Raw genomic sequence first — 210850 nt, forward strand, 5'->3', positions numbered from 1 at the left:
TTCTTATTTTTGGCCTAAATTTGATTTTCGAAAATTCACCAAAAATCGAAAAATGTATGTATTTTAACTGAACTGGTCATGTTTATAGGAAATTTGACGTAGAATAATTTTAGTTCAATCACTGTTTTCCCTCTGACCGACGATATACCTTTCCAAAAAACGTAGACTGACAAAGGTTAATGACCTCTTGCGGGGGTAGCAGACAAGTTGTGGTGTGCAACTTTGGTCAAAATGTTTTCGAGTGTATTGTGAATCCACTTCACGTTTTAAATTGTCGATTTTCATTTTTTGAAACAATTTTCATAAAAAAGACAACTTTACCCCTTCCTCACTAAGGATGAAATCGCCATTTTGGGAAAAGCTGAATTGGTCATGCTGATAGGAAATTTAACGTAGAACAATTTTTGTTTGGACATTTCCCCTCTCGGACCCTTCATTTCGGCGATACAACCGAAAAACCTGTATCGACAAAGGTTAATGACCTCTTGCGGGGGTACCCGGCAAGTTGTGGGGTGCAACTTTTGATAAGTTGTTTTAGAGACCTATCCGAACAAATAATGTGAAATTCAGCTTTCCCCCAATTTTTTCGAGGTTCGACTAAAAATTTTGCGAGATTGACTGGACTATTGTTAGAAATAGGTTCTAAAAAAATTTTAAAATCAACATTTTTTAAAATATTAAATTTTTGGCCAAAACTTTGTTGAAAAATTGCCTTTTTAAAAGAAACCCTTCCCTGGTCTTCCAAACAATGTTGGTTCTATTGATTGAAATTTAAAAAAAAAAATAAATAAAAATAAACATTTTTTATGATTTTGATCCTATTGTATGAAGTATTTCCTCTTCAGAAAAGAAGTTGATAGAAATTTTTAATGAGTAAAAATTTTAATTTTGAAAAATCTAAACTCTTAATACGTACATCTGAAGGCCATCCTTCTGATGTAAATAATGTCAAATGTCAGTCTCTTAGGTAGATTCGGGACGGAAGGGAGCGTGACACAAATTGTTTGAAGGAGAAAAATACGAATTTTTTTCAAATTCTGTAGGAGGCTGGGTTTTTGATATTTGTATAACTTTGATTTCCTATCAACCATTGATTCTTATTTTGATTTCTTTGACCTTTTTCAGTACTACCACCTTCCTAATAATTTGGACATCGCCAATTTTGAGTTCAGGTGATCCCTACTGAAACCCTTTCAATCCAACGCCAAGCCAAGCTCAAGTATAAAATTTTAGTAAATTCGTTGAAATGCTTTTGGCATGAGATAACCATCATGGAACAATGAATTCGTATCTCGCAGGAATTACCTTTTAATGAAATCAAACCACGAGATTGTCCGGATGTCAAATTTCGAATGAATTCAGAAGAAATCGTGTCCTATGAATACACAAAAAATTATCAATCTTTCATTATTGCGAGTAATTTGGATTATTATGTCTTCTTACTTCAGGTGTGAAAAAAATTGATAGACCTAATTTTCCTACTACCTATGGTATTTGAAAAAAATTAAAAACATGTAGGTAAACACAAGAAGAATGTAAAATACTTCATTCATTCTGAAAGTCCTGTTTTTTGCCAAATCATCATGTCAACAATTATAATTATGTTTTTCATAGTTTTCAAAAAAAAAAAAAAAAAAAAAATTGTTTGGCAAAATGAATAAAAGGCAAAGACCTTTTTTTGACAAGTTGACCAAAAAATTCTGTTTTATGCCGAAATGGTCAATAAAATCTTGTTATTAGTCGAAATAGTCTGAAAGTACCTATCTACATAGATTACTGCAGCTATTTGCAAAAATTGTCGAAAAGTTCTAACGTTTGTCAGAATTTGTCTAAAAAGTGCTGTTTTTTCCATTTTTAAAATCAATCTTCGTAATTTTTTATTTTTCCTCTCGATTTCGCTTTCTGCTCATTTTTTTCTAGTTCTCTTTAAAAATTGAAAAATTCTTACTCGAAAAAAATATGCCATTATACTTATAAATAAAATTGCATCAATTTTTATCCCATCTCTAGATAAGATACGAGGGGTGTCTGGGAAATTAGTCACATTTCGCTCTTACGTGGCGAGAAATGTGCCTACAAGGATCGTAAATACACGACTGGAAAGGTTGGACTTTCAGCTTCAAAATGATATGTTTACGATCGTGATACGATGATTAGAAGTTGGTGAAATTTTGGTTTGAAATGAGGTCTGAAAAGATCTCGGGTCACGAGAGTAAAAAGTAGGAACTTTCATGCAGTGCTCGCTCTAGCGGCAAGACTAGTTCACTTATTGAGTAGCTTGTGCACTCAACTTGTAGCTTGAAGTCTCAGGAACACATTGGTATACTTGACTTTTCTGTATAACTTGTAGAAAAAAAGTTATATGAACTGAAAGCGACCGAATGAAAAGTCATGTTGGTGGAAATTTTTGAATTTTTTCGTGAGAATGTTCTCTTGGTCGCTTCAGAGCCATTTTTAAAATTTTTTCTATAGGTCGTATAGAAAAGTTGAGTACACCATAATGTGTTCCTGAGACTTCAGGCTAAAAGTTAAGCACACAAGTTACTCAATAAGTGAATTAGTCTCGCCGCTAGAGCGAGCATTGCATGAATGTTTCTCTACTGTTTACTCTCGGGACCCGATATCTTTTCATTGCCCATTCCAAATCAAAATTTTACCAACTTCTAGTTATCATATCACGATCATAAACATATCATTTCAAAGCTGAAACTTCGAAGTTTTCAGTCGTGTATTTACGATCCCTGTAGGTACACTTCTCTTCACGTGGGAGCTAGAGGGAGCACTGCATGAAAGTTCCTACTTTTTACTCTCGTGACTCGAGATCTTTTCAGACCTCATTTCAAACCAAAATTTCACCAACTTCTACTCGTATTTATCATATCACAATTGTAAACATATCATTTTAAAGCTAAAAGTTCAACCTTTCCAGTCGTGTATTTATCATCCCTCTAGGTATATTTCTCGCCACGTAAGAGCGAAATGTGACTAATTTACCAGACACCCCTCGTATGTACACAACGTATATGTATTTCTTTCAGAATATTTAGTATGGGTAAAGTACCTTCAGAAATGCTAAAAAATTGATTTTTCAAACGATTTGTCCCTCCTAATGGGTCAATTTTTGTCGACAATTTTTTCCTCTCTCTGTCAAGCCAAATTTGGATTAAGTTAGTCAATTTTTTTATGGTTTGTAATTTAATTTCCATTGAAAAATATAAATTGTAGATAAGTATAATTTATGATTCGAATATTTTTGGAATCAATTTTTTTCATTCACTTTGGTCTGATTTTGAACCAATCCATGATCTAGAACGAATTTTGGATGACTTTTTAGTACAATTTTGGGATTTTTTTTCAAAATTTTCGAATCGTCATGCTGAAAAATTGAGATGTTTGATAAGTAAACTGTAAAACCTGAATTTTGGTTTTGATATTCGGTAAGTAAAAAAGTATAAAATAATTGTAGCCTTAGCCTACCATTTTGGTATGGCATTGAATAATACGTGTATCTATATAATATTACAGGCACTTAGGTAGGTAGGTACCTATACTCTAATCTGCTTAATTGATGTCATTGTGTTATTAATTTCGCTCGAAGAGATAGGCGAGCTCATCGCATATCAGTAACGAAGAATTTGTAGGAAGTCTTATTGCGTAAAAGTCAAAGAAAAAATTATCGTGTAATCAATTGAATGCATTTAAATATTGCAAGTAATGTTGAAAAGTTATTAGAACTCGATTGTGACTTTTAATAATGGTTTAAAAGCTCTGAAATAATTACTCTTCATCTGCTTATTTTCACGATTTCAAGTTACGATTTTTTTCGCTCCATGATCGGTTAATCTATGTAGGTATATCCTATACCTACACCATGCAGATGAAGTTACGAGTCGTACGCATAACTTATTGTGGATAAAAAGATGCAAATATCTAGTTGATCCTCAGTAACGTGAACGGTGAAAATTACCTACCTAATTGTTCATACCGAAATTAAAACATCTTATGAAGTTGACTGGTTACAAAAATTGAACCACAAGATCATTATTTTGAAAGTTGCTTTGAGAATATTTATTCAAATCGTGTACATAGCATGATGAAAAAAATAAAATACACACTTATCTACATATGTATTATAAGATCAATGTACTGAAGCGAGCAAACGACGAAGTTTTTATCAGGTAGGTATAGAAAATAATACACGAATGCTCTACCTGAAGACCTGAAGCACTGTATGTCGGTAGTGGTCATCGACCTTGCAGCTTATTCAGTTCGCTTTATGTTCACTTCTTAATAGACCAACTGTGCAATGGTAATGAAATGGCACCAACATCTCACCACTACTAACACAAAGGTTTACACGAAGTGTAATGTACTGGGTTTGGGAATGGAAATAGTCATGCGCGGGTTACCCTAGGTTACCCGCTCGGAGAGAGGGGAAGATAACAACGACAAACCAGATGACGCGCCTCCTCTCGCTCTTCTTCTCAAGTGACACATGCGCACTGCCATTCCCAAACCCAGTACATTAGACTTCGTGTAAAACGTTGTGTTAGTAGTGGTGAGATGTTGGTGCCATTTCGTTACGTTAGAATCCATATACACAATTGGTCTATTAGAGGAGGCGACAAGATTATTTACAAGGTCGATGGTAGTGGTAGATGGACAGTCATCGCATAGGGTGGAAAACGAGGAAAGGGGAAAGTGTTATCGGTGAAACTGAAAGTGATGGAAGACTAGTGTGTTATAATATGTATGTACCAATCGTATTTTGTGTGAATAAAAACTAGTGAAGACGTGATTGGTTATGAAATAATGTCTGCAATAAAACGATTTTGTATAGGCAACTTCATGCTATCTATTTGTACTTGTCTCACTTTGCATCTTGTAGTAGTGTTCGATAGCTTTTTATTGAGTTAACTTTTAATAATTAGGAATATTTCATTGCCTAATTATCTATTTACAGTAATTTAACTTATTGCTAATTAGAGAGTTGGTAAATTGCTCTCGTAAAGAAGTTCGAGTATTGTGTTAAAATATCGTTTGTTTTTCATCAGTCACCGAATCACCGTGGAGTGTTATCCAATCAGCTGACCGCTCATCATTTCTATATGTAAGTGCGCTACCTACGTACTACCTATACTGATTTAACTACTTCTAATTTAGAAAATAATGGATATTTTACGATAAATTATGTGTTTTACGAATTTGGTTAGTTATTAGATCGATATTGATAGTGATCTGCTTAAATTTAGATAGGTAGTTTGAAATTTTTTTGAGACAAGGTGGTGAGAAAAGTCTCCAAGAATTCCTTATCTCGAATGTAAATTAATCATTCAGCTTAAGAATAACTAAGTATAATATATAGGGCCATAGGTGCCGTATGAAAGTAATTTCAACCTCTTTCAAGCGAATTAAGTATTACCAAAAAAAAATTACGAAATTACTTCTTTCTCCAGTTATTCGAGAGAAAATGGGCATAAACACCAAATTTTCAGTTGTGAATTTCGAAGTACATACCGGATTTGTAATCTTACAAAATTTTTTTTTTGCGAAATTTTCTTTTTCGTGCTCTCTTGTTTGCGACAGCTTTTCGCATCATATTGTAAGGAGCAATTATTTTATAAAATGTATGTTACTAATGACTTTAATCACTTCAAAGTGAATTACACGTGGTTTGTTTCTGTTTCTGGTTGTCGAATGTTGAAAGTTTAAGTTTCGATTTCTCATTCATCATTACAACTTCCCAAGTATGTAGTATGTACCCATCTTACTACCTATTATATTTAGCTACCTATTTAACAATATTTCCCAATTTGCAGGGTCGGCTCCTCAGATTTTATTCATTTTTTTATACGTGCTTTTTTATTGATGTGGTTTAGTAAAGAACAGCACAATCTCCCTCATGAAGTCAATAGGTTAAAGGTGGGTTTCGTAATTTTTTCGCATTCACAATCCCTTGTAAAATTTTGAAGATTTGTAAGATTTGGCGAATATTTTAAGAAAACGAGTATGAGATTGAAAACCAGTTTAAAAACTCGAATTCGAACTTTCAAGGTGAAAACTCAACTTTTGAGATTGATTTTAAAAGCTGGAAGCTGTTTTTTTTAATTTGAGAAAAATTACCGCGAAGATTTTATTTTCTTATTTTACCCTGAACTGATTTTCGAAGCAAGGTACCAATTTGAAACCATGAGCACCCTGCTTTCTCAACACTCAAGATGAGTGAAGGATTCGACTTCATTTCGAGAAATCTGATGCTGCTGGGTCATTCCACGCCAATTCGACCAAGAACTGGTGAGGGGGGGAGGGTCGGCGATTTTTTTTTTGAAAGTTTTCCTGTGGAAAGACTTTCTGAAGGGATGACAATGGCGCAAATCGCAGTTCTCTAGCTCTTTTTTAAAAGCTGCTATAGGGGGTGTCAAAGTTTTCAGTGAACTTGAAATATCATTCATTTCAGCAGTGGATTACTCGATAACCGCCATACCTACCAAATGGAACTTTTTCCAATAGGTAGGGGTTTTGAAAGACTTTTTGGTGATATCATGAAAATCAGTGTTGCCACTTTTTTTCGTACGAAAAATTAGCTCGAAAAGTTTCAAAACGTAGTTTTCATATCGTTCCGACTCTCAAAAATTCTGAAAAAAAAATATTATCGACAACTTTTTACGCTGAACAGCATATTAAAAAATTGGGATGGCATTATTTCCTCAAGTCGATTTTAAGAAATTGAAAGTTTGCGGGAAAATGCGATTTTTTGATCTAAAACATGGAAAAAAGTTTTGATTGGTAAAGTTGACCCATTTGACCCCTGTTTTTACGTATTCGTAGAAAAAGTTGAAAAACCCCGTCACTCGATGAAATAAACTCATCACAAAAAAAATCAAAATTCAAAAAATAAAGGAATTTTAATTTTTTTGCTATGAGTGTGATTTTCATCAAATTTTTCATGAAATACTTACGTCAGAAAGAGGTAAAAATTAGACAACAGAATGAATTTAAACTTTTTTTGATGTTTGGAATTGAAAATTGAATTTTTTCGAATTTTGAATTTTTTTGATGATGAGTTTATTTTATCGAGTGAAAGTGTTTTTTCAATTTTTTCAACGGATACGTAAAAATAGGGGTCAAATGGACCATCTTCACCGATCAAAACTTTTTTTCATGCTTCAAATCAAAAAATCGCATTTTTTCGCAAACTTTCAATTTTTTAAAATCGACTTCACGACATAATTCCATCTCAATTTTTTAATATGTTGTTCAGCGTAAAAAGTTGTTTATAATATATTTTTTTCAGAATTTTTAAGAGTCGAAACGATATGAAAACTACGTTTTGAAACTTTTCGAGCTAATTTTTCGTACAAAAAAAAGTGGCAACACTGATTTTTGTGATATCACCCAAAAGCCTTTCAAAGCTCCTAACTATTGGAAAAAGTGGCATTTTGGTAGGTATCACGGTTATCGAGTAATTCACATGCTGAAATGGATGAAATTTCAAGTTCACTGAAAACTTTTACACCCCCCTATCAGCCTTTAAAAAACGCTAAAGGGCAGTGATTTGCGTCAATTGGTCATCCCTTCGGAAGGTCTTTCCACAGGGAAAATTTCAAAAAAAATCGCCGACCCTCCCCCCTTACCACTTCTTGGTCGAATTGACGTGGAATAACCCTGCTTTACAACATTTCGAGTTTTTTTTGCCGAATTTTTGTTTTTATCAAAAATTAATTTTTGTGACGAAAGAATTCACATCAATTCAAATGGAAATCTCTTTTTTTTCAATATTTATAGGTACCTATTTATTTTAAAAAGGAAGTCGTTTGCAAAAAAATCGAATTAGGTAGGTACTTTCTGGTAATTTTTGATAGGAATTTTCATCTTTTTTCATTTTTCCGGTCTTCCATTACTTTTCCCAATTTTTTTCAACCAATAAAATTCTAATTTTTAAGGCACGATAATCGATGAGCCACCCCCACTAAAATCCATATTCACAGCCTCACAGGTGCTAAATAGGATAACTAAGGATTATATATACGTCTCCTCTCCCTTCCTACGCCACGGGTGGATCACTGGTACTCATGAAGCAATGATTTTATGTGGATTATGAAATACAGATTGTACGTGTATATTTCAAGCAACAATATAGGCTGAGACTTAATTTATTTTTCACAGAAACCCGAATCCGAATCATGGACACCGGAAATTCAAGCCAGGCAACAGCTGATCACCAGAAACCGAAAAAGTTGATCAGAAGTCAGTTCAAAGATATCATGGTCAAAGTAGACGAAGATATTTATTACCTGGATCGGCTACAGTTAGCTTTACAATCGGGATATTTCGAAAAACTATTCACCGAAGATTACCGAGATAGGAACTGCGACTTGATAGAAATCCCACTGATCGACACCGATACATTTTCCGCCGCCGTTGATATAATTTATGGGGAAAAATTGAATGACGTCATAGACGACGATAATTATGCATCGTTGTTGATAGCTATGGATTATCTGCAAATGGACATTGACGAGGATATTTACAGACAAATTTTGACCGACCGCTTTATTTGTCGCGAGATGATGGGGTTTTATTACTACTGGGCCCATCCGTTTACCAAAGACGTATTCAAATTATACAGTTTCATCACGGTAACTGCCAATTACCAGAATTTATTGCCAGTTGTTTTTCAACTCCTGTCTCAAAATATCCTGAAATTTCAAGATCACGATGAATATCTATCAATTCCGTTCGATCATTATATTCACATAATTTCACAACGAGGGTTTTGTTGCTACGGAGAAGAACATCAAACGCAGGCGTTCAGTAAAGTTTGTGCCAAGTGGATCTGTCACGATATAGAAAATCGTTTACCCCGCATAATAGAGCTCGTAAATGCTGCCAGGTACAGATACTACTGTCCGAACGAGCTTTCTTACGATGATACTAACTTACGGTTGCCTGCCATCGATGAGTCTACCAATGTAGATAAAGTTTCAAGACACTTCTACAAATTATTCACCTATACTGGAGAAATCAGGCGTGGTATTTTTGGTAAATATACATACGTAATATTTTCACGTAGACCTATGCCTATAATATGCTATTTAAAAATCAGAAGTTAGATTTGCGCCCTTGACCTTTAGAGTCCTTAGGTGACAGAGTTTTCTACAAATTTTTGGTTTATTCTCCAGTTTTCGAAAAATTGCTCTAAATGGAGTTGAAATAAAATCCAGTACCTATGTATGTAGGTATCTACATATAAATTTGAACTCGCCATCTATTGTGACTCTTTCAATCAACCAAGGCTCATCAGTTATCGTATTGTGCCGGCTTAAATCTAAAATTTTCGAACTTTTTTCATAACCTAACACTATTTCTTTTTGAAATGAGAGAATTTGAAAAATCTCGTAGGAAGTTCCACAACGATTTCAAACCATCACCAATCGAATCGAGGAGGAACGGGCCAAATTTGAATTTTTAAAAGTTTGTCAAAAAATCGAATATGTAGGTAGGTACATACTTGGAGCTCTAAATTTGAAATTTTTGCATGGTGACGTGACGTGTCGTGTTTTATAGGATTTCACAATTTTCACTTTTTCACTTACCACCTAGGTATTTTTTTTTCTGAAAAAAAAAATTAAATTGCCGAAAGCAGTAAATTTTAAAGTTTTAAAATTTTGCCAAAAATCGAAAAATCAACTCGGGCAGCTCATCGTGGTTTCGTTCAAATCTGAAGTGGACTCTGAGGGCTTTTTTTGTCAGCTCAACACTCCCCCATCCGTCCCTTCCTCTCAAGAAAAATTCGATTCGACCATCCTCTGCTCTCGATGTACTATTGACATTTGACCCTTTCGTTTTGTTTTCAGATAAAGTAAAATTGGAAGTATATGAAGATAAAAAATACCCAGATTTCCATCAAAATGCGCAGAACAAATATTATCACGTTGTGCACCGTACTGGTTCATCAAGAGGATGCGAACGTCACAAAATATGGACTGTTCCTAATAAGGACTCAAAACTGCAAGCTTTTTTGAGAAATGGCCACTTGTACGACATCACAATCAAAGCTGGTGAAAAACTATATAAACTCCATCGAGCTGTATTGAAATCGGAGTCTTTGTACTTCGAGGAAATGTTTGTTGAAGAGTGTTCTGAGTTCGCTGCACAATCCGAGAGTACACCACCAATCCCTCCGTGCAAGGATAAAATATATTTTATGGATGATATCGATTCCGCATTATTTGATAGTATAGTCGATCATATCTACAAATTGCGGAATTATGCAGAGTTCGCATCTGTCGGGATAGTTCGTTTATTCAAAGCTGCCCATAAATTGAAAATTGTCAGTTTGAAGAATTCGTGTGAGAAATGGATGGAGGACAATTCCGAAGTGTGCGCTGAAGATGTCATTGAAATGTTGAATTTCACTCACGAACACATCGAATACAAATCATTGAACGATGTTTTCTTAACCAAATATCTGGTCGACTCGTGGCCAAAAATACCCGAGCTGCAATCTGCCGCAAGTTATCCGCAGCGGTTAAACGCAAATATCCTCAATATTACCCGCAAAAATTGTAGGCCAGCGCAGGCGCTATCTATAGGCAATGCGAGTAATTACAACGTTCAGTGAAACGTTGAGTAGTGCCTGCAAGGTTAGAAACGCAACCATTTTTTTGCCGTTTCAATTATATTGCCTACCATTTTAAGAATAAGGCATTTTCTGGTCTCTTACCCACTTGACAATGGATTCACAGGTGAAAAAACCGGAGAGAATTTAAAAAAGCCTGCGGAAAAATGGCAGTAAACCACAGGTGAAAAAACAGCCGCTCCCAGCGGCTGTTTAAGCAGCTTTTCAAGTGGCTTCTTTAGTTTAATCATACCACTGAAAGTTTTAGGTTGGGGTTCCCAAAGGCCCAAATCCACAAATGAATATTGAAAAAAAATAATACCCAATAATAAATGAATAAATGCAATTTCAACAAAAAAATTATTTATTCAACATGTTGTTTTAAATAAATTATTCTAAAATATCAATGTACATACATAGAATTGAATATACCTTTGTAGAAAAAGTTTTGATTGCATACAAACCACAACTTACATTACAATTCAAAAATGTGGGTATAGGAGGATGGGCACAGTTTTTTGCTCAGATATGGATTTTGACGAAGCTCACTCCAAAGACCCATGATGAGTAAATACATACGAGGACGAAATTTTTAGGCCTCCAGCGCATTTTTCCAGGAGGGAGGGGCCATAATTTGTTTTTTAAAAAAGGGTGAGGGAAAGCCCATGAAATTTTTTCAAAATTTTTGGACCATTTTTCACCAAATTGTGGCGTTTTTAAAATTTTGAGCGGCCACTTTGTGAAGAAGTTGCGGAGGTACAGTTGTCATTTTTCCACATAAAATGCGTCCATATGGGACCAATATACCGATACTACAAAATGGCCGCTCAAAATTTTAAAAATGCCACAATTTCGTGAAAAATAGTCCAAAAATTTTGAAACGTTTCTTGGGCTTTCTCTCACCTTTAGGAGTCAACATAAAAATAAATGTGAAATTTGTATCAACACCTAGCGAAAAACTCGAAAATAAATTTAAAAAAACAAATCATGGCCCATCACACCATTAAAAAATGTGCTAGATGGGTCAAGGGTCACTTTTTGGAGTGATTTTCGTCGAAATCCATCTCTGGGTCAAAAACTGTGCCTTATCTTCATATACCCTTTATTTTAAGAAAGTCAAAGTTTACATCAAAATTAACCAATTTTTGGGGGGTTTTTAAAACTTGAATGAATTAGAAATGAACTTAGAGCTCTTGCATGTTTCATTTTCCCCTAAAATATTTCCCATTTAATTATTATGATTGAAATATTTGAATTCCTTGTATAATTTCACAGCATTTTGATTGGGCACGTGACGTTTTCTCGATTAATTAGGTACCTCAAAATCATGACTTAATTTTAAATTAAAAATTTTCCATAAATGTTCGAAACATATTTCCTAAAAAATGTTTAAAATTCCCACGTAATTTCTATGATTTCGATGCGTATGATTTTTTCAATAAATTATCTCAATTTACTTATTCATTCATTTATACAAATACTTAATATTACATTACTTTGAGAACATAAGGTTAAATTTTTTGTCATTTTGTCATCATCATCATCATCTTTCAAAATTTCAAAGCTGCCAAGTTTACAGAGCAACAACATTTTTAAAAACATTTTTCACTTTTGGCACAAAAATTCATTTAAAATTCAATTTTTCTCAGTAACCTTTGAAGCGATTTTGATCAAATTTGAAATCATGTTACAAAAGCTCAAAGCTTCCCAGTTTATCAGTTGACAAAATTTTTTCAAATTTTTTAAAACTCATTACCTAGAAAACGACTGAACTGATTTCACAAGGCCTCCACCATTCCTATTTCCTACGAACGACGACTATCAACATGATCCAAAAGTTCGCAGCTTTTGAATTAAATTGAAAATTCAAAAAAAAGTTATATACAGGGTGTCTGGTGAGTGGATGTAAGTATTTTGAAAAAAATGATAGAACAATAACAAATAACTGATAAAGAACCACTCAGGTGAAAGAACAGTGGAGTTTTTTCTGTTTTTGTTCTTGTTCTACAAAAAATGCACCCTTCTTTTTTTGTTCTGTTCTTTTACGGTTCTTTCAACTCTGGTTTAATTTGTCTTCTTCATCCGAAATCTCTGACAAATCTGAAATCATGATAATGCTTGTGAGTAACTTATGCAACACAAACATGTCTTAACAAATAAGAAAAATATTAATTTTAAATACCTATTCAGGACCGTACCAGTGGTTCTTCGGGGGGGGGGGGGGGAGACATGAAAATGCCAAATCAAACGTTCTCACTTTTCCAATGTCTTCAAACATCCCTAGACTTTTTTAAAGCAAGGGGATATCGAAAATATAATTTTTAGCCCTGGAAAAGCAAGAGCAAATAGCTTTCAAAAATCAGTATTTCTAGAGGTACTTACATGTGATGAGCAACTTATAAAAAGATTCTCATTTTGCTTCAAAATTTTAGAATTCGAATGATGATTTTTTTTTAAATTCAAAATTGAAAACAAAAGGCAAAAGCTCTTGAAAATTACTATTCCAAGAAGCATAAAACAATGGAATTCAACAATGATTGTTTTTGAAAAATTCAAAAAGAAAAGCAAACGGCTGCGAGCAAAGCGAGGGCGAAAGCTCTTGAGAATCAGTACTTCAAGAGGTATAAAAAACGATATTTTTTTGTGTGATGAGTGTCTGACTTGAGCATATCTTTTAAATTCAATTTCAAATGATGATTTAAAAAAAAAAAAAAATCAGAATTGAAAATAAAAAGCAAACGAAACCGAGTGAAGCGAGAGCAAAAGTTCTCAAAAATTAGTACCTATTTCGAGAGATACCTATAAAGAATGACGTTTCTTTGTGAGATGAGTCACTTGTAACTTATAGGAAGTTTATTACTTGCTTCAAAATTTTAAAATTCGAATTATGATTTTTTTTGAAAAATTTGAAGTAGAAAAAGAAATGCAAACGGCCCCTAGCGAAGCGAGAGCAAAAGCTCTCGAAAATTAGTATTTCAAGAGGTAACCACTAACCATGTTTTTATGTACGAGTACATATGATGAGGAAGTTTTTATTATTTTTGCTTCAAAATCTTGAAATTTGAATGATGATTTTGAAAAAAAGTTTGAACTTTAAGAAAAGCAAACAAGGCCGAGTGAAGCGAGGCCAAAAGCTTTTAAAACATTTTGAGAAGCAAAAAAAAGTTTCCTCATGCGATAAGAGTTAATTTTTCCGATTCAAACTTTGAAGAACAAGTGTTTTATTTGGCTTGAGCAGAGCAAGGGCAAAAGTTTTGAAAGATGTGTAATTCAAGTTCTAAAAAATTTGGAAAAAGCTCCCCCTGCCCCATTCGGTACGGCACTGCAACTATTTAATGCTTCTAAAACAAACCTTTGCTATCTGTAATTGCTTGTTTTCCAACAGATCCTTTTTCCGCATGACACAACTGAATTCTGGGGAAATAAACCTTATTAGAATAACAACCGGATAGGTCGCATTGGCCATTTCGATATACTGTTCCTGTGAACATTAAAAATTAAGATTAATAATGCAATGTGGCATGATAAAACATTGGAAGATTAAATATGATGCAAGGTAATTCATCCCTTACAAGTTTTGGATGCATGGTTGTATCTGCCTTGAGTTTTTGCCTCAAAATTGGTGAACTGAGCCATATTTTGTCGATTGGTAATGTAAGATCTTTCTCCAGGGCAGTTATTGACAGGTTTTTCTGCTCTGCTTTCGAATGCTCTTACACAGGATCCTGAAAAAAAATGAACAACGGTAATAAGAATTGAAATGCGGCATTGAAGAACACAAAAAATGTAAAACAAACTGAGGAGTTGTGATTTGAAATTAAATTTTATTTTATTACACCTATTACAGTGATCCCTATTTTCGAAGTTTGAGATTTTCCTCCCTCCCTACCCCAAAGTGGCGACCTCTGGTGAGAAAATAGTTCCTTATTTTTCAAACTTGGGGTGGGGTGGGCCATTGGCCCTTCAATTTTCAAAGATTGGAAAAAGTACAAATTCACTGCAGAATTTTTAAAATTCAAAAATTTCAAGTTTCAAGTTCTATTATTTTTAAAAAGTCCCTTTTGAGTAAAATCAACTCGCATGAGGATTTTAGCCCGCTCCCTTGAGAACCAAGCTAGACACCCCCCCCCCCAGAATAGCTGAAAGGGTATTTCCAGGTAAAATACGTAAAATGCCAGGTCCTCGGATTTTTGAAATATTGAGATTTAAAACTTGTTACTGAATTAAACAAACCAAATCCGACCTGCTTTTCCCAACTAAAATTGCAAACAGATAAGTGATTATTGCCCGAGCGAAAATTTTTCAAAATTCGAAAATTCAAGGGAGAAAAATTGGAATTTTTGATTTAAGAATAGTTCCTGAAAAAAAGTGTTTTTTTTTTCTATTTTTGACGCTCATCCGCGGTGTTGAAAATTCTGGAGCCTTTTTGGTAATTTGTTCCAAAAACACTGCCTGAGCAAATCAAAAGCGAAAATTTCGAAAAATTGATGTTTTTGCTTTTGATTGAATTCCCTAATTTTTTTTATTTAATTGGAAGGATATTTTTTCTCATGAATGAATCGTGAAAATTGAATCCGATTCACAACTGTAGCTGAATCGCAGCATCATGATTCAATTTTTTGCAATACAGCAATTTTTCCAATTTTTTCTCTGAACAAAGTGTTCGTGATACAAAATGTCTTATCAATACTGAGCACTGAACAATTGTTCCGATTCAAACCTTGAAGAACAAGAGTGTTGTGTGTACGTATTTGGCCCGAGCAGAGCAAGGGCAAAAGTTTTGAAAGATGTGTAATTCAAGTTGTAAAAAATTTGGAAAAAGCTCCCCCCTGCCCCATTCGGTACGGCACTGCACCTATTTAATGCTTCTAAAACAAACCTTTGCTATCTGTAATAGCTTATTTTCCGCATGACACAACTGAATTCTGGGGAAATCAACTTTATTAGAATAACAACCGGATAGGTCGCATTGGCCATTTCGATATGTACACCGTTCCTGTGAACATGAAAAATGATGATTAATAATGCAATGTGGCATGATAAAACATTGGAAGATTAAATATGATGCAAGATAATTGATGAGTTTTGCCTCTCGAAAATTCAAGGGAGAAAAAACGGAATTTTTGATTTAAAAATAGTTCTTGAAAAAAAGTGATTTTTTTTCTATTTTTGAAGCTCATCCGCGGTGCGACGTTGAAAATTCTGAGCCTTGCCAGTAATTTGTTGCAAAAACACTGCCCAAGCGAATCAAAGGCGAAAATTTCAAAAAAATGTTTTTTTTTTTGGTTTTGTTGAATTCCCTAATTTTTTATGCGATTGAAGGATATTTTTCTCATAAATGAATCATGAAAATTGAATCCGATTCACAACTGTACCTGACAAATCGGCGGATTTTTGCACAAGGGTTCTTCAATTTTTTTCAAAATCAGATCATGTGTAGGGGTCATCAAACGATGACAAATGACGCAAACCAGACATTTTTTCGATTTTTTTTGACGGAGCTGTGGCGCTTCAAAGTTCTCCAAAATGGCCGAAAATGGAAAATTTCATTTGCAAATTGCTCCGGTTGTACGTGGTATAAAATTTTGAACTTTTTTTCAAATTGTAGTACATTGAGAGGGTAATCGACGAATGATGTCAAAATCAGTGTTGCCACTTTCTGAAACCTACAAAACTCGATTTAAAAACTTATAATTTAAATATAACCACGATCTCCCCCAGTAAAAATTCTGAAAAAATTCTCAGTTTCAGTCCTTTTTATGTAGAATAACATATCAAAAAATTAGAGGGACATTTTTTTTCATTTTCGAGAAAAAAATTATAAGTTTTATTTATATTGTAAAAGTACCATCACAAACCTGAAAAATGAAAATTTTTGCATTTTTGAAATGTTTTATCAATGTGCAGACGACTATGTGAAAAAAATCCCTCTCACCCCAATTTGTCAACGGCGGCGACATTTTTTCAATGTATTTCACTCTTAAAATAAAATTGTAGCCCGAAAAATGGAATTTCTCGTCAATTCGTTGACAAATTGGGGGAGGGGGATTTTTTTCACATATTCGTCTACACATTGGTAAAATATTTCAAAAATGTAAAAATTTTCATTTTTTAGGTTTCTGATTGTACTTTTTACAATATAAATAATAATAAAACTTAAGTAAGTATAATTTAATTTTTTTTCACGAAAATAAAAAAAATGCCCCTCTAATTTTTTGATATGTTATTCTACATAAAAAGGACTAAAACTGAGAATTTTTTCGGAATTTTTACGGGGGACATCGTGGTTATATTTAAATTATAAGTTTTTAAATCGAGTTTTTTAGGTTTCAGAAAGTGGCGACACTAATTTTGACATCATTCGTCAATTACTGTCTCAAAGTACTACAATTTGAAAAAAAGTTCGAAATTCTATACCACGTACAACCGGAGCAATTTGCAAATGAAATTTTCCATTTTCGGCCATTTTGGAGAACTTTGAACCGCCACAGCTCCGTCAAAAAAAATCGAAAAAATGTCTGGTTTGCGTCATTTGTCATCGTTTGATGACCTCTACACATGATCTGATTTTGAATAAAAATCGAAGAACCATCTTGCAAAAATCCGCCGATTTGGCATGGAATGACCCATACTTAATTAATTGATTATAGCAAAACTCGATGTAAATTTTTGAGAAATTGAGAATTTTTGAAATTTTTCTTGCAAAGAACATGTTGATATTTTAGCAATTAACAAAAGAAATATACTTTTTTTGCAATTTTTTCTGAAAAAGCGTAATTTTGAGTAGTCTAAATTTTTCAGATGAAGGAAAACTTTGGAATTTTCCAAAAATTTGTTGCAATTTTAAAACGGCGAGAAATTTTCATTAATTGTGGCCAAAAACTCAACTTTTAGCAAAACGTGCTTGTAGGATACTTTGATAATTTTACAGCAACAGTGAATCACGAGTCCATTGAACTGGATTCATCCAAAACCTGAATCGCTGATTTTGAATTGTATCCAATTTCATTCAAAAGAACATGTAAAAATTATTGCTTACCTGCGACATCCTGGTGAGAATTGCAACGAAGTTTCAAGAAATCTCCACTCGAAATGTTGAATTGAAAGTCTACTAAAAAAAAAAATCCGGACACAAACACTTCACTTCACTTCACTTCACTTCACTTCACTTCATAAATCGCAAGTTGACAAATAAAAAATTTCCGGATGCACAACACTCCACTTTCACAATTTGCACCAATAAAATAAAAAATAAAAAGTTATTTAAGATATTTTAAATATGGTACCTAGTCAAGTTATTAAAAAATCTTAAAACACACTTCTTATTATAAGACGACAGACGACTCCTTCTTAAAAAGCAGTTTCTATCTCCTTCAGTGAGCAGTAGTGTATGCTATGCTGATTTCCAACAAGTTTTTGCTTTTTGCAACAATACATAGGTATCTATTTCTCACATTCGAAGACGAAGAATACACTTGAAAGGTAGGGGCGGCGGTGGTGAAATAATGATGAGATGGGTGAGAGAATGGTGGAGGTAGAAGAACAGGCTATTTTTACCTAATTTCTCATAGCAGCCCTTGTGTGAACAACAATAAAACGGCTCTCGCATATTCATTCCGTGAATGCCTTCATTCTCCATCCCTACATGGCAACATGGTACTCACTATATGTGTCCTGTCTCGTCTACTTTCTCTCTATCCTGTGAACACTCTCCTTGCACCTCGGCCGTATTGTCCTTCTTTAATAAATTACGCATCTGCCTATACCTGAAACTGAGGTGAAACGATCCCTTATTTGCATAAATATGCTGCAGCTTGTTTTGTATGTATAGGTATAGTATTGTTAGTAGTTTTGGCAAAAGAAACATTTATTTATTGTATTAGCGAGGCTGTTACCTTCTTAGGATTCGATAGGCGGTGAAGGTTTTCTCGTAAGATGACTTCTTTAAAAAATCTTAATGTGTAGAATACGTAATTTGCTTTCCATGTACATAACGCCCCTTCCCCCCTGTTCGCGTGAGTACACCAACTCCAGATTCGAACTCAACGACGTCGAAAACACAGATATTAATCAACGTAGGCCTATACACGATTATAATAAGCAAAATTTTAAATTTTCCCCTCCACACTCCTCGTGCCAACCCCAACCAAAAAATAAACTCCAGATTAGAATTCTACGAACTCGAAAACATATCAATCGATATATTGCACATCAATGAGGGTCGAATCCTAATTATCGCCATTTTGGGGTAAGGGGTTTGTGGCACAATGTGCGACATAGCACAATTTCCCACGTTCGATGTCATCATAGTGATTTTCGTGTAAACTATCATTTGAATAAGGCCATGAAAAATATATGGCTATGGCTGGAGAAATCAGATTGCAGTTTGGCCACATTCTACATATGTCACACAAAGTCTAGCAACGTGAATTTTTTCAGAAATTTTTGGCCCCCAGGGGGGAGATATTGACAAAAGAAAATTTGAAACCACCCCACCTCCAAACCTAATTCTGGTGCACCAAATTTTTTTTCTTTCAAAAATTTATCTGCATGAGTACTATAATTAATATTTTTTCGGATTTTTCCTCCATGTGTGTCACCTTCAAAAGCTCAAAAAACACTCAAAAATGTGTTTTTTGTGTCATTGCACCACCAAAAGAAGTGATAATGCCAGTGACATAATTCTGCAATTTTGCATGCGTACCTACTTCCAAAAACGATAGAAAATCAAACAGCTTCTGGAAAACCCAATTTTGGGGCCATAAGCACCCCTTCACCTAATTTTGGACTGACAGATGATTGACAACATGGGTATCGTTAACATATGAATCGAACTCGCTGAATACGAATATGAAGTTAAATTTGCATTTGGATCCTCCTAACTTCTCAAGAGTCACATTGGGGGAGAGGGATGCCTAAAAATTATGATTTTTTCGTGAAATGTATGTACTTCATTAAAGCGCTATTTACGCCATGCAACTTCTTAATCAAAGTTTTCTTGAATTTCTTATCAACTAGTAACTCAAAACTATCAGAAAAGTTTCCTTTTGGTGATGATCATTAAATTTTTATGCCATTTTCACCAAATTCAGCAAAAATCGTCAGTTTGAGTTGAAAGGTATAGGTACCTATACAGAAAAAACGCCTTTTCCAGAAGTGTCCCTAAAGCGAAGATGTGGGCCCTCATATAGATGGAGCATTTTCAAAATAATCGTGTTTTTTTTTCGTTGCAGCTCCTACTTGATTTGTTTTGTGAAAAATAATCCCGTCCCAAATGAAAATATTTGAGATTCTGCGTCGATCTACGCTATTGCGGCCAAAATCCAAGGCCACTTTTAGGGTTCTACTGAGCAACTAAAATTTTGCAAATCGTTTATTTTTGGGTTACTCGTAGTTGACGTTTTGAACATTTTTTCTTCGCAAATGGCATTAATGACGACAAGAAAATGAAAATCGAGAGAAATCACTAAAAATGTAGGAACTTTTTTTGATTTTTCGAAGGTGGCAATAATGACCAAAAAATTTGGCACCGCGTGCGTTCCGTAATATTCCTTTAGTTTTAAGAATGATATCTTTCAATATATTTGGCAACAATACTGCGATATATTTGCGAAGAATACCACTGAATACGAATATGAAGTGACATTTGGAGTTGAACCCTTCTGAATGCCACATTCCGGGCGTTGGGTTTCCCAAAAATTGATTTTTTTTGTGAAACATTTTATTTATTTATTTGACAGTCATTATGTGCTTCGTCCTAGCGCTATTATACGAAATGCAACTTCCTGATCATGGCGTTAATAGTGCTTCAATGAAGCATTTTTTTTTTCGAAAAATCTATAATTTTTGGGCAACCCTCCCCTACCCAATATGACCCTTAGGAGGGTCAAACTGCAAATCTAACTTCATATTCGTATTCAGCGAGTTCGATTCATATGTTAACGATACCCGTTGTCAATCATCTGTCAGTCCAAAATTAGGGGAAGGGGTGCTTATGGCCCCAAAATTGGGTTTTCCAGAAGCTGTTTGATTTTCTATCGTTTTCGGAGGCAGGTACGCATACATAATTGTAGAATTATGTCACTGGCATTATTGCTTTTTTTGGTGGTGCAATGACACAAAAAACACATTTTTGAGTGTTTTTTGAGCTTTTGAAGGTGACACACATGGAGGAAAAATCCGAAAAAATATTAATTATAGTACTCATGCAGATATATTTTTGAAAGAAACAAAATGTGGTATACCAGAATTAGGTTCGGAGGTGTGGTGGTTTCAAATTTTCTTTAGTCAATATCTCCCCTCTGGGGGCCAAAAATTTCTGAAAAAATTCACGTTGTAGACTCATGTCTCCGACATATATTTCGCGATTCAAAAGTGGTTGAAGCATGATTTTCCTCCGAAAAAAACATTTTTTCGCCTTTGTCAGCAAGGAAGGTCGAGCAATTTTTTTTAGCTTCGTCCTTTTTTTTAAACGTGCCAAACAATGTTTAATCAAAATTTTAAAAATCCGAGGACAAGGGCATTTCACCGATTTAACCCGGGAATACCCTCTTCCGTTTCATACATTTCTTTAATGGTTCATAAAATGAAAATTTATCAGACTCCCTAAAATTTTCATTTTTGATGAGTTAAGTATTATCCATTGATTTTAGCGTATGGCGCGTATCATCATCGAACATGAACTGAAATCAATTGTTAAATAAAACCCAAAACATTCGTGATATAATTTCTAGGAAACACTATGTAGGTAGGTAGTAGGTAGGTACTATAGGTATAGTGTTTATTTGGACTTGATATACTTAGTAAAAATACAGAAGAACCGGCTGGGTTAAAAAAAAACCTTACAACCACACAAACATCATTAGTGCGGTGACAGATCGGCAAGCTATATTATATCGCTTGCGGGCAACCTGCGGGAGAAATGGCAACACCTGAAATATGTTGTCAGAGGGATTGAATTGCCATCATCTCCCAAATCGAGTTCCTTACACTTTTCAACCTACAGGATACAACCATTCAAACTTGTACCTTCTAACTCATTAACAACAACACTATCGCCATCTACCTATTCGCAAGAAAACGTTGTCCCAAACTTCTTTTTTGTGGCCTGACGTCATTTGCGGATATTTTGGGGATAATCGCAAATAAACGCAACTATTGCGGCAAAACTGCGGTTAGCATGGGGATAAATTGCGGATGTTGTAGCTCGGGTAGACAACTTGCCACAATTCGCAGACCTTTTCAAGACAATCGCGTTGCCAATCGGCGAAGAAAACAAGGTAGACTTGTCTGGGACTGATCTAGAAACATTCAAGTTTGCCATCGATTCCATGCATCTAAACACTGCAGTTGTGAAGGATGAAAATATTTGGAAATATTTAAAAGCGATCAAGTTCTTTAGAATAGATGAAAAATTAGTCAAAAAATGCGCTGACTGGTTAATGAGTAACGGATACAGAATATCCAAAGGTATGCGAGTAGTCGAAGTGTTGAACTTTGCTCGCAGGAATATCGAGTTTCGCGAAGCTCTGAACAGCGTTTACCTACCCAAATACATGATCAAATGGCCTAATGTGGACAATTCATTGTTCTGTTCGATAACTTGCGATTGCCTGGAGAGTTTACTAACATCGTGTGAATTTTTCCTCGATGATCCACTTGAGATTCTGAATATGTGCTCAAAATGGGTAATATCTGATGTGGAAAATCGCTATTGTCTTATTCCTCGAATCGCTTTCGCTGTTAGCCAAAATCGTAATGCAGATTGCGATGATTACCCTATCTCAAAACCTGCTGATTTCAACAACTGCTCGCAAGACTTTATCAAAGAGAAGCTATGGGAAATATTAACTTCAACTTCTGTTCTCCCCTTTGCAGCATTATCGAAAGATGAACCAGAAACGCAAAAAAAGAGGATACCACGGCTACCAGTCTTCATCACATTCGAGTCTGAAGATGCATTATTAAAAATTTATGATTCAGAGTGGAAGAAAATTGGGTCGTTTCATTTTTGTAAAAATACCGACGAACGCGGCCAATATGTAAGTGCAATGTCAGCCTGCATCATCAACGATAACATATTTCTACTTTCTGGTCACTCTAAACGTTGTGGTTTTCACGTTTTCAACTTAACGATGAAAAAGTTATTCGTTTTGGCATCAGATGTGCGACTAAGGGACTATAGCAGTAACTTAAAGGTAATTTCTAAGATCAAGGATGAATTTACTGTTCTCAATTGTCGCAACGAAATATACAGTTATATCGATAACGGTGGAATTTTCAAATATTCCGTCGAATTGAACCGCTGGATGAGAATTGCAGAACCTGAGCGCGTCAAAGGCTGCCATGTAGTGCGATTCGCAAGCGACGGTAAGAAATTATACAGGATGTATAGAATAGCGTATACTGATACTACATCCGATTTCATTATGGAAGAGTACAACCTTGAGCAGAAATTGTGGATTTCTGTGCCTAATTCGAGACTGCAGGTGAACTGCAAAAATAGGATCCTTCGTGAGCTGATACATTTAAACGATAATGGGTTTGCTGCGTTATTCAAACGACAACTGTTTCGATTCGATCTGCAGGAAGAAACTTGGCGAAATATAGATTTATGGCCATACAATTCCTCAGATTTCCGTGGAAGATATTATATCATCGGCCAGAAAGAGAATGGTGAAATATTGTTTGTAATCAATAATTTGTTGTATTGTCTCGATCGTTCGTATAATAGCTGGGAATTGATAGCGAACTGGCCTATCCCCAGTTGCACCAGTTCGCGCTCTTTATACATAATGTGTAGGTAACTAATTATTTTGATCGCATACAGTTTCATGATTGAGTACCTACTTGAATTCATATTTTATACCTATGTGTAAAAATACTTATCGTTGGAAATAAACCTGCAACTTGTTTTTTGAAATTTTGATTCTTACGAATCATGCGTGCATTCATTATTTTTCATAGATTGTGTTATATAAAAATACACGAACGGCAGGTTGATAAAATAAATCAGGATTTTATCAACCATTAATGTGTACTCTCTGGTTAATCCGTAAAACCTGACCTAGAGCCCCTAGAGGCCAGATTCTGATTTTTCTGTAAATTCTCGTCAAGTAGGTACACCCGAATGATGATTTTTAAGCACATAGGCAGTTTTTCAGCTGCATTCTCAGTCTCACTTTGAGCTTTTCAGTTTAAATTTCCAACTCATCTCACTTGCAACTTGCAAGAGATTCAACTATTTTAAATTTCCGCTCCAAAGTCCAACTTTTCGAGATCAAAAAATCTAAATTCAAAAGAAGTAAGTAAATAAAAAATAATTAATAATTTCAATTCAACATCAAAAATCGAATTATTATTCGAATTCGAAAACTTTGAAAAATTAAAAAAGAAAATATTTCCAGTGACGTCAAAGCCACGTTGAACCAATGAAAACGCGTTTTGATTCGATCAATTCGATTTTTGTTGTTTTCACCGAACCCGAAGCTCCAAAAAACGATCTCCCGCCTTCCTACATCTCTTCTGTCTCTTCCTTCATTCATTCATTCTTTGATAAGAATCAAAATTCAAAAAGTTATCGTCGTAATTTTTTGCATTTTAGAGTAAAATAATATAATTCGAAGTGTATCATTATTGCATTCGAAGCTTTGAAACCTTTTCAGGAAAATGGACCCTTCAAGTCCAATAGTTGAGAGAAGATCTCGTCGTATCGGACCGGTTGATAACGTAAGCCCTTGATTTCTATTCATTTCATTGTTAGCTTTTTTCGGTTTTATATTAATCATTAATAAACTTGCAGACTGATGGCAATATTCCTCCCGAAGAACTGAATGATGACGAGGAAGAACGCAGTCGTAATAGAAAACAGTTGGAAAATGAAGTTCGTCATCACTCTATCCACGAAAAGAGAATGTCCGCTTCGGAGAAAAGTCTCTCTGAGCATTTTCATAGCTGTATTCAATTAGCTGCCGAAAATGTAAGCAGTATAATTATGCTATCCTATTGTAACCATCGTCATCAGTGACAATCATCGTAATGTTCTGTTTTAGAAAATCAATGCGAAAAATGCTTTCAATTTCAAGCTCATAGACTTACTGCATACTATGTTGAGCAAAAAAAAGCAGATACATGATTTCACAGTACGTACAAATGCGTTTTCTTCGCAGTAAAACAAGCATACGTTCAATTTAATCTATTTTTTGTTGCAAAATAGGAAGTAACATACTCTTTGGATGCCGGTGTGAAAATCTATTCGTATCGAGTAGATAACGTACATTCTGATACGATGAAAATGGCTACAAGCATTTGCGCAGCTGCTAATAAAAATAAAGGAGATGCTGAAAACGAAACGAACGACGCTGACGAAAATGCAACACTCGATGACATAGCTAAGAAGAAAAAACTATCGAGAAAAGTAAGATCGATGATCTTTACGAAAGTTGAAAATATTAGTACGATGTGTTCATAATTTCAAATTGCAGGCTCATAAGAATGTCAGAGCCAACGACGTTGATCAGATAAATCGTAAAGCTTCTGACGATCAGTTTGGAATAAGTTGCGGATTGTTAAATAACGAAGATTATATCACCAGCAGTGCTACGTTTGACAGCACGAAAATGTGTTTGCATTTAGGAACTGATACAAATTTTTGGAAACACAATTACAATCCTAAAGCTACTCCGTCGACTAATGAAGTTACAATAGAATTTCCTGGTGAGTTATTATCAGGTTATGCCGAATATATCGCATCTCCCGGTGTACTGAAGTGTTTTTGTTTTTTTAAAAATAGATTTAGAAGACGAAATAATATGTCCATCGTTTGAGAACATCACTTTCAAAGGCGAGACTAATTATCACGACATTTCCTTGAAAGAAAAACTAACCCACGAGTATGATTTCGAACCACCTACCCATGAGCCAGCGGACGATGACATTTTTGATGGTAGGCGATTAAAAATGGCTAGAATACATCAAAATGCAATATTTTCATGTTAAATGATTTTCGCAGATGAAACCGTAGCACCTTACGCGACGAATGAAGCTAATCTAATCAACGTCGATGAAATCCATACTAGTGACAGACAAAGTGTAGCATCCGATACTACGTGTTTATCCAGAGTAATATCTTCTTCCAATTTCGCATCCGATTTATCCCGATTGATCGCTTCGGAAACCTCCGAGTATTGTTATTTCAACACGCAGCTGTTAAAAAACAAATGGAGCTTAAAAAGCATGGGTCACTGGAATCCATTCAACAAAAAAAGTGAGTCGTTGAATGACTTACAAACTCATTTTATTCCGAACATTGTTCTAAATTTCGTATTTGTTTCGCAGGAGAAACCATTTCTAAACCTCGTACTCAGAAGAAAGACTTGATAGACTTTTTTGGCCACAATGATTTCAAAGTGTTCGAAGACGAAGCCAAAATGCCCGTTACGGTTACCTACGCTGCAAATTCTGATAAATTTCTCATCACTCCTATTACTCATTTCAATTTTAAGGAATTTTTCAGGTGCGTTAACCTTATTTTGCTGTAACGAGTGTACTGTGAATTATTGATATATTTTTATAACGAATCATACGTATTTTCTAGGTTGAAAACCTGTCGAGAAATGTTCGTAGTACCAAAACCGTCAAATGATGAGCAACCTTCCGATTTAGATGAGACTATTAACGATTATAATTACAATAATCCTAACGATAGTCAGCATTTTATTCCGGAGCAATACGAAGTACTATTTTGTGTGTTTTACGTACTGATTTTCTTTGTTGAAATCGACTCTAAAATTTTTATTTTTTAATTACAGGACGATTATATTGAAAATTTCGACGAGGGAGCAGTTCAAGATGTACACGAAGCGATTGATAGAAGTGTCCTTCAAGGAGATAATTTACTCGAGATTCCGAACAAAGTAAGCTATAAAGTGTAAAATGCTGTAACAATACGTATGTCTGTGTTTCTATCTTTAGATCAACAATTTTCATCGTTATGATTATTTTAGGTTGCAAAAATACAACTTCCGTACATGGTTAAAGATAAATCAGTCGATATGAAAGAATTGAAGTCTAAAATATGGCAGAAAATAGAAACAACAGAAAAAGAGGTATGCTTATTCAATATTGCAAAAAATATGTTCGGATTTGTAAAAATTAATTTCAATCAACTTCAATGATCGATATTGAAACTAAATCTTCTAATTATAGATTTTTCTACGTAAAGAAGTGCATTTTCGTGCGCCAAATTGAAAATTTAGTTTTCTGTGTTTCTCCGTTCAATCATTCTTTTTTCCCAATTTTCAGAATCAAAAATAATTTAGATTTATGGTACGATGATTTTCGATTCGAGTGGTAGATATTTTAATACTGATAATTGATTTCAGAAAACCGAAGAACAACATCACGATCAACTTCAATTCAGCGATATCTGTCAAGAAATAATTACTGATGCAAAAAGCGAACTATCGGTTCCCCTACTGTTTAATGCCATATTACAACTGGCTAACGATAGGAATTTACAATTCGATGCTTTGGAATCTAGTTTATCTAATTTTTTTATTCGCGTTGCAAATGTTGAGAGTCATTAATTAGGAAGAAAATTACTTAAATTATTGTTACCCGATGAATGGGTAATTGTTTTGCATTTTCGTTTGTACTGTTGAATAAAATGATATGAATAAGTTAGTTGTATATTTTTCATACGTTTTTCAAATAAAATTTATATATTTTATTTTGTAATCTGTTCAAGAATTACTTTCCGGTGTGCTTATGTATGCATGTTGTCGTATTGTAATAAAAATATAATTCATTTATCAAAATCAGAAATGTGTTTTGAATTTCCCCTCACGGAAAAAAAATAGTACTTTCTGAGTAGTAGTTTTTTAACGGAGTAAAAAGTACTACTTTTTAACACCTTCATGGAGAAATATTAGTAGTTTTACATAAAAACTACTTCTTTTGTCTAAAAACTAGTTCAAATTACTACTTCGTAAGTAGTAGTTTTGAAGTAGTAATTTTAACTAGTTTTTAGACAAAAGTAGTAGTTTTTACGTAAAACTACTAATATTTCTCCATGAAGGTGTTAAAAAGTAGTACTTTTTACTCCGTTAAAAAACTACTACTCAGAAAGTACTATTTTTTTTCCATAAGGGTTCTGCATCTTCGTATATGCATAAAAAGAGATCCATATTCATCAAGACCACTATTCGGATGTTTTTCTAGTTTTTTTAAAAAAATTAGACAACTTTTTCAAATCCAGAAATTCAATCTATTGTTTTCAAATTTGTAACCGAGTCCAAAAACTCTGATATGGACTCAAACAATCATATCTCCTGATTTTCAACAGTAAACTGAAAAAGTTTTCAATAAAAACCTGGGTATGAATTTTTAAGGGAAAAATTGACCTGAGGGAAGAACTCTCCTCGGGCAAGAATTGGTTTCAATAATACATATTGGAAATGAACAGATAGTTTTTCATTTCTAACATGAAAATTATTTCCTTGAAAGAAGTAATTCAAAAAAAAAATTTCAAAAATTTGTGCTAATATAAATTTTTTGTCTTTTAATTTATCCAACTATGGGGAACTCCGTCAAAAAATCTGTACAAACATATGAAAATAAAAAGAAAAACCAAATATGAATTTTCAATTTATTGATATTTTAATGCTAATTTTTCTTACAGCTTAAGACACATATATATAATAATTCTGCATATATAAAAAATTATCACATAAATAACTCTTTATCCGTTAATCATATACATGTAAAACACAGTAACTGTTATTATATACAATGAAATTTTCAATTTATAATAACTTCTTACATTCTACGCAAGTAATTTTTCATTCAAAAATCAATTTGCAAAAAAAAAAAAAGAAAAAAATAGAACAATTTCTTCACTTTTCAACGATGAGGTATTAATTCGTTACTCGAACGATTTTCATTTTTTTTTTCAAATTTGCTTTTTTTTACATGCATAAGAGAACCATAATAATGCTAATTAACACGATAATAAATTTAATAACATAACGTTACCATTCATCTTTTTTTGTACTTATATTAAACAAAACCTTACGAATAAAGAAAAAAAAAAGTAAAATAAATAATTACATGCTAATTTCCATTGAAAAAATGTGTCTTTTTTTTTACATGCGAACGTCGCACCAAGAATACACACTTCTCCATGAAGTTCGCTTACATCCTTTTTCCTCTTCTTAATCATCTCGCGTCACAACCACCCTTTCGTTTGCACCTTTGGCTCTCTCTTTTTTTTATCCTTTTGGATACTAAAAACTCGACTTCGAGGAAAGAACAATATCTCGGAGAAAAAGGACAACTTGTCTGGTTCTATTAAAGACACAATTTTTTATCTGCGTAAATATTTAAAGCGAAAACATAGAATCTTCGATCAATCAACACGTATATCAAAAAAAATATATATCAATCAAGCGATGAAACACACCATCGCATTTTATAACATACACATAACACATACACACATATTTATATAAATAATATCGAAGAAGAGAAAAGAAAAGAAAAAATATGTAACGAAAACAACCCGCTCGCGTACGTCAAAAATTCCAAACCAAAAAAAAAACAATTAAAACACGCTTCGTTTCCGTCTTCCTTCGCTCTTCTCGTATTTTCTTAAACTTTTCAAAAATTCGTTATCAACCAGACTTCCGAGTTAAAACACAAAATAACATTTTGGAAAAAAAATTCGTTCGCTTATACTCGTCAACAACGCTTCACGACCTTCCGGCGACTTCGAGCTTTGAGATCGGACGACCTGAGCTGTAAAAATTCCGTCATTTTTCGTCCAGCGAAATAAAACAGGTTTCCAATAAAAAGTTACCATCGATGAATTTAACAGCGAAAAGATTTCATCTCGCGACAACGATGTTTTTCATTTCGTAATCCGATCAAAAAGGGGTGAAATAAAACGAAAAAACAATAATAATATACAAAATAGGTAATACCTATATCAACATTTATAACAAACTAAGATGGAGAGCAGGAGTGATAAAAGAGTTGGAAAAGAAAAATGGACAATAAAATCTGACAGATAATATACGAATAATGTATAATGTTTGGAAATCTTTAGTAGATAGAATTGAAAATATAACAATAACGAGTGAATTCGAAAGAAAAAATGTGGCTCGATCTAAGATCGAGGATCATCATCATCATCATCGTCGTCGACGTCGTCTTCTTCAATTTTTCACATACACAGTACACGATATACCCTCGAGTCAACGTATACATATTATATAGTTTATATGTGCGCGTATGTGTCTGTATAGGACGTGGACACGAACCAGAGAGATAAAAAATGTACCAAGCGATACTCGTAAGTCACCAGTCAGCATTATTCGGCCGTCATCGATGTAAAAATACACGTGGTTTTTGGACATTTTTTCCAGTCACTGCTACGCGACGCGATTTTTTTCATTTTGTAGAGTTGATTTTGTTTCTTGATTTTTGTGTTGGTTGGTTGGTTTTTAAAAAGATTTTTTTAATTTTTTGAAAAATTCTCTTATATACTATAAAAATTACTGCGGTAAACCCGTCGGAGTCGGTTGCGAAGGTGGCTGCGGAGGCGGCGGTTGCGACTGCGGAACCGCTGGGCCATCGGTGGTGCTACCGGTGGTCACCGAATGCGGCACGGAATCGTGCGGCGTCGTAGAATGCGCTTGTTGTACGGGCAACGCTCCGGCTGCTTGGGCAGCTGCTGCGTAGTATCTGTGGGCAAAACAAAAACACAAAGGGTTGTTAATAAATCGAAATCGATTATTATTTTATTTAAAAAAGTGGAATATATTTTCATCTTGGTTCAGATATTTGTAAGAAACACCGCATTTTATTCGACATATTTGATGAACATTTTCAACATTTAAAAAAGTCTAAATGAGGAAGCCCGACAAGTGGATCGTTTTTTGCTCAAAAATTGCAAAAAATTCTTTCAAAAACGAAAATTTGCAGAAAAACACACGAACATCTACCTCAAGTCAAAACGATTTTTTAAAAATGAATCAAACACCCTACCAAAAATGGTCAAAAATACATTCTTGTACATGATCAAGGAAAACTATCAGATCTAAAATAGTTCGTGCTGTGATCTCGATGGGTACCCAAAAAGCCCCTATCCCTTAATTTGAGTCTAATTTTGAATAAAAAAATGTAGAAAATTATTCGGCATATCGTTAATTAAATTTGCAATAGTCTTGTTTTCGAATTTCAAACAGCAAACATTTTGGCCAATTTTTAAAAAGCGAGAATTTTTTACAATTTTAGCAAAAAACAGGACTTTATTGACAAAAAATAATACCTACTTTTTCGCAACTTTTTTTGTAAACCACGATATGGGCGAAAAAATTCACATTTTTCATTCTTATCAAGAATCATTGTTTTTACAATTTTTTATTGAATTATAATTCATTTTTTCAAAAATAAATTCATATTTCTCAAATAAATTTTTGTTTTTCCAGAAAACGTCGACAGAATTTTTTTTTGGCATCTAGTTAACTTCGTATAATGTGGTGTCTCCCTATTCGTTGCATTTTAAACCGATAATACGTAGATTTCATACGACTTGATCATCATGTAATCGTCACCTACCCTCCGTTGATTCCATCCGGAGCCGGAGTCGGTCCGCCAGGGCCAGGGTACGCAGTTGCACCAGCCGGGAAATATTCTTTGTTGACGCAATTACGCAAACATTCCGGTATACGGCCAATGATCGCCCTTCTGATCTCGCTAGCGGCCATTTCTCTCAATTCTGTACACGAGGCGTCCGAGTAAAAAGCGGCATGCGGCGTCGCCAACAAATTAGGAGCGTCTTTTAGCGGACCTGTCAAAACGTAAATATAAAACATTAATTTAAAAATCTCAAAACACACGCCATACAAGCACGTAATTATAAGCAACGCCGATATTCGTCGTTTAAATGGATTTCATTGCTTGCAAATACAACTATTTATGCAGAATTTTTTTTTTCAAATAACTCGAGAAACTGAGAATTCAAAGGGTAGGTACAAGATTTTTGAAAGTCTCGAGAAATATGGAGTTCTTCAATCAACTAATTTACCTACTTCCAGTCCAGATTTGCCCGTCGACTGTCAAAATCTTCACCACAATCATTCAAAATTAAAACAACCCTTTACAAAATGTTTCATCTTTTTTCCTCGTTCGTACTGTCCCACTAACGCGATTTACACAAAACTTCAACCTTTAAAATTGAATTTACCCTACTCGTAAAAAAACTAAAAAAAACAGAAGTACCTTTACCTAACTAACCGAATTTACCATTATTACGAATATACTTCGACGCGACGATGAAAACCTACTAAAAAAAAAGGGAAGTGAAGATTAAATCCTATTCTTTTTCGTTCGTTCGCTAGCTCGTTCATTCATTCATTCATTCGTTTTCCATTATACGGAATAATTCTGTAAGAGGCTTAAGCAGAATGAAAAAAAAAGCCAAGGGAAAAAAACAAAGTAAAAAAGAAAAGATATTTTGGTCAATTGAATTTACCCAATTTCACGCTTGATAAGTCGCTAATTTTATGTCGTTTTTTCAGACGCGATTGTATCGTGGTGATGAAACTCATTTTTCGTTCGAAACGATTTGAAAAAATCTCGAGAGATAACCATTATTGCTCAACCAAGCTCGGTTACTTGACATACGCTGTTACTGATCATTTTTTTCATATCGTTCAAACTCAAAAATTCACAATTATTGCATTTTTTTTTTTTTTTTTTTAAACTCTAGACTATGTGATCATTCCCTCAATATAAAACAAATTACAATATTTTGGGACCTCAGAAAAATAGACACTAGACAGGCACAAGAAATCATCTCAGATGGACTCATAAAGTAGAAATAACGCACGTTGCATCCTTTTGACCAAAAAAAATTCAAGTAGGTACAATTTCAACAATATCGCCAAAAACGCATAAAAATGGTAAACTTTGAAAACTCTTCCAGTAAAATGGAGAACTAAAAATTAGCTTCAAATGACCTTTTTCAAGATTAACATATCAAAAAAAAAAAAAAAACCATAAAAATTTACAATGTTCTAAAACCAAGGAACGTAAAAATGAAAATTTTACTTCGATGATCTTGATGAATAAAAGCCAACAGAAAACAAGAGAAATTCATTTTCATCCCTTCCCGATTTGCCTTCACACGTCAAAAACCACCGCCATCCATAGGCGTTTTAAAGCCAAGACTTCTTAACAAGCACAATTTCACATTTTTTTTTCTTCAAAAATTTAAAGCGTTTTTAAAACATGATTAAATTGCAAGCCATTTTAGAAAAGAGAAAGAGTGAAGTAGAATAGAGGGAGAGGGATAAAACTGATACAGAGTCGTTTTAAAATCTACACTCAACTTCAACGAAGCCAGAAACACACTAAAGCGAACAAACCACCGATTTCTTTCAAAATTTGACGAAAATTGTTTTAAAAAAATCACCTTCAGTTAGAAACGTAAGCTCTCCAAGCAGAGATTTGCCCCCCCCCCAAAAAAACTCAATGAATTGAATATTGACCAAAAATTTGAAATTTCCAAGAGTTTGTTACTCGACAATGTTTTGGCCAGACAGCTCCGTTCAATTTCAAAAACGCTTCAAAATCGACTCACTTCAAGACTGTTCACAACAATTTGAAAAATGAAAATTCAACTAGGCCTATTTTCATACCTTCAAATTTAAATGGCCAGAAAGAGAGTAGTTTTAGTGCTCTGAAAATTCCTTCTCCCCTTCTCGGTTTTATTGTAAGTCTATTAATCAAAATAAGCTCAGAGACTACGTCTTATACTACTGCATAAATGAATCGAGAAAGAAAACTAAAAAAAAAAAAAAAAATCAAAAAGTGGAATATGTTTCAAAAAAAAAAACAGGATTTTGAAAGAAAAACTTCATTAAAAATGGTTATTTTTTCAAAAATTTCATAAAATTTTAGAATCAGCAATTACTTGACTCCCTTCCCCCCTCCCCGTTCATCATCATGCTCAAAAGTCTACCAAGAATTTCCAAATCTGAAGTCAAGATTCTTGCAGTACTTTAGTCAGTTTCTGTATGATCTTAAGCACACTGTTTTTCTCAAATTTTAACCTGCTTTTCCTTTCTCCATCTAAATAATCATCTTTAAAATTTCCTCAAAATATCTACAACATGACAGGTATCCTCAAATTGTAACTAGTTCGCCAAATTGAGCTTTTATACAGCTTTTTAAAGCACCTAAACCGAATTTTTCTATTTTAAATACAATGAAGAAAAAAGATTGAAGTACTTATGAATTTTTAAATTGAAAATGCACTACTTTTGAGCCAAATACAGCACTTTTTCAGTACTTTCGAAGTAACCCTGCCTAATATGTATTTCATAAATTCTAGTTTTTCTTTTTTCGATTCAAATCATCAACACACAATCTCCGAAATAGAAAAAAAAATCACCGTATGAATATGATGGAAATTTCGTCACAATAAGCTTTTAATTAATCAAACCTCGACGTTCGACCCTCAACACCCCCATACTCTTATACAACAATCAACGAACATCACAGCGTGCAACCTGGAAACGAACGAACCAAGTCAACGGGCACGGGTATAAGGGGTACCAGGCAAGCAGGGGCTCAACATAAGAGAAAAATCAACATATCATATTGTACAGTAGAGAGTAGAGAAGCACATCCTCCACACACATCTATGTCTAGTATATGGCAATTGATAGATAGGATATAAACGACACACAGCACAGCACAGACGCCGTGTGGCGATGATGGCTGTGCGGCGGGCGCATTTGTCGTATTTGCAAGAGAGAGATTCACGATTCGGTGTCGGTGTCGTGCGGACCACGACCAACGTACCTTGTAAAATATTATACGGTTCGTTTTCGTGTACGTCGAGTGCAGCTGCTCTGATTCTACCTTGTTTGAGAGCGGCGGCTAGCGCGTCATCGTCCACCAGACCACCTCGAGCTGTATTTACTAGAAATGCGCCTGAAACGAAAAAAATATAATATTAATTCTCTTTGAACGAGGATAATACAAGAGCATATTATAGGATACAGTGTAACGGAAGAGTCGAGAGATCGAATCGAAAAATTGCATCCAGTTGTCGCGTATAGGACGTATCATTTCTACATTACTGCAATTAACGCCATAAATACAAACAGTAGCAAGAAAATAAGACAGAAACGACGACGAATCCACTCAGAGGTCTTCTAAAATGAGTCCCGCCACCAGAAGTCGAGGAAAAAATTGACAATTGTGGTCGAATAGGTGAAAAAATGAAACTGTTATCTACTCGAATAAATCACCAAAAATACATTTAAATTTTTTATGAAAAAATATGTACAACTTTTGCTAATTTTTTGGTACACAGAAAATTTCACGTCCTCCAAGACCAAAAGATCGCCTGACAAGCTACATATTAAATCGCCAATCCATCTCGTACGATAATTATTCAACGCCAAATACGTATACGTAATAATATCGTAATATGTACGTGCGATGTGATCGCTGCGATCGTCGCGTCGTCGTCTTTGCCACTTGTCGCTTGCCAGTTTGTTTATTAATTTTTTCGCGCGCTGGAATGCAATTCAACTAACGATCTTGCCGCCGCCGCCGACATACCTGGCCTCATTTGTTTGATGGTGTACTCGTTAATTAAGTGATGATTATGTTCGTTAAGAGTACAATGAAGTGAAACGCAATCCGATTGGAACAGTAAATCCTGTCATCAAACATAAACAAGCGTAATTATTTATAAGTAATTTACTAAAACGTCGTAGCCATTATAACGGTTAAAAAGCGCAGAAAAAAAGTAATAATAATCATCGTCCATTAAACGTACCTTACCTACACATACACAAGTGTACCATACAAGTTAACAACGTAGGTGATTAATAAATCGATACATAAAATAAACTTATACATTCCCTCTTTTTTCACCACGATTTTATTGTCAAATTCAAAAGTGAGAGTAATTTCATCGAAATTTTACAGACTTTTCACCAAGATGCCACAGATTTGCAAAAACCACAGCATCCGTTGAAATTAAAAGTTGAAAAAAAAAATTACTTCGGTCAAGCCTCGTGGAAAATTTTTCTTCAAAAGTTCATCCCCATCGAAGGAAAAAAATTTCAACAAAAATGAGATCGTGTACAAGCGAAGAAGAATCCGAGCTCCACCGAATTTGATACCATTCTTTGCGAATACCATTGAAAAACATTTTCAAAACAGGTCTACTTGAGAAAGAGAGAGAGAAAAAAATCGGGAAATTTTTAAAAAGCTCTTCGAAAATTTCCATTAAAAGCGAAATAGACCGTAGACCTCGTTTCACGAGCCAAACAACACAAAGCTAAATCGTATAATTTTTCCACGAAGTAATTTTAAACGCAGCCGTTGGAAACTTTTTCTCGTCTGTTGGATACTTTTTTTTTTTCAAAAATGTTCTACATAGTTTTAGTTTTTTTCAACTCTGCTTTTTGTTGTTTTTAAAATGAAATTTCCAGCATCAAATTATACTCGTTGTCGAATTTACGAGTTATTTGATACAATGAAATGGATTTTTCCAACGACGCGACTGGATGTTCGATGCGTAAAAATTTGACGAATTTCGATACACGGATACGCACCCTGCGCCCCCTACCCCCTCCACTTATCGTTTCAATATCTTCGTGATTTTTTTTTTTTACATTTTCATGTATGTATTCGAACTTTTGAAATAGGTAATAAGTGTTTTCCTGCTGAAGAAAAAAAAACGCATTTACACAATTTTTTGGGATGAAAAGAAGGGTGGAGGTGAGGAAGAGGTGTTCAAGATGGAATGTGTTTTTCCTTTGCAAAAACGATATATTGACAAATTATTCATCTTTCAAATTGAAATTTCAAGGTGTTTAACAAAACTCCCTGAGAAATTCATGACTTTTAAGACTTTTCATGGCTGTTAGACACTCTGAATTTTCACGATTAGCTCCCTCTCACCCTCCAATTCATTTCTTTATTTTCTTTACTCTCCATTTTCCATTCTACAAATTTTGGTACAGAATTCTAAAAATCAATACCAAAAAACATCATGCTTTTCTCACAGTCTGCTGTATACTTCGATTTTTGACAGCCTTTTCGAAATTTTTACCTCAAGTTGTTTCCCAATTTTATTTTCGATTAACGTCGTAAAAATTCAAATGCTTCAATGTAATATTTTTACCCCCCCCCCCCCACAAAAAGCTACCTACTCTAATAATATTTTCAAAATTTTATAAAAAGTACTCATCATAAGAAAATTGGTTTTGCTCTACCATGGGGGAGGGGGAGAAGGGAAGAAAAAGTGGGAAAACTGGTGCATGAAGAATTATGACTTTTCATAGGGAGTTCCCCATTGGAATTTTCTCGAAAGAAAATTTCCAATGGATATCATTGTGGCGAATACAGTTTTTAAAAAAGAATTTCCCTTTTCTCTTCCACTCAGTCATACTGAAAAAGAAGCAATAAATGGGTAAATCGTAAAAATTACATCATCAAGTAAATGAAAACAATTGCACTGCAATCATATAAAATACTTGAAAATGTCACTTTTTACATAAATCTTCTTCCCCTTCTCCTCAATTCCCAAAAATTGTACTGAAAATCAATTTTAAAAAAATTTCTAGATGTAAAACTACTCTTTCAAACATATTTCATTTTTTTGAATACATTATAGTTGAAATATTTTTGTGTTTTCTCAGAAATGGAAACGATGTGAGGAAAAATTCGAATACTGACTCGAATGGCTAAAATTTCTAGCATGTTTTGTGAACCTAGTTGTCAAGTAAAATTTAAAGGACGATGCCCTGAAACTGAAAGAAATCGAAGGAAACTGTTTCATCAAAAAAGGCCAAGCGCAAGAAGAAAAGGTGCATCGAAGAACAGCCCCTCCAAATATGCACCCCAAAGAAACTCGAAATTAGATAAGAAAAAATTCAATAGGGTGTCAAAATCAAGATTTTCAATGACATTGATTCTAATGATCGTTCACCCCCACCCCCCGTGTTAAAACTGAGCTCCATAATGCTGGATTCAGGGCCTAAAATTTTGAAAAGTGCATAATTCAACTCTGGAGGAGGTTAGAATTGACTTTGAAATGGGACACGATTTTCAGAACCACGATCAGCGTTCTTGAAAATCTTCACTTGTCATCTTTAATTTCATGCCTTAAATTTCAGAGCACAACTGGCATTTTAAAGAACACCCTGTTGATTTAACTCGGCGTAATGAAGCATTTAGCCACTGAAAATTCAACGAGAAAAAAAATCGACGTAAAAAATGAAAGAAAAAGTCAACAATTTGTTGAAATGGCACCAGAAAAAAATATTTCAGCTCGAACTTCTCTCAAAGGCTGAAAGGAAATGCAGTAAACGACGAAACTAGGCGAAGATTAGGCTTATTTCGTCCATCTGCTGCATGTAATATGCAGTACATATAATAGACGGAGAGAGTTGATAACAGTACAACTGGCTGAGATGGAAAGAAGAAAGGGGAAAAATAAAACGAACGGAACTCCACAATCGCAAGTATAAGTAATATGCAATGTACCAGCACTAGAGCCAGCTTACGTTAGTGAACTAGTAATACGGTATGTAAGAAGATGTGTATGTGGTAGTTGGTCGGTTATCCCGACGGGCTATTGTGAAAATTCGACAATTATCGATTCGACGCGTCGATATGTGTACATGTTTTTTCTCGTAATAGAGTGTATTCGAGAGAGAGCAGTAAGTGTTGCTGGTTGTCGTCGTTAAGGTATCGTTTTATGTACCTAACTATTCGTAAAACGAAAAGAAGAAGAAGAAAAAAAACAGTGTCTGGAGTCGTTAGGTTAGATTATGATGGCTCGATCAACTCAGCTTACTAGCTCATTTCAGCGAATTCGCTCGACATTACTTTATTAACACCAAAAAATAAGACGATTTCGAAAATAAAAACGAGCAAAAATGAATAAGACGAACTCTGAAGTGATAGGATAGAAGGAAAACCGATATGCGAGTGCGAGAAAAAGCAAATAAAATGTAGGCATAATAACGACAGGATAGGAGGAAAATAAGCAGAAAACCGTGAACCTATCCTGCTCGAGTTATTCTCATTATATCGTTAAAACGCATACCTCACTCAGTCCTCACTCCATTGGCACGAGGCGAGGAGGGAGGAGTTATCGACGCGACGTCGCAGTCGTACAGTCAAAGCTACAGCAACCTATAAGCTCAACACTGCTCTCTGCTCTCTCGAACTCGAATGCTACAGACTGGGGAGGAAATTGGCGAGATGAGGTGAGGATTAGGCGGAGAGTGCGGAAAATATGGTTTCATTACACGATTAAACTCTGCGGTAAAAGCGTTTTTGCGCTTTTCAGTTTTCACGTGCCAGTTTCTGTCTCTATCTCTCTCTCTCTCTCTCTCTTGTAGTTACGTTTACTTATCATTTAAACGTGTACGGATATAGCGGGTAAATTTACCACCGCCTACTTCAGCACAGGTCTGCTCGTCTCTTTGGTTAGGCTAGTAACCGAGTCGCTGAGCTGATAAAAGATGAAAGGAAAAAAGGGAGGAATACCGCAAGTTGTACGTAAACTGACGATGAGCCTTATGTTTTGACTTTTAATAACACACGAGGATGAATTTGTTTTCATTGTTTATCATTTGAATTTTTAATCCCGTGACGGAGGTATGAAGGTGGCTTTTAGCTCTATTCCTTCTTCTTATGTTCGAAGCATGACCATCGTTTTCCAAATTCGAAATCACGTCGATTAAAAATATGAACCAATTATGCCAAAAACACAAGCTAGAAAATTTCGAGTACAATTTTCATCACATTATTGCCTACTTAAACTTGGCGTACATACTGGCAAAACTACCTCGAAATCATAACCTTTTAGCATAATATCATCATACGTAAACGCATATTGCACTATTTGCACTTGTATAAAATGTACTTACTTGTAAAGTATAAAGTCTAGTAAGGCCTAGTGATTTTTCTATACCATCAGGCAAGTAAGGGTCATAAAAAATAACGTTAAAACCGAACGCTTTCGCTCTCAGTGCAACAGCCGATCCGATTCTTCCTGTAATAAAAAAAAAAAAAACCACCAACGAATTACCATCTAGATCTACTCAAAAAAGGGGTTTCGACCCTCGAATCGATATATTTTCTATTTTTTTCATAGCATACACGTCGTTAATTAAAGTAAGCTATATTTTGACTCACCTAAGCCGACAATTCCTAAAGTATCTCCTCTTATTCGAGCGCATCCTTGTGCTGCTTCTCTAACTTGTTCTGGGCCGGTGAATTTCTTGCCTTCTCTAACCATCATCGCTAACCAAAACGTTCGACGATATAAATTCAATATTAAACACATCGTTGTATCAGCTACTTCTTCTACACCGTATCCCGGTACATTACAAACTGCTATTCCTAATTCTCCAGCCGCCTGAGTGAAAATAAAAACAAAAGCAAATCAAAAATAAACGAAATTAGAACATTTTTCGCTGGCTCGAGTAAATTACTTAGTATAAAAATAACTCACCTAAAAAAAAACTATCAAATCTATACAGACGATACCTATAATATTATATTTTCATCGCAGATGTTTTCCTTAATCTCATCTTTTCTCGTCCTCGCTTTTTCCTTTATTTATACGCTCAATGTCCTCGAAAAGAATTAAATCACTGTTCCAAACATTTTTTGATATTCACGACGAGATGATAAAAATGCCGATCGATAAATTTAATTATCTCATTTTACGACAAAACTACCCAATTCCTTCCTTCCTCCCCTACCACACCCACACACCTCGTGCTTTCATTTTTAAACTCCAGTCTTCGCTTTCGACATACCAAAAAAAAAAAAAGTTATCACTTGGTAATAATTCTTGGATGGAAAAAACTTGACAAAAAAAGCTCTCGTAAAAGTAAAAATACGCTGCTTGTCTAAATTTAAGGCGTTGATACGAATAAAGAAGATGAAAAAACACTAGAATGGTTATCAATAAAAATCATTCATTTTTTTATAGAAGCATTAATCCGAGACATCTTCAGCCATTTATGTACCTGAATGTAAAAATATCCTCTTCCTTCACCAGATTTCAAAAGTGAACAAATTGGGAAAATTTAAAAATTTTCATTTTCTTCTATAAGAAATTTTCAGACATTTTTAGCTCCTTTTGAGCGAAACATGCAAGTAGTGTCTCGATTCTTGTTTTCTTTTCCAAATTTTTATTTCTCGGTAATTTTCAATTTCAGTGAAAAATTTCAAACATCGGAGGACAAATACCGGAAATATCAGAAAAACGACAAAAATTGATCAAACGATAGATACTTCATCCCACAGGCTCGAGTATAACTCGATCAATCGTGTGGTACCTATCAAACTCTAACTAAGCGTACCTAGTCGACTTATTGCAGAATGAAAAGCTCGGTCCAGCGTCGTGTCGCTTCCGTATCGTGAGAAGAGTTTTTGGTAATTGAATTTCCACGCTATTATATTTTTTACGATTATTTTCACCGAACGCAAACGCAGCAGTAAGTTAGTAAATCGAGGGATAATCTAATTGGATTCCCATTTTATTCGTCAACAAGCGTTCTCCTTTGCTCGTTGACTTTCCAACTTTTCTATCTACTTATTTACCCCCTTCCCCTCGACCATCTCCAGTTCGAAAGTCCGAGTCACGATTTTCGTTGGCGTTGCTTACCACCACCGTACTACTGCCTTAGGTCATTATACTCATTCGCAGTACTTTTCCTCTCCTTAATAATTGGACGGTCGAAAAAATATAATGATAAAGGAGAGAATATCGCCCATATTTTTCAACAACGTATAAATACTTTTGGGAACTGTTTCGCGTAATTCCTTCTCACTTGGTAGTTTTTCCTCTCCTGTGCTGTCATATTTTTCAAGTTTATTACCAAGTTGTGATCCCAAATTTTCAGTGGAAGACGAGGGAAGGTTCGAATCAAAAAAATAAGGCTATATTCGTGTTCAGCACCTCCGAAAACATACAATTCGATATATCACATGATATCGACATTTTTTCAAAATTTCAACTTCGAAGCAAAAAGATGAGACTCTTCCATAAAAATGCTCATTTCAAAAATACAATACTTCGAGAATTGGCGCGAAAATTCATTTTCAAATTTTTCTATAATTTCAAATCGTAACTTTCGAATCAAAATTCAATTTCTGAAGTTGAACCGTCAATTTCAAAAGACCAATTTTGAATGTTTCAAAATTTGTTGGAACGTTTTGAAATCTACACTCAAATAGCCTTCCAAAAAATGGAATTCGTTTTCAGCTATAAGTGATTTCTCAAAAAATATTTATCCCTGAAGCTGTGAAGTGTCAAAAAGTCTAGAAATTGTTCTTAGGCTTTTCCAAATTTCACCCCCCCCCCCATACCTAAAAATACCATCACCTGCATCTTCGCCACAAAATTCTCAAACCGAAGACGACGACGAATCAACAGTCGCCAACACGACGGGACGATTTCGTCGAACACCTGAATCATCAAAAATTCAAATTCCGAAGAATAAATACGAGTAAGTATTTCTAAAGCGTCTGCAAGTCTGCATCCTGCACCTTCAGTCTACCGACCAAAGACACAATCAAGATTCCCATACCGTTTCCATTTTATATATTCCAATTAAAATCCGGTCATTTTTGCTTACGGTGATAATACAAAACGAATGTTTTCGCTAAACAGAATAAAAAAAAAACAATGTAACCCTTATACAGCGTAAAATTTAATTAACCACGTAGAATCGCAACATTTTTCTCTCCAGCTCTCCTCATTGCCTTCGGATGGTCGCGTCGAGTCGTTCGATAAAACTACGACTACACTACTGTAATAATTAAGAAAAGAAAAATTTTATCAACTTGGCATTATTTCTCGGGCATTTGCTACTCGCGCATCGTATTATTCGCGATGAATCATAATATTTCACGTTTCGCTGTACTTCATCAATTTGACCAGCAGAATCGCAAGATGCGCGAAACTTCGAAAACCCATTTTTCTCGGTATACGATTCAACGTCATCAGCGAATTCAAAGTCTGAATTCGATACAGCAGGATACCTTAGCGTTTGTTCTTCGTGTATTTTTTTTTCGCTTTTTATCTCGTTTGGTTATTTTTTATTTTCTTTTATCAAAATGTGTATCTGTTTACTCAAATAGGTATTCAGAAAACAAATCAAATGAAAAAGGCGAGGAGATTTTTTTACAGCAAATCTTTATTCGAGTCAGCCATTAAAAAAAAATTGAAACTGCAACTAGGCATTTAGAAAAGCACCCAGACAGGCACCTACATAATTTCATTGTTGATTAATTTCTTGGCGATTTTCGACAACTAATTTCAAATTGATAGTTTACATAAAATGAAACCGAACAGACAAGGCGTCACGTCACGTCACGGTAAAAGACAACCACTAACGAATCGATTAATATAGTCCATTAATAATTACTCTATAGTTACTTTGAAAACGATTCTTTCTAACACGATTTCTCCGACGAAACTATTGGAGCATCGTTGAAAAACATTTCAAACTCAAAAAATACATAGTTGACATAATAACTGAATCTATCGACCTCCTAGCATGAATAAAATTCACTTCTGCGAGGGTGCCTGATTTAGAAGGGTACTTTAAAAATGAAAAATGAGCCAATAATACTCTACTTTCCTCAAAAAATGTTTTAAAAATTCGGAAAAAAGGACATTTTTCCTCATTTATTTAAAAAAGGACATCCTGCAGACGAAAGATATTTCGTTCTCGCCCACCTCACAAGCCATAAACTTTTTTTTCATCATAGGGAGGCGAATGCAAAAAAGTCAGCATCCCAATCAGCAAAATAATTATATAGACGGAGAAAAATTTGAACTCCATTCAAAACAGATAAAATTTTAGAAACTGAATTCCATTTTTTAATTATTGGAGAATTTCAGAAAAACTCAAATTTGACTCATTTCTTATGAGAAAATCAAAATTTCACCCTGTTGAAGTAGAAAGCCTAAATTCGATTTAAATCCCTTCTCAATCTGTCGAATCAATTTACAACGGTCTCAAACTGTTACGAGTTCGTTGCTTGCTGCTGAATTCTATCGACGCATTTTTATGATAATTATTGAACTAAAAAACTAGAAAATTCGATGCAAATCGCAGAATAGCTTTGAAATCATCATTAATCGATTCTGAAAGTTGATAAAATTATAAAACTCGCGAAAAAGTGAAACGTAACGTTCGCCATCTGCCTCGGAATAATCCAAGTCACCCAATATATTTTAAAAATACCCAGAAACACCCACATCTCTCGGTAAAAATCAAACCTTCTCTGAACAATTTATCAATTTCCAAAGCTATAAAATTCAATTCAGCGAGTTTTCCCGCGCATTCGTCGAACGAACGAGTAAACGGTCGACTTTATAATATTATTATTTGTCGTTAAGAGTAATGGCCCGCAGTAAATATACGAGTGACCGAGTTTTGTTCATTCTAAAAGTACACACGAAACCGAGTATGTTATAAAATACCAGTATCTATATCTGTATTGTACGTGTACATTATACATGAAAATAAAAAAATTCGTACAACAACGCGACAAAAAATACGCATAATTTTCAAATTTTTATTCAACAGCGACGATATCTCGAGTCGACGCAAAAATACGACGAAAGAATAACTGATCTCCCAATCATGGGATGAGAGGCAAGCGGGGTACCTAGGGGAAGGGTTGTCCGAGAAAAGCGGAATCGTAAAAAAAAAAGTTGTAACTCTGGGTAATCTAGTATTTTTTAAATGAAGATTTTAATATCCACTCTCGATGGTTCGATTTGAGGTCCACGACGAAGAGAATGCTGACAACGTACTTTGATCTAAATACAAAATAGATAATACTCCCAGTATAAGGTGAAAAATCAAGAGGTCAAAGGCGAGTGGGAGGTAAAATAAAAAAGGAAGGAAACGAAATAAGGTTAGTAGAATTATCAATACCTATAATATTTTATTAAAAATAACTATTCCAAGAACGCAGCAGTGTTTGCTTTGATTACGATGACGTTAAAGTAAACAGTAGTTCGATACCTTTACCTATATATCCAATTATTTTTTAAATACAGGTACCAGTTGAGTGATTTCACTAGCCAAGTTTTCAAGAAGAGAGAGATAAACAGAGAGAAAAATGATATCGTGAAGTGCAGCACAAGTATCATACTTGGTACAGTATGTTTCGAAAGTGCCTCTTAGTCCAAAAATGACTTGTCAGGCCAAATTTCATTTTCTAAATTTTTTTTTTAGTGGATTCTGAAGAATCGAACTTTGGTAATATTTTTAATTTTCTACCCCTGGAAAAATTACCACAAAAGGGCTCAAAAAGAAATTCGGCATGGTAATATTTTAAATTTTCTACCCCTGGAAAAATTACCACAAAAGGGCTCAAAAAGAAATTCGGCACCTCTTCAACTAGGATTTTTGAAATCTTCTTATGCGAATTCAAATATAAAATTACAAGTTAAAGTATAGTAGGAGAAAAAAATGAAAATTCTCATCAAAAATTTTTGTAACGCATGACTTATTCAAAATGTTTACAAAACCTTCAGCGCGATATTTTTCATATCTTCGTTCTTCTCGAAGAGTAAAACGCTCATAAAAAATTACGATCGCTCACAAGAGGAGGAAAATATTGAGAATTTTTAAAAAGTTTTTCAAATTAGTCATAAGAAGAAAAAAACACAGCCTGATAATAACACTCGAACTCGAAATCACTCCACAATTTTTCGCTACACTGGTATCGAGTGATGAAAACTTACGAGACATACGGTAGCAGGTAGCAGAATAGTTAGCTGTTGCTGCTACCGTCGCTTCATAATACTAATTAGATTACGCGGGCAAGCGAACGAGCGTGCGCGATCGCGTAATTAACCTTGTTGTAGCACAAGCACAATATATACCTATATAATATAATATGCATGCGTGTAAATATAGAGGGAGAGAGACTTTCTCTCTAATTTAACCGTTTTCCGAATACCTCTGCCTGTCTATATATGTTCGATACTACATTATATACGACTGCGAACATTCTTTCTTTCTCTCTTTCTTTATCGTAAACATTTCTCGTTCACCCTTCTCAACCTGTCCTGTTTCATTGACCATTATCAAACATCGGCCAGACGATGACCGGCGACTCACTGATCTGACCAACCTTTCGAAAAAAAAATTCATCGTAGACTTACGACTACGTATACGAAGATGAGAAAAAAATCTCCATACAACACATACGACTTACGAGTAGGCACTTTCGTAGGACATAGACATACTCGATCAGTATGCGTAGTGTACACATAATCCTCGTAATAACAGTCGAGATTACCCGGGTCGTGGACGATAAGAAGAGCGGGGAAACAAGGTGTCGCGTACATACCGGTAATGAATGATAAACCGGTTTTCTTTTCGCGATTTTTTTTTTTTTGAAAGTTACGTAAAAAGAAAAAAAAGTTTATGCGTGAGGACAGAGCAATTGCAGATTTATAACAATTAGCCTCAAAAACTCGACATACTATACGTGAAATGGTGAATATTTTTATTTTGTAAGTATGCACAATATATTGTATTTTGACAGTGGAAAGTTTCGAAGGCTAGGACTCGATGTCTGAAAATTTTTCATCCATGAGAGTACTCGTAAAATGAGAAATTTACAAAAATTGTTCAAAAAGCACACCATGCGCAGAAAATTATTTTCACGAAATTGGAAAATCGAACCAATAAAATGGTCATTTTCTGTTCCAAGCCAAAAAATCAGATGTATCCCCTGTTGGGCACATGAAACTATTTGACTCACAGACCAGAAAATCTCCACTTTTGGTCAATATCGTGAGCCTTTAGCAACATCTCAATTTTCTCCAGCAATTCCAAATTGTTCCGGAAAAGCCAAAGTGAATTTAGCATTTGTGAGTTCGGATGGTATATGGTACTTCTACGTCTTATCATGAACCTTGTCGAATACGTCGTCCTCGACACTTCAATTTTTTGCAATTTCCTACAAATTCACTGATTGGTCAAAAATTCATTTTCAAAGTGTCATACAGAACATTTCACGGCAACACAAATCAAACCTCCTCCACGTAGGCTCAAGTTAATTTATTTTCAGACCTTCTAGAGTAAGTAATTTAAAATTCTTGGATCAGACTTTGGAACGGTTTGAGAGTGCATGTTGGATTGTAGGGGATTTGGGGAGTTGATCAAAGTAATCCTCACGCTGATTCGTATCGTTTCGTTCAAAAAAAAAAAGAACATGAAAAATACATATTAAAAATTTGCCACGAGGACGGTTTCTTTTAAATTTTTCGGATTTTTAAAAACACGTCAAAAAATCGAAAAAAGGAAACTCAGGCACCTAAAATTTTGGTTATGGATCTATCTTGGCACCAGTGGTTCCCAAGTTGAAGATTCTCAAAATTTTTTCATACCATTTAAATCAGAGCCAAAACTTTAAAAGGACCAAAATATTGTCAAATTTGAGAAACATTGCACAAAATTGACCTTTCTTATGACGTTTTTCAAGTTTTTTGCACCTCCTGCTTTTTTGAAAGAAAAAAGAAGAAAAAATGGGGGAAAATTGAAGAAGATCCGTTCAGCGAATCAGGTCCCTAACTTCGAACTTCATCATCCAAATGCGGTTCTTCCTCAAAACGCAGAATGATCTATCAAATTGTTTCGCCACTCACTTTCAAAAAAACTACAGAATCTCATCTTTTTAAAAAAATGATTTTTTCTCGGGAATTTTCGAAACGAATAATCTGACATTTTTCCCAAGGTTTTACAACGTCAGGAGAACTTTCATTTCCCTCTGCATCCTCGTCCTTACACGGCGAAGATTTTCCCCCCAAAAATACTTATATCACGCTATCCAACAGATAACCTTCTCCCTCTCATGCACACAAAATCCATACTTCTCATCATGATCAAATTTTGAAAAACCTTTCTCCAGTCTTCAAAAATTATTCGAATTTGATCCTGTAAATTTACACATCTCCTTCCTATCACCATCTTCATCTCTATCCAAAAAATCAGAGCTCACACATATAGAAACGAAGTTGGACTTAATTCATCAATTCATCAATTTCTTTTCAAGTTTTCTAGAAGGCAGACTTCACATCAACAGTCTGTTTCAATGTAACTCAAAATGCCAGAAATTGGTCATCTTTTTTTCAAAGTCTCCATATCACCTTCAATACTACTCTGCACCAAATGTAGAGTTTTTTCCTCCTCGCGAGCACTACTTTCATTCAAAATTCACCAGTTACACGATTGTACAAGAGAATCAAATTATTTTACAATTTTTTTCTCGGAAATTTCGCAGAAAAATTAAAATTAGCATCAACTCGTTTCAAGCTATTTTGGCAATACGTAACGTTTAGTCGAAAAATTCGGCCAATTTTTCCAACGCTCGATAATTGCAATCGCCAGCAGGCAACAACTACCACCAACTCATGAGAGTGAGAGCTCCGTCTACACACGTTGATAACCAACCTCACAATCAGCAGGTGTTTCGAAGATATAGAAATTATGATTTGAAAAAACTCGAGTCATCACCCACACCACATAATCGTATACAACTCTCGTCTCATACTACTCGTACGATACCCTACGATATTATGGTTAAAAAATACAAAAAAATGAAAAAATTACGCTACAGTACTCACCTTAACATCGATATTATCTACCCCGCTGCCGATTCTAACAATAATACGTAAAGCTTTAAATTTTTCCAAGTCTTCTTTAGTCAATATAATGGTGTGCCACATCAGAGCGCCGACGGCTTCGTTTAATACCTGCGGGACGAGCAAAGCAGAAAAAAAAAACTCGAGTAAGAAATCCGCTCAAAAATCGCGTCAACAATATACCTCTAATAATCGGATCATCAAGAAGACGTAACGTTGAAGGAAAGGGTCTAAAGAGCGAGGGAAAGACTTATTAACCTGAAACCTTCTTCAGGAAGACTTTCGGCTCATCGAACGCAAATCCTTCACGTACGTCTACGTAAGAACATTTTCTCACCTTTTCGTGTATTTCGGACGTTGACTGTGCATCGCAAAAGGCCACCGTGGCGACGTCTTTTAAGATAGGCATTTCAATCGAGCAATCGCGACCGTCGAGCAGAGCGACCAGCGGTCTGCTCTGCATCGGGCCATTGGTAATCGGGCCGCGTAAATTATCAATCCGTGGTCTTTTAGGCAACATCTTACGTTTGTCCATTGTACCAGAGGCACCGAATACTCCTCGTTAAATCGCGACGTGTTTCCGGCTTTATCGTAATACTACACTACAATCGAAGTACCGATTCGGTATCTATATTTTGTAAAATATGACGTATAAAAAAAACGCAGCACCAAAAATGACCAGAAAATCACACGCATATACACACGATGAATACAAAGGCGAGACAAACCAGAAAACGCGCAAATAATACAATCGCGATTATTCTTCGACAAATAAGCGTGAACTTGACGATCGATAAGACTTATTCTCGACACAGCACATCGAATAAATTTACACAAACACACATAGAGGTAGGTACACAAAACAAACAAAACTTTACAGGTAGGTAGATTCACTCGCGAGAACTCCGGCGCCGATTCAGAATAATGGGTAAAAAAAAATATTAAAATAAAAAAAATTGCACACAGTATTTATAAATAATACAGGTAACGAAATAACATCAACCGCCGAAATACAACACCAAAATTTTAAACGACGCGAAAATCTTCTGCTTGTTTCGTTCCGGTTTCCGTCGTCGTCTTCGTCGTCGTTGTGGTCGGCGCAGCTATCGTTCTCTTTTTCTAGTGTCTTCCAGGCAGCGAGTAGCTTTTATCAATCAAATAAGATTATGATTCGTTATATCATAAAATCGTTTTTTAAACGGACGATAGCCGGTGATTCGTCTCATAGTGAATTCTTCATCAGATTAAAGACTGTAGGATATTCACCGAAAACCCTGTTGACAGAAAAGAAAAAAAAAAACACCAAAAATTAGTAAAAGTGTTTGAACAAGCTGGTAAATTAAAATTACACACGAGTAGGTTCAACAAAATTATACATATGCAATATGTATCCAAAATACAGAGAGTCGATTAAAGCCACAGGGAAGGGGACGGAATGGTATTTGTAAAGCATGGCATAGAAACCCATCACATTCACAAACCGAAGTAGGCTGGTAGATAATTTGGAATTTTAGAAAAATGGTCAAAAACCGAAGGAAACCATGAGCTGTGATCATATCCCATTCAAAAGAGTTTCAAATTTTGTAGATCCAACTCAAATTAAATAAATCACAGTCGAAGACTTCAGTAAAGAAAGTACAAAAAAATGGCAAGAAATTTAAAATCCAAGTAAATGTTTCCCAAACGTTCGAAACTCACAAAAAAATTTATAAAACCGTCATAAACTTACTGAATGTTTGAATCAAATAGAGGGTGGATGGGAAACTTTTTTTCAAAGATGACTTTCCAGGGCTCTACAGAATATTCAAATCAAAATGCAAGACTTTTGTACGACCTTTCCAAATTTTAGATTTTTACTTCCCCCCTCTCCTCGGCTCTTCCCATCACAAGCGTAAACATAGCAAAATTTTCTAATTAAAATGCAAAACTTTTGCGTCTGTAAAACTTCGTCGAAATTCTGATAGATACATATTTGAGCAGAGTATTTTTAATCGTCAAATTTTACCGTTCACCCATCTCTCTAAGAACTACACTCTCAAGATTCGCAAAATCTCATTCAATTGTACCGTACGTACGCTCCCTTCCAAATTACAGGGTGTTCAATAAAATTTTCTCCATCAAAATTCAGGACTTCGGTGAAAACTTTTCAAAAGTCTATAATTATGCTGAACCCAAATACAGCATTTCTTGAAGTTGACCCCCCCCCCAGCTTTTCAAATGCTGCTACCTTCCCTATTTCCTCAAAAGCACACTTCAAAATTTCCTCAGATTTTCACCCCTCCCTTCCACAAAATATTTTCTCTTCGGATTTGAGAATACTTTTGAAGTTTCTCCCCCCCCCCCGCATCATAGCAACTTGAAATGCAGGATTTAGGCAGAACATTTTCAAAGACTGCCAATTTTTTTAGATCCTCTCACCACATGATGACTTCAACTCCCTCTCAGAAAATAAACTTACAAGTTCGATCGTTAAAGAGTGTCATTCAGATTTCATACTTCAACATTTCTGAAGGTGAAGCAAGTCATGATGAACATGAATTTTGAACAAATTTTTTACACTATGGTGCAATTTTGATTATTTTGAGAAAATTTTTTGTTTTAGCTACTTATCGGTCATATCAAGAGAATTTTCAAATTTATTCAAAATTTCATCGTTTCATTTCACTCCAACAAATTTGTTTTCACATCAGATAAAGGACGATGAACCCTTAAATCAAAAAACAATCAGCATAGCCAAATAAAAGGCACATTTCTGGTTTGAAAACTCTTGTCATTGATGGTTTTTTTTTTTGGTAAAATTGAGCAGAAAATTGTACTTCTTTCTTTTAAGCATCCCCATAAACCTGAGTCATACAGGATGCAGAGGAAGGGGGCACAAAAAGTTTGAGGCAGTGAATTTTCAAACATATATGGAGGTTCATGAATGAGGTTCCAATAAAAAATTCTCCAATAAAGTTGAGCTTTCCAAAATATTAGATGGGTAAGCTTTCCTGGGAGAAAGATTTCTAAATTCTGCAATTCAGTTTTCCTTCAATTTTTTTTTTTCTAGAATCCCCATAGATTTTTACGAAAATTTGTAAAATATTTCAAAAAAGAAATGGAAGTTTTTCAGGGGAAATGAATGTAATCATTTTGCTAGAAAATTTTTTGCCTTACAGGTTTTTCTTCTTCGTAGAACCTGTGATTTTTTTTCCCAAAAAAATGATTTTAATCGACTTGCTTTGATGAAGTTTGAAATTTTTTCAAGCATCCCATCTCAAGAAAAACAGAACTACTGACTGGTCTCAAAAAAAAAAAAAAAAAAAAAAAAAAAAAAAAAAAAAAAAAATGGAAGGAAACAAGATTGCAGAGCTTGGTGCAAAAACTGAGTTGACTTAAAACCCATCAATTCTGAAAGGGGTAGGGGAGGTGTTGGCAAAATGAGGTCAACAGGTTCGAACTATCCACAACAAAATGAACACCTGCACCCACTCCAAGAACTCGTCAAAAAATCGAGAAGTTTTAAAATGGAACAAACAAATCAGAACCTCGTAACTTCCTCAACAACCTTCAAATAGTAAAGTGCGAAAAATAAAACAGGCAAGGGGATCAGACAAAACCAGGACGGAAAAGTCCGCCGAAAGAGATAACAACAACAATATGCGAGATTCGACACACTCATCTCTACCCTGCATCCTCCAGTCCCTTCTCGACACAATTTTCCAACACCATTCTCCAACTCCTTCTTTCCTTCCCACCCTCCGGCCAACGAACACATATACACGAGAAGTAAGTAAAAGCTCCAAGGAATCACCGCAATTATGAAACAAGTAAGTACAAGCAAACAAACTTTCGCAAAAGTTAAACATTAACTACACTGCATAAGTATATGCTAAACATTCGACTTGAAAACTTTCAACCCTTACAACAAAGTAGTAAGAATTAAAGCTTCGACTTCATAAAGTTTTTAGTCCCTCTCTCGCTCGTCCTCCCACCCGCGTACTCGCATATACAACGACGACTGGATGCTTTCCCCACATTTCCCTCTTTATTTCGCGATATTTCTCATGGTGTTTTCTTCCCCTCGTCAATGTATGTATTGCTCGTAACACGTTCCGAAGCTGCAAGTCTACGTATGCAGTGTAGGTATTACTACTACACGTCAATACGCACACAAACAACGTGAAAGTCATTCAAACTTTTGTAAATCACAATATGGCAAAACTTTTGACCCAATAACGTATGTATGCACTATGTACATACGTTATAGTCGGTAAGTAATAAATATATTTCCTCGTCGTTTTAAAAAGTGGCGAATATATTACGTACTTTCGCAGCATCTGCATCTTCCATCAGATGAGATGATATTATCTCATAAATTTTTGTACGACTATGGCCAAATTTTGAAAATTTTTCTAATTATTCATTCTCGAATTCTAAAATATTTTTCATGATATTCATTTTTTGACATTTCTACGAAACATTTTTCGTACTTGAAATCTTTATTTAAAAAAGGGAATTTTTCTTTCATTTTCTCGTTTTTTAAAACGCATTTCTTGTAATTCATTCGGTTTTTTTTTAAATATTGAAAAATATACATTCATTTTTTCCCCTAAATATTTTTCAAAACTGTTTCCCTTCAAAATCCATCATCAAAATAATTATATATCTCAATAATTCTGAGAATTGGCAACACAAACACAACACATTATTGGTACAGGTATTTTACACATAAAATACGCAAACAATATTTTCTCGTATCCAATTATTTCTTCGTAAGTTGACAAATTCTTTTCACCGAAGATATTGTTGACAACGCCATCGTGTCACCGCACCCAATTTATACGATATTATTTGAATTGAACAATAATGAAAAAAATTGAGAAAAAAAAGAGAAAAACTACCTAATAAAATACAATCGCTCGCGATAAAAATTGCATACCGATAATTACCGATGAGCGATAGAGACAGCGACAACAGCAACGATATCGACGTCGATTCAAGTTCAACGAAATTTTTTAAATTTTCCCCTCACTTTATTTTTTATTCCGACTTCGATTCGTCGTTCTCGTTACGTTACCTTTTTTCCCCTGCATAATTATTACAAATTTTGTCGATGGCTGACAAAAATACAAGTTCGTCGTCGTTGTCGTCGTGCTTCCTCGTAGTGTATCTCTGTCTTTTTCTCTCTCATGTACCTACAACAACGAGTGTTGAAATATTTTATTTACCACTGAACGTGCTCGTGTTTCAATTATTCATTGGGTTCGTAGTATTCTCGCCTACGCCAACCACCTTCGTACACAAACACACGATGAAGACAATTTAAGCATATTTCACCCCCACTATGCCATATAGCATCATCCTCCCTCTCACTCTCTATGTAGTTCACGCTTTCATCGTGCATTTGTATTTCCGTTTCATATTTAGCAAGTAAGGTATACCTGGTTCCTGTTCCTTTATCATAAGGGATTAAGTATATTTTCGAGGAAAACCCGAATATAAGAAAAGAATAAGGGAAAAAACAAAAAAATAGCACGACAACGAACAAAACTCACCAACCGACAACGACGACAACCACCAGCAAAACCGATACTTTATTTTCATTAACGAGACGAAATTGAATAAAAATTTAATACACCGTGTACCTAAAATGTGGCACGCAGTGCGCCGAGCAAACAACAAATAACCTGGTAATAGCTTTTCTCTGCCTACAGGGAAGGGAAAGGAGATGGAAATGAGGGTAACAATTCGAACGACAGCGTCACGTCGCGTCATAGGGTCGTTCGTCTTCTTTCAATTCATTTTTAGCTGCTTCACTTTCGCCCACCAACAAACGCCCAGAACCAAGTCAAACAAACACTATGATAAACTGTTTAGCTTTTCTATACTTCCTAAATTCAATATTGTCAATCAAAAGAACGTCAATGTCGTTGAACGAGTAATCGTCTCCTTCCCTGGTCTAGCGAACGGTGCCATTTCAAAAGAAAAATCAAGTTAAGCATAAGAATTCACAGTTCCCCACACAAGTATCTTTTGATAGAGTTAAAAGTTACCTCAGTAAAATTTGATTATTTCCCAAACAAAACAAAAAAAGCTTCCACTTCAAATCATTCAGTAAACTTTCCTCAATTTTTCACCATTTAAATTTGGATGAAATGAATTTGATAAACATGGAATATTGGTATATTTTTAATCACACGCAGCAAATTTCCATTGAAAAATAAAATCAAAATTCAAAAATTCCATTAAAAAAATTGAGTTTGATCAATTTTAAGTAATTTATTTCAGATTCGTCGTCGTCGTGGTTCCTTGTCCTTTACAGGACATTGGAAATCGCATTTTTGTGGTACCCTTACAGGGTGAGGCGAATGCCTATTGCCACTGCGATTATTCTGGGGAATCGACGTTGTTTCGAGCTTCCACTAGTAGTTTCCCGTTGCTTTCTAGTGACATCTACACAAGCACCTTGGAGCTAGCCGGGTAGTTTAGAGACCCTGAGCTCCTCAGTGTTGACCTCTATAGACGCTCGAACCAGTTTCAGCTTTTTGATTCTGCTAACAGATGGCGTGCATTATCTGTTAGCTCGGCTAAACTGGTAGTCCCCCGGTACTTGGCGTGTAATGTTGATAATTGCACGAACGATTTTTTAATTACACGCACAAGCTTGCCTCTGTAGCTGGGTTTGAACCGGGTACCTCTTGAACGGAGGTCCGCGGCTCTACCTACTACGCCACCGAGGGACTATTTCAGATTACCAAACGATTTCTTTCATCTAGCTCATTTTCACAGCAAAACCGCGATGCTCCTTAGATTTCTGTCTTTTTTCTTTTTTTTCCGTCGATCGATTTTTAATTTGAAATCGGTGGGATAAGACGTGATAATATTACATTTCGAACGATATCATAAATATCAATTTTTCATCTCCGTAGAATCGAGAAATAAATTTGAATATTCGATATGTCGAAATTACATCCTCGCTTTTTCTTCGTCAGATTGCAAAAAAGACTATCATTTTGCGAACTATCAAATAAAACTGATTCGGCGAACATCGTAAAAAAATGTCAATAACTTTTTTACGAGATATTTACGCTTTTTTACACGACATACTCGCATATAACATTTCAATCGATAGAAAAAATTTTATTTACAAATTTTTTTAAAGGAAAATTTCGATTTCAATTTGACTGCAGATTTCGACTATACCTATTTTATGTATACATTTTTTCAACAATCAACGAATGACGTACTTTTTATTGTTTTCTGAAAATATTAGTGTACAACCCCCCTTCCCCCTACTTCATAACCGTTCCTGTAGCCAGAATTATTCTTCAAAGTTCCCTAGCTTCAGAACTGAGAAAATAAACGTGACAGCAAAGTGTTTGAAGAACGACAAAAATACTAATTCTTAATTTAGAACAAATTTAACCCCTTCTCCCGCAGACCTCCGTACCTCAAGCAATCATCAAGTACTTTATTTTATCATCGAAAAGGGTATTTTAAAAAGGTACGTAGCGAATCTCAAAAAATTTCGAGTCACTCTTTCCCTCTCATGGACCTCTACTAGGTCAAAATATTGTTCTCCGAGGTTCACTTTTTCCGCATTTTCTGGTGTTAGGGTCAAAAAAATCAATGCGGCGATAAAATGGGCAAAAACGACAAAAATTTAGATTCAATTTTGAAGGTATGTACTTCGCTCCCTTCCCTCCTCCTTCTTCTTCTTCTCGGTCCAGTTCGTCTTAAAATCCTCACATCCTCAAACACAAAAAAATTCTAACATTGGGCCACTTTCTTGTTGAAAAAAAATTATGCCATACATATAACACCCCTCCTCCCCCTTCTCATCGAAATCAGTAATTAATTACGCTAGAATTTTCTATCAACATGAATTCTCATGGGTCATACATCCCATGATGAATCTGTGGGTCATTTTAAGGACCATATTACTCATCAATTGTTGGTACTTTGAATGACTTTTGAGTCAAACACTGCGTGTTTTATCGACTGAAAAATTGAACCATAGACTTCTCAATTCCCTGTACCTTACTTCGCGTACAAAACCTCTTTCAAAAACATTTTAAAAAAAACAACAACAAACTTCATCTATGCAGACCTTGAAACACCGCTATGCAGGAAAAGTACCCCACATAAAACGTCCAGAAAAATCGCCCCATTAATCGTTAAACAGAAAAAGACGCCGATGCACAGATGCAGTGACACAATAGAAAAAAAATGGAAAACTACCAAACTTAATTCATGCGATACACGACGTCCTAGCGAAATGATTCAAACATTGGTAAAAAAAATTCCATCGGGTAATTCGTACACATGGCAATCGAGAAAAAGTACGAGTATATTCCGAAACTCTGTTTTAAAATTGCACACACCTACTTACGGCGTTATCAGCTTCGATATTACCATCGCATCGCATCGTATCGCGTCACAGGCACGAAAAAAGAACTAGTAAAAATTTCATCTATTCAAACACACGCGTTCCAATATCGTATAATAACGGCGCTAAATTTTCAAAAACGTAAAAAAAATTTCCAACGTTGTTAATTTTATTTCCTCCTAAACCAAACCGAAAAAAACCGCGTCGGTGTCGATAGAACGATATTCGTACTCGTCGTAATTCACAGGTAAAACAACGCGCACGTGTTTCATATTATAGAGTTGTACTTGTTTCCAATGGGATTTCGGGGATAAGATCGCGAATATTGAAAAAAAAAAAAAAAAAAAATCAACTAGGGTAAATATAGCAAACGCAGACAAACGCAACCCAAAATTAAATAACCGAAAAAACCAAACTTACACACGTCCGGATAACGTTCCAACGTTTCAAATATAGGTACATTACAGTATAACGATAACCTTCGCCGAAAAAAAAAATACAATTTTACGTATTCGTTCGCGTACCTGGACCTATCTAACCTATAACTATACACACATACGAGTACACATATGGTAGATTACACAAAATACACTACAGAGAGATATGCAGAGCACAAGCCCATAGCATCGGCAGCGATTACGTGTGTGTTTCGTGCTCCCATGGAAAAGAAAAAACCTATTCGGTGCGGCGAAAAAAAAAAAATTATTAAGTTATCGGTAGATAAGTTAAGTAGTGTACAAAATATTGTACTCGTATTTCAAATTCGCTACCTAGCCAGTTTTTTTTCCTTCTTTTTTTTTAATGCAGCGTACTATGAAATAAGTGTACTGTACGCAACTTGTACGTATTTTATGGTTCGATGACGTCGACCATAGCGTTATTACAACTTCATAATACACACAATGAAACACACTATGCACCTACACCAAGTTATGAACCTACCAATCCATAATACTTCATGACTCTTACTCTGTGTACGAGAAAAATATTCCATCGCACCTGTCTCTTCCCCCATCCTTCCCATTGAAGAACTTATTATCTATTGCACATTTATGATTACGTTCAGCAACGCGAAAGAAAAGCGAAAATCCTCTTATCAATTCCGCGCTAAAGCTCGCTCTTCACAAGCGTCTTCCTTCGCACATTTTTTTCATCTACCTACTTGATAACGCGTACTTTGTACTTAGGGCACTTGACTTCATAGACCGGATTTACTTTCTTCATATCGAATAAGCTTCGCTATTTGCCGACATTTATCGCCAATCAATAAAAAATTCTCTTAGAAAATGATTCATGTTTTCCGAAAATTTTCGCTATTGCCAATATTATTACTGAAAATTACCAAAAATTGATCAAATCTCAGAGACGCCGATGAAAAAAACCATTGAAACTAGTCAAAATAACGAAGAACCACAAAAGATGAGATGTCTTAAAATCTGAGTAAAATCTTGCCAAAATCACCTGAACTATTGAAAATTACCAAATATTATCAAAATTGGATGAAACTCTCTCAAAACTGAACACAGTATCATTATAATTTTCGTACTGACATATCAATCATTAAAAATCAAAATAAACCGATCAAAAAACGGTAAAATTGAGAACAATTTTGCGAAAATTGCATCAAAAACAACTAAAAATGAACAAAAAACGGAGTCAAGAATCGCGAAATTTCAGCTAAATGTTGCAATAGTGCTAAAAAAATTGTTGGAAAAAATGTTTTAAATAGCGAAAAACTGATCAAACATCATCAAAAGTAACTGAAAATGGCTTTTAAAAAAAATCACAAAAATGTTGTAGAAAAAAATGCACAAAACATCGTCAAAACTTCTCAAAACAAGATAAAAATAACTGAAAACGATCAATCGTCAAAACTTTTCAAAACAAGATAAAAAAAATGTTGAAAAATTTCAAATTTTCCTTATCAACGACAAGCTTCTATCTCTGCAGACGGTGAAAAATTTTGCATCCAAGTAACTGTTTCAAAATTTTGTTCCACACCAGGGGGAGGGGGCAGGGAGGAGGTTAGATGATATTCAATTAAATCACAATCACGTACAATAATATTATTAATTTAGGTAACTGTTCAAATTATATTTTGAAAAATTAAAAAACGATCACAAAATCAGCACGTTTTTTAAAAAACAAAAAAAAAAATATTTTGAGAACTCCTCGTTAGTTATAGCATCCTGTTTAGCGCTTCTGTCAAAGGCCGACCATTTCGACCATTTTATACGAATAATTTTCGTTTTGAAACATTGTCATTATATTTCATCCAAGGCGAAAAAGAGGGTGATTTTTTTATTTCATCTCAAAAGAATTTTTCAATCAAGTCTCGATAAAATGGATACAAAAACGAAAAAATGAAGGAAAAAAATGAAATCGTCGAAGTGAGGGAAAGTAAACTTTTCCAATATCTGTAGGCAATAAATTACATCCTTCTTGGAATTTTTGGCCGGCAGAAAAAATGACGATGAAAAAGATCAGAATAAAATTCAAAGACACGTTATTAAACCGGAATCGATACTTTTTTCGTTCGCCAAAATATAAACCTACACTTATTTAAAAATGAAAAATCAAAGGCAAAAGAGAGGGAAAAAAATGGAGGAAAACACTCCCAACAAATTTTTAATTCGGTTTGTTGCTTTAAAAAATCTGAACAAAGGACGAAAGATCGACCTGTAACCAGAAGGAGGGAATCAGAAGAGTACATACCTAATTTAATATCGGCATTCGAAAGGGAATCTACAAAGAATTGAAGAGGGCAAAAATCGTCATAATGTTCGTTAGTTCATTACATCGCTACGTTCAAAATTAAAATTGAAGAATTTTTTTTTTTTTACGAACATTATTACAGCCACTGCCAGCTTATGCGGCATCTATCTGCACGTAGAAATTAAAGAAATGAAGTAAATTTTTTCACCTCCCAAACTTTTCAAACGTCATTAAACAAATTATTTAATCTTCAAACCAAATAGGTATCGAAAAAGGAAAAGAGAATCACAATGAAAATTTTACACCCCAGAAACGATATTTTCACCATTATGTATCGCATTTCGCAACATTGTCGAAAGCTCATGTGTGCGTGTGTTTGCGCTTCCATTTCTAAAACGAGTTAAAATCAAAACGGATTTTACTTTTCTCAAAAGGTAATTTAGTTTTGTTCTTTTTTCTCTTTTTTTTTTTTATTTTTCTTACTTTTCTTCGGTACCTACATTTTAACGAAGACGAAGGCCGCTTAACGTATTACGCTGAGCGACAATTTTCATCGTCTCGTCTACCTCTCTCTATCTCTCTCGTTCGTTCCAGCTTTACTTTCGTTTTGGCAGCGTGAAGTGCGTTGCTAACGGAATAAAAGTTGAAGTCTTTTTCGAATATCGACGCGAGAATGAAAAGTTGTCGGTAAGTTTTTCTTTGCTTTTTTTTTCTTCTTCTTCGTCAGAGAAAAGTTTTTAGTTGCTTTAGTTCTTACCCTCACCTTCCTAATGCTGCTTAGCTTGGCCATCAAGAACTGGAATCGTTTTTGTACTTGTGAATTATGTACTGTGCGTTATAAAATAAAGAAAACACCATACCAAACTCGTGCTTACAACAGAGACAGAATGATGAACCAACAAAGTGAAGAATAGCATAAGTTCAATGATAGGGACACACACTCCTCTGCTCCTTTCACCTATTTTTTTTTCACTTCAGCATTTTTCTGTTCGTCGTACATTGTATGTACTTGAGCCAGAGTACGATTTTGTTGAATTGAGAGAATGAGAAAGAGAAAAGAAGGTAAAAGAATACTACTTTAGGTAAAAAACCAGGTGGACAAGTTTAATGCCCCTAAAGAAAAACCCCAATGCTCTGCTACCATTCGACATTCTAAATTAAATTTTAAGATCGCTCTCTTTAACAATTGAAATAAAGCGCAAAACAGTATAGCTCAGCAACTGAGCAATGCAGGAAAGCTTAATTAGAGACGGATTGCTCGACTGCAAGTACATATGAGAACTCCTGCCCTATTTATCAGTCGAGAGTTTTCAATTTTTGACCTCTAATACCTTCGTGCAATGAATGTCAGATGAAGTCAAAAAGGAAAGAAAGTAGTTAGGGAACCGACTCATATGTATAGGTAGGTACCTAGATACCTACCTACAATCGTAGAAAAACGTCAGCTATCAAGGGTGTCGAGGGTTTATCGATTTTTACTCTATACGACTTATCCTTTTTCTCGTTTCAAATGTCGTCTTCCGCTTCGAATAGTGCCGTATTATTGTTTCCTATGTATAGGTGGAGAGGTACACGTACGTATGCGATATGTATTCGAGCCCATTGACCGTGTAAGTGTAAACCTTCTCCTGCCTCTAGCACTAGCCCTCAGTCACTCGCTATGAATTGATGTATTCGAATGATCCCCTCGTTATCTGCAGTACTACTGCTGCTTCTTTCGTTTGATCGGCGAACCGAATCCGAACGCATCGTTGCAAAAAATACCAAATTCTAGGATTCCGATTTTTTCGACTTCCTTCGATATCAAAGTGAATACTTTCGACTTGATACCTACATTTTTTTTTTTGACATACACAAATAATTGAAATGTGACGCAAGTTATTCACACTATAAAAGTTCGTGAGGTGGGGAAGGGCAATACTCGCCTTGGACCAACCACCTATCAATTTTATAAAATCTCCAACTTGGATTCATTCATTTCAAAAAAAAAAAAAAAATTTACCTGACTATGATGGAAACAATTGGATCATTCACATTGAGAGTAACCAACGATCCAAAAGTGGAACTTTGGAATTACCGAAAAAAGCTCACCTGGAACAGAAAAAAAATTCCAACGTAAATTAAATGATAACATCAACACGTAAGTAATGCAATAATATTTTCAAAAATCGTAAAAATTTGAAAAAAAAATTCCAACATTTAAAAATGAAAATTATGTTTTGTAAACGATAAAATTCATCAGTTTCAAGGAAAAGACAGGTAAAAATGAAAATTATTCGTAAAAGTCGACTAAATCAGTAGAAAATGTTTTTTTTTTGGTTTTGGTTTTGTTTTTGTTCTCAAATTCAAAGGAAATATCGAGAAGAAAGAGTTGTCAACGTACTCTTACTTTAGTAAGATAAAATAGAAAGGAAGGATTTATTCATACATCTTAAAAGTGTGAACAAGGGGAGGGGAGGGCGGGGCATTCTGAAAAAATTGATCTGACCCTGACCTGATAAAATATTAGGCCTAAATTATTTCAATTTTTGAAAAAAATGTTTAAAAATGATTATTCAACTAAGAATTGAGAACAGTTCAGTGGTTTTCATTCAAGTGATTATATCGTACGCATCGATAGAAAGCTCTCGATGAGACAAGTTCTACGATAGGTCACATCGTATACTTTCCATTCACTCAAACTCAACAAAACACATTCATGTAGGGCTTTTGCCTTATGAAAAACACTAATTTAAATTAAATTAATAGCTCACATAAATTTCAATCAAATACCAACAACGACAATGTATCTTGCATAAAAATATGGTATATTAATGTACCTGGATTTGGACAGACGTCGTCGGTGGCGGCGCTAACACAGGGATGACGAGCGAATAAAGCGTAGACACGATGACGAATATATATGTCTGCGAGGACGAGATGTGCGGCGACGTGGAAACGGTCGAAGGGTGAGTCGCCAACGACCCTGTTTCGCGTATTAAAGAGGGTTGTATAAGGATTTTGAACGTGTGTGGGTAGAACACGTAGGCACTTTATATATCCGCACTACTTACAACACTACTACACAACGCTAGACTGAGACTGTATACTATATTATCATCGTGAACATGAACGAGGAAATGCTAATAAGGGTGTTTAAACATTGAAATTTGTTAGTTTATCGAATAACTGGAATTATTAAAAGGGAAATGTTACTGACAGGTTTATGCTTTTTATTGTTCTTATTCCAACAAAATGTAGTACGAAGGGAAGGGAGGTAAACAGACTTTTTCCCTTTCTTTTTTTCCATTTTTTTTTTTTTTTTGTCTTTCTTCATTTTCATTCCTTCACGCTCACTTTATTTCGAGAATTCGAATGACTAATGAATCGAAGCATTGTAGCATTTCGCCTTTCTTTTGTTAAATTTATGGTTTAAACATCAATACAATGTGTATAAAGTACACCAAAGTAGTACTGTGATGATTGTTTTGCAAGAAATTTGGTTTGGTGACAACGGCTCTTTTCTCTCTATCCTTGTTTTGTCGCGTATAGCAGATAAAAATTATTGAAGGACGAATATCGCCTTGAAATCTTTACTAAGAACTTCCTGAGAGAGACATTCTAAGGTACCTTATACCTACCCTAGAATCCAGAAGTCACATTTTTTGCTCGCACAAAGGTCACAGCAACATCTATAGCTGAACTCGTCAAATCTCGTTGTTGAAATAAGGGCGAAGATATGGAAGACAGAGAGGGGAAGGAAAATAGAATTAAAGTCCATCGAAAGTCAAAAAATGAAATTCTACATTTTCCTTCGAGTTTCTTTCTTCTTCTTTTTTTTTTTTGTAGATTACTATTTTTTTGTTTACAAATCAAATACATTGCCTTTTTTTTTTGGAAGAGTGAACTCGTAGTGGATACTCCATCTCATCCGCTGGACAATCTAATAGGATCTCGTGAGAACTGTATTCATCGAAATTTCTCTTCTTTTAAACCTAACTCGATGATTGCAAGGAGTCTAGTGACCACTCGGTGGACAAAGAAGGGCTATAATCATTGAATCTAATGCTAATGAGCACAGTACCGTAATTAATGGTCAAATTATATGGATAGTTCGTAAGTAATTTTTGACCATACCACGCAGAGTATGGGATACAAATTTAAATACTTATGTAGTACTCAATGTACCAGGATGTCCACCCTTTCGAAAAAACTATTTTCCTTGGTTTTTTCCAGTTTTTCAGACCAATTTTCTCAATTATACAAGTCATTTAAACATCAATTACATTCAATTAGCGCGGGGGAGGGGTTGTCGTATCACTATCTTCTTATTGCGAGATAAAAGAATGATGATAGAAAATTGAATCAAAACAAAATTACCAATTTAAACAGTTAATTTTGTAAAACTTTGATTTTGAAGCTGATTCTCAGTTATCTCCAAAAAATGAGCACCCTGCGTACGTAAGTATAAATCACTGTCAAGGTGGGGGAGAGGGGCAAATTCATACGTAAAATGGCGAGCTCTACAGTTCAAGCAAAGAAAAAAATATTACATGTTAAGGCATAAAATATACACGCAGGCATAATACTTAATGTAAGCCTAATAAGAGGTAGAGGTGCCTGGAGCCTGGAACCATCGTACAGTACATTTATACGCCTTCAGCCCGATAGTCACCACTCTGCGCCCCGCTTCATCATCGACCGACGACGAATCTCTAAATATTATATTCACGCTGCTGCACGGTATATTAAACAATCGAACTCTTCACGCTTATCAACTTTTGAGGACAATTTCTCCGCGTGCTACAATGCTACTTAGTTATAATATGAGGGACGGTCAGAAAGTAAGTTCACTTCGGCCATAATTTGCGTAAAAATGTATGTATATTTTAATTGAAGTATACATATTTTTTGAAAATAGACTCAATTAGCTATATTTATCTATGTAATCAACGATGGAGGGTAATTTTAAAACATCCCACTTGAATTTTTTCAAAAAATCTGATGAAGTAATATTCCATCTCGAGTTCACAGACTCGCTAAGTGGTCTAAATTTTGGGTATTTTCATTAATATTCTAACTGTCCGTGGCTATTCCAATCACAAAAAAATAATCCGCATGCAATATTGAAAAAAAAAATAAAAATTAAAAATAAATAAAATTTGCTGATTTTTGCTGGCGTGCGATAAGACCGGAAAACATACGTATCATCTGATTTAAATAGACAGAACTTGAAAATGTTCATACCATTAGAATGTTATGACTTCAGACAAAAGATTGGCGGCGCGATAAGTCTCATTATCAACGAGTTAGCAAAAACTGTCGCTTGAACATCGTCAGCTCCACAAATACATATGTATTATTATATCACTTTCACAGTAGCACCGTCGAATTATTCAATTCTTACGCCTTGACCGGCCGAAAAAAGGGAGGGGAGGTAACGGAAAATGAAAAAGTGTGAACCTTAATCTGAGGAACAGAGAAAATTCCACGAAAAATTTGTATAATAGGCGAATTATTAAGACACTGAAGGCAATCCTAATCGAAATTTCAATCGTCATTTTTCACAATTCTTTCATAAACTCTTTCTTAAAAAAAAAAAAACACACAAAATGTTCTATGTTCTATTTTTTTTGCCCTCCAATTCTCAATTCCGAAAATTGGGTTAAATAATGGTCCACTGGTGGAACCACTCATTCGCACTAGGAGTATGTAAGAATTTAAAAACCACCCTACCCATTAACCTCCTTCTCCATTCAAAAGTAGACTTATAAAATTACATGCACAAGTTAAGTAGGTTCGAGCAAAGAACGATTTTGTCGACTAGGTCAATTTAGTGTGGTTTATCCGTAACCACTGTACTTTTCAATGCTGATACGTACGATGTACTCGAGGATACATACTTAGACGCGCAGTACACTCGTAAAAAGAAGGCACACTAACACAATGCAGTCTACGTACAGCTCACAGCTGGCTGCATTATACTCGTCCACATTCATTACGTAAAGAGGAAACGATTACGTACGTTATACCTGTACGTGGAATTCGTACAAATATAGAAAAATTCAAAGATGGTAAGTAAGTATTGGGTGCACATGTACAGTGTGCCCCATAAATCTCAACAATTACCTGATGTTTGCACTGCATTTAAACGCAATGAAACAATTCATTCGAATGTATTTTTGGATTTCTTACGATGCAAGAAAGGAGAGAGCAGGATGAATGAAAAATACGGGATCCATCTACAGGGTGTTCTAGAAATTACAAAATACGCTCTTTTTCAATTTCAACTGCGGAAGACTCATTTTAGTAAAATAGCTATTTTTAAAACAAATTACTCATTTTTCACATTATTTTCATCATCGAACACTTAAAACACGTTTCGTATTTTTTGGAACACCCTGTAAATATATCTAAACTAATAAATCCAAAATAATTAAACCCAGAAAAACTGTGCAAAATAACCGATCAGAATTTACACGACACCCTGTAGGCTACACTTAATACACGCAATTTTCTATGTATTTCCATGTCATTATGTCCCATCAGCGTATATGCCACACAAAAGGTACGAAATTGAAAAATACCGCATGTTACGCGTATCTTATCAACCGGCAATTTAATGTAGGTCAAACGATAGATAACTTTTTCACTCGAACAAAATTACACGATTTCGTATTGTCGAAATTTTTTTTCAACCTGCCCCCTCTTCCTATCCTAACCTAACGCAGCAAACGAACGTTTCTTTTAATCGTACCTGGAATGGAAAATAGTGGTGGGCTGGTTGTGTTGAAAACGTCCGACAAATAATTAACTTGAAATCGACTCGTTCGGCCGAAAAGCAGGCAATTTTTCTCATTTTTTCCAATCGACCAACTCGTCAAAACCGATCGAAAAATATTTTCGCGACGAATTAGGTAGGTAGTACTGTAGGTATAGGGTAGAGGTACCTCCTCCCTCGAGAAATCAACAGCGTAAACCGGCAATTCTGGAAAGCACTACAACGCTTAACTCCAGCCTTTAGCTTTAAAAGAGAACGTGTACTTTACACATCTACCTACTCCCCTAGTCTATGAATCTCCAGCTATCGCACCATATACACTATTCTCTTCGCTGCCTTCTCATTCGTAGACCATCACACCTTGTACTCGTACTCGTATATGCTTAATCCACCAACACTACACGTATTCTCAATCCCTCCACAAGTTTTCAGTGCACTATAGAAGCTTGAAAGCTCTCTGACCAAAATAATAACAAACCCATACACGTTTCGATCGTATCTCCTTCTTTCCATTGCCAGTTGTCGTTTTTTCACGACTTTTTTTTTCAAAAACCTAGCAAAAATATCGCTACGATACAACGACGTACCAAAATGCGGAAGGGTGAAACAGCACAGAAGTAGGAAAAAACTTGAGAAAAAAGAAAACACGCCAAAAAACGTTATTTTCTACCGCGTGAGTACTTATTCATCTTCTTGTACCACACTTGTGACTTGCGTATATTATTGTGTAAGTACGAGGGAACCTAAACAATGGTCAAATGGAGATAAAACGACAACGAGAGGATAAATCGACATTTTTATGTAAAAAAAAAAAAAACATTCTTTCTGACTAAAATTGGCGGGAAATCTAAGGGGAGAAAGAAGGAAAAACACGTAACGCTGAAAATGAAAAATATCAAATGTTAAGCCAAGTATGTACATCGAAACACAGCGGTCTGAGCTGCAATGATTTTTTTTTGAAAGCATTTATGAAAATTGAAAATATCGAGATTGCATCGGGTTGGTATTCAATTCAATGTTTTCAAAAAAAAAAATCAAAACACAGAACAACATTACGAATTTACTAATTATTATTGTTCTGGTTTTTAATTTTAAAAAGTTGAACTATTTTAAAACTTTTTGATGAAAAATCCGGACTTTTTGACAATTTTTTGCAGCAAAGTAGCAATTTCTGGCGAAAAAATCAAGTATGCCAAATTTCTCGTCGATAGCAATTTTTTTGTACTTTTGCATAATTTGCCTCCACTAGTAGGACTTTCTTCGAATTATTGCCAAAAAAGTGACATGATTTTCTGCAATTTCTGGCAAATACCTAAAGCAAGCCTTCTGGATAATTTTCGAAAAAATAAAAAATTAACAATTTTTGGAAATTATGTAAAAGAAATTACATTTATTCGCAATTTTTTTTCAAAAGGCAAAAGCTTTTGTCTTCTAATTTTCGGCAGTATTTGGCAATAAGCAAGACTTTGGTACAATTTATAGCTCGCAATCTTTCTTGAAAATGGAACACTTTCCTTGGTCAATTTTTAGGCTGAAAAGTAACATTTTTTGGTATTTTCTTAGAAAAAGAGACTTATTTCTAGCAAGAAATGAGACTAGGTATCCTACTTGGAAATTTTGACAAAATGAGAGATTTTTTGCTATTTTTGGCAGAAAGGTAAGTAGACTTTCACAATTTTAGCAAAAGACAGGGCTTTGCAACCGTAACGCTGAAAATGCACTGTTCCAATTGGAAAATAAGAATAAAAAAGTCTATACTTTCACAAATTATTAACTTATTTGCTGTATGTATTAGGATTTTTCTCTTCAAGATGCATGAAAAAAATTCATTTTCTTTCTACACCTTTTTTTTTACCTTCGTGCCATGTAAAATTTTAGATTTATGCTCGAGCAGCAACAACACGTAGCGAAATTACACGTGTGCAGATACAATATTTCGAAGAAGATACCGAAACAGCTAGCGAGTTTCTGGGCTCACCCCGACACCATCCACCCACTATCGTCGTCGTATTCTCAATTTCGTTATTTTTTTTCTCCGCCTGTCTGCCTGTCGACTGGTTATGATATACGCAGAGGTACCTATACGTACATTAATACAATATCTATGTACATACATGAGTACGTAATGTACACACAATGACGTATGAAATAAAAGTAGCGCGCGCGTTCGCGACAGGGAAATGGAAATGAAAAAGAAAAAGACGGCGTGACGAGAAGAGAAGAAGAAAGAGTTGTTAACAATTCGCGCAATTTTAACGTTCAATTAAGTAGATATACATACACGTAAGAGTGTATAGGTTTACACAGACACACCAAATATATCTATACACAGGTAGATATGCAATCTCATATAAGTTAGTGAGTGTGAGTATAAGTCGGGGCGCCCTGCATAGTTTACCTCATCTACGGTATCCTTGGTAAGATATACCATAGGTATATACCTGAACAGGTAAAAATGAGCAGTGGAATGGGAAGAGAACGATTTCGTAGGGGGGAAAAGACGACAATGGTGTAAGTTATAGAAATAGGAAGACGATGAGCGAGAGAGATAGAGAGATGGGAGCTCGCCGTCGTCAGCTCGACGTACACTAGAGAGAGCATAAACGGTTATGGTTAGAAGAGATGTCATCCATCTACAGATGTAAGAGTAAGCGAGTAACCAATAGAACAAGAGAAAGATAGGTAACCAGGCAAAAGGCAAATGGTTGTTAGTAAGTATTAATCGACGTTATATCCATAAAACCGGTTTACACGTGAGGTTTGTTAACAATGTAGCGTCGTTTTTGTGTTCTGTCGAATTACCACCGATAACCAACCGAACACAATACGACTACGGCGTGCGATCTAGCGATCTCTACGATCTATACATATTTCTGTACGATTAATTCCGACTATATTATTCGGCCAGAGAGGGAGGAAGCCTCTCATTCTACAAACGGAAAATCATATTCGGTTTTCAGTTCGTCTTAGTACCATCGATTCGATATTAATATAATGGTCCGGTTTTCAGGGGAGGATACCAGAGTCGTCGAGGTACGTCGTCGGCGTCGTCGATAGACTTCGACGATGGATAGTGGATACATTAGTACTAGTGTTAGTCAGCGCCATACCATGCCATGCCATGCCATGCCATGCCACAAGTAGTTGGTACAGGATGTTGAAAGTGGGCGAGCGAGGTGCGGTGTTGGTGAACAGAAGAGGTGATTTTTGTTTTAGGTACGACGATGACAACGATGATGGCCGAGATGTTCGGATAATTGTCGGTAATGAAGGTAATTACGCTGCCTGTTCAAACGATTCCATTCGCCTTGATAATAATAGCGCGATTATGGCATGGCGTGCGAATTTTTGGAACGTTATAAACGTGTTCTTAAAAAGTAATCGGCATCGATATCGACGTGTGTTACGTGGTATTATTTCAGGTACAGCTTATGATATTATGCCATTCATGACATTTTGGCAATTGGAACTAAAAAAGTGACACTTTTCCGCAAATTTTGCCCCCCCCACCCTCAAAAAACACGATTTTACAACTTTTTGATTTTGAAAAAAAAAATCTAGTTTTTTTGGCAATTTGAGGCAACAGAGTAAAAATTTCGAAATTTTTGGCAAAAAGTGAAACTTTTGACAATTTTAGCAAAATGAAATGGATTTTTAGACATTTCTAGTGAAAAAGCGACACATTAGGACACATCTTTGAAAACGTACGAGACTTTTCAGAATTTTTTGCAAAAAAAACAAAAACAGAGTCAACTTTCAACAAATTTTTGGCAATTTAGGCAGAAGGCGAGAGATTTTTGCTACTTTTTACAGAAACAAAGACGTCGACAATCATTTTTGCAAAAAGGCAGGACCCTGAATCAGTATTCTAATTAGTTTATTCGAAAAGATCAATTTTTGAATATGCAGCATTTTGGATCTAGACTCTAATAACTCTGAGTTTCCGTTTCCCCGGTGTCAGGTAGTTTCATTTCAAATTGAATTAATACATATACTCACTGAGATACATCGATCAAAAATGATAAAAGAGGGATTCTGCAAACATTGAACTCACCTGCAACATTCCAAAAAAATAACATGCATAAGTACACGAAAAATCAATGAAAAAGGTATTAAATACAATAAATCATAATATATGTATACTTATGTAATGTACAATAAATAACTCATATACGAACTGCACAAGTGCAGCTCAGAGCAGATACCTGTTCAAAGTTTTGTATTCAAAAGGGTTTCTCTGCCTATGATTAAAAATGAAGTGAAGATTCAATAAAGGCTAAGGAGGCAATAACGGGTCAGGAATCGGGGTTCGCAATTTGGGAACACCTCAAATAATATTTTCGAGAAAAAAAAAAGTAAAAATGCCTCACCCAGTTCAAAAAAATTTACTGAAAATTGTTCTAGTTTCGGAATTTTCATCTCAACCAATTCGTTTCCAGCAGTTGTGTCCTTGAACCCAAAAGATCGCGAATAATGGTCAGGTTCGAGGTTCTATGTAGTTTAAGGGTATTCTTTACACCGTTATCACTAAGTGTGGTTTCTGGTTGCGTACCAGTTTTTCCTTAACATATATGTTTACATTTGGTGATTTACCTCGCGAACGACCAAAAATCACGAACTGCAGAGGTGCATTTCTTCTTTCTATTCATTCACATTCAGACAATAGTGCATCTTTGTGCATACTACGCAACCTTTTCTTAACAATACTCACCCTCTTCTCCCCGCACTTGCCTAGTTTTTTAAACTGTCTAAGCTTCTTGTTGTACAGTATACTAGTTTTAGAGTGATACATTCGAGAGTGACTTTTCTGTACACCACCCCTACCTTCACCCTGCTGTGTATTTTTATACCTATTACCAGGGCTCCGATATTCTTTCCCTAAAAAAACCTAACAAGAATGATTTTTACGTTACTGTACTGTACGTATATGTACACTCTACCTACCCATACCTACACCCTGCTGTGTATTTTTACACTTTTTCTCTCAGTTTCCCGATTCGCGCAAATGGCAAAATATTTTGCCAATGCCACTAGGTGTACTAATGGCAAAAAAAAGGCAATATAATGGCAAAGCTCCAACCAATGAGAAGACAGCATTTTAACTTTGCCAATGTGGCAAAAGATTAAATTTTGCCAATAAGATTGCCACCGGTGGCAATCTCATTGGTAAATGTTTTGCCACCGTTTTGCCACTAGTGACAATTTAATTGGCAATTATTTTGCCTCTGTTTTACCACTGCTGGCAATCTCATTGGCAATTATTTTGCCAATGATTTTGCCACTCAGTGGCAATCCTATGGCAATTGATTTAGGTACCTGTAAAGAACACATTTGAAATTTGAAAATCGTTTATTTTAACGGTCAAAGTTGCAGGGAATGATGCAATTAATGTCTGAAGTCGAAAATCAATCTGTACCTAATTATATGTACCTGTATACATTCATTGTAGCATTAGTACCATGTGCTTTGTTTTATCTTGTTGTAAGTAGGTACATGCATATTATGTAATTTGGTTTTCAAGTGATTCAGACATTGTTACAGTATTGTTTTCATTAGACTATCATTATGGAAACTGCATAATCTAAAGACTTGGCTGGTACATGGTGAGCATAAATACACCCAAGTTATGATACCAGATGATGTGATTTCCTCAACGATCACTGTAACATAACGTCTGAATCACTTGCAATCAATTCGCAAAATACGTACGTGCATAGGTATAGGAAGTTACAGATACCCACAACAAGATAAAACAAAAGTCATGGTACCTATCCCATGATAGATGTATACAGATATATGGTACTTACTGATTCATCTTCGACTTCCAGACGACATTTTCACGCATCAATTATAACCAAATTTCTGTACAATGTGTTCACTACTTCACCATCAACTGAAAACTGAACCAAAGTATGAAGTAACCAACGAGGCAGAGTGGAACATGCGCTCGACTCTGCCTAATCTCATCTTATCTTCCCCACTTCTGCGAATAGATTATTTTTTGAAATTTAACGGACAAAGTTTTGTCACTATTGGCAAAATGTTGTAAACGTTGGCAAAATTTTGTCAAAACTAGCATAAACAGAGTGTAATCTGTATTGTAGCAAGTTTTCAAAATTGCCATCACTGGCATTTTCGTCTGGTTTTCATTTCAATTTGAGCTTTACCACTCTTTTGCCAAGAATGGCAAAAAAAAGTGCCAATCAAATTGCCACTGCGCGAATCGGTTTTTTTTTTCTCGCAACTTCGCAAGTGTTATAGATACCTACAGTGAGTAAGACTACAGTAAGCTAAATTAGTAAAAGAAGAGAGGACATACTCATGCGAAATATGGAATTTTTGAGGGTGATTCTGATGGGACTTTTCACACTGATCTCGAGAATGAGAAAAATGATAAGAAAGTTCCACTTCATAAACATTTTCCGCAAAATCAATTTTCTGATGGAAATTTTTTTCCATTTTTCATCGTTTTTGAGGGTGAAAAATGCTACACGATCAAAACGTTTTTTAATTTTTGGGTCAATATTTTTTTTTAGAAGACAAGGGGCTTCACATGTTTTTCAAATTTTGTTTCGAGTTGCGTAATAAAGAGCTATTGCATTTTTGCGAATTTTGTTGATAAAATTTAAGAATGATGAGAGAGATTTTTCAATATTTCACTAAAGTTTGCCAATTTTTTGCCAGTGATCGTGTTCTAAGATGTCGCTTTTTTGATGGAAGTGCAGTGCTAAACCAAAATAGCTCAAACCAACAGGTTACAGGTGCCACTGAAAATCACCAAAACTGTCAAAACTGTGCAGTCCTCTGAAAACATTTCGAGAAAAACTTTATTTATTCAAATATGGGGAAAAAAATTAAAATCTTACCAAATAGACCTAGAAAGCTGACATTTGGAATATACCCTATTTTTGACCTGCCAAATCGATTAGAAACTGTTTCAGGCCGTTTAGAGTAGTTCATCTGGACCCTCCAGAAGATTTTTGAAATGAAATTCCCACAAAATTTCATGAAGTGGAGTTGGAAAGACGGAATTCATTCTGCAAACTAAATTCAATACGCTACGAAGTCGACTGCAGGTGGATTTCAAGTCATTTTAGAGTCTCCAGCGACTTTTTAAAAGTTACTGGAGCCTCCAGTATTGAAATTTTCACAAAAATTCATCAAATAGAGATGAAAAGCGGAAATTTACTCTCCAATCTAATTTTAGCACTCTTCGAAGACGACTTCAGGTGGGTTCAAGTCATTTTGGAGCCTCCTGAGACTTTTTGAAAACTATTCCTAGAGTCTCCAGCAGATTTTTGAAACTTGAAATTTCAATAAAATTTCATCAAATGGAGTTGGAAAACCGAAATTTATTATGCACAGTACAAGCTAGAGCTAATTCGGACAGATTTTGTGGCATTTTAAAAAAAATTGAATTCAAAAAAGGCGCAGGAGAGGCTTCAAAATGACTTGAACCCACCTGAAGTCGTCTTCGGAGAGTGCTAAAATTAGAGTGCAGAGTAAATTTCCGCTTTTCATCTCCATTTCACAAAATTTCAAGTTTCAGAAATCTACTGGAAGCTTCAGTAACTTTCAAAAAGTCGCTGGAGACTCTAAAATGACTTGAAATCCACCTGCAGTCGACTTCGTAGCGTATTGAATTTAGTTTGCAGAATGAATTCCGTCTTTCCAACTCCACTTCATGAAATTTTGTGGGAATTTCATTTCAAAAATCTTCTGGAGGGTCCAGATGAACTACTCTAAACGGCCTGAAACAGTTTCTAATCGATTTGGCAGGTCAAAAATAGGGTATATTCCAAATGTCAGCTTTCTAGGTCTATTTGGTAAGATTTTAATTTTTTCCCCCATATTTGAATAAATAAAGTTTTTCTCGAAATGTTTTCAGAGGACTGCACAGTTTTGACAGTTTTGGTGATTTTCAATGGCACCTGTAACCTTAGTTTGCAGAATGAATTTCGTTTTTCCAACACCATTTCATGAAATTTTGTGGGAATTTCAAGTTTTAAAAATCTTCTGGAGGCTCCAGAACTACTCTAAACGGTCTGAAACAGTTTCCAATCGATTTGGCAGGTCAAAAATAGGGTACATTCCAAATGTCAGCTTTCTAGGTCAATTTGGCGAGATTTTAATTTTTCCCCCTCATTTTTGGTGTTTTGATTTTCAAAAATTCACCAAGAATCGAAAAAGGCATTTAAGCACTTGAAATTTTGTCAGTTCCTTAGGACTCCCCTTTAAAAAAAGTTGTCCCGGAGGATAGGCTGCGGGCTGCAATTGATCCTTATGCGGGTCCCCCAACTAATATAAGTAAGTACTTTTTATACGACTAGCTTCGTCTTTTATTGCAATTGAATGTTCTTTTCAGACGTGCAAATTTTCCTCAAAGAGAGGAAATTTTTCAAAATATGCATTGTGATTTTTTACTTCTACTACTACCTCCACCTCTTTTCAAAAAGAACTGCCCCAGTTCTAAAAGATAGTATACTTGAGATTCTGCGTGGCGTCGATCAATGATCAAGGTCTTCATTGTCCTCAAAATCCAAGACCTCTTTTAGAGTTCTACTGAGTGGTTAAAAATGTATTCTAAAATTGATTAGTTTTGGGTAAATTAGTATTTTGAAAATTGTTTCTTCCCAAATATTTTGTATTAAGGCAAAACATCGAAAGATATAATTTCTGAAACTGGTGGAATACTTTGGAATTCAGTTGTGTCAATTTTTCGATCATTATTGCCAATTTCATGAACTCGAAAAATTTGTATCAATTTTAACCAATTTGTCATTAAACTAAAATACTAAATATTAGAAACTAGTAAGTAGGTACTCAAATAATTTCAATTTATTGATGAAAAAAAATGAAATTTTACTAAGTAGGTAGTACACTAGGTACATACATGACAAACGTATCAAAAAAATTTCCTAGGTGAAACTCGAGTATTGTTGAAAAGAAAACCAAACAGGCCTATACTTACGTGAACTGAAAGCTTAAGCTTTAAAAAATTGTTAATTCAAGAAGTAAAAACATCAGTTTTGACGATCAGAAAAGTCTATTTTTCAAAATTTGATACTTATTTTTAAAAAATTGAACAAGAACAAGCTTCTGAAATTTCATACTTCAAGAAGTAGGTAAAACAAAATTTTGACAATAGGAAAAAAACACCAACTTTTCTCGACGTTGACTATTGAGTTGATATTAAGGAACGTTTTTTTCTATTTTTTATTTTTGAAAAAGAAAATTTTCCATAATTTGTTAGTTTTGTAATTTCTTCAAATTTTATCCCCCTCCCTCCCTTCATAAAATTTACCATTCTAGGCGGCCGCCTTGCCTTGCCTATTGAATTAGAAAACTAAATCGACACCCAGTACCAGTAACCTCAAGAGAAGTCGGAAGAAGTAAACTGTAAAACCGGTTTAAGCTTTAAATACACAAAAACACAAAATCTGTGAAGAACGAAACTACCCTTCTTCATAACGTCCAACACCCACACACACCCTCTATATTTTTTAGGCTGAACTGTTACTTGGAATGTCTCATGTCCCGCCACCCGCTCCCACCCATCAGAGTACAGAACTTATACACCTGATTACTCCGCAAGTTTCAACTTTTTTAAAAAAATTGTTTCACAGTATGGTTCAAAAAAAAGAGATCTAGCTGAGTACGTCGCCACATTTTTGATATAACCCTTCAGTTGCCTGCTTGGCGATTCGCAACTTACCATACTTTCGAAGCTTTTTTTGAGAAAAATAAATTGATAATTGCAAAAAATCGCTACGTAATCGGCTAGACAAAGGCATTAACATCATTTTAAAACAAATCGCAATAAAATCGGTTGAGAATTCACGGAGTAATCAGGTGCATAAGTTGGGCATTTTTCGCGAACCGAACCTACTGATAACGCGTGGTAAAGAATACCCTTAAGGGATCAGATTCAGGTTCAGGGTTCAAGAGATCAGATTTTGTTTCGGTTCGGGTTCATTGAAATTGCCAAAAAATAACACTTTTAAAAATATTCCATTGTTTTAGCGTCATATTCGAGCATCGCATACTAGCGACCGAAAAACGAATCAAAAACTTGTTTGATATGACGAATTTCATCTGATTTTTTGTTTCATCTTTCAATGGAAATATGTACTCGTAAGGAGGAAATATTAAACTTTGGTCCATTGAAACCTCACGTATCGTGCATATAAATTAGTAAACTAATAGAGTAGGTAGTTTGAGGAGAGGAATATACTTCATCGTAAATTCGTGTACAGTCGGACTCGCCGCACCGAGCCGCGCTCGTCTGGAAGGTCGCAGGTTAATCGACGGTGTATCTGTTCAACATAATACACCGCACATGCCCGAAAATTAGACATCACGAAATACGTATCTCGGTTTGGCGGTTCATTTTCTGTACATTGAAGTTCTACAGTCTCTACCTTAATCGTTGAAAGGGTGTGAAGGGAGAGGGGGGTTAAAATGTAAACATTTTTGTGATGATACTGAGTACAAAGATGATTTTATATACGAGTATTTCAATCAGTCCAATCGCATCACTGTTCATCAAATCTGTCATTCATAACGTTACCACAAAACTACCAAAAGTATTAAAAGAAAGTGCTCGGGATCGCAATCGCTCAAAAATAGTATTTAAACTTGATCAATTTCGCAAAATTACTCTCTCGATTGTGTTTCATTTCAATCAAGCTGAGCTAGCGTGAAAAATACAGCGATTTTGTTCCAAATTATTGAGTCACGATATAAATCTGTGATTCAAAAGCTAACTTGAAAACCAAATTAGAAACGTCTTTTTGATAATTCTCTGTTTTCCACGTACTTTATCATACCTTTGACTCGTATTTTTGATTTGCTACACATGACATGACATATAGTACACATATGCAAACAACTATTACAATTAGTCAGATCCTAAAAAAAATGAACTGGATGTACGCTATCACCATTCCGGTAATACATACGTACAGTCATCATTGCTTCAGTGGAGTAGATATGACACCGGTGGCGACAAAATAGGCGCTAACGTGCGGTGTCCAGTGCGCAAAATCTCGATAACGATGACCGGATTTCGATAATGAAGGATGTGCTGCGTCAATATCGTAATTGACGTCTATATCATGTGATAGTGCACGATGTATGTATGCATGTACTCTTCTGACATGTAGAGGAAATCGCCAAGGGTCCTACGTTAAAAATCGAATCATGAGAAATGACCAATCATATACCAGTCAAACATCGGTATCACTATCTGCACATAAAAACTCGAGTAGTCTAACTCTGTAGGCTAGAGTCTTCTCTGGTTTGAACTCCAGTGCCGACCGCCTCCACAGTTCGTATCACAAAAAAATAACAACAGCAGTTTTGTATATTCGTACACCCAGCACTGCAAGTAATCAAACGAGTATCCGCAAACGGCTGGTCGACCGATTCCAGGGTGTTATAAATCCGAACGTCTAGAGATATGATCAACCGGCCGGCATGGCACACCTCGCCGCGCATATTCCGATACGTCTGATGCGAGCAATGGACGAAGATTGAAGCCTGAGGAGGAGGCAAGGCAGTGACAGTGGCGATTGTAAATCAGCGTCAGCGCCATCCACCGCAGCGACGACAACGACGACGACCATCAGTAGGTATTACGGTGGCGATTACGAAGATGACGTGAAGGAGATGATTGAAAGATATGGAGGGAGCAGCCAGCCCGTTGTGTTGTAGTAGAAATGGTACATCGTGAGTAGCGTACATAATCTGCTGATGCAGACGAGTGGTCAAGTTGTACATCTTCGTATCTTGTACAGAGTAGGTAGGTAGCTAGGTACATTGAAACCGGCGCGGTGGTCGTCATAAGCAAGTAGGTTCAGAGACTGGACCTCGTGTGCTCGTAATATTGGTTCAGCATCTTGTAGGGTATTGGTAGTTGTAGTTCACGGCGCGTACAATCAATACTTGCGTGTAGACCTACGTACACCTCGCAGATAGAAAGAATATTGAACCACCATTAAGATTCTAAAACTGGTCAAATGTACAGCGATCATCGCACACCACATTAGCAGCAATCATCGTTAGCTGGCTGCGCAACCGGTGCAGTCGTGGCCACTGCAGACTGTTTTCGATTTCCTCTACTTCTGCAGCAGCAACAACGGCTACGGCAACAGCAATAATAGACGTAATGGTGTTGGTAATGGTCGCATATGTTTCCGAGTACCTAAACCTATAATGCAGTGTATAAAAATGTTCAGCTATAATACGTATAGGAAAAAGCTGATGCAGATACACACTTGGTAGAGTACCTGGTATGGTATAGGTAACAATACGCGTATATCGCGCCGCCAGTCCGCCACCTCCGACGTCCGTCACCGCACCGCTTTGCACCGGTTGTCGTGGGCATACGGTATTCGCGTGTGCGCGCAGCAGTGGCGGCGGCATCGACTTGTTTCACTCTCGTCGCCAGAGCCAACCGGTTGACGTTATTATACCCGCATTCGAGACTTGGCGGTTTTTTCCCTCTTGTTCTTCTTCTCCCGGTTGCGTTGTTCCTTTTCTTCTCTTCGGCACTATAGGTAAGGTACTTTGGCTGTCTGTAAATACCTGCAGTCTTTCTCACTCTTGATCGTCTGCCGTCTCTTTCACTCTCGCTTGTGTCCAATCGTACAGATGATGTGGTTTTTTTTCGTTGGTCGGTTTGCGTATTGTTGTTGTTGTTGTTGTTGTTGTTAAAGCGTTATCTACTAGTAAGTACGTGGAAACGTGAGTTAGAGTCGATGATTCGTTGGCTTTTTTAAAGCTCAGCGGTATGGTAACTGGCTAACTGGATACTGGATTTGGTGGTCGCTGGACGCCACCTGCGCCTAGTTGGTTTGTCTTCAATGTTCATCGCGCGTTTATTCGATTTAATTGTTGTAATATCCTAGGCAAGATGCGATTGTTTTGATACGAAGTAGGCAAACCCTCCATTTCCGCATACAAAACACGTTGTCGACATTTTTCGACGTCTGAAAGAGCTGCGTTTGTCTGGATGGATAGATGGTTTACAAAGGGCAATCGTAGCAATATTCCGGCCATGGTCAGTTCTAACGTTTGCCAAAAGAGAATCCGACCGAAACAGAGTAATTTTGGAGTCTGAAAAATCCAATTCGAAGGCATCAACAATTCTTGAAATTCGCTATGTACTTACTCAAGGACAGCTTTCTTTGAAAGCGCCTCAAATCTTCAGATTATTTAATCGATTTGCAAGGTCGCTTATTTAAACGAATTTCAGGTTAGAAGAGTTGTCAAACGCTCCCTCAAAAAGTCAAATATCACAGTTCACTGAAAATCCAGGGATGGCACTGATCATTAGTTTGGCAAATTTTATTACTTTTTGGTAATTTTCAGAGATTTCAATAGGTACTTTATTCGAATTTTTAAATTATTTTAGCAATGTTTTATGCAATTTACTTTTATTTTTTAATTTGACAATTTTCGACAAATTTTTTTTTCTGTTCGTGGTAATTCTTATTGATTTTAATGCTCTTAAATAATTTTTCACAAAATTTTCGATGCATTTCGTGAAATTTCGATTAAATTTCATATTTTTTAAAGTTCATGTTGGGAAAAAGTTTCAACAATGCTTCTATGAAATTTTAGCTCAATTTTGTTACATTTCATTCAAATTTCATCACTTTTCAGCGATATTTTTTAGGTTTTTTTCTCATTTTAAAACGTTTTTAACATTTTTTCTAGCATTTATTGGCAAATTTCATCAACATTTATGTAGCACTCGACACACGTTTCAATGGTGAAAAACTGTGATTTCCTGATGATGAATGGGGGGGGGGGGGGTGGAGATGATATTTCCTAATATAGTGAAGACATTTTTGGCATTTTGAGCAATGTTTGCATTAAGTATTTGAGACGATTTTTATATTTTTTTAATTTGATTTTCCATTTGTCATAAATCACTTCAGATAACATTAACTTTCTAGTAACCTCAAAAAAAAGTTTCCAATATCTTTCGGTAAAAAATTCAACACAATTTTGATAAAATTACATCCATTTTTTGATTATTTGTAATTATTTGTGGTTTCATGGATTGCTGTTGATATGTATCTTCCACAATTTTTGAAAATTATTTCTCAAAAACTCAACAAATAATCTTAAAAGATACCTTGGTCGAATAAGCCACAGCCGACGAATACGTATTCTTGAAATTATAACACCACGACGTAAGTCGACATGAGTAATTCATCAATACAATAGGTATGTCATAATTACTCTGCCATGACTTACAAACCAGTAAATGCGCGAAAACTGATAGATATTTTTATTTTTGTAACTGTCAAATAATTTTTTTCAAGAAATACTGCACGACAACTACTCACTCAAGCGTGATAAGACTTCATTTTTCGATATATTAGCACATTATTCAAAATTGAAAGTAGGTTCTAAGCCAGTAAAGGTATACAATGTCCATCCATCCTGAGCACTCAAACGTAATTGATTTTCTGTCGGTGGTAATTTTTCAAATATCGATGATTTTTGTTTCAACACTTTCGTGCGATAATTTGCACTTGGTCTATATTCGTTTCGTACTAGATAAGTATCCGAACACCGAGTACTTGAAAATCGATACACATTGTCGTTTGTTTTATTTTTATCTGTCGAAAGTGTTACTTCGATAAAGTATACTAATTTTTATTGTGTACTTACTACTTACACAGATACACAGGCTCGAGGCTATACGCGTATCGTAATCTTAAATTTCGACTTCGACGACGGTAGCGTGAACATCGTTGTTGAAATACTATTGGATAGTGGGCTTTTATTGAAGATATACCACACTTACATTGGACAGGTTGCACTACGAAGTACGAACATACGAGTAATGTAAAGAAGATAGTAGATTTCGAAAGTGTTAAGATTTTTGATGATCAGCTAAGTAATTTAACCAGGGTTTGCGGAGAAATTAACTCGTCACGATTAAATTTAACGATTTTTGAACGTAAAAAGTATTCAGAACTGACTCGTAAAATTTAAGAGAAAAACTTACACTCGAACAGTAGAATACACAGTAAGTAGGTAGGTAAACCTACTACACACAGAGTATCCGAAGAACAGATGCACATCGTCCAGTCAAGATATTCGAGTTGGATGACTGATTTCAAACCACCTCTATCAATTCAACAGAGTGCCACTCACATCCGTGACCATTTTTCAATCAATTATCCATCAATTACACGTAGTATTCATTATTTTCCCCATACACTATTTCAATGCATTTATTCTCTCTTAACCAAGTACATACACCAACTTTCATTCACTTTATTCAAAAACCTAGCTTTTCTAATACTACGACAAACACCACTTTTCACACTCCTTTTGCAACTACAGCAATACCTACTAACGCTAAAAAGAACATCGAAATGAAGTGGTGTCGTTGAAGCGAAGTAGCAAAAAAAAAAAAAAAAAGGAGAAAAGAAAAAACCTTCATTACGTAAAAAAATCCCGCGATAGAAAGGCAAAATGAAACGCGGAGGGTGACGAAAAAAAAGTATAGGTACGCCATCTCATCGCTTAAACTTGGAAAAAATTCATTAAAGTTGAAACAACAACTTTTACACTTAGTACCAAAGTAGTTAGCGTAGTATACTGTGCAACGCGAGGTACGAAAGAAAGCAAAACGGAGCAAACAAGGGGATGGAGGTTGCAGCGTGGTGAAAACCCCTTGATGGGGTGAGGAAGCGAGGTACCTAGACCTACAGAAAATGCGAAGAGAGTAGAACAAATCTCATAATTTTTTTTCCATCCGCGGCTCTCGAGTTTGTAATGTATTATACGTATTATCGCGCCGAGCTCGTGAAAGGTGAAAAGATGATGAGGAGATAGCGATACTTCATGTGCTTTTTTTTTTACTCGTTCCACAAGTCGAGTAGGTAGGTAGGTAGTGAGGATACATAAGAGGGAAACGAATAAAATAAAGAGTAAAACTCAACCGGGGCTCTCCGCTTTTTACTTTTCTTTGTTGATGAAGTTGTCCTACTTTTTCAGCGGTAGCTGTGTAATGAATAGCATCTAGAGTATCATGTTACAATAACATGCAGATTGCAGGGTTAATTAATTTGAAAACAGATTCAAAATTTTGAAGAAAAAAAAATGAAAAAACATGAGGAGGGAACCAGTGACACAGAAGAAAAACGAAATTCATGACGAGAGAAAAACAGTGCTCAATTTCAGAGAATTTCGGGGAAAAAAATCAAATTTTATAGTTTTGGAAATTTCAACAGAGTCTTGGGGAAGTGATTTTCCCACACTTTTTCCCACTTTTTCAAACCAATTTTCCCAATTTCCCAGATATTTCAAAAATATATCAAGTAGGTGCATAAAAAATGATTTAAGGGAAGGGGAGAAGGGGTTCCATGACTCTCACTTTGAAGGTTTGAATTTTATTGCCCCCATTGTTTCCATCGTTCTATGTCCAAAATTTGTTGACTAGATGTAAGTTCTATGAATGGAGCGAACATTTTTTTCAGCAATGCCACGTTCAAATAATGTTGAAAAAAATTCAAGATTACCACAAACCTCTCCCCACTTCATTCAAATTCGCCATCTTGTTTTTAGATCAAAAAAGGTCCTCTCTGTACTATAGCAAGAAATAAGTACAGATTTTCGAAGTTTCAAAGGGCATCCCCATTCTGACATGAATGTTCCATTCCAAGACCATGTACCAAAAAATGATAGAAGCATTTACTTTAATTTTCCAGTTACGAATATTGTTTTAAATCGTGGGAAAGTTTAATGTTTTCAAAATTTTTCAGACACACCTCCTGGTGTGTACATATAAGTAACTAGAATTAGATTACAACAGGTCCCTCCCCCTCTCCAACTTTCACCAGCTTCCTCTGTTACCATACATCTCCTTTGAGCTAAAAAATGACGAGAAAAAGTGCATAAAATGCAAAATTCTGTAAAAATTCCAAGTGGTTTGATGGAGGGAAGATTGCCATATCCGCTATAGGAGTTGCAACCAAATTTAATTACTCGCTGACTACTGACAATTAAAAATCTGAAAGAAATATATAGAACGAACAAGTTACGTTACGAAAACAAGTACAGTTCGAGAGGGGAAAAGGAATGACAGCTTGTTAAAAGGGTTCACATGTGACAAGAGCGAAAAGCTGAATGAAACAGGTAAAATAGGGCAAGATTTCGCGCGACGATAATTCAAGAAAGAAGCTCGCGAAATACAACGAGAAACCAAGATACGAGTAGACTAGGCAAGGAGAGGAAATAACAAAGAAGATGAGGACAACGACTATACCACGACGACGACGACGACGTGAATGGAGAAGGGTCAACGAGATTTTTAAAAAGTATAACGAACAGAAGAAAAGTTCAACTTTAGTTTGAAAAGTTTGATGTTAAATTTTTGCGCACTTCTAATATTTTACGGGTCCGTAGAGAACGTCGAGAACGAAGAACGAGCCCTTGCGAACGAACGAACCGATCAACCAACCCATCGGGAGCGAAGACCTATAACGAAAGCTTATCTTACAGAAAAGCGCGTCGGTCGTCGGAGGCGCGGAGCGGCGGCGAGATTTTCCCAGTGTGTGTGTGTGTAGCAATATACAAGGTCGGAGGGCGAAGAGGAGGCTTTTTTCGCGCGCGCCTTTTTCATTTCTACGTACGCGTAGAATGATGATATTGCGTGTATACTTGTTCTCGATTTGTAGGTATATTCGCGTTATTGTCGATCTGATTGGCGGTGTTTTGGCGTTTGCTGACCTGGGCGAGGAGCAAAGAGGACAGAAGATGGTTTTTTATTTTTCCTAGGGCAAAACTGCACCTACAGCACCGTTGCCTTTTTACCTCATATTCGTCGTTGGCGCTTCGAAAGTTCGTCGTACGGTCGTACCATCGCAACGTGTAACGCTGCAACGTTGTATACGCTTCGGACAGGGTAGGAAAAACGAACGAATGAACGAAAGAGCGAGCGAGCGAGCGAACGAACGAGAAAAATATCGAGGCATCGGAATGGAGAGGAGGGAAGGCGCGATATTCGCAAGTAGCAGCCGCCACAACTTATCTAAAAAGTTATCTCATAATACAACTTTAATATTAAATACAATTAAGCCGAGTTTATGTATATCCCAATATATATATAAAGTTGGAAGATATAAGCGTGGAAACAACTTCTGATTAATGGTTTGGCAACATTTCAAAAGTTTCGGCTCAGACGAAACTTTCTCCCCTTAAAGTACTTTCGAATAATAACCGTGAACCAGAATACATTATTAACAATGAAACTTTACGTTATTGCTGCAGCTTTACCACCACCACTACCACTACTACTACAACGACGACGCTCGTAAGACGAGAGCGCCAGGCGCGGCGCGGTGCGACGCAGCCTGAGCTTCGCAAGGGTATCGTTCGCGATGGGCTAGCGCCTCTTCAATGTTCCGGCGGCGGCCACGGTCGGGTCGCGGTGTCGATGGTGCGTTTTCTACGTACTACTACGTGGTGTACGTAGTGTCTAGAGAGGTGTGTTGTGTTATACAATTTGATGAGGTGGTGCGGAGGAGTCGCAAGTGCCCGGGTTTCGGATTCGTATTCGAGATTTTCGTAATATGAGAGGGCGACGTTGCTGGTTTTTCGACGTTGTATACGAATGTACGTATTTGCGTTACCTCCCCGACCGTCTGCAGGTCCGCTCGCCTGCCCACTTGTTTCTTCGTCCGTCTATCTTCGCTTCGCTCGCCGGCGCGGCGTTCCCCGGTCTGCTTAATTTTTCACCCGATAATTGATCGGGCACCCCGCCGTCTTCATCATTAAAATGTAATCGTATTAACGACGAACGAATGATTTTTCACCTTCCTACGTCTCTTCTTCTCTCACGCGTCAACGTACCGCACGACGCACGAGTAATTCGACTCGACCTCGAATCGTCCCCCCCCCCCCGACAACTAGCGTTTGGGCTTCGAGTCGACTCGCGACGTGTCATTTTTCTCCCTCTCCGCGTAAACGTCGACGATGATTTGATTCAATATGCGTATAGGGTGGCTCAGAGAAAACTCGTATACATTATTAGCTCGTTTTTCAATACAATCCACACCTGAACAAAAATTTTGAAAATTCAAAGATTCAACTTTTTTTTTATGAAATTGAATTCATTAATGTGGCTGTTTCATTTTTAATGATGAATCATCAACAAGGGAACCTCTACAATCCGTTATCTTTGATTGAGCCGAAATTTGGGTCACTGAAAGAGCTTGTCACCCAGACATCAAAACCAAATTTTGAGCAACCGAAGTTGATTGTTGGCGAATTTTTAAAAACTGTGAAGATAGTAAAACTAACAAAAAGAATAAATAGTAAATACAGAAGTGAAAATCTAAAAATTGGTGTCATAACCAAAATGGAACCCCTTCCCCCAGATCGGTTCAAAAATGGTGGCAATCGATGTTTTCAGTAATTTGCAGCAAAACAGACAATTTTGGAATTTTTTAAAAATTTTAGATTTTCAACATGCAAAAAAATACCCTACATTTTTCAAATCGTCGCGTCGCTCGGCTCTGATTTGAGATTCTCCTATACTCGTAATTGATTTGGAATGTTGATCTTATGACTGGATTAAATTTTCAGCACTTGAAGTTGATTGTACGATCTTCTACAGTCATTTGAAATTTCTAACGAAAAGTCATATTTTTCCTGTAGGCTCCAAATCGGCTCCAAAATGATGGAAATCGATTTAGAGGATCAGTTTTAAGGCACGAACCAAGTGAAAGATTTTCATCTCTTCATCATTCTTTTCATAGGAAATTAAGTAAATCCATACCAATGGACTGTTTTCGCCATTTTCAAAAAGTCGCCAAAAATCGAGAAGCCAACTTCGGCAGCTCATTTTACCTTAACCGGTATAGGTGAGTTGTAAAGGTTCCCTTACAAAAAATTTTTTTTTCATTTATCAGCAGAAGTAAACTTCATTTTCATAATTAATTTCAACCACCCTTTCCATCTACTGTTTCATTGTTTAGGTACCTCGTATTTACTCGTAGGTTCACTCATTTAAGATGCGAACAGGCTCGAGTAGAATCCAGATGATTTTTAATTTCAGGAGGGTAAGGAACTAAGAGGAGAAGTAAAATGACTTTTGTTATTGAGATTGGGACAACTTTTGGAAAACACAAAAGATCGGAATTTAGTGTCATAGATGCAGTGATGCAGATTTATTCTTCTCAAATGGACCTGCATCCAGTTTGGACAAGGTCTTGGACTATGATATAAATTTCGAAATAATCTTGGACTTTAAGTCAGATCCCCAATTTTTATGAACTTTCTCTATCCATGAGAGAAAATCAAGCATTTTGATTCCAATTTAAATGTAATACTCACAGTGTAAATACGTCAATTCATAATCAACAAGTCTGGAAAAACTGAACTCACCTGCAACATTCGAAAATGAAAAAATTAATTAATAAAATGTTTAAAAAAATTAAATTAAACCATGGAAATATAATTAAATTTACATTACGAAGAGAATTTAACAAAACTAATTACAATCAAAGTCATAGGAAAGTCAGTGAAAAATAGTTGAACTGAATAATAACTGATTTTTTCTATGCTCCAATTTTTATAAATTTTCAACGAGTTCTCAGTTACTTTTTCTTCAACAAAAAAATTACAATTTACTGGTACTCAATGAAATTTTACAACATGAAAATCATCTCAATTCAAAAATTGTCCATCACAAAATGTGTACTTTAGAGAGAATTTTCTGAACCATGTATACAACGTTTAGCTTTTCATGGCTATGGCTCTATGGTTATTGCATACGACACTATATACGTACACCACATAGCATTTTAAAATGATAATTCAACTGTTGAACGCGTCTACAAAAAAATAATGCACGTATAATGGCTGCTGCGGTGATCGGCAACGATAAAGTGAAAACTGAAAAGGAGTGTGTTTTTATCTATGCTATACGAAGCGCGTCGTACGACAGTTTATCCTTCTGGTCTACGTCTGCTGCTGCTGGTGTTTTTGTTTTTGATGTCGTGTTTTTCCTCCCCCTAAACGTGTATTTCTCCCTATGATCGTGTAATTTGATTCAATACGACGACGACGAATATCGAGTTGGTTCTGTCGTATTCCCTGTTTATCATGTAATGAGGTTTTGTTCGAAGAAAGAAGAACTGGGATTAAGTGTACGATTGGATTGATTTATCGTAGCGTCGGATAGCTTTTCTATTTTTCGAATAAATAAATTCACTATTACTAACGAGGTTTCGATAATGAGGAATCGATTACGTAGGTATGTAAAATTTCAACTGCACACAAAAGTTTTTGAAATGACTGAAAATTCACGAAAATCGACCACTCGAGTTCATTAATTTTTCAAAGTTATAATAAGCTGTGTTTTTTATGCATAGAATCGAGGACGAAGATTAATATTGAAATAAATTTACGACCTAAATTGCGTCGAGTTTTGATTTATGTTTTTTTTTTAAAGACGGGTCGATTTTTTTCTTTTTCTCATTCTTATTCTTCTTCTTTTTCTTTTTTGGAAAATTTCTTATATGGGTCAAGGATGATTGAAATGTCGCTAATTTTCTGAAGGACGTGATTAAATTTTATTTAAAATTCGAAGCCTCTTGACAGAATGAAATTAAGAGTGAGATAAATTTCCAATCATCAGTTACTCGTTTGTTCAAAAATTTCACCATTATGAAGCCTTCATCCTCTTACCACACCCCCCCCCCCACCCCAGCAATGAAAACAGAAAAATTTGTTCACAATGAAAATATTTTCATCGCTACAAGATAAGCGTCTGTTAGAATATACGACAATTAAGTATAACTAATCACCTATCTTCCTCCCTGCCCTCCTCCTGATGAAATAATCTATTTTTGACCAAGATCACGTTACAGCAGGTTCATTATTTCACATTGATGTTTCAATATGTTAGTTAGTACATAGAAAATAACATTAATAATCCATTTCAGTGATATTATGAAACCACTTCAATTATTAGATTCGAGCATGGAGTATAAGAAAAATATGAATAGGTATAGGTATGTATCCAATGTTGTTATGCCCACGTTCATATCGATTAATATGGGGAAAAAGAATTAAAAATTTAAAACTATGGCGAATATCTGAACCAAGCATCGAACACCTAATCGAAGATCAATGGTAAACTTCATCTACATACCTACGAATACGCATAGAAAACTGGGCGTCATTAAATTAATTTTTCCCCAAGATTAATATTATCTATTTTCTATAATGCTTCTTCCTCTTCGCCCTCTTCTCTCCTCGTCTTCTACCTGTTCGCTGGATTATTCATCAGTTCGATAGAATAGCTGTTGAATACTTCACAAATTTCTCGAACGTTCAACATTAATAATTATAACACTATTGACGACCTTGATGCGGTTATGTGCTGTAATATGTAACAAGACAAGTTCCACCACATGTCCAAAAACAAGACAGAAAAGACAAGAATGCGTACAACACAGAGATCAGAATAAATTAAACGGTGTGCAATGCTCGAAGAGATATGTATGTACATTAGGAGCTAGTGATTCGAGAGGAAATAGCGTGACAATTGTCGAAATTAGGTTAAATGGGTACCAAAAAATCAACAAAATTATAAAAATTTGAAAACACAACAATTAACAATTTTTTTTAAAAATATACAGGACAATCGAGTCACATTATTATGGACACCTGAGATGCATTCCATAATTTCTCTCGAGAAAATTTGAATCAATGTCTCCTCAAACAATTTTCAAGTCAATTGAAAAATTATCACCATCAACAACGATTGTAGCTGCCGCTTGAAATCGAAAATTTTATCGGCACGCCGCGCCATCGGCGCCGCTGACAGAACACTCATAGTCTATATACCTCGAACCAGTATCATAGCGATGTAATGGGTAATCTATTTTTATAACGGTGATGATAATGAGGATGATGATAAGTAGAAGTGATGATTTCGTTACCTCGTTTTCCGCCTCCTCTTTTATATTCACATTTTAACGCTGTTGTTAAAAGAGTTAAATCGATACGTTAAACGTACCTGCCACAGTGTCTGAGTGTGTATGTCAGTGTACATCATATTCCAATATACTCACATACAACACACTACATACATATATGCAAATACGGGTGTAAATATGTTTCACCTCATACAAATAGCCAAATTAGCTTTCCGATAAATTTCTACACGGCTCATTTAATACTGTTCGGTGAAATTTCGCGTGAATCAGAAATTATCGAGAATTTTGTACCTTTTGGAAAAAAAAACACGTTTAAACTGAGAGCAAAAGTCCAATGGCAACGTGCACGTTCATGCCACAAATTAATAAAAATAGTTTTGGGATTTCTCCATCACCTCACTCCATTCGAACTTTTTTCTTCTGTTTATACTGGACCATCGAAGACATTCCAATCTATCGAAAAATTTCATAAATTTAATACATCGTGAAAATAAAACGAGCGTCTGCGAGGTGCTCGACACCAAGCGCAGTATAACTCCGAAGGAATTTTATTTTCTCAATGACACGCTGCGAAACGAAATCACGAGATGAAAATTTTTTCATTTCATTCGAAAGACGAATTTTTACGAGCTTCATCGTACGTATACGAAAAGTTTGAAATTTTTCCTCTTCTGATTTTCGGGATTGTTTCGAAGTAACGTGAAACTTCCTAAACGATGTTTCCAATTGGAAAAGAAAGAAAATTTCAGAATTATTTTCTTCCCACTTCATCCCAAAGTTGTGAACTTTTTGGGGAAATATCTTTCGCGAAAAGTTTGAAATTTCGTTTTAAAAACCTATGTACGAGTACATTTTTTTTTCGAGAGGAAAATTTCTCAAGAGTTATTTTCCTCGAATGGCTTAAATACGCAGAATTCGCGCGAAGGAGGAGATTTAAGAGAAAACGACCTTACGAATTAAGCGGAGAGAAAGGAATTTCTAATTGTTTCGACGATTTTACTCAAGTATTTGTGGTAAAATTAAATTAGGATGCAACAATTATTACACACAATGAAAAGTTTTCGCGTTATTGATCAATTCAAAGATGAAGAATGATCGGAGGAGGGGTTGGAGGGGGGGGGGGGGGGTGGAAGGGGAAAATTGACCAACAATCAGAAATAACCATGACACGCAACAACAAAGTTGATTATAAAAATGGTGATGGAAAATTTTCAAAATTTCCATGTTTTTTTCCATTTATGTACTTTTGAATTGAACGACTTACTTCGTTACTCGGGTTTTAAAAGCATCTTTTGCTTCTTTTTTAAATAGTTTTCTTTCGGAATTTTCCGCTCTATTCGAAAGTTTTTTACAACAAAAATATTTCCCAGTGTCAGAAAAAGGGACGTACAAGTGACATTCGCGTATTTTCACTGAAATTTTTATAAGCATTTCATATTTGTTTTTATTGCATACTAGGAAAAAAATAGGTATCGATGATTTTTCGGTCAATTTTCGAGATAAATTACTACAAACAACAGGTAGGTACATGCACATGTCATTCAACCCCTTTCCATTATATTTTTCACAAATTCCTCATTTTCTAAATTGAAAACTCGCATCGTATTTTCGCAAAATTAAAACGCACAAACAAACAAGAGGGCTGGTTTTTTTTTCAACTTTCTCGAATTTTGATGGGCCCTAGCCAAAAATCATGGCCAAAGTACCTCAATAAGACGCATGAAAAATTTCAAATTTCTTGATCAACATCTGACCCCCTCCCCCCTCCTCTTCCTCCGGTTCGAGCTCAAAGTTCTGAAAACATAGTAAGTACATAATTAGGTATGAATGTGTCGAAATTAGTTTTCGTTTGTTTTTTTTAGCCCAGGTGGTCTTATTAGTGCTCACTGCCACGTACAATGTAAATCAGTTGTTCAATTATAATTTTACCCAAATTATCATACATATTTTCAAAGAAAAAACGAATATTTTGAGAACTCCTGCATTTGGCAAAAATGAACTTCCGAACTTTTTTAATGGCCTAAAAACGATCACCATACTCAAGTAGGTACTTTAGATGTCAAAAGATCAGCTGAACTGAATTTTTTTGTTTTCAAAAGAAACTGAAAGATTGACAATTTTTCTAATTTTGAAAACTTTGAACTTGAGCAGGAGGGGGGGGGGGGGGCAAACGTTGATCAAAAAATTTGAATTTCGCTGGGACCCATCAAATTTGAAAAAAATTAAAAAACGACCCAACATAGAGAATTCTTCTTAATGGTTTTTTCAAGCCGTAATTTTTCAATTTGACATACTTTTTCATCGTTTTTTTTATTTTCAATTTTTTTTTCAAGTTATGCCCAACTCATTCTTGCAATAAAATCACGATGCTAACAAAATAGATTTTCATTTTTTAACAACCCTTTTGATTCCCTTTCTCGAGAAAACACGATTCAAAGTTCAAAATTACCCCCCCCCCCCTCCCGCCTTCGTCATTAGACAGTAATTAGTAGGTCTAGGACTAGGTACGCATCGTCAGCAGAAATACTTCAATCTGATGATATGTTAACTTGTGATACACAAATCACGTTTTTTTCCCTCGAAAAATCCGTACAACCTAATTCAACACAATCTTCTCCTTATTCTTTTACACAGGAAACAAATTATCAATTTCCTGCGCCCTTCATCATTATTACCCTTTTGAAATGCTAAGTTGAAAAAAAAAACCACCATCAACATATCTTGAGAAGCCCTGAAATACGCGATTTATTTTTGATTTGCCTTATTTACTGTTTGTCACGCGCTTTGTCTTCCCGTGTCGTATCTTTTTTCCCTTGCCTCGTTGCGTTGTTTCATTATTAGCGGAGAAAAAGTATATATACCTAATATAAAGTATATAAAAAGATAGATATAATAGCGAGAAAAAGAGGAGAGGAACAGAACAAACCACCATCGCCACCACCGCGCCGCTCACCGTCCGCCAAATCTAATACAAAGTGAGAAAGAACACGAGGGGATGACGACGGCGGCGTGGATGAGGGTATAGGATGGCAAAGGGATGATGCGAGCGCGGTTACAGAACGCGCGCTATCACTTCTCTCGGAAAAATTTTCTCGTTTAAAGCATAAAAGTTGAATTCTTTCACGGTTGTTTCGTTTCGAAGAGGACGACGAAAGAATCGCACGGAAGGAGGGGAGCGGGGCAGAAGGGTAAGGACTGTATGTGTATAGTATACGCCTTTTACTCTCTGCAAGCTTTATAACTTCTCGTCGTTAAAGTTCGCTATTTTCAAAGTTCATTCCAATCAAGTTTGCACGTCGCGCAGTTCAGAAGCAACAGCAACAGCAACTTAGGTGGATGCTACCTAACATCTTTCTCTCTTTCTCTCCCTAGCAAATGGTATTTTCTTTCTTTCTCTTTCTATCAGCTCGTCATCCTCGTCGTCGTCGCCGTCGTTTCGTTTTGCGAAATTGGGGGTTCGATGATGATGGTGCGGTGGCGGTCGTTGATTCTTTTGCTCCAGCTACATAGCTGGCTGAGTTGTGCTTTGTTCGGGTGTTTGGTACATATGAGGGATGCAGAGAGAGAGAGGCAGGCTGGCGGGGCAAGGGACATAAATACGATATACGTGCCTTGTACAGCTGTACCTTTGTATACAGATGGATATGTACGCGAAAGTACATACAAATGATAGATAGATATGTATTTCTGTATAGTGAACATAAAAACGTGTATCAGAAAATTCGACGACGTAAGCTATTCTTGGGACACCCTTCTTTCACTTCATTTTTTCAAATCAACCCTCTTCCTCCATTCGCCCACTACGAAGCTCGCTGGACATAGGAAAATTGCGTATATCCGGTCTTGCTTTTTTTACCTACCTCTGCGGGAAAGGAAGATGACAACACAGGGCGATGGTGGCGAATTGGGAAATGCTACTCAAAACGAGGTGAAAAGGGATCGTTAAGGGTATTTGGGAAAAGAAAAGAGGCAGGCAGCAGGGTGGACGAGCGACGCAATGAACACGAAGCAAGAACGGCAGACAAGAGTAGGGCAGGGAGAAAGTTGGTATACTGCGAAAACTTTGTATATATAAAGTTTTCATTCGCTTAACTCAACTTAGATAAGTTAAAAGTTTAACTTATATATCTGTTGTCGAATGACGAAGGGCGTTGTATTCTCTCTCTGTCTCTTTTTCTTCCCATCTCCCACTCCCTCAGTCTTCGGCGCTTTTCTTGGTCACTGTTGCAGCGACGAAAACGAGGCGACCGGCAGCGAGTGGGTGGAGGGTGGAGGTTGCGCTATCGGTTAGTGTAGCGAGTATTTTTTTTTCGGGGGTACTTTTAGGTTTGGTTTTTCTCTTTTTCTACGACTACTACTACGACGACGACGAGAGTTAACTTTTTTTCTATATTTCTGTATTATATAGGTTGGTTGTTCTGTTTGACGCGCTGTCTCTCTTTCTCTCTCACTCGTTTCTCATTTTCTCTTCCCCTCGTTATGAAAAAGTTTTCTATCCCTCTTTTGGCTCGACGAGAAAGTTATATATACGAAAGTTTCCGTTTGAAAGTAATTCCATCGTACTATTTGTATTAAAAGTTTAAACCTCCCCCTCCCCTCACCTGGCCACTGCCGCACCGCGACCGTGTGCTGTTTTCTTGGCGCGTTTGACTTTTTACTTTTAACCCCGTTTGTAGAGTTTTTGTTCTTTTTTTTTTTACTCTTCTTCACCTAATCTACCCATCTGTTCTTCGATTCCTCTATTTTGCTCTTCTATTTTTTTCCTCGGCTAACTTTTTAGTGCGAGTTTACCTTTACCGCACACTTTCATTCTATACAATAATTGCGTATAGCATGTAGGTAGTATGGTGAATGAAAGTATAACGTATAGATACGAAAAACGAATTTTTAAATCTCAGCTCTTCATTTTCTTCTTCTTTTTTCCCCAAGCTAACGCTAATGATGTGAGGCAAAGTAAGGTGTTTCGTTTTCGTTTGGAGCGATGACGATGTAACGAGAATTAGAAAGAAATGGGCTGCGTTTCTTGTCCCATTTTTTCCCTTCTTCTTCTTGACGAATTAATCTAAAGCTTTTACAAAGGATATAAAGATTTGAACATTTGAGCTCATGAAGTAAGACGCCAGTGTATTAAAACAACAATGAAACGAAATCATTCACGATTAAATCCAAAATAATATACCACATTTTCGCTTTGTTTTTTCCCGACTTCAATTTTTAGAATATAGTCGTTTGTTATGACAATAAAAAAAATCGATATAGAGCAATATACTACCGAGAGGTGAAATTCTACAGAAAAAAAAAACGGAAAAGAATGCCTGATGTGTACTTCTTCGTGAACAGGGAAAAAGAAAGAAAAGAATCGTTCGCTCCATTTGTCATTTAGCGTGTGTTTCGTCGAATGACGATAATGATGATTTCACAAAATGTAGCTTTTCTCTTCTACTTTCCGAACAGCGTTAAGCGACGATGTATAGGAAAGTATTTGTAATCGTTCGATTTTTCAATTTTGATGGAATTACATATTTTGAGACTATTTTGAGCACGAATGTATTTGTGCCTACGATGAAAAACGACTTAATTGAGATTATCGTGCCAAAAATCTCGAGCCAAGTGAGACTGCATTCAAGGATGATCCAGGAAAAATTTCAGCAAGATAGATGAGATAAAAAAATTTTATGAACATTTTGAAATGCGCTAAGATAGTCCACTAGAAAGATATCGGATCAGAGCTATTAAGACTCGCGTGTTCAACATTCTGTCATGCTTTAGACGATAAAAGGTTACACCCATGCAGGGCAATATAACTGTAAACCAAAAAAAAAGATTGGAATAGGAAGAATGATTGTACCTACTATACGATACTGCAAAATAGAATGATTCGAAGATGCTCTAATCGTAAAATTCAATTTCTTTTCGTGGAAGTTCGGAAAGTCATTTGATGGATACATCGCGGTTCATTTTCTTCTTTTTGCTTGTTAATTCTGTTTTTTTGTTTCTTTAAAAAAAAAAAAAAAAAAACGTAGGTACGTATCGCGTGTCATTGATGATACTGTTGTTGGGTACCTCAATATCTGTTACCAAAGTTTACTTTGTATTTAACTCGCATAATATAGCGCACATATTATATATGTATTTTTTGTCATCGTCATCATTTATGACGATTCGTGTTTTAGTTGTATCTTGCCCTTTGTATTGTTTTTTTTTCAGATTATTCTCGTAATATTTTATTAGATATTTTGGTAACACTGAGGAGAAAAGGTATTAACAAGGATTTAAACAAGAATAGATAAAGTCGATTTGTTATTTCAAAATTACAGAAAAAAATGATGATTTGTAGATTGAATTGAGGTAATAAAATTTTAGGAAACCATCGATAACTATTTATCTCAAAAGTGCATAACAGGCACTTTGTATTGGTGACATATGAACGCACAATGGTTCCCTCAAATAAGTTTTTCAATTTTGTATGTCCTTCCAAAGAGAGGAGGGGAAGGGAAGGGTTATTAAAATTTGGCATCGATTGTATCGATGGTAAAAAGTACTTATGACTGTAGCCATAGCTGTGAAAGTTCGATCGAAAATTGCCCATTACTAATGAAAAACCACGCTCTGCTACCATGAGCGTTTTGGGTACTTCAAACACATCGGCACGGGACTTTCATGGATTGTATGTATTCAATTTTTACGAAAAAAAAAACAAGTTACAAGACGTAAGCAAAACATTTCAATAGAAAAAAAATAGATGACAAAAAAGCCAGAACATATTATTGAAAAAAAAACAAGATTTTGACAATAGCAAAAGGCAGTTTTTTTTGGGGGGGGGGGGAGACAATTCCCAGAAAAAAAGTGACTTTTCGACTGCTTTTGGTATTTTTATCACCATTTGGTATACATAAAACGAGACGTTATTGAAATTTTTTGGTAAAAAAAAGACTTTAGATGTTGACAATTACTTTGGTGAAAAATCCAAGGATTTTTGGCAATTGTGGTTACAAAGCATGATTTTTGGGCAATTTTTGGAGGAAGGGCGGGTCATTTGAAATTTGTTGCCAAGAAGCGACAATTGTAGCAATTTTTGGTAGGAAACACCATTTTTAGGCAATTTCAACATTTTTGGCAGAAAACTAAAATTCAATAATTTTAGCCAAAGGCACGGGTTTGCTACAGTAACGTTGAATAGGAAATGTACCCAGTTGTAAAGGAATAAAAAAGTGAAAACATTCGTAAATTATTCAATTCACTTGATGATACATACAACATACAATTGACATTTTTCCATTTTTTCTTCAAGAAGTGGGGCTAAGATTTGTAAAAAATATGAATTTTCGAAAATTAAAAAAAGAACTTTGGTGACTAAAATTTCGAAAAAGTAACCAAAAGTTACTCCTACGAGTCCCAGATTTTTTAACGCTTCCTGGAGCATTTCTCAAGAACCTGGTTACGTTAATCGGACTTGGATCGTCCAATCATTATGCTTTTCCGAACAATTTTTCCAGCAGATGAAATATGTATTACACGAGTAGGCATTGGTCTAAAAAAATTGAATCATCCTGTATGTGGGGAAAAAGTTATAAAACATTTTGATACGATGAAAATTATATTAAAAAATATGTTCACGCCTGGTTCACGTCGTACGAATAACAAAGACTAGTAAATAAAAATACAGCCATTAGACTAACATAAATTGATGTGAAATTAACGAAACCTTTTTTATGCATGAATAGAATGAAAGTATTCGATCAGTAATCCAACTCAAAGGTGCATGAAAGGTACAAGTACACACATTACACAGCATTTAACATCTGCTCGTTGATGAAATAACGTGTCAGGGGCTGTTAGATGTGTATACGATGATGATTATCATCATCATAATGAATAAACTGAAGTCGGGCCAAGCGATGACAATATTTCATCATAGGCATATCGAAGGCACCTGTTCGACTTCATATTTCTTCTCCTTAATATAAGGAGAATGAGGTAAAAAAAAATTAATACTTAGGTATAATGAACAACGATGGCGATGAATGAAAAAAATTACAATTCATATTTAGTGTTCCTTAATTATTGAACCAATTTTCCCTCTCTGGACAATAAATGGATTCAACACTAGTTTCAATTACTTCTGAGATCTGTCAGCTTGTAATTTGCAAATCTTCAAGTACCTCAGCCTGAACTTCAGTAATACTCTCATCATCCCTTTCCACTAGTGAATGGCGTACTTGAACGTGGTCTTCATTCAACAGATGGATTACGGCTCCATTTTACTCTTCTTCTATTTGTTCGTTTTTTCTTCAAAAAATCAAGTCGGATACTTTTTGCACCACACTACGTAATAAAATGCACAAGACACGAGGCACATTTACCCTGTGAAACGAGGTCTATTATTTCGAGGTTTCGTGTACTGCGGTTTGATTCTGTGTTCTATATTCTCTCTGGAATTGAAGCAGGCTAACATCGACTGAAAAAAAGAGCCTGGTTGCGTGAATTTAGTTGCGAGTGTCAAGGTCACAGTTATTGAATTCATCAGACAACCAAGGAAGAAGGGTGTTTTTGGACAAACGCTGCTTATCATGTTGATGATAGTGAAATTTTTTTTAAAAAAATCATCTTTTCTCCACTACTTCAATATTTTAAGTGTTCAGTTCCTCCAACTTCTACTCACGCACAAAAATATATGTACTACACACTACGAATTCACAGGCAATACAGGCATGGTAAGGGCAATGAGCTTAATATTCCGAGTCGTCATATATACACTAAAATATCGCACGACACACATACACCACGTAAGTAAACTAAGTAGGTATATAATAATAATAATAATACACGAGAACAGAAAATGGGCCGCAACAGCATATCAACGCCCAAGCCCAAACGAAGCGTCTAAACTTTCAGCTTAATTATAAAGCTCAAAGTTGGTTGATAGCGGTGGTAAAAACGAACAAGAGCGCGCACACAGTATAAACGAGCTTAACGGAGAGAGCATCATCGTTCGTCCTCTTGAATTAAGAGAAAGAGCCAAGTGCTTATTGTCAAGAGCAGTGATTATGTAGACAGAAACTTTTGCCGGCTGCTGCCCATCCCTTTTCGTCCTCATCACCTTCGCTTTCGCCGCTCTTGTTGTCCCTCTTTAACACGCCTTGTACATTTTACCTTATACTATATACGAGATATAATGCTACAAAACTCTCTAACCTATGCCTCTCCTAAACGACGATGACGAACTGAAGTCGACGGCCAAAGAGACGTAGTCGTATAGTACACACTGTAGGTATAGTATGGTATGATGAAAATGAAACCAGTGTTTTCAAAATTTCTACCTACACTTGGATACTTATACCGTAGTCGTTATATCTGAGAGTAGAGTAGTTTCTTATTGTATACCTATATCCATCTCTACCTTCTTCAACATTTTAATCATCAAGAGGGTCGTGACGACGAGATGTATGTCTCTCTGTATACACACTTGAAAATGAATCTAGGGAAATGCGAGGTGTAGGGTGTCGTATTCGCTCGTCGAGTCGGTATTAAAGGATAAATTTTTTCTTTCTTTTTTCATTATCGACACGTTCATAAGAGGTGAAGATAATTCAATTTCAAACAACGAAGCGAGATGCAGAGAGGACGAAGAAAGTAGGGGCTCGCGTGCATATTAAACAAAAGAGGAGGGAAGAAAAGCGCAATGCGATCCGACCCTTCAAACTTGAACTCTTTTTTCGTCTCGACACCTCATTTTTCAATCAGCGTGTTGCGAACGTCAAGATGAGTGTAAAAAAATATAAAACCGTAGGTATCTTTGCCCTCTCCTCCATAATCCTATCTTTCTTTACATTCGCAACATCATATAACTAAAAAGTAAGTCGATATTTACATGCAAGGTTAGGTCACCTGATTTAGATGTAACCATGCAAAGGGACTCATTCCACATTATTTGTCCAGACAGAAAGGTCATTTACACACAGTCGTGGCTATTTCTTTCCTCAATCGAAACATTTTTTTTTCAACGACCAAAGATTTTTGTTTCAATTTTAATTTGATGCAGAGCTGAAAAATACATATTATAATGGGACATCTCTTTTCAAGGAAAAATCCAGAATCAATCGGTTACAAGTTGCCCTCCTTAATGGAGCCTCCTCAGTTGAAAAAAGAACGAAAAAAAGAGAATTTTTCAAAAATCACCAGGCGGAGTTTTTTCTTCTGAAAAGGGGTAATTTAAAATGATTCTGACGCCGAAAATTGAAAATTATTAAGAAATGATCACATAGTTTCCATTTTAGGTAAGTATTGTTTGCTTCTTCAGGTTTTGGAGGCCATGCTCAAGGGACGAACATTTCTTTATGAACCGGTTTTTTTTCCAATATGTACCTACGATTATTTGGAAGAATTAAGATGAGGAGTTTTACTGAAAAGGACGTTGTTCAAGAGTTCCATCACAAAACCTTAAAAATTTTAAATAAAAATTCGCCTGAGAGTATTCTGATTTTTCGGGGGGGGGGGGGGGGGGAAATTGAAATTATTCTACGATCAAATTGCCTGAAAAGAGCTGAAGTATTCTTCCAAAATCTCGCAAATAAAAAGCATTAGTCATCAGCGAGTCTTTAACAATGACGTTTAAAAATTTTTCAAGAGGTGTTTTTTTCTGATCATTTCGAGAATTTGGCATGGAATTATTTTCCCACGAAATCCGAAAACTTCCAAGAGAGTGGGAGCATAAAGAAGTGAAATTTCAAAACAACGACCCACACGACCCTCCTCCCACCATGATACCGCTAGGTGATTGAAGTTCATATTGTTTCCATATGTTTTAGTACATACAATGTGCTTCAAAACATGGAATTTTTCTCATGTTTTCATCGACGATACAAAACAAACATGCCGACGAACACAGTTGTGTAATAGATATGCAGATAATAGTGATCAAAGTAACAACTAAACGCTGTCATTATCAGCAGATGTATTGATAAAAAAAGGAGAAGGGGCATATAAGACAATACGAACTTCAGAGAAGCTGGAATACATGTTTTGGGAAAGTAAACTATAAAAATAACTTACAGTTACGCACTCGTACAAGATTTTTTTCATTCTAGTGAGTAATGACGAAATAATGGAACTCACCTGTAACAAAAGTAAAACATCTTCGATTAGTTGAATGTAAATCACCTCAGCAATACAATACAATGTTAATTAATCAATAAACTAGGGTTTTCCCAGGCTTCATCGCGAAGGGGTTGATCTTAATAGCAAAACTTTGAATCATCAAAGTATGTACTTATTTTCACGATTTTTGGAAAATTTTCGAAAATAACAGAAACAGCGCAATTTGTACATCAATCATTCACAATAGGGGTACATCTCAAGGTAAAAATTCGGGAATCAGTTCTCGATGTCTTGGGTTGAAAATTAAATGCTCGAAAAGCCCGACGCCAAATAAGATAACTTTAGAAAGCGATAGAAGGTTTTCAGTTTTCACCCATCTAACCGAAGTAAACACCGATGACCAAACACCCTTTTTAATGAACTACATCTCAGGAACCCTCATCATCTTGGCCATACTGTTATACAACTCGCATACGTCCTACGTACATCAATATTCGATATAATAATGATACACAAAGAGTTCAATCTACGTCTCCGTAACACTGACGCCATTTCTTGAATTCGTTCGCAACACGACATCTCCCTTTTACACGTAGGTGTATCAAGGATAGCGTTGACCCTTCGCAATATTTCACATCTATATGGGAAAAAAAACATAAGACAGAAAGAAGAATAAAATCCATAACGCGATTTTATGGTCGTACACACGTCAGCAAAAACCATCGAGAAGTTATCAAACGATGATACTGGCGGCGGCGGCGGCGGCGGCGTACACTTACTACAGCATCTCCGCATCTCGCCTAATATTCCATTTCTGGCACTTTGCACTGTAACAAGTTCCAGTTTGCACTTTTTCGTTAGCTTTTTTTTCTTCTGTTCCGCGTTCGTTTTAGTCGTACATTTGGGTACTTTATCCGGCAATAGGGTCTGCTTTCTGTACTTACGACCCGGTTACGAGGTGGTTGGTGTCCGCCCTATTAGCCTTTGTCGTCGTTTTCGTCTTACTCTTTTTGTAGGTCGTCATCATCGTCGCCGATTCTCCGCTTCGCGTCGTTCATTACACACACCACCCCACACCACCCTCGACTACACCTTTCCATTCCAATCGCACTCTCTACAGCGATGCGATAGCTCCATTAGGCGAACAATTTTCCACACTTAAGTAGTGTATTTTGCTATGGCTGAGCTGCGTAGACTCGATTCTTTTCGTTTCGCTGCTGCTGCTGTACCCCTTTAATCGAGTCGATTTTCCACCCTGTGCTCGTCTCCTTCTCCTCCTCCTCTTCCATCATCATCGCAGCTTCCGCATTGCATCGCATAGCGTCTCGCGTCGCGTCGCTACAACGACCAATAAAAACCATTCGACGGTGTTAAAAATTAGCCGATTACAGCGTCTCACGCGCCCGTTAAAACGTTTTAAATGGATTAAAAAGCTTTTATTTTACGACTTCTTTTACCGACTTTGCCGTGAAACGGAAAAGTAAGGTATTGTATTTGTCATGATGGTTGAGGATTTGGGTGGGGGTGGGTTTTCTTGACGTTTTGAAGTGTGCTGATCACGATAAGACATATGGCGCAAAACGAGATAAGTTTATATATATATTTATTTATTTATATATCAATTTATGTATAAATTTGTGTCACGCTGAACTCAAAAGCTCCGAACTTTAAGTCGAAACTGATGATGGCAAAATATTGCTTTGATACTGAACTAGAGAAATTTTTAATTTGGTCGAAATCGGTTCAGCCGTTTACGAGATATGAACGTTTAAGTGTGTTTCAACGTTATGGATAAGCAGAAATTTGTGTAAACCCTTATATCTCGCAAACGGCTTACCCCCAACAAACAGATGGGGTGGTTAGGGTGTGTAGGTTGCAGATTGGTACGCCGAAGGTCGGGTGTTCGAATCCCGCGCGAGTCAAGAGGAGAAAATTTTTTGTTGATTTTTTTGTTAATTTTTTTGTTAATTTTATCCGTCCAAAATTTTTTTGCCATAAAAAATCAAAATTTTTCAAAAATTTCTAGTGTAATTTTTGTTTTAACAAAAAACATCAAGTTTTTGGTAAATAGCCAGTAAATTTTGATAATTTTTTTTTTTTTTGTTAATTAATAGTAATTTTTAGTAAATAAAATGATTAGTTATTTTTGGTGAATTACTCGTAATTAAAGTTGGTCGAAAATTTTGGTAAATTGCTTGGGTAATTTTTGGTAAATTGGTAAAGTTTGGTAAATTGGTAAAAACCTTTGACAGTAAATTACTGGGGTAATTAAAATTCGGTAAAAAATTGGTAAATTAGTGAGGAAATGTCTCGTAAATTACTGAGGTGAATGTTGGTAAATTGCTGGGGTAATTTTTGGTAAAATGGAAAATTGGTAAATTAGTGGGTAATGTCTGGTAAATTACTGAGGTAAATGTTAGTAAATTGCTGGGGTAATTTTTGGTAAATTCGTAAATTTTTGTAAAGTCGTAAATTTTGGTAAATTAATAAATTTGGGTAAATTCGTAAATTTTGGTAAATTCGTAAATTTTGGTAAATCGGTAAATTTTGGTAAATCGGTAAATTTTGGTAAATTGGTAAATTTTAGTAAATTGGTAAATTTTGGTAAATTGGTAAATTTTAGTAAATTGGTAAATTTTGGTAAATTGGTAAATTTTGGTCAAATGGTAAATTTTGGTAAATTGATAAATTTTGATAAATTCGTAAATTTTAGTGAATTAGTAAATTTTGGTAAATCGGTAAATTTTGGTAAATCGGTAAATTTTGGTAAATTGGTCAATTTTGGTAAATTGGTGAATTTTGGTAAATTGATAAATTTTGGTAAATTGGTAAATTTCAGTAAATAGCTAAATTTCAATTCTGGATAAAAATTAAGCCATTAAAAACCTCTAAATTTTGGTAAATCGGTAAATTTAGGTAAATTGGTAAATTTAGGTAAATTGGTAAATTTTGGTAAATATGTAAATTTGGGTAAATAGGTAAATTTTGGTAAATAGGTAAATTTTGGTAAAATGGTAAAATTTGGTAAATCGGTAAATTTTGGTAAATCAGTAAATTTTGGTAAATTGGTAAATTTTGGTAAATTGGTAACAGTGTTGGCATCCCGTAACAGTAACTGTAATGAAAAACGAAAATAACGAAATTTTTTTCGTTACAGGTAACGGAACTGTAACAAAAACGTTATTTTGATCATGTGATGTTGTGTAACTGAAATGTAACGTAACGATATTTTTCTTGATGTAACGTAACGAAAAACGAAAAAATTCTGTTACCTTTTTTGTTATTTTTTTAGTTACAATATTCTCAAGTTGAGTCAAAAAATGAGATTTTTTACCTTCCAAGCTTGACTTTTTCAAAAATTCCCTTTTTAATAAACGTAATTGTATCATGATTATATCTGTAACGAAAAAATGTAACGGTATTTTTTTCGTTACACTGGTATTTAAACCTTTTGGTTCCGTTATTTTAGCCATTTCTGTTACAATTTTTCGTTACAAATGCATTTTTCTTTGAAAATATCATCAATTCTACGTTGAAAAAACGTTTCTGTAACGAAAAAATCGTAACGGAAATAACGAAAATAACGTAACGAAAAAAATGCTAATTTTGTAACATAACGAAATAACGTAACGAAAAAAAATATCGTTACGCACAACACTGATTGGTAAATTGGTAAATTTCGGTAAATAGGTAAATTTCAGTAAATAGGTAAGTTTCAGTAAATAGGTAAATTTCGGTAAATAGGTAAATTGGTAAATTTTGGTAAATTGGTAAATTTTGGTAAATAGCTAAATTTCGGTAAATTGGTAAATTTTGGTAATAATTTTGTTTTTTGTCAACAATTTTCCTGATATATTATTCCACTTGTAATATGACGGTTACGTCTTCATAAGTATGCTAATTTTTATTTGAAAATCAATTTCATAAAAGTGTAATATGATGGCTACTTATGATTGACTATTTTATTTTGTCGATGTTTTTGATTTTTCGTATTCATTAAATCGGTAAATTTGGGTACTTCCGCGCATTTTGATAAATTGGTAAATTTTTAAGTAATGTCTGGTATAATTACTGAGATAAATGTTGGTAAATTACTGGGGTATATTTAGAGCAAAGTCGGTTGATCTTGCGAACTGCGCAAGATGTTTTTCTATTTATTCCAGTTTTTCTTCGCTTTTCGCCTTTTCTTCGGCGCGCTAGCAGTTATTCTTCTTCATTTTCGTTCATTTGTTGTTAAATTTTCTTCCTGTTTTCCTCGTCTTTTGTCGCCGGCTCGCTCGCTCCTCGCTCGTTCACCCTATTACGAGAAGCACCTCGCTACTATACTATATTTCTCTATAAATATTCTCTAATGCCGAGTTTATTAACGAGAGCTGTTGATTGTTGTTCTCAAGTCATTTCATCCTCCAGCTAGCACTTGTTTTTGTTCGTTTTTCCTCTTTTTTTCTCCCACCCAGAGTTCTTCGTCGTTGTTTTCTCATTTGTTTTCGATTCGAAAATACGCGTAGCGATACTCTAGTACGCTTTTTTCGAATTCTTCGGATTATATTTTTCTTCTGTTTTCATTTCCAACGGCTATTTTCAATCAATTTTATAGACTATCGCGAACTGAGAAATGTCATTGAAAACTGCAAGATGATATTCACCCTTGATTGAATTGATTAGACCGACGTAGAAAACGTTCATTCGTATTTATTAGTACCAGAAATTTTCATGGAAAATTCCGGCTGATTCGCCTTCCCTCCTCCGCCCAAGTTTTTATATGAAGCATGTGTTTCCAAAACGCACTAAGTCCATTTTTGAAGATTCTGAGATTGCAAGGCCATCTAGCATAAAGTTGAGGCCCAAAATGGCTGATTTTTTGATATGTAGTGCCCAAGGGTCTTGACTATAACATATCAAAAAATCAGCCAATTTGGGCCATTTCTACGTTTCCAAATTGTACTAAGTATCATGAATTTCTTATCAATATTTTTTTGGACTTAGTGCGTTTTGGAAACACATGCTTCATATGTACCTAATCAATTGTCAAAACTGGCATCTTCATAAGAAACTTAAATTTTCGTACCTTCATTTCTTTCTCAACTCCACTCCCTCCTCTCTCCTCCCTATCTACGTAAATAATCACAATAAACCGTGTCGTTAATTTCAAATAAGTTTTCATACCCCCCCCCCACGATAATTTCACTTGAAAGTTCAAATTATATCAAGCCAATGCATTTTCACTTTCACAATTTTTCAAAATGTTCAGATTTCATGGTATCTAGGGGTAACGGCCCTATATTTTTACCCCCCTAAGGACATATCTTGAAATTTCTTTTTACCTAATGAAGCTAGAAAAAAACTGAAAAGTGCATTGAAATCAGCAAACATTCGTTGACAAAATTTAGTGTTTGCCAAAAGTTTATTTTCATTAGGTTCGCCAAAAAAAATATTTTTTGCAAAAAAACGAGTTCGCAATTTTTTTTACCCCCGTTCGCTATTTCATTTACCCCCATTCACTATTTTTTTTACCCCCCAATTTTTTCTGTGTTTTCAATGTTAACAACACTGATTCAACGTTTCTTAACAAATTATTAATTAATCATGCCTGTTTCCTCCATATTCACGTATACCTATACCTACCTATACACTCGTCCACGCTCCTAGCAAACAATAGATCCTTCGGAGAACTACCCTCCAACCACCCCCTACCTACGCATTGTCCTTTTCACATAAACGTTTCAATTCTTAGTAGTTTTTAGTTCTTTTAACAATCTTAGCTTTTAGTCTTTAAGTTTTTCTCATACGACTCGTATGTCTTTTATAATGTAAGGATATACTTTTCGTCTAAATAAAATCACTATTTTAAACATTCGTATTTCGTGTATTTTCGCGAGCTCCAATGCCAAAAAGTGCCATTTCCGTTATCATTAGTGTACGAGTATTCATTGCTTGAAAACATGATTGAGAATAAAATTGAGAATTTGTAAAGATTATATTTGTGCAAATTTTCAACAAAAAAATTTAATACACGTATTTTTGGACTCTAAAATTCCTGGACCACCAGATGAACACATTGTTTTTCACAAGAAACTACTTTTTGGGAATTTTTTGCGGATATAGGTGGTGAAAAATTGCTGTGAAAGTTCCTGCTCCAATTTTCTGTTTTCATGTTAATGCTATACTCAAGGTCTTCAATTTGATACCCATTTTTGTTTTGTTTGCTTTCATAGAAAACCTACATTAGAGGGGCATCATTCATTTATTCATTTTATTTCGTTGATTGTTTACATTGATGTAATCAACTGTAGCAAGTGTTTTTTGGACAATATTATTTACAAAAATTCAGAGCAGTACATTCAAATACTTCCCTAAAAATGAATAAGATTTATATCACGCCTTTAAACAGTCGTCAACGAGCAAAAATTCTGAAAATTGAGGGGGGGTAAAAAAATTAGAGAACAAAAATTTAATATGGATTTTCTATTTTTTTACCCGGTAAAAAAAATAGAAAACTGGGCTCGAATCGTTCCCTATTCTTTTACCCCCTCTAAAAATTTTTATAAAACAAATTTGATGAAAAATAACTAGCTCATCTAATAGACCAGAGTGTGTAGAATTCAACGATGTACTCGCGAACTCATTTTGGTAAAAATTAGCTCGCCCAATCCTTAAAATCAAAACACACTTTCTTCAAATTTTGTTAAGAAAATCGACCAAAACTCACATCACATTTTTCAAAGTCTCCTGAACCATGAACATTGAATGGAAAATGCAGCTTTTCAAGGGCACTGTGTTCCAAAAGACGCACAAAACATGATAAGATGGTTTTCGAATCAATTCATGACTTTGGTGGCTTATTTTTCAAAAAATTCTTGGGGGGTAAAAAAAACTAGAGAGGGTAAAAAAAACTGGGCCGTTACCTATCAATTTTTTATTTTTTTTTGAAAAAAAATCACTACTTTTTCCATTATCCTTTTTCAGCCAAATTTTCAGAAAGCTCTCTACCCCCCCCCCCTCTCACACACAAAAATCAACAAAAATTGATTTTTACAGGAAAATTTCCAAAAAAATCTAAATTGGAAGAAAATTTGTCAACGAAGTATTTTTTTATTTCGTTAAAAATAAACATTTTTTCGGATGATTTATAGGTTTAAAAACTTCATTAAAATGAAAATGCATCTCCCCTTCGAATCTCCCCCCCCCCCCAGAACTCAATCACGTCACAAAATTCAAAAAAGTGAGAAAATACACCTACGAAACAAATTTTCAATGACACTTCACTTCTAACAATATCATAAAGAAAAAAATATTTACCTGCTCAAATACAGTTCGATTTCTCACCCCTAAATTTTGAAAAAACTTGAAATACAAAATTGGAATATTTTTCCAAATTTTAAAAACGGAAAGCGAAAAAAGTTGATTATTAAATACTACTTGGAAAAAAGCAAAAACTTCAAAAAACGTGCTCATTTGTGTGGGACCTAAAAAAAAGTAGATGCGTTTCACTCTGATCGTACTCGAAAAAAAAACAAACCAAAAATATTTAGAACAGTTTATGGGGATGGAGGGAGTGAGGGAGGTACCAAAAAAGCAAAAAATCTGCAGTTTTTTGATATGAAGTTTGCTTTTCACGTATTCCAAGGTAAGTCAATGCGGTGACAAAATTTGTAAAAATCGCCAAAATATGTACTCATAGGTACCCATCTTCAAAATTTGAGAACATTTAACCCCTCTGCCCCGCCCAATGCATGCACCAAATACAGTCAAAGAACATAGTTCTGTACCCAAAGCAAACAGATTTCATACATATAATTTAAAAATAAAATGTTGAAACTTCCCTCACATTCTCGAAGACTGCCTTTACCACGATATCTAGTTTAACACGTAATCGTTGACATGGCGGCTGACAGCCGCCGGTATGACTTTTTTTGAAAAAAATCCCCCGTGCTTGTAGACATGGCGGCTAGCAGCCGCCATGTCAACGATTACGGGACTTAAGTTTAAGTCAACTTTCAAGTGTTAAGGAAGGAAAAAAAGTTCAAAAACGACGAAAATACTCATTCTAAAAATTTTGAAAGAATACCTCCTCATCCAACTAAGATTCACTTTATCACAAAGTTCAATTTTAGAGCTGAAAAAATGGTCCCCCTTTCTGTCTTCTCTAAAACCTCCATATCGCTAGATACGTACGATTGAAAGAATCACTCTAATTTTTCAATGAAAAAAATCCTCCTCACACGACTTGAATTTTTTTTTCGTTCCACGTTCCATACAAACCTCAAATTCGAGTCCAGTGCGAAAAATAATCGACAATCGATACCCCACTCGAATATCTAAAAAATTTGATTCACCTCTCCCCTCTCTTTCGTTGACCAATAACTACAAAGTCCATCCATCAAATCGCCATCGTAACTCGACTGACCAAAATAACGATACAAAAAAATCACAACTTCTCCTTCCTTCAGAATTACCTACTCCCATTCCCATCGTACACCCATAAAACTCGCACAATACCTCGTTTACCTAGGTATAGGTAGGTAAAGGTATACCTACTACTCGCACGAAACATCGTGGTATTCGTACGACAAACCTAGTCCCACCTGTAACAATCTCAGATGACTCGTCGTTCTGCTCGTTGCTCTTTCAACTTCAGCCATCAAATTCACCTTCAATTGTCACATCGTCGTAGGTATATAATCGTACCGTTGTTACTTGATGGTTCCCATTTCTCACTTCAACACAGAGAGTGTCTTTATCGCCATCATTTTCAAGTGCAAGGCGTTGGTACATACAACTTGGTACACTACACTACTCTCATCGTCGTGTATACCGGCGAACGAACTCGCCTAACAATGTTTTCGGCACACTTGCCAAAAACAATTCATTTCGTTTCATTCATTATCTTTGTATACTTCGCACAATTAACGCCCACTGTAATGTAACTGAGAACTGAACGAAAACGAGAAAAAAAAATCGTGCACATACACACGTCAAATAGTGGCCAATTTTGACGCCATGAAAAATACGAGTTTTTTTTTTCCTTCTTCAAATAAACGTGGTGCATACAACATTCATATTCATATCTATACACCTAGTTTGTATCGTCGTATGATCTTTAAAATAAAAAAAGCAGCGAAACACGCGTACGTAGCAAATTAACCGTACACAATACGCCATCAGTCAGCGTAACTCAATCAGATATGATGAATATGGAAAAAAATTATTCGTTATCGCGCGCACATACGAATAAAATTTATCGTTAATCGCCGGCAGTACATAAACGCTGACTAATTTCATTCGAGATCAGATAAATCATCGCTTCCTCGGCGAATAATTTCCTAGTAACCATATTTCTACGTATTCGACCGCATTATCAGCGCGCTATGAAACCCTAAAACAATTAAAACCACGTATTCGAGTCGAGACATTAATCGCCAACTGCAGAAACAGCCAGGTATCAAATTGATGTTTCATTTCGCAATACGTACCTACTATCGAGGAATATTTAGAATATTATTCGATTTTCAAGAATGCACCACAGAATATGTACAATCGAATAGTCGAACTGATCACATTAAGCACTAATCACTCATCCTGATTAAATTGACGTCAATGAGTAAAACTTCAGATTAGGACCAATGAAACTGAAAATTATTCAATTTTGATGCACGTAACACGAGCGAATTTTTCGATGCATCGTAGAATACGAAGAGTACTGTAAATTTTGAAACCAATAACATGATATCATACTATATTTAGAATCTGTGGAGATAAATTGACTCACCTCCACATCAAAAAATTGAAAATGAATCCCTTATCAGTTATCATGATTTGTTTTCCGGTACGTAACTCTGACCAATAAATTTACATAGCATGGTAATTTCTAGTTTTCAATACCACAAATTCTCTCATTCGAAATTCGAGTAATACAGTGTTATCACTTCACGGACAGTTCCGGTGAGCTCAGGTATTTTCAAAATGAAAACTTTGAGAGAAGATGTTACACACAGGGGAATGATCAGTAGAGATCATCATTCATCATCGATCATATTGAATCTCATCCTGTGACATGCACTAAAAAGGATAATTTTTCAGCTTTATTCGGATTTTGATGGAGCCCAGCTACAAATCATGACCAATAGACCTCAATAAGACGCAGGAAAAATTTCAAATTTTCTTGTCAACGTTTGACCCTTTCTCCCCACCGGGTTGAGCTCAGTTTTCAAGATTTTGAAAATTTTTCATTTGTTTAAATTTTTATGAATTTTATTAATTCAGTTGCTTCCGTGCCAAAATGGGCACCCTTCAAAATTCAAAGAGACATAAACGGATAAAAATCGAAGAAAAAATTCAAAAAATTTCAAATTTTTGATCAATGTTTTAGATTTTAGGCTTGGTAAAACATTTAAGACCAGGCTGATTCATTCAGATCTTGGGAAATAGAAAAAAGGGTGAGGAGAGGATTTTTTCAGGGTACAGCAAAAATTTTGGAGTGACCAAATCCATGGTATCTATTTTTTTCACTATCTTTTTAAACCAAAATTTCAGAAGAATGCTATCCACTCGACCCCCCCCCCCCCATATACAAAAAAATATTAACGAAGTCAAATTTTTCAAAAAAATTGAAATTGGGAGAAAATTTGTATACAAAGCATTTCTTAATTTCAATCAAAATTATTTTTTAAAAAAATAATACAAATGAGCTCATTGCATACCTATGTTATAAGACAATGTGTCTAAAAAATCAGTACTTTAGCAGGACATTTTTTAAACACTAGTGATTTTATTTAAAAAAAGGGTGCCGGGGGAGGCAAAATTTTACATTAGAATTTTTCGCTTTTTCAATGTCTTCAAAAATCCTAAGATTTCTTTCAAGCAAGCGAATGTCGTTTTTAAGTTGAAAAAAATCAAACGAGCCGAGCGAAGCGAGGGCAAAGTTTTTCAAAAATTCATGTTTCGAGAAGAGAAAAAAAATTTTTGCAGGGAGGAGTTCATTTCTCTGATTCAAACTTCAACGTATTTCTTGAATTTGAACAGTAAGGTTTTCATGTGGAAAAAGAGCAAATAGCCCGAGCGAAGAAGCGAGGGCAAAAGCTCTCAAAAATGTGTAGTTCCTCCAGCTCTAAAAAAGTCGACAAATGAGCTCTTTTCTACGGAATAAAGATCCGAGAAAAAGGAACGAATTTTATTTTTTTCATTTTTTCACTACTTTCACTACCTGTTAGATACCCTGAAATCGTACGTTCGAATGTCATTCAGAGAATAACTCATCACCATCTCAAGGACAGAGACTGCACCCCCTCCCCTCTCCCATTTTGTTTCTCACCACTTTTCTCATAATACCTCTCAGTTTTACTCGAAAATCAATTTTTTAAAAAAAATTTTGTGATGGGGATTTGAAAATTAAATTTGGTTGGCATTTTTCTCGTAGAATCCTTACTTACCTTGAGAAAAAAATTACCTATTTGATTTACCTTACTGAGAAAAATTCAAAAATTTATATTTTGAGCAAAAAAATACATGAAAGTGTTGACGATCTGCTGAAATATCATTATTGAATTTAATGGGTAAAACCAAGATGTTTACATCTCATTTCATGAGAAGAAATTTCTACTGGATTTTCAAAATCAAATTCCAAAAATCTAAATTGTACTAACGAAAATACATACACTCACCAACCCCCCCCCCCCAACTTTCAAAAATACCACTTAGGAAGGGAGCCCAGTTCCAAAAAAGTCACATGCTTTACCTACTTCTGAAAATTAGGTGAAAAAAAACAGAAAATTCACACTTTTTATCACATCAAAATAAACATTGCTTAAGAAACTTGGTTCAAAAATCCTTCAAATTTCACTCTCATCAGAAAAAATTTTCAACTTTTGATACCTTCGAAGACGAGACTCAGACAGCAGGAAGAAGGTAGGTGAAAGTCCTCTCCCTCTCGAGTGTCAGCGAATAACTGATAGCTTGTTTCTGTAGTACGATTCTTAGTTCTTCTCAAAAATCCACCAGTGTCAGTAATATTGAAAAAATGACGAATTTTTCAACACAAACAACTGATTTGAGCTGAAAATCTCAAAATATTTCAAAATACAATGCCTCCTGGAGAAAATGAACCGCACGTAGTTCATGAGAGATTTTATGCCCAACATTTTCATTGTAAAACTTGTTTCAGTACGATCCATAGTTCTTCTCAAAAATCCACCAGTGCCAGAAAATATTGAAAAAATGACGAATTTTTCAATACAATGCCTCCTAGAGAAAATGAATCACACGTAGTTCATGAGAGATTTTATGCTCAACAATTTCATTGCTTCAATTTTTTTAGTACTCGTAGGACTCTTACTTTGACCCAAAAGATTGATTTTCCATGACGAAAAATTCGAGATTTTGGCATTATTTATCAATCTATAGCCCATAATCTCTCGAGATGAAAAATCACAGGAAAAAAGTTCGCTCACTACGACTCTTTATGGGCCTTTTCCTTTGAAACAGTTTTTTTTTCGTGTAAGAGCAATTTTGAAGCCAGGGATGGGTCCACTAACATTCGATTACTCGTCTACATCTCTAAACACACTATTTTTGCAACGATAAAGTTGGAGTGGAGATGAGTTCTGGTTTTCTACTCGCCACAGGTAGGTGCTCTACACACTCGCACGAGTATTGCACCAAAGCAGCAGGTCAACTCAAGCTTCAACTTTCCCACCTACTGAAACAATTTCGTACGTAAACATTGAAATTCAAAATAGGACAACAACTGCAGTTCCTCCTTCTGTGTCATTCTAACATCGTGTAAATACTGCTTTCCTTCCTAAAAGGTACATTCGCCGAGATGAAAAATCATTACACAACCTGTTGTGGCGCTGAATTATTATTGTAGTAGAACCAGTTCGACACACCGACGATTGTAGCAGATATTACCAGTTTTTTCCCTCCTCGACGAGATAAATATTTGATGCGGGACGTTGTTCGAAAATTCAACCGGTACAGAGAGATTTTCCAATAGGTGATAGGACTTTCTCGGGAGAAAATTTTGTTGCAAAAATATAGGTAAGGTGTTATGCCATCGACGATGACGTCCGGCACCGAATTCTACAAAGAATTCTGTCAGGTCGACTTTGAAGACTCACACACAGAGCTCGGTTCAAGGTTAATTTGAAAATTAGAGAAATAATTTAATGAAAAAACCCGTCGATAACCTACACAGATACACACACACATACGTATGTAAACCATCGAGTAGAAGAAAAAGTAAAAAAAAAAAAAAAAAAATGTATGAGATAATTCGCATACTTGATTACGAACACAAAACTATTTTCGGTTAAACGATTTGTAGTGGGTAATTCAACAGCAATAGCAATAGCAGCGAAGACAACTTTTTTTTTTTTTGTATGTAACGTTATCACGACACCGCGTTGCAAATATGAACCAATGATATTAAATGAAGAAAAAAAAGGACAGACAAGATAACAACGAATAACCTTCGAATCGTATTTGAACCTTACATAAGAATTGAAACGTGGAGACGCTTGTACAACGATGGTATTACAAAAAAAGGAGGGAAAAGAAAGCAGTCGCGATGTTAACACTGACTCGAAATTTTTTTTCCAAACCAATTTATTATCTCGCGTGGTGGCTCGAAAATTCAACGTTAAATATGGGCCAAATGGTTGCCAATAAAGAGTATATACGTCGAGTAAACTGCACCAATTTTCGGTGCCGCAATTATGGCCGAAAAAAAAATTAACGCGTTTCCTCAATTAGCAGCGACGATTGATGCTTTATCGTCGCGTAATCAGCATACCCGCAGCACCACAGCAGGAACATAGTAACGAATCAATGTTGAAAATTACATTTTTTATCAACATCGTATCGAAGCATTAATTCAGACTAAAAAGCCGGTCGAGTCAGCCTAGCATTTTAAAACACGTAAATTAATCATTTTTACCGATTACGTCGCCTAATACAATTTGTACACAGTTTAAAAACATAATCACGTTGAAACAATCCACATAGCAACTTACATAGCTCGAAATACAAACACTTTTCAAACGATATAGGTCGTCGATACATTGGTAATTTGTGCCTGTTAAAGCGAAAACTGAAAATTCGTAATGAAATGCTGATCTAGTAGGTCTTTGAATTTGATATATTTTACATAATATCGCGGGGCGTTTCGATTTAATAAACAATTACGTTATTATTATAAAGAAATTCAAGCTGTTTACATTTTTAGTCAACAACTTTACAACAAACATACGCCGAAAAAGCCATTTCGCTACTTTATTTAGCAATATAATCAATTTGCCATGTTGTTTACAATGTAATAACTTTCGCAACTATCATTTCGCACATTGTATTACCAACACGATTAGTGTTTTTTTACACCAAATTTACTGTTAGTCGGCCTATCTAAGCCTACACACACAAGTTGATCACGGAACTCGATAAACAATGCATATTTGACGCGAATACGAGTCATTGTGAGGAGAAAAATTATGCATTTTTATGGGTGGAATTCGGTGTGGTAGACGACTCGACTATGTAATTTGATTATGACTCTGTACAGATGCCAATTAAACGGAATATACTTTTACCGAAACGAGTAATATACACTGGTAGCAGCGTTTGTTTACCACATATACGGTGTCAGTACAACCCTTTTTATTATTTGTTAGGCTTATTCGAGGGAGGAATGCGATTGTAATTGTACGTAAATAAACAAAGAGCCTACCTTTTTAACTGATTGCAATATTAGGAAGCTGCAAATCCACCTCCACGCAACATTAAAATTATCAACACCGACGCTTATGTAATAAAACCAACCGCACGTATCAAAAAACCATCAAAAAGATTCGTTTTTAAAATTAATAACTAGATTTATATAAAATTATGAGCACTTATTAATTAACAAATCACACGCAGAAATTAATTTACGAACTACAATAACAACGCGGTTAAAACACCGACAACACATTAACGCAAGTCAATAATACATTGCCCACTTAACGAAAATGGTGGTCATTTGTCCAAATTTCTCTTTGAATAACGTTTCCAACGAGGAATCCAGAGATTTTTCTTATTTTCACTGGCAAAAACACCCCGTGTCCGAATCCAATTCGGTTTTTTTTTCTTCAATGCAACGATATCGAATGGTAACTGGATTGCGGTTTGTTGAATCTTTCCGTCATCCAGGTTTTTCTTTCTTTTTTTTGCTGCAAAAAATTTCAATTTTTTTATTTTTTTCAATTTTTCATAAACGCTAAACTAAAAAACGCACGAAGGTAGCCTAATTAATTATATACACTTGTGAAATGTGAAATCATTTTTGCTTCTTTTTGCTCTCACCTCTGTCTCAAGTAGTAGCTGCTTTCTAGTTTCTACTTTCTATTCTACTTTTTTTTAATTTTCACTTTTCACTTTTCAGAAAATTTTAGATCTGTAAGGTGCTCACTATTAAGTCATGCTGCAGAAACTACTCAACTTCAGAAAAGAATCAAAAAATTCTGTTCAAAGCTCGCACTCGGTTACTTTTTAAGTAACTGAATTACTGCAGTAGATACCAAAAGTAACGTTTGGTTACTTTTTCAACGTTTTGGTTTCTATTTCTAAAATTGTTTCTTTTTTCAATTTTCACAAATTTTCAAAAAAAAATTTGTACATCAGAAAAAAAAAATGCAATAAATACCGGTCGACGAATAATAATATCTACCTAAAGTGAATGATTTGCGAAAGAATCGTCGATGGAAAGAAAAGAATGCTGTTTTTTACTTTTTCCCAACTGGCTACTACACTAACCCTGCCTTATGTGAGTGATACAAATTGGATAATTTCTAAAAATTATCTCGATTAAATACGTACTTTGAACCTTTGTTTCAGTGGTTCCTGCCACTCCTACGAACACTAAAGTTTTCTACACTGAATAAATGAAGCACTTATCGAACAATTTTCAGAATCTTTTTCGCTCCAAGAAATATTTCGCATGAAGAAGGTCGACTACATCGCCGAAAATAAAAACCAACCAAAACATTTCTCCATCAATGGTACACCCCCACCACCGCTTAGTGTATTTACTTGTCAACATGTACGGACAGGTCTGGACTCCTTCAACTCAAAAAATGTTTCAAAAATACTCTACAAATTTTTCGATAAAAATTTTGATCCATTTTGAAAGGTTGCACAACGCTTCTTTCAGAAATCTCAAAAACTATCACGCAATTTTAGAGCTGAAAATTCTTCAAAAGTGTTTCAAGGAAATTTTAACTGAAATTTATTATTTTTATCACTCTTCAATTTTTTTAAATTCAAAAATATTATCGCTTTTACCTTGAAGACCATCAAATGGAAGTCTTAGGGGAAAATCGAGTAAAATCAGATACTTGACCTTACACCAAAAAAAAAAATAAATAAATAAAGCTGATCTGTTGACAAGGAACAAGTCCACCGCACGAACGTGAGAATTAATGAAATAGGTAGGTAGCAGTCAATAACTCAATGGGTTTATTAGGTAGGTACCTCAAGAATAATAAAATAAAATAGGTAGGTACTTAGTAAAATCATTATTACAACTTTACAAAAACCATAATAAATAATAAGTACATAGTACTGAATACCAATAATAACAATTGAAAAAAAAATACTTCAGTCTTTCATAAAAGATCACACATAATTACTTTCTATCTCGATAATTTGAACACGAAAAAGTTCCAAGAAACAATACTATTAGTATTTTCTATCACCGCGAAGACATGGATATTAATTTATCGAACACCGTCAACCTATCAGAGTGCCGTTCTTTAATTTTTCGAATCTCTTCGGCATTATTGTTAAAATACCAGTTTAAAAATGTAATCACCCTTTCATTATTAGAATGCCACTCTAGAAAATCATCCAACCAAACAGGATGAGTATCAAGGTATGTCTCCCAAGAACCATCGAAATTTTGGTACGGATTCTTCAACCGAATCTGTGAGATCATTTTACAAAAAATATCATCCACTGGTAACGACTGTTTGAATTTTCTAATCTCATCTTCATTACCCAACAAGAAGTTGAGAAATTTGTCTGTTATCCAAAATTTACCAGAGACCAATAGCTCCTTGACTTCACCCAACAAACGTTGCTTCAGATCACTAACAACTGGTTCTTCCGGTGCAAATATTTCACAGAATTGCATTACGCAATCGAAGCTCCCATCGCGAATAAATGAAACCAATTGATTTTTGAATTCAATTCGAAGATCGACGTCCTCGAAAGCATCTTCGACGAACGCATTCAACTCAGTATATTTACAGGAAATCAACTTGTTACAAAGAATAGAATTTTCACCGAGAAAGTTTGATCTCAACAGTTGCTGTTTCAGCTCCCTTACTTTTTGCTCATCCGAACAACAAAAAAACAAAAACTTGCACAATTCCTCGAAACATCCCTTGTGTAGCAACTCGATGCAATATGGGCCGATATTTTCGTATTCAGACATATATTGCTTTTTAAATGAGCTTATATCACTTTCGCCCCGGAAACATAACTTCATTACTCGCAGTAGATCTTCGACACGAGCACCATTAATCAAATTACGCCAATTCTTGCACCAAAATTTGTGCCTTTGTTCAAAACTTGCATCCAACAGAATTGTGATTAGGATTCTCATTTCTCTAGGTTCAGATGGACCTCGCTCTTTTCTGATGAACAATTCTTCATTCGATAACACATCGTTAATCAATGCGCATCGTTTCAAATTATCGGGAGAATTTTTCCATATTTCACAGAATATATTAATTATATCCATGGATTTCAATCGTTTATGAACTGTGAAGCGAGAAGTCTCTTTTTCCAGCAGTATCTCGATAAATCGGACGAACTGACTTTTGTTCATTTTGTTTCTAATGTATATCCAAGCAGGAAAAACGTGGTATATTTCCTCATTTAGGACCAAAGAAATCATGAAATCAACACCTCTTTCAGCGAGAAATGCGTTTAGTTCGAAATCGTTCAATCTTTGTAATATAAATTTTGCGAATGAACCGGGATCTTTCAGAGACATCCAGATGGTTGCTTTTGATCGCCTTTCGTAGGGTGTACGATTCCAAAAGTACTCGAAAGAATAAAAGCATCCATCACTGCAATTATTAAGCATCAACTCATCGATTGGTACATCGTGAGGATTCGGTAGATTGTGTAGTTCGTTACTAAGCAAGCATATCCAGTAGAACAGTAGTGGCCTTTCATCGAACCTTATTTGAGTCAAATGGAGGCGGCAGCGGACTAAAGGCCAAATTCGTCTAATGTCATCTTCTATACAAAATTTGTACGCAAGTACAAATTTTTCCAAATCAGTGAGTTGATCGCACCGGATCATTTGTTTGACCGTTCTAACATAATGCAAAGCACCATTCTGGTCCCATACAAAATCATTAAAACTGTCCACAGACCCAAAGTATTTACTGCACGATTTACTGTGAAAATCAAAAAATGAACCAATCCAGATGCCGTGATCTAACTTTGAACGAAAAAAAATTTTAATTGATAATTTGAACTTGTAGCTGTATTCGAGCACTAAATTGTAAATTAGCGATGGAACATTGGGGATCATCTTTTTCAGCGCAATATCATCTTTCAACTTACATGAATCCCAAGTTACGATTTCTTCACGCCATAATTCCGCAACGAGTGCGATAGCTGAAATTTCTTTCAGTGTCACAGGACTTGGACAAGTAAGGTCGTAAACGGGAGCGGTGGTTTGGGCCATTTTCTATCCTTGACTCAGTATATTATGCAAATGATATCGAATGGAAAATCTGGAAATAAAATGTTCGAAATAATATTATCACTGAATTCAGGAGTAAGTAAGCAACTACAATGTGGCTAACGAGTAATTAATTTATTAATTATGTTGATTCTACATACGATCAAAATTATTCAAAATTACGCTAGAAAGTCAGAGCCTTAGGTGAGATTATCAACGAACACTAGAGTTATTGCGTTATTGGTAAATATGAAAATATTTTTAAACTTAGAAAACGAAATAATTACAGAACAATTCTCAGAATCACTTTTGTTTCAACGAATATTTTACACGAATGACGAAGGTAACATCTTGATAAAAAATAAAAATGAAAACGAAACCCCAAAACATTTCTTTCTTTATCAGTGGAATGGTAGGTTAGGTTAGGAACATCACAGTTTAGTGTACTTGTCAACATGTACAGTCATGTCATGTCATACAGTACAGGGTATACAGGTAAAAGTGTGTTTGGTAAAAATTAATGCAAAGTTTACAAAGTCTTCAAAATTTAAATCTGAGGTTTTCTGTTGCATTGATGACTTCATTTTTGATTTCATGATTCTGTGAAAGTAATTCTTTCTCGTAGGATTGACTGACCGGAATTGAATTACGCTCGGCCAGGTACCGAAATAATTCAACATTTTCAAAAATAAATAAATCGAATTAATATAAATACGTATAATTTTAAACATCGCACTCATCACATCAATGAGCGTTGTTAAAATAGGTACTACAGTTAATTTACAATAAAATTACTTGAAAAAAAAACAAACGAACAAAAAATTAATGATCTGGCACTTAAAAGCAACAACTAAAATATATACCTCGATATGCTATACAAAAGAAAAACTACGCAGAACTATTGCTAGAAAAACGTAAGCTATTTTTTATAATTTATGTACTTATATATTCCTAATAATATCAATAAACGTAAGCTCATGTTAAATAATTATTACAAAAAAAGAGGAAATTTTTGATATTTTCATCAGTTCTGTTGCCTTGTTGAAATATTCCACGTAGCATTTACATGACGTATACTTTTTCAACTTTTTTATAAGGAAAAACATCTTTTGTTCTGGGACAAATGACTTGACCATTATTTTCGGCGGCCATTTGTTGTAAAGCCTACGAACAAAATGACATTAGGAAAAATACAGTTCACTTGATGAACTTGAGCAATGATTGATTCCTGTACCTGTTCTCCATACACGTAACCATTAGGAAGAACCATGGGTTGATTGTTTTCATTCAAAGGAAGACCAGATATCGAACAAACCAGCCTAGATTGACTGCAATGAGCATAAGGCAACGGTACTGCTAAAATATTCAACCATTCTTGACAAACTGGACAATTACTGCTACGATTCTCTTTGCTATAACACTGATTAAACATCGCATTAAGGAATAATATGATGAAATAGGATAATACGTCAGCCATATGCAAAACAATATTAAATCAGTATGAAAAGGATATGGTGTCTTTAGAGCAGATAAACCTGCTTGAAGTGCTACGGTGAAAACAGATTGCGAGGCCATTTGGAACAGACGATAATTTTCTTGACGAAACTGTTCGACAAGTTTATCCCATCGTTTTTCTTCCAAAAGTTCTTTATAAGGCGAGATTTCTGCAAACCATATTTACTATAGCGAAAACGATCAAAAATTCACGTTGACACGTATCACTAAATATTCATTACGTGTGTCCGATGGGAAAGCTAGTAATGCCATACAATGTTGTATTTCTTCTAACTGATTGTCTTCGTAAGTTGAAAAATGTTTCCTGGCATGTCTAATAATAAACAGAAATGAAATGAAAACCAATGTACGCGTAGAATACGTCGAAAGAGAAAGAATTCCACGTACTTCACAGCTTCGATTTTCTTATCGGTGCGAACGAGTTCGATAAACTCTTGTATACGAAGATTGAATTCCATCGATGATTTCAATTTGCGTAACTTCGATCGATTATCATGGCACCAAGCGAGACATTTAGAAGTGTCGTGGTCAGCTAATGATTGTTCTACTTCACGAGATACCAAGAAAACGTCTACGAAAACATTACGTCATCAATACATTGCTTTTTAGGGTACGTAAACAGAGTAGAATTGGCGAGTATTTACCAATATTGGTTAAATCTTTAAGATCGGATGTATGAGCTAGTCGGGTAGCAGCTCCGTAATATCCACGTCTTAAAAAGTACTCGACAAGCATACGATCGAGTCGTCTACGACGCCACTGACTAACAGCTCCTGCATTGCCAGAAGCGTGTTCTTTCAAATGCTCTAAACGTCGTTTGCAAACAAGGCCAACTTGTAATTCTTCGGCTATTCCTTCTTCAGCCTGAAGAGAAATATCAGCTGATTAGTAAACGAATACACAGAATAGTGCTGAAACCGATGTTATTCACCTTTCGTTTTAAAACTTGTAATTTTTGGACCATTCCGCCGAGCAATCGAGTAATGTCAGTGGCTTGAATATTATCGGATGATAATCCACGTTCCAATTCCAAGGCTGCTGTTTGTACATGAGCAACCTCTCTGTCAATCTGTTTTTGAGCAGCTCGAAATTTTTTATTCAACAACTCGTACGGAACCTGCGAACAATGCAAACAATGTGTAAAACGTCTTATCAATCAAATTATATTAGTCAAATATTTGAACGCTGATGAAAAATAAAACTATTGTCTCCAATATCAATACAAAACCACACCCAGCAAAATTTACCAGCGATTAAACTGGAGAAAAACCAAATCCTCGAATAGTAGCCCGAATTATTAAGCTATTTTTATTATTTAAAAAATAATCTATAGTTAAAATTATACGTATTATAAGGTAACATAGTGATGGGTATTGGGTACCTTGAGAGTTGGATGTTCCAAAGCCTTTATGTCAGCCATCGAGTCAAAATTTCCACTTTACACGATTCTCAATACAATAAAAGAGAGTACTTTTTTAATTTAAATTAAAACCATCAAACATTTAACTTTAGTAAACCAAAATTCACATAAATTAAAACATACAGCATAGTAATGACGAAACTACGTTCATCTTATCGCCCATTCGCTGCCTAATTATAGCGACGTTTATGTACGTACAGGATGGGAGGAATTTATTTTTCACCTTATTATTTCTTCTTTTGGCGTGGAGAACCATGTAGCTATTTATCACCAATAGTGCCCTAATTATGTGAGGTGTGTAAGCATTTTTTTCGAAAGAAAGCTGAAAACAGGGATTTCCAGCCAGCCAATAGCTAAAAGCCAATAGCCAATAGCCGATGCAAGCCAATGGTATTTAAGCCAATAGCCAAAAGCTAGCTTAATGAAAATTTTCCAGCCAATAGCTCGTCGGCTAAGTGCGGAAGGGTGCCTCGTGCAACTCGTTACTTGATACCTGTGTAAAACTGCCTTTCCACTCTGAGCACCATCTATCAGTCCAAATGTTCAAACCAAAAGTTATGTTACCTCAAGGCACCCTTCCTATCACCTAAGATGCCTTTAGATTTGAACTTGGAATGATAGATGGCACTCAGTGTGGAAAGGCAGTTTTACACAGGTATCAAGTAACGAGTTGCACGAGGCACCCTTCCGCACTTAGCCGACGAGCTAATAGCCAAAAGCCAATGAACTTGAAATAATTTTCAAATTTTTCAATTTTTTCAAAATTTTTTTTTCATATTTTGCTTTTTTCTCACTTAAAACTCACGTCTTACACTCACTGATACCAAAGAAATGAAATTGTCTCTTTTAACAATCATCTACGCATCATAACGAGTATTTTGAGGGGTCACAAGCATTTTCGTTTTCGTAAGCCAAAAGCCAGCCAATCGTCAGCCGATGAAATTTTGCCAGCCAATAGCCAGCTTTCTTTAAGCCAATGAAAATCAAGCTAAAAGCTGATAGCCAAAAGCCAATCGATGATTGGCTGGAAATCCCTGGCTGAAAAGAAAACTAAAAATATATATAATAAAAAATTTCTTTAAATTTTAAAACTTCAACTTTTGATATTTTTGGGAAAAAAATATTTGAAGAATTCTTCAGTCTGCAGGTACAACTTTTTAATACGACCATCAGCTTACAAAATAGGTATCTTTCCATCTTTAAAAATTGAAGATTGTGTGCCTGTGGGCAAATGATTTTCAGTTTGATTTTGCTCCTTCAATTTCAGAGATGAACAATTTTGATTTGAATATTTCACAATATAAATAAAAATACTTATATGTTTGTCTCGAAAATCGAAAAATTACACTATATAATCCGTTTTCATTTTTCAAAGTTCAACTTCAAAATTAACAAAATGAAATAATAAATAGAATAGATGGTAGGTATTAAGTTTTGGAAAAATTTGTGGGACTTCTGAATTCATAAATATAAAAAATTGCTGAAGGATTATTACATTAACCATAAGTTTGAACATACATAATATTTCTTCAATTTCATCAATTTGAAGACGAAAGGCCATTTATATGAGAAATCATCAGTTTTTTTTTTTTTTTTGTTTGCCTCAGAAGTTAGAGGCTAATCTGAGAATCTCAATCAATCTATTATGTAATTAATAATGTGAATTCCTGAGACATTTTTATCAATTTCATTTCAAGTGCAAGTCCCATAAACATTTTTTTTGTCAACTGAGAGGCTCAAATATGGCGTAATTTTTCGAGACAAGCAAGAAGTTATCTTTGAAACTAAAGGAGCCAGAGCAAATAAAAGCTGGAACTTCATCTGCTCATTCATGATGCTTTCAATTTTAGAGATAGACTTTTTTTTGTAAAATAATAGTTTTATTTTTTGTTATACCTAAGCATCAAAAAGTTGAGCCTAAAAAATTCTTCAAATCAAAATTTTTCATTTTTCGAAATTTTTGAGGATAGGGCTGAAAAATGAATTTGAAAAATGAATTTGAAAAATTCAATGTTGAGAACCTCAAAGTTTGAATTTAAAAATTTAATTAATTTGCGACTCCAATTTTACCAAGTTGAAAAGTTGGAAAAGAAACGAAAACGCGAAAAATGTCATTGCACCACTTCCACCACTCGGAGGACAAAACAGGGCGTGGTTATGCAGCATATGCACATTTGACATTACTGCACAGACCAGAATCAGACTGGTAGAATTTATTTTCAACATGAGAATTTGGAATGCATCCACGAATTACAAGAATTTCTAAAACATTTTCAAACAATGCAAAACTTTCATGTTTACGATTTTCGCTCTCGATGACACGTCATTGGGATGTTGAAATAGAAATAAATCGGCGTTTAATAAAAATGTTTATTTATATAAAAACAAAGTTACACAATAAGGAAGACTTAATTACGTTAGAATTTAAGCTAACTCAACAATACGCTGCTCGTCATTCGTGCTTAAAATCACGAACTTTGAAGGGACGCTGAGCTTCAGTTCTCACTTTCTTTTCCATTAGGATGAATTGTTTCACATGTTCGATCGATTTTTCGAGCCATTTTCTCACATTACGTACAGTTATTCAGCTGTGTGGCAAAAATGATGTAATTTTGTCATTTTCTTCTTCTGTAGTCTGTACCTATCTAAAAATAGAAATCAAATAATTTGTTAGTGGATCACCTTCAGTCTGAAATTAATTGAGAACAAGCAATTGCAAAGTACTTCCATATTATTTACCTACTGTATTAGGGTATCAAATGTTTTTTTTTCTTTTTAAAAGAAAATCTAATTTCCGACGACATGAAATTGCAACTATAAGTGTTCAAGTGAGGAGATTCATTAGCATAAATAGGTGAAACTTTTACAGGTAGATAGGCCTAAACTTTGACATATTTCCAAACATAATTTACTTCTCACACTTTAGGTAAATAAAATTTATTTGTCTGGTTTTGCTTCTTTTTTCAAAGAGGAAGGAGTTTCTTTTATGTTTGTGTATTTTTTTAGCTAGTGTGAATATTTAATCTAAGTGATTGAAAAAATCGTGTTAGAACAGTTGGGGCAATAATTCTTCCATCAAAGATGCTTGCCGCAGACTTCCAACTTGCTGATAAATTTAGTTGAACTTTGATTTACATTGTTCGTCGAGATTCAATTTAAATTCGATACGAATTAAAAGATTACACAATATACCTACCTACCTATTGCCTGCAAACACTTGTCCTGAGGTATGGTCAATTTTGTCTTAGCGGCTAGCTGCGTTCTTCATTCATTTACTTTCCATAGTAATGGATAAAAGTCAAACTTGAAAGTTTGAATTTTACTTATTTGCATTTCTCAACCTCACCAATGTTAACTCTCTATTATTCGTAATTGTTCAAAGGGCACACGAAAGTGATCAGAATGATACTTATAAGATCTATGTACATATTTTCAGGCACTGGTAGCAATACTTGAAAATTTCTGTCAGAAATGACAAATTCAAAAACATTACGAATTCAAAATAACTTACCTATCTATATGGTTCAGTTGATTTTATTAATAATAGTTTCAATACTTTACTTTCATACTTCAGCAACAGGGCGAGAATTAATTTTTCTTGCTGGAAAGAAGTTGAAGTTTTCTAAGTAGGTACCTAAGTATATTTTGAGCGGATTGCTCGATAACATTCTTTTAGTGAGGTATATATTCCGAAATGCATGAAGTAACAATAACACAGTAATGACAATAACGGGAAATTTACAGGTTTTCTTAATTAGACAGGTTTGATTTTACATACCTTTCAATTTATGTACCTACATTGCGATTTCGTCGCTCGAAATAATCAAATCTTTTTCAAGTCGTTTTCTTGAAAATATTAAGCTGATTTCAATTATTGCAATTTTAAAGCTAAATTTAAAATATATTCGTTACAATCAATGAATGAATCGTTAGGAATCAGAGATAGGCGGGCTAGATACATCACTTGTCGAAAGCTCGAATCATAGAATGAGCGTTGGCGGTGGGATTCTCCTCAAATTTCTGAAATCGATATCACATTGGGCAATTCGCTCTTAACAGCGGATAGAGAATAAGATTTAAATTATCGAGTTGATAGTTTCGTGTAGAAACTGGTAGGTATAAAATTTAAAATTTACCTGCATTAATGTTTTTCGACAATTTTCAAAAATTATTTCAATTTGTTTTGAAAGCAGCAGCACTCTATGAATAGGTACCATGAAAAATGAGGCGCAGCTAATTTCAATTTTTAACTGCAATGAATTGGTACATATTTTTACATATATTCAAGATTGCCATTTAATAGACTCCTTTTGAAATTTGAAGACCCCTCAGTCCCTCACTGGAATTTACCATCTGCAGAGCAGTAAAAAATGAGTTCTATTCGTGTCTGTAAATCTGAAAAATAAATAGGTACATAATTATGACACCGTACGACGGTACGAGTGAATGAAGGATTTTTTTAAAAAATGATAAATTTCTTAGTAACAGAATTATTTTAGAATTATTCATACCTGATTCAAAAAGATTTGTTCTGCAACGAATAGGTCAAGGAATTCAAAATTTTGATGATTGATGATTTGATAATTTAATTTATCAAGAAATGTTGTATTTTGTGTTGTCGTGAAATTGAAAATTGGAAAATGGAAATATGTACCTATTCTTCTTTTCGTTCTTTATCTTTAGGATCAGGAATGAGGAAACACCTCACCTGCAAAAAGAAAAATTAAAATTAATCACTCCAGCAGCAGTCCAGCATATGTTTTTTGATTTTTTTGAGGACTTTGAGATTTGAGACTTGAGTTCTGTTGATTTTTGAATTTCTGATTATTCGACAAAAATTTAAAATTAAAACGAAATGTGGTTCCAATAAATTCCGTCTAGCGAGCGCTGTTTCTCTTCGAAAAAATTCTTATCAGTCTTCGTGTTTCGTAAACAAGAACTTGTTTTTTTCCAATTTCCATGTCAATCTGAATCATAAAATTCACTGTCGTTTTAAAAATTGAATAATTCTTTAAATTTCAAAATGAATGAAGTATTCGTTTTATATTCCTTGATCTACACCATAATAACATTTTGTTTCGTATACAAAACAGATCTATTCATCAGTGTCGGATTGACAGTTGAGAACCTGTTCGATTCTTACCTAGGTAGAGAACATGACAATTTTATCATGTATCATATAAAAAAAACCTGCATAACCAAGATCCTTCACCTCTCCATACCGCTGGGTAAGTTCTTCTTTGATTTAATTTCAAAATTTCCAATTTTTTTCAAGTGTTTCAATCTGTATGTGATAATATAATTAACTTACAGGATTCTTCACTGGTTTGAGTATATTCAAAGCTCAGAAGTACTTCGTTCTGTTACTCGGCGAAATATCCTGGCAGCTGATTCTTCTCGGTAGTTTATCTATACCAGTGTACGCTCTATTTGAGTTAATATTCCAATACCAGCAGGACTGGAGCACGCATCATATCGTAAAGAAATTAAAACTATTTCAAAATGATCGTATGACTTCGTGGAAAGCAGTGAGCCATTCGATTAACGAAGAATATAAATTGTAAGTTGAATTAAAATTCATGTCCAATCGCTCGTTCTAATGTACGTTTTGATTTCAGATCCGACAAAACTATATTACACTGCGGTAATAGAATGAAATTAGTGTTAACGAGAAATTGGATAGTTAAAGTTGGCACATATGATCTCGATCTCGCTCATCAAAATGATGCCCGTCTCATAGTGTGTAGCGCCGATACACACGATACTGGTAGTAATGGATACTCAACGGTTGTACAGTTTATCAATGTGAAAATCATCTATTCCAATGATACGCGAGATTTCCTAGTTAGGTAAGAAGCTATTTCCAAAACGCCTGCTCTCTAATCTTCGCAATCCACATATTGATTTATTTGTACGCAGATTGCACGCGTTCGACTTCAAAGATCTCAAAGAAGCTGTTCACTGTCCAATTACTGTATCAGAAAACGTTACATTTTATCAAACCAAAGTTGAAGAATTTCTAGAAATATTTAAAGATCTCGTAAAAAACAATCCAACATTCGAATTCACCGGAGAAGTAAGACAGTAAAATACCCCCTAGGATTAATTAGGTCAATTACTCTCCCTTCTATTCTCACAATTTACTTTCAGGAGATTGAAATGTGTATCGGTTGTATGACATCTGAAGCGAACGTTAAACTAGTAAAGCACTGCAACGACATCAGTACCAACGAACCAGTCAACGGGGCTCCTGAACCGAAATGCGTGTCCTGTAAATGTAGACCTTTGTGGTGTATCGATTGTATGGGTAAATGGTCAGTATATTATTTCAATTCAGACCGCAAATATCGTATTCGATTAAATATTTAATCGGTTATTCTATTCGTAGGTTTGCTTCGAGACAAGATCAGACGTTAACTGAAACGTGGTTATCTTCGAAATGTCCTTGTCCAGTATGCCGAAGTACGTTTTGCATGTTGGACGTATGTCCTGTAATTAAACCTGATAGAAATTAAATTTCAACGTGATTCTTTTAGTATATAGCGTGATATTTTTACCTTGCGATGTTGACTTGTTTAAAAATAAGCTAGATTTTTTTAAGTACCTGTTTCTACTACGTATATTGTATTACAAGCTGATTTCAATCTCTGGTCGTAAGCCGATGCATTTCAAAGTTAATACTCGGTTTGTGTTTTATCTTCCTTCGTGTTTTGCATTTTAATTCAATTTCAATTGAGTAATCGCTTATTTTGTCTCATTGCTTTTATCGATTCTAATATTTTATATTCATTCACGTTAAAAACATAACACAAGTGTGACATTTGCTTTGCACTATAAATTTATTTTTGTTATTTTTTTTCTACGATACTAAGACTGATGATAGTTTCGTATTACTTATTTTCTAAGTTCTACATTCCTAGTTCTCGATCTAAGCTCTGATGTATTACCGGTGAAATCTGCGATCTCTTTTGCTATTTCCGCGCCATAAATCAGTAGGTAATAGTTACTATATGATCGGTTCAACATAAATGTGAATTAACGAATTAATCGATATGGGTTTTTCTTCTATTTTTCTTTAAGTGTTTTATATATTTTATTATTTTATTGAACGATTTTAGAGTTATGCTTTCGTCGAGTAATTGATTCTTATACCTTTCTGTTTGATTTTAATTCCGATTGTTACTAATGATTTTTTTTTCAAACTGTAAAATAAAATATTGTTTTGTTTACGAAACTTTTTACTTTTCATATCACGGTGATATCGAATATCGGTTTCCAATGATACGATTTCGAGTGTGTAATGTTATTAAACAACATACGAACACCACAATATAATTTATTGCTTAATAATTGCTTTACACGATCTATTTATACATAGCTTAGTAGGTAGGTACATAGCGAATCATTTTTTTAAAACATAATTTCACACAACATACGAGGAAAATAATCTGGTGGGCTAATCCAATTTCAAAACTACGGTAACCAATTATCAAATAATTCCAGCTACATTTTTATTCACACGCGTTCAGAAATATTATATGTAGTATTACGTAATTACACGAGAATGTATTTATCACGGATCGTTCGAGATTGTTACGAGAAGGAGAGAAATAAAAACAGCGAAAGTTTACCGAAAAATTAAAACTATCACATACGAGGATAAAAATTACAAAATGGCACACGAACCAGCTCTAAAAACACCAAGGTATCTGCTTATACGAATAGGAATGCAATGGATGGATACGAGTTACGTATTCTCGGTGGTAATCTGGTATCCTAAAAAGTAATTAACCTACCCGAAGAGAAATCTTTCTAATACTGATTTAAGCGATTCGTAATTCAATTGTGTTTTAGAGTCATCGTCTGTGTAATAAGCTCTCGATATTCTGGATTTTTTTTTTTTCATCGAAGAAAAGAAATAGATCAATATAGAGATAAAGAGGTATAGAATAAATTATAGAATACCACGTGGCGTAGGTATAGTCGCGACTCTCGCGTTATTCTACGCAGATGGCATAACTTTCAGACGATCGTAGGCGGCTTTTTCTAACGATTCGCGGTGCTGAGGATGAGAAATGTTGATAAGAGCGTGCGCACGTTGTCTTAAGCTTTTACCAAATAAGTAAGCAATTCCGTATTCCGTAACGACATAGTGCACATGCGCTCTCGTTGTAACGACACCGGCGCCTGAAAATTAAATATTTATGAAATCGTTAGATATGTACGTAAATTAGTGCCTCAGTATACGATACGAGTTCATGAAACGAATGCAGATTGTGGAATTTTTGAAGCAAACTTTAACTTACCTGGTTTTAAGAAAGGTGTAATTTTACTTTCGCCGGTTTTTTCGTTGGTCGATTGCATCGCGATGATCGGTTTACCTTTACCGTCTAAACCTTCGCCGGCTCCTCTGATGAAGTCGACTTGGCCTCCAAAACCTAAAAAAAAAGATTCAATTGAAAAAAAAATTTAAATCGGATAGAAAATATTAATCATAAATTGGAATTTCGTGAGATTACAAGGCTTGTACTCACCCCCCCCCCCCCAACAACTTTGGTAACCAAAAAAACTAAAAAAAAAGTGACCAAAAAAGAAACAAAAGGGCGATCAAAAATTTTCAATGTAGAAAAAACAACCAAAAAACATATTTTCAAATACATATAAAAAGTTGGATTATTTTGCAACTTTTTGGAAAAAGGACCTTTTAAATTTTTTTGCAAAAAACCCCCAAAACAGCAAATAAAAGTTTCCACCAATTTCTGAAAAACCTGTAATTTTTGAAATTATTGGGTAAAAAATTATTTTTAGCACAACAGCGAGATTCTTTGGTAATTCTTGAAAAAGAAGTCGGATTTTTGTCAAGACTAAAAATATTTTAGTAAAAAGCAGAACTTTCAGGTAATTATCGCGAAAAAACAAAAAAGGTGAAAATTTTCAGCAACTTTGCAAGAAAACGATAATTTTTGCCATTTTTTGGCAAAAAGCAAATACTTCGAAAATTTTAGAAAAAAGCACGCTTTTTTGAAATCATTTGACTCTTTTTCAATTTTTTAATGAAAAACGAAATTTTAGGCATTTTTTGGCAAAAAGCGAGATGTTAGGACAATTTTAGAATAAATGTGAAACTTCGGATTTTGTTTGTAAAAAAACGAAAGTTTTTTGCCTTTTTTTTAAGAAGCGATAAAAAACAAGAATTTGGGCAAAAATCAGGATTTTTTGAGAGTACAATCAATCCTCAACTTTTAAAAGAGAATGCGAAACTTCAGGCCATTTTTGAAGAAAAAAAAAGCGAGATTTTCAGTAAGGTAAGTCTTGAACAAAGTTAAGACTTTCAATTTTTGTCAAATTAAGCAAGATTTTCACAAATTCACAAAAAATTAGAACTTTTTGGTAGTTGTCTATCAACTTTTTGTTTTAGAAAAAAACGAAATTTTTGGGTAATTTTTGGAAAAAAGCGAAGATTTGTTTTAGCAAATCAGCTATTTTTTTTTGAAAAATTCAAAAATTTGATAATTTTAGCAAAAAGTAGGCCTTTTAAGAATTATTGACTTTTTTTAAAACTTTTGATTTCTACAAAAAAATGACAATTGTATACAATTTTGCTCAAAAGCGAAAATTTGTGTCAGTTTTAGAAAAAGCTGGAAGTTTTGAAAATTTTTGCAATTTCTGACAAAGTCAAGATTTTGCATAATTTTTGGAATTTTTTTTGCAAAAAACGACAATTTTTAGCCATTTTTCTAGAAAGAAAAAATGTTTGTCAATTTTCAAAAAAGCTAGAATTTTTGACATTTTTTGATAAGAAGCAAGACTTTGACAATTTTAACAAAAAAGGGGAAAAACGAGACTTTCGGGTGATTTTTGAAGATTTTACACAATGAAAGGACGAAACTTCAGCAAATTAATGTAAAATGACCTTGCTTCAACTTGTTAAATTGAACTGTTTCACGTTTAAAAATAGCAACGGCAAGACAATATCATTTTACGATGAGCAAGCGTTTTAATGAAAAGAAATCGACGCTTGTATAGGTATAGGCAATTATAACATAAACTCATCGTTCTTTAATGACACTAAAACAGCGAGGATTACATCGTTAAAACGTTGAAAATAGTATCATATTGAGTCGCTATCGAGTGAGATATTTACCTGAATACATTCTTGTACCGATTGAATCGGATACAACTTGACCAGTAATATCAACTTCAATACAAGAATTAATGGCGGTCATTTTTGGATTCTGAGCAATCACACTGGTATGATTGGTATACGCACACGTTCTCATTTCTAAAAAATAAAAATTGAAGACAGTTTACTCGAATGCCTATTAAATAATAAACTATGATCATACTTATTCTCAGGAAAATTTTCCTCCGAGATAAAAACCTCCAAAAAACGTACCAATGAGAGGATTATTGTTGACAAAATCGTACAAAGGTTTTGTTCCGATCAGGAAACTGCTAATGATTTTGCCTTTATTAATAGTTTTTTTATTATTAGTAACGCAGCCACGTTTGACTAGATCGATAACGCCAACGCTGAACATTTCGGAATGAATTCCCAAATCTTTATGATTGGTTAATTTCGATAATACGGCGTCTGGTAGAGCTCCGATACCTACAAAACATTGTTCAAATATTAGTACACCATATAGTACTTCGATATCGCCGAATAAAACCAGTCAAAGGTCAACTTCGGTCGATAACCGATCCGTTAAACCAACGTTATCAGTTCAATTAGCGGATTTTACAACCAGAGTAAACGTTGTAACTTACCCATTTGCAACGTGGCTCCGTCTTCTACCAATTCTTGGGCGATAAATTCGCCTATTTTAGTCTCATTGGCCGAAGGTGGATTACCACCGTGTTCGGGGAGGTCCATATCTAATTGGACCGCGTAATCGAAATGGGACTGGTGGACTAGTGCGTCACCGAACGTTCGTGGCATGTTTTTATTCACTTGAGCTGTCAAATACATAAATAAATATTTGTTAGTAGATGAAGATTTTCGTTTTATGTTTCTTTTTCATTTTCTTGACATTACCTATGATGATTTTCGAACTGGCAATTGCACTTCGGACTATATCAACGCTGGTTCCCAAGGAACAGAAGCCATGTTCGTCGGGTGGCGATACCTACGAAGGAAATAATCCATTAGAAATATTGAATTACATATTTTGGCTTGAAAATATTTCACCGATGTACCTGAATAATGGCAACATCTGGTTGAATGACTTTTCTATCGAATAAATAATGTATCTCGGATAAAAATATAGGAACGCAGTCACTTCGTCCTTCTGCTACAGCTTTTCGTACGTTTCCCGCCATAAAGAACGATGTTGATCGAAATATCCCTGCAAAATTGAATTTTCGTTAGTATTTCGCACATACATGAACGTAATATTGACATGTTGCCAGCATCGAGGTATTAAATTAAATCTTCGACTCGAAAGCAAGTTTAATAAGAATGTTATTGAACTTGAACCAGTCTATGTTAATTAATGTCTGACGTGTGAGGTGAGAAATTCGCCTATATAATGCAGCCATCGCTGCTTACAAAATGACAATTTCAACGCTTCATTATAAATACAATTGTCAAGGCCAACAGTTAGGCTTATGTTTTATTTCTCAACATCCTGTTAATTTACAGCTAACTAAGTTATCTATCAATTTTTTTAATAAACAATATTATCTTTTTGAAGCGATAAAAGTTTTTTTGTAACTGAATTTAGACTGTGTAATGAACAAAAATGGTATCTAAATATTCTAGGTACAAAATAGTAACGTTATTTTATATTCAATAGTTTAATCTAATCGAAAAGTCAATCGTTCCCATAGAAAAGAAGTAGCTGAGACCATTTATACAGGCTATTTTTGAAATCTGAGAGTAATTAAGGCTCGTTAACCGTAGACTTCTGACATAAATTTATTTCCAACTTCGAACATGGAATAAATTTTATACCTCCGGCACTGAAAATGAAAAATATGTGTTTACGTAGCAGTAGCACGTAAACAGTTGTTGGGTGGTAAACATGCATCGAGACTGGTTAGGAAAACCAACTCATATGACAATATTTTTCATCAAGGTTATAAAACGTTAACGTTTTCAAGGTTCCAAAAATAATCCAAAAGAAGATTTCATTCTTAGAATAAAGTTGAAAGTTTTGTATACAAGCGCGTCACGAAGTTCGATAAAATTATCGGAAAAAATAAACGTTTCCGGAAAACTTATGTAACTGATGAACTTCGACCTAAGCGAATCTTTCATTTATGATACCTACATTAATAAAACAACGAAGAAATATTTTCATCACGATAATTGTTCGACTCTATACGGATCAAAACAGACGTAATTACATTATCAGCAAAATATGACGATTTATTTACAAGCACCGATGAGTCGAATTTGGAATTTAGCCATTTTCTATAAATAAAGGACCGTTTTAGTAAACAACAATTTGCAAGAAAATTTTACGAAACGTTATTTTCTAAAAATTATAATATCACATCGAATAAACCATAATATGGTGACCTTTTCAACGCTACGATAATGAAAGCGACCTTGTTATCAAATGAGAAATAGTCTCAGCGACTAATGATTAATCAAAAATGTCACTTTTTTATCATTCACCAAGCTCCTAATCGAACCAATATTTCGAATACCTTCGCATTCGGGAGCTGTATATTCGGCTTTTCCTTCCGTATGAATATGGCAAACGCTAACATTTTTCAGTTTCTTTTCTAATCCATGTTTGGTCATAGCTTGAATGAGTGGAATGGGTGTAGACGCTGCTCCTCCGAGGAAAACCGTATCCCCTGGAATGACATTGTAATTCGTGATTAGAAGAAATTCACTTAGGTACTGAAATAGATTACGAGGGATGTAATATTCATACCAGATTTTATACAGGAGACAGCTTCTTCGGCTGAAGTCCATTTCGGATCCCGAGGGAGAGGCTGCGCCGGTTCCGGTGAATACGTGAAGTAGAAATTTACAGCTGATTTTTCAACATTGTATTTATTACTTGGAAGTAATAATTTACCGAAACGGGATGCTAATTTTTGAAATTTATCAGCCATTGATAGAAATTATTAAACAAACGACAAATCAACACAAACGAGTAAAATTATGTCGACAGAAATAAGCTAACGATGATGTGACCGAAACTACTAGATATCTTGTACTTTCATAAATAATGAGCTGACGATTAGATGAAAAGATAGTTAACGAGTTCAATTAACTGATATTATCGAACCACTTGACTCAAGTACTCACTATACAGCTTCGAACTTTCTACAAATCGAAAAATATAAAGTTTATCGACAGCAATAGTTGAAACACTAGCAGAACAGAAAACTGAAAAGCACTGAAAGTTTGACAACACGAACACGAATCACGAACGAACTTAACCGAAGGCTAACCTAACGGAGATGCACGAAGCTCAACCTAACGGAGATACACGAAGGCTAACCTAACGGAGATGCACGAAGGCTAACCTAACCTAAGGGCAGCAAAAGCGAACGATTTATGCATTCTTTTTACCATGTTAGGTTAGGTTAGGTTAGGTTTGCGTGTTTTTTCATGCAAACCTAACGTAACCTAACCTAAGTGTAGCAAAAAGCTAATAATTCTGCGGTATTAGATTCAGGCATTGTAAGTTTTTGTTGCAAATTAGCAATGTAAAATCGTTTAAATGCTCTTTTTAGATAGTTGGTTGAATATTGGACCATAATAATGAACTAGAAGGCTTCTTTGTAGTTCTCAAGAGCAAAAATTTGTTGTGGAGACACATCTTACTGTGTAATGAATACGAATAATTCTTTTAGCAAGACGATTGCATGCTGGTAATTACAATTATTACTAATCGCTGCATTCAAAATGATTTCTCTAAACATATTTTACTTTTCGAAGATAGTGAAAATGCTCGAACGCTACGTAGTACGTACGAATGTTTCGTTTACTGGTTTATTTGATTACATAGATTGCAGATTTGAAAAATTTGCTGAATTCAAATCGTCGAAAATTTTGTTCTTCATAAGAATTCACTTTATATTTGACAAGAAAAAAAAAACACCGAAATATTTTTACATATTATTTTTATTAAACAACCATTGACATGTTTTACATAAACGTAACATAAATTTGTAACATTATAAAACAAAGACGTTGTATAAAAAGTTACAAAAATATCTCTAAGAATTGGCTTTTGTATCAACTAGAAATAAATAATCGTATAAAATATCGAAATATAAAAAAATGCATTCTTATAAAAAATTGAAAGAAAATACGAGATATCATTCAACGGTAACGTGATGTTACAATTGCGTTTTTTCCTAATGAATACGACGTGTTAACAAACGCTTCATATATAAAGGAACAAAATTAAACCAGAGAGATCACTTCATGAATATTAAAATAAAGAAGCTCATAAGATGAATAAAGTTTTCACGAGTAATCTTTTCGCATATCTTGGTCTAACGTTTCGTGCTGACGGACTCGACTAAGTACAGTTAAATTCATATCGTTAACTCCGAGTTCATTTTGATCGTCTCTGGATATAGCAACATTATAGGAGTTCGCCTGAAAAAAGGTTTCGTTATTGCAATACATATAATCATCGTTTAATGAACGAGAATGAACGTAAATAGAGCTTTAATCGTACCAGTAGAAGCGACGAGAGGAAAAATCTAGGAATTTCTTCTCTGGGTTGATTTTCTACTACGCTGGCGAACGTTAATGTATTTTTCCCGCTGTTTTGGGGAAATTTCTGTAAAATTTGCGAACCGTATTCGTGTATATCGAAACACGTACGTTCTTCTTCTCGTTCTAATATAGGCCTTATGCTATCGTGCCAGGAGGATACTTTAGACGCGATTTCATTAATTGTATCGTCCTAAAGAAAGAAAAAAAGTGGTTTAGTATATATCGTGATTAATAACTCATTTCAAGATTTGCTCGAAAAGAATACTCACTGGATGGGGTTGTAATCCTTTTTGGTACTCTTCGATATTTTTAATAGCGTTTTCCAAGTAATCTTGGTGACCTGCAGGTGGATGATTTGGCGACAATGGAGTATCGGAATCATTCGAAGGCATAACATCCTCGAAAGGCGCAATGTCGTTCTCATTTTCAAATACTGCAAAGATAAATTACATTGAGCGATGTTCGTAAATACAAATAAAACTTTGAAATAATCGTATCTGTGCTTACTTCCATGGTCACGGTCATCATCGTCTCCAAACGCATTAAATCCACGAAATTCTGTAAAAATAGTAATTTTAAATGTTAATAGATTCAATAAATGCATCAAGCACATAATAATACATTTTTTAATCGTCATAAATTCATTCAAACCTCCTTCTCTCAGTTTACCCAAAACTTGGTGATTTTTAAAAAAGTATGTTTTCTGTGTCGAAGTTTACTAGCGTTAAAATCGCCATAACATTTTCACTGATAATGATTTTAGAGGTAAACTGTACGATATTACTCCCTTATCTTACCTGTTTCGGTTTCCACAGTAGGATTGTTTCTTTTCTTGCGTCCTGTTTGAAGCAAATATGAAAACATTTAATATCAACATAATACCATCGATTCTAAACATATGTTTGTCGTATTTTACTTCTTTTGTTTTCCCTCATGAGCATTTTCCGACGATATTCTTCTTCTTTTTGCAACCCATTGGCTATACAGCTACTGAACGGAAGACCGGATTTATATTTGAACATACCAAGCAGCAAATCAGCTAACACGTAATTATTGGGATAAGATTCACATTTCGATATATTTTCCTCCTGACAACAAAATCATTCACAATAAAAGCAGGAATAATTTCGCGTGAAATTGATTCGCACGTGAAACAAACCTTTCTCAAGCATTCAGGCAGCTTGACGACACTTCTTGTTTTTAATTGTCTTTCGATAGCTTTGTTGTTATCACAAATAGGATTCCAAACAGCTTCAATCATTTGATCGACGTTTACTACAGCTTCGCCAACTTTACTGTAATTGGAGAATGTTTGTTTTGATTATCCTTATAAAACGAGTTTCGACTGCAAACGTAATATTTACTTCATTTTTTCGAAATAAGCAAATCCAGACGTATCACTTTCATCGAGATTGGAATTATTGAGGAATTCTTCGACAACATTTTGATAACTTTGAGACCCAGGATCACCAGGAGAAGGTGGTACATCGAGAGGTTCGTGATCAATTTCCATGGGGTTGATTACGGAAGGCGGATTTGTATCAATATCCATTTGATGTGATTCGGCTGGCACATTGAAAACAGAATCTGCACAAATGAATTCATTTTAATTACAAAGTATTGGATACAAATTCCTTCGCACTGTTCAACTAACCATCAATGGCAGCGCCATTTTCGCCATGATCACATGATAGACAAAAGTCTTCTTTGGGAATCACGCCGTTACACAAGATTCCGTTGATACTGTGGAATAATAACAGATCATTATTTTTCTGTAAACAAAACAGGTCTACTTATGAGGTGTAATTTATTCGCACGAACCTGAATTCTTCTTTTCTGCCCAAAACTTCTTCTTTACTATCGTAAATGTAGCAAGAAAAATCATCTTTGGTTTTCACTCTGGGACATTCGGAGATTTTATTACGAACCAAAAAAGAATCAGCCTTTTTAACTTCTTCGTAAGTGAATTTTTTTATACAAGATTTTCCTGGAAAATTGAAATTCAATTTAGTCAAGAGAGCAACATATTTACCAATTTGTTGAGCACAAACATACTTATAAGGGAGACATCCGAACAAATATCTTCGAAACGATTCAACAAAGCTTCCTTGTCGTTTTTCTTTTTCTGCGATTTTGCTCTATCACGATTCTCAGGATCATCTCCCTCTTCTTCCTCGTTAGGTGCGCCAACTTCGTTCAATCTTCCGAGTCTATCGAATAAATTGGAACGTTAATAACAGATTCATTAATGTAAATGAAAGTTTGGTAGGGTTCAGAACTTACTCCAATTTACGAAATATAATATGGAATTGTAAAACTTGCTCTTGCAAATTATCAACTTTCTTGGCGAAGACCGATGACAAAGCTTGCATAACAACTGCAGCTTGAATGAAGTCCACCGGTTTGTGGATTAAGGTCATCAAATATTCCAGGTATTTCTGAGCGAACTGTGTAAAAATAAGAAAATTAGAGGGTGAAAAACAGCCATACATAAGCTAAATCCAATGCACAACATGGATTAATGGTGAAAACATGTTAATCAAGTGTGCACAAACAATAAGCTGAGGCTGACCAGCCAAATAAAGAATATAACAAGCAAGCCACATACTTACACCAACTTCGGTACCCTGAGGTTAGTCACAAAATACATATAAAACTGCCCGCAAACAAATCATTCTATTTTTATATCATAACTACCACGACAATCAATAAAAATAGAATCATTCATAACGAAGGTATGTATCGATGATAAAACATACAATTTTATATGTAAAATGAATGGAAATTAGAATTAAAACTTACTAAACTGACCATATTAAGCATAATTTACTCACATCCTGATTAATATCCAATTTTGAGATGTTTTGAATCGTTAAACATTCTAAGTTAGAATCCATTTCGAGTAAGGAAAAAAAGATTAGACCCTAACTGCGTCAATATAATCAGTTGTCAGTAAGTAAAGATAAAATCAGCAGGTCGACAAACCACTGTCGTCGCCTCTTATGCAGAATGCCGAGTTTTCCGACTCTGTAACAAAATATATAATGATTTTAAAACTTTCTGCTCAATAGTGACTGCGTAGGTTACTCATTCGCAGTTATGTTAGGCGATTACTGAAGCGCTTTCATGTATTTCCATTCATTTTTTTTTTATCAAGATAGAAGCATAATATGCAAACCCATGAAAAGATAACGTAAATATCGTGCTCTCGTTCGGGAACACACGATTAAAAAAATGGCAAATCAGAAAACAAAAAACATAAAAAGCTCAAATATGCCGGCGAATTTCTTGACGTGCTCCATCCAATTTCCATTACTCACATTTGCTAGGTGTTTTCCGTCATTTCTAATTACTATTTCAACAATTACATCTTTACGTTCAGTGGCGAAACAACGATACCAATCGAAAGATTCATTAAGATTTGGTAAAATTCGCATTTCCATTATTATATCTCTAGAAAACACAAGACGAATTAATTTGTAATATGATTTTCAAACAATCTTCACATTGATCGATTTTGCTCAATGTTGATGGAATTGAATTCTTATCAATCCAGTGCAGAGTAATCGCCGCGTAACCTACATAACTTTAACGAATGTTACATTTTACTCTACGTTAAATTATTTACGTATTTGATTAAACGAATTAATCGTATATCTTTCAAGTACGTTAAACGGGGTTATAATTTAAAATGAAACGTCTAAATTAAACATTACATTACAAGTAAAATACTCTTGAACGTACTTGGTATGACCGTTTATGAGACTTGGTTTAAGGATACAGTAATTAGAACTATCATTTCAATTCAAAATAGTTGAAAGAGCAATTGTTAAAACGAATAATACATCATAAAATAAAACCATTGTAGTAGAAAATATCAATCAAATCTTCTAATCTCTTGAAATATTTAAACCATGTAAAATAAAATATACAAAACAAAAAAAAAATACGTTACAAGAAAAATGGAATCCGAATGTCGTTGATCAATCAGTGCTGCCAGTTCGCAAAACAGCACAACTAAAAAGTTTCGCGACTTCAATTTTTTTTTAGAAAAAAAAATAATACGATATTTTATTTTATTTTCATGCGTGCTCAAATTAGTCAAATTTACAATTTGCCTCATATTGCGATTATTTTTTTTGAGAAAGAATGAAAGAAATGATGAAAATAAAATTGCCTGGTAGCCTGGTAAATGAATCTTCAAGATTCATGATTGTGATTCATCCAAAATGATGAGCATGGATGCAAAATTCGAAGAGTTTGAAAATATTGTTAAAAACCTCCGGTCAGTTGATCTTTTCATTGATTTTTTACGTAAAAATCAATGATCTTTTACAGCGTTTTTCGGCTCATCATGTGGTCTAATTGGCGAAGGAGAGGGAGCCAAACTACAATTTAAATTTGCTATTTGCTATTAAAAATTGAAATCAAAATGGTGAATTATAATGAATGAAATACGTCCATGAATAATTGAAAAAATGTGTTGATGAGGGAAGGGGGAGACAGCTACAGCTTGCATTTTTCAAAAATCGGAATCAAAATGGTAGAAAACATAAAACAAGAGGTATTCATTATTCAATATCAATTGATAGTTGCCAGTTGGTAAAATGTGATGATAATGGCAAGAGGGAATGGAGGAAAGGAGCTTATTACTTTCATTAACTTTCTAAAAAAAACAAAACATACTTACTTACTGAAATAAAACCGCGGATAATTTTCTCTCAGTCTCGGAGAATAAATTTCTGTAACACATATATAGCTCAAGTTTCTTCTAATAAACTTTGAAAAAGAATGGGCCAAATTAAATTAATTAAAATGACGGAATGGAAGTTGTGCACGCTGCACAGGAAAGGTGAAATTTATTTCAAAACTTCTAGATAGGTAGCTACAAAAATTAAAGAGTATATTTTCAGCATTGATTGGATTTGGAGGAACAAAATGACTAGTCATTTGAAAACGTTCGTTTATTCAAATTTAAGAAATGACGTAAGACGTACCTATTAAAACAGTGAAATCAATCATTTCAATACGAAAAATAATGGAATGACAATGAATGGCTGTTCAGTGTTCTTTCACAGATCTTTAACAGTACATAATGAAAATAGCAATCAATAACTTTTTATACATATTTTCTAAAGTAAGAGCGAATAATACAAATTTTCTTTAAAACTATGATAGACTTTGAACTTTACATCAAATCATTATCTACGTGGATAATTCAAATAAACATAAATATACCTCATTTATGCTCACGAATTCAGTTAAAAATTGTATCGACACAGAAATGTTACGTTGATGTTCATTCAAGAAATTTTCAATTACCTACATTTTTTTCTTTCAATTAAAATAGTAAAAAAAAACTGAAGATCGTATAATTTTCTGTTGAAAATTGTTGCCTATTCTTCGCGTAACCACATTTTTTTTTTACAATTTGGTAAGTATTTTTCATGATTTCTAGCCCAATTAATACATCACAACTGAACAGTTTGACTTGAAAACGTCGAGAAAAAAATTTCATCAATTAAATTTTAAGATTAAATCACATCGAATATCTGATACAAAACAACATACCTAGGCCTACAAATACAAATTTAAAAAATCGTGAGTTTGACAAACAAACTGATAAAGCTCATTACACTCGATCAAAAATCAAAACATATTAATGTTTCGATGATTTCATAATTTACCAGTTAGCCTGAACACGTTCGATGACTTTTTCAAAAAAGGCACAATGATTGGCGTATAACATTAAATTACGATCAATATCCATCCAACGCACGCCTACCGCATCATCGCCAGCATGCAAAGGTAGAACACCTAACGACTTGTTGTCATCATCGTGAAAATGCACAGCAACCGTTTCCATCCAAGCATTATCTGTATTTCTATGATCATCGACATATCCTTTATAAATTTCACTTCCATCAGTAAATTTTTTTTCAATTTGTTTCTTCAGTTCAATTTTCTCTTCGTCAGATTTCTCTAGAAAATTCAACGCTTCTTCTAAAAATTCGCGTTTTAAAGTTTGACTGATACTTTCGCCAGCATCGACCATTCCACCAGGCAAAGCCCATTCTCCGGTATCTCGTCTTTTGATAGCGACAAATTGTAACATTGGTTTACCGCTCGTTGAATTCATTTGTTTTTCTCCGTTTTGGTTTCGTTTCCATCTCGTTACAATCGGATCGGCGGCATGATTCGGGCCCCATTTTCCTAAAATACCTCTACCTTGAAGTCCCGTCCTACCAATTGGATTCAAAGGACGTCCGTCGATGATTTTATACTCGCCGACGTAACTTTCACGATTTACTTTACCGTCTAAACGATTCCACGAAGGTTGGAAGCTAGAATCGGTCAGATCAGGATCAGCCCATACTTGACCTTTAATACTTTCAGAGGTGTAGTTGGGTGGATTGTACTCGGGCCATGGAATATCCCAAGATACTTTTTCGTCTGGTACTGCGAGTCGAGAAATGCTATTCTTGAAATCCGGGTAAATGTTATTTCGGCATTTGTGATGAATCATTGCGACAAAATTGAATTTCTACAACAAAACGTTTAAAAATTTTGTTAGGTCAAGTAGGTATATGGTTATCATTAGGTATAAGTACGATGCATAAGCAATTATTCGGAAGAAAATTTTCAATAAAATGCGAAAATAAAACGAAGAACTCGAAACACTAATCAGTTATATGAATTTTATTTACAGAAATCACAGATATAAAAATGTCCATCAGCATAGATGATATCGAAGTCTGTTTCATATGGTTAAGAGACAATTGCAGGTAGAATAAAATAAATCATAAAAAACAACTAATCCGATGGTTTGAATTTCGTTGTACGTTCTTTAAGCTGTGTTTTATTCACATATTCGTTGGTTTCTTCCCATACGCTTATGATACCACTTTCTCCAGCAGTAATAAATGTGTCGTTATTGAAACAGCTGCATCTAATGATTTGCTTATTCTCAGCAAACGTACTAAAAGATTCTAGTTTATCCTCCTTCAAGACCAAAGATTTGATATATTCTCCTTTTTGAACATTCGAGCCTCCGAGTATCACAACGTTACTATTTTCATCAAAACAAGACTGATGAATATCTGTAATATAAGCGTTATCCGACGACCTGATATAAATAGCCGAACCAAGAAGTTTTCTGCTAAAATTTATATAAGGACTGGAATCCTCCGTTTTCCAAAATTGAACAGTTTCCATATCGGTGATACAACCTATACGATCTTCGTTTTTAATATTAATCCATTTCAATTTCCTTATCGACGATTCCACGTTAAATGAATTCAGCAAAGCGTCGTCCTCATTCGGAGCACTAATATCAAATAAATTAATCAATCCGTCCGTCGAACCACTCAACATGTTGTTGGCTTTAACAGGATGAAACTCGATGGACGTCACATCATCGATATGAGTTTCCCAATAACCTCCTAAAACTTTAGGATTTCTAGAATCCCAAAATAATACGTAGGCGTCTGCGTCAACCAAGGTACTACCAGCGCCGATGAATTTACCGTCACATGATAATCCAAAACAATTGATTGGTTTCAATTGATCTGCTCCGTCTGTATCGTCGCTGAACGTGGACGAAGGCTTACTCATGTCACGTAAATCCCATAGCTTTATGGTACCGTCGAGGGAAGAGGAATAGACGAGATTTTCATCGATCAATTTAATACCGGTTATAATACCGTCGTGGATTTTTTTCGTGATTCCTTTCTGTAAACCTTGTTCGACATCGTACAAAACGCATTGGTAATCGGATAATCCGGCGACTAGTTTGATCTTGTTGTTTTCGAAAAGTGCTGATAGGTGAAGAACGTAGGTATTATCCAGAGACACCGCTTGTTCGTCTTTGATTTTATAAGTTTTAGGAAAATGACTATCGGATGAGAAATCTTCTGGTTCGGCTTCTTCGTCGGAGTCGTGTTGATCGTCGCTGGAATCATGATCCATTGGTTCATTTGGTTCAGATTCGTGATCCGATGATTCTTCAGAGTCGTGATCGGATGATGCTTCGGAATCCTGCTCAGATAATTCTTCTGAATCATGTTCCTCGGAATCATCGGAATCATGATCAGAAGGTTCCGAAGATTGAACTTCTTCTTCCGGGATCTTCATATTATGATCTCTGAAAAATAATTCACGATGGTTAAAATAAAATACTAATATTTCAATAATAATTAAAAATTAATGATTTACTTTCGGTTTCAACGGTACGTTCGTTTTTTGCAATCGCAAATTAAAATTACAACGGAAACTAATTGAAGCATTAAATTTCAGTCAGAAAATCGACGACATCATTCTATCGAAAGTAAAATATTTCTGTAGGTATCGTATTCTATTATCGATTTCGATCAGCTTCTCTTTCTACATTTCTTCTATGGTTTACAAAGTAAAATAATAACGAAAAATTTATTATTGTTTAAAATATATTTACCTTGGTTAATGAACTGATCTTGAAAAACATTCAAATATGCAATAAAACTGGAATCTGAAACAAAATTTTCAGATGCAATGAATGTTACAATTGGAAATCCAATCAACGAAATCATAATGATATTAAAATAGACGTAGCGAAGATAAAATCAATGAAAAATGACGGAAATGACATATCGATCACCTGTGAGTACTGCTTCCCATATCACAACTCACAAGTTCTTCTTATTAGGTATTAAAAAGAATAAGTAATATTGAAGTAAATTTTATGTTGAGGGGTCGATGATCATGAATCGAAGTATAACATAGACTGGATCAAAATTCAACATCAGCCAGAATCAAAATTAGATCAAGTGTTTTGGTCAGGGCAAGAAATAGAAAATGAAATACCAATTGTTTCAAATCAAGAGAGCCCAGAACAAGTCGCTCGAGTATTAACAACGTCACTTCTACGATATGGGATCGGTCTCGTGAAACATGTAAGAGGAACACATATCATTCAAATGAAAAAAAAACGAAATAAAATCATTGATTTTTTTAAAACTAGGTACCACCAACATTGGAAGCCACTGCTGAAGCAGTAAATAAACTGGGCCCTGTTATGCATACACTTTATGGTGGAATGTGGTGTGTGCAAACCGACCGAGAGTTTGAAAAATACCAAGATACCGCCTATACTGCTCAAGAATTATCTGTTCACACAGATAACACATATTTCATCGAACCAGCTGGGTAACAACGAAATTAATTTAGCGGTAGCAACATTAACAAGGCCATAACCATTCGTATCAGATTGCAGATATTCCATTGCATTGAAGCTGCTCAACAAGGAGGCGATACATTACTTGTAGATGGATTCAAAGCTGCACGCACCTTGAAAGAAAAATATCCGATGAGTTACGAGTGTTTAAAACAGACTCCTATAGAATGGCAATATATCAGTGATCAGAATCACTACACTTGTACGAAACCCATTATCAATTGTTCTGCTCAATCAAAAGAAATCGAACAAATAAGGTTAGAAATACAAGTATCAGCTAGCAGTATCAAAATTTCATTACTTTTTGCTACGTTTTCATACACCTTCGTTTTGAAATTACAGGTATAATATATACGACCGAAGCCCGAGACTATATCCTTTCAGAAACGAACGTAATATCTTATATCAGAGTGTAAAAAGATTCAGAGATATAGTCAACGAGAAAAACTATCAATGGAAACTACAACTGACCCCAGGAACTGTTATATTTATCAATAATTGGCGAGTTCTTCACGGTAGAACAGCGTTTACTGGAAATAGAGTACTGGTTGGATGTTACATGGGAATGAATGCTTTACTGAGTAAAGCTAGAATACTGAAACTAATCGTATGATTCCATATATTCTTATAAAAATACATACTTTTTTAGAATGGTTATCTGTAGCTTACCCAGTGCTTTCTTTGTTGAGTTCGATCCAATTATCTTACAAAAATGATTTTACTGTGGAAACGTTACACACCAAAATCACTTGAGAAATTCAACTCAATTTTAGAGAAGAGAAAAGAGATCAAATTATGATCAAATTCAAAATTTCAATTCAAATCGAAATGATGATAATAGATAATAAAATGCGCCGGAGCATGTGACTGATTAGAATTAGATAAACACAGACTTTCCCACAGATGAGAGAGGAAATTAGGTGAAAAAGTTGACCTATATTTTTCATGATGTCACTTTGCGCAATACCACCTATAGTAAAAGGCCTGAGCGCTGTTTTGTGACGTCATCACTAAAGGGGAATACTTACATATCTAACATATGGTAATACACTATAGAAATGAAAGAAAAATGCACTCCAACGAATTAAATCCGGTGAAAATTTTATTTTTCATATTTTATTCACATGCATAATGAATTTAAGATCACCTACGAATGATTTAAATGAAAACAAAAATAAAAAAACGAGGTTAAACAACATTGTTTTTCAACATTAAAGATGAAAATAATGCATAAACTTGACAAAATTATACCTTCTGAAGGATATTATACAACTCACTGGTGAAATCGAATGAAATATTTGTCAAATAATCCTTAATTCATCAAAATCCCACAAAAATTAAATGATATCAACACTCTTGACTCTATTCCGAAGTATGTATTCCATTTCCAATTCCATTTCAACTACACAGGTAAAAAACGGAAAACCACACAGTTTCTTCAGCAGCAATGTGATTGATGATAACCAACTTGAGTGATAAATTAATGACTAGAACACTTTCAGCTAATTGGTTTCAGTTTTGAGATGTTGATGGTTAATGCCGTTAATGGTTTCTTGATTAGATTATCCATTGTACTTTCACTTTGTAGTTGGATTGGATTGTTGTACTCAATAATATGCAGATTTAAAACGCATTGTAGATTTTATGGTTCAGGTCTATTCATTTCACTATGACATTATTCCAGTTAAGAGTAAAACACAAGCACATACACACATTAGTTTTCATTTTTCAATTCACTTGATATCTACATGTTCAAATCACACAACACAACAGATTGCGAAAAATTCGTTTTTGTACAAAAAGAAAGTAAACCAACACCACCAATGATTGAAAACAACAATATTTCATCACTGTACCACATTTTAGAACGAATTTAATTAATTATTTATCATTTTAATAACTTTTTCAACGAAAGTTTTACTCAATTTCACGAATTCGCCATTTAATCATACGTTAAAATTCAAATGGTAAACACAATCGAGTCCCCTTAAGGTGTGACGTCAGAAGGTGATAACGATTCAGCGCTCAGGCCTTTTACTATAGGTGGTACTGCTTTGCGTCGGTATTTTTGCAGGGATTTCCAGCCAATCATCGATTAGCTTTTGGCTATCAGCTTTTAGCTTGATTTTCATTAGCTTAAATAAAGCTGGCTATTGGCTGGCAAAATTTCATTGGCTGGCGATTGGCTGGCTTTTGGCTTACGAAAACAAAAATACAACTTTTTTACATAAACTAATTTCCCAATTTGAACTTCGCTACTTTGGGTGAACACAGTTCCACGCCACAATTACGTGGTGAAGTAAAAACAATAGTATGTCGCTACGAATTCTTGAAGTATGGCAAAAACGGTCATTTTCGCAACTTTGGCCATCTCTTCTGACTATAAAAACAACTCAAATTGGAAAACCTCACTCTGTTTTTTGTTTTAGGGTCTGAACTATCGATTAAGCCCATTTTCAGCCCAAACACAAAAGTACCGCCTTACAGTGTTATTTTTAAAAAAATTCAATCAAGTGATGAACGAAAAATTTGGAGAAAAAAAATAGGCATGTGTTTGAGCAATTTTTTGTGTATTTTAGGATTGGATAAGAAGTGTGACAAAGCAATGGATAGAAGGCTGAAAAAAATTGAAGGCGACGGCAACTGTTTATTCCGATCATTATCATATAGTCATTATGGCTCTGAAAGATATCATGGAAAAGTTCGAGAGGAAATTGTTTCATTTGTCATCAAGAATTGGGTAAATTTTGAGCCATTTATCGTTGGAAATTTATCATATGGCATAATTATTAATAACCACCAAGAATACGCTTCTCATATGAGCTCTAATGGTGTTTTTGGCGGCGAAGTTGAAATAACTGCGTTCTCAAGAATTTTTACACAATATCGCATTGAAATTGTTTGCCCCGAGTTAGTAGCTGTACCAAAAAAAACGTATGGAAATGGGCAAAAATGTATATGTCTTCAATACTCTGGCGAATTGGATAAGGGTCACTATGATGTGTTACTTCTCTCCAGTACATCTAAACGTAAAACGACTACCAAGGATAAAGCCGTTCCTCTCCCTTCCGCACCCGAACACAAGCGTATGGAAGCTCCTTCAACCCATAATCTTTTGACTCATCAAATACTGGGGAAAAAAAATTGAAATAGACGAAAGTAGTCTGTTTTGGTGCTTATCTGTCTATCTTCATAGCAACCAAAAACATCACTTTCAAATTAGAAAAGATGTTGTACTGCACGTAGCAAATAGCTGGCCAGATTTTGAGTCCAATATTTTAAATAATTCATTTTACGCCACACATATTAAAAATAAATTAGAATACACTGATTACATTTGTGTTCCAAAGATACATTTGGAGGTGAAGTAGAACTCAGAGCGTTTTTGGATATTTATACAGATTATTGTACATATTTCTGTGTTTGATGACAATGATGATGAATCAAAACCACTAAAAGTATATGGTACTGGACATAAATGTATTTCGCTTAAATATTTCGAAAAAAAAAAACAGCAAATGGTACTACAATATTATGGTTCCGAAATGTAAACGTAAAACAGCAGCTACGAATGCTTCTAAGAATAGTACTTTGAAATCAGGTACAAGCAATGCGAGCAACGTTGTAGTTCCTCTCCCCACCGCGCCTAAATGTAAATTAACATGCATCAGTGCGCCAGAACGCAATGCAATAAGTGAAACAAGATCGGTTCCATTATACTTGGGTGATACAAAAAATTTGTTGGCTTCGGTGATTCAATTTGATTTAGGCTGTCTGGATGTGAAATGTCAGTACTGTGGAGGGTTGTGATTTAAAAAGGAACCTGGGCGAGTAGCTAATAACTATTGCCATCGCGGGAAAATTCGCCTGCCTCCACTAAACAAATATCCAAATTGTTTAAAAATTTTATTGATAAGTGAATCCAAAGAAAGTCGACAATTTCGCTCCAACATAAGAAGTTACAACAGTACTTTTTCCTTTGTCTGTTTTCATGCTAATTTTTGCAACATCCCAAATCAGTGGGCACCAGTTTTGAAAATTCATGGTCAAGTATATCATATGGGATAGCTGATCAGAGTACATGGGGGGGGATTAAGGAATGGTTGACGGACCATAAGGGAGGGTTGGGACGCGAAGCGGCCAGGGGGCGGAGCCCCCTAGTCCTTTTAAATATTAAATATTGAGATTTCAATTTTTTGAATTTCTGCGCCAGGAGCAGAAAAAAGACCGATCTAAATCGAAAAGAAGTAATTTTAAAATTAAATTTAGCGAAAGAAAACTGCCCACAGCACAGCTAATAAATCCTTCGCCTATCAGTACAATACGATACATTATCTCGACAATAACCCAATCGTCACGATCTTACACGAAATCTTCTGCCAAAACTTCGGATCACTGACCACATGAAAAATTTAGATCGCAATTGAAAGCTTCTTCGCAACATCAATCATCGATATAATGCACATTTATAAATGTATGTATCTATACCTATACAACACAAGTGCCTAAATATTAAGCAATAGGTATCCAGGTATAACTTAGATCCATTTATTACAGTGTCAAAAACTTGGGCGTGGATTAGCAAATAGCACCAGATCAGCACACAACAAAAATAATGACAAGTGTATAGAATTACTTATACACACACTTGGCATAATGGCAAAGGTTCAACTACCTGGTTATACGTACATACTTAATCGTACATCTCATTAAAAATAAATGAATTTTATTCTCGTACCTGTGTGGCACGTCAACGTTTTTACTCGTATTTCAGAATAGAGTGATATTATTGATGATAAATTGATGAATTCGTGAAGCGCAAGCGTTCAATTAAGAATAGGTAGGTAGGTAGGTAGAGGTACTAAGGAGTTACCTATAGTGTATTTATTTCGTCGATCAAACACGATTTCGAACCAAAAGTTACGGGGGTTCTTCCCAAGTACGGTCGGGAAGAGGGATCGTTCCACACCAAGAAAAACCTTTCCGAATTTTTCGAACCAGGGACACCTTCAAGACTGAAATTATTTCTCCTATGACAATTTGTGTGAAAAACTTGATTGTGCAGGCTGCGACATTTGCGATACTAGCACATACGAGCTAGTCACACCTGTAATCAAGTAAGCTTGCAATTAAGAAGATGTTTGATTGATTTTACCATAACGCTGCTGTAATTTTTGAAATAAACAGATATATCGTGAGTTCGTGACGCAATATGAACTTCGAAACTTCTTTTGTTGAACAGCTTTGAAAAATCGAAGTCGAACAGAAAATTCATTTATTCGATTTATACTTTCGTCGTTCGTTCATTGATGTACGATGATGTACTGATGTGGATACCTACTTGTTAATCAACAGCGACTAATACAATATTTGCAAAGAATTTGAATTTCTATACCATAATCAATGGATTTAAAAACATTATTTTGCGCGTGTTTCATATTTCAAATATATTTTACGAATGCGTCCGAATCTGATAACGTTATAAGTCCTGAACAATGTATTTTGAACAAGAAATCACGAATCTCTAATGCCGAGAAGCTCAAAAATCAGTACATTAGCGAACGTGGTATCAGCAGTAAGTAATACCCCCGGTCTATCTTCCGCATTCTTTTACCATTGCTTTTACGAAGGTACCAATTGTAATTTGTACTGTTTTTATTAATTTTTGAATATATCGAATCTATAACTATACTTATTCTAGTTCGACACATCTGGAGAGGAGATTGGCCATATAATTTGCAAGATTTCAATGTCGACCAATCATACCAGATCTGCCGATGCTTCGCCAAAATTTATTATAATCTAAATACTGAATTATATAAACTTGAAGTGAATCAAAATTTTCAGTATACCACAAAACCAGTTCCTTTGAGCTGGTTTGGAATAGAATACAACGAAGATGTTCTTAAATGTGAATTTCTATCTATTAGAACATTTTATCTAGTCGCATCCGGAAAGTATTATAAGGAACCTTATCGTGTAAACGTGTATGTTTTCGAACTGAGCGACGAGGAATCAAAAAGTCTGGGGAAACGAGAAAATCCCGAAAAATTTGTGGTGAACTATCCGTATGGTCAATTCAAAGTTCTTTATCCTAAAATAAATCTTACAGCATATTTTGAAAAAATAAAACAAAGGTTATAGATAAGAGCTCCAATAATTTCAAGTTGAGTAAGACCTATTTGTATTGGTTTTTTTTTCAATGCTGAAAGTTAAAATGATTAATCAAAAATATGTACCCACCCTTGACCCTAATCTTACATGCAAATAAATTATTTAATGCAAACAAATGTGATGAAATTTTCTTGTTCGAGCCACTGGCTAGTCCGATTTCGACTTCCAATTCTCATAAAACAATCATTCACTGCAATTGGCTCAAAATTAGAATCTCAATCTTCCAGTGCATACATTTATCTATAGAGATTTTTTGAGAGGAGATTTCTTTGAAAACCGAAGAACCCCCTTAACGTGTTTTTTCCTTTCGAAACCTCTTTTTTACACCTTGAGGTATTGCTTGAGAAGTTTAAATGTACTAAATAAACATTAAAATGAGCTAAGGGGTCGAGGGTCATACTATACCAAGACATACCGTTTCTGGTCTCAGGTTTTCCGAATTTTCTCAAACCAGGGACACCTTCAAGGCTGAAATTTTTTCTCCCATGGCAATATATTGTAAGAAAAACTTGACTTCTGCAGGCTGCGACATTATTGCGATACCACATACATAGACAACGCGCAAGTCACACCTGTAATCAAGTAAGCTTGCAATCAAGAACATATGTTTGATTGATTTTATCATAACTCTTCTTTAATTTTCAAATTAACGGATAGATCGTGAGATAATACGAACTTCGAAACTTCTCTAGATAAACAGCTTTAAAAAATTGAAGTCGAACAGAAAATGAATTTAATCGATTTGTGCTTTCGTATAGTTCTCGTTCATTGATGTACCTACGGTGATGTACCTACCCACTGATGTATTGATCAAAAACGACTAGATACAAGACTTGCAAATAGTTTGAATTTCTACCCCAATCAATGGATTTTAAAACATTATTTTGCGCGAGTTTCGTATTTCAAAATATATATGTATTTTACAAATTCATCCAAATCTGACAACGTGATAGGTCCTGAAAAATGTACTTTGAGGAATAAATCGCAAATCACTGATGCCGATGAACTCAAAGAGCAGTACATTAGCGAACGTGGTTACGGTAGTAAGTACCCCAATCTAAGTATTTTATGCATTATGTAGAAATTTGGAATGTTTTTTTTTAAAAATTAATTTTTGAATATACGACCTAACTACTTTTTCTAGTTCGACACATCTGGAGAGCCTGGAAAGACGATTGGAAATGTTATGATTTGAATGATTTGAATGTCAACCAATTAATACAAGTCTGCCAATGCTTCGCCGGCATTTATTATAAACTAAATACCGAATTAGTACCCAGAGTGAATAAAGATTTTCTGTACGCCACAGAACCCTTTCTTCTGAGATTGTTTAGAAAGGAATACTCCGAAGGTGTTATTCAATGTCAATTTCCAGATATTAAAACATTTTACCTAGTTGCGCCGCCAAAGTATTATACGGAAGTTCATCATCTAAACGTGTACATCTTCGAACTAGATGGAATGCAATCATCACAAATAGGGAAACGAAAAAATCCCGAAAAATTTGTGGTCAAGTATCCAAATGGTCAATTCGAGGCTCTTTATCCTAAAATAAATTTTACAGAATATTTAGAAAAACTATAACAAAAATCTAGGTTTCAATAATTTCAAGTAAGTGAGCCCTGCTGTTTTTTCAGTGCTAAAAGTTAGAATGATTAATCAAAAATAATTATATACTTAGTGCCACCATATTTATGCAAATAAATTATTTTATGAAAGCAAATTTGATGAAATTTTCATGTGTGAGCCATACTCTCTACTTCGACTTCCAATTCTTATAAAACAATGATTCATTGAAATTGGCTCAAAATTAGAATCTTCGAGTAAGTATATCTACATCCAATATCATCACGAAATCTTGATATTTATATATTATTACGAGTGTTAAAAATTTTTTAATTCAAAGTTGAATTTCTTGCAAAATCTCAATGTTTAAATCTACCTATGCCAAATATGAACATTCCAATCTTTTAAAAATTTAGAAAAATGTAGTAATCTCGCCTGAATACTTACATTCGTTCTATGATCTCGGCACCTTCAGTGAACGCATCCCCCCCCCCTTGGAAGTTGGGATTTTAAAAAAAATTAGCCAATCATTCTTCAACTTCCTGCAAAGTAGATTCTTTTCTTGATTCTTTCCTCATAGAGATTTTTTGGGAGGAGATTTTGTTGAAAAACGAAGAGCCCCCTTCACGTGTTTTTTTCTTTCGAAACCTCTTTTTCACACCTTGAGGTACTGCAGTACCTCAAGTTGAACTCCTCAAGTAGAACTCCTCAAACATGTTTGAGGAGTTCAAGTGTACTAAATCAGGTTTTTCAAATTTGCTCAAATCAGGGACACCTCCAAGACTGAAATTTTTTCTCACGTGACAATACGTATGAGAAAACTTGACTTCAGACTGCAACATTTGGGATAACACATACACAGACAACGCGCTAGTTACACCTGTAATCAAGTAAGCTTGCAATCAAGAGCATATGTTTGATTGATTTTACCATAATGCTTCTTCAATTTTCAAATTAACGGATAGATCGTGACTTGATATGAATTTTGAAACTTCTCTCGTTAAACAGCTTTAAAAAATTGAAGTCGAACAGAAAATGAATACCTATAATCGATTTGTGCTTTCGTATAGTTTGTTCATTGATGTATGGTGATGTACTTTACTTACCTACCTACTGATGTATTAATCAATAGCGACTACAAGTTGAATTTCTACCATACTCAATGGATTTTAAAACATTATTTTGCGCGAGTATTGTATTTCAAAATATATATTTTACAAATTCATCCGAATCTGGCAACGTAATAGGCCCTGAAACATGTATTTTGAAGAATAAATCACGAACCACTGATGCCGATGAACTCAAAAAGCAGTACATTAGCGAACGTGGTTTCGGTAGTAAGTACTCCAATAAGTACATACCTACTTACTACATATTATATATTATTATTTTATGCATTAGGTATGTACTCTCTAAATTTAAAGCAGTCAAATTTCACTGCTTTGCAGTCACGACATTTTGCCTTTTTAAAGCAGTAGTTTTTTTTACTGCAAAACAGTGAAAAATTACTGAATTGGTCAGTCAAAATGATTTTTTACTGACCAATTCAGTAATTTTTCACTGTTTTGCAGTAAAAAAAACTACTGCTTTAAAAAGGCAAAATGTCGTGACTGCTAAGCAGTGAAATTGACTGTTTCAAATTTAGAGAGTAGCAATTTGGAATGTTTTTTAAAATTAATTTTCGAATACACAACATAACTACTTTTTCTAGTTCGACACATCTGGAGAGCCTGGAGAGAAGATCGGACATATTATGATTTGAATGAATTGAATGTCAACCAATTAATACAAGTCTGTCGATGCTTCGCCGGCGTTTATTATAAAGTAAATACTGATACTAAATTAGTACCCGGAGTGAATAAAGATTTTCAGTACGCCACAGAACCACTTCCTTTAAGCTGGTTTGCAAAGGAATACGTCGAAGGTGTTATTCGATGCACATTTCAATATATTAAAACATTTTATCTGGTTGCGTCACCAAAGTATTATACGGAACTTCATCACCTAAACCTATATGTCTTCGAACTGAATGGAATACAATCATTGCAAATAGAGAAACGAGAAAATCCTGAAAAATTTGTGGTCAAGTATCCAAATGGTCGATTCAAAGCTCTTTATCCTAAAATAAATTTTACAGAATATTTTGATAAAAGAAAACAAAGCGATGAGGTTATAATAATTTCAAGTAATTGAGTGTTGCTGTTTTTTCAGTGCTAAAAGTTAGAATGAATAATCAAAAATAATTATATAGGTACCATGGTACCACCCTATTTATGCAAATAAATTATTTTATGCCAGCAAATTTGATGAAATTTTCATGTGTGAGCCATACTTTTACTTCGACTACCAATTCTCATCAAAACAATGATTCATTTTAAATTTGCTCAAAATTATAATCTTTGAGTATAAGTACATCCATCATCTGCTGATTTATTATTACAAAAATTCAAAGTTGAATTTTTTTCAAAAGCTCAATGTTTATGTAGGTAAATGTATGCCAAATCTAAACATTTCAATTATTTGAAAATTTTTTAAAAAGTTTACAAAATTCAGTGATGTTGCCTAAATACATTCATTTTAGGATCTGGCATCAAATTTAAATCTTTGAGCACACATCGTCCCCACAAAATGTTGATTATCAATTATTAAAATTTTTAAAAATTTACTTACTTAACATTCAACTTTTTAAAAAAGGTAAATAGTCAATTATTTATTCCAAATCTGGGCTCTCCGATCATTCAAAAATTTGAAAAAATTCAGTAATATCAAATGATCTGGAACCTTTGGAAAAATTCAGTGATTCTCAAGCAGAATGAAAATTGAGACGATTTTGGAATTTTTTCAAAACTTGAGATTTTTGGTGTGTAAAAAAATATATTTCTCAATCTGTCAACTAATCACTGACTCACCGGTCCCAATCGATTCATAATACCGAACAAACTATATATTAAGCTGGTACAGATTAATTACAACAACGCCTTCTGATGGTGCGATTTCAAATCGCTGAAAAAAAAATCAGCGTTGGCTAGAGGCTCCAGATGGAAAATGAACATCGGTAGCTCAAAATTTGGTTCAGAGGTGAGGGCAACAACCTACTTACCCTCCCGGTAAGTCAACAAATTTCAGTGGTTTGCGACCCCCCCCCCTTTTACCGTGTCAAAGTTCTTTCCTGAGGAGTAAAAAAATAATTTTTGAACTAGTGCAACTTTAAAAGTGTTGTATGAGTAATAGGTGTGTACAGAGAGTGAGCTAGTTGGATGAGTCAGAATTCGAGGAATAGGTTGAGGAGTGAGAGAATGAAAAGTAGGACACTCAAACATGACGTTTTTATACTGTTTAATAATTTAGTTGGTATCAAGCTAGACAGTAAGTTTGTACTGAGACAGTTTAACAGTTGAATATTGTACATATTGATGAATACATCGTTTTCGATAGAACCAGCCTATTATTTCATTCGACAAAAAGCTATAAAAAAATCATGAAAATTCAGTAAAATTGGCCAGAAATTCAAAAAAAAACGTTTGAAAACAAAAAAAAATTACAAATCATCATTTGGATTGGAGCACTCTTTCATAAAATTCAATTGCAAACACACATCCGTCACTTTTGGATACCACATGTCGATGTGAATTTCGACCCTATTTCGACCTAATTGCCGATGTAATTGTCAACCAATGTTGATCGACATTCATGTCGACAATTGGTCAAACATAGGGTCGAAATTTGCATCGACAAGTGGAATCCAAATGTGACGGATGTGGATGGATCGACATTTGCATCGACATGTTCATCAAAATCCTTCTGCAAGAAAGTTGAAAAATTAATTTCAAAAATGGAAATTTTTCCAAAAATGATCTTCTCAATTGAGGTGGCCATTGCTGGTGCTAAAGACAGCATCAACGTGGTGGCCACCCCCTCGAGATACAGATGGACAGTCTGTACAAAGTAAGAAGTTAAACATAAACTCCTTATATTGAGAAGGTACAATACTTTATGGAGTCCCATACCATACCAAGACATACCATTTCTGGCTTCAAGTTTTCCGAATTTGGTCACCCAAAGACACCTCCAAGGTTGAAATTTTTTCTCCCATGACAATATGTATGAAAAACTTGACTTCAGGCTGCGACATTTGCGATACCACATACACAGGCAACGCGCTATTAGTCACACTTGTACTTAATGAAGTAAGCGAGCAATTAGGAACATATATTTCAATGATTAACTATACCATAACGCTTCTTTTATTTTCAAATTAACAGATGGGCCGTGACTTAATGCGAACTTCGAAATTTCTTTCGTTAAACAGCTTTAAAAAGTTGAAGCCGAACAGAAAATGAATTTAATCGATTTGTATACCTACTTTCGTAGAGTTTGAATTTCTACCATCATTATGAATTTGAAAACCTTATTTTGCGCGTGTTTCATATTTCAAAATATGTATTTTACAAATTCGTCCGAATCTGACAACGTAATAGGTGCTGAAAAATGTATTTTGAAGAATAAATCACAAATCACTGATGCCGATAAACTCAAAAAGCAGTACACTAGCGAACGTGGTTACGGTAGTACGTACCCCAATCTATTTTATGCATTATTTACCTTTCCTTTACGAAGGTACCTAACCTACCTACTACGCCTACCTACAAAATGTAGGTACCTGGTACAGGGTGTGCAAAGTATTGTGTACCCCAAAGAAAGTTATTCATTAGAAATTTAGTCCAATAACCAATCATGTGCTATAATTATTATCATTCTCTGCGACAAACGGAAATATTCAGCAGAAAACTTTTTTAGGGGTACACGATATTTCAGCGCACTCTGTATGTACGTACGTATATATGAAAAACTGATCTTGAGCATCAAATTCCATAATACATATTATTGTAATTTGCAATGTTTTAATTAATTTTTGAATACAAGAACCTAACTACTTATTCCAGTTCAACACATATGGAGATCATGGAGAGGAGGCTGGACATTTGACTTGCATGATTTGAATGTCGACCAATTAACACAAGTGTGCCGATGCTTCGCCAGCGTTTATTATAATCTAAATACCGAATTAGTACCCGGAGTGAATAAAGATTTTCTGTACGCCACACAAGTCTTTCCTTTTAGCTGGTTTGGAAAGCTATGCGTCGAAGGTATTATTCAATGTGAATTTCCAGGTATGAAAACATTTTACCTAGCTGCGTCGGGAAAGTATTATACGGAACTTCATCATCTAAACGTGTATGTTTTCGAACTGAGCGAAAGCGAATCAAGAAATATAAGGAAACGAGAAAATCCCGAAAGATTTGTGATTAAGTATCCAAATGGTCAATTCAAAGCTCTTTATCCTAAAATAAATCTTACGGAATATTTCGAAAAAATAAATCTCAAAGAATATTTTGATGGAAAAAACGAAAGAAATCAAGATATTTTGATAATTTCAAATTATTGAGCGTTGTTTTTTTCAGTGCTAAAAGTTAGAATGATTAATCAAAAATAATTACATACATATATAGGTACCATGGTACCACCCTATTTATGCAAATAAATTATTTTATGCAAGCAAATTTGATGAAATTTTTATGTGTGAGCTATACTTTGACTTCGACTACCAATTCTCATAAAGCAGTGATTCATTTAAATTCGCTCAAAATTAGAATCTTTGAGTATACATGGGTAATTCTCAAAAAAAGGTAAAAATCGGGTAAGGTAGATTGGGGTAATTGCAAAAACGGGGTAATGGCTAAATTGAATACTTTTATGCAAGAAGGACCTATGCCGAAAAAGTGAGTTTCGAGAAAAACGCATTTAAAGTTTCAGAACGTCGCAAAAGTGGGTAAATTGTGACCAAAATTTTTGAAAATTTTACCAGTGATTCTTCTATCACTTGACTATAAAATGCCGCAAACGGCGAGTCCGAAGCTTGATTTCAGGTTGAGCAATGACAAGAAATACACACCCCAGTTATGTGTCTTTTTTGCATAAAACAACTGTTTGACACTCGAAAATTTCATTTTTAATCAGCAATTGGTTATCTGAAGGTGAAGTACACACATTTGCATTGTAATATCTCATGAAAGGAATTTATTTTCAACCCCCTCCCCTCATATTTACCCCTCAAAATACAGTTTTTCAACTTATTTTATGCTTTTTAACAAAATTGAGGGGGCCAAGTGTTCTGGAGGGGAGAAGCGTACATCGGATTCACCCGGACACCCAAAATTCGTGTTCAGCGTATCAAAAAACCCCCCTATACCAACATTCGGCTTGTTATCAAACTTATCCCTATGGAATGCTAATAATTCTCCTGTACCAACTGGATGAAAATGTGTTCGGTTACATTTTGTGACGTCATTGTAGGGTGTAGGAAGGCAGCATGAAGTTGATACTTGGTGAGTAGGTAGCCAAAGGATGGCCGATCACGATGCGCGCATGCGCGCAATTTTGACACATAGAAGTATAGGCCCTTCTTGCATAAAAGTATTCAATTGTGACCTCATGCTAACAAATATCAATTTTCTGGTTGTGCCAACTAGGGGGTGTCGAAGCAACAACCTTTACCGACATATTCACCTGGTCACAACTCGCGGGGTTCAACTTGTCGCTCCGTAGCAAACACTTTTATCAAAACATGTTGAAACCACTCATAAGTAAAGTGAGAGGTGTTTTTTTTTAAAAATGCATGTGAAATAGAAAAAACTGTCAATTTATCTGGAATTATCACGATTTAGGGTCATGAAGGATTGAAGTTTAAGGTAAGATATCGCAATTTGAAAAAATTTTTTCATTTTGGCCGTAAATTGCGTTTTTGCAATCTAATTAATAAAAAATCCACTTCCCCAGTAGAGAAGATTGATTAATTTTTTGACTTTTCAAAGGATGTACGACGTGATAGACGCGATCCGTTTCGTCACAGAAAAACAGAGTAGCCTCGCTGCGATTGGCTCTTTTTGGTAGGTATAGATTGAAATAGGTGCTATTTTTTTTTTTTTTTTTAATAATCTCATGGTTCATATCATTTGATTTTGAATTTGTCAGTATTTTTGAAAAGATCTAAAATTCAGATATTTTTCAACTTAAATTTTCAACAACGACGATTCAAATTTAATTAATTGAAAAAATAAATGGTGCTACAACGTATTTTTTTTTAGTAAAAAATGAGAAAAAAATGAAAAATTGATTAGCTGAGTGTGTTTTAGTGCTTGATGCCCTTGACTAGCAGAGAAAAATCTGGCCAATGGCCATCCAGTGTTATGCTTTATCAATTTTCACTATTTCTACATTATGATGTGATGGAGTTTCAATTTTCTATATTTTCAGCAATTTTTAATTCGGATTCTTGATAATTAATGAATCTGTTTCAAGCAATTGGTTGCTATTATTATAACCTGTGTAGTGTGTACTTTATGGGATGTTATTTCTCATTCATTGTTGGTGATGATTGTGATGAATATTGAATAATAATAATACTGTTGATTTTGATCATAGACAATTTTTACTTTTTGAGTGCTTTGCTTTTCAATTTGAATAAATTGAAAAAAAACTGATACCTGTGTATATTGCAGGGTTGCATGGATCCGGATCATGATCCGGATCCTTTTTTTATGATCCGTGATCCGTGATCCGAATCCTTTTTTGACAATGATCCGTGATCCGTGATCCGAATCCTTTTTTTTTACAACGATCCGTGATCCGTGATCCGTGTAAACTGCCTCACGGATCAAAATGTTCACGGATCCTTTTTTTGTTGGATTTTTACGATTTTTCTGAAAAATAACCTATTTTGGAGACTGTCAGTCGGCCTTTGAGCATTTAAGTAACGTTTTTTTTAGAAAAATTCTGTATATTTCGATTTTTTAGACCATTTATAGAGCAACTGCAAAATGTCTATTTTTGTTTATTGTGCCAATGAGGCATATCAAAGAAAAAAAAGGATCCGTGAAGTTTTGATCCGTGATCCGGATCCGGATCCTTTTTTTGGCAATGATCCGTGATCCGTGATCCGAATCCTTTTTTATAAACGATCCGTGATCCGTGATCCGGATCATATTTTTCGCCATGATCCGTGATCCGTGATCTGGATCCTTTTTTTGAGGATCCGCAGCAACCCTGGTATATTGTACTGTACAAGTGTACATAAATAATACAGTTGATTGATAGCAGACTGATTCTCATATTTTTAAATTTTCAACAATTGTGTACTCAATGGGATGTAATTTGTGTTTTATTGTGCCGTGATAAACTGCTTCTTGAGTGACTTTCCTTTTTGAATTTATTTTCAAAAGAAAAAAAAAGTGATACTTGAACTTTTAAGCACTTATTTACACTTCCTAATGTGAATATTAAATAAAGTTGGTTGGTTCCAGTTGTTCATTTCATTTACCTGTAACCTGTGTATATTGTACTGCTGTGCATAATAAATAATACAGCAGTTGATTGATAGCAGACTGATTATCATTTTGAACTTTTTCAACAATCTTTGAATTTCTTAGGTACACATGGACTGATTCAGTTATATGTTGTTGGCTTAATATTTTTATTACATTTTTTCATTTTCTTTTTATGTACATTTCAGATTCAAGCACTCAGCACTGATTATTATCAACAGCAGGCTACAGATTTTGTATTGATCTGTCAGGTCTATTCTACAGAAGGTCGTGTGGGTCGTGTGAATACATAATATTTGCACATAAAAATTTTTTCGAGTGGCCGTGTTTTTAAACACGTAAATTATTTTCTTGAATAAATGGTCGTGTAGATTTTTTTGCACGTAAAACTCTACTGGTCGTGCATTGCACGTTAAAACATTTTTCATATCTTTTGAATTAAATTCAGCGTACATTGGTCGTGTATTATCATACACGTAAAATAGAATTTGATTTATTTATTACAGTTTTGGTAATACGTTTAGTCATTTGAATAAATAAATTTGAAGTGAAGTTTTCATTTTTTATTTTTGCAACATTCTTGATATAGAATTTCCACTGCTCCAGTAAATAAATTACTCATATTTTCACATTCAATTCAGATTTTTTGCAGCATATAGAAGAGCACTACTCCTTATTCACATAAAATTGAATTCAATTCATTCATTGCTGGTGTTGTAATAGATTTGAATTGAGAAATTTGAAGTGTTGATTTCATTTTTGCAAGGTTAATCTCAACTATAATCTCAACACTATGGAACTTGAAAATGAAATTTTGAATGATTACATTAGTGGTGATACAATAAATAAATTTTTTGAAATCATCAATAAGCAAGGGGTTTCTGTGCATTTTAATGATGTTTATCTCATGGGTATATGGGATTCACATGTATGGAATTATGTTGAAAAGTTTACTGATAAACGAAAGAAATTTTTACAAATATTACCTGATGGACCAATGTCTAATATGGATGATGTGAGACATTGGGTATTATTTGAATTTGGAAAAAAAAATATCATGTATGTGTATGATAGTTTAAATCGTAATTCTATAACTGAGAATCAGATGAAATTTTTGAAACTAAGTACAAATATTAAAAATCCTCAGTTTGTGTATAGAAAAGTTCAACAACAAACAAATGGGAAAGACTGTGGTGTATTTGCATTAGCTTTTGCAACCAGTCGATTATATGGAAGAGATGTGACCCAATTATCTTATTCAATAAGTGATATGCGACATCATTTGCTTGATTTACTTAGAAGAGAAATGATCATTGAATTTACTTATGGCAATTTAAATGAGAATGTTAATTTGAGAACTGAGAATGCAAGTAATTGTAATTTTAATATTAGTTCTGATTCACCATTACATGACAAAGGTATAAATCAGCCTAATATTAATTATTCTGCAATTTATGATGATGGTATTAGTGAAAATATTTATATCCAGAATGATCTATCTAATGATGAAAATATGGAGAAATATATCACTACTGTAGAAGAAATTACAATGTATGATTGTGAAACTGAACAGACAATAACAAATTTTAGTGAAGTTGCTTTAGCTAATGTTGTTCAACTTGAGCATTCATATTATAATAGTAGTGAAGATGATGTGATACTAATGGATCATTCTTATTGTACTTTTGGCCAAAAAAGAATAAAACTGGATAATTCTTCCCATAATATTACTCCAACTTTTGATCATAGTAACTTTTCAGATAAAATGCCAGCCCATCATTGTGGAATCCTTAATTATGAATGTAATTTCTGTTCTGCACTACATTTCAAAGGAGAATTACCCTGGGATGGTAAATATACTCAATGTTGTCAGAAAGGTAGAGTAAAAATTGAGCATCCAAAATCAATAGTTTCAATACATGAACTTCTAACAAATGTTCTGCACCCTAAACACAAAAATTTTATGACAAATATAAGACAATACAATAGTGCTTTGTCATTTGCATCTTGTGGTGCTCAAATTGATACACTTTCTGGTACTGGGCCTTATTGTTATAGAATTCATGGACAAATATATCATAAAACTACTCATTGTCAAACCTCATCAACATTCCCGCCAAAATATGCTCAATTATATTTTCTCGATAGTGAGGAAGCATTAAATGAACGTTTGAAAGTCAATGCTAATAAAGGATGTGACAAGGATTTATTAAAAGATTTGGATTTAGCGATACGGTCAGTTAATCCATATGCAAAAAGCTATAGAATGTTGAAAACCTTGGAAAATGAAGAAATAAGTAGGCAGTCACAAAATTCCACCACAGTAGCAACTGAAAATAATGTTTCCATGATGATACGTCAAGATAGAACTGTTGATTGTAGGCGCTATAATTTACCTAATTGTAGTGAAGTGGCTGTTATATTCAAAAACAATGATGGTGCTCCACCTTTTCAACGTGATATTCGCATTTATCCAAAATCTGAGAATAATAATGAGTTTATAAATATCAATATTCTTAGCTGTAATTTAGACCCCATGTGTTATACTCTAATGTTTCCTTATGGAGAACCTGGATGGGAGCCTAATATGCTCAGTGTAATTCAAAATGATGATGAAAAAGAAAAGCACATAACGATGTTGCAATATAAAAAATCTAAATTAGCTATAACTAGAAAACAACAAAATCCTTTGCTAAACTATGGAAAATTACTTCAACAATATGTTGTTGATTCTTATGTGCAAGTTGAAGCCTACAGATTGAATTATGTGAAAAATCATCAACAAGATTTGAGAGTAGAAAGTTACACTGGTTTAATGGATTATATGAGAAATAAAACAGATGAATATGGTTGTGATGTAGGAAAGCAAGTTATTTTACCTAGCACTTTTGAAGGTTCCCCTAGAAATATGAGAGAAAAGTATTTAGATGCAATGTCAATTGTTGGTAGGTTTGGATCCCCAGATCTATTCATTACATTCACTTGCAATCCTAAATGGCCAGAAATATCAGATAATTTATTATACTCACAAACTGCAAGTGATAGACCTGATTTAGTATGCAGAGTATTTTCATTAAAATATAAAGAATTGATTTATGATATTGTAGAAAATAAAATATTTGGAGAAGTAAGTGGTTATGTTTACACTATAGAATTTCAAAAACGAGGCCTACCACATGCCCATATGTTATTTATTTTGAAAGATAAAATATTGAGTAGTGAAATGATTGATAGATTTGTTAGTGCTGAAATTCCAGATCCTAATGTTTATCCTGCATTACATGAAATAGTCAAAAATAATATGATTCATGGTCCTTGTGGTGCAATGAAACCTAATGCTTATTGTATGGAAAATGGAAAATGTGTAAAAGGGTTTCCAAAAACTTTTCAGAATGAAACTTGCATGGACAGAGCAGGTTATCCTTCCTACAGGCGTAGAAATGATATCAAAATTACTAAAAATGGTATCACTTATGATAATAGATATGTTGTTCCTTATAATAGGTACCTATCAAAGAAATATAATGCACATATCAACGTTGAAGTGTGTACAACTGTAAAAAGTGTAAAGTATATTTTTAAATATATTTATAAAGGTTATGATTGCGCATGTATTAAAATAATGCATCAAGGAGTTTCGTTATTAATGTATGATGAAATAGAATCCTACTTAGATTGTCGCTACATAAGTGCATGTGAAGCTGCATGGAGATTATTTGAATTGAAGTTACATGATCGGTCACATAGTGTCATTCGTTTACAAGTTCACTTACCAGGTGAACAAAATGTAATATTTGAGAAAGGAAATGAAGATGTAGGTTTACAACGAACTAAGAGTACTCTTTTAGCTTGGTTTGAATTGAATAAAAAAGATGCTGATAGTAAAAAATATAAATATACTGAAATACCTCAACATTATGTGTTCAATAAGAGCAAACAGGTTTGGTCACCAAGAAAACAACATTTCAATGTTGTATCACGAATGTACATGGTAAATTCAAAAAATGTGGAATTGTTTTATCTGAGAACGTTACTTTTACATTGTTTAGGTTCAACAAGCTATGAAGACATTCGTACTGTGAATAATATTTGTTATAATACATTTGAAGAAGCAGCTTTAGCAAAAGGTCTCATTAAAAATAATAACAGTTATATTCAAACTTTGCAAGAAATGAGTGTTTTTGCAATGCCTGCAGAATTGAGAAATACATTTTGTTATATTTGTTTGTTTTGTATTGAGAGTAATGCAACCATTTTATGGAATAAATTTTGTGATCTATTATCAGAAGATTTTCAGAAGCAGTATTCTGACCCTATTATTGCACATCAAAAAGCTTTACAAGAAATTGATAAACTTTTACAGTTACATAATACTTCCTGTGAAAAATTGCAATTACCTATTGATAGAGAAATATTAAGAAATTTAGCTGAACAAGAAGATGTCAATGATTATATTCCGATAATTGATGAGCAAGTATTACAATTACGCATAGATTCACTAAATGAGAAACAATTGATAATATTTAATGAAATAAAAAATGCATTTGAAAATAAAAATAGTTTGCAGAGATGTTTTTTTGTTGATGGACCTGGAGGGTGTGGAAAGACCTATTTATATAATACAATTGTGCAATATGTGCAAAGTAAGCATGCAATTGTTTTCTCATTTGCAACCACTGGTATAGCTGCACTTCTATTAGAAAATGGTCGCACTGCTCATAGTGGTTTCAAATTGCCTGTGCCAATTTTAGATGATTCAATTTCATTTATAAAAGCTGGTTCCAAAGAAGCTGAGGAATTTAAAAAATGTGAAATGATTATTATTGATGAATGTTCTATGATGGACAAGTATATTTTAGAATTAGTGTTGGGCAAATTCGCGAATATTCTTTTTTTGCTTGCGCATGCGCAAGAATATGCGCATATTCTTGCGCATATTCCGCAGATTCTTTTTAAAAAATTAGAACATTTTGCTTAGTTTAGAGATAATTGGAAACTTTCCATGAAAAGGTTTCAAATTATCAAGGAAAATTGGAAATTTATAAAGAAAAGTAGTGGTAAAACTTGTAAATTGTGGAAAATTGTAGAAAAATCTTTAAATTTTTTGAAAAAAGTCATCATTTTTATTTTTTTGAGAGAACATTCTCCAAGCATTTGAGCATATTCGCGAATATTCGCGAATATTCTCAGATTATGCGCATTGAGAATATTCTCAGGCCAACACTATTTAGAATGTATTGACAGATTCTTGAGATTCATTATGCAAAATGATTGTAAATTTGGAAATAAAATCATGATTTTAGGTGGTGATTTCAGACAAACTTTACCTGTGGTTCCTAGAGCAAATGCTACTGTTATACTTGAACACTGCTTAATATATAGTTCTTTATGGCGTCATTTTAAATTTTTTTCATTGACTGAAAATATAAGGTGCACTAATAATATTTTTAATGCTTGGTTGTTATCAATAGGAAATGGAAGTATGAATGATAGTGACGATAAAATTGAAATACCACAAAAATACATTTCAAAGAATCTTATTGCAGATATCTATGGTAGCGATTTCAGCAAAAATGTAGTCAAATCAAAAACAATTCTTTGTGCACTCAATTCCACTGCATTAACAGTGAATAATGAAATTTTACGATTGATAAATGGAAAAGAAACAATTTATTATAGTTCTGATAAAGTTCAAAGTGATGATCCCTTAGAAATTGAACGGTACCCTTTAGATTTTTTATATACCCAAACACCTTCTGGAATGCCTCCTCATGAGTTACGCCTAAAAGTTGGATGTGTAGTTATGTTATTACGAAACTTAAATGTCCGAGAAGGTTTGTGCAATGGAACAAGATTATTAATAGTAAAATTATTTAATCATTTCATTCAATGTGAAATTTTGACTGGTATACATGCAGATAAAATAGTCAATATACCACAAATTGATTTATTACCAAGTGATTCTACCTTACCATTTCAATTAAAAAGAACTCAATTTCCAGTAATTCCTGCTTTTGCTATGACCATAAATAAAAGTCAAGGTCAAACATTTGAATTTGTTGGAGTGAACTTGACTCATGAAGTTTTCGCACATGGACAATTATATACTGCCTTCTCCAGAGTAAAAAATGAAAATAATTTTAAAGTACAGTTATCCTCTGAATGTGTAAACTTTAAAACAAAAAATATTGTGTATAGAAGTGTTGTATCTTAGTTTATCGCCCTTTTGCATTCATTTTATAATTTTTGAATATTCAATTTCAAAGTTGCAATGCAATGCTACTCTACTTCTACTTTCTGAGTCCTACACTTCTACATCTACTTGTGGATGTAGATGTAGAATAAATGCATATAATACTACAATTTCTACAAGTAAAATGACAACCCTGACTGTTCTACATACATACTCTTCTTCACACTTGCAGCATTGTCCACACGGGCCACTAGTCTGAGAAAAATTTTTTAAAAAATTGAAAAATTTGAAAATCACTCCCAAGTTTATTAGCTTTTGGCTATTAGCTATTGGCTGGCAATTTTTCATTAAGCCAGCTTTTGGCTATTGGCTTAAATACCATTAGCTTGCATCAGCTATTAGCTTTTAGCTATTGGCTGGCTGGAAATCCCTGTATTTTTGTCATTTTATTTTATTTTCATTTTTTCACAAATATATGTTAAAATGAAAATTAATTCTTTTCTTGATCAATTTTTTTTTTGATTTTGAAAATTTGAAGTAAACTAGCCTTCAGATCGGAGTAAATAAAAGCAGGATCCGCTTCCGCACTTTCCACTTTTTTTTTCTAATTTCTGAAAATAAATTTGACCGCTGGCTAATTAATAGTATTCGACTATTCGACATTCGTAATTCAAATTTGGATGCGGTTCACCTATTCTGTAATCGTTAATGCAGAATAAAATCATGTTGTACCTAGGTGTACCAATTCGTCTCTCACTGTCATCTCTCAATTGTCATTCATCACTCTAATTCACTCATGAGAAATCGTCAACATTAGCATAGCTTCGCTGGAATTAAAACATCAACAATAATCATAAGAATATGTACTCACAGATATATCACTTCTTTGAGCGTACAGTGTCTTGATAAAATAAAAACACCAAGTAGCACACAGTACGCAACGAAAGTGCATCATTATCCACGAAATATCGAAGCCTGAGACGAATACTTTGCTTCATTCCTAGAAATTTTGTTCATTAACTATGTTATCTCAGTTATCTGTATGTTTGTAACATCCAAAGTCGACGCACAAAGTAAATCTCAATCTGATAAGATAAAATAAAAAAATAATTATTATAAATTATGATTATCTCACTCTCACGTACTTGTGCTGATGCTGGAATAAAACAAAACAGCGATTCATTCAGTTGTCATTTTTTGTATTGAAACTTCCTTCAATCACATTCACTGTGAGACATAATAAAATCGAAGAGAAAAAAAACGTCGAAATAATACTGCAAACAAAAAACAAAACTTTTATTTTGTTATTTTTAAAAGGTATAATTGAAAGTATTAATATATACAAAATACAAGAAGAATCAATTTCTGAGTACTAATATCGTCGATGTGTTGAGTACGCTTGTAAAACGCACACAGCATAAATCGAACGTAATGAGAAATCATGATTAGTTGAAACCCTGCTTCGTTTTTCAACATAATGAAATTCTCACGAAGGGTATTGTGTTATCTTTCTTCACCATTCCGCATCGCCGTTGGCTTTCTGGAAAATATAATCTCTGCCTGATAAATTCATGATACCATCTTTTAAGTAGAATTTCCACTTATTCCTTGATCGGTTAATCTATATGAGAAAAGAAATTCATTAAGTAATAAAAATGAATCACTAAATGATGTAATCATCGAAGAATATGATTTTATAAGTAGGTACCTTATCGTACTGACAAACTACAACATTATCGGTGTCAAAAAGATCAGTATTATCTCCTTCGCTGACATCGTCTTCCGAATTCAAAGGATCCTGCAAAAATGAGAATATGAAATACTGAAACAACCGTTTTTAACCCGATAACTTGAAAATAAATACCTCCTCGACACCATTCTCAGCTTCTTCGTTTTCTTCTTCATCTTTATTATCATCGTCGTCGTCGTCATCATCGTCATCGATATCATCGTCGTCGTCGTCGTCATCTTCATCGTCATCATCCGAAGTGTCGTAAATACCATCGACTTGATGAATTTTATCTAACACAGTAATACTAAAATTCACAGGTTCTTCGTTGAGTGAAGTAGTGTTAGTTGAAGGCTCGCCTTCATCATCTGATACGTCACAGGCGCCATCGACTTGCGATATATTTCCTGAAATCTAATACATCCAGGTTCAGAAAAAACGATTTAGTACAAAGTGATGGAAAACACAAGAGAGTATTTCTTGCTTTCAGATTCTGCGGCGCCTCAGGCACACACAGAATGGCCAATGTTATCGTCATTTTCCCACAGAATGGGAATATGCGAGCAAGGATAACTTTGTGCGTTTCATCATCAAGAAACAAGTCGATATAAATTATAAAACGTGAAGTTAAAATTATCATTTTGGTATCTAAATCAAAATACTAATAATTAAAAAAAAAACACACATACAACAAAGTATCGACTATTGTAGCTTTCAGATTCTGCAGCGCCTCGGGCACACACAGAATGGCCAGTTTAATCGTCATTTTCCCACATAATGGGAATATGCGAGCAAGGATAACTTTGTGCGTTTCATCATCAAGAAACAAGTCGATATAAATTATAAAACGTGAAATATACTCAAGTTGGAATATTTACTTGATTCATATGAGGAAATTGCCTATTTGAGTTCTGCGGTATCAGTAAATTCTGAGCTCCACCTAATTGTAACACATTATTACCTATTATAGCAGAGAAGAATAACAACTTGGAAAATCAATTTCACAAATAAAATTTTCAACGTGTATTTCATACCAGTATTATTAGTAGCTGTCGGAATGACGCTAGCTTGACCCTGCAAAGCAGCGGTTACGTGCTGCTGAAGAAGATTTGAAGCTACACTTTCAGGTAACGACATAGTGGCAGAAATCACAGGGGCGGTGAGAATTCGTTGCAACTGATCAGCTGAAATGAAATAATCCACGGTTAGTATAATGCAGTCAAAAACACGACGATTTCACACAGCTTAGATTGACGGAATTACATTGTAAAGCCGACGCTGGAACTTGTAAGCTGTAGACTCTAGGTTGAGTATTTTGCGATCCAGATGGAGGAGGTAACGTTAATGAAATTGGCACCATTTTATTATTAAGATCCGTAACTGCTGTATTAGTCAAATTGATGGTTTGTGATGGGGCTGGGGTAAACTGCTTCATCACATTTTGTTGGTTGTTCACTGATGTACTAGGTTTATTCTTTGGCGACGATGACGACTGCATTGGTTGTTGCGTACCGTTGGCTAAATAATGAAAATATACATTTAAATTATTTCTCTAATGAATCATCATTATTACCGTAATAACTCGTGGCTAAAAGTTCGTTAAACGTTATAATTTATGCGTAATAATTGCATACATTAAGTTGCCATATCGACGAGAAAAAAATTCAACGAATAGAAAAATGAATCCATCGAATCTACCTACTGACTAGAATGATTATTTCACTAGGATTTCGTAATGGAAAAATTACTTTGTTGGTGTACTCTATTCGGTTCATTCTGCGGTTGGGATACTTGTAAAGGCGGTGGTTGGGGTTCGACTATTTCAGGAGGATCGATGGCTTTACTAGCTAACACTTTGGCTTCCCACATTTGCCTTAATTCTTGTAAGACTTGTTCGTCGACTCCTTCGTCTAGAAAAGCTTCTCGTACGCCGGCTAATACATCGTCCATTACATTGGAATAAAACTTCACCTGAAATAAGACATATTCGTAATCAAAACACTTCACAGGCGTATCGTATTTACATGTAAACACTCTGTAGATAAGCAATACCACTGATATACGATTTCGAGTATTGATTGTAATTAATCAGAATTTTCAAACCCATTTTACGATTGTTGTGGTGAAATGTACCCGTACGAATAAGGATAATTTATACAGACAAACTGTTGAGCTGGCAATATGGGTTGTTCCATATGGTACCGAAAATAATAGTGAAATTTCACTTACCACCGTTGTTTGATTCACTGATGATAAAAACGACATTTTGGTGATGATTTAACCAACAATTCATAAAAAATTGAACAAATTGCCTCTCACAATGAAATGGACTTCTGTTTCAGCAACAGAAGCCAATTACAACGTGTTTCGATGCTTCTTATATACTGAGAGAAATCACTCACTTACCAGACATTTTGTACTTGGATGACGTCACTGTTGCGATTTTTTGCTTTCCAATTCGAACTACCACCACGTTCCACAGAGTGCGTTAGCGTTGCGGTTCGTGATTGGCTAGTGATTGTGCTGTTCGTTGTTTACTTTTCAAATTTTTTCTTATCACGAAATTCCCTCGTAATTTTGCAATTTTACCTTTGCCTGCTAAATTCATGATCAAATTTGTTAAGTTTTGTATAGTTTTAATTGAAAATGGCTCCTCCTAAGAAAGCTGACGACGTCGTTATTGCTGAAACTATAATAGACAAGAGTACAAATACGAGATATGCCAGGGGAAAGTTCTACGGCGAGGTAAGCCATGGCCATAAGTATCTTCTAGATACCAATCAAATTTTGGCTAATATTCCTCTATTCTGCGTTTATTCGTATTACGATACTTTCGTATTTTCTTAACTGATACGCTTTGTTTGAGGATTTCACCCTTTGAAACCCCTCCACTTCAGGCTGATACAGTAGTTATCCTCGTAATTGACGAAATGCATTATATGTTGTGTTTAGGGAGGTTTCGCAAAATGTTACGAACTCGAGGATATGGCAACCGGTCGCACGTACGCCGGAAAAATCGTATCGAAAAAGTTGCTGACGAAGAGTAACCTAAAAGAGAAAATAACCCGAGAAGTAAACTTGCACAGAAGCGTCAATCACAAACATATCGTCGGTTTCCACGGTTTCTTCGAAAATGATGAATTCGTCTACGTCGTATTAGAATTATGCCAAGAAGGATCTCTCATGGAATTACTAAAGTAAACAAACTCGAACTGTTCAATTATGGCCGATTAGCCTAATCGTAGATTGCGGTATTTTATCATTATTTCGTTTCATTTTCCAGACGCCGAAAATCTTTAACAGAACCGGAAACCAGATACTTTATGAAACAGATACTCGACGGTGTGCTGTATTTACACGATAATGGAATTATTCATAGAGATTTAAAATTAGGTAACTTATTTTTAAACGACGATATCGAAGTGAAAAGCAGCGATTTTGGATTCGCCATGAAAATCGAAGACGAAGGCCAAAGGAAAAAGTAAGCTCGAGAGATTCAGATTACTCGATGTTTTTTTTGTACGGTTTTTTACGGTTATTTTTTCCCCGCAAATTTCAGTATTGATAACGTGGCTCCAGAGATGATCAATAAGACAGAACACAACTTCGAAGTCGATGTTTGGTCCCTTGGTTGTATTATGTGAGCGATTTTTTTATTTACGTTGAGTGAAGAAGTACATCGTTCATATCGTTTGGTTGCTACTTGCTAGTTTTACTCGAAATGGAGTATTTTTTCGAAATATTTGGTGATTGTGAAGCAGTAAGATTTGGCTGCGTTATGAGCGATGTACTTTTTTCATCTAGAATATAATTATGTCGAATAATCTCAATGAAATTGTGTTCTAATGTGATTTTTTTTTTCTGAACAGGTACACGTTACTCGTTGGCAAACCTCCTTTCGCGGTAAAATCTATAACAAAAACGCGCGCAAATATTAAAAATTGTGCCTACAAAATCCCCACTCAAATTAAAGGTCTGGCTGTGGATCTAATCCAGTCTATGTTATTACCCACTCCAAAGGAAAGACCCACAGTCGAGCAAATCATCAGCTCTGATTTTTTTTAAGGGTATGCAAAACTCGTACTCGAATAATTCTATCTATACTAGAACGTATTTTTAACTGGTGCATTTTTCCCCGCAGATTTTATACCTTCCAAACTGCCGGTTTCGTTCTTAACTGTTGCTCCTAGATTCGATTCTATGAATGTTGAAGGATGTCTTCCGTTGGGTCGCAGACCGTTGGTTGAAGTCAATAATGGTGAGATTATTTTTACTTGGAAATGTGCTGTTGACGAAGGTTGTTGTGAACAGCTGATTGACTGGTGTGGGTTTGCTATCGAGGTTTCTTGACAGTGGGAGTACCGCAATCCTTTTTTAATTGCTGAAACCGTTTCTGAAAAAAAAATCCATTTCAAATGATTGTTGGTTTTCACTCACTCCTCTTCGCAGGCTTTCGGTCAACGTGTTAATCGAGTCGTTAATATTTTTGATTTATTGGAATTTTGAGATGTTTTCCCTCACATTTTAACTGAACGTAATCATGTTATGATTTTCAGGAGGTGAAGACAGTCCAGCTTTGGTCCCACTCAAGAGTAACATAAAAGCTGGACAAGGTACCGGAGACGCTCATGGAAAGAAAGCCGGAGGTATCATGGTCACAAGTTCTGAATGTAACCATCACTTCAGAACGTTGCACGCTCAATTAAAAGAAGTTTTGAAATCCAAACCGTCACGTTTCCAAAGCGACGCTGGTGAGTATTTAGTCATCTACAATTTGACCCTTCACGATAAAACAATCTCAACTGATTTTTTTTTTTGTTGTTACAGAAGGAGTAACCGATCCTGCTGCTCAACCGTTCGTCTGGATCAGTAAATGGAGCGATTATTCCGATAAGTACGGTTTCGGGTATCAATTATGCGATGACGGAGTAGGCATCCTGTTCAACGATAACAGTCGTATTGTGTTGTCGGCCAATCAGAAGTAAGCCTAAATACTTTTTTTTATCGATTTCAATGAATTCTTCGTCTAAAGTCTAATTACTGTCGTATTTCCGAAGATACATGAAGGAACACTTGATCAAAGCCGGAGCCTCGGTCCAAGTACAGGAATCAGATTCTCCAAGTCGTATACCCTATTTGCACACGTGGCATAGAACCCCATCCACTCTGATTATGCAATTGACCAATGGCACGGTACAGGTGAGTAAAAAATCCAACCATAAATCAAATCTTAACTTCACAACTGCTCTGTTTTGCACCGTTCTAATTTTATTTTACTTTGCAGATGCACTTCAACGATCACACCAAGATAATCATGTGTCCTCTGAAGGGAGCCGTCTCTTACATTGACACCGAGAAAAATTTCCGTACGTATAGATTTTCGACGATTATGAAAAACGGTTGTAACCCAGTTCTTCTGAATTGTTTGGATTATGCTTTTAAAAAAATCGAAAATCTACTCAGAAGCCAATAGTATTATGCGTTCTTTGAAACTTGAAAGTCGTTCGTTGTAAAACATTCCGAATACCTGGTCCCTTGTTCTGACCTCTTACTTCTTGACTCCCTATTTTAATACGAAAAAAATTCAATTTATCTAATTTAAAATCTTTTTTAACGTTTATATTCGATTTTCCATTTTAGCATGAAACTCTAGTCGATCAACTGTACCTTTTTGTAGTCTTTTTTTTTACTCCTATTCTTTTCAGTACTATTTTTATGTTTTGAATTTAGTGGATCATTAACGTAACAGTGTGAAGAAAATACATAGTTAGTTAGTTAGTTACCTATTATTTTTAGTACTTGCATTTTTTAAAAATAATATAGTCTTATCGTATCGAGTCCACTTGGTCTGTTTCACTTTGTTCTTGATCTTGGATTCATTTCCTCGTCCTTACCAACTATAGTGTGTTGAAAAAAAATGAAAAAATAATAGATATCGATTTCTCCTAAAAAATAGCAAAAAAGGTTGGCTTTCGTTAAGATTTCTAAAAGTGCAGTTTGTGACCATAAATTGTCCAAAAATCTCGTTTTGTAGACAAAAAATGCCCAAAAGCCTTGATTTTTTTCCAAAAATTGCCAACCAATGTCTTGCTTTTTGTCAATATTATCAAAAAAAAGAAAAGAAAAATATAATATGTATCATGAGGTTGCAAAGAAGTCTCTCACTTTTACGACAAAAATTTTAAAAAATTCTCGTTTTTTACAGAATGGCTAAGAAAATTTGTTTTCTACCTGAACTCACTTTTTTGTTAAAAGAGGTAAAAATTTTCAGTTTTGTGTAAAAAATTACTGAAAATTGTCGCTTTTTTAAAAAAAATGTTGGTGCATAAATTGTCAAAAAAACTGCGTTTTGGGGTGTTCGAGCGCTCTTCAGCAAGTTACAGAATCCTCCAGAAAATTACAGAAAACGTAAAAAAGTGTTCGAGCGGTTTTGCTGTAATTGCAGCATGCTGTTCGAGCGGTTTTCTGTAAATTGCAGTTTTACAGAAACTGTAAGTTTCTGCTTACTTTTTTACAGCAGCTCGAGAGGTACTGTAAATGCTGTAATAGTAGTTGGATGGTTCTTTAATTGTTTTCTTGTCCTTATTTTTCAAAGTGTTGATTTCTTTTCTTTTTTGAATGATAATTTAAAGGTGTAATTAGGTAATTTCACTCTCCCACTTCATAAAGTTTTCATTTTCGTTTTTTTTTTTTTATTAATAATGATAAAATGCCGTATTTTATGAAATTTTTTTCACAATTTTGTGATAAATTATCAGTAGAAAGTCGTATAAATTTATTTACAGCGTTATAGCTTTTTACCAGCAATATGCTTTTACAGAATTGTCAAAAAGTGTTCTAGCGCTCAACTTGCAGTTTTACAGTATGCTGTAAAACTGCTTTGCTGTAAATTCTGGAAGTTGTAAGTATCTGGAAGCGCTCGAACACCCCTATTACTCTAAAAAATTACTTTTTCAAGCAAAAAGCGGTAGCACTCTGATTTTTTAAGCAAAAATTGAAAAAAATATCACTTGGCCTGCATTTGGCAAAAACTTTTGCTTTTTACAAAATTTGCTAAGTAATCTTGTTTTAACACGAACTCAATTTTTTGCTAGAAATGCTAGAAACGTTCAGTTTTTTTTTTGTCTAAAGCGCTGAAAATTATCGCTTTTTTGCAAACAAAAAAAAATCCAAAAAATAATTTGTCAAAAAAGCTGTCTTTTGCTGCCTATAATAGTTGAAATCTCGTTTTTTTGTCAAAAATTGTCAAGAAAGTTACATTTTTCTTTGATATTGCCAACGTCTTCATTTTTGTCAATATTAGGTACATATTAAAAAATTTATTTTTTTTACCAAGAAGTTGTTTAAAAAGTCTTGCTGTTTCGACAAAAAATGAAAAAAAGTTGTACTTTTTGCCAACAATTCAGATGTTTTTAAAATCAAAAGTGACGAAAATTGGTTTTAAAAATAATCTATCACCTCTACAAATTATGAGCATTTCCGCAAAAGAAACATGAAACTAATAAAAGCATTATCAATTAACCTTGATACGTTCAGTCGTTCACTGCAGATAAATTTTATGTACCTTGGTTACCTACATTCACTAATTCATTCGAATTTCAAAGAGAAATTCATCGTTTGCAGTAGAATTTAAATTTTCTATACCTACTTAGGCCTGTGAACAGTGAAACAAACACGAACGTTTATGGTATAAATAAACAGCATTGTGAATAGGTATACCAGTTATTACTCCGAATAATACCCAGGTACCTAATACTTCAAAGAATACAAATATTTTTCAATTTATATAAAGTTCAATTATTGTTAGGTGCAAAGAAATTAACACAAAGGGTGATTTTCCCGAGTTTTCTAGCCAAAAAATAACAATATCAATAATAAAACTTGAACCATTTTTACGTGAAAATTATGTGATATTTTTCCTTCTTAATTACAGTAAATCATGAAAGCAATAGACATGGAAACAAAAAGCAAAGGTCAATGTTGCCTACTAGTTGATTCACGAGTATTTGCGCATGTAGGTGTTTCAGAACGCTGATCAATGATACTACGTAGGTACCTATAAAAATATCATAATTATTTTAATAAATTTTCAGTTTCTATAACTTGACTGAATTCATCTTTTCAACTGCATTTGTGAGCAAACTACTTATTACAAAATAAGTACCTTTGTATGTAGGTAGGGTACCTACTTACTATACGAATTATTTTCGAAATTTAATTCAACTAGCTATACGACTTTATTCGAACGACGAAAATGATATTCATTACAAAGCAGAGAAAACAACGAAATTGGACAAGAGAGAAAGTTGTATAGAATATTTAATCTATGAGAATAAAGAGCCCGGGTACTCCTCACTATAAGCATGATGCGGCTGACCTCAAGGATCGATACTTTGTAAAGTTCATATTAACAATACAACTTTAGTTATTTAGTAAAATGCTACATCCGACTTTCTTGATGGAACATACGCTATGCAGGGGCTAATTTAACACGCAAAAACATAATTCTATTGTACGTTTAATCGTATAACAAATCATTTTCTAGCTGGTTTCTTTGATTAATACTAACACTTTTAGTTTCAAAAGTAGAACAATAGTTCAAATGCGAATACATTACGGAAGTGGTAAAATATACAAATAGAGAGATTATCGTACATATCTATCCCATTATAGCGGAGGGATGGGATATTATGTATAGGTATTAGATAGGTACTAAATACATAAACAGGTTGTTAAAATGTAGAGCTGTGTGTATGTGTGTGTAGGTGTGAACTGCGAGTAAAGATTTAGGTATAGGTATGAGTCAGCTATGCAGCTGCCTATAGTTACGTTTAGGTATTGTTTTAAATCTGTCAAGTTAGTCGTATTCGTATGGTCATTATGTGTAGACCCAAGACCGCTTGGTCATAAAATAATGTTGGTGTCAAATGTAAAATATACGTGTAAATATTGTGTCGTGTATATTTTCTCATGGTAGCAGAGTCGTATGGTTTTTGATTAAAATTGTGAATTTAAAAAAATCGTTTTAAAATGAATAAAGAGCTACCTATTCCGCGATTCGAAGATGGAAAAGTTCCATACGATAAGTGGCGGTATCAATTAATGAAACTGGTTAAATTTTTAAAACTGAGTGCCGTTTTTGAAAGTGACAATCCGGCGAATGGTGTTGATAAAGACGATTTTGAAACTAAAAAGGATAAAGCTGAATATATCATGTCAATTGCTGTCGATCCTGACCTAATTATGTCGTGTAAATCGCCAAAGGCAATGCTGGAGTGCTTGGATAAAAGGTTCCTACAAAAATCGGAAGCAAAAATAGTGCTATTGGAAAAAAGAGTAACATCTTTAGAGTACAAGGATGGTGACGATGTGGAGAATTTTTTTCAAATTTTCGAGAGAGCAGTCAAGGATCTAGGAAATGCTGGTGGAGATATCAGTCCAGATAGGCAGTTACATTATTTGCTTGCTACATTGCCAGAATCATGTGACCATCTTATAGAGACTATTGATTTGTTGAAACCTGAAGAAAAAAATTGTAATTATATCCGAGAAAAATTAAAAATGAGAAAAGAAAAACAAGATAAAAAGTCAAAAGCTTCAACTTCGGAAAGTAAGCCAGAATCTCAAACTGATGCAAGTGCATTTAAAACTTCAGTGAGTACAGCAGTTTGCTATGGATGTAATAAACCAGGGCACATCAGAAAATATTGCCCTGAAAATAAATCGAAGCAAAGAGGACGAGGTAATTTTCCTGGTCATTTTGGTGGTCGAGGTCAATTTCGTGGGAGATTCAATTTCAATCAAAGAGGAAATTTTCGAGCTGGGTTCAATAATAATGGTTCTGATCGTGGTAATTTTCGTGGAAATTGGTCAAATTCGAGAGGCTGGAGAGGCAGAGGTAACCAGAGTAACTTTCAGAGAAATGAAAATCTCCGAGAAAATGAGCAACGAAATAATATAGATGCATTTCATGTAAGTTTAAATTCAACGAAATTTTGTAATAATGATGGTAAAATTCAGTGGCTCATTGATAGTGGATGTTCTGATCATATAATTGACTCTGATGAGTATTTTTATGAATTTATTGATTTAAAAAAACCTGCCAAAGTTCAACTAGGTGATGATTCGGAAATTCATGCTGTTAAAGTTGGCAATATTATGTGTAAATTTATTTGTGATGGGCATGAATCTATTATAAACGTTCGTAATGTTTTTTATGTGCCAAAAATTGGTAAAAATTTATTGAGTGTAGCAGGTATCACTAAAAATGGATGTAAGGTACTTTTTGATGAAAATTATGTTGAAGTTTACAATTCGAATTATGATTTTTTATTTTATTCAAATGAAGTTGATAAAATTTATCCTATTACCTGTAACGTAATTTTTGACAATTCTGTTATTTCTGCTAATTTTACAAAAAAGGATATGACTAAAAAGGAATATTTGCACAGAATTCTTGGACACGTAAATTTTGTTGATTTGCAAAAAATGTGTAAACATGGTTATCTTGATGGTTTGCCGGAAAATTTGGAAGATGTTTTTATGAAATGTGAAATTTGTTTAGAATCAAAACAGTCAAATTTAAAATATGCCACAAAGAGATATAGAGCCTATTATTGTGGCCAAATTATTCACTCTGATGTGAAATATTGCGATGTTATTGGATATAATGGTGAAAACTATTTTGTAACTTTTATTGATGACTATTCACGTATTGCTAAGGTGTATCCTATTAAAAATAAGTCGGAAGTGTTTGATAAATTTATGGAGTACTGTAATTTAATTCAAAATTTAATTCAAGGTCCTATTGTTCAATTTCGATGTGATAATGGTAAAGAATATTTAAATGAAAAATTCTATAATTATGCTCGTGAAAATGGTTTTCAAATTTTCCCATGTGTAAGTTATAATCATCAATTGAATGGTGTTGCCGAACGTTATAATCGTACTGTTATGGATCGTGTGCGTTGCTTGAGAAAAGAGGCAAATTTGGAGAAAAAATATTGGCCTGAAATTGTAGGTACAGCTTGTTATATAGGAAACAGATTGTTGAATAGTTCAACTTTTGAAGGAAAAACTCCTTATGAAATTTTTACAGGTAGGTATCCATCAGTGAAAAATTTAAAGATGTATGGGTCTGATGTGTTTGTTCGAATTCCAGATGAAAAAAGAAAATCTTCGGATGATAAGGCAGTGAAAGGAAAACTGGTAGGATATCATGAGTTAGGGTACAGAGTGTTGATTGGAGGAAAAGTTGTATTAGCTAGGAATGTTCAGTTTGCAGAAAAAAATACGTACGTAATTTCTCTCGATGATGAAAGTTTTTCTGAGGAAAGAACTGAGGAAAATGGAAGTGAGGAAGGTAGTAGTTCTAGTTCGAGCGAAAATGTGTCTGAAAATGAATCTGAAGAAGTGCAAGGTAGGCCAAAACGAGATAGGAAGATGCCAAGTAGGTTCAACGATTATGTTATCAATTGCAAGTATGTTAATGTAGCATGTCCAGAAACGTTTATTGAAGCTGTTGAGTCCAAAAATGCGGAAAAGTGGCGTGAGTCTATGAAAAGTGAGTTTGATTCGTTAAATAAAAGTAATACTTGGAAACTGGTAAATAGGCCAAAAGATAAGAAAGTTTTAAATACGAAATGGGTATATAGAGTGAAAGATGGAGGTCGTTTTAAGTCAAGGTTAGTAGTTAAAGGGTATGAGCAAACAGATTTTGAGCTTGAGGAGGAAATTTATGCGCCTGTTGCAAAATTAGGGTCTTTGAAAACGTTATTGGCTATGAGTTGTGTTCGAGGTCTTGATATTCACCACATTGATATTCAAACTGCATTTTTGAATAGTCCTGTAAAGTCTGAGGTATATGTAGAACAGCCAGAGGGTTGTAAAATTGGTTCAGGTGATAAAGTATATCGTTTATTTCGTTCATTGTATGGTTTGAGGGAAAGTCCGAGAAACTGGTATGATTGTTTGCATGATTTTCTGTTGAGTGTAGGTTTTGAAAGAAGTAGGCATGATCCCTGCCTATATTATAATAAAAAGTTGGGATTATATTGCATTATTTTCGTTGATGATGTGTTGCTATGTGGTGATCTGAAGAATATTTTGTTGGTTAAAGAGAAATTCAAGAAGCGTTTTGAGATAACTGATTTAGGTAGGATTACATCCTATTTGGGTATTCAAATAAATTATGACGTAAAATCTTGTAAAATGACCTTAAGTCAAAAGAAATATATTTCTGAAATTGCTCATAAATTTAATGTTACTGAATCGGATAGTTGTCAAACTCCTATGGAAGAGAGGCTCCATTTGACAAGAGGCGAGCCAAATGAGAGTAAAAATTATCGAAATTTAATAGGTGCTTTGCTTTATGTCTCTCAAGGTACAAGGCCAGATATTTCGTTCCCTGTGAACTATTTAAGTCGTTTTCAAAACTGTTCAACTCGTGAGCACTATAAATATGCCGAAAGAGTGCTAATATACTTGTACCATACTAGGGATAAGGTTTTAAATTATGGAAAATACGTTGACAATATTTTAGACGCCTTTGTTGATTCAGACTGGGCAAATGACGAGGACTGTAAATCAACTACAGGTTTTATTATACGTATTTACGGTAGTGCGGTTATATGGAAAACAATAAAACAGAAAACTGTTTCTAGAGCTTCCGCTCATGCGGAATATTATGCTATAGCTGACGTGATCGAGGAGTTGCTATTTTTGAAGGGTATTTTAAATGATCTTGGCGTTGACCAAAAGTCGTTAATGAAAACGAAAGTCTTTGAAGATAATACCGGCGCTATTTTACTTGCTAAAAATGGTAATTTTACAAAACGCTCAAAACACATTAATGTAGCGTATCATTTTGTACATGACTATGTTAAGAAGAATGAATTTGTTATTTGTAAGGTTCCAAGTGCCGATAATCTGGCAGATATGTTTACAAAACCTCTCGGTAAAAATAAATTTAATTATTTTAGTGATAATCTTTTACTCGCAAGGGAGGATGTTAAAATGTAGAGCTGTGTGTATGTGTGTGTAGGTGTGAACTGCGAGTAAAGATTTAGGTATAGGTATGAGTCAGCTATGCAGCTGCCTATAGTTACGTTTAGGTATTGTTTTAAATCTGTCAAGTTAGTCGTATTCGTATGGTCATTATGTGTAGACCCAAGACCGCTTGGTCATAAAATAATGTTGGTGTCAAATGTAAAATATACGTGTAAATATTGTGTCGTGTATATTTTCTCACAGGTAACTGGTAATTTAGGTAAAATTAATGTCTCTCGAATACCATCTTCTGCGTAGTCTACAGGGAGTTGAGTTTCAGAATTTGATAATATTCATGGTTAGTAATTTGATCAGTACCTATGTATTATCGGTGCAGGTAGGTTATGTAAACCTACCTAGACTGAATTTGAATTATTTAGCTGGATAAAATGAGCCTAGATATTTTACGAATATTATATTTCAATAATAATAATGCGTGAAAAAAATTCATTCGAGAGAATTTTATTATTCAAAAATTGAAGATAAATTTACACCTTACGACTATTCAGGTTGATAAGAAAATTTTACGAAATTGAATTACAGTCGAGTAAGAGGTAGCTATCATCTTATGTATGAAGCTGATGTTAATCATATTCTTGGTTATACTTTTACAATACCTAGCCATTAGGTAATTTAAGAAAGTAGTATCGGTTTAGGAACATTTATTACTCGAATAGATTAACACCAATATCCATCAAATTGATAATGAAACGTCGGATAATACTGAAAAATCACCAATAATACGCACCTACAGTACTCAAATGAAGCTCAAGTACCGAATATATTTCCAAATATTATTTAATATCTATCGTGAAATATAACTATACCTACCTAAGTATATATATTTCTGAACAACGCATTATGTCGAGTCATTAGAAGACGCAACACACTCGATAATTCTTTTCTAGCGAAATTTAATCAAGGTAGGTAATATTAAGTACCACCGACGTTAATTTGGCCACTCGATTAATCACACTGTAAACATAAAAATAATTTCCGTCCAATTACTATGATATAGGCGATATTCAACTGCACACAATGTCGCCTCCGAATTTTGAGAACACTTTTTTCAAGTTTATTTACCTACTACGAATCGGTGGTTTGGTATCTTAATATGTACTTATAGTATACGTACCTACCTTAGGTAACATAATCTTATCTTTGAGAAGAATGAAAAAAAAAAACCAAGAGGCCAAAAACTTCAAAGCTAAATAACGAGTATTAAACGAATGCGAATACGATGCAGACGTTAAATTTTACTCACTGTAAGACTACCTACTATGTGTGAATAAGTGTTTTTTTTTGTGGCATGTATTTTTACAAGAACAATGTCTTCAACATATCGAATCATCAGTGAATTGAAAAGCGATGAAGATGATCATACCGAAGATGAGGAAGATAATGATAGCGACGACGGACAAACCGCGTTTGAAAAATTGAATAGCGGTGTGTCCACTGTTCAAGCATTTTTCAAGTGTAGGAAATTCGTACAGATAACCAAAAATGAGAGAACTGTCCAGAGACTGAATTCTGAGTTATTATCTGCCATAGAGAATGATGATTTGGTATCGTTCAACAAGTACGTGTCGTTTTTAAACGAGTTTTTTTCATTTGTGGTGATGGGAGATGAATAAGAAAAATAATAATCAACGCTGTGATTTAAAAAAAAAATAAGCGTATAATGTTCAATATATGTTACTCACTAACTCTGGATTAACAACGTGCAATATGAAAATTTGTACCTTGAATAATAATTAATAAATAATTACCAGTGGATAGCTACGTTATCTAGATTCTTGCAATTATTGAGACTTTTTTTTTCGCAATTTTAGTGTAAAAACGAGATGATCAATTTTATTAAAACGAACTTATCTATGCGAATTTCTGACAGAAAAGCGAGACTTCTGAACAGTTTTCATCAATTTTTGAAATGAAACGTGGTATCGACATTTTTTCTTTCATTTCTTTTCTTTTACAAAAGATGTTTGATCAAGATTTGGAAAAACTGAATTTGGTAAAATTTTGAAAAAAAATTTACCTCGACGAGTAACCAAAATTTTGAAAAAGTAACTGGAAGTAATTTTAGTACCTATCGTCAATAACAGTACAAAGTATTGATTTTCAAGTCGTTTTCAATATTTTTTTTTTTTTTTTTTTTTAATAGTTATTTCAACCAGTTGCTTTATAAATTATTTTTTGCTATAAAATTTACTTAAATTTCGTCACATTTTGGTACCTACTTTTCATAAGAGAAGTCTGAACAATAAATGCAACATATCTACCTTTTCATGCAATTTTTATCAAATTTGTAGAAATTTTAATTTTTTTTTGTATATTTGCGTTACCTATATGGTTGATTACGTTTATACACGAAGTTTTATGGAAATTTTGATAACTGTTCGGCGTTTTTAGATTTTTCTGTCGTTATATAATTGATGGTTTTAATCATGTGTACATAATGGAGTTTCTGCTGAATCTTGACTCAGTTCTTTTTTCATACGATTGTTGCTTAATTTGGCAACATTTCATCAGTTTTTGATAATTTTCAAGCGTTTTTACGCCATTTTAAATATACTTAATTCACGTTTTCATAATTTTTCACGCAGATTTTGCCGAAGTTTTACTGAAATAAGTATTATCAGTTTTTGATTGCTCGAAGTTTTGAAGCGTGTCGATGCTTTCATATAAGTATATAGATAAAGTTTTTCAACCATGATTTGTGCAGTTTTTATCAAGTTTCATTGCGTTTTGTAAAATCGTAAAAACCGTTCCTGAAGTTTTTCATAATTTTTAATGATTTTATGTCATTTAATATGATTTTTAAAGACGTTCTGGAATGTATATTTTGATGAACTTTCATCAGACTCCGATGAGTTTAATGATATTTTCATGTTTTTAAATAGGTAACCTTGATTTCTGTAAGTCTACGAGTAGGTAATCACTAAAAATTTCGAAAAATGAGGCATACTTCTTGCAAACACATCACAAAATTTATTAAGATAGGTAACCGGATTAGGTAAAAATAAATATTTAAAAAATAAACTACACATTACAATAATAAAATATAAACGTGGTACGCAAAATCAATCATCGAAAATCGTTTCGGCAAAACTCGACCCGCATCAGGTAAAAAATGACGTAAATTTCGTTATTTCATCGGCATCGTTGTTAAAAAACCACTTCAATGCACCTCGACGATACTTTCTTTTGTTCAATAATTCCATGATGATATCGAAATCATCCCACGAGTAGATAATTTTCGATTTAAATTTTTTCCTATCACTTTCGATCGGGTAATACCAATGTAAGAATTCTTCAATAGAATCACTCGCTTTGAACCCGTAGGAGTATTTGCAGCGTTCTAATAGAGCGATGAAAATTTTTGAAACGTTCATTTTATCTTTGAACTGAGCCACACCTGTGTCAGTTTCGCAGCACCAAATCAATAATTCTTCGAACAGATGACGAGCCTTCTCATTATTGACCCAATGACCATCATCAAGGTACTTGAAAAGTGAGTCCATGCAAGTTTTCTTTGCTCGAGATAACTCGTCGTTGAAGAGCACAAAAGTAAGAATACATTCCACGACGCTGTTCGCTTCTTCTCGATGCATCATTTTCACCAGAATGTCTATATGTTTCTCTAAAACGTGTTGCATCAGTGGAATAGTATAATAATACGAGATTTTAGACACTAATTCCGCTTCGTTGATGAATTCTTTAACTAATTTCCAATCGACGTACGCTAACGCATAACTAAGGTTTTTCATCGACCCATCATCCAGTAAAAATCTTCCCCGATAATCGATTCTGCTCGTGTTATCCGGGAAGCAAAACGAGACAAAACGGTTAAATTCATTAAACTCGCCATGCTGCACCAAATCATACAAACAAGTGTAGGTACTCCGTTACAATCTCTTGACGAATATTCTTCTTTAATTTCTCGACATCTTCGGCACTGAATTGAAATTCGTCGATTAGTTCGACTATAGAAGCGACCGGTTGCCAGGTTATCAGGTAATAAATAGACTCCTCCAGGAAATCTAGCGGTTTGTATGCTTCAGCCAAGGCACGAATAAACACCAAAGGATTGCGCATTCGGTGTCTATTGGCAAAATGGTAATCCATATCGTCTTCTTCCCAGATCAAGTCTTGCCATGTATCGACGATACGCGATTGAAAGCCAGTTGAGGCTACGTGGCGTTTATCCTCGTCGCGGGCATCATTCCAAATTTCCATTAGTAACGGTGTCAGTGCATTGAAACTGTCAACAGTAGCCACCGACAGACGCGCTAATTCTTCGATAATTACAGCGAAATCCTTCAAACTCAACTTGCCCTTCAACTCGGTGCAAATCTGTCGAATACCTTCGAAATTGTCCCTCAGACCGTAATTTTCAAGGATTTGTCTCATATTATCCTGGTACAGAGAAATTTTTTCGCATTCGTTCAGTAGAGCCAGTACTTCTTTTTGATATTTCCCTTGTTCGTGCTCGAAAACGTTCTTACACTGCAATAATTTAGCGCCGGAGTTCAATTTTCCAAAAAAGTGCTTAATGGGCTGCCAAATATCGTATTCCTTAAGAGCTTTTGTAAACATTATTTCGTCGATTGAAGCGTTCGCCGGTAACGTTATCGTATGCAACTGATTGGACAAATATTTACTCCAATAAACCAGCAAAGGTTCTTTTTCGAAATCACAATCCATCGTGACTGGTGCCATATCTCTCAAATTCCGCAAATCCTCCTCGAAACAATACGTGCAAGCGAATCTATACTTTTCCATCGGGTTGAAATTCGAGCCAGCTAACACGTTTTTCGCGGTAGCTTCGTAGTCGATCGATCTATCCGGTTTCCAAATCAATTTAAGCAGGTATTCTTTCAACGGAGATGCCGGTTCATCGTGGAAGAAATTTTTACGATGATGGTAACAGATCCATTGGATAACGTGGTTCAAAATTGACGCCATGTGGTATTCGATTTTGTTGAGAACCAATTTCGAGATCACTGATCTTTCCGGTATTTCCATTTCCCCCAGTTGCCAAATGAACCGATCGTGAGCTGGGCATGTCCGGTAGCTGACATTCGGGCATACCCAAATTTTGGTGACTGTCATTTCACAGCTGGCCCATTCGAAAACCAACTGTATACACGAAGATTTCGCCGCCAGTGAACGAAGTTTGGTCGGATTGCCCATCTGTACCAAATCGATTACTATATTTGTATACTACAGGAATAACAGAAAAAAGTCGAAATTATCATCAGTATCAATCGATTTTGCGCGAATTAAACTCGTAGATAAACTCACATATCTAGGCCTACAAACAAACACTAAAGTTTGTTGATTACAATAATTAAACTAAACTTACCTCAAAATTCGAAGACAATAAAGTGAACACGAGACGCCTAAGCCCAAATTACCCCATCAACAGAACACTATCACTCAAAATTAGTTTGTTTTTATTTTAAAAATCAGAAAAGGGGTAGAGTTTGTTTACATGCAAGCTTGTTACCATACTAACTGCAAGATTATGGCCAGCACAGTGCACACATCGAAAGAATGTTTGCAGGTATCTGCAGTGCATAAAATATGATGCGAGGAAGGGGGTAAAAAAGGAAGATAAGAGATAGGAGTTTCACGAGTTTAATTCGATACACGGTATGCCAGCATTTAGCAACGGATATCTCTGCTCTGTACAATAATTATACTCAACACTTTGAAAATCATTCGAACAGTTTTATTGGTACCTAGACCTACCTATAATGTTTATGAATTTCCACAATTATCATGAATAAAATTTCACTCAGATTCTGAAATATTTTATCAGCTTGGGTTCGCATTCAATTTTTGCCAACAAAAGTAACTCTGTCATAGGTAGGTACCTATTACCTAATCAAACAAGCTCAAAAAAGTAACAAAACGCGAGCAAAACGTTTCGAATTCAGAAAAAATTACAAAAAAAAACTCGATCAAGATTTCAACAATTTTGCAAGAAGCAGGACTTTCTGACAAATTCAGACCAGAAAAAGATACCTACTTACTTGGTCGCATTATTTGACAAAAAATTGGATTATTTCGTAAATTTTTGATGGTAAATACCTATGACAAAAAAAAAAAATATATATATTGAGAATTTTTTCAGTTTTTGACGAAAACGAAACCTTTAACGAAACTGACAATAGCGAAAGGTAGGATTTTTCTTTATAATTTCTTGTAAAATGGTATGATTTGGGAAAACTTTTTGATTCTTCGCAGAACGTCGAACGTAGACAAATTTTACGAAGAAAAACTGCAATAGGCATTGTTATTTAGCAATTTTTTACAAAAAAGTGAACCTTTTTTCGAATTTTTAGCCAAAAAAAAAATGACATTACTGGAAATCATTGGTGAAAAAGTGAAAGCTTAAGGTAATTTTTGGTAAAGAGCAAGATTGGCAATTTTAACAACAAAGACAAACAAAAACTTTTTAAGAAAAAAAAGCGAGGATGTCCAGAAGTTTTTTAAAAAAATCAAACCTTCACAATTTATTTAAAAAAACAAAACTTTTAAACAACTTTGAGAAAAAAATGAAAATTTTCAGACAATTTTTAAAAAAATATAATATATTGGAATTTTTGCAAAAAAAAAACAAGATTGTTTATGTTTTAAAACAAATGAAAACAAAACAAAACAGTGTTTTAAACAAACAAGTTTTTTTTTGTTTAAAACGTGTTTTTTTCAACTCCAATTTTATAAAAAAAAAAAAAACGTTTTTTTCAGTTTCTCGTTCTTGTAGAAAAAAAAGGAATTGAATTGACTGTTTTTTTAGATTTTTGTTTTTCTTCCTGTACTTTTACAAACTTAATTTAAAATTTTGTATTTTTATTTCAATTTATCAAAATTTCTTGAGCCTTATAGCAATTTTATGAGTTGAAATTTTTTGCACTCAAACCAACACCTACCCTCCTGGCCCCGTCGCCCCTTTATAATCTGCTCAATTACGTGGTCATAATTTCCTGATCTGATCAGATCCCATTTTTTCTCTTTAAATAGGCCTATTGGTATCTTACATGTAATCCTAACCAGTCAATACTTATGTTAAATTTTATAATCAATTGTTTTTTTCCACAGCTGTTTAAATGCAGGCGCAAGCATCAATGCAACTTGTACTGGTGGTGGCCTAAACACGTGTCATGTGGCAATACTTTTCGACAGATGTGACCTTCTAATCGCACTTCTAGACAAGGGCGCTGATGGCTTGGCTTCTACTTGGACCAATAATTATCTTCCTGTACATTTAGCCGCTTGGAATGGATGCTTGAGATGCTTGAAAATTCTGGTAGAACGTTACCCTGAAAGCATTTCAGAACAGACGACAAACATCATCAATGATTTCAAAGGAAACGCTTTAGTCGTGGATTCATGGGCTCATGAATGCGAGAGTACCAGCGCTAAGGTATGTTCTACCTATCTATTATTTTTTTAAGGCAATAAATTTGCTCAATTGAGAATTCAAACACAAGTCATTTTTCAGGTACCACAAATGGTAGCAAATAGTACACCCTTACACGTCGCCTGCAAACAACTAAACGTCGATTGCGTACAATATTTATTAAGTAAACAGCCCGAACTGGAAATGATCGATGGCCGGAATATGACAGCTTTGGACGTGGTTAATGAAAACATAATCGATAAAAAATTAGAACAGCTCAAAGGACAATGCGAATTATTCCAAAAAATTGGCACTTCGGCGACAGATTTACGATTCCTAGACCCTCAAGAGACTTGCGAGACCCTCACCAACAGCGTCATGAGCCTAAACAGCGAAGAATCCGAAAGTTGCAAAAAAATCATCCAAATAATTTGCCTGCTTATCGACGCTGGTGCCAAGTTCAACATAGCCGAAGAAAATAGGAAAAATTGCACCACCATATTGCATACGGCCATTTTGACCCAAAATGAAACTTTGACTAAAATCTTGCTCAAGAAAAACTTCGATGTTACTGTTCGTAATGAATTGGGAGATGCTCCTTTGCATTTGGCTATCAGGAAATGTGCCAAAAAGTGCCTCATTTTGTTGCTTAGTTGGGATGAAGATGGGAGTACTTTGGAGATCAAAGATTACGCGAATAGGACTCCTTTACAAATCGCTATAACTCCTGGTTGGAGCTACGGAGTGTGCCTTTTGATAGAAGCGGGAGCTAATCTAAATGCGGTCACTGATCATGGAGATAATGTTTTGCATTTGGCGGCGAGTGGTAAAAATCCTTGCGTCATGGATCAATTGTTGTCTTGTTTGGATATCAATCGAGTGAGTGGAATAGACATGTTATATATTATGTATGTTCGAGATTAGCTAGGTACCTATCTAATAATTGAATTGATTGTACATTTTTTCTGTTCATTTAGTTCATTGATTCGAGAAATGCTGACGAAGAAACTCCACTAATGGTAGCTGTCCTCAGTGGAAACTTGGATGGAACTAAGATGCTGATAAAATTTGGAGCTCATCTCCGCATAACTGCTAGAAATAACCGGACTTTGGCTCACGCTGCCGCTGAAAAAGGCCATCTGGAAATTTTGAGGCTGATTTTGAACATGGACCGAGCTTTAATCAACGCCAAAACTGACGACGGAGAGACCGCTTTACACTTGGCATCTTTAGAAGGGCATTTAGACTGCGTTCAATTACTGCTACAGAAAGGATGCGATATTATTGGCAAAACGATGAAAATCAGTCTCAACAAACGTCCCAATTTTTGCGCAGGGATCCCGGATGGCTTCGACTTCGGTGGAATGCCTTTACATTGCGCTGCGTGGAAAGGTCGTATGGATGTCGTCAAGTATTTAATAGAACAAGACAGAAGTCTCGTTAACGAACCCAATGTCAACGGCTGGCATCCGTTACACATAGCTGCGTATTTCAATCACGTCGAATGTACCGAACTAATCATCAAAAATGGAGGAAACCTGTACCGTAAAATAGTGGTACCGTATTTCGACGGATGTTTTAAAACCGCCATACACATCATTACGTACACGTTCGCAGACCCTATGGGATTTTTCCATAATATTTTCGACTCGTTTATCACAATGGACGATTTACCACTTAACCATCCGGAATGCTTGGTTACATTCAACTTCGCCCTTTTCACTCCCTGCGGCGACGATAAAAAGCAAATGAAGGTGCTAAATGCGTTACTCAACACCGAACAAGATGATCTACAGACTGCCCTATTGCTGCATCCTTTAACCGAGACGTTTTTACACTTAAAGTGGCAAAAGCTGAGTAAATTCTTCGTCTACATAACTGTCCTGTATACCATTTTCACCGTCAGTTTAACATCGTTCGCGCTTCTCGTCCGAACTGAACAAATGGAGAATTGGCAAGCTGTTCCTGTTTTTGTGATGCTATTTACGTTAGTGCTTCTCTCGTTTCAGGTAAGGGTGACATGTTTATGACTGAATGGAGTCGCACGTACTAAAGATAGAGGTTTTAAAAGGATGAGAACGTAACGAATAATTGCGTCAAAGGTCACAAAATGTGTGAAAGCTCGAGTTTAACATTTTAAATGACCAAAGTGTGTATGAAAAAATGATGTTCAAGTAGCTCTGGTACTGATGTACCGACATAGTATAGCTACGAAAGGGATAAATGAATGAAAGCAAGTTGAAAAAATCACCAACATTAAAAATTTTTATAATCAAAATACGCATTTTGTTTAAAAACATTGTCAACGTATTTTTTTTGTAGCGTTTTTGATAATTTTTTCCAATCTTTTTCTTTTTAAAAAAAAGGTATTTTTAACAGTTTTATTTCTTTACAACATTAGCAAACCAAGATTTTTTGGCAAGTAATTTTGAAAAAAAATCAATTTTTTTTTGCAATTTTGACAAAAACTGATTTTTTGAAATATGTACAAAATACAAGACTTTCTGGAACTTCTGACCAAAGAAAGGGAATTTTTTGCAACTTTGGCAGAAAAAAACTCTTCGGCGATTTTGGACGCAAAACAGGCTTTTTAGCAACTTTGACAAAGCATGGGCCTTTTTCTACAGTTTTTACAATAAAGTGACATTTTTTACCATTTTGGCGAAAATTGGTAATTTTGCAATTTCAACGCAAACTTTTTGGAAATAGGCTACCAAAGAAAAAAAATTTCTGCAACTTTGGTTAATACATAAAACGTACATACTTTTTTTGGTAATTTTGACAAAACATGGATATTTTTTTGCAGTTTTTACAAAAAAGTAAGGTTTTTGCAATTTTAGCAAAAAAGGAAAGCTTTTTTAGTAATTTTGATTTAGAAAAATAAGATTTTTTACAATTTTTAAAAAAATAGCCGATTTTTTGTGGCAAAAAAAACAAGACTTTCTGAAAATTTCAACCACCAAAGGGGGTTTTTTCTGCAATTTTGGCAAAAAAAAACTTTTTCACAATTTTTAAATGAAAACCAAACATTTTGATAATTTTGACAACAAACAGAATTTTGATCAAGAAATACGATTATTTTCAATTTTTACAAAACAAAACTTTCCGGTTCCGGAGAAGTTTGAAAAAAAAACAGGTCTTTTCTGCAAAAAGTAATTTTGGCAATTTTTTGACATAATTGGGTCATAAGTCCATTGAGTTGGTAGCTGGAGGGTGTAGAATAGAGATCAAAAATACATACAAAAGCAGCAACATTCGATACAATGAGTGTCTGGGGAGTGGTGGTACAAACTTCAGATTTTAATATAACCGGATACGAGTAAAAAAAAGTAGATAAGTTGAACAAGTTGCCTATCTTGAAAATTGAAGGGGCAAAATACGTTTTCAACGTCAAAGAATAAACAAATTCTGTTACGATTATTTTTTTCTTACTCTAAAATTTAAGAAGTTTTTGAAGCTCAAAAATCGTAAGCTTATTGAAATTTTCAGCAAATCGAATATTTTTGAGCTTCAATTATTTTTTAAATTTCAGAGTAAGAAAACTACCGACCCCCATGGTCCAAAATTGGGTTTTTGCTGTTAGATTTTGAAAACGTATTTTGCCCCTTCAATTTTGACTATAGGCCACGTCCAAATCTGAAGTTTGTACCACACCCCCCGGACTCCCTGTATATGAACAAATTGAAGATCAATGAATCCTAGCTTTTGAAAGTTTGGTTCGCAAAATACGGTGTGCTGTTTGTAATTTTCAAGTTGCATTAACCAACCATAGTCCTTCTCCCCCCCCCCCCCAATTGCATGCGACCTATCAAAAAGAGTTATAAGAGCTGCATTTGAAAATAGCTATGATTTTAATTTTGGAATAAAAAATATAATTTTAGCTTCAAAAATAAAAATTCTTTGCTGAACTTAAATAAATTTATAATTTACTGAACCACTTGGAAATTTTTTTACCACATTTTTCACAGCTATGAAAACTTTAAATTCGTCTCACGGTGATAAATTTTGAAAATTTTCATTTTTAGATTTTATTTGAGTATCTGCTTTATTTTTCAAGAATCATAAATCAAATAAAATTTTTGGTGGGGTACTTCCTCCCTTCTCCCTCAAGTTAGAACCACTGAAACGGATTCTTATTTCTTTGACAAAATTTTCCATACGTTTCATCGCATACCTACAATTTTTCAAGTTGAACAAAGAGTTTAGGTGGGTAGTTTATTTATCACAATATAAAATGAATGCTTATATACCTACAATAAGGTATCATTATATTCGTGGATCACATAGATAAAAAGATGAAATATGGTTGTTCGGACGTGAGTTAAAATTTTCCCCAACAAAACAAAACCCACGCATTTACCTACCCTCTATATCTATAAAGTGTGAAAAATTCCCTTTATCACCCGTTGGGAATAGGCTCATTATTTGTAAAGTGTTGTGAAAACGTGAAAATTAAACTGAAACAACTAAGCGCAAAATTCAAGTATCGTCATAAGATGTAGCCTTTACCTTTACCACGGCTTCTTATTTATTCGATGCAAAAAGGTTGCCAAATTACAAAGGCATATCTGCAAGCGAAGTACGAGTAACTTCTATCGAGAGACTCGAGTCGAGTCTAAAAACGCAAACGACCGTCAATGAATAAGATAGGCAAACCCACCTTACCTATAGTATATTTGCCTTATTATAACGTTTCGTCTTTTGGATATAAAAGATCGTTCGATGGATATCAAATTACAAAGCCAACTAAACGGAAATTGTTACGACCTGTCACTAACACAGAATGTCTAATTACTCGGAAACAATTATTGACGTTCGAATTTTAGGCTACCTATTTTTCTCTCTTTTTTTTCGGCGATGAAAAATTTATTGTTTTTTTTTCGAGGTATTATTTTTATTCATTTTTTTAACGCGGCATTAATTTATTTGCACAGGAAATACTACATGCCAGTAAACTGCAGAGATACTATATCAATGATCTGGAATCGTGGATAAAATGGTCGACGTTTTTGACAGCGTTTATTGTCAGCATTGGCGGAATAAATTCAATGTTTAATCAATACGCCGATACGAGATGGAAAAATATAATAGCTATACCTGTGCTGTTGGCGTGGATAGAAATATTATTTTTGCTATCACGATTCCCAGTTTGGGGATTTTACGTTCTGATGTTTTTTCGCGTTACTTCCAATGTGATTAAGGTACGTACCAATTTTATTTGTTTTTCGGCGTATTTTCCGCTATGTAGAGTCGATATGATCGTAGGATGTATTGTACATACGTAGATGGGTATATAGGCCTATTTTTGTAGTATATTCGAGTAATTTCAACGAGGTATTCTCCTTACTGGAGTTGTGGATTCGAGCGTTTCAGGTCTCCTTTTATTATGTGGTTGATTCGTTAATAAAAAGTGGAGTTTTGAATGGAAAAGTACGGGGATTTAAAGGAGAGACAGGTAGAGGTTCGTTAATTTGAACGTTTTTGGATTGTGGAGGGAGAGGAGGTTAATCTGAAAAGAAATTTATTAGATAAGAAATGAAATGTTGCAAATCAAACTGGATACCTAGACCTACTGTAGGTATACTGAAATGTTGCAGAGATTTTGAATCGCGGATTACAAATCAATTATCAAAAGAGTGATTCGAATTGTTTACACAGATCCATGAAATTACTGATTCTAGAAAATAATTCAAAACACTCAATTTTCGTATCATTTTTGAATCAACATGAGTGCTTTGTCTGTAGAAACTGCTATAAATTGATTTTTATTTTTGTGTTTGTAAGTTGTAATCTTTAAAATATTCTCGTTTCTTTCTTCCTAAGTTACCTAAAGAATTCAAGTTTCTGAATAGCTCAGTAACTGCAATTAAAGCCACGAAAATTGATTAAATTTTAAGGAAATTTGGCGAAATTCAGTGAAAATTGCATAAAACATAATTGAAACGTGTCAAAAACAACATTCAGAATACTTTTAATGATACCTATTGAAATAATTTCAAACTAACAATTTAATTGAATTCCTACAAAATTTCTAAAAAGGAACTTGCCTAAAATTGCACAGCAAAAGATGGTTAAACATTATTAAATTGATATAAAGACCTGATGATCTGATTAGATCAAACCTCACATGTCATCGGATTAGAGCTGCTCAGACCCAATTAGGTTCAACAGGGGAAACCTCATGGAATCTAACCAGATCTAGACAGATTTGATCAGACCTGATCAGATTCAAACATTCCTTAGATCTGATTACTTACGTAGATTTGTTCAGAGCTGATCAGACTCCCAATACGAGGGAAGACCTGATTGGATCTAACCTGATCTCATCAGACATCAGATTCGATCATTTTCTTCCAAACTTGTTAAAAATGGCTCGAAACCACCATTTAACTATAAAGCATTAAAATCCTAAAAATTATCTTATCGAAAATTAACAATTAATTGTTAAAATAGGTAGGTAGGTACATATGTTCAAAATGACAAAAACGCGAAAAAAGTTCCATCATTGAAACTTACACATCATTGATGAAATTCACTAATTGTAGAGCAGTTCAAAATTAATCAAAATGCTCAAGAAACATTGCGAAAAAATGTTACTTTAAATGACATGAAAACATTGCAAAAACAAAATTTAAAATCAATCAAAATTATTAAAAAGCAATAAAATTTACCAAAATGTAGCAAAAATGTCATCATGTATTTCTTTAATTGGATTTAAATTTTTTTAAATTATCAAAAAGTGAATAAATCTTGGTAAAATTTAACAAACTTTGTCAAAAAAATGCCTATGAAAAGCTAAAGCTTGTTAAAATGATATAAAAACAATTGCAATTGAAAATGACGAAAAATCGATCAAATCTACAATCTACAATACTTGGTATAATTTGAACAAAATTTCGTGAAAATTGTGTAGATTAACGAACATTGCCAATACAATTAATTGAATGGCATCATATAATTAAAACTGTAAAATGAGCATAAAAATAGCCAAAAATGGCCAAAAATTTATGAAATTCTAGTAAAATTGAGGTAAACTTTGCATTGATTACCTGAAACATGGTAGGTAGGTACCCATCTTATTACCAGATTTCCAGAGAAAATACATAAATTGCACCCTGTAGACTTCAAAATGTTCAAAGGTTACAAAAAAAAACAAAAAAAACGATCTTTCATGCCAATATTATTGCAGCAAAAATAAACCTCCTCTATTAATTTGAAAAAAAAAAAAATTCGAAGTACTAGAACCTTCTGTCTGGAGTAGCTATGGAAGACACCCTCTGGTTTCAAATTATCTGTGGGTTTAATTGGTTTTGGTCTTTCAGAGGATACAAATTTGGGAGATTTTGAATGTTCAAATTCACCTTCAGGCTTCAAATTATCAGAATCAGAGGGTTTCACCGGCTTAGGCCTTTCAGGAGGAACAAATTTTGTTGATTTAGGTCTCTTAAAGTCACCTTCTGGCTTCAAGTTATCGGAAGGCTTGACTTAGTTGACTTGCTTAGGATATTCTGCAGGAATAAATTTAAGTGCTTTTGGTTTCTAAAATTCTCCTTCTGGATGTAATTGTCTTCAGGTTTGGTTGGTTTGGGCCTTTCAGCTGGGGTATAGCCAGCTGGTTTGCGCCTCTCAAAGTCACCTTCTGGTTTCAAATTGTCTTGATATTTAACAGGTTTTGGTCTTATTGGTACAAATTGGGGTTTCTTAGGTCTTTCAAAATCACCTTCTGGTCTAAGATTATCACCAGGTTTAATTTGTTTGAGTTTTTCAGCAGGGATAAAATCTTTTGGTTTGGGGCGTTCAAATTCTCCTTCAGGATGCAAAATCACAAGGTTTCTTTTGTTTTGGCCGCTCAGCTAGTTTGAACTGTGAAGGCTTGGGTCGTTCAAATTTTCCTTCTGGTTTAAGATTGTCACATGGCTTCTTTTGTTTTGGACGTTCTGCTGGTACAAATTATGCTGGTTTGGGCCTGAAAAATGAATCAAAAATGTTCACATTTAAAGGTATCGAGTGATTGAAATTCCAGATTTTCAACCCAATTTATTCTGTTACAAAAAAAAACATTTTTTCGTCAATTTTTGAAATTTTTATATTTTTAAAAATTTGTTAAAAATCGAGAACCGAATTTGCGGTAATGAAATTTTAGAGTCGAGGGTTTTTCACGTGCTCTTTTCAAACAATACCTATACCTAACAAAATTTCAAATACGAGATGAAGATTTGGACTTAGTTTTATTGTAGAAGAAAACATTGTTTCTGATCACATTTTAACTCGATACAATACCGTTTTTAGGTCCAATTTTGATACAGATGGTGAAATTAATATTCAGTTAGGTAGGTATCTCAGAATTTTTTTTTGGAGGGGTCCGTCTTTAAAACAAAATTTAATTGTGTAAAATGCATACGAAATTGATTGTGCAATTTGAGGACCACTAATTTAAAAAATGCCATGATAAATCTGCAGTAAAAACGAACCATTTCTGGCCTCAGGTCTTGCATGTTTACTCAAAATTGTCTGATGGGTTCTTCCTGCTGCGAAGGTTAAGAAATAAGAATCACTAATCACTTCTTTTCGTCTTTGTTCCCTTCTATGCAGGGCTGCCATGCAATTGCCCCAAATATACCCTGAATTGCCAAATCCAATCTACTGGAGGTTCCAGGGAATCTAGAACCGTTCAAAACCACCATCATCATTCATCACTTTATTCGAGGGATCATACAAATTCAACTTTCTACTTCAATAAAAAAATTGATTTTTTTTGTTAAAAAATGGTTCACTTTGAAATTTTTAAAAAATTCACTGAAAATTGAAAAGTGAAATCCGATCATTCTGAGAGTAGGTACTTAGTGAACAAATAGTGGAGTGGCAAATGAAAAAAAAACTGCATTTGATGAAAGAAGCGTGAATTTTGGTATGATGAATTTTTGAACCAAAATGAAGTTTTTAAGACCGGGAGCCACTTGAGCTCCCCCCCTCCTTCGAGGGGGGTGGGGCTTACAATTTTTAAAATTTTCCTGTGGATAGAGTTTTAATCAAAAATTCAATATTATGGTGTCTGCTGTTAGATATTGATCAGCACTTTCTATTTTCACCATTGAAACCATCGTCCCCCCTCTCCCCCTTGCGTGGGGATCAGCCTCCCAAATTGTGGATCTGGAAGACGTTGAGACTCGGAAATGTAATTTTGTAAAAATATACTAAGTAAAGTGTACAAATAATTTTGGTGGTTCATTTTTTGGCTCCCTCCCCCCCTCTGCCCCCTGTGACACCTCAAAACTTGAAAAACGCGCAAAATTGCCACTTTAATGCCAAAACATGGTGGAAACGGTGAGCTAAATGCTAATTCTTCTTGAAACTGCCAAGAAACATTTATTGAAAGCAGTTCGTAACACGAAAAATGATGACTCCCCCTTTACGCGCTCCCATCAACCCCTAATTGCAAAAAATACCCTACTGGTCAAAATTCCATCAGAATTGAAATATTAAGCCAGTTACTATTCAATATTGATCGATATGTTCCGCTAAAAGTGTCAGAATCATCGCATACCTCCCACCCCCTCATGGGGGCAGACCCCTAAAATGTGGAGTCGATGAAAAACCCACTTATGGAACTGAAATTCTGTAAATATGTGCTTCTCTGGTCATGGGAATATATATAATGGTCCATATATCGATCAATATTGAACAGTAACTGGCTTAATATTTCAATTCGGATGGAATTTTGACCAGTAGGGTATTTTTTGCAATTAGGGGTTGATTCTTTCATCAAATGCAGTTTTCTCCTGTATTTTAGCTGTTCGCCACTCCACTAAAAGATGAAAATCGAATAAAGTCGAGTTGGGAATGAAAGTCAAAGATTCATGAAATTCTAGCACTGTATAATTTTTGTTCTACATAGTGATCGAGGTCTTTAAAAATAAATCAGTACGTAATTTTTAAAAAATAACCGCGAAATAATTTTTATAAGTAGGTATTCTCGAGTAGTGTTTATTCTCGATAGAATATATTTCACCACTTGCGTACTTACTTATAAAATAAACATATCGAGAATTTAAAAAGATAAAAATTACTACCAAGCAATTCGCAGCTACCTTCCAAGTAGGTAAACTATAGTTGATATCGTATAAAAATATAACCAACTCAGCAACGAGTTTTTTTTCTTCGCTTCGCCTTATCGTAATAAAATCCATTAAGACGATCAAAATGCTCCATTATCCAATTTACTGTATTTTTTAAATTTAATCTCGAAATAAGTACCTCTACCTACGGCGGTGTGGAATTCGTAAAACCAACATCATTTAAATTTCTCTCGATATACACGTTTTTTACGATTCTTTTTACGCATTTGTACAAAAGGTGGAAAATACGAGCGAAATTCCTTCATTCTTTTTCTTCTTCGCTCATCGCGTTGAACGAATAAAAACCATGTAGGTAGGTAAACCCTCACTCGAGAGGATTTTTTGCGCACACATTCGCGCCCAAGACTCGACCCAGAGCGTAAATGAAATTACAATTTGACGCGAATGATGTTTGTTTAGGATAGGAAACTTAACACCGTCAAAACTACCGCATGTTAAGACCTTAAAACATCAAAACATGGTGTCAAAATTGGCGAAAATCTGTTTCCAAAGGTTACACACGCGGTCTTAAAATTATACCCTAAAGGATGAAAAGTCCGTATATGTGATTTGTCTCAGCCTACGACCGATTGGATTTACTACATTTTTCCAAACATCACACACCTGAGCTAGACGTCTTGTCATCCGCTTAAGCCGCAGATTTTACAAAAATTATCCCATTTTTTTTACCTACCCCTCTATAGCTACGTTGTCTCTAAAGATATTTTACAAATAGGCTAGAATTTTTCCAATCGATTGGGTCTCCGTTTAAACGTAATAGCAACGGTTTAAAATTAGTAGGTGCTACAATAACAAAAACGTTTTAGGAAAACATCATTTCGTAAAGTACCTCTTATACTCGTAGGTATAATATATAGGTGGATATTTTTCTTAAAGCCTACGTAAAATGGAATTCTATGACTGGAAAGAAATTTCAAAAGACATTTTCACACATAGCGTCGTTCTAAGACGACCAAGGCAGGTATAAAATATCGTAAATTCTATATAAACATTTACCGAGCGATTAAAAAAAATCATTTTTTTTCCTTTCTTATAAAACCTACGTAGGTAGGTACTTATTTCATGGGATACTTATCCAGCAGTTTCTCTGCGATCTGTTTTTTTCTTTCTTTCTTTTTGGTTTACTTACCAGAGGGGAAAATGTGATTAAAATAAATTGCACCGAGATGTGGAAATTCGCTAGGTAGTGTAACGGGTAGGTAGGTACCTACATTTGTATTTAGTTGGAAAAAGCCAAGCAAAATGAGGTGAAAATCTTCTCAACAATTTCGTTGAATTATTTTTCTTTTTGTTTTTCTTTTTTTTTGGTCGACTGTGTATACGAAGCAAACTGTTAGATACGTACCGTACGTAGGTATTGGATGATTTTCAAAACTTAAAACAACCTTTATATCGTTGGTTACTTTAGTCTAGGTAGGTGTACGAGTGTACGTATATGGTACAATGTACGTACGGTATGAGATACGTGCTCGTATATCATTCAAAACATATGTAGCTCCCGGGTGGTAAACCTTATGCTATAAGATGGAAATCTTTTAAAAGGCTGGAACTTGCTAGCTTTGTAATGGGGAAATACTGTCGCCATTACTTCGACCGTAATATTTCACTGCTGTTTTATCGACTGAAAAATAAATTAAATTAAAACATCAAAAAACGAAATGGGTTAACTGCGACGAAAAACATTTCTGCTATCAACAGTTAACGTTTTTGGTTTTATTTATTTACGTATCTTTGAATAGGTAGATTCCGCGATAGGTTAGATAGGTAGATAACCTTTTTAATGTCACATTCGCCTTGTCATTTGTTGAAAAAATTTAGGAAGAGGATTCTAACGATGAAAAATTTGAAAAATTTCTATCAATTGTGGTGGATTTTTTCAATTTTTTCAATTTTCAAAAATGAATTTTTGGCTCTTAAAATTTTGGTTAAAAAGGTTTCAGGGCATGATATTTCGACCCAACTTGGTTTTATTGAACTCGATTGTGTCGGTCTAAGTGATTCTCTTTTGTTATGCAGCGAAAAACACGTTGTGAAATAATTTTACTGTAGTGGAGTAGCGACTTCCTCTCGAAAAATTCTGAAAAAATTATTTCTGATTGGAAAACACTCTTAACAAAATTTCATCATTATTTTTTTACTTTTTTTTCAGAATTATTAGGATCTCCCTTCGCAGAACTTTAAACTTTTTAAAGTGAATTTTAAGGTCGTTGTAGAGATAATTTTTGTTTATAAGTTAGAGTCATTGCCCTTCAGTGTCCCTAGCTTCATAGCAATCAGTTGAAAACAACCTGAAACAACGCAAATTCATGAGAAACACAAGAATACCTCTCATGATGTCTGCCTCCGATTTGAACATGACCTCAATTTTTGAAAAGAGCATAATCTGAAACCCCTCCAACCTAAATTTCAGTAACCCAAAATGATTTTTCAGTTTTTGGCAAATTTTTGAAAACACGAAAATAACTTTTTTCGGCGATATGAGTATTTGTACCAAAACGACTGAAAAATATTGAAAATTGGTTTAGCTCGTCAACAGAAATATTTTAAATTTCTGGAGGGAACTGATTTTGTTATAGGGAGGCCCCAGGACGTCCACAAATGGACCAATTTCGAAAATTCTACTTTTTCTTCAACTTTTGCCTTTGGGTTATTTTGACATTATCGGAAATTCGCCAGAAAAGACTCGAAAAACAAACTTGAATAGGTAGCTGAAATTCTGGATTTTTTTTGGAAACGTTTTTTCCAAATAAATGGCAATTTTTTTAAAATTTTGAGCATTTTGGAAAATTTAAAGTCTTGTAAAAGTTCAATTTTTTTGATTGAGTCGCTGATTTTTTTTTTTTGTGAACTACTCCGTGGATCCATATTGGGGGGGGGGGGTCAACATAATCGATGGATGAAGTGACCGAAAGGTTCACTTGTCAGTAAATAAAATCAAACCCCCTTCCCCTTCCCCTCCAACCTGAAAACATTTCCACATTTGAGGGTTTGAGGATGATTAGAATCATGATTCGATTCAAGTCACGATTATAGGATCAAAACTGCTGTGATGTGATTCTAATAATTTATTCAGCTATAATTCGTGATTGATAATTCGTAACAAAGGTATGAGTCGAATCACGTTCACGAATCATTTTCTACCTCCTCGTTCTCTTCGTTAGATGACATTACTTTTGACTTTGCAACATTTACTGAAATTTTGAAAAAGATAGGTACCTATACTCTTACTAAAGTGCATTTTTCGATTTTTGACAAATTATTTTTGAAAATCAAATTTGGGACAAAAATGAGAAAAATTCAAAATTTTGTCGAGATTTGGCCAATCTCCTATTTTTGAGCCACCAAATTCATTGGAAACAGTTTGAACTTGTACTTAAAGCAGTTCAGACCTTCCAGAAAACTTTTGAAACTTGAAATTTCGACAAAATTTCACCCAGGAGAAGCTGGAAATTTGAAATTCACGTTACTTCTTGATTTCGACATTGGCACTGAGTTGAGTGGAAGTGGTTTCGAGCTGTTCTGGGGCTTCCAAAAACCTTTTTAGAAATTCAGGTTTTCCAAAAAATTCCATAATGATCTGTTCAAATTAAGTGTGTGCTTTATTTTTTATTCAACGAGTCGATTTCATAGCCATATTTAGGTGTGGGGGGGGGATTTGAGATATAATAACCCCCCCCCACCGAGTCTAAAAAATCCCTAGATTGAATTTATTTCCTTTGATTTCTTCTTGCATAACATCGAATCACACGAAAAAAATAATGTTTTTTTTTGTTTCTTGAATTATGAATTTTCAATGCTTTTACCCTATTTTCGCTCCGCCGAATTTGCTTTCCTTTTTTGAAATTGAAATTTCTGAAAGTTCTTATTCAAATCCGAGGAGTGTCAAACAAAATCCAGAAAAATAAATTTCCCGATCAGAAATGTTGTTCTTTTTACTCCTTAGATAAAAAAATTTCTAAAATTTTTGCCCTCGCTTTGCTAGGGCTTAATTGAATTTTGTTCTAAGGAATTCACCGGAGAAATTTTAAAAACCTTATTCAAATCGACAGGTTTTCAAGTTATACGTAGATGTCAGTACTTAATTGATTGAAATTCAAAAGAACATAAGAAGCTGTACAACTGCTTGAAACCACCTTCAGTTGACTTGGAATCTTGAAATTGGGGTATACATGCGAATTTGAGCTTTTCAATTTCGCATTGGGTAAATTTTTTTGGAAATTTGAACTTTCAAAAATCTGCTGGAGGCTTCAGAGTATGCCAAAATGGTTTGCACCTGTTTCTGATCGATTCAGTGGGTCGAAAATAGGCTGCAGTTTTTATATTTTGGTAAAATATTGATTTTTCTTCATTTTTAGTCTAAATTTGATTTTTAAAAACTCAACAAAAATCGAAATCTGCACTTTAGCATCTAAAAGTTTGGCCTATAACACATATTTTTGTATGGCCTTTCGATCTAGCCTTGTTCAGTTCAAAATTTGTTGTCCCACTTGATATACCTCCCTTGTCAGTAGGCCTATTTGGAGGAGATTTTTTTTGTTTAAATAGCTGCTCTACGGGTCTTGGTTTTTCACTACCTAATGTCCTATTCATTTTTTTAAATTTTCAGTTTTTCATTTCCTGAAAATTTTTCTACAAATTAATCAATTTTTAATATTTTTAATTATGTGTACTTTGTTACATTGCGTAAATTCGTTTCAATATAAAGTTACCTATCGTTTTCTCGCTTTCTCGCATAAAAAACAATATTTAATCTTGCAAAATAAAAAAATTAAAAAAACATTGTTATTTTCTGTGTACCTTCTATACCTACTGGCTATTACCTACTCACGTCATTCGAAGCAATTTAATTTTTCTTAATTAGATGTGATTCGACGACCAGCTCATCGAATATTCTAGACATAAACGTAAAAATTGCATGAGAATACCAACTCGCTCGTATAAAAGTAATGAACGAGGGAAAAAATGTAAACATCGTGGGTGACTGTGAAAAACAAAAGCAAGAATTCTTTGTAGGTACATTATAGTTTTATAAGGGTAGAAATCAACTTTTATATAGGTACTTGCGTCTTGCGTCATGTTTTCGTCATGGTTTTAACAGCTCTCTGGTTCAAATTGTTAGTTTTTACCCTGTACCTATCTACCTACCTATAATACACGAACATAGAATATACTCTGCTGTCTGCTGGTAGAAATTAATTTCGAGCTTCGCCTATACCTAGCTATGTACTAGAATACAATTCGCGAGCGAATGAGGTTAAACATTAGGTTCATTTTGTATAAACTGACGAAAGTTTTCATAAACAATTAAAATCCCATTGCGCGTTGTTCAAACGTAAACACATCGACCTGGTAGAGTTAATTTCATTCGTCGAAAGTACTCTATTTTCATCGACCATTTCGCGTATACACCTTCTTAATTGTTGAGAGCTCGAAGGTGCTAATTGCTTATTAAAAACTTACGATTTTTTATCACGCTTTTATGCTGTAGGTATACTTAAATATGTAAGCAACCTAAAAATTCGATGCAATTTGTTGCAGGTATTCCTTACATTCGCTTCTTTGATATTGGGTTTCGTCTTCTCATTCTACATATTATTCAAATCGAACGAAACGGAATTCTACTCAATTTGGGAAACCTTCATCAAAGTCGTAGCCATGATGTCCGAATTCAATTACTCCGAAACGTTCAAAATGCCCGAAGACCTGCCCCCCTCCGAAGCGACCATCTACGGAATGGTCTCCAGACTGGTATTCCTATTATTCGTCGTACTCATAGCCATCGTCCTAATGAACTTAATGATCGGTTTAGCGGTAAGCGATATCACCGCGTTGGAAGCCCAAGGAAAATCGCAAAGATTGGCCAAACATATCGATTTCCTGCATTTACTGGAAACGTTCGTTTATAGCCGAACTTTACTTAAATGGTTACCCGAGGGGATCGGCGAGAGGATTAAAAAAAATCGCAAAGTATCCAAAACGTTCTCTTTTTACCCCGGCAGACCACACGGTTCCGAGCTGCAAAAGTTACCTAATGAGCTTAGAAAAACAATTTTGAAATATTTACTCGATAAAAAGAACATTAGCGGGTCGAATTCACCTCATAAAGATGTAACGTATAAAGATGTAACGTTCTATCCAGAGAAGAAAATTGACTTCACCGAGTGACACGACGTCTACATCAGGGTGGTTAAATGTACAATTTTCGAGTAAACCCGAAACCACAATCGTCCGTTTTATCTGACAGGTTATTTACTGTACTTACGTCTACGTCGTACTACCTACCTCTAGTATAAAACGTATGTTCGACTTGCAAGAATTAAATGAGAATGCAAATTGTTGGAAAGAATCGCGTGTAAAAGATTTCCCAACTTATTTTATGTACCTCTCTCGATAAAAATGGTTAAAAATACGCTTAAATTTCCAATATTCGCATCGATAGGGTATATACTAGGAACTCAGACTGAGTGAAAAAAAACACGAGTTTCGGCGAAAACTACGCAGCTCAAATCATTTCGATAACAATCTCTCTTTCATTGGAATCGTTTCGTGTCTGTTTTTGAGGCTTTTCATGCGGTATATGTCAATTAATAATAAGGGATCCGAACTCGACCGAATATCGTTTGGAAAGCGCTAATGATTCGACGTAGGTGGCTTTGGTGGCAACGGGTACACAAAGTTGGGGGGGGGGGTGGTGAATTGTTGAAATCATACCTCCGTTTACTCCAGGAAATGTGTCATATTTTAAGGTCGATCAAGTCGAAAAATTCATTTTGTTTCTCTGGTTTATTTTTTGGCTTGTTTTTTTTTAAAAGGTAGGTATTTTTTATTTTGAATCAAAAAGTGTCTAAAATATATAGCTAAGTATACCTCCTGTTCTTCTATACCTTGTAAAGTTTCAGGTGCTAAACATCAGTTTTGGAACTTTTGAAAGTTCACATTTTGGCTAATGAAAAACACTAAAAATTAATCCGAGGTGTAGAAAGCAAAAATTTGGTTTACAACCCTCCGTTTAAAATGTTTCAAATCGATAAATATAGTAACAATTTTGAAGTATTTTGAACCTCAAAAAAAATTGTTTTTAGTTCCCTGGAAAAAATAAAATTTGATTCTGCAGTTGTAAATACTCTCGTTTCTTGAAGTTGTTGGTTCTTATGAGAAAATAATTTTCCTATTTTTTTGATCAAATTTTTATTTAAAATTGTAAAATCCAGCATTTCTTCAAGAGAAAACGCCCTTCATCAGTTTTTCAAGCAATATTGATCACCCTATATTCAGAGACTCAAGTTGAAAAAAATTTCAAAAAATAAAACGGAAGAATTTTTTTAAAAGTTTTTAAATTCTTAGTCAGAACTCATTTGAATAAGTCAGCCAATTTTCAAGGAAAATTCTTCGTTGGTCCCTCAAATAATGTTGATGTCTCGGAGCACTCAAAAATGAAAGGAAGGAAAAAAGTCTTAAAAGAAAAATGGTTGAAAAATTTGTAAAAAAATGTTTGAGGGAACCTAAAATGAAAAAATAAAATAAATGAATAAATACATATTTAAATGAATCAGTAATAGGTACCTGATGAACAAATCAATATAAGCATTTACCGATGTAAGAAAATGACTTTGTACTTTTTAAGCTTTTAAATAAATGACTTTTTAATGATTCATTTTGACAAGTGGGTACAGAGCAACATTAATTTGAAGGAGGGTGAGTTGGGAGGGGGAAGGTTCGTAAAGGTAGAATAATTTGGAGAAATTCTGAAAAAAATTTTGAATTCGAAAAATGTATTTTATTTTAATTTTAATTTCTTTCAACTTTGATAAGCTCTGTTCAGGGAGAGGCCAACATTATTTCTTAGATTGGGAGGGATTTTTTTCTCTAAAAAGGGGACTAATTAGTAATTAGATATAATTATTCCATTCTGAATTTCTGGAAAAATTAATAGGGTTTTCTAAAAATGAAAACCAGGGTTGGTCGTTTTTTAATTTTTGAAATTGGATGAAGCCTTGCAAAAAATTTATGGCTAAATAACTTCAACAAGACATAGAAAAAAATGTCAAATTTTCAAGTCAATTCTTTAACCTTCCTGACAAGACCATAAAAAACTTGAAAATTTTTCGGAAATTTCAATCTTTTGGTTCAAATACAGGCCTCTTGACGTCTAATTTATGAGTAGGTATGTATTAGTTTTTCATCATCTCGTTCAAAACATTAAAAAAAAAACTTCACAATTAATTTCGCCGATTTCAGGAGTTCTGAAAATAATATATTTTTTTTTTTTTCAAAAAGACCGCATACGGATCTAATTTGATCAAAATGATCGGATGATATCGAGAACTGCTCAGATCCAACATATTTGAACGGCTCAGGAGACGTGATTGGATCTGGCCAGATCTTATGTGAGACCTGATCAGGGGCCAGGACAGACATTTTCCGGATTCAAATAAATTTGACCAGATCCAAGATCAAATTTTTTATCGGAACAAATCTGTTCAGACCTGATAAGATGAAATAGGAGGATCTAATTGGATCATGACCTTTTAAAAGATTTGATCATACCCAATTAGATCTAATCAGATCATAGTTTTATTTGAATTAGATCTGTTCAGAGCTTCAGACGTTTGTAAATAATTCTCACTTACAATCAAAATTACAATTTACCTACTTACATTAAAAATTTTTTTTCAATATGTACAAAAATAACCTAAGTATTCCATCATTATGTAATTTACCTACATTAATATTAAGTGTCATGTTTTTACTTGATAAAAATAACCACCTACCTAATGCATATTGCATATCAATGCACTAAGAGGTCCAATAAAAGGTCAAAGTTCGGATTCCAAATTACAATGTATATTGTATTTATGTATTAATCGTAACCATCTTTCCTACTTGTATTCACGTAAAATTTTGTAAAAATGAAAATGTTGATTTAAAATTACTCAGTCAATAAAGAGTTTTCCATCAATTTAATAAATGGAAGTTCAACATCTCTGTCACAGCATCTGAAATTTTGACCATGCATTCGTGCCAACGTGTAGCAGGCATGGGTAGGGATAGAAATTAAAAATTTTGCCTATAATCATGTGTGATGTATCGGTTGTTACGTTTTTTATATCTTGGAATTTAAATTTGAGATTGGTTATTTTTTTTAATAGTCAAATAAGCTGATTGGTTATTTTTTCAATAGTCAAATAAGCTGATAGGTACTAGACACCTATTTTCTATTGGGAAACGTCATCAGTATTTTTCTTATTTATTACCTCCAAGGTGAATGGTGTTTTGAATGGTGATTTTATTTTCCTATTTTAACATTGGACCAATGTTTTCAAATTCAGTTAGATTTTCTTCAAAACGATTGGATTTTTTTTTTAATTTTGGCAAAATTTCGTCAAAGTACTTAGGTGTTACAATTTTTCAATTTTTGTATTAGAATTGCATGGGGATTTTAAACAAAATACGATCAAATTCATAGAATTTGATACATTTTTGATAAGTTCGTATGAATGGAGAGGAGGTGAGTTAATATTAAAACGTACTTTCAGGATGCAGTTATTCCGCTGTGTATCATTTTACTTTCATTTTTATATCGCAATTGCTTAATTCGACATTTTTTCATCTTTCAATTCCGTTTAATGAATATAGTCTTTTTACCCAATTTTTTATTGCTATAAAATCTTTTTTTTCGCCTGATGGGTAAGTTAATCTGACTTGTGGATCATAATTTATTGGAATCGTTTCAAATATCAGTTTATTTTTTTCAAGAACTCACTAAAAGACAGATTAAGTAAGTATCTGCGTCGCTTCATACCTATAATTCACGCACAGATTCAACAAAATTCATCGAATATTGAAAAAAAAACTATCGACAAATACCTACACGCTATATCTTTACTTATACAATACCTATGGAACCGATTTTCCCCGAAGGAATGTGCATATACACCGTCATTCATTTAAGTTGTGGAATAAGTTGACAATCCTTTGGAACCTATACAAGCACTGACCAGAATACGATAATGTCTCAAAGGTATTCTAAAATATTACATCTGTGAGATTTCTCTCCATGGCATAGATAGAAAATGTACCTATGTAACATATTATGCGCTTCTTCAATATTTACTTTCATCGGTATGAAAAACCGAGTCTATCAAATTATAAACTCAATTACAAATGTTCCGACAAAATTCATCCTACGCTATGTTCAATATTAGGTTAAGAAAACGAAACGTACCTAGGTACTCGTACATATACGTTTACGGTTCGGTTATTGTATTGTTTTGGTAGTTTAGACTTTGGAGAAATATCAGTTTATCAATAATAATAATAATAATAATAATAATATTTCGATATGAAAACAAAAGTAA

General features: G+C 34.5%; 13 protein-coding genes, 1 long non-coding RNA gene and 1 pseudogene across 25 annotated transcripts; 6 read left to right on the forward strand and 9 right to left on the reverse strand.

Annotated features, from left to right (window-relative positions):
• The first annotated feature begins 4684 nt into the window (after nucleotides 1-4684).
• On the forward strand, nucleotides 4685-10974 carry LOC135847655 (uncharacterized). The gene is made up of 3 exons (XM_065367288.1): nucleotides 4685-5110; nucleotides 8167-9042; nucleotides 9858-10974. The coding sequence occupies exons 2-3, from the start codon at nucleotides 8184-8186 to the stop codon at nucleotides 10622-10624; spliced, it is 1626 nt and encodes a 541-aa protein (XP_065223360.1). The 5' UTR covers nucleotides 4685-5110; nucleotides 8167-8183; the 3' UTR covers nucleotides 10625-10974.
• A 51-nt stretch (nucleotides 10975-11025) lies between these two features.
• LOC135847656 (uncharacterized) lies at nucleotides 11026-18089 on the reverse strand. The gene is made up of 5 exons (XR_010559212.1): nucleotides 17661-18089; nucleotides 15501-15617; nucleotides 14194-14346; nucleotides 13974-14102; nucleotides 11026-12721 (listed from the first exon to the last, which is right to left on the reverse strand). It is a non-coding gene; the product is annotated as an uncharacterized LOC135847656 (long non-coding RNA).
• A 6026-nt stretch (nucleotides 18090-24115) lies between these two features.
• LOC135847115 (condensin complex subunit 2-like) lies at nucleotides 24116-27438 on the forward strand. Its single transcript, XM_065366533.1, has 12 exons — nucleotides 24116-24349; nucleotides 24423-24599; nucleotides 24673-24762; nucleotides 24837-25037; nucleotides 25105-25336; nucleotides 25413-25565; nucleotides 25632-25886; nucleotides 25958-26135; nucleotides 26217-26355; nucleotides 26431-26535; nucleotides 26626-26727; nucleotides 27004-27438. The coding sequence occupies exons 1-12, from the start codon at nucleotides 24290-24292 to the stop codon at nucleotides 27205-27207; spliced, it is 1896 nt and encodes a 631-aa protein (XP_065222605.1). The 5' UTR covers nucleotides 24116-24289; the 3' UTR covers nucleotides 27208-27438.
• An 816-nt stretch (nucleotides 27439-28254) lies between these two features.
• CtBP (C-terminal binding protein) lies at nucleotides 28255-115287 on the reverse strand. 2 transcript variants are annotated; one of them, XM_065367851.1, is made up of 10 exons: nucleotides 115001-115287; nucleotides 61448-61536; nucleotides 48697-49633; nucleotides 48342-48470; nucleotides 39863-40085; nucleotides 39595-39719; nucleotides 35261-35360; nucleotides 34493-34624; nucleotides 31241-31472; nucleotides 28255-30364 (listed from the first exon to the last, which is right to left on the reverse strand). In XM_065367851.1, exons 3-10 carry the CDS (start codon nucleotides 48892-48894, stop codon nucleotides 30175-30177), a joined length of 1329 nt encoding a protein of 442 aa, XP_065223923.1. In that variant the 5' UTR covers nucleotides 48895-49633; nucleotides 61448-61536; nucleotides 115001-115287; the 3' UTR covers nucleotides 28255-30174. The 2 variants fall into 2 exon arrangements, with proteins under 2 accessions (XP_065223923.1, XP_065223922.1); XM_065367850.1 differs by lacking the exon at nucleotides 61448-61536.
• Nucleotides 115288-116743: 1456 nt separating this feature from the next.
• Nucleotides 116744-119559, reverse strand: LOC135848075 (uncharacterized). Its single transcript, XM_065367849.1, has 2 exons — nucleotides 119173-119559; nucleotides 116744-119063 (listed from the first exon to the last, which is right to left on the reverse strand). Exon 2 carries the CDS (start codon nucleotides 119012-119014, stop codon nucleotides 117002-117004), a length of 2013 nt encoding a protein of 670 aa, XP_065223921.1. The 5' UTR covers nucleotides 119015-119063; nucleotides 119173-119559; the 3' UTR covers nucleotides 116744-117001.
• A 154-nt stretch (nucleotides 119560-119713) lies between these two features.
• Kaz (Katazuke) lies at nucleotides 119714-122138 on the reverse strand. Its single transcript, XM_065367852.1, has 8 exons — nucleotides 121908-122138; nucleotides 121458-121643; nucleotides 121171-121390; nucleotides 120914-121097; nucleotides 120748-120839; nucleotides 120525-120675; nucleotides 120246-120435; nucleotides 119714-120175 (listed from the first exon to the last, which is right to left on the reverse strand). Exons 1-8 carry the CDS (start codon nucleotides 121944-121946, stop codon nucleotides 120074-120076), a joined length of 1164 nt encoding a protein of 387 aa, XP_065223924.1. The 5' UTR covers nucleotides 121947-122138; the 3' UTR covers nucleotides 119714-120073.
• A 4723-nt stretch (nucleotides 122139-126861) lies between these two features.
• LOC135849418 (E3 ubiquitin-protein ligase TM129) lies at nucleotides 126862-129571 on the forward strand. Its single transcript, XM_065369846.1, has 6 exons — nucleotides 126862-127174; nucleotides 127260-127506; nucleotides 127565-127795; nucleotides 127866-128022; nucleotides 128097-128260; nucleotides 128335-129571. The coding sequence occupies exons 1-6, from the start codon at nucleotides 126970-126972 to the stop codon at nucleotides 128459-128461; spliced, it is 1131 nt and encodes a 376-aa protein (XP_065225918.1). The 5' UTR covers nucleotides 126862-126969; the 3' UTR covers nucleotides 128462-129571.
• LOC135849417 (4-hydroxybutyrate coenzyme A transferase) lies at nucleotides 129267-135323 on the reverse strand. The gene is made up of 9 exons (XM_065369845.1): nucleotides 134837-135323; nucleotides 134604-134756; nucleotides 133146-133294; nucleotides 132985-133075; nucleotides 132717-132905; nucleotides 132343-132558; nucleotides 132091-132228; nucleotides 130253-130384; nucleotides 129267-130133 (listed from the first exon to the last, which is right to left on the reverse strand). Exons 1-9 carry the CDS (start codon nucleotides 135018-135020, stop codon nucleotides 129949-129951), a joined length of 1437 nt encoding a protein of 478 aa, XP_065225917.1. The 5' UTR covers nucleotides 135021-135323; the 3' UTR covers nucleotides 129267-129948.
• Nucleotides 135324-136020: 697 nt separating this feature from the next.
• LOC135846863 (condensin-2 complex subunit H2-like) lies at nucleotides 136021-140609 on the reverse strand. 3 transcript variants are annotated; one of them, XM_065366208.1, is made up of 14 exons: nucleotides 140389-140609; nucleotides 139965-140097; nucleotides 138928-139091; nucleotides 138700-138854; nucleotides 138466-138631; nucleotides 138299-138387; nucleotides 138009-138231; nucleotides 137804-137939; nucleotides 137561-137732; nucleotides 137442-137483; nucleotides 137152-137202; nucleotides 136914-137077; nucleotides 136604-136834; nucleotides 136021-136521 (listed from the first exon to the last, which is right to left on the reverse strand). In XM_065366208.1, the coding sequence occupies exons 2-14, from the start codon at nucleotides 140085-140087 to the stop codon at nucleotides 136387-136389; spliced, it is 1851 nt and encodes a 616-aa protein (XP_065222280.1). In that variant the 5' UTR covers nucleotides 140088-140097; nucleotides 140389-140609; the 3' UTR covers nucleotides 136021-136386. The 3 variants fall into 3 exon arrangements, with proteins under 3 accessions (XP_065222280.1, XP_065222281.1, XP_065222282.1); XM_065366209.1 differs by lacking the exon at nucleotides 139965-140097 and adding an exon at nucleotides 139479-139671 and having other exon boundaries at nucleotides 140389-140608; XM_065366210.1 differs by lacking the exon at nucleotides 140389-140609 and adding an exon at nucleotides 139479-139671.
• A 978-nt stretch (nucleotides 140610-141587) lies between these two features.
• Nucleotides 141588-169179, reverse strand: LOC135849085 (ADP-ribose pyrophosphatase, mitochondrial). Of its 7 annotated transcripts, none has more exons than XM_065369266.1 (3): nucleotides 169041-169179; nucleotides 145097-145150; nucleotides 141588-143188 (listed from the first exon to the last, which is right to left on the reverse strand). In XM_065369266.1, exons 2-3 carry the CDS (start codon nucleotides 145124-145126, stop codon nucleotides 142328-142330), a joined length of 891 nt encoding a protein of 296 aa, XP_065225338.1. In that variant the 5' UTR covers nucleotides 145127-145150; nucleotides 169041-169179; the 3' UTR covers nucleotides 141588-142327. The 7 variants fall into 7 exon arrangements, with proteins under 7 accessions (XP_065225338.1, XP_065225339.1, XP_065225337.1 ...); XM_065369267.1 differs by lacking the exon at nucleotides 169041-169179 and adding an exon at nucleotides 146497-146794; XM_065369265.1 differs by lacking the exon at nucleotides 169041-169179 and adding an exon at nucleotides 146525-146791.
• Tmlh (Trimethyllysine hydroxylase) lies at nucleotides 141964-146512 on the forward strand. 2 transcript variants are annotated; one of them, XM_065369269.1, is made up of 6 exons: nucleotides 141964-142078; nucleotides 145169-145281; nucleotides 145372-145574; nucleotides 145643-145827; nucleotides 145888-146112; nucleotides 146198-146512. In XM_065369269.1, exons 2-6 carry the CDS (start codon nucleotides 145248-145250, stop codon nucleotides 146466-146468), a joined length of 918 nt encoding a protein of 305 aa, XP_065225341.1. In that variant the 5' UTR covers nucleotides 141964-142078; nucleotides 145169-145247; the 3' UTR covers nucleotides 146469-146512. The 2 variants fall into 2 exon arrangements, with proteins under 2 accessions (XP_065225341.1, XP_065225340.1); XM_065369268.1 differs by lacking the exon at nucleotides 141964-142078 and adding an exon at nucleotides 143362-143429.
• A 259-nt stretch (nucleotides 169180-169438) lies between the features above and the next one.
• Nucleotides 169439-172316, reverse strand: TfIIA-L (transcription factor IIA L). Of its 2 annotated transcripts, none has more exons than XM_065368930.1 (8): nucleotides 172128-172316; nucleotides 171647-171869; nucleotides 171162-171416; nucleotides 170933-171082; nucleotides 170777-170859; nucleotides 170034-170312; nucleotides 169878-169967; nucleotides 169439-169790 (listed from the first exon to the last, which is right to left on the reverse strand). In XM_065368930.1, the coding sequence occupies exons 1-8, from the start codon at nucleotides 172161-172163 to the stop codon at nucleotides 169683-169685; spliced, it is 1224 nt and encodes a 407-aa protein (XP_065225002.1). In that variant the 5' UTR covers nucleotides 172164-172316; the 3' UTR covers nucleotides 169439-169682. The 2 variants fall into 2 exon arrangements, with proteins under 2 accessions (XP_065225002.1, XP_065225003.1); XM_065368931.1 differs by having other exon boundaries at nucleotides 170777-170838; nucleotides 172128-172315.
• An 85-nt stretch (nucleotides 172317-172401) lies between these two features.
• LOC135848357 (serine/threonine-protein kinase PLK1-like) lies at nucleotides 172402-175738 on the forward strand (annotated as a pseudogene).
• An 8413-nt stretch (nucleotides 175739-184151) lies between these two features.
• Nucleotides 184152-209460, forward strand: LOC135848859 (transient receptor potential channel pyrexia-like). Its single transcript, XM_065368928.1, has 6 exons — nucleotides 184152-184524; nucleotides 190056-190380; nucleotides 190459-191235; nucleotides 191334-192365; nucleotides 195291-195557; nucleotides 206031-209460. Exons 1-6 carry the CDS (start codon nucleotides 184274-184276, stop codon nucleotides 206655-206657), a joined length of 3279 nt encoding a protein of 1092 aa, XP_065225000.1. The 5' UTR covers nucleotides 184152-184273; the 3' UTR covers nucleotides 206658-209460.
• Nucleotides 185914-188589, reverse strand: LOC135848860 (uncharacterized). Its single transcript, XM_065368929.1, has 2 exons — nucleotides 188314-188589; nucleotides 185914-188171 (listed from the first exon to the last, which is right to left on the reverse strand). Exon 2 carries the CDS (start codon nucleotides 188139-188141, stop codon nucleotides 186828-186830), a length of 1314 nt encoding a protein of 437 aa, XP_065225001.1. The 5' UTR covers nucleotides 188142-188171; nucleotides 188314-188589; the 3' UTR covers nucleotides 185914-186827.
• Nucleotides 209461-210850: the final 1390 nt, after the last annotated feature.

This window comes from Planococcus citri, chromosome 5 (assembly GCF_950023065.1).
Source record: "Planococcus citri chromosome 5, ihPlaCitr1.1, whole genome shotgun sequence".
Lineage (NCBI taxonomy): Eukaryota > Metazoa > Arthropoda > Insecta > Hemiptera > Pseudococcidae > Planococcus > Planococcus citri.

What these genes read in the sequence shown, in the direction of transcription:
- TfIIA-L (XM_065368930.1), bottom strand. Translation starts at nt 172,163, where the DNA reads ATGTCGTTTTTATCATCAGTGAATCAAACAACGGTG. An exon ending in CAGTGAATCAAACAACGGTG is followed by an intron (nt 171,870 to 172,127) that starts GTAAGTGAAATT and finishes GTCTTATTTCAG; the next exon opens with GTGAAGTTTTATTCCAATGT. An exon ending in GAATAGAGTACACCAACAAA is followed by an intron (nt 171,417 to 171,646) that starts GTAATTTTTCCA and finishes TTCATTATTTAG; the next exon opens with CCAACGGTACGCAACAACCA.
- LOC135846863 (XM_065366208.1), bottom strand. Translation starts at nt 140,087, where the DNA reads ATGGAAATGCGAATTTTACCAAATCTTAATGAATCTTTCGATTGGTAT. An exon ending in GGCAGAAAAGAAGAATTCAG is followed by an intron (nt 138,388 to 138,465) that starts GTTCGTGCGAAT and finishes ATTATTCCACAG; the next exon opens with TATCAACGGAATCTTGTGTA. An exon ending in AAGGATTACAACCCCATCCA is followed by an intron (nt 136,835 to 136,913) that starts GTGAGTATTCTT and finishes TTCTTTCTTTAG; the next exon opens with GACGATACAATTAATGAAAT.
- LOC135848859 (XM_065368928.1), top strand. Translation starts at nt 184,274, where the DNA reads ATGTCTTCAACATATCGAATCATCAGTGAATTGAAAAGCGATGAAGAT. An exon ending in GATTTGGTATCGTTCAACAA is followed by an intron (nt 184,525 to 190,055) that starts GTACGTGTCGTT and finishes TTTTTTCCACAG; the next exon opens with CTGTTTAAATGCAGGCGCAA. An exon ending in GCGAGAGTACCAGCGCTAAG is followed by an intron (nt 190,381 to 190,458) that starts GTATGTTCTACC and finishes GTCATTTTTCAG; the next exon opens with GTACCACAAATGGTAGCAAA.
- Kaz (XM_065367852.1), bottom strand. Translation starts at nt 121,946, where the DNA reads ATGGCTGACATAAAGGCTTTGGAACATCCAACTCTCAAG. An exon ending in AAGAAAATCGAAGCTGTGAA is followed by an intron (nt 120,840 to 120,913) that starts GTACGTGGAATT and finishes GTTTATTATTAG; the next exon opens with ACATGCCAGGAAACATTTTT. An exon ending in TTATCTGCTCTAAAGACACC is followed by an intron (nt 120,436 to 120,524) that starts ATATCCTTTTCA and finishes TGCGATGTTTAA; the next exon opens with TCAGTGTTATAGCAAAGAGA.
- LOC135848075 (XM_065367849.1), bottom strand. Translation starts at nt 119,014, where the DNA reads ATGGCCCAAACCACCGCTCCCGTTTACGACCTTACTTGTCCAAGTCCT.
- CtBP (XM_065367850.1), bottom strand. Translation starts at nt 48,894, where the DNA reads ATGGACAAACGTAAGATGTTGCCTAAAAGACCACGGATTGATAATTTA. An exon ending in TAGATAATATCGATGTTAAG is followed by an intron (nt 40,086 to 48,341) that starts GTGAGTACTGTA and finishes ATTTTCACTCAG; the next exon opens with GCGGCTGGAGAATTAGGAAT. An exon ending in ACCGTATAATATTTTACAAG is followed by an intron (nt 31,473 to 34,492) that starts GTACGTTGGTCG and finishes ACGTTTTGACAG; the next exon opens with GTCCGCTAAAAGACGCTCCT.
- LOC135849417 (XM_065369845.1), bottom strand. Translation starts at nt 135,020, where the DNA reads ATGGCTGATAAATTTCAAAAATTAGCATCCCGTTTCGGTAAATTATTA. An exon ending in CGGAGCCACGTTGCAAATGG is followed by an intron (nt 132,559 to 132,716) that starts GTAAGTTACAAC and finishes AATGTTTTGTAG; the next exon opens with GTATCGGAGCTCTACCAGAC. An exon ending in CAACAATAATCCTCTCATTG is followed by an intron (nt 132,229 to 132,342) that starts GTACGTTTTTTG and finishes TTTATTTTTTAG; the next exon opens with AAATGAGAACGTGTGCGTAT.
- LOC135848860 (XM_065368929.1), bottom strand. Translation starts at nt 188,141, where the DNA reads ATGGGCAATCCGACCAAACTTCGTTCACTGGCGGCGAAATCTTCGTGT.
- Tmlh (XM_065369268.1), top strand. Translation starts at nt 143,371, where the DNA reads ATGTCCATCAGCATAGATGATATCGAAGTCTGTTTCATATGGTTAAGA. An exon ending in TATTTCATCGAACCAGCTGG is followed by an intron (nt 145,828 to 145,887) that starts GTAACAACGAAA and finishes CATTCGTATCAG; the next exon opens with ATTGCAGATATTCCATTGCA. An exon ending in AAAGAAATCGAACAAATAAG is followed by an intron (nt 146,113 to 146,197) that starts GTTAGAAATACA and finishes TTGAAATTACAG; the next exon opens with GTATAATATATACGACCGAA.
- LOC135849085 (XM_065369262.1), bottom strand. Translation starts at nt 144,777, where the DNA reads ATGAAGATCCCGGAAGAAGAAGTTCAATCTTCGGAACCTTCTGATCAT.
- LOC135847655 (XM_065367288.1), top strand. Translation starts at nt 8,184, where the DNA reads ATGGACACCGGAAATTCAAGCCAGGCAACAGCTGATCACCAGAAACCG. An exon ending in AATCAGGCGTGGTATTTTTG is followed by an intron (nt 9,043 to 9,857) that starts GTAAATATACAT and finishes TTTTGTTTTCAG; the next exon opens with ATAAAGTAAAATTGGAAGTA.
- LOC135849418 (XM_065369846.1), top strand. Translation starts at nt 126,970, where the DNA reads ATGAATGAAGTATTCGTTTTATATTCCTTGATCTACACCATAATAACA. An exon ending in ACGCGAGATTTCCTAGTTAG is followed by an intron (nt 127,796 to 127,865) that starts GTAAGAAGCTAT and finishes ATTTGTACGCAG; the next exon opens with ATTGCACGCGTTCGACTTCA. An exon ending in ATCGATTGTATGGGTAAATG is followed by an intron (nt 128,261 to 128,334) that starts GTCAGTATATTA and finishes TTCTATTCGTAG; the next exon opens with GTTTGCTTCGAGACAAGATC.
- LOC135847115 (XM_065366533.1), top strand. Translation starts at nt 24,290, where the DNA reads ATGGACCCTTCAAGTCCAATAGTTGAGAGAAGATCTCGTCGTATCGGA. An exon ending in TTCAATTAGCTGCCGAAAAT is followed by an intron (nt 24,600 to 24,672) that starts GTAAGCAGTATA and finishes GTTCTGTTTTAG; the next exon opens with AAAATCAATGCGAAAAATGC. An exon ending in TTATTCCGGAGCAATACGAA is followed by an intron (nt 26,356 to 26,430) that starts GTACTATTTTGT and finishes TTTTAATTACAG; the next exon opens with GACGATTATATTGAAAATTT.